This window comes from Gopherus evgoodei, chromosome 4, assembly GCF_007399415.2.
Source record: "Gopherus evgoodei ecotype Sinaloan lineage chromosome 4, rGopEvg1_v1.p, whole genome shotgun sequence".
NCBI classification, from domain to species: Eukaryota; Metazoa; Chordata; order Testudines; family Testudinidae; genus Gopherus; species Gopherus evgoodei.
Genome location: NC_044325.1, coordinates 119,632,586 through 119,920,943, shown reverse-complemented (window position 1 = coordinate 119,920,943; position 288,358 = coordinate 119,632,586). Strand labels below are relative to the sequence as shown.

General features: G+C 43.9%; 3 protein-coding genes, 1 long non-coding RNA gene and 1 pseudogene across 11 annotated transcripts; 4 read left to right on the top strand and 1 right to left on the bottom strand.

The window, feature by feature from the left end:
• Positions 1 to 14,705: 14,705 nt before the first annotated feature.
• Positions 14,706 to 91,320, top strand: LOC115650573 (SITS-binding protein-like). Of its 5 annotated transcripts, XM_030560738.1 has the most exons (12): positions 14,706 to 14,907; positions 15,780 to 15,856; positions 19,746 to 20,190; positions 33,855 to 34,026; positions 44,092 to 44,299; positions 44,955 to 45,105; positions 46,778 to 46,960; positions 48,368 to 48,636; positions 55,076 to 55,212; positions 68,345 to 68,466; positions 70,336 to 70,515; positions 88,850 to 91,320. In XM_030560738.1, the coding sequence occupies exons 3-12, from the start codon at positions 19,795 to 19,797 to the stop codon at positions 89,021 to 89,023; spliced, it is 1,992 nt and encodes a 663-aa protein (XP_030416598.1). In that variant the 5' UTR covers positions 14,706 to 14,907; positions 15,780 to 15,856; positions 19,746 to 19,794; the 3' UTR covers positions 89,024 to 91,320. The 5 variants fall into 5 exon arrangements, with proteins under 5 accessions (XP_030416598.1, XP_030416599.1, XP_030416597.1 ...); XM_030560739.1 differs by lacking the exon at positions 15,780 to 15,856; XM_030560737.1 differs by lacking the exon at positions 15,780 to 15,856 and having other exon boundaries at positions 19,651 to 20,190.
• On the bottom strand, positions 20,870 to 35,088 carry LOC115650574. Its single transcript, XR_004000129.1, has 3 exons — positions 35,007 to 35,088; positions 31,500 to 31,504; positions 20,870 to 20,882 (listed from the first exon to the last, which is right to left on the bottom strand). It is a non-coding gene; the product is annotated as an uncharacterized LOC115650574 (long non-coding RNA).
• A 53,969-nt stretch (positions 91,321 to 145,289) lies between the features above and the next one.
• CPT1A (carnitine palmitoyltransferase 1A) lies at positions 145,290 to 230,979 on the top strand. Its single transcript, XM_030560735.1, is given in 23 exon segments — positions 145,290 to 145,460; positions 145,969 to 146,072; positions 173,194 to 173,348; positions 175,596 to 175,735; positions 177,987 to 178,032; positions 178,034 to 178,158; positions 181,549 to 181,651; positions 182,618 to 182,755; positions 184,147 to 184,224; positions 186,274 to 186,366; positions 186,369 to 186,383; positions 188,538 to 188,625; positions 192,650 to 192,845; positions 194,329 to 194,447; positions 194,450 to 194,516; positions 195,578 to 195,683; positions 199,967 to 200,083; positions 200,963 to 201,127; positions 202,299 to 202,433; positions 211,951 to 212,103; positions 218,798 to 218,902; positions 223,731 to 223,823; positions 227,849 to 230,979. Coding segments are annotated over 21 exon segments (2,310 nt in total). The 5' UTR covers positions 145,290 to 145,460; positions 145,969 to 146,072; positions 173,194 to 173,207; the 3' UTR covers positions 227,936 to 230,979.
• A 3,474-nt stretch (positions 230,980 to 234,453) lies between these two features.
• On the top strand, positions 234,454 to 235,088 carry LOC115651197 (annotated as a pseudogene).
• Positions 235,089 to 237,293: 2,205 nt separating this feature from the next.
• On the top strand, positions 237,294 to 272,830 carry TESMIN (testis expressed metallothionein like protein). Of its 4 annotated transcripts, none has more exons than XM_030560733.1 (11): positions 237,294 to 237,335; positions 250,947 to 251,005; positions 252,902 to 253,060; positions 253,643 to 253,763; positions 255,624 to 255,700; positions 257,832 to 257,923; positions 267,163 to 267,234; positions 268,164 to 268,266; positions 269,967 to 270,104; positions 270,916 to 271,091; positions 272,638 to 272,830. In XM_030560733.1, the coding sequence occupies exons 3-11, from the start codon at positions 252,932 to 252,934 to the stop codon at positions 272,828 to 272,830; spliced, it is 1,101 nt and encodes a 366-aa protein (XP_030416593.1). In that variant the 5' UTR covers positions 237,294 to 237,335; positions 250,947 to 251,005; positions 252,902 to 252,931. The 4 variants fall into 4 exon arrangements, with proteins under 4 accessions (XP_030416593.1, XP_030416591.1, XP_030416592.1 ...); XM_030560731.1 differs by having other exon boundaries at positions 250,920 to 251,005; XM_030560732.1 differs by lacking the exon at positions 237,294 to 237,335 and adding an exon at positions 248,223 to 248,743 and having other exon boundaries at positions 250,920 to 251,005.
• The last annotated feature ends 15,528 nt before the right edge of the window (positions 272,831 to 288,358 follow it).

Genomic DNA, 288,358 nt, shown 5'->3' with positions numbered 1-288,358 from the left:
TGTCCCTTTCCCCCTCACCCTTACTAAAAGACGAGGATGGGGCAGACTTTCCTAGCCCCTCTGCAGAGACCACAGAGTTCAGTCTTCAGAAGGGTCCCCTTAACCTCAGAAGGGGAGGGATAGCTCAGTGGTTTGAGCAGTGGCCTGCTAAACCCAGCATTGTGAGTTCAGTTCTTGAGGGGGCCATTTAGGGAACTGGGGTAAAAATCTGTCTGAGGTTTGGTCCTGCTTTGAGCAGGGGGTTGGATGAGAGGACCTCCTGAGGTCCCTTCTAACCTTTATATATTCTATGATCCTAAAATACCCAGGGGATTTTTCAAGAGCAGGGTAACTTCATTTTGGTTGCTTTGGACAGAAGAGGAGCCCTCTCCCAAACATTGCTGGAAGCCAGTTGCGCAGTACTGTACCATGGAGGAGAGGAGATGGCTTCCTGATCTCAACTTGTGATCGGGTGATGCCCTGCAGCAGGCGTGACAGCCCTTGTAACTTTATCTTGGCAAGTGCAACCGAAGGTTCTACTTTTATTCCTTTTGCACAGTACACACCTAATCCTTGGATTGAATTTTACAATGAGAAACACTAAGACCTGGTGCTTGATTCCCATTTATTTATTTCTAGGAGAAATTGATGAAGCGCAGGGACATCTTGTTCTTTTTTGCTTTATTCCAAGTGAGTAGCCAGGCAGGAGGAATTTAAAGCAGCTGAAATCCAACAAATCCACAAGCTCCCTCCCTCAGAAAGGAGCGGGACATTAGTATAAATTAAGTTATTCCTACCATCCTTCTGATTCATCCTTACTAGGTCTAGGCTTCATTCCAGGGCACCTGTGAACTCCCACCTCCTTTCTCCTCCCATTGCAGCCTGGCTGCTACATCTTGAGCTGAGGCATTGGTGCCAAGAACACTAACATGGCAAGTGTTTGGAGACAACAAAGAGGCAGCCCTTCAACTTGGAAATGATCATCTAGTACCCACAAGTCTCAAGTGACCTTTAAAAACCAACAGGGATCTTCCTCCATGGCATATGCAGTGATAGTTTTTATGAGCCAGCAGCTCCAAGCTATTTAAAGTGGCCCTGTCTAACAATCACACATGTGCTGCTCTATACTTACGTCACGCTAGCTTCAAGCATTACTAAGGGAGAACTGGCCTCTTTTGCTCAGCCCAGCAGTTTGAAAGGTCACAGGCATGGGGGCAAGAGGGATGCTAATAAGTGGTGAATATATTGGGAAATAAAGGGTTTTTTTATTATACTTTGGCTTTTTGGAACTTCTGCTGATACCAGCTTGCTAAGGAAGACATCACATATGACACCACTACCAGCAGCATGGTGATTAATGACAGCAACTGTAAGCTTGCTTCAAACATGCTGGACTCTAGTACAGTTATCCAGAACTTCACCATCAAATTAAACATACAGGATCCTCAGCTGATATAAATCAATGGTGCTCTACTAACTTCAGTGGAGCACCACTGATGTACACAAGCTGCAGAACTGGCCTTAAGGTTTTTGGTTTGTAAATGAAAGCAGGATAGAGACTTTTCCTAAGCAACCTAATATATACCTATCTCATAGAACTGGAAGAGACCTTGAAAGCTTGTTGAGTCCAGTCCCCTGCCTTCACTAGCAGGCCTAAGTATTGTTCCTGACAGTTTTTTGTGCCCCAGCTCCCTAACTGGCCCCCTCAAGGATTAAGCTTACAATGCTGGGTGTAGCAGGCCAATGCTCAAACCCCTGAGCTATCCCTCCCTCCTCTTATGCTAGTTCCCATAATGTTAGCATCACAAACTATGTCCCTCATTAGCAATGGCTATCATCTCCAAAATGCTCAATTGTAATTACATGTGAAATTTTAAATATGCGGCATGGCTGATTCCTGAGGTGGTGCTCTCTCCGTGTGAGTGTTTTGATGGCAGGGTGGCTGTTTCCCTGCAGAAAGAACAACCCTATATGTTAAACAAGTTAGAGTAAGGATGGCAACAGCAGCAAGAAAAAACAAAAGTAATGTCTCAATTAGAAAGCATCAAGTGTATGTCTCCTCTATAATGGGCTTCAGCAACTCCTCATGTTAAGAACAAAATGGCTGCAGTCAGTGGAGAGAGGAAGAGTTCTGAGAACTTAAAGTCAAGGACACTGAACACAAAAGGCATGATGGAGTCAAGATGCATACATCAAGTTGTACCTTCCAAAATGGTGGCATTTGGGGAAAGCCGGTCACGTGGTAAGAATATAGGATTAGGTAGGAGTACCCCCAACTTCTAACCCGCTACGGTGCTTGCTTCTGGCTGTCTTTATGGGTATGTATAAAATGAATGTGTGGTGGTTAGGAATAACATATGTATATTGTTGTTGTGGGCTCACAGCAGAATTCTTTATATTTACTTTTAAAGCAGGTTTTGTGTCAGGTAGAGGTGCCGGACTCACTGACAGCACCTGTCACCAGAGAGGAGTGCAGCAGAAATGCAAGCATCCATCAGATAGCTCCACCAAGGCACACTCTGACCTCAAGGGAACACTTATAAGGGTAAGAGGGGAGTTCAGTTCCCTACAGACCAATCAATCCCTGACTTGTCCCTGAAGCCTGTCAGATGTGACGGGTTCCCCTTCATGAAGGCTCATGCCATGGGGAAAATGTACAGTTGCAGTAATGTAGACCCTCTACATATATTGCTGCCTACCTTGTGGTACAAAGTAATTTCCCAATGGTTTGATCATACAGTTGTGTGACCCCAATGCATTGTATAAGGGTGGTGGCTTTGTGCTGTGGACATCTGTTGTCCTATTAAGACTGTGGCCACAGGCTAATTTAAGAGGAATAAGCCACTGAACAGCTGTCACTAAAATCTGGGAGTTGTTTTAAACTAACAACCTAAAGTAAAAGATTCTCTATGCCCTTACCCACCCCCTGAGCCAATCAGTATTAAAATACTCACAGGAGTATTAATATTCAGTGTTAAAAATACTCACAGGAGTATTTTAATTGCCCTATAATAATCTGAGACTCTGTATAGTGTCAGGGTCAGATCCTTTGCTGATATCAATGGACCAAACTCCACTGAAGTCAATGAAATGAGGCCAATTTACACCTGCTGAGAATGTGTCCCATTGTGACTGAAATTCATCAATGAATTGAATAGCTGAAGAAGTTAAAGCTGCATTGGCTGACCCTGGAACCTCAGAAAGCTGAAGGGAAACTAAGCCCAGCCTCAGTCTGTTAACATTAAAAAGGAGATTTAGGAATCAGACACAAAAGTAAATGAAGAAAACCAGGAAAATAAAAGTACCAGCAACTGCTTGTCAGTTTCCCTGTTGTTTCTTGTCCTGGTTTTCCTAGCACTTTCCACATGCTGGAAAATGAAAGCTGTTCAGGGCAGGACTAGAGTTAGCGTATCTAGGTGGGAGGAGGGAGAAGCAAAAGCCAAAGCCCCATAATAAACCAGCTAGAGAAACAGCCTGGGGTTAGGAGAAGAATGATAGGGACCCAGCAGCATAACCCCCCTGGGGGCTGAGGAGATTCACTGTGTAACACAGAAAGGGGTACAGGAGAGGCTGAAAGAATCTGCTGGCCAAACATGGGGAAAGCAAGGAGTGCAAGGAAGAGAATTCTTAGCATCCCTTGGGAAGGATTTCCTGCCAGTGTGCCAGCCCATTCCCAGCAGTGAGAGACCAGGGAAGGTGACAGCTGTTGCGGAGATAGGAGAGCAAAGTGAGCACTCACATACTGCAGCAATTCTGGCACCCACAAATGTCACAATAGCCCAGCACTGGTGCCCAAGAAGGGAAAATACTTTCCCAAAACTATGGGATAGGAATAGATTGTAAACCCACCCATGAGTCATTGGTCTTTTTATGGAGACAAGTATTGATTTATCTAATAGATTACACATACCAATATAATAAATAGGATGAGGGGAATCACAATGCTCAGTAGGGTTACAGACTTAAGGTTGAAGGGGAACATTATGGTATATCTCTTGGAGAAAGAAACAGATGACTGTAGCTAAACCAGAATGTTGAGATGAGGACGGTGGGAATTGTATTACAGACAAGGAAGCAGAAGATAAGTCACGATCTTTACAATATAGTGCAAAGGAAAGCCAGGCTAAAAGGATGGTTCCACTACTAATGCCCCAAACCAGACTAAGTTCATTAACAAGGACTCCAAACTTTCTAAAAAGTCTTTGTTGAACATTACTGCATTAATGTCTTTAATCCATTCTGTTAGCGAAGGAATCAGATCCTTTCCCCAGTTTCATGTGAGATGCTTTGTATGGGAGTTTCCAAAGTGCCACGATGACTTAGGCACACAAATCCCATTGAAAGTCAATGGGACTTGTGCTAAGTCACTCAAGCACTGTTGAAAATCCTATCCTTCATTGCTATTGGCAAGGCTACACTGCTGGATACAGCTCAGGGGGTCTATTGTTAGATAGAGCACAGATTAAACAGATCACACAGGAGCTTTATCTGTAGCCATTGGTAGGTTGAGACTGCTAAACTATCTATGTGAAATGTTGAAACTGAGGACCAGCCTTCTTGGACCATCATCCAGTTCTATGATTTGTCCATTTCCACCTTGCTCTGCTCTGGCATGCATGTCCCTCTGTTGTGAAACACATTGTTACTAGGGTTTTTTTTTAGAAATTGCGCCCAGATCTTCAAGAATGTGAAGGCCATACCAACAATTGTTCTTAGACCTATTTTATGTATTAGCTGAGCACATATTTCTAAACATTACTCACCAGTTGGCCAAATGCTTTCATTAAAGTCAATCACAAAACTCCCATTGGCTCCAAAGGGAGCTTGATCAGGACTCAAGGTAGGAACCACATGGCTCGTGATATTCTAGATCTCATTCTCCACTGCCCTACACCCTGTACAGTCATTGACACCAGTGCATTGTGGGTGTAAAATGCTGCCATGTAATAATGGTAGTGTTTTACACCCATATTGCCCTCGTGTAAATAAATAACACAAGGCATAGTGCAGTGGAGGGTCAGGCCTATTGCATTTAAGTAGCACTTTCCAGCCAAAAGTGCTTTGTAAACCAACATACAAGTTATATCTGGGATCATGTAACTTAATCCACAGCTGAACTGCATCACATGGTGAAACAAGGCTCCTGTGGCACTTACAGAAATATCAAAAGGTCTGGTAGTTTGTGCTAGACATGTTAGGCCCGTGAGTAATCCTTGAAAGAGGACAGACAATGGAAGAGTTGGGACTTTCAACATGCACTGTTGGGCACCTGAATCTACTTACTATGAGCTTAAACCAAAATCCACAGAAGTCAATGGGAGTCTTTTTCCATTGATTTGACTGGGCAGGGGGGCATGTCCTAGGCTGAGAGTACATTCATATTGTGATGCATCATGGCTTCCAAAATATGGGCATTGAGACTATGCATGGTTATGCAGTGAGCTGTAGGGAATGGATGCCTAGAGAACATCCAGACAGCTCTTTGAAAAACATGTGTGCAGAACGCTAAAAGCCACAAGCAGACTAACGGCCTGAAGCGTGGGATAACATTAAAGGAAATGGACAAAGTGGGATATAGTAGACTGTGAAAGAGATGTGTTAATCTTTTATAGAAACCTTGTTCTAGCTGGTTGGCTGTGGGCTAGAGGCAAAAGCCTTTCAAACACGAGCAAAGTAAGAAAAACATCCCATTGCAGAGAGGAGGAGGTTGATTTTTTCCAAGATAAACATGAGACGAAGGGATGGAAGAAAAGGTCGGCCTTGCTTTGATAAATAGGAGAAGTGCACCAATGTTTTCCCTTCAGTCAGGTCAACGAAAAGCCATTTTTCTTGGCTGTGGAAGGTAAACACTCAAGATCATTTGAGGAAGACTAAACAAGGTGAACTGCCGTTTTGAGCTGTTAGTTCCAAGAAATTGGATCACACTGTGATTTATGACCAGCAAAAAACACTTGTTAAAACCCGTGCTCGGAGAAAAGACAATTCACAAGAGGGCAGGGTCAAGTTTCCACCCAGTTTAAGTCAGACAGAAGGTTCAAACTGCTTCCCCAAAGATCGTTAATTTGGGAGCACAGATTGAGTTTTTCAAAGCCTGCTAAGGGATGTAGATGCACAATGCATTAAAAATAATTGGGGTGGTGCATCTAATCCCCTAGCTGGCTTTGAAAAATCTCAGCTACTGTCTTGACGAGAGGGGAGTGCATTGAGACCACTTTGAGAATAATAGATACAGCAACCCTATTTTCTGCAGAGAATGGGGAATCTTCCCACTTGGATTCAGAGCCAGGCAATATGGAAACTAAATGAGAGACTAAAGAAACTTTCTGTGCAGGCCAGGCTTTGATGTACACAATAACCATTAAAAGCAGTAATACGAGAGCCTCCTAGGCTAGATAATTATTAAACTGATCTCAAGCTAGTACATCTCTCTCTGCCTGCTTTTTGAAGGACGGCTTGAATCGGGCCAGCCCCTATTCTCGCATCCCACTTACTGGTGACCAAAGGCTATTGTGCTTCTAAAGTCCATCTTTCATCCATGAGGAATTGCTTCCTGGAACCCCATCCCTCTTGTATATATGGGCCCACATCCCAAATGCCATAGCAGTCCATCTCCTTGCCACTGCAGGATTCCTCCTTATTGGACACTGAATATCATTTTGTCTACATTAGTTTTAACTGTCCCATAGAGGAGGGGCTTCCACCACTCCCATTGGGAGCCTCTTCCACAGCCTTAGCTATTTCACAGTCTTCCCCTGATATTCAGCCTAAATTTTACCCCATTACTCAGGGGTGGCCCTGTGTTTTTTGCCACCCCAAGTACGGCAGTTAGGCAGCCTTTGGCAGTGTGCCTGCAGGAGGTCTGCCAATTATGCGGATTCGGCAGCAGTTCTGGGGGTGATCTGCTGGTCCCTCGCCTTCATTGTACTCACTGCCGAATTGTCACCAAATCCGCAGGACCGGCGGACCTCCCGGAGAAAAGCCGCCGAAGGCTGCCTGACTGCCACCCTCACGGTAACTGACACACCTCTTCCCCCACCCACCCCAGCTTGCTGCCCCACTTGCTGCGCTGGTGCCTCAAGCCGCCCCTGCCATTACTCCTAGTTATGCCCCAAGTGTGTCATGCTAAATAGCTCCTCTCTCTCCTTGCTGTTTACACCCTTTACATACTTCATTTTTTAGCCAATCTTTTTAATCTTCTCTCTTAACTCAGTCCCTCCAGTATTGTCCTTGTTTCTGTTCTCTGAACCTCTACACATTTCTCATGATCTTTCTCATAAGGAATCTATGCAGTATTCTAGCTGGGGGAATGATAATCTATCAGATGTCTCCCACAAGATTCCCTCATTTTAATCAGACTGAAAATAGCATAAAAAGTGTGTGTGTGTGTGTGTTGAGGATTTTGGAGCTTTCAAATCTGGATCAAGCCCAAATCAAGAAGCACAGAGGTGTGTGGAAACAACAGGGGGGGAAATTTAACCAAACTTGTGAATCTGAAATATGGCTCAGTTTGAATTTGGGGCGTGGAACCAAGTTGTTCCTTATTTTACCCTGACAATCTTTGGGCTTTGCCATTTCCTATTGATAAACAGAGCGGGGATTTAAAGCTTCTCCAGAGTACACAGACATATACAGGTAGTTGAGGTGTCTTACTTGTATGAACATTGAACTCATAGATCTTGCCATCTTGGGTCATTATTGCTCCTGGGAGCTCCAGCCTTGCTGACAGTCTGATCCAGTTCCCACTGAGATTGATGGAAAACTTGCCACTGGTGAGAGTGGGAGATGAGCAGGGCTCTGAATGTCTGATCCAAAGCCAATTGAAGTCAATAGAATGGCTCCCACTGGCTCCAGTGTTACTCTGTATGAGATTCTGAATGCAGTATTTCCTGGAGTATTGCATTGCAGCTTGTAATATTGATTGGCCAGTAGCACTGTGACATCATTGGTACTTGAAATATTATAAAACTAAGACCCTGACGTCCACTTGCTTGGTTCTCCCAAGATAGGTGGGTTACAATGCAGTATGTCAGAAAGACATTGGTATGTCATTTGCATCCTCCTCAATATAATTTAGAGCCTGTGTTAATCCTATTCAGATTAAGGGCCATTAAGGGAGATTTAGAAAAAATCTTTAACAAAGTATTACAAATATTTTTAGTAATGTATTTGTATATTTTAGCGGAATGAAATTTCTGTTACTCTGAAAAGTGATTTTGTAATAATGGCATCATGGTTGTGCCACTGTGTCTCAATGTTTTTCAAATCAAATTTTCACAGTTTAAAAGTAAAAGGGTTTGCCCTCCTCCCTCCCTCAAAACCAGCCTTACAAGCTCAAAACAGGGGATCTGAAAGTCAAGCTGGGTTTTTTATCTTCTCATGGATTTTAGGCTATTATGATCATCTAGTCCAGGGTTGGGCAACCTATGGCACACGTACCAAAGACGGCACGTGAGCCGATTTTTAATGGCATGGTGCTGCCTGCTGGGGTCCCGCTCAGCCCGCTGCCAAATCCTGCCAGCAGGCTGAGCCGGACCCTGGCAGGCAGCAGCATGCCATTAAAAATGCTGCTCGACCCAGTCTGCTCTTCTCCGCCCCCTTTCTCTGGGGGCAGGCAGTGGTCAGAAGCAAGCTTGGTCCCGCCTGCTGCTGCTGTAGGGCAGGCTCTGCTGGCAGCCAAGCTTCCCCCTTCCCTGCCTCTTCCCCCAACATGCTGCGTCGAGCCCCACCTCCTCTCCCTCCCTGCCACCGATGGCCTTTGCGAGGGAGGGGAGAAGAGCAGCCCTCGCTGCTCAGACCGGTAAGGAGGCGGGGAAGGGAGGCAGGAATGGGGCCTTGAGGAAGGGGGGTAGGAGTGGGGCATATCCCTCCAGCCCCCTGCCTTGAGCCGCTCAGGGCAGGGGACTGGGAGTATCCTCCTGATCCCAGCCCACCCCCCCCAGCCCTCTGCCCTGACCCCTGCACCCCTCTTGCACCCCAGCTCCCTGTATCCCCCTCACAACCCCATCCATGACTCCTGTACCCTCCACACATACCCAGCCCCCGCACACTCCTGCCCTGACTCCTGCATTCCCCGCACCCCCTGCCCTGACTTCTGCATTCCCCACACTTACCTAGCCCCCCCACACCCCATGTCCTGACTCTTGCACCCCCCACATCCCCACCCCCCACCCTGAGCACCAAATGGGAGCTCCTGCACACGCCTCCATTCCCACCTGCACCCCTTGCACCAAATGAGAGCTGCCCAAGTAAGCACCCAACACCCAAATCTCCTGCCCCAACCCACAGCCCCCTCCCTCCTTCTAGCTCCTGGCCAGACCCTTCACCCCCAGCCCTGTGCTCAGTGCACCCCCACCCTCATCTCAGTGCAGAGAGAGAGAGGAAGAGAATGGGCCAGAACTAGGGAGAAGGTAGGTACCCACTGTATGTGGGCAGGGCCGGGACCCCAGGTTGGCCGGTGGCTGGAACCCCAACTGGCAAGGGGCCGGCAGCTAGAACTCCAGACTGGCAGCAGGCTGAGCGGGGCTGGCAGCCAGGACCCTGGCTGGCAGGAGCCAGCGGACGGAACCCCAGACTGGCACCGCTGCTGATCTGGGGTACCGGCCCCACTCAGCCCGCCGCTGGTCTGGGGTTCTGGCTGCCGGCCCCTTGCCAGTCGGGGTCCCAGCCGCTGGCCTTGCTCAGCCCGCTGCCAACCTGGGGTTCTGGCCACGGGCCCCGCTCAGCCACTGCTGGCCTACGTGAACGGAACCCCAGGCCGGGAGCGGGCTGAGCAGGCCGGCGGCTTAAGATCAGTATTTAATTTAATTTTAAATGAAGCTTCTTAAACATTTTGAAAACCTTGTTTATTTTACCTACAACAGTAGTTTAGTTATATATAGAGAGACTTATAGAGAGAAACCTAAAAAAAGTTAAAATGTTTTACCAGCACGCGAAACCTTAAATTAAAGTGAATAAATGAAAACTCAGCATACCACTTCTGAAAGGTTGCCGACCCCTGATCTAGACTGACCTCCTGCTTAGCCCAGCCTGTAGCGTTTCACCCAGAAATTCCTACATCAAGCTCACAACTGCTGGTTGAGCTATAGCATATCTCTTAGAAAGACATCCAGTCTTTTGAAAAGCAGCAAGCAGTGGAGAATCCACCACATCCCTAGGTAAGTGATTCTAGTAGTTAAAAAAACGCATCTTGTTTTCAGTTTGAAGTTGCTAGTAGTTGGAACTTCTAGTAGTTGGATTTTGTTATGCATGTGTTTGCTAGATTAAAAAGCTCTCTTCTATCAGAGATTGTCTTCCTGTGTAGGTATATCCTTATCACTGACATAAAGATTCTACAGACCAAAGTGGGCCTTCAATGACACCTGTGAAGCTTCATTGTCTTCAGATGAGGGCCCTCAGTTGCCTCTATTGCCTTGAGTGGAAATGCACAGATGTAACTGATATTGAGACAATGGGGTTCCACAGGTGGCCCTGCAAATAGAATTTGGTTAATGTGCAAGACAAAAAATCCTAGTTCACTCAGGATAGGTTCTTTCAGGATAACAAGAGAGAATGGTAATAAAATCTTACTTGTCACCAAAATCAGCAGATAGGGCTCTCTGAACATCCCTGCACACAGAGCAGATCTGCTGAGTGGGAAGAGGACACATGTACATACTTACCTTGTATGGTAGAACTACACTGTATGAACATTATTTATACTGTTTGTTGAAAAGTGATAATGTACTGAATGATAAGAATACAGATCTGATGAGGACCGAGGAACAATTTAATTACAAACACCATCCAGATCACACCCTTCTACACCAGCGGCTCTCAAACTTTTGTACTAGTGATCCATTTCACATAGCAAACTTCTGAGTGCAACCCCCCTTATAAATTAAAAACACTTTTAAAAATATATTTAAACCCATTATAAAGCTGGAGGCAAAGCGGGTTTTGGGGTGGAAGTTGACAGCTTGTGATCCCCCATGTAATAACCTCACGACCCCTTAAGGGGTCCCGACCCCCAGTTTGAGAACCCCTGTTCTACACAAATACCCCAAACAAAATCACTTACTTCATCCCTGACTATCATACCATCTTCTGCACAGCACCTGTGCACGCTGCAGTCCTCTACACACCATTCACCTACACATCCAGGCTCCACCTTCATATCATCTGTACAGCACGCACACATTCAACCTTCGTGTGCTTATCTTTCCACGCACATCAGAAAACAATCCTCTGGCTCTCAAAGGAGCCAAATAATTTGGGATGTCCTGATTAGAGCTGGTAAAAAAAAAAAAGGAATAACAGGTTTTTTGGGGTGGGGGTGGGGAAATGGAAATTTCTAAGTATTATTTGTTCTGAAGCAGAACTATTTCTTGGATTTTTGAAAATTGTCCATTTTTTTTTAAATATTGAGACTTTTGCTTTTTTCCCTTTTCATCATGCTTCCCACCTCCCCCTCCGAATGCAGTAGAATGAAAGATTTCCAGCAGGATTCCTTTTTCTTTTCCTCATTTCAAAACGCTCAGCTTTTTAAAAAGTTAGAGCAGTGGAAGAAAAGTGAAAGCAGAGAGAGACATTTGAAAAGGGGTTGTCACAGAGTGGTGGGCTCCTGTGAATGAAGTAGATCCAGTGCCCCTTATGCCAGGACAGGGGATCCTAGCCTGGCTAATTAAGAGGGCCGGAGCAGCATGTGGAACTATAAAGGATCAGGGAACCTGGGCGCTGAAGAGGAGAGTAGGATGAGGGAGAGAGACTGTGACCGACCGATCAATCGACCTCCTGAGTGAGGGCTGCCAGAGTCAGTTGGAAAAGGCAGATGAGAGCTGCTAGAGCCAGAAAGTGTTCCTGGGAGTAAAGGCTGAAGGCAAGGAGAGCGGCAAGGGGGGGTTGCAGCTGACCTCCCCATGCTAGGCTGAAGAGAGCTGCAGGCAGCAGGAGGAGGAGAGGCAGGAGCAGCTGCTGCCTGCTGGCTCTAAGCTAGGGATCTGAAGCCAGGGAGCAATGCAGGGACTTACCCATTGTTGTCTCCACAATGGAGCTATGGGGAACAGAGCACGGGCCGGGAGAGTGAGGGGTGCTCTCCTGTTGAGGAGGTTCTCCTGGCAGAGACGCTGGGGGGTTCCTGCTGGGAAGAGCAGGGCTGCACTCCAGCTAGAAGAACTGGGGTGGGAGTCCTGGCAGAGTAACAAAAGAGGACCAACAGGGCGCCTAGGTGTGGCAGACATGGTATGGAAGGACTACGAGCAGAGAGGCTGGTGGGAGTGCCCGGTGGGATGAGCAGAGTTGTGAACCCTATATACACTGGCTGTGGGAAATGACTCTGGGGCTCTTTTTAAGGACTGACTTGCATTATGATTTGTACCCAAGGAATGGTATTAATTGAAGCAAGAAAGCCAGGCATAAAATCCTTGGGTTACTTGAGAGGCAAAACTGAGGCCAGCATGCCTGTCATGCCACGGCCTGCCATGGGAGAGTGTTCCAAGCAAGGTCACCCTGGTACAGGGGATTGAAACTAGCAAACCTCAGCATGAGTCTTTCTGCTGCATTTGGTGGCAGAAGGAGGGTAAACAAAACACTGAAATGTTGAAATTTCTAGTGAACTTTCCAGGAAAAACTAGAAAATATATTTAAAATAAAAAAGGAAGCCTTTTGCAAAAGTGTCCAGTTTAGAGAAAAAGCCTTTGCTCTTGTTCTTGTTTTGCTTTCTGGTTCTTTTGTTTGTTTGACAAAAAGTTTTGCATGAAAAGTATTTCAACCAGCTCTACTCCTGACCTTTGCCCTGGAGCCTGAATGTGTCAGCATTTCAGCTTCCAGCTGTTGCCAAATCCTTGACTATTAGGGATACAGGTCCATCAAGGCCATGATAGATGAGCAGTGGAGTCTGGGGTTGATCAAACCCAGTCATATTTTTATACAGACCATCTGAACCCATCTCCTCTCATTCACCTGCTGTGCTCCCAGTGCAGAACATTGTTTCCCTTGCAAAAGTTGCTAATATCACATGAACCTGAAGCCTTGATCTTGCAAATATATATGCAGATGCCTCCCCTTACTGTCATGAGCAGCTCCACTGTCATCACCTGCATAATAAGGGCCTAAGACAGGGCCTAGAAATGTTCTACTTTAAGTGTCAACAGCCATTTCTGGGGAAATAGAGAACCCTAAACTTGGATCTTGGCAGGTAAATAAAGGAGAAACTGCTAGGAATGAAACTTATTTGTGTGTGTGTGCTACTCTCCATAACCGAACTCAAAGCACAGCCTGCTCTGTAGGAAAGATGTGAAATGGCAGTGACCAGGGAAAGAGAAAGTCTGGAATAGCTTTAGTGCATGTGGTAGGTTTAATTCACAGTCACGTGGTCAGATCAAATGAGAATTTCCCACTGCGGTTGGGTCATAGTTGCTGATTCTTGAGGCTGGATAACTAGGACCTTCTCCTATGCAGGTATGATAAAGTTGCACTAAGAATGGTCAGCTGAAGAGTAAAAAGGTTGCAGAAGGTAGCATAGGAGTAGCCTCCTAATGTGAGTCAGGCCTCTGCTAGGGTCCCTCTGGATTAAGTGATGAGCCTCATTTATCATGACTTAAATATAAAACTAGGTAACCTTGTGCTTTTGATTAACCATTTTACCTCCTGTTTTCCTTTCTGCTGACTGGATTCTCTTGCATCAGGTCTGAATGCAACTGCAGGCCATTTCAAATGGATGCTATGCTACTGGCTATATTCTGAGGGAAATAGTGTTCCCTCTCCATGGCTAGCACAGCAATCCCTTCTGGGCTAAGACAGTCAAATGTCAGGCCCCCTACAAGATTGGAACATTCTACTGGTAGGCACCAACCAGCAATAGCAGCTACCACCCTCAAAATCAGTGCCCTGTCTGGATAGGCAGTGAGCAGGTGGTAGCCTAGTGCTGGCTGAACAAGGGTGAGTCTGGAGGATCTTGCTTGTTCTGGGCCTTGTCTATCTGCTGTTGGGATTTTTCCCAAACTGACTGGTCATATCTGGCTGGAAGATCAGTCTAGCAGCTCAGGTTTTGTCAATGGCCAAAAATGGCACTTAATTATCTTGAAACTATTTGCAAATTTGTATCCTTTTCTCTAAGGGTGAGTCTACACAAGGGGTTTAATATGAAGCTATTTGATGTGCGTCAGGTAACAGCTGGTGTGGAGTCACACCAATAGAGTGCACGCAGAATGCCTGTTCCGTTTTCAGTTCGCATTGTGTGAGCACATGGCGGGATTCTCTGGGGGCGTAGCATTCTCTGGGGGTATCCCATGGTCCTTTGCATCACTGCTGAACAGCATGCATCCTGGGATTGTTTTCACTATGAATTGTGGGAAGCCAGGTGAGTTCCATTGTTTAATTTTAAAATCCCATGTTTCTGCTGTCTCTGCCCCATAATTCCTTTCTGGGCTGGCTCATGCCATTTTCGAATTGCTGTCAGCCAGCATGGACCCAACAATGCTCCACACCGTTATGTGGCACCCTCCTTTTCTCACAGACCCTCCTGCAGTAGATCAGTAGCTACATGACTTTTATGCTGGATGGCTGTAAGGTATTTCATTTAAGGACTGTCATTGAAAACCATTCCCGGCTCTTGTAAAGCCCAGCAGCATGATTGTTCAAGGGCATCCACCCACAAGCATCGCTGACACATTGGCTCTGACAGCTGCAGTTGCTGCCTGTTGCTCAGCAAGTGCATTTCAAGATATCACTGGTAGTGTTATGAAGCCTTGGATAACACCGGACTGCTCTGCCTGAAGGATTGTGTGCTGCTCTGTCTTCTGCTGTGGCTACTAAAATCTGCAGGATGGAACTGCTGACCACCTGATGGCATAACTTGGTAAGGCCTCTTCCATCAGAAGTCTGTGACTATGGAATCGTCTCTACCTTCATACATGCCATTCTGCAATATCCTTCAGAGCCAAGCTCAAAGCTGTGAGTTTCCTTTTTAATTCAGTGTTTGTGGGGTAGGGGTGGCTATCATTTCTGGAGAGGGAGGGAGTGGTTTATTTGGGATATGTTACTACATAAAAAATGTTGGTTTCAGTTATTTTTTGGTTAAGGTTGCCAGTTGGTACTAGGCCCTGCAACCACCAAGTTCTCCCTGTGCCCACACTGACTTATACTAGCTCTTTTTCCTCTCGTGGGCTGGCCCTCATGGGTCCTTTGCTTTTGATTGGATGCTTATCTCTATCTCTCCCCTCTGGATCTGAGGTTACTTTTTCATTGACTCAGCCTTCATTACGGTCTGAGGCCAGTTTCCTTCCTGTAGCTGTGTCCAGCAATCCCTGTCCCCACATTATTGTTCCAGCTACTGTAAACAAAATAAGGTTTATTTGGTGTCGAATTGACAACAAATAAAAAAAAAAATTAGCTTGCGCTCCATGTCCTGGCCAGATGACCTTCCATTGCTATTGCCTCCTCCATGAACAGAGAGCCTTTGTTTTATCATCTCTCTGGGGCTTTGTACCCCGGAGTGAAGTCTTCATTAGCACACTGAATGTGATTCTCATCCCTTAGGGCACATGGGCAGACCATTGCACAATCATCCATTGATGTCAGTAGGGCTTGATGTCAGCATGGCATTCTGCCTCAGGACTGCAGATTGCAGGATCAGAGCCTGCGCTTAGATGTCAATATGCAATTATAACTGTTTCTCTGCATCTCCGCACATTTTCATTAGTTTTCCCTTTTCTCTTGATTAGAGCTGCGTGAATGTGTCAAGAAATGTTTCTGTAAATATGCGTTTGGATTTCAAAATGAACTTGCTTTGACAGCATTTGTGCACCTTGTGTGCATACCTACAGGTTTGTTCGTCTGGACCGTGAATTTTTAAACAAATGTTACAGGACATTTGCAGCCAGCACATATCAAATCTGTAACTGTGAGTATTTGCACTATGCAGTGTTGTGGTAGCTGTGTCAGTTCAAGGATATTAGCTGTAAGGTGGGGGAGGTAAGATCTTTTATTAGACCAACTTCTGTTGGTGAGAGAAAGACAAGCTTTCGACCTACCCAGAGCTCTTCTTTAGGTCAGCTCACCCAGCTTGTGTCTCTAGTATTTGAACTAAACACCTGATTCCAAGAGTTGCACTTAGCTAATCAAGGCACAGAAACATACCACATAACATGTATCCATAGGCACCGACTTTCCCTCTGCATGGTGGGTACTCGACCTCCACCCCTGCCTCTGGCCCCATCCCTGCCCTGCCTCTGGCCCAACCCCTATTCCACCCCTTCCCCAAAGTCCTCACTACACCCCGCCTTTTCCCACCCCAGCCCTGCTCCCTTCCTGTCCCCATTCCACTCCCTTCCTCCAAGTCCCCCACCCCTGCCCTGCCTCTTCTCTGCCTCCTTCCCTGAGTGGAAAGTCCTAAGCGCCACCAAACAGCTGTTAGGCAGCGGGAGGGCGGGAAGCATTGTGAGGGTGGAGGAGAAGTAGGGACGCAGCACGCTGGGGGAGGGAGGAGAAGGAGGCAAGGAGTGTGAGCTTGGCTGCTGGTGGGTGCAGAGCACCCGCTAATTTTTCCCCATGGGTACTCCAGCCCCAGAGCATCCATGTAGTCGGCATCTAGGCATATATCCAATCCAAAGAGTGCACAGTGTGAATATACACTGTTCAGTCTCCATGCACTTTTTTAAAAAAAATTCCCAGCTAACTTCCATGGCTGCATGTTGAGTATTTCAAAGGAGTTTTGCTCCTTTCAAAGGATTATTCTGAACCTCTATAAAGGGCTGTTGAATACAGACACTAGCACACTATCATGTGCTATGAAAGCTGTGATTTGCTCACTGGTGGCCATGTGGCTAACAAAATCAGCCACTTACTTGTAAAATGTGTTGAGATCGACAGATGAAAAGCACTATATCAGAGCTGGGAATTTATTATTTAAATCAAACTGATAGGAAATGGCTTGACCAAAACAATAATATTTGAACCAACCAAATATATTCCAGGCACATCATAAACCATGTAACAACCACAGTCCTTGTCCCAAAGAGCTCAAAAATCTAGGTTAAAATGAAAAGAGTGATTTATTGGGCCAGATCCTCAGCAGGTATACATTGGATTAGTTACATTGCAACCAGTGGAGCTATACTAGTTTGCGCCTTTCAAGGATCTGGCCTACAGAGTACAGAACACAGATACAGGATGTGAGGGATGTATGAAAGCTTTGAGTATGAGGCTTTGGCTTCACTGCACATAAAAGGTGTGTGTTTGCACTGAGATCACTAATTTGATGTCAAATCCTAGAGGAGACAAATCACAAGGAGTTTTATGTAGATAACCAAAATCATCCATAGGTGGAAGCTATAAGGTTGACCTTGACTAGCTACAACGAGGTGAAAAATACAATTCCTTGTCTCTGCCTGGATTTTAGACTGTGTTAGATATCTCAATGTAAACACAGTCTTTGCAGTGAAGACGTAGCCCGAGTTTGGAGAGAGGTATTACTCATAAAGTAGTGAAGTCATCAGACACTTATTTGATTTTATTTTGTCATCTCTGGCACATCTCCAGCACTCTATCCACTGCTCAAAGTGTAAAGCACTCCATTAGAAAAGCTAAAAAATAAAATTTCACTATGATATGCTGATTCATCAAATTTCCAGAGGTCATTTTTTCAAATAGACTCTCACAAAAAAGATTAAAGGCATTCTCTCCAACTGCATCCTATAGTGAGAAACTTCATATAATTCACCCATCTCCAGCCTCACCCCTTTGGAGCCCCCAAGCCACACTATGGCCCTGATCCAGGAAAGCACTTAAAGTTAAGCACATCAGTAATCCACCTGAAGTCAGTGGGACTAGTCACATGCTTAAAATTAAGTTCCCACTTAAATGCTTTGCTGGATCTGGGCCTAAATGCCTAGGAGAAAAGAGGCTTAGCAGCCTGCCTAGAAGCGAGTGAATCCAGTCTCTGGTGGACTGAGCAGGGGAGTAAATTCAAGAGATTCTGTCAAAGAAAATGCCCTCATATCCACTTGCATCTGTTTGTATCGATTGCCCTCAAACATGCCGGTCTCCACAGTGGCAGCATGGTGTGGGAGACAGGTGGTCCTGTAGGTAACTGGCTCCCAAACTATGTGGGAATTGATAGGATAAAGCCAGCACCTGGAGCTCTTCCTGGAACCGTACTAAGAATCAAAACCATCCCGTTTGCAGTCACATGACATCCGTGCATTTGCGACAGCTGGTTACATGAAAAGGTAACACTGGGAAATACACCAGTTAATTTTTACCTGCCTTTAGTGAGATGAAATGAATCATGCTCTCTGTGGAAACTAGTGTGAGAGGAGAATCGGGCCTTTGAATGCTGCAAGTGGAGATCTAGGGGGAGACTACCCATTCCTTTAGTGGAGTTGGGGACCACAGGTACCTGACTAAACCCAGTTATCTCTGTGTTTGTGTTTATGCCTCTTTCTGAGTCAGGGAGATGGCATCTTCTCTTTTCGTGGCAATGCCACCATGCAGAAATTGAAAGGCCCTGCGAAGAACAAATACTCATAACATCACCCTCATATATAGCCTCTTAGTTCAAAGGAGGCCCGATTCTCCTCTCACACTCTGCAAAATAAATATTAATAACATTATAGGCCTAGGCATGCCCCTGTTGAATAGGAAGTATGACACAGTGAGTGCACAAAAAGATTGAGATTTATTTCCTGGATCCAGTCATCTGAGCTGGGTCAGACTTCTGAAGATTAATAGCCCTGCATGACATGGGTCAGCATACGTTAATGCCAGTGGTAACTGTTACAGGGACGTGTGACTAGCATGGAGACTTCACCTAAACCTGAGCAGATGTGCTAGTATCAGTGTTTCTCTTTGAGAGAAGGAAAAAAGCCAACCAATGTTTTTACTTGGAAACAAACACTTATTTTACATGCAGGAAACCCAACCAAGTGCCGAGCAACGAGAGCTGATCCTCTGCTGGTGTAAATCAGCATATCTCCATGGGCATCAAGGAAATTACACTGATCTACACCAGATGAGGTTTTGAATGAAATTATGCTTTATAGACAGCTTCCAGTTTTTACTACGCATCAGGTAGATCCATCAAACTCTTATATTTGGCAGAGGAAGGGCTAAAGAACTTGTTATACTTTGACCTGAGTGACTTGCACTTTTGGGGAATCCCATTCACACTCTTCTCTTTATAATCAGCAAATATCCACTGTGATCTTCTCTGCACCACGTGTGCCCTTAACGCTGCATTACAAGCCTGAACCCAAAGCTGCGTGGAGACTTGAACGCTGCATTTTCCCTATCCAGCCGCTGCTGCCCACTCCCCCCTCCTTTACTCCCAATCTAATGGTTATACAGGATCCAAGCTTTTCAGTGCATGTTTGTCTCTATAGGGCCACAGACAGTGTTCCTGATTAGGCACAGTCTGGCATGCCAGAGAAACGTCACTGCTCAAGCACCTGGGACAAATCTGGCAGGGGGGATGGATCTGACACTACACGTTTACAGCTCTATTTTGCAGGCACTCTCCCTTTCTACAGCTAGTGCGCTGCTGACTAGAATAACTTCCCCTTCAGCAACATGTGCTGAGTGGTGGAGAAAGCTTTGAGAAGTGGTTTTACTTGTTTTTATTTCTGGGAGGGGGAAGTTGTGAAGTTATTTTTGGAGAGGAGGGGGAACTAACCTAAGTTAAAGAGAGCTTCCCAGCAGGTTCCGAAAGAGAGAGCTCCGTGTCCTGAAGCAGAAGCATTTCCTTGCGAGATTGCTTTAATAATTTTGTATAAAATGCCCCATGCACGTCCCAGAAACCAGAGTCCAATCCCAGAGGTGACATGGGACTCTGGGCTCAAGGAGATGAATGAGACTTGGAAGGGAGCTATTGCCTGTCTCGGGGTGGCTGTCTTCTTCGTGATGACCATTGGGATTATCTACTGGCAAGTGGTGGACCAGCCAAACAAGAACTGGATCTTGAGAGGGAGCATCAGTGGTCTCATCTGGGAGCGAAGGTCTCACTCCCTTGTCCTGCAGACCCTGAGAGAGGAGAAGACCCTGGTGGAGATCAATGTGGGCAACTTCCCAGACATGGAGCAGCCCTTTGTGAAGAACTTGTGCTGGCTGAACAAGACGGAGTTCTGCTATACCTGGGATGCAATGGCGGATCTGGAGATCTCCCTCCAACCTGGTCCTTCCACCGGCACAGAATGCTACAGGATAAACTGGACTCCTCTGCACTGCAAGATTACACTAAAGGTAATGGGGATTTGGTTTAGTTATAAAACAAATGTGGTGTTTTATTAATGCATTTTGGTGCTTTCTGGGCCAGATCCTCAGCTGGTATAAATCAGCATAGCTTCAGTGAAGTCAATGGAGCCACACCAATTTACATCAGTGGAGGAACTAGCCTTATATATTTATTATAATTAAAAATAAATAAAATAAAATCCAATAAAATAACATTAAGCTTGTCCTGCTGACACGGCTGGAAGAGAGAGGGAGATCTTGTGTATGCTTACTTTTTGTGGAGGGCACCTGGACCACACAATGATGGGGTGATCATACAAAATCCTAGACAGATAGGTGCTCCAAAGCACTCTGGCTGCTACTGTCACCTTTAAAAATACACTACTAATACTCAACCAGTCAACTGTAGCTACCTCCTCATAGTGGTGTGGTGTTAACTAGAGCCACATTTAGATAGAGACTGAATACATATATACACCAACCCACACAAAATAACAATGGTGTTTAAAACCAAAAGGCTAGAAAAGGTTATTCCTAGACACAGTTACAATAGATTTATTCCAATGGCCTCAGTGGGAGAACAGCAGCACCCTCTCTTTCCTCTGTTAGTAACTAAAAAGAACGTATGTAAAATAAATATCCACCGCATATTTGCACTGGCACTGAAATCCTGTGGCTGTACCAGGTTTCAGAACCTGCTTCTCTGCCTATGCTAAAAGTTGGGGAACTTCCTCTTGTGTTTCCTCAGTTTGTGTGATGTTCTTGCGACTTATAGAGCACTGAAGAGTATTTTGTTATACAATATTTAGGAAAGGGAAGAATGAATCAACTTGTCTGTACCTGAGCATGGCACTTTCCTTTCTCCTGATACAGCAGGTGTCAGCACTGAGGACATTAATAAAATCAGATTTTTTTTTCTGATCTATACATTGTCTAGATATTGACATCTCTGCTAGCTGTACAGTAAATCCACATTTAAAACACACTTTGCTTTGGAGAAATTTTTGAATGTAATCAGTGAGTGTTGCCTACGGGCGTGATTTGTTTTAATTTGTTTCAGATCTATACTGCCAAGGTGATGAGTAGGATAGAGTTGATCATTTTCCAAGTAAAAATCAAAAACGGTTGGAAAATATGATGTGGGGAAAGTCAGAAACAGGGAGTGGGCCAGAGTCTCAGCTGGTAGAAATCAACTACTGAAGTCAATTGAACTACAGTCAATTAGTTGACTGTAGCTGTCCCATTTACATCAGCGGATAATCTTTATTTTAATACTCTGGGCCAAATTCCTCCATTTTAGTGAAACATTCAGCTTGAGGACTGGAGTGGATTTGCCCTGTTTTTCAATACAATTTGTCCCTCACGAGCACCCAAATAAAAAATATTTTACAATGTAGTTAAACCATTATTGAGTTCAGAAATTTTGCTTGACATTTAGGATCAGTCTCAAAAGGACCCCACAGGAACTTGAGCCATGAATACGCATTTCATATTATCAGGAGACAGAGGATAATTATTCTCTTGTAGATTTGAATCAGTCAGAATAAGACAGGACTCTGACACACACAGGTGTTTCAAATAAGTTAGGAAACAGGAGTCTGATCCTTCATGATGCAGAGAGCCCCCAATTCCTACTCACTTCAGGGGAAGGTGAAACTCCTCAGACATTTACAGGTTCAAATTCAGGCCAGTGGGAAGGAGGAGGTGAATGTGGTTATAAAAGGTGAAAGGGATCAAGCTGGGTGAGATGAGCAGGGTCTCTAACTTGCAGCAACAGAGCAAGTCAGAGAGGAGAAAATGAAACGAAGATAAAAGGCTTTTCGGAAACAATCCAGCAAATTAGTTGGCTGTAGCTGTCCCTTTATCAGAACATAGGATAAATTTTAAATGTTTATTGCTGGCTGGCTGGCTTTTACAGTTGTACTGCGGATCTGCCCCAGATTCTCTCCATGTGCTTAGTTTATACCAGAAAACAAAAATAAGCCCCCCTAACAGTTAAAGCCATTTATTGATGCACCATGTGACACCAATAAATCTTCTCTTTCTGCTGAGCGATAGAAACAGTCCTGTGACACATGGTTCTGTGGAATGCAGTCAAAACAAGACATATTTACACATACAGGGTCAGATCCTCAGCTAGTGTCAGTTAACGTGACTCCATTGACTTATTCAGCTTGCACCAGCTAAGGATCAGGCCCAAATATGTTAAAGTAATCTATGGCTGCCTTTGAGTCACAGCTGTTTGGCAGGTAGCGCCTGTTTTTCATGGACTCAGCTGTTCCTTTGTAATGCTAAATACAAACCGAAACAGCCCACTTGAAATAGCTGAATTTCCCTCCCCAGGACCCTAATTCTGCATGAATCACTGCACAGAGTTAGGAGCTGGTCATTCTTTTTAGTAGTTGAGGGTGTAAGTGGGACTAGCTGCTAATGCTTAAACAACCAGAAATCCCCATTCCCCCTTGAAATACGTCTGGGCTTTCACACAGGCACTCAAGAAAGAGGCCTTGTTCTAATTGCCAGAGAATTTGAAGTCATGTGGGAGGTTAAGTCTTGCTGATCCTGCTGCTTGGCAAAAAGGAAAGGTTTAGAAAGAGCAGAGGCAACAAGAGCATTTGAACCGAATAATATAATAGATTGTATTTAGGTGGTTTAGGAAACCAGGAGGCAAGGGGGGAAAAGCCACTAACTCCTGATACTTTCCCGGTTTGTCTTTGTTCTGTACTATGGAGTGGCAGGAGCTTGTTGACTCTTTTGAAAAATATTCTTAGCGATTTTTTGGTTCATCATGTCACCAAAGCACCTTGAACTGGAATCTCCAAATTTGTTTTGCTTGCCTTGCTGAAGAGAGGCACCATTGCTAGTACTGGGAGACCTTGGTACAATTTTTGGGAGGGAAATTTAGTGAGGGAAAAACATATACATATATTATGGCGGCATCAATAGGGACTCGATAGTTAAGGGTGCGTTGAGATTTGCACTTGGAGAAGGGTGTAAAGACTCATGTTTTACACTTTAGTGACTGAAATGGTTTTCAAGTTCAATACAGAAACTTCAGAAAACTGAATTTTCATAATATTTGTTTAAAATATTTAGCATCGTTTGCAAAGGAAACATTTTAAAACTATCTCTTCTTGGATTTCCTCCTGGCAGCCTCTTATGTTGCCTTCCTGAAGCTAAAGAACCAGTCACCATAAACTCAGAACTCTCTCTCTCTCACACACACACACTCTGTCTCTCACACACACACAAACTATGTTAAATGAACATTATTTATGCCAGGTCCACACTACAGCGTTAAATCGATTTAAACAGCGTTAAATCGATTTAACGCTGTAACCGTCCACACTACAAGGCACTTAAAATCAATTTTAAGGGGTCTTAAAATCGATTTCTGTACTCCAGCTAAATGAAAGGAGTAACCCTAAAATCGATATTACTAAATCGATTTAGGGTTAGTGTGGACGGATATCGAAGTTATTGGTCCTATTCTTTTACTGAGCTACCCAGAGTGCACCGCTCCGGAAATTGATGGTACCCTGGGACCATGGACGCACACCACCGAAGTAATGTGCCCTAGTGTGGACGCGTAAAATCGATTTTATAAAACCTGTTTTATAAAATCGATTTTACTAATATCGATTTAAAGCTGTAGTGTGGACGATGCAGTGTTAAGCACCATTAGGAAAAGCATGTATGATTGTTCATGCAAGTGTAATTACTGGCTCAGTGGGCATCCATTCTGTGCGCAGAATAATGCAGGATCCTACAGATATAATAGTATGATTGTGTAAAGACCATATCATAATGCAGGCCTGCACAACACGTAAAGCGGCGAGGGCCACATTACTCCAAAGAAAACAGCTGAGGCCCAAAACCCCCTGGTCCTGCTTAAACACCTCGCCGCCCCAGGACCTCTCGGCCTGTGGAAACGCTCCGCCCCAGCACTGCCCAGCCCTGCAGAAACAAACCCTCCTTCCCCAGCGCTGCCCCACCAAAACAGCTGTGGGCCAAAAAGGAAGGTTGGGGGTGGGGAGGTGATACTTGATTTTAAATCAACCAGGCTCTCCCAGCTGAAGAGGTGGCTGGGAGCCCTCGGGGGCAAATTAAAGGGCCCAGGGCTCTGACAGCTGGGGGAACCTGGAACTTTGCGGGGCTGGGGCAGGGATTTAAAGGGCCCAGAGCTCCTGCCACTGAGGGGAGCCCAAGCCCTTTAAATCCCAGCCTCAGCACATCCACTGGAGCTGCGGCCGGGATTCAAAGGGCTCTGGGCTGCCCGTGGCGGAGGGGAGCCCTGAGCCCTTTAAATCTCAGCCGCGTCGAGAATCTCTGCGGGCAGCCCAGAGCCCTTTGAATCCCGGCCACGGCTGAGATTTAAAGAACTCTGGGCTCCCCGCAGCTGCAGGCAGCCCAGAGCCTTTGAATCCCGGCCGCCGCCAGCTGGAATTTAAAGGGCTCTGGGCTCCCCACTGCTGCGGGCAGCCCAGATCCCTATGAATCCCGGCCGCAGCTGAGATTTAAAGGGCTCTGGGCTCCCCGCCACTGGGGGCAGCTCAGAGACTTTTGAATCCCGGCCACGGCTGGGATTTAAAGGGCTCAGGGCTCCCCACTGCTACTAGCAGCCCAGAGCCTTTTGAATCCCGGCGGCGGATGAGATTTAAAGGGCTCAGGGCTCCCCCCTACTGCCAGCAGCCCAGATCCCTATGAATCCCGGCCGTGGCTGAGATTTAAAGGGCTCCCCTGGCTGTGGGCAGCCCAGAGCCCTTTGAGTCCCAGCCACAGCTGGGATTTAAAGGGCTCTGGGCTCCCCGCCGCTGTGGGCAGCCCAGAGCTCTATGAATCCCGACCGCAGCTGAGATTTAAAGAGCTCTGGGCTCCCTGCCACTGCGGGCAGCCCAGAGCCCTATGAATCCCAGCCGCAGCTGAGATTTAAAGAACTCTGGGCTCCCCACTGCTGCGGGAAGAACAGAGCCCTTTAAATCCCAGCCACGGCCGGGACTCAAAAGGCTCTGAGCTGCCCGTAGCGGCGGGGAGCCCAGAATTCTTTAAATCTCAGCCGCAGCCGGGATTCCTAGGGCTCTGGGCTGCCCGCGGGTGCAGGCAGCCCAGAGCCCTTTGATTCCCCATTGCGGGCCGCACAGTAAGCCTCCGCGGGCCCGCCGTATGTTGTGGAGGCCTGCCATAATGCATACCTGAATTATGGTTGTAATCCTAAATCTGGCACTTCCTAACTTTCAGGTGCTTGACTCTTCAACATAAATAACATTATTTTGAAAGGTACAAGGTGGGTGAGGTAATGTCTTTTATTGGACTAATTTCTGTCGGTGAAAGTCTCTCATGAACAGAAGTTGGTCCAACAAAAGATATTACCTCACCTGCCTTGTCTCTCTCTTATCCTGGGACCAGCGCAGCTACAACAACACTGCATACATTCTTTTAAAGCAGCTTTTTGTGTGTAATTGAGCAATAGTGTATGGGAGGGGGCAGGTTAGGGTAAAAACAGATTTTGTTACGCGCAACTATAACAACTCCCCCAATCAGGGATCATCAACAGGATCTGAATCCCGAGCCTTCAGCAGTGTGGCATACACTGCTGCTATATGAGCTACAGGACCAACATTAGTGAATGGTAGGAGAAGGCTGTTATGTGGGAAGGTGGGAGGAGATTGGATTGCTGAGTCCAGGTGCTAGGTCCAGGAAGAAGCCCATTCCAGCTTGGCTCTTGCTCCCTCCACCCCTCAGAGTGGGGGGAGCTCCTGCCCCGCATCTTGCCCCCAGAATGGGGGGTTGTTGTCTGGTGCCATTTGCAGGATTTGAGAATGGGGGTGTTGCCATGTCTGTCTGTCTGTCTGTCTCTCTCTCTCTCCTTGCCTAGTAGTTAAGGGAGCCGAGTTTCTGCTTCATGCGGTGCCCTGAGGTATAAGTGTGTGTGTGTAAACAGGCCACTGGGGCTATGTATTGGTTCTAGGGACTTGTAGGTGAGTAGAGCCTGGATGGGCACTCTTCTCCCCACACTCTGCTCTGGCTATTTTCGCAGCTGCCTGCCGTGGCCCTGGCTTGAGCCCACCCTTGGCATGTTCAGGCATTTGGGCTGGCTGCCAAAAGTTCCCTGAGGGACACAAGCGAGAAAAGGGAAACAGTGATTTAAAATCTACAGTTGCATAGATCTCTCAGTCAAACCTGAACAGAATTTCCTAGGAGAAAGAAAAGGCATTTCTGTAGCCCAAGGGGATCTCCCCAGCTGAATATCAAAGGCCTATTACAAAGAATGAAGGTCTGAGAGCTTCTCAGAGAAAAGGTCACAACAATCTTTTATAAAAGGAAGCGGTAGGCAAACTAGGCTCACTGCCAGCTCTCCCCATAATACATATTCTCATAAGGTAGCAAGGATGGACCTGATATGTTACAGGAATATATATGTTGCTAGCATGGTTTCAGCTGTTGTATGGACAGGGCTTAAATGTACCGTGTAGCACGTGAGATTCTGTACAGAGTGCAGAGACCCTAATTTACAGTGCCTTGAATAAGAACTGCATTGGACTGTAGAGGCTCCTACACAGTTGCTACAGGAATTTTTTGGACAGGACCTATGTATCACATGGACAGGCTCAAAGCATTCCCTGCGTCCTGCACAAAGTCAGAGCAGTTGGGCTTTGTGAGTGTGTAGCGTCAAAGGGTTAAGGATGCAAACACACACCCTAGCTGGGATCAGAGCATTGAGCCACAGAGTAGTAATCAGTCCACTCCATGCAGCTGCTTTCCCAGTCTACACTACTGCAACCTCTCGGTGCCACTTGCACAGGGCATTAAGACAATTGAATTTATGTAACTGAGGATCCTGCGGCCTTTTCTCTTACCTATTCCCACCGCAGGCAGTACTGCCACATCAATTCCCTGTCCCTCCACATGACACAGGAGGTGCAGAAGCTCCTTTGCACGATAATTCTGCTGAAGCAGCACATTTCCTGGCCAGGAGTCCTCTTCAGTGAGCGCTAACCACTTCTTTGATGACACTGCCCAGCTGCAGAAACCCCAGTGGCTGGGAGGACATGGCTGCAGCCTGCTTATGGAGAATGTTCAGACATCCGTTCCCCTTGTATTTAGTTAGCAGAAGACAGTGTAATCCAGGACTAGAACTAGCTCCTTTGTCTTCCAGTGGAAAGGCCAAGCAGCATGGGGAAGATGGTGCTTTGATCAGTTCTTTTGATTATGAAATAAAACAGTCAGCTGTGTATTTAATATGAAACATACAGAGTTGTGCTTACCCTCTGCTAATGTCATAAAGCAAGCCTGGCCTGCCAAGTTGTAGCGTTCTGGATGCTAGAGAAAACAGGAGAGACTTTCAAGTTCTGAGGAAGAAAGTCCTTTTCAAGTCAGGGATTACAGTGAAAGCAGTAAGTAGCCAAAGTTAGGATTATCCTCAGAGTTATTTATTGCATGATGTCTGCCTGGAAACCTTATGGCAAGATCGGTAAGCCTATGTTATCGTGCTAAGCATGGCTTACATAATTATTGGATTGACGGAGAGCCAAATTCTCTGCTGTCATAAATTGATATAGTTCCATTGAATCTGGTCCAGCTCTTATGGGAAAGAACCTTCTATCAGTAACCCACTATTTGGCAAAGATGGGGCCTGCTCCTGCTCCCTTTGAAGTCAATGAGTTGCTCCCATTGACTTCTAGAGAAGCAGGATTAAATCCACAGTTAGCTGAGTGGAGGCTTGAGGAACATGTTCCAGTTGAGGATAGGTAAATTGGAAGGTTCAGCTCTGTGGTCACATAGACTGTTACAGCATTAACCACTGGGATAGCTTAAAATATGGAGATGGAAAACAGTGCTTGCTATTATAAACAGCTGTGGGCCAAATTCTGCCTACACTTTCACCACTGTAAATCTAGAGTAGCTCAGTAGATGTCACTGGACTTCCTCTAGACTTAAGATGATGTAACTGAGGGCAGAATTTGTCCTGCTGTCTTCACAGCCCCTTGGAATTTGGGTCTCCAGAATAAAAGGTGCCATATATTAAATGTACAGCAAAGCATCCTTGGTTAATACTAATTTACCAGAAGCAGAACTGAAATCAGATCCGATCATTTTGAAAGGACTTAAATATTTGGGCACAGGTCCTGTGTCCACAAATATCACTAGAATCTAGGAATAAATATCTGTCCAGATCTGAGAGTGGAAGATTCTGAAATGTGAGACTATCTGGTCTCAAGGCCAACAATGAGTTTCTCATATGTCTGAATGGGAAAAAAGGCAACTAGCAGGTTTTGCAGGCATGCTATTGTACGACAGAAATGTTTAGAAGAGGGAGGATTCTTCAGATTATTTCTCTTTCCCAAAGGAAAGAACTCAGCTGTGATATTAGCGCTTCTCATCTCTCTACAAACCCATTTTCTTTATTGAAAGGTTTTATTTTAATGCTTCACTCCACACATACTGAGTGTGTCTGCATTGCGATCACAGAGTATGATTGCAACTGGTGTAGACATACTCGAGGTTGCTTTGATCTAGTTAGCTCAGGCACCAGAGCAGTGAAACTACTGCAACATACGTTTCAGTGTAGACTAACCAACTAGGTAATTAACCAGGGTTCTGGCCAGGCTTGTGCGCTTAAGTACATTGCTGAACCAGGGCTACATACAGTAACATACCAATATGTCCTATTATACTGAGAGGGGATGGGGAAGAGAAGGTGATAATATATGATAGTGTGTTGTGCTATAAAGTAATGTAAGAATACTAGATCAGACCAGTGATCTGTCTAGTCTGGTAATCTCTTCCTGAGAGTGGTCAGCACCAGCTGCTTCAGAGGAAGGTGCAAGAAACTGCAGGAGGTAGTAAAGGGATAACCTGCCCACCCCCTTCCGGGAATGGACGGTCTAACATCCCGCTCCACTGCACCCCATTCCCAGAAGTTGGTTTATGCCTTGAAGCAAGCAGGTTTGTATCCTATCTGAAACTGCTGTTTGTTTTTTTGTTATTCACTATTGCAACCTTGGATAGTCTTGTTGTGAGTATAAATGTATAATCCTGCGAAGCCCTGGGCCTCAGTGATAATTTTGTTACAGTGAGTGCCACATGTTGAGTGTTGGATAAGTAATATTTCCTTTTAACTGTTTGGAATTTGTCACTTTTCACTTTCATTGCCTGTCCACTTGAAGGGTTCTAGTTGCAGGAGTTTGGGATGGCTCCATTGTTTAGATATACTAAACATATTTGACAGAAACTATTTTAGAAATATTTGCTAGGTGTTTTGTTTTTAATGGTGGCACTATTTTCCATATGCTACCACCTAAGGGAATTCATTTTGTTGTGACTCTCTTGCAGTGGACTAGTGCCTACTGCAAAACTCAAAAGGTGGTAGGTATTTGAGAAATTATTCACAGGCAGATCATAAATGTCAAGACAGCCCACTGGATAAAGTACATCAGTGCCATTTTATATCTCAGTGTGTGTTTCATTTAATTATTGTTTTATAAAGAACATTACTGGTGGGATAGAAAAAGCTAGAGAGGGGGAATAAAACCTAACCGAGGTTGAATGGTGGTTTTTCGTCTTTAATGAACAGCTCATCTCTAGAGCCTCCCTGAGTGGTTTTACTGTTCTTTGTGTTCCCCTTCCTCCTTTGGCCAGATCCAGGGGATGGTGTATTCACAGCTTTTCTTTTCCACATTTGGTCCCTTCCTTGTCCATGTTCTTTATGGCTCTCAGCATGGCCCACGTTAAATTAATTGAAAACAAGTTACCTGATAGATATGAAAACATTCTTAATTCCCCATTAACAACTATGAGGGAATTGTTTCTAATGGGGATCCCCTATGGACTGGTTCTTAGTCCAATGCTGCTCAATATCTTTTTGTCAGTTATCTGGAAGAAAATATAAAATTATCGCTGATAAAGTTTGTGGATGAACTCCCAGGGGGATGCTGAGATGCACAATATGTATAAGGGGAGAGTACCGAATAGGAGCAGGGAGGTGGTGCTGTCACTGTGTACAGCCTTGGTGAGACCACCCTTGGCATACGGTGTTCAGTTCCAACGTCGTCTATGTTTTAAATAGCATATTGAAAAGCTGGAGAGAGTTTAGAGAAAAGCTACAAGAGTGGTTTGTGATCTATAAAACATTCCTTACGATGAGAGAGACTTAAGATAAATAGACTGAGTGTATCAAAGAGAAGGTTAACAGGTGACTTGATCTGCACAGGGAAAAGATATCTGGTACTACAGGGCTCTTTAATCTAGCAGACAAATGCATAACAGCTGGAAACTGGAGTCAGCAAAGTTCAGACTGGAAATAAGATGCACATTTTTAACAGTGAAGGCAATTAACCATTGGAACAGATTACCAAGGAATGTAGTAAATTCTCCATCACTTGGCGTCTTCAAATCAAGACTGGATGTCATTCTAAAACAGAAGTGGGCAAACTAAGGCCTGCAGGACAGTCCTGCCTGGCCTTTGAGCTCCCGGCCCCTTCCCTGCTGTCCCCCCTCCCCGACAGCCTCAGCTCGCCGTGCCACCAGCGCTCTGGGCAGTGTGGCTGGCTCCAGGTGGGTGGCACAGCTGCCAGTCATGGTGCTCTGAGCAGCGTGGTTAGGGGGTGGAGAGTTGGATAAGGGGAAGGGGGTCCTGGGGGCAATCAGGGGACAGGGAGCAGAGGGTGGTTGGATAGGCATGGGAGTTGCGGGGGGAGCTGTCAGAGGTTCGGGGTGTGGATAGGGGTTGGAGCAGTCAGGGGATAGGGAGTGGGGGGGTCGATAGGGGGTGGGATCCCTGGGGAGGCGGTTAGGGGTGGGGGATCCCGACAGGGGGTGGTCAGGGACAAGGAGCCAGAGGGGTTGGATGGTTCAGGAGTTCTGAGGGGGGCAGTCAAGGGACGGGAAGTGGGAAGGGGTGGATAAGGGGTGGAGGCTAGGCTCTTTGGGGAGGCACGGCCTTCCCTACCCGGCCCTCCATACAGTTTTGGAACCTCGATGTGGCCCTCAGGCCAAAAAGTTTGCCCACCCCTGTTCTAAAAGATACATTCTAGTTCAACAAGAAGTTATTGGACTCAGTGAAGGAACCACTGGGTGAAATTCGATGCATTTGATTATCATAATGGTCCTGTGATACAGGGTGGTCAGCAGTGGTTGGAGCACTACCATGCTATTCCCCATTATGGTTCCAAGTCCATGGGTTGGCAGTAGCACCTACTGGCTCAAGTCTGTAGATTGCTGGTAGGGGAACTCAGGTCCTTCCTCTCCATCAAGCTCCAACCCAGGGCCCTGGGGCTGGCAGTTCAGGTGTGCAGCAAAGGCAAGGGTATCACCAAGACTGTTCCTTGGGTCACTTCCTACTACATTCCCTGTCTCTCTAGAGGCCTATCAGTTGCCTGGCTATTGACTTGCAATGCATACTCAGCTGAAAGGAGTCCGGAGGTTCTTCCCCCTCACTCACAGGCAGGCGCTCTGCTGTCTCTCCACTGGCAGCCTGCATCTCCAAATTGAGGTCTGCTCCAGATAGCACTGGGCTCTTTCTGTAACCCTGCAGGAGCTACCAGAGCAGCTCTGCTCACTTGCACTGACCTCCCTAACTGAGCTATGCTGTGCCTTTTTAAACTCCACCTCTGTTGCAAGCATTCCCAGCAAATATGTCTGGGCGAAGCCTCTTGAGTTCAGATCTGCTCTTTAACCCTCTATTCCCCAGTGCGGGGTTTGTACACTACAGCACGTGTCCCTTCTAGCCTTAAAAATCCGTTACTCTTATTTCCAGCATCTCTAAATCAGGTTTTTGCTTTGATGCATTGCTATTGAGAGTTCTTATATTTAAAAAAAAAAAATCTAGACTGGTAGGTTATTGTTTTCCTGAAAGGACTGCATTTTTTTTTAAATAAGGGTTACTAGTTTGGGGCAGAACATTAGCAGCTAAAGTTAAAGTTGCAGTTCTGCTCTTCTCTGCTCTCTCTCTCCAATATATAGACCACAGTTGGTCAAAAAGTTCTGACAGCTTTTTGACGGAAAGCTGCTTTTTGATGAAGTGAAAATTCTAAAACAACCCCCCCAATTTCATCAAAAAATTGAGGTTTTGTAAAAATAAATATAAAAACTCACTTTTCAGTTGCCAAAAATCTGAATAACATCCAGATTTTGTTTTTTTGTATTAAAACAATATTTTGTCTGTAGGTTTTTTGTTTGTTTGTTTTTTTGAGGGGGAGAGATATTTCCTGGTCAGCTTTAATATAGATAATAAAATCCACATTGAACAATATTTGTAGTGCTTTTGCTGTATCTATAGAAGTGCAAACCACCAAAATTCAAAAGGGTAAGGGAGCTGGACCAAAATTTCCCTCTCAAGTCCACATGGTAGTAGATATCTGCTTTGCTATTCCACCTTCCCTGCATGTGTGGAACTCCCCAGAGGAGTCCTGGAGACAAGATCCATTGAAGGGATTTAAAAGGAAAGTATTGCCTTTAGTTTTTGATTGGTAAGAAGTAAATACTTTTTAAGGCATGTGTGACAAAGTGGGAATGTTCTTAATGTTTTCTCTGAATACTGTGTGAGTGCCTCAGTTTCCCCTATGCATTTCTTAGGTATCTAGGTGGGGGGATCAGGATCTGTGATTGTTGCAGAGCCCAAGGGGGCTCCTGTGATATGGTCTGCATAGAAAATGGCTGACACTCTGTCTCCTGGCAACTAATCACCTGGGCCCCTCCTCTACAAAGGTGCCAACTGAAGGTGTTGGAGAACAAAGAGATCAGGTGACCTCCTGGCCTGGGAAAGAGACAAAAGAGGAGGAGGGGCTGAAGGGTTTCAGTTTGGAGCTGGCTGGGAAAATGGAGGGCAGGCCAGACAGACCTCCTGGCCTCCTCCTGGCCTCCCCCAAGATTGAGGGGGTCCTGTTGTCTGTACCTGCAAGAACTGTCTTGGACTGTGTTCCTGTCACCTAAATAAACCTTTTATTTTACTGGCTGAGAGTCATGGTGAATCGCAGGAAGCTGGGGGTGCAGGGCCTTGTCTCCCCCAAATTCCATGACAGCATGTAATATACAGAGTACCTGAGATAATAGAATAACAGTGTTGCCAACTCTTGTGATTTTAGTGAGTCTTGCTTTTGCTTGGTGTTAATAAATCCCCAGCTCCTGAATTCAAATGATTGTGCAGAATTTCAGCTTTCATTTATGAAAAAAATTCTAGCCCGCATGGTTGTAAAGAAACATGTCACATTTTTAAGTTTAAGTTAAAAGCTCAGATACCAAAAGACAAAGTACCTAAAATTGATATTTATCTTTTAAAAATCTCATGGATTTTTAAGGACTATTTCATAATTATTGAATATTTGAGGCTAGCATCTCTGGTAGTATTGTGCACTTGCAGAGCTGTCTGCCTCAAACACTGGGAAAACATTCACTTGTTAATCCTCACAGCATCCAGTGAGGGAAATGTCATTATCCTGAAGGCCACCAATGGGGAGGCTTGAGATATGGAGATTCTGTCTTTCCAAAGGCCCCCTAGTGAATCACTGGCGCAGAATTCCTTGCTCAATCCACTTAACCTGTTCCCTTTCTAAGCACATAATGTAAAGAGTCCTCTCTCTCTTCATTACCCTATGTATGTATTATCCTATGTATCAGTCCCTGGCACAAAGAGTTTTCTGTTTTCATTTCTAACAGAACTCTGTGTTTGGTTGCAGGATTGTTTTTCAATGACTAATGTCTCCTGGTACGGAGGAGCAAGCATCAGAGCCCAGCGCTGGCCTTTGAACAATGTGAATACAAAGTCCCAGCCATTTGTTATCAGCAACCTCCCCAAAAATCCCACTGGCTATGGATCTGTCTTAGAAAAATACTTTTTGGGATCAACAGGTAAGAAGAGTTTCTTCGCTGTGATTTCTCATTGTTGTTGACACTAACTAGCTAACCCACAGCTTTGGATGTTAGGAATTCTAACTTAGGATATACCTTTACTGATAGAAGGAGTGTTGGCTTGGAGCACTGGCATTTTCCTAATGTGGAACTGGAACCAAATAACTTGTGACCCAGAGGTGGAAGTGCCATCAATATGTGCCCCTCCATTGATCCACTGGTGTCTATGAGCATGTAGCAAATTAGCCAAATTGCATGGCTTATCTTTTCTCTTCACACTGTGTTAATTTGAAACATTCATTGCAGCAAGAGGTCCCCGTGATTGGATTTTGAAAAGGACTGGATAATTTTATGACTCTGATATCTCTAGACTCTAGTAGTTATGCAAATTCAGAGAATAAAGGATAATCACATCTCATGCCTCAGGGCGTAAGATGATCATCTGCAAGATCCCAATTCCAAAATACAATACTGCACAACTAGTTAGGTGGTTATCCCTTCCTTTCACGGGTCAGGTACTGGCACTGCCAAAAGCAAGATATCAGACTGCATGGGCCAGTGATCTGCCCTGGCAGAGAAATCTTCTATTTATTCTTTGCAATGCATGCTGACCTGACAATATCATTCACTGAGGGCTACTCAGAGATACAGTACTGGAAAAGCCCTTGGCAGCTGGCAGCTAGCACTATTTATCATTGCTGGGCACATGGCATGTGTGTTTAGCTCTTTAGTGGCATAGGTTACTGAAAGTCACAGATAACTATTTCAGCTGCTACTTTGGCTGTAGAATCCATTGTGGAAATTCTTCTCCTTCCATTCATGCAGAGTGCTAGCAGAACAGATTAAATGGTGCCTCAGGAGGATGTGCATGGAAACTCAGGAGAGGTTTTTCCCCTCAGTCATAAGCACAATTCCTTAAACATGCTCTGTGAAGGGCTGAGTCTCCACTGCCTCACACCTTGGGTAGACAAGACAGTTACATGCCATGAGGGCAGCGACCTGGACTCAATGACCTCTTGAGGTCCCTTCCAATCCTAGAGTCTATGAATCTATGAATCTGTGTAGAGCAGATGTAGAGATGCTGCCATTCTGATGATAGGGTACATCTACGCTGCAGCTGAAGGTATAATTTCCAGCTCAGGTAGATACACATGCACTAAGCCAACACACTACAAATAGCAATATAACTAGGTTGGGAAAGGTGGTTCAATGGGCGAGCTGCCCGAGTTGGTATCTTTGCACAGGTACCTACTCCCATGGGTGCCAGGTTTGTATAATTTGTGGTGGTGCCCAGCCAGAATGGGTCCAAGCAGAGCTGTCTCATCCATAGGATGGACCTGGGCAACTGCCCTGGGCCCTATGCTTCAGGGGGATGTGGGGTCCAGGGCAGCCTGGTAGATTAGCAGGGGGCTGGGCACTGGCAGCAGCGAGCGATTTGGCCCCAACCTGTCCTGCCAGCTCCTGGCAGTGCTCAGGGGAGGGGGTGGAAGCCAGAAAGAGGCAGGGTGGGGGCGGGAGCTTGGGGGAAGGAGCGGAATGGGGGGGAAGGGGCGGAGTAGGGGCAGGAAGAGGCAGAGCAGAGTGGAAAGCGGTGGGGTGGAGTGGGCTGGGACTGGGTTGCTTGCTGCTGCCGGTGCCAAGCCCCCCACTAATCCTCCAGGGCCCCCTGGTCCCTGCATCCCCCTGAAGTGCGGGGCCTGGGTTGGTTGTCCCAGTCCATTCTATGGACGGGATGGCTCTGAAAATATAAGCCCAAACGTTAGTGGAGCTGGGCCCATGTTCCTGAATATTGGTGAAGCATGGGCACCATGGGCCCATATAACTTGCCACCTGTACCTACTCCTCTATGTCCATCTCTGCCAGCTGACAAGTTACATGCAGTTAGAAGTGTAATTTGAGGAATAGACTTGGAATCCCTGGCGCAGCTGCAGTTACATGCAGCCCTTCTGGTCTTGGTCCCCCTGCCAATCAGATCCTTCTGCTCTTAACTCCTCTGCCTGCCTGCTCCTTCCCTCATTATTCCAGCTTCCAAGTATAGCCCGTGGCGCTTCCTTTCTCCCCTTGAGGCTGTGATACTAGTCATCTAGCAGTCCTTTACTAACCTCCCCGGCTTGCATTAACTCCTCTGACAGTCGCCAAGTCTCCACTCTACTGCATTTTTTAAAAGTCAGGAATGAAGAGCCTTATAAAGTCAAAGGGCCGGATTGTGTCTTTAGGCACAATCATGAGCAAGAGCATCATGTGTATGCTAGATCCACCTTGCGACTTGTGTCACAATTCTCTTCCTGCTCCTAGAAGGTAGGTAGCCATATAGTCCTGGCCAATAATATCAGGAAACTACCTCTGCCCGATTCTACATGCTGGCTCAGCTGCTCTGGCCAGCAAGCTGGAGATAGAGTAGAGCCAAGGCTCCACCCACTCCCCACCCAACTACTTCAAGAAGGAAGGAAGCAGACAAATAGCTGTGTCTACTCCTGGGCACCTGTGACCGGGGTTCTAGTGGGGAGCCAGCTGTGGTCACTCTATTAGAGTGAACAGCAAAGAATGGGGCAGACAATCCCCCAAAAGCGGGTGGATATTCCAATACTTAGATTCACTAAACCAGCACCTACAGCTTCTTATTACCTTACTGGTTTCTCAGAAGTCCCAACAGCACAGTTTCCTCAGGCCCCCATCCAGGTACACACGTCAAATATGATGAAAAGTTCTGTAAACCTTATTTCATCGTAAAAAAGAACAGGTTCTGCTAATCCCAAAGGATCAGACAAGTTACCTCCCAGACTGATGAATGTTTCAGATCTTACTCAAATACACGCGACAGCCAATTCTTATTAACTAAACTAAAATTTACTTTAAAAAAAAACAAAAGAGAGAGAGTATGGTTAAAAGATCAATATACATACAGACATGACTTCAGCTCATTGAGGTCCAGATTCACAGCAGAGATGGTGAGCTTTGTAGTTGCAAAGAGTTCCTTTATAATTCAGTTAATAGGTTATAGTCCAATGTCCATATCTTATATTCAGGGCGTACCAGCATAACTGGGACCTCAGTCTTGTGACTCAGACTTTCCCTGACAAAGTCTAAGCAGATCTGAGATGACACAATCAGGATCCAAGGATCTTTTACACAATTTCATGTCTTTTGACAAGTTAGAATTCCTCAAGGAACAAAAAGTAATTAGGATGACTTTGAAGGGCATCCCTCACCAGTACATAGGGCTTGTCTACACTGCGACATTGTCGACAAAACTTTTATCTTTCACTGGTACTTTAAAAAGCCCCCTCCGCGAAAGACAAAAGTTTTGCAGATGCAAGTGGCAGTATGAGCGCGGCTTTGTTGGCAGAAGCACTCTCCTGCCGACGAAGCTAACTCTGCTTGCGGGGCTTGAAGTATGTTGTCTGCAAAAGTGCTGACAAAATACCGACAGAGCGTTCACACATGCTGACTTTTAGTGACTGCCTTGTCGCTAAAAGCTGCATAGTGTAGACAAGTCCTTAGCTATATGAATTAACATAAAGCCGTTTACTTGTTCCTCCACCATTCGCAGTCCATTTCAAAGAGAGATGAATATTGAGCTATCCCATGTTTACAATTCATTTACATGATAGGATGTTCTTTTGACCTCTGAATTATCAGAATACAGCAGAGACTGTTGATTACATTGTCCACCCTACTCATACATATGTAAATACACAAAAACACAAACATTATCTCCCCCAGGACCGTCCAGAGGATTCAGGGGGCCTGGGGCAAAGCAATTTCAGGTGCCCCTTCCATAAAAAAAAGTTGCAATACTATAGAATACTATATTATCATGGGGGCCCCTGTGGAAAAATAAACTTGCCCCCTCCCCCTCCCCCACCCACCCACCGGGCAGCATTGGGAAAAATAAACATTTAAAAACCTTCCGCGTCTCAGCACAAACCCAGTTTTGAGAAAACTTCTTTTCAAGTCACCTTTACAAGGTATCACTGGCTCTCAGCATCAGCTAGTGCTGAAAGGCACTAAAGCTCATTGAAAGGGTTGGACAAATATTTTCCGTCAAAACTTTTTTTGGATTGAAATCTAGGGGTTTTTAAAAAGTAGAAAAAAATCACGGACAATGTCTGTTTTCCTTCAAAATTTGTTGTGGTTTTTTTAATTGAAAAGCTGAAATTAGTCTGCCAAAACGTGACTATGGTTTGGGGTTTCAGAAGTGTGTAGCCAAATATTTGCTGCTTGGTGTGTTTGATTGTTTAAAGAAACAATTAAAAAAATTCTGCTTAAAACAAATCCAAAACTTTTGAACCACCTCAGCTTGTGACCAAATGCCTGAGCCCATCCAGTCAGAGATTTTGCCAGGTTTCTGATACTCTGCTGGCTTCCTTGACTTGTATCTGTCTCCATAACTTTGGGTTCATTTAGCTTAGAACATAAGAACGGCCATACTAGGTCAGACCAAAGGTTCATCCAGCCCAGTATCCTGTCTACCAACAGTGGCCAATGCCAGATGACCTAGAGGGAGTGAACCTATCAGGTAATGATCAAGTGATCTCTCTCCTACCATCCATCTTCACCCTCTGACAAACAGAGGCTAGGAACACCATTCCTTACCTATCCTGGCTAATAGCCATTAATGGACTTAACCTCCATGAATTTATCTGTTTCCTAGAGACTGGCTCCATGGGGTCCCTCACAAACTGGAGATAATCACTGTGGGTTTGTCTTTAGTATAGCTTATGTACATACTCCACAAACTGAGCATTTGAGCTTGTTCCAGAATCTGGGATGAGCCTATGTTGTGAAAACTAAAATGCTCAAAATAGCACATGCATGTGAATTAAATTTAAATTAAATTGCTAAAATAATTAACCCAGGGGTCTTAAACTGGGGGTTGGGACCCCTTAGGGGGTCACACGGTTATTACTAGGGGTCACGAGCTGTCAGCCTCCACCTCAAAACCTGCTTTGCCTCCAGCATTTATAATAGTGTTAAATATATAAAAAAGTGTTTTTAATTTATAAGGGGGGGTCGCACTCAGAGGTTAGCTATATGAAAGGGGTCACCAGTTCAAAAGTTTGAGAACCACTGAATTAACCCCTCTGGAGCCTCAGGGAATGCAGGGGAGGAGGGGTCTCCCTTTGTAGGGTTGGGAAGGAGGTAGGTGGTGTAGGATATTGCTCTTCTCATGTGATCCCTCCCCCTTGGCTCTATCACTGTTAATCTAAAATGGCTAATTTTAAATGAAGCTACCCTCCTCTGACATGAATCCCCCATGGCACTGAAATTAAATGTAGACTATAATTTGGCATTTGAGAAGTGAAAGGGATAGTAGCCCTAAGGGAAAAGATAGCACTTGGCTCTTTGTGTTAAATAGCTGTCTGCAAGCCTCAAACTGTTGAATGAGCTTTAGGGTAGGGAAGGCTGTGCCTCCCCAAACAGCCTGGCCCTGCCCCCTATTCGACTTGCACCCACTTCCTGCCCCCCGACTGCCCTCCTCAGAATCCCTGACCCATCCTGCTTCTTATTCCCTTACCACTCCCCTGAGACCCCTCCAACCATCACCCCGGGACCCTACCCCCCACTAACCCCACCTGCTCCCTGTCCCCTGACTGCCCTGACCCCTATCCACGCCCCTGCTGAGTCCTGACTGATCCCCAGAATGCCCACGATCCAACCCCCCATTCCTCGTCCCCTGACCACCCCCCTTCAGAACCTCTGCCCCCTGACTGTCCCTGGGACTCCCTGCCCCTTATCCAACTCCCACCTGCCCTGTCCCCCTTACCCCTGCCTCCCCCCTCTCTCGGAACCTCAGTGCGCTGCGTCCAGGGGCAGCCCTGGACAGGGCTGCAGTGGCATGGCTCCAGTGGGACCTGAGCTCCCGCCGCTCGGCCACAGCTTGCAGGCCTGCCCCCTTACCACGCGGCTCTGAGCAGGAGAAGCTCAGGCCCCACTGGAGCCACACCACTGCAGCACTCTCCAGAGGGACGCAGTGCGCAGAGGCGTTGGGGGATGGGGGAAGGCGGGGGGGAGCCCTGGGCAAATTGCCCCACTTGCCCCCCCGTCTGGGTGGCCCTGTCTCCCTACATATCTTCTGTGGGTTAATTATTTTGCAGGATGTTTAACCCTTTCTGGCCATGCATCAATGCACCCAGTCCCAAGGCCCAAGTAGCCAGCCTAGCAGTGTATAGGATAGTTCCTGTTACCTCCTGGCTCCTACTCATCTGTGCAGACATGTAGTCAAAGTTAGAATCTAATATAATGTACTACTCTGCTGCTAATTCTGTTGTTTTCTGAATCTCATGGTATCTGATACTTTTCCTGAAGCCCCAACTCCTGGAATTTTTTGTTTAAAAAAAGCGATTGCAGAGAAAACTTGAAACATAACCAGAGTGCAGGACTAGCTTTAGGCCAATTCCACCAATTCCCCTGAATCGGGCCCCACGCCAAACCCCAGTACGGCATACAGGCAAGAGCTGGTGCGCTGTACCAGGGTGGCCCAGCTTCCCCAGGGGGCAATTTAAAGGGCCTATGGCACATCCCTTAAATCAGAACTTTGTATAGGGAACTGGTTGCTAAGAAATTAAAGGCTTTTGTTTATATGTTTTTTTTTTAGTCATCCTTGCCGGGGCCCCGCCGAAACTGTTCAAATTGGGCCCCGCACTTCCTAAAGACGGCCCTGTCAGAGTGCAATCTAAATACTCAGAAATGAAAAGGCAGAACCATCCCCCCCCCACAATTTGTTTATAATGTCATGATTTTAAAGCCAATCTCATGATTTTAGGGAGCCTGGACTCCTGATTTTTTTTAACCTTCTGGGTTAGCAATATTGCAAATATAAGGATATGAAATGTATATCATGATTTGGGACATGTGAGAGTTTGTGTGTTGGTTTTTACACATACACAGCCTTCTACATGTTTAACAAAAGTATCCTCAGAGTGCAAAATGAGGCAAAGAAGGGCTTTCCTCTTGGCTGCATTATGGCAGGATGTCCACCCCAGTCAGACAGCATGTGTATTTGCACTAACATTTATGGAGCTGATTTAAGTCAAAGCCTCATGTAGAAACTAGGGGCTTGATCCTGGACCACTGAAGTCAATGGTTCTTTTGCTATTGGCTTCAACAGAAGCAGAATCAAGACCCAGATGTAGAAAACCTGATCAGGGCTTGTGTATTGAGAGCTTTGAGTTACAAGTGGATCAAAAGCAGCCAGGCTTCAAAGACTGAAAGGGTCATGTTGGATTTGTAAACTAAATTTTCATGTGTGAGGAGGGATAGCTCAGTGGTTTGAACATTGGCCTGCTAACCCCAGGGTTGTGAGCCCAAACCTTGGGGGGGGAGAGGGGGGCTACTTAGGGATCTGGGGCAAAAATCAGTACTTGGTCATGCTAGTGAAGGCAGGGGGCTGGACTCAATGACCTTTCAAGGTCCCTTCCCATTCTGGGAGATAGGTTTATCTCCAATTATTATTTTATTAAATATAAATCTGTCATGGAAAATGGATTTACGGGTCCCAGTAGCTGAGCAGTGGAAGGTTTGCATGAAATCCAATGTGTAACATAGTTACTTTTTTGGTTTGTGTCCTTTTTGGCTTAGGCTGAATAGAATGAAGACAAAAGAAATTGCTTGCCTAGGAATTTTATAGATAATTCACTGCTTAGACAAGAGTTCAAAAGCCTGATACATTTATATTATATAAAGTTGTATATCTCCTCCTCCCCCAACAAGGAAAGCTCTGCTCTGATGCAGAATCTTTTTGGGGATGGTGGTTCAGTCAGATCCAGAGTTTTACTGTCATTCTTCTAGCTAGGTTGGAAAGAAGTGTGGTCTGATGGTTAAGGCACCAAGACTCAGGCGATCTGGGTTCAGATCCTGGCCTTGCCACAAGCTCCTTGTCTGATCTTGGGCACGTCACTTAATCTCTCTGTGCCTCACCTCCCTAGCTGTAAAATGGGAGACAGCAGTGCTTCCTTTTTCGCAAGCTTGGTCTCTTCCCTGGAAAGGTTACACAACAGATAATATGTTATTCTGGACATATACACCTAGCACAATGAGGCTCTGACCTCAGTTGGAGGCCTTTGAATTCTGCTGTTCTTCAAATTCTTTGCATTTCTTTCACCTCTTACCAATGGCCCTGGTGTGTCTTCCAGTTTTGAGTTCACCCTGCAGCCCAGTCAAGAAAGCAAATAAATGTAGATTTTTTTTTGTAACAAGAAGGATCTTGCTAAAGCCAATATGTAAAATTAAAAAAATGGTTAATTAAAGCTTTTTTTTATGTAGAGCCCCCCGCCCCTCCCCGAGTTGTGGCCCAAAACAGCCCTGCATTGTGCTCACACATGAGAAACAGGGAGGTAACAGAACGCTGAAGGTAGAGGTTTAGCTTCACTTGAGGAGAGGCAACGTGGGCCAGTGAGGAGGCATCGAACTGGCTCTCAGGAGACTTGGTTTCTGTTCCCAGTTGTGAGAACCAAAGCATTAATTTAGGGAGGGATACCTGGGCTCCAAGGTAGATCAGCTCATGCCCTCCAAAGGTTCTCTATATTTTGGGCCCACATTAATTACTGAGGAGGAAAATGGCTCTGTCTACTTATTATAAATGTTATTAAAATAATAAAAAAATAATCAAAAAGCTCGTATCAATAAGGCTAAACTACTACAATTTCTATCAAACTCAGCATTAATCAACTCAGTTATCAAATTAAGGTCAACTGAACTAATTAGCAGCAATACTGGCATGAAATCAGTTTAGTCAAATCATCAGATTAACACAGCAAATAATCAATTCTTAATCCTAAAGCAGAAGTTCAAGGAGATAGCTGTTTGCTTAATTAGAAACCACAGTCAGAGAACTTTTACTTTCAGCAATGGCGCCAATATTTATCTGGGCGGATATTTTAGCATAGAAACCAAATTTGTTTACATCTGTGCCATGGTCTCAAAAGCCAATTAATGCTTTCCTCCTTGCATACACTGTTAGGTACAGAGCATAACCCAGAGCTGGGGCTAGGCATAAACAGACTAAGTAATTGCTTAGAGCCCCAAGCAGCTCAAGGGGACCCCTATTTGCTTTATATTATGTGTTGTGCGGAGGGCCCCCCCAAATATTCCTCTTTAGGGTCCCCACTGGGCTACTACCACCTCTGGGCTCATCTGTTTCCTCTTCTCCTCTCAAATTTAAATTTTACTAAGATGCTTTAATAAAAGAATGTTTTACCAACTTTTTCACTAAACAGTAACAGTTTCGTTTCTATGGAGACTTTCTGAAACTAGTAACAGACACATTGTATTGATTTTAAGGCAAAGTTTAGAGAATATTCTCTGGTTCTTTCCCATGTGCCCTTAACAGGATCTACTACACCTATAAGCATCCAACCGCACGCGCTCCGCCTAAAATAGTAAAAAGCAAAGATGTCTTCCGAAAAGGAAAAATAAAATATTTGAAGTGAAAAACAAGTTTGAACTAGTCAGATCTCTGACTTGTGTGGTGTAGGGACCTGTAACTGCAGTGGACTAGACAGCGATTGCTGGTACTCGGCACTCTTCACTAATGGGCGTTTTCAGATACAGGGAAAACTAATCAAGGCTAGGAAGATGATGCTGATGTTGTCACTCCCCTTCTCCTGGAAGTGATACATTTCAGGGTCTGGCTGGAAGGGTCAGTCTTCTTGAGATAGCTGGTGACCCAAAAGGGCACACAGTCCTCTGCATGACCTTGGTCTCACAGCTTTATTCCACCACCCAACTCCGTCGTAGCTGTGAGCAAATCAGGGGCACAGTGCACCCTGAGTACAGATGACATGATCCAATCCCACCACAGTAACCAAATTCCAGCCTGTGGATAGTTCAGAGAGTTCCCCTTTAGCCCACAGTTTCTTTCAGATGTCCATTTGTACAACTGCAGACAGAAAGAGGAGGAAACAGGAGGCAAGTCCTGGGGATTCCTGAATATTTTTAGACGCAAACTGAAGGTTCATAAGGGGAGAAGAGAGGCATTTGGGTGGCACGAGAGAGGAGGAGAGGGAGGGTAGCAGAAATGCAGATGTTCCCTGACTTAAATGTTTCCTCTTGTTGTCTCCAAAGGGGTGACAGTGACAGTTGCACCAGACATCCCCATCTCCCTCTCAGTGGAGAGCAACAGGCACTTCTGTCTTGAGAGCCCTTCCAGCATAGCCATGGTCCCCCTACAGTATATGGTGTGCATCAGTCAAAACATCACGGCTGCCCACCAGGAAGTAGGAAGCCAGCTCTCAGAGCAGGAGAGGAGGCTGCCAAACACTGACATATTAGGGTAAGAGAAAAATCTTCCCATTCCAGAGGGCACCAAACAACTGTCCAATGGCAGCAACTCTTGGTCCCTATTGAACTGGGATGGACTTCCACCAGCAATCCAGAGTGAAAAGCTCTGTACCCAGTGCCCTGAGCCATCCAGTCTCCCGGTGAATGTAAAACAAGAAATTTAATGAAAAATTTTCCATTCCTACTGGCATTCAGTAGTATCTCCTTTAACTGATTGGTTCAAAAGCTAGGATCCAAAAGTCCAGTTCACTGGGGACAGGACAGGCTCTAGGCACCAGCAAACCAAGCACATGCTTGGGGTGGCACAATTCCAGGGGTGGCATTCTGGGATGGTTTTCTTTTTTTTTGCTTGGGTCGGCAAAAAACCTAGAGCCAGTCCTGACTGGGAAGGAACATTCCCATTTCTTCTGCACTCAATACCTAAAGTAATGCTCCAAGTGGATCTAGACCATATACTGTTTAGTAGGAAGGGGGTTGTATTCTCCAACCATTTCCTCCTTTTAGTCTCTCCCACACCCCCGTACACACACTGTCTTCAGAGACCTTGTGTCATGTACCTTCTGCCCAGCTGTGGGAGGCTAGACATAAATATCTGGTAAGATCAAGCAAGACTTCTTTTTTTTTTTTTTTTCATTATCCCGATGCAGGTTGCCAATCTGGAGGCATTACAAAGCAGCGGATTCTGCTGCCAAAATGGAGCGAGGATTAAGGTCTTTCTTCAACAGATTGAAAAGACATCATCTCGGGGAGGGGCTAATTGCTCTCAATGAACATTCCACAATATTACTTTCCAATGCGGTATGTGTAGTCATGCTGGGTGAGGGCAAACTGAGGGACTGCTTAGGAAAGCCCAGCGAATGGGGTAATGGGGCTTTGCTACTCTGGAGCAGGGAATGGGTCATTTTTTGATGTAGAAACCTAATGCCCCCCGAGATCTACTTTAGGAGATAGGGCAGAGAGGGCTACCTCTTCCAAGAGTTCCCCACCCCCAAAGGTAAGAAGTGGTGACCAGTGCATGGTTTGGTCGGTAGGAGAACGTAATGGAACGTTTGCACCTTTGAAAAGGTTGCGTGCTGGGGAATGGGAGAATATTGGAGATGGTTCGGATGTTATCTGAGACTGGGTCTCCCATCTCTATGGCAAACAGTAGGGCTGGATAAAAGTTTTCAAATCATTTTTTTCATTGGAAAATGGACTTTGTTCAAAAACAAAAAACCTCATGTTTTGTCAAAATTTTCTATGGGGAAAAAAATGAAAACTAAAAACTTTCAGTTTTGGCTTTTCCTTTTTTTATCTCCTTTTCCTGCCACCCCCCTTTTCAGTGGCAAAATGGAAGAAAGAGAGAGAAGAGGGGGGTGAATGGGACAAAATTTTTGCAAAAAAAAAAATTGAATAAACAAACACATTATCCTTTTTGAAACCTGAAAAATGAAAAATATTTTGAAGTTCTCAAAAATTACCCTTTTTGGACTACTTCTAGTAATTTTCAAGTAACGAGGTGATAAAGTGTTGTATGTACTTTTCTGTATAAATCTAATCTTAAGAATAATAAAGTTGTTTTGCACTGATGGTATGTCTACACTGCAATCGGAGGTGCGATCTGCATTCGTGAGAGTACACCTGAGCTAGCGTTCATCTAGCGAACACGCCTAAAAATAGCAGTGAGGATGCAGCAGTGCAAGCTAGGAACACAAGTACTTACCCAGGTTTCTGGGTGGGATCATGCATCCCGCACTGCCACGTCTTCACTTAGCTGTGCTAAGTTGATATAAAGGCCAGTATATATATAAAAGTGAGGATGTCTATCCAAGCTATAATCACACCTCCAATTGCAGTGTAGGCTTACCTTTAGTGTGCTCCTGAATTGTTTGTGGGTTGTGGTTATTTTTTTAAGGGATGATGAAGTCTATTTAATTTGAGAGGAAGGACATTCTTGTGGTTCAGGTATTGAACTGGGACTCAGAGAGCTGGATTCACTTCCCAGCTCTGTGATAGACTCCCTGTGTAACCTTGGGCAAGTTGTTTATGGACAGATTTTCAAGAGTTTAGGTACCTGAATGAAGTGGCTGGATTGTCAAAAATGCTCAGTTCCCATCAGTTCTCAATCACTTAGGTCATTTAAGTGAGAGCTGAGTTCTTTTGAAAATCTGCCTTTTAATCTGTCTATACTTCAGTTCCCCAACTGTAAAATCAGTCCCTTAATCTTTCTACCTTGTCTATGTTGATTGTAAGCTCTTCAGAGCAGAGCTTGTGTCTCATTCAGTGTACATGCAGCTCTCAGCACAATGGGATCCCCAATCTCAGTTGGAGCATCGACACGCTACTGTGATACTGCTACTAATGAAGACTGTATTGTTAACTAGTCTGACTTGCCAAGACTTGCATTCTCTGGCCCTCAGTTTCAAGATACCCTGATGACTTGTGTTCAGATTATTGACTAATAGTGCATTCTGTTCTTCCTTCCCTCCAGGACCATATGCGCTTTCCCATGGCTCTGAGACACACCAGGGGCCTCTCATTAATTAAACCTCTGAAGTTTTCCATAACTCTGTCCCCGTATACAAGTATTAAATCTCAGCTGTTTCTGTCGTCTCTGCAAGAGGGCAAAGAAAATTACTGGCTGAGCCTCCAATCAAAATTCGACAGCCACCCGGTACAAGCCTATATTGCTTTTCTGATCCAATCACTTAAATCTAGAGTCTAGAAGCCAACAGGTGTAAGAAACATTTGGCTGGTTAAACACTCTTTCTGCAGTAATAGATAATCAGTGCAGCACACTACACTAGACAGTGTTTAAATATTAGTGATCCAGTCTCAGACCTGTAAAATTTAATATAAATAAAGCCATATATTAGATTATTTAATAGAATGTGTCACTGAAAAAAATATTATCCACTTTAGTTGTCTGTTAACCAAAATAACTCCTGACTGACATAGATTTTTTGTGCGCTATATTAAAAAGCTAAATCTCTTTTGATAGAGGCTCAGTTTCATACCCGTACTCTTGTGACAATGGATATGTTACCACAAAGAGTACGTTATGAAATGTTTTAAATGTGCATTGTAACTGGATTTAAAAGCAGGCACAGTTAGGTCAACGTGGGTCCAATTAGTCTTATCTATATCTTTCCCTACATTTCCCGTGAAAAGCCTATATAACTCTTCCCCCCCTGCAACCTTTTCCCCTTTCAGTTCTAAATTAGAAGAGAGTCCATTAGCTCAGTCTTCATAAGCAACCTTACAATAAATGGGCAGTACCCATAACTCAGTACCCATAACCCAGCTGCAGGCCTACCATTATAAAACCAAGGTATTTATAGCCAACCTCTCTTGGGCCATCAATGGTAAAAGCTGGAGCCTCTTCCACTTTAGCTCATGGACTAAGGTCTGGAGCTGGCAGCTATTGCAATCACTCTCCTACTGTGGATTACAAATGCAACTCCGTATTCCTAGCAAACCTTATAATAACGAACCATTACATGGCGGAGTAATGCAGATCATTTTTTGGTAAGCAAGTAGATTTCAAATTTCCAGAGGGATATCTTATATCAAAATAAAACAAATAGTTAAGTATGAAAAATGCTCTTTGCAATATTTATTCGCTGGCACATATTTCATAATTTACAAAGGATTATTTTATTGTAAGCTTGATTTTCAGTTAAAGGAATTTTCAGGCTTGCTACCAATAGCCTGGAGAGAAGTGCAGGCACTTAGGGTTTGATCCAAAGCCTGTTAGAAAAACTCCTCATGACTTCAGATGCAAACTGGATCAGGCCTCTCACCAGCAGTACAGTCACTTCAAGGGTGCCCAACCAGTATATATTCAGAATAAATACTTAGTGCTATCTAAATTAATAATAATGCAAAATAATAACATGGCATATTATATCATGGGAGAGAACATCTTCCTGACCTCACCTAGTGATCAGCTTATGTCCTGGTACACGAGGACTGAGAGCTTTTACAATTCTATCCTAGATAGTGTAACTGCAGATGCCCTGGAATTAGTAAATGTATAATGGTTCAAACCCAGCCTCATAATACGCTTGCTGTATCACAGACTCCTCTGCTTACCAAGTGGAAAGGCCAGTTTTCTGTCCGGCTGAACGTGACCAATGATGCTGCAAGAAGCTGGTACATGGACAGGGTGAGCCTCTTGTGGCAGAGACTGGGAGCGCAGTATGTGACTTTTGAAGGTGCAGAAGGAAACACATTTGCAGAGCAGGCAATCCAGCCACCCAGAGAATTGGAAGGGGATAAATACATTGGCATTTTTGCACTAATGGCAGCTACGCTGGGAAATTCGACAATAATTAGTGCCATCACAAGGTGAGTCTCAGGAAAAGTGCTCAAAAGGTGAAATGAAAACAGAGATTTAAAGCCTCCTGTTGGTCCTATTTCAGTGCAAGCAGGATAGCTGGGCTAGGGTCCAAACAGCCAAGGAGAAGGAGAAACTGTATGCAAGCCCTGTTTTAACCGTGCCTGGGAACTTGGGTGGGCATTGTGGAATGGAAGATTCTGCCTGTGGCACAATTTAAAGCACACAGACTAACTTCATGCCCCTTATCTGCAATTGGCTTCAATGAAGGAGAGCAGTGGTTGCTTTATCTCCCAGTGAACAAACAGGCCAGCTAATGGCAGCTGCCAGGTCTGCCATGCAAACAAGCAGAGAGTGTGTGTACATTTGTACTGTGGGAGGTATGATTCCAGCTCATGTAGACATACCCGCGCTAGCGCTACTTGAATCAGCACCTAAAAATAGTAGTGTGTCTGCAGCAGCATGTGTGGCAACTCGGGCTAGGTGCCCCATTGTGTGCCCGGAGGTCAGGTGAGATTATGCTCAGGGCAGCTAACCCAAGAATCTCCCTGTGCCACCAGGACACACTGCTATTTTTAGACGCTAGCTCAAGCAGAGCTAGCGCAGGTACTCCTATCCAAGCTGGGAATCACACCTTCCAGCTCATACGTAGCCATGCACAGATCTTCAGAGGCATCTAGGTGCTGAATTATGATTGATTTCAAATATCTTTGAGGATCTGGGCCATAATGGCAGTTTGCTCCTCCCAGCTTGCAGCCGCACCATTATTATGGGATGTACTAACCCTGCCAATTTGAAAACACCAATCCTGAAACTTGTCACTGAAAATAAAATGCACATACTGCTGGGATGGATTCAGCCTCAGTAGAGACAAGGAAGTGGTTGGGTCTTCTGCCCTGTTTGCCTTGTTACCCTGTCAATTAACCAGTTACCCAAGCTAGCTATAATTTGCTGATCTTCTGGCTGGGGGCTCATAGAACTAAACAGCAGAGTCTACTGGAAAGATTCTTGCCACAGAGCATTAGACTTTGGTTTGACTCTTGCTGATTTCAGTTCCTTTAGTGAAAAGTGCAAAGCAGAATTACACGTATATGTTTATTTTACTCCAAAACTCTAAAAAAAATTCAAGTTTTTTAATTAATCTCCTGCTTTTTATTTTATTTTATTTTATTTTAGTAGGGAAATGTTTCAGCTAGAAAATTTTGACCACATCTACACATACCATTTTGCAGGCACACAAATGAGGAACTATACAAAATGGGGCTGGCCAATCAATTTCTGCTACAGCTTCTAAAATCCAGGCACACAAATCATTGTTTGCCAAAGAGAAAATCCAGCCCAATAAGTACTATGAGAGCAAACAGGCTGAGGCTCCATCTCTCTCTCTTTCTTAGTGATAAATGGTGTTAATGTTACATGGCCATAAAGAATGATAGACTGTTCTGAGACAGCTGCAAGTCTGTTCTGATACTCTTGCAAGTCTCTTGAAATGACCCAGCTGGAGGGCTTGTCCTGCAGGGTGAGTATGTGAGGAGGTTTTTCCTTTCCCTTCCTATGAATGTTTGTTTGTTTTTATTTTTTTCGTCATGTTTACAGGATGACACACAAATCCAAGGTTTTTGCCACTTATGGTAATTCAAGCTCCTCACAGCACCTTTTGCAAAGCAGGGACATTAACTCCAGTGTTTTAGCCAAAGTCCAGTCTGAGCAATTATTTTGCCACCTAATGATCACCTGTAGTTTCAAATAGATACAGTCATCTTCACTTTTTCTCCTATAATGTTGCTGTACACTGCTACAGCTGCCATATTGCACAGCAGATGTAGGTGTATTTCAGTGGCAGGAACAGAGATCAGTGCTTAATTTGTGCCAGGGCTGAGACCCGGCATCTCTAGGCTTAGCACTTCATAGCCACAGCACTTCTGGGCTTGCCACATAAGTTATTAAAGTAGATCATTGATTGATCCCTGGCACCTCTTTCATTATGAATTAAGCCTGGCAGTGATCTCTAAATAGCCTTTACAAATCTCACAGCAGGCCTAATTAGTCAATTATGTTTGTAACACACTTTGAGATACTCTGATTAAAGGCACTACAGCAGTGGAAAGCTTTGTTGTTTTTTATTATTGGGATCTCTTGTATTTACCAGATGGCGAAGGGATACAAATTGCTCGGAAAATATTTTCAGGCTTCTTATGAGGATTTTACAGGAAATTGGAAACAAAAATCATTTTAAAAAATAAAAGGCTGTAACTCTCCTTTTGAATGTCTAGTTAAAGAGAGATTTCTAAATCAGCTGTGGGATTGACAGTGATTCAGAAAGAAGGTGCTGTCGGTGACTATTCAGAAAAGTGTAAGGTAGCCTCTGCCTAGTGAAAGCAGTAAGGTGGCAAGCTGTTTCTACAAGCAGGTCCTCTGATGATGCAGATTTGCTCAGCCACTTGTATTTAGTAATTCTCAGATACCAGAACTGCTCCATAAACCATTGCATCAAATCCCATGTCACCTTTTAGAAAGCACCACCAGAAAGTATTTTTGGGAGCACCTGTGAACCAATCAGTCAGTTATTAGTATTACTATTGCTTAGTGTTTATGGTGCCATTTATATTCATGGCATATCTTTAGAAACTTAAAAGACAATATCACTGCCTTGACGATCTTGGAATCTAAATTACCCAGTTGGGCCTGGATCACAGTTTGATAAAGGTGAAGAACCCCTAGTTCATGGTGTTCTACTAAAAGCAAAGGTTACCACTTCAGAGCCCTAAGAGCATTTAGGCACAAATCCTGAAGTTTTTCCCTAATCATCACATGCACACAATTCCTGTTAACTTCACAGAGAGTTTTGCTTGAGTAAAATCTGCAGGATCTGACCGTGACTGCACATCCAGAAAAGCAACACCCAAACTATCTTATGGACCTATACTAGAGGCACTATGCTATCAGAAGCCTTGTGACCCCTGAGTGTGCATTGAGGGCCCACTCTAATTCTCAGTGAAGTCAATGGAAGGACTTCCAATGGCTTCAGTGGGCAATGGGTCAGACCTTGAGCAATGGTGCACAGAGCGATAAGGAAGCCATGAGGAAGGCTTTGCTGAGTATTGGAAGGATAGGTGTGATGGCATTATTGCAGTAGTGACTGTGCTAATGACTGTTCTGGAAATGCCCAAATGTTTCTAGGAGCTGGGAGCAGTCTGAATCTGATGCAAGTGCTTATGCAGTTTATAAAAGTGCTGTACTTTCTCTCCAGCCAATCTGACTCCTGTGTGCTTGCTGAATATCATGTGGTGTCTGGAGATACACGAAAGCAAAATTGGAGGACTGACTTCCTCCAACCCCATTGGAATTGCAAGGAATCCTCACAAGGGAATGGCATTAGTGTTTAAACAGTTTGATATTTTTCTCGTACTGACGGAGATCTCAGAGAAAGCAACGAAAATGCCAGCCGTGATGTTTCTCTGCATATCAGGATCAGCAGTATTGCAAACGTCTGATGCTTTTACAGGGAAGGAGGGACTAGAAGACAGAGAGAGATTTTGGCATAGATGATGTATACAGATATTAGAAAAACCTTTCTAACTGTTAGGATAGCTAAGCACTGGAACAGGTTACCCAAGTCATTTGTGGAATCATTGTCATTGGATGTTTTAAAGAATGGGCTAGACAAACATTGTCAGGGATGAACTAGGTCTACTTAATGTTGCCTCAGAAGGGAGGGAAGGACTAGATGATCTCATGAAGTCCCTTCCAGCCTTACATTTCTATGATTTTAGAATTACTTAAACCTAGACAAATATTACACTTGAGAGACATTCAGTTTTTAAAAATTCATAGTCAAAGGCAATATGAACCAGTTAATTTATAAGTGACTAACTCAATGATTAAAGCTCAAACTTGAATTTGGGGAATAATGTGACTCTTAATAACCAAGAGGCTTGTATATGGAATACAAAATGACCAAGCGAGGCAAACTGCTGTGGAAAAGATGATTTAACCCACATTTTAGACATCTTGTTGGGCCAATGAAATGAGTGAAATGTAGATTTGGGCTTTTGGTGATCTGGCACAGATAAGCAAGTAATCCAGTGTCGTCATGGTAAAGAAACAATACCAGAAATGAAGGAAATCAAAATATAAATCTCTCTCCATTAGATGTGGTCAAGAACATTAGTCAAGGAATTCCCCAGCATTTGGTCAAATATGGTATGAAAGCAATGAAAAAATATTTTTTCAAAGATATGTCAAATAGTTAAACTCGAATGTCTCTTTCTTTGCAAACCATTCTATAATTCTTTGTTGGTAGTAACTGCAGAATTTACTGCGTCAGACTAACAAATACAGCTAAGCATTAATGACAGAACTGTAGCCTTTTAACCTAGACACTGGAGTACAATGTACTGTTATTCCATTAAATATCTAGTACTGTAGGTAAGGAAAGGATACGGAAAATTAAAGTAAAGCTTGTTTCATATTCAGGTCAGAAAATACTGATACATCTCTACCCTGATATAACATGAATCTGATATAACGCGGTAAAGCAGTGCTCGGGGGTGGGGGGGCTGCGCACTCTGGTGGATCAAAGCAAGTTCGATATAACACGGTTTCACCTATAACACAGTAAGATTTTTTGGCTCCTGAGGACAGCGTTATATCAAGGTAGAAGTGTATAAAGGCAAATAACTATTGCAATTTGTTTTAGAAACCAGTATAATATAATATCTTTTCAAACAGTTAAACACAGATGGTATCATCTGTTTGAAGACTAAAAATCTATCTAGCCATGAAGGTAGTTAAAAATATGTTTGCTGTAAACACCATAAAATCACATAGAGAGAGCATAGGCTGTATCTGGAGAGACTTCTCAAATGACCTCAGACTCAGGGTGTCTGAAAGAAAAATTCCAGTTAGAGAAACAAGTCAATTTACTCTAGTGGTCCAATTACTAAGGGAAAAAAATTGTGCTAATAGATGCTGACAAGTGCAATTTTAACTGTATGGAAAAAACAGTAATTACTGAAAATGTAGATCACCTTACAGGCTGATTTAACTCTACTCATGTAAGCTGAAAGCCAAATGAATTAAGAATACATATCAATCCATGTGCTTTAAATAAAGTCATAAAACATGAACCGTATATGACTAAAACTTGAAGAATTGGGGGCCAAACACTTTGTACCAAAAATATTCTCAGTATTAGATGAAGAGCCTGTATTGTGTCAAGTTCTACGTTAGTGACTTTTCAGACACTGAGTGTTTTAAGGGTGTGCCTTTAGTTGTTACTTGTGTTACAGAGCATCTCAAAAAGTGTAAAGACTTGTGAGGAGTTCCAAGGGATAAAAGTTATAATAGATGAAATTCTGATTTGGGCTAGAGACCTTAAAGAACAGAATGAAAGATGTAGATAATTTTGGCAGACAGCAAGAGAGAGGCACCTAACCATGAATTTAACTTCTATTAGACCATTTGTTGATTTTTATCTGTATGGGACATTTGGGCACTCGAAGAGTAGCCTGTTGCATTTGACTCATGATACCTAAAAATGACAGAAAGAAACTACTTCTAGATTGAAAAGACGGTGTTTGTGTTTGTCTTACATTATGAATGTGTACACACCCACGCCCACACACAAAAAGAGCCATTAATAAACTGGTTGAAGACTGCTTGAAAATGTGTTTAGATTTAATCTTCAGCACAACCTAGATCCCAATTTGTGATGCTGAAGTTGGAGAGAATTATTCTGTACTTGAAATAAAAATTGAATAAGGAATTGCTCCAGCTGATACCAATAGCAGGGCAGTAAACACATTAATACTACCCGACAATAATGTAGGTGAATATGAAATTCCTGCAGTGAGACCTATGTCTATTATAACCTCAAAAATAACTGAATTCCTAACTGGAACATGAAGTGACCCAGCTTTACATAAAATTAAACAAAGAGTTTTTTGCAAGGACAGCACAATGGAAGTGCAGAGTTAGAAATAAACCTAGCCATTTCAGGACAAAAGCGGGGATGATGATGTTTTGCTAAAGCCAGACAGATTAATTGTTCCAACATCACCATACAAATAAACTCTTGCTAAAATACACTGAAGTCATCTAGGTATTGAAAAATGTAAGCAAATGGCAAAAGGTGTCTTGTTCTAGCAGGAATGAGCATTCAGAGTGTGTCTACACTAGCACTGGAGGTGTAATTTCCAACTTGGGTAGAGACACAAACAGCAGTGTATCTGCGGTTGCACAGATGGCAGGACGGTCTAACTACCCCAAGTTCTACCTAGGCATTCAGACTATCTGTTCTACCTCCAGCGTGCGCACACACTCAGATGACAGATGTCACAGCACAGGGTGAGGCAGATAATGCTTTCTGAAAGAGTTGAGATAGCCTGGCTTACTAAACATTACATGTGTTTTTCTGGTTTGCTGTTCATCTGCCCTTGTTGCTCCTAGATCTAACCATCTGCCACTCTTCATTCAAATGACCCCACTCCAGTCGGACTGGAGCTATGCTGGTTTGAAGGGAATTATACCTTCTGTGCTTCACTACAGTCTTCTTGGCTACAACTTCTTCATTCCAGATGCAGTAGGTAATATATTTTTATGATCTGTTCATATCCCAGACCATTTTGCATGAATTTTGTAAGGGAAACCATTGCCTATTGCTATGGCAGGAAGAAAGCATGTGGTCTGTTAGCTCCATCAGCAAGCTGCTAAAAATCATAGTAAGCTATATTAAGACAGCCTCAGGGCGTTTATTTGGTATCCTGTTCTGTGCCACATCAAGTTTATTTGATTTACTATTAACAGGAATTAACCAGGGAATTTAAAGAAAAGCTTTTATCCAAATTAAATCGGAAACCCATATGCTTCTAGCTTCCCTGGGATTAGATTTCAAAGAATTCCTTAACCTTGTACCAAGGGCACCTTAACTGAGTCCAGCTCATTGAAAACATGCCAGGAGCCTGAGGGCTGCATGTAAATTTGTATAAACTGGCATAGATTGCATCCACTTTTGTCTCTGGGCTAGACTGTGCACTGGCCATGTGGCGTACTGAGAGCACAAGGAACTGCGCACCAGCTCCTTGAGGTGTTGAGCCTGAGCCTCACCTGTTGTAAATTAGCATAGCTCCACTGCATTCAGTGAAGCTATGCTGACTTATACCAGCTCAGGGTGTGGTCCCTTGTGTCTGAGGCAGGCATGATACCTCTGGCAGCAATAGGGAAGCATGTACAGCAGCACCATCCATGTCCTTTTCTCAGGGTGGGGCATATGCTTACCCCAGTCTGCCTCTCATGGGAGTTTCTCTGCAATGCTGTTGGTGCTAGAGTCTCCTGGACCAGGGATGCAAGGGCCAAGATTATACCTGCACAGAGGCTTTTTGCAGGCTTCTTGTGTCTGTTGGGACCTGCCAAGGGCTGCACCAAGAGGGCCTACAGAGGCTGCATCTTAGAGCTCTATGGGCTGCATAGCTACTTGGTAGTTATGCTTTTGTCATCACCTGCCCCAGGCCATCTCAACTCAGAGGGTAAGAACAATTGTTGTCTCTATGAATTTCTACTGCCACTTTAAAATGGTTGTGCTGAAGTCTGCATTCGAGTCTGGCACACATGAGTCAGGTCTGAGAAAGAGGATCCCTTATAAAAGGCCTAATCAAGAGTAGCTGTACAATCCATGGATGCCATTTTCTATGTTTAGGGCTCTGCTCCTCATTAGTAACTTGGTGCCAACCTCCCATTGACCACGTCCTTACAAATGGTTGCTCCCAACCCCTGCCGCCCCTTGACTGGCCAATATTTTCATGGTGACACTTATTAGCACCGGGAGTTCAACCATCGCTGCAAACTCTGCTTACACGAAGGCAGCATCATTTGCACTGGTGCAGTTTATCCCTTATTCCAGCCCAGTTATGGAGTTCCTCAACAGCTTTCCTGCTGATTGGGGTGTGGCCTCAGTAGTCCAAGTACAAAGCCACAGAACTAGGTCTCCTGAGGGAAAGGAACTTCCTCTTCCTCCATTGCAACCTACAAAATGATCCAACTGATGTAGCTCTGGATCATTCATAGTGGATCCTTGCATAGAGAAACCATTGCTAAGTTAAGCAGTAAGCCAGGGCTAATGGGCAACTCCATGGCCTTTTGGAGGAATTGTGTTCATTCCAGAAGCACAACCACGGGTCAGTGTAGGTGTCTCAGATCATTTATAGAGAGCAGTGTTCATCATCTCGGAACCTGTCTTATCCAATTGGACAAAATTAGAGTGACTGCTGCCTCATGTCCTCAGGGGGAAACCTGTTCACTCTTGATGGAGAACTGAGGGGGACTGTTGACTCTCACCCTATAGGGTCACAATTATTCTAGAGCAGGCCTGCACAACTTGTAAAGCAGCAAGGGCCATATTACTCCGAAGAAAACAGCTGAGGGCCGAACCCTCCGCAGCGCCACCAAGACCCCCCAAAACACAACACTCCCCTCCAGCGCCACCCAGCCCTCTGAAATACTCCCCCGCCCGAGCACCGCCCACCCCGTGGAAACAAACCCTCCTTCCCCAGCGCTGCCCCACCAAAACAGAGGTATTGAACCTTGGTAATATGTTATAGCGGGCCCCTAAGGTAGTATAATTAAGGTAAAAGAAAAATGTCTTTTTTCTGGAAGTAGAATAAGATTTTCCCCCAACTTTGTAATCAATTGCCCTATTGAATGAATGAGGTGCGACTGAGGAAGGCGTTGCAGGCAGGCACCTCCAGACAGCTGCAACCCTTGGAGAGGGGATGGGAGCCAGACCAGATCAGTAGAACAGGTCAGACACCGACCCCTCGCTCACCTCATCAGCCCCCCGCCTCCCCTCCTCAGCCTGCCACTGCCCGCCCACTCGCCTCCTCAGCTGCCCCTCCCCCCTGCCAGCTCACCTGCCCCACCCCTACGCCACTGCCTGCTCACTTGCCTCCTCAGCCCCCCACCCTCCTGGCTCACCTACTCAGCCCTCACCACTGCCTGCCTGCCTATTCGCAGCTACTGCCTGCTCGCTCGCCTCCTCACCCCCCACAACTGCCCGCCCACCTCTTCAGCCCCCCGCTCCCTCACCCACCGCTTGCCGCCGCACAGTGAGCCCACCTACTTACCCCCTCAGGACGCACAGTGAGCCCACGCGGGCCGCATGTGGCCCCCAGGATGCATGTTGTGCAGGCCTGTTCTAGAGGTTCAAACTGATGAAGATCCTGATAGGAGGGGACAGACCTGGGCCAGTAAAGACTATGTTTTCCTTCTCTCATCAGTGAAGGGGACAGAGAGGTTGAAGGTGGGTGGCTGGATGCCAAATTGTGAAGCTGCATTTAACTGCGCTGTTTTTTGTTTTCCTTTTGTGTAATTAAGAGCTCGTCATTTAATATGAAGTTGCTGCCTCTTGTGTCTGTGTACCTCAGAACCTCCTCCTTTTTGACTGTTTCACTCTTGCAATGGAGTTCATTTGAATCATTCACACTTGGCAGAGGGGGGATGTCGGAAAAACACTCCCAGAGCAGGGGGGAGAGGGAGTTGTTATTAGAGCCGCATCTGCACAGGTTGTTTACACTTTCTTTGACGTTTCTGGCTTCCTGCTTACAACGTGCTTGGCTAAAGCTCCCTCAGGCAGTGCAGGGCCAGAGCAGCACTTAGTTTCTCTCAGGTCTAATTTAATATTGTTTTTTACAGCTCATTTTTCACATTTAAAACTTGCTTTAGCATATCCAAACCCAGAAGCATATTACTGGCCTGTCTAAATGCACTCTTAAAAGGAGTTTATCTTAATAATGATGACTTTTTTAAAAACTGTATATATAACATTACATTGAATCAAAAAAAAAATAAAATAAAAGCCTATGTCAAAACAACATTAAGCGTTACAAACTTAGAAAAGATCAGAATGTAGGTTTCCTGCACAACTTTAATTGGCCCCCTTGTGCATATCCATTATAGAATATCAGGGTTGGAAGGGACTTCAGGAGGTCATCTAGTTCAACCCCCTGCTTGGAGCAGGACCAATCCCCAGACAGATTTTTTTGCCCCAGATCCCTGAATGGTCCCCTCAAGGATTGAACTCAATGCTGAGTTTAGCAGGCCAATGCTCAAACCACTGAGCTATCCCTCCCTGCCATCCAATCTTTACTGTCATGATCACATTCTTTTCCACAGGACTCTTCCCTCATTCAGTGCAGGTTGGTCAGGCCTTATTTAATGTACACTATTCAAACCTTGCCCTAAGCACAGAATAATTAATTTCCTTGTTTTTTTTTTCCTATGGCTCTCATTAAACATTAATTAATTAATTTTCATAACATCCCTGTGAGATGCAGGGTTGGTATTATCTCCGTTTTATAGAGGGGGGAACTGAGACAGCAAGAAATTTAAGTCAACAGTGTCCACTGATTTTAGGTGCCTGATATGTGATGCGAGGGGCCTGATTCTTAAAGGTATTTAGGTGCCTAAAGCTGCAGATAGGTGCCTAGTCGGATTTTCAAGAGTGCCTTTGAAAATCCTACTAGACACCTATCTGTATCTTTAGGCTCCTATATATCTTTAACACTCTGGCCCTTAGGGTGTGAATTTTCAGAATACTTAGCATTATCTACAACCCCTCTCTACCCAGGTCCTCCCTACCATATGTTCCTTACCCTACTGCATTCTGTGTCATGCAGCTGCTTCTCTCTCCTCATGACCAGATGCCAGCAGGGGGAGCATTGAGAGCACAGGACAATGTCCCTGCTCTCAGTTCTAGTGCCCTGCCCCAAAGCAGCCTGAAAGAGCAATTGCAGGGAAAGTCCTGGTCTCAGCACCAACACCGCTGGGATGGTGCACACACAGTTCAGTGGCATGCAGGAACTGTGAGGGGTTGGTGCACGCTCAGAACAGACAGACTTCTTGGAGAATTTAGAAGCCAAACTCTTAACACAGCTCTATTGAGTGTGTATGAACTGCAATTTTTTCTTGGACAAATTTGGCTAGTTTTTCATGGAAACAGCAAAAGACACTTCCCTGTCACAAAGGCCACCCCCCTGCCAAATTTCAAGTCTCTGCTCCACAGCCTGGAGACATTAGCACTTCTAAAAATAACATTCCCACAACCAATTCATTAGCATGGGCAAGACAACATATTTTTTTTTCCCTTATCCGGTTCTCGGAAACGGTTGAATTATTTTTGCTGAAACTTTCCCCCCAAAAGTTAAACCATAAGCAGACACCCAGTGTGGAAAACTTCAGCCAAATAGTTTCAGTTTGGCAAGGTTATAAACAACAGAAAATAGGGTCCTTCAAATGAGAAGTTGTAGGCAACTTTAATTATAAGCAATGTTACCTGCACCACCTAAAATGGTTATTTTTTCAGTCACTTTTTTCAAGCACATTTTTAAAATAGGGTTATTTTGGTTTGAGTCCTTTGTCCTGCTTTAAAAATAGCTTTTAGTAGGAGACAGCCTTAGCCAATGTTAGGATCTTCAAGTGCCTGCCAATTTGAGCATTCTCTCCCTTCATCTTGAAGTACAGAGCAGCACTGTTTTCTGCACACTCACATCTAGATGTACTGTTCCTAAGTGTCTCTACCTGGAGCAACTTATTGCGGTGATAACATTCATGGCAAATAGCATCCCCAGGCATTTGATTTGCAAACGGATAAGTTGGATACATTTAGAGAGAGATTTTTTACTCTCAGGGAGTCTGAAATGTGTGGTATTGCAGACAAAGCTGGGCAAGATGTTCAAAACTGGGTACCTAAAGCTAGGCTCCTAAAGCCTTATTTAGAAACCTAAATAAGTGTCCCAATTTTCAAAAGTACTGAGCACCCAACATTTCCCTCTGAGGTCAAAGGAGGTGATGGACAGCCAGTGCAGCTGATAACCAAGCCACTGATCTAGGTACACAGAATCATCAGGTTAGAAGGCACTACAAAGGTCATCTAATCTAACCCCCTGTCAAGATGTAGGATTTGTTGTATCTAAACCAGGGGTGGGCAAACTACGGCCTGGGGGTCGCATCCGGCCCTTCAAAGTTTTAATCTGGCCCTCAAGCTCCTGACGGGGAGCGGGGTCTGGGGCTTGCCCTGCTCCACACGACTCCCGGAAGCAGCAGCATGTCCCCCACCCGGCTCCTCCGTGCAGTGGCATCTGGGGAACTCTGCACACTGCCCCTGTCCCAAGCACCGCCCCCGCAGCTCCCATTGGCTGGGAACCATGAGCATTCATGGCCTGCCATACAATTTTCATACCCAGATGTGGCACTCGGGCCAAAAAGTTTGCCCACCTCTGGCCTAAACCATTCAAGACAGATGGCTATGGAGCCTCCTTTTGAAAACCTCCAGTGATGGAGCTTCCACAGCCTCCCGAGGTGTCTGTTCCATTGCCCTGCTGTTCTTACAGTTAGGAAGTTTTTCCTGAGATTTAATCTAAATCTGCTATGCTGTAGTATGAACCCACTGCCTCTTGTCCTGCCCTCTGTGGCAAGAGAGAACTTTTCTCCATTTTTTATGGCAGGCTTTCACGTATCTGAAGACGGCTATCATGTCTGTCTTTAGTAGGGCCGTCCCTAGCTATTCTGGGGCCCTATGCTTGTGAGGAGGCAGGGCTCGGGGCGGGCGCTGGTTTGGGCGGAACCACCCCCCAGCACTCACCAGTGGCACAGCTGAGGCCAGGTTGCTGCACTTCCCACTGCTGGTGAGTGCAGGCCCAGCCCTACTGCAGAGTCCTCAGAGGAGTGGGGACAGAGCTGGGACAGAGCAGAGGCAGGAAGAGGTGGGGCTGGGGAGGAGAAGGGGCAGGGTGGGGGCGGAGCAGGGTGGGGGCCATGGGGAAGAGGTAGAGCAGGGGATGGAGAAGCATGCAGCTGTACAGGGCACCAGGAAATTTTCCCCCAATTTCCTGGTGCCCTATGCAGTTGCGTACTTTGTGGATGGGTAGAGACAGCCCTGGCCTTTAGTCTCCTCCTCTTCTTCATTAGGAGCTAACTTCTGGTTTTGAACATGTTGGCCTGTGATACAGCATGGAGTTTTTCTGTCTTCAAGTCCTACTAGCAACCCAGCCTATCCCCAGGGAGAATATAATAGAGAGAAAAACACCAGAGGAAGTGAGTGAGGGTGCGAATGGTTGTCCTGTTCTGTGGCACATGTGATCATACACAGTATTGTTAAAGACATACTGACAAGTGTCTTCCCAGCTTGTATTCTTTCAGGCCAGGGACTTGTGTGTTTGTGCAGCAGCTAACCCTGTGGGGCTCTGATCCTGGTTTAAGCCACTGGGTGCTCCCACACTACAAATAATGAATGAGGGAGCTGGTGGCAAGGGTGTGTACAAGAAGAAAGTTCAATATTGAAGCTTTCCTGCCAGGCTTAGGAGAAAGAAGTGCATGGGCTCCCTATTCGTACAGTGAGCTGTTACTTGTAAAGCGATACCAAAACAAATACTCTGTTTCTGAAAGCCTCTTACTATTAGACCAGGATCTGGGTTTTTAATGCCTGCAGTAAGTTTTTAAATCAAACCCTGCTCCATTATCGTTTCTTTTCTTTTTTTTTAACCCTCAAGCGACTGTCTAGTATTACAGAGGGGAATTGGAATCCGCTTCCATTTATCCCATGTGTTTCTTACAAATTAATCATTGATACCCTGCCCTCTCCACCTCTTTCCACTTGACAGAGCAGACCCAGCTTATTACCACCAAACTATTTAAGGAAGGTGCGACAAGGCTGGGGAGAAAAGGAATATGTCTCAGACCCTATCTGAACTCAATCTCTTCCCTAGAATGAGTGCTAGTAATCCCAGTGGTACTCTGTATGAAACTTTCTAGTGCTGTGTCGGGGGTCAGTGCACTCTGTGTTTTGGTCAATGTCTAGTCAACTGATTTTGTTTGGAATATCTTTGGAAAAAACTAAGGATTTAAATTCTGTGGCATATTGTCATGAATTTGTGCACAAATCATGGACCTCCAGGTTGCCACCGTCCTGTGATAGCAGGATCAGCTTTCCAATCTGCTCCAAAACCATAAATCCCCTATTGCTTGAGACCAAGAAGCATTCAACTGATGCCAGTGTCGCTATGCCAATTTAAATTATCTGAGGATCTGGCCCACTGTCACCAATGCAGTGCTTAATTTGAAAAGGAAGAAGTGCTGGGGCTCAAGCATAACAAAATGGTGTCCACCATACATGCAAGGTCATGCTGCATGAAGGATGGCATTTTGTAGAACAAAATGGTGTCGTCTGCACAGTGTGACCTCGCACTCACTGTATATACGAGGTTATGGCTTGCATGCAGTTGTAAAATTGCATGCCTTATTAAATGCCACTAACAGAAGGTGCCACAAGGACTCCTCATTCTTTTTGCTGACCCAGACTAACACGGCTGCCACTCTGAAAGCTGACAGAAGAGGCACTAGGGCTGTGTCCTAGCATGAAAAGAGGTGCCAGGGCTAAGCCCCAGTACAAATTAAGCTCTGCTCCTGTGCCCATCTCCAGTAATAACTTGGGCTGGATTCAAACTGGCAACTTAGAAATTAAAATCTTCCTGTCCCAGGACCATCTATTTCCCCAGTTTATGACTTTTGAAATCTCATTACACCCACATTCCATATTACTCACACTGGGTAAAATTCACCCTCAAGGCAGAGGATCAGCACAAGGTCTGTATATTATTTAAATCCCATTTAAACCTACAGCATAGACGCTTACTAAAGGATGAATTTCATCTCCTGAGAACATTGGAAAATGGAATATACTGCATGTCCAAATGCCTTCTGGCTTTCTGCTGATATCCAACTCTCCATAATGCCTTTCTCAGTGGTGATTACCAAGATTCTGGCAAAACAAAACAAAGTTTCTTTGTTTTATAATAATTGCTTCCCTACTGCTGCCTGATTCATTCAGTTACTCCTCAATCTAGGGTCTTGTGATGTCAAAATGACTTTCACAGTGGTGTATTGTAATGTCATAGTCACTGGATTGTGATTGACTGAATCTGAGAGAACGAGGAGGCTGATTAGAAAGGAAATAGCTTCTGTTTACATAAGTATACTGGTAACAAGCAGAAAATAGTTACAGAAAAGGACAGCTTTCACTGGGATTTTATAAAATTGTATATATTTAGCTTGCTGGAGTGGGGTGCTGTAGCTGCATTTCTCTTTGACAAGACTTACAGAAACCTGGCATTGCTCTTAAAACATTCAAACCTGAAAAGAAAGAAGGCGAGAGAGAAAGTTAAAGATTTTCCTTCTTTTAGCAGGTGATTTATCTAGAACATTTGTCTGTAATTTAATCGCTATAGCCTGTGCACTGTGATACTCCAGCTGGAGTTACCATTGCATCACTTAATTAATTTTAATCCTCCATAACATGGACTGAACTAAATTATATTATATTTTATTTATTTATATATATTTTATTTCAGCAATCAGATGGTCAGTAACATAAACCTTTTCTTCCTTACCTGCACTCTCTGTCTATCCCAGTCAGTCAGAACCAATAGATCAGTTTGTAGACCAACCAACTGTACTCATTTTGAAACTCTCTGGAAAACTTTTGTCTCCATTTAACCATCTGTGGTGGAACATGTGGGGTTAGATCCATAGCTGGTAGTAAATCAGCATTGTTGCACTCACTTCAACAAAGCTAGGTCAGTTTACATGAGCTGAGGATCTGGTCTGTGGTGTCCTGAACCATGCTTGCTTCTATAGCTGTTATGAATTTCTTCTTTTTAAATACTATACAGTGGAAAATCCTTAAAGACTTACATATTACCCTTACAAGTAGAGAAGCCTGGAAACCTGGGATTTTTCTTACAACATTTTTTGCAGGAAAAAAAAATCCCCTTTAGAAATTTTCCCAGTGGGAAATTCCAAAAATATGTGAGAGTGGGGTGTTTTTGTTTTTCACTTTCCCACACTTTCCTACTGTTTCTCAACTTTTTCCAGTAAGAGAGAAATACTTTTTTTCTTGTTTAAAGCAATATTTTCATTTTTAAGTGTTAACACTTCAACACACTATTAGTTTTACAGCTGACAAAAGTCTGAAAACTATCAGAAAGTGAGAGGGAAAAGTAGGTTTTACCTGGTCATTTCAAAACCAAAAATTCTGAAAATCCAAAAAAAAATAATAATAATTCCCCAACATTCTTTTGGAAAATGAAAAACTTAATCAAAACATTTCCCCTCCCCCCACAAACAAATATTTTTGACAAACACTATTTCCTGGGTTTTTTGGAAAGAATTCAACCAGCTCTACTTACCAACATTGCATTATCTGTTCACAAAAATCTAGAATTTTTGTAAAAACAAAAGAATTAGTTTTTCTGCTGCAAGTACACAGGGCCAGGTCCTTAGCCTTAGTTATATGTAGTTCCATATAACTTGGATAAAAATTTACACTGTCTGAGGATCTGGTCCTGGTCTATCTATATAATGTTGTCCTAAGGACTGCTTCCTTTCTAACCCGAGCTGGCAAAAAAATGTCACCAGCTAAACCATAGCACAGAAGAGATGTGACCTCTCCCACCTCACTTAGGTGTGAAGTGTACAGCACCCATTTTTCCTCAGTGAGGTGGGAAATGGGAAAGGCTTCAAAGTCTACCTGGGAAATTTAAATACTGCTAAATTTGGACACTATCGACTTCTGCTGGAATAGCTAGGTTGGTCAGGAGTGCGAAGCATTGTGATGCCTGACTGATGTGGCTGTGTTGGCAAAAGCCCTGAGTGGAGGTGCAGTTAGGCTAGGAAAGCAGTGCTTTTACCATGTAGTTTATTTTGCTTGGGGTGCGGATGGGGAATTGGAATAAAATATACCAGAAAAAGCAGTATCCAGGGATAGCTTGCCATTAAAGTGTCCTATGTAGTCCCGGCCCTTGAGGCAATGATAACCTGATCTGATAATGCCAGCTCCTTTCTCACTCCACCTTTCCTATTGTTATAGCTGCTTCTTTCTTCCATATCTTGTTCCTCTTTGCTGTCTAAACCCACAGATAGGCCTTTTCCATTCATCCTCTAGTTTCAAGTTTTTCCCTTGGCTTTGTTGAACTTCGATTGAGCCATACTATTGGTCCTCATTCCGTTCAAATGTCACCCAACCCGTTGTCTTTCAATATGCTGTATGCATTCTAGAGATCCCACCTGCAAATAAATAACTTCCTCCTACCTTCACTAATGTTTCAATCACACATTCAGAGTAATTATCTTTCATTGTATCCCTGGTCAGCTAGCAACAAACCATAGAAAATTACAGTCAATGGGTTGGACTCTCCCTTTGTTTCAATGGAGTTATGCTCATTTACATTAATTGAGGACGTAACTTTACATTTAAAAGTCTGACATAGGCTGGGATTTTCAAAGGGCACTAAGGGAACTAGGCACACAAGTCCCACTGAATTTCCATAGGAGTTGGGTGCTTAACTCACTTAGGCTGCCTGCTACACACTCTTCTCATATGCCTCTTCCTATGTCCAGTTTTTTCCCCCTTGATTGTGACTATGCGTTAGGAGTTTCCTATTAGCCCACTGGTCAGACTGACATGGAAAAAAGGATGGTATTCTACGTAAGATCCACCCAGGGTCCCAGCTCATTGTATGATCACATGACTTGTTTAAATGGAAGAGTTTTCAAATATTAAAAATCAATACTACAATCTTGCCACTTACTCAGTTTGAAGTCCTGATTTTCATTCCTGTTGGGTGTTTCTAAATGGGAAACATTAATCCCAGGTTAACAGAAGAAAAAAAACAATCTGGAAAAGTAGAAAACTCATATACTCTGTAAGCTTCCTGGTAACTGGGAGGCTCAGAGGATTGGAAAGAATATTCATGCCATTGCTACCTGTTCTATTGAGAGAGATGTGGGTCAAGCCTTTGCACCATATTTAAAAGCTATTGCATTTAGTACGCCTTCCTCTGCAGCATGGGGCACGGGTCACTTGCTGGAGGAGTCTCTCCAGCTGAAGGTCTTCAAACCACAATTTGAGGACTTCAATAACTCAGACGTATGTTAGGGGTTTGTTATAGAAGTGGATGGGTGAGATTCTGTGGCCTGCATTGTGCAGGAAGTCAGATTAGATGATCATAATGGTCCCTTCTGACCTTAAAGTCTATGAGTCTATGAGGTGAGTTTTAGCCATCTAGGAAGGGGAGGGGCTTGTGGTTAAGGCAGTGGCCTAGGCATCAAACTCCTGGTGTGACCCTGAGCAAGTCACTTAATCTTTCTGTGCTTCGATTCCCCATCTGTCAAAAGGCAATAATACATCCTTTGTCTATTGAGAATGAATGTCTTGATGGGGAAGGAATCTATGTTTATGTACGGCACCTAGCACAGTGGGTCACCATTCTCATTTGGGGACATTGGGTGTTACTGCAATACAAATAACAAAGCATTACATAGTACTTCCTGTAAACAGGTAAGGATTATACTGTTGGGCTGATAGTGAACAACATTTTCTAAAGAGATTTAGGAACCTAAATCCCTTTGAAAGTCAATGGGATTTAGGATCCAAAATCACTGATCTGCTTTTGAAAATTTTCCCCACTGTGAAATGCAATCTTTCACCTCTCCATCACTCATTTATTGCTTGCCCTGTTCACTAGTGACATGTTACAGGTGCCAGCTGTTCTGTGTAATGAGTCAATGATTTCAGCCCTCTTCTCAGTGGGAAAGTGTCCAAAACCATGACCCCTGACTCGCATGCTTGTTTTCAGTCTGACAGAGAGGCTAAGGATCAAATAGGCCTGAGGACTGAAGTACCTTCTTACCCCACCAGAAATACATTGCAGGGCTGCGGCGGGAGGGGAAGCTGCTACTGCTTGTGCTGTGGATAAACTATGGGCTTCTAGGGCTTTCTGTCTGGCACCTTGGAGCAAGACAGATTCTGGGGTTAGAGCATCTCATTATAAGTGACTGCATATATAACACCGACAGACCCCAGTCTTTGGTGGGCAGGATCAAACCTGGGATTTCTGGAGCTAAATGCATGAGCCTCTACTGCAGTGGTCCCCAACCTTTCAGTGTGGCAGGCACCGGACGACTAGCCGCCGAGGAGCATGGCCGCTGGACAAGCAGCTGCTGAAATGCCACCAAGAAGCGGTAACGCCAAGAAGCACTGCCGCCGAAATGCCGAGAAGCAGTGTCATCGAGAGGCGTTGCCGCCAAAATGCCGCCGAGAAGAAGCGGCATTTCGGCGGCAACGCTTCTTGATGTTGCCACTTCTCGGAGGCATTTTGGCAGCTGCTTGTCCAGCGGCTGCGCTCCTCAGTGGCGGGGTGCTCCCTTGGCACCACGGGCACTGCTCTACTGCATGAGCTAAAAGCCACATAGCTCTTAGCTAAGGCTGTGGCAGAGTCATTAATCTCTAAGTGATCTCAGTCAGTGCAACTAGAGGGCAGAGCTGTGACAAGGAATTTTTGCACTCGAGGCAAGGGTCGGCTCCAGGCTCTTCAGCGGCAGGTCTTTGAGTCTCTGTCAGAGGGAAGGACCTGACACTGAATTGCCGCCGCTGCTTCATTTATTCTTCGGCGATGAGACTCAGGGACCCACCACTGAGTTGCCGCCGAAGCAGCGGCAGCAGTAGAGCTGCCGCCGATTGCGGTAGAGCTGCGCCCCAGGCAAGTGCCTCATTTGCCTCGCCCTTGTTACAGCACTGCTAGAGGGGACCGAACACCATACCCAGGAGGTGTGTGGGTTACACTTCCTGTACACTTTTGATTTGCCTTTTCACAAACTGAATGTCCTGCACAGGAGGGACCCTGGCAAATGAGTTCCTGACAGAAGAAGAGCTGTATATTCGCTGGCTGCAGCTTGTGACGTTCCTTCCTGTGATGTCCTTCAGCACTCCGCCATGGGTCTGCTGTGATGACTGGGTACGTACTCTCCACATACTACATCAGCACGTGCTCCCTGATGCACACAGGACAGCTAAACCACCCTGTAGCACCTTTCATCCAAAGATCACAACAGAGTTTTATAAGGCCCCCGTGAAGCCGGTATTACCATCTCCTTTTTACAGGTGAATAAGCTGAAGCACAGAGATGTTTAAGGCCAAAAGGTTCAGAATTTGGGTCCCTAAAATCTAAACCCATGTGTTCTAAATGGCAGAGTTTTAAAAAAAAGAAATCATTAATGCAAGCTTCCTCGCACCACCCTACCCTCCCGACACAATTTGAAGAAGTGATTTTCATTTCTGTTCAGTGTTTCTAAATTGGAAACATTAAGTAATCCCAAAGTAACTGGAACAAATAACAATCTTTAAAAGTCAGGCTCCTAAATCCATAGATTCTTAACAAGTGTGGGTGGGTTTTCAATAATGCTGAGCCCCTTCAGCTCCCACTGAAATCAACAAACCTGGGCTCTGTCAGATCAGTGAAGGAAGTGACTTCCAGGACAAGTGCTCTTCAGTGTGAACACCCTGCTTCTGGAATCCCAGATGTTTATATCTGTTGGCTCAAGTGTTGGCTCAAACGTTTCAGCTGTTCTAGAAAGCTGGGGCACTTCCTGTAATATAGTTCCTCTGGCTAAACTTGCTCAACAGGGGAGCAAGCTGCTTTCTGCCCCAGCTGTTGTTTCTGAGAGGTTCTCAAGAGCAGTTCAGTATACGACACATTGCAGTTAACCAGTCTAGAAATCATAAAGATATGAACAACAAAGTAAGGTCCGTGTTTGAGAGAATGCCTTACCCGAAGGAGATAATGCCTTTTGGGCTACCAGTGCCACCTGAGATTCCAGGAGCAATTGGGCAACCTAAATCACCATCAATTTGTTCTGTAGTGTTTGTCAAAGTGGTGAATACCCCTGAACAGTAGGAAGCAAACCACACCTACTGGACTCACAAGGTCCTTTTCCCAATCTACAGGCACTGCTTTCTTGTCTGGGTTAAGCTTTAGCCAGATTACTCTCATCCAACCCTCAATAACAACAAAGCAGTGAGAAGTGACACTCCCCACCACCCAGGTCTGATGAAAGTGATACCTAGAGCTGTGTACTATCAACATACTGATGGCACCATTGCCTATGAAGTCATGCTATCTCTCCCAGCAGTCCACATACACATAGAAGAAGAGTGGTGCTAGAACAGAACACTGCAGAGCTGCTCTCCAGACTTTTCTTGAAGCAAATAAGTGCCTGGGAGAGAATGCACTTCTAGTGCTCCCCAGTTTAGGAGAGAGGTGCATCACCCCTGAAGCACTGACTTTCCACCAGGATGATTGCACTTCAAGGGAACACACTGCTGAACATTCAGAAGCAGAAATGACAGTCAGAGAAACAGGGTGTCCATCTGTATACCACATCTCCCTGTTGCTTCTGAAAAAGCAAGTAACTAGAATAGAAACAAGCAGGCTGATCTCAGACCTGGAGCTGAGGTAGACTATAAGGGGGGCAATGATTTGTGAAAATTCAGGCTGGGAGAATGAGTGCTTAAATCACACCCTCTACACTAGTAGCAGAAGGGTTAATCATTTATGAGTTAGAAGAGATGAATCCAGAAGGGATATTACCAATATACTCAGCTCCTAGTGGAGTTCATAACTACAGCTATTATCAGTCTATCACAGCTGTTTGCACATGATTGTCTGCTGTGTCTATTGATCATTCTTCTAGGATTTACTGTGTCTGCTTTTCTGGGCAACTACTCTTTTCCTCCAGGAATACATAAGTAGGCTTAAAAGTCTCATTTGTCTGCGCTTATATTGCCATCTATTAAGTGAGAGAACATGCTGAATTCTTCTCCTCAGGTACTGAATCTTACTAGGCAATACATACAAAGGCATCAAGATTTTGTTGTCCCGCTCATTGTAAAATTCAGCAAGGAATGGCTCTCCTGGGGGTATCCCATCTTCCGGCCGCTGTGGTGGCTCAGCCCTAATGACCCAGTCACCTTCACCATAGATGACGAATACCTCATTGGAGACGAGGTAAGACACATAGAGATTTGGGTACTAATTACACGCAGCAACGTTTAAGATTATGATTAAGGCCAGGTACCCCCTGATGCCCGCACTTCACTCCCGACCCATCTTCGTTAAATGCTCCAGATGAAATGGCATTCCTGGGTTAGAAACATAGGAACTGATCCAAAGCCCAGTGAAGTCAATGGAAAGAATCCCGTTGACTTTAATGCGCTTTGGATTAGGCTGATAGACATTAAAGAGGGAAAAGACCAATTAAGTCATTGGCACTTATCCAAACCTGGAGGCTCAATGGAAGATTTTCCCCTATATTCTCTTGCGCTTTTTTTGGTCTAATTTGAAATGGCTCTAGAGAGTGAGCTTCCAACACATCCCTGGGGAGGCTCTTCCACTGGCTTTTAGTGCCAGTTGTTTCCTGATTGTCAACCTGATTTTTTTCTTCTGAGTTTCATTCCATTACTCCTAGTTATGGCCCCTTTGCCCACTCTAAACAACACTTTTCCTTCTTGACATTTATATTGTCCAAATACTTGTACTCATGATCAGATCCCAGATTGTTATCTCTTCACCAAGCTAAGCATAGTTAGCTTTTAAAATCTTTCCTCATAAGTCAGAGGCTTCAGCGTCTTCATCATTTTTGTGGCACTTCTCTGAATTCCCTCCAATTGCCCTACCTTTGGAGAGCTTGGCAAAGACTACACAAGAATAATTTTGATTTATGGCATGTTCTCTGAAGTCTCCTCTAACTCCTGCAGCATCAGTATTTCACTATTGTGTTTACAACGCTTTGGCAAAGTAGCTGCCACTTATTGCACTGGTACAAAAGACAGAAATTTCCAGCTGTCTGAAGAGCAATTTATAAACTTCATTCATCTCCTCTGCCCATTCATTTTCCTTAATGACCCCTACCAGTCCACTTGTGGAAAATCATTGGTTTGTTATTGTAGGATCCTCTATACATGTGCACTGGGTTGGTTGTGAGCACTAACAGAGGCCCTCCTGGTTGATTTGGAAGCAGGGCTGTGTGCTTGCTTATTGTTACAGGCTTTCTCTGAAGCACTGAGCTATGGGCATCTGGTTTATTATTGTAAGGTTGGTTGGGTGTTTATTGACTCTTCTAATTTTGATGAAGAGCTGAGACTTTACAAAAAAAGATAGAAACTTGGAAATCAAAATAAATATTAGGTGCAATGTTGGCCACTGGATGATGCCCTGATATCTATGTATGTTTCCGTTACTGAAAAGAGAGCACACAGGGTTGCAGTTTATAATGCATTTCTTGATTACTCATAGAAGATTCAGTTGTTTGTTTAACCGATTACTTTTTTTCTGCCAATTTTTCTGTTTTATTTCCTTGCCAAAGGCAGATGAGAGGCTAAAAGCTGAGAGCCAGGAATTCCTAAAATCAGATTCCAAACCTGTCACTGACTTTCTATAGTCTTGGGCAAGTCACAGAACCTTTGTTTCAGTTTCCCCATTTGTAAAGTGGGGTAAATAATAATAATATTCAGACATTTCGGTGGCATTATTTAACATTTTTGAAAATGAAAAGCACGGAGTCAATTTTCAGCTAATCAAAATGTCGAAAAATTTCAGTTTGGGTTGAATGAAACATTTTGTTGTGGCAAAAACAAATTTTTTTTTTATATTTTTAGTAAAAATTAGACAAAACTTTGAAGCAAAAAATGTTTAGAAATGAAAGCATAGAAACATTTTGATTTAAAAAAAATTTTTTTTGCAGCCAAAACAATTCAGTCAAACCCATGAATTCATGAAACATTGTAGCCAAATATGCATTTTTCACTGGAAAAGAGGCATTCGCTAAAAATTTTTGCCCAAGTAGGGTCATGATGTGAAGGAAAACTGAGATTGCCTGGTGTATAAACATAGGCTGAGGTCAGTGCCCTGATGAAAGCACTAAAGCCTGTAGATAAACAGACTGGTGAACATGCTTGAGGCTATTTTTGACCCCCTAATTGCTCATATATTGAGGAATTATTCATACTATCTGAGCTAGAATATTTTAAATTACAATCCTCTAGATCCATAAGGCAATTTCATGTTAAGTGAATGTTACCAGTTACCATTTAACAAGATAGTTGCACCACATTAAAGAGCAATTAACATTCTTATTCATTTTCCAGTAGAGTTTCAAACTCAGTTGATGATACACCTCTACCCCAATATAACACGGTCCCCAGGAGACAACAAAATCTCACCTCGTTATAGGTGAGACCGTGTTATATCAAACTTGTTTTGCCCCCCCCTTCCTTGTTCCCTGACCTCCCCCTCCAGAGACGGCCATCCTTAATCACCCCCAGGACCCCACCCATTACCCAACCCCCTGTCCCCTGACTGCTCTGACCCCTATCCACACACACACACACCCACACCCCAACAGGCACTCACCGGCAGTGGTGGGAACGGGAGCAGCCTGGCCCCAGTCCGTGGCATACTGCTTCCCGCCGTCAGTGAGTGTGGGGAGGTTGGGGAAAGGATGCCCCCTTACACTCACCTGAGGCGGGAAGCGGAGCGACACAGCCCCAGCCCACTCCTCTTTCCTTGCCCCGTCCCAGCTGTGTCGCTGGGGAAAGGTCCCGCACTCTCCTGCGGCAGGAAGTGGAGCGCCACAGCTGGGAGCTGGTGGAGGGGAGCTGGCTGGGGCTGGGTTGCTCCACTTCCCGCCATCGGTGAGTGCGGGGAGGTTGGGGAAAGGACGCCTCCCGCACTCACCTGCGGTGGGAAGTGAAGCACTGTGGCTGGGAGGTGGTGGAGCGGAGTGGGCTGGGGCCGGGCTGCTCCACTTCCACCGCTGCTGGTGAGTGCAGGGGGATCCCTTTCCCCAAGCCCCCTCCCCCAAGTGACGCAGCTGGGGCTGGGGTGAGGGAAGTGGAGCAGGCTGCTCCTGGCCCCTCGCTAATCCTCCAGGCCACCCTGGGACTGTGGGGCCCCCAAAAGTGCCCTCCCACAGCTCCTGCCTCCTAGACCCCGGGGGGGGAAGAGTTCCTGACCGCCCCCAAGACCCTCTACCCCTTATCGAACCCCTCAGCGCCAGCCTGGCCCAGCACTCCTAACACTGCTGCTCAGAGCAGCGTGTCAGAGCTTTACTGCATTGTATGTGAACCCATGTTATATCGGGGTAAAGATGTACCTAATTAAGTTGCCTGGAGCTTTTTTTATTTGTTCAGATAGAGATTAATTTAAATGTCTAAATATTTTTGTGAATTTGGAATATTCACACATTGATCTTGGCTTTTATAGCTTTGAGTTTATTGACTATCTGCCTCCGCAGATTTCTCTCTTTCATTGCATTAAGCCTCACTAAGTGTTCACTTAGCATATACATGGTGAGAAATCTAGTTATGGCCTTATTAAATCTAAAATGTATGCTCAAAGAGCAATTGATGACTCATTTAAAACTTCGAAAAACTTCTTTCTAATATATATCTGCTTTGATATTATATATCTTCTTTATCTCTTCTCTAACTCTTGATTACTAGAAAAAGTGCATAAAAACCAAGGACCATGGTGCTTTAAGATTTCATTTGCAGTTTATTCCCTGAAGTCATAATCTTCTGTTTGGGACATCACGTTCATTTCCACAGCAGTGCATAGTGATGTTACAAACAGAGAATGATGATTTCAGTTTCAAAACCAATCCAAAATACACCACCTTGTGTCAGTTCCTTGATAAAGTTTTGCCAAAAGTAGCTTTGATTTGAGGTTTTTAAGATAGGCAGTGGACATTTCAAAGCCTGATTTTTAGAAGTGAATTTCATTCTGGAGACTATCAGTCATCTGGGTCTTTTCAGAAGTGACTAAAGATTTGGGGTGCTTTGGTTTTGGATGCCTAGCTTGTAGCCTGATCTATGAATTTTGTTTTAATTATATTGATTACTTAAGAATTCCCAGGTATCACTCTGAGGTTCGACAGGTTCTTGTCCCAAGATTGGGCCCAGTATTATTAAAATTACTGTTCATTTGGGAACCCTGATGTCCACAGCTGCAACACTCATGCTTTAGGAACCTTCTGTCTTTGTAATAGTTTATGAATACATTTAGCAAAGTCACAAGCATGCTAATCCAGCAAGATAGATGGAGATATAGAGAATGTACATCTGAACAGACATATACTCACACCATCCCTTGCAGGGCAACCTGAAATGTTGACCATTATCTTCCTTACCACCATCACCTTCCTCCTCCTCCTCACTAGTGGCCATCATCCTGGCACCTCCCAAGGGCTATTTCTCTCACTCCCTCTGCACACAGGCTGGGATACAACCTTTATAATATCATAGAATGTCAGGGTTGGAAGGGACCTCAGGAGGTCCTCTAGTTCAACCCCCTGCTCAAAGCAGGACCAATCCCCAACTAAATTGCCCCCTCAAGGATTGAGATCACAACCTTTGGTTTAGCAGACTAATGCTCAAACCACTAAGCTATCCCTCCCCCCAAACATACTGTGCTGACACCACTATGCCTAATGCATATTCAATAGGGGTTTCTCCCCTCTTCCTTATTTGTATTTCCTTGCCCTACTAATGTTGGGGTGCCCTTCTCCTATAGGTTAGTATATTAATGATCTCAAATTATTATCATATATGTCAGTTTGTTGCCATGATGGCCCTCTTGTGGTTAGACATCTGCAGATGTTCCTATCCTAAAATATCCAAAAGCTGATGTTAGCTCATCTTCCTGTGGTTGCTGGTGTCATTATATACAAACTTCCCCCTTAAACACTCTATTCCCAGTTCCCCAAAACTTAGGAGTGACCATTGGGCCATTTATTTGTGCCAAAATTCATAGGCCTCAAGCCTTATGCTAACTGCTGGAGCCAGTGTCTCACAGGATACAGGCCTGTAGGTTCCTTGCATTACTGCTAAACCTGAGACACCTTAAAGTGGCCCAAGGCTCAGAAAGTATTGGGCATCCATCCAGAGATGAATTAAGGCAATATGGGACTCTAGGCACACCAGGACATGCAATCCATTGTACCTCTGCCCCTTAGGGTTGCCAACTTTCTACTCACACTAAACTGAACATCTTTGCCCCGCCCCATCCTTCTTCAGAAGCCCCGTCCATGCTCTGCCCCTTTTCTGAGGCCCTGCCCCCACTCAATCCATCCTCCACCCCCCTGCCATCACTCGCTCTCCCCACCCTCACTCACTCATTTTCACCAGGCTGGTTCATGGGGTTGGGATGCGGGAGGAGGTAAAGGCTCTGGCTGAGGGTGTGGGCTCTGGGCTGGGGGTGCGGGTTCCAGGGTGGGGCCAGAAATGAGGGGTTCAGGGTGCAGGGGGGGATGAGAGTGTTGGCAAGGGGGTGCGGGCTCTGATGTGGGGCTGGTGATGAGGGTTTTGGGGTGCAGGAGGGTGCTCTGAGCTGGGACCAAGGGGTTCGGAGTGTGGGAGGGGGCTCTGGACTAGGGCAGGGGATTCAGGGGCAAGGGTGTGTGAGGGATCTGGCTGGGGGTGCAGACTCTGAGGTAGGGCTTGGGATGAGGGGTTTGGGGTTCGGAGGGTGTTCGACTGGGACTGAGGTGGGAGGTGAATCAGAGCTGGGGCAGGGGGTTGAAGTGCGGGGAGTGAGGGCTCTGGGTTGGGGAACCTTTTTTCTGTCACAGGCCATTGACCCATAGAAAAAAATCAATCATAGGCCATGGGGGCACAGTGGGGTGCTGAGACTCAAGGCTTTCCCTCATAGTGAGACGAGCCGGCACAGCAGCTCCAGACCCATGGGGGGAGCAAGACTCAGAGCTTCCCTCTGCAATGGGGCAAGCCAGCGTTCACAACTCGTGCCCCATGTTAGGGTTCCACAGGCCAGATTAAATTAACCATGGGCAGGCCCCAGGTTCCCCACTCCCGCTACGCGAAGGAGCTGAAGTGGGGAACATGCTGGCTGCTTCCCAGGAGCCACGCGGAGTCCAGCACTGTCAACCAGCGAGTCAACGGCCTAGTCGGCAGTGCTGAGTGGAGCCCCCAGGACCCCTTTTCAACTGGTGTTCTGGTCCAAAACTGGACACCTGGTCGCCCTACAGCCCCTGCACCATAGTGGAGGCTGGTGGCAGAGGCCCCTCCCATCCCAGAGAGTCACTGCAGCAAAATGGGACTCGCACGCCCCCCCCAAGGAGCAGCAGGGATTACTTCTTCCCTCTGAAGTGGCAGCAGGGTGCCCCTCAGCACTTAACCTAGCAGCTGAAATGTATCTGCTTGGGTGGGTGGGCCAGGCCTACTCCACTTTTCTCCTGCCACCTCACACAAACAGAGTCTTCTGCTGGGGTGGTGTTGGCAGGGACCATCAGGACATTGGACCTCAGACTTCACACTCCTTTGAGATGCATAGGGCAGTTCACATCTCTGAGTCATTATTTCAGGCTCTCTGCAGACTCCGGCAGACATCACTAGGGACGATTTTCAAGTTTTCAAGTTTTCTGTTACAACCATAAGGGCTAGAGATTTTTTTTTAAAAAAAGTTCAGACTCTGAAGTCATCACATGACTCCAGGAGTTGGGACTCTATGTGTGGCCCTATCATGCTTATGCCTTAATCCAGCCCAGTTTCCCCTCTGAAAATCACATCCTTTCAAGAGGTCTCAAGCTGAGCACTCAAAATATCACTAGTCTTTTTTAAAAATCTTGGCCTCAGATACTAGCATTTGAACCTGCAGTTAACTGTTGGCACAAGTAATTTGGGTTAGATAAGTGTGTTTGCCAAAATTGAGACTATTTTTAAAATCAGGCTCTGTGTGTGCACACGCATGCATGTGGGTCATGTTCAAGTGATGATACAGGATAATGTATGTCAGAGATGAGCAATTTTAGCGTGTGTGATGGAGCAAACTCTTTAAGTATAGCAAGTACATTTCTGTGTCTTTTGATAGGCTTGTGGCAAGCATTCTTTATCCCTCGTCTCCTGCACTCGCACAGCTGCAACTTGGGATAGCTCTCATTTTGCCTATCCCTAATGTAGCTCCTACATGGTTTTCTGCTTCTGATTTAAGGCTCAGTACTATGAGATAATTCCTATACCATGTGCTTTGTCTGCTCTCCAAAGCTAGTAGTCCCAGTATTTTCAGTCTGTCCTCATATGGAGAGCTCTCCATTCATCTAACTATTTTCATTGCCTTGTCCTTTTCATCCTTTGGATATATCACCCTAGCAACACTGACAAAGGCACTTTGACCGTGAACCAGTCGCAGGTTGCTGCACAAGTAGAACTGCCTAAAAACTGATTTTTTCCCTTAATCTCCACTCCATTTGGGGGAGATTTCTCTATCTTTGGCAGGACAAACCACAAGTTGCTCAGCATGGCCACATTCCATCTTTTAGCTTTACTTTTTCTACTTATGACACAAAGAATCAACCCCGCAGCTGCAATCTTTGCCCCATGCACATATTCTTGTTCCCTCTCAGTTTACCTCTGGCCAGAGGTGTAGCGAGCGCCCTCCATACCCTCCGACCGGAGGGGGCCCCGCAAGGAAGGGGGCCCCTAAAAGTGGCAAAAAAATGTAAGGTATAACTAGGTAAGTGACATTTATTGACGCTATTGCACAATCCATGTCGGTTTTACTGACAAAACCGTGAAGTCATTATGATACATCATAATGCTATTGGCTACATCAGTTGTCTGTCGGTCAGTTTCGAATTTTAGTTGGACCCATTCAAAGAATGCGTATTTGCGTTCATAATGGCGGTCGGCGGATAAATGTTATTAATTTAGTTGTTTAGTTTTTTATCGTTTCCAACGCAGAAGCGTGCTTTGTGATGTCTAAGAGAATGTATAAGAGCGGAGCTAGTAAACGAAAGGCAGCAAAAGATGCCGAGAAGGAACTTGAGAAAATTCCAAAGTTGTCAAAGTATTTTGCGCTGCAATCCAACGTACAGGTACAGGCACATGAAACGGACAGCGCTAGCAGCGACGAATCGTATCCAGAAGTATCCAGGAGTGCTTCAAGTGAGGTCGGAGGTGAAGCCAGTTGTTCTACCAAACAAACTGTGACAGATATTCCAGCTGCTGCTGGGAAAGAAGTATCTGAATCTGAACCACTGATTGATGATCCAGGAGATTGGCCGTCTATAATATCGGACAGGCAAGTGTGTGACATTGTTGCACGTGGCCCACCGCAGCAGAATGAAAGTTACGAATTTCTATTTAACGAGGAAAGACGGAGGTTCACAAGTACTCATTTCTGTCGAACCATGGCAAATGGCGAGAAAATAAGACGTTCATGGTTAATGTACTCAGTTCAGAAAGATGCCATTTTTTGTTTTTGTTGTAAATTATTTGGCACTGGCGACATACTGCTACGTCGTGGAACATCTGCTTGGAAAGCACTGTCAAAAAGACTTCAGCAGCATGAAACAGGCAAAGGTCATCAAGACTGTATGGTGAAATGGTTTGACCTTCGGTCAGGCATAGTAAACTATACATCTATTGACCAACTCGAATTGCAGGCTTTTCTGAAAGAAAGAGATTTCTGGAGAAATGTTGTCAAACGCATGGTTGATGTCGTTATTTTCTTATCCGAAAGAAACTTGGCATTTCTAGGAAGTAATGAAAAGCTCGGCGATCCTTTGAATGGCAACTTTTTGGGACTGTTTGAATTGCTTGCAAAGTATGATACTGTCCTCAGCGAACTTTTACAGAGGATTAAGAAGGCAGAAACACATGTTCAGTACCTCAGTCCACAGATCCAAAATGAGCTGATTCAGCTTGTTGCCAGTAACATTCAAGAGGCCAACATAGCGCAGCTTAAAAAAGCAAAATATTATTCAGTTATTTTGGACTGTACTCCCTGACGTGTCACATGAAGAACACATGTCTGTGGTGTTATGCTTTGTTGAATGCAACTGATGAAGATGGTGTCAATATTCATGAAGTGTTTGTTGATTTTCTTAATGTTCATGATACAACTGGCGAGGGCTTATTGGAAGCGTTTCTTGAAAAGGCAAACAACTTAGGAATAGACATTGCTGACATGAGAGGCCAAGCTTATGATAACGGCGCAAATATGAGAGGAAAGAATAAAGGAGTTCAAGCCTGCATGCTAGAAATAAATGACCGTGCCTTGTATGTACCATGTGGAGCTCACAGTTGGAATCTTGAGATCTCAGACACGGCAAAGTCATCGAAATATGCCGTTGACTTTTTCGGTCTGATTAACAGAATATACGTTATCTTTTCTTCTTCACCTTCACGTTGGGATATACTTCAAGAACATATGCCAATATCTGTTAAAGGGTTATCAGACACTCGTTGGGAGTCGAGAATTGATGCTGTGAAGCCATTGCTTTATCACCTTGAAGAATTGTGCAATGCTTTGTCATCTTTGCGAGAATATGCGCTCGAAAAGCAAGATGGCAATACAGCAACAGAAGCCGGTGCGCTTTTAGACCATGTTACTACGTGGCCTTTTGTTCTGACTGTGTACACGTGGTACGATATACTATTTCATGTCAATAAAACCAGCAAATTAATTCAGTCACCAGATGTGTCAATTGATGTACTGCAGGCAGAAGTCGGTGCTACAATGAAGTTTTTGGAAGACTATCGAAATACAGGATATAACTCTGTGGTCACAAATGCATGTGAAATAGCAGAGCATATGGGTATTGAGCAGGTGTTTCCAGAAACCAGGGTGCGACGTAAGAAGAGAATGTTTGATTACGAATGTGCTGATGATTTAAGTCGTCTTTCTGCCGAAGAAAAATTCAAATCGCAGCTCTTTCTTGTTCTCATTGATCAGGCCATATCTTCTGTTTCGTCGCGATTTGACCAACTCGTGGAGTGGTATAAGTTGTTTGGATTTCTGTACAACGCTAACAGCCTGAAGCAGTGTCACAGAGAAAACGAACTGGAGAATCACAGCAAAAATTTTGAAAGAAAAATGGGAGACATTGATGCCAACTAACTCATAATGGAATTGAATCGTTTTATTTATGTCATCGAGAAAGAGAGAGGACTTGTCACAGCAAACAATTTTTTAACGTACATATACAAGAACAGCCTTCAGGAGATATATCCAAATCTTTGCATTTGCATCAGAATTCTTCTGACCACACCAGTTACTGTCGCTGGTGCTGAAAGGAGCTTCAGCAGAATGAAACTGATCAAGAATATCCTGCGCTCAACCATGACAGATGACAGGCTTTCTGCGCTTGCAGTTATCTCAATCGAAAACAAGATTGCCAGATCTCTGGACTATGACGCCTTGATTAACCAATTTGCGGAGAACAAGGCTCGAAAGAAGAGCTTTGCGTAAATACGGAATATATGTACACTGTAGGCCTATGTATACATAATACGAACCCTGTGTTTTGTATAAAATAAATACCGCATTCCAGTTCCTGCATTGTAAGGGGTCCCGGACATATGTTCGGAGGGGGCCACATTTTTGTTGCTACGGCCCTGCCTCTGGCTGTGACTAGCCTGTGAGGCATAAGACTTTGCCTCCTTGGCAGAGTCAGACACAAACCATAATGCCAGATTCGTAAGTGCGTCAGTTTTCAGCTCAAGTTTTTCCTCTATAATGGGCCAAAATTGAACACTGAATCCAATTCCCTTTGACATCAGATTTTGAATCTACACTAGATCATTTGAGGAAGAATGATCTTGTGGTTAAGCTTCTGCACCAGTATTCAGGTGACCTGGTTCAGTTCCTAGCTCTGCAACAGACTTCTTGTGTGGCCTTGGGCAAGTCCCCATGTCTTTTTCCGTGCCTCTATAGGTAAAATGATGATGAATCCTTTTTCCCACCTTTTTCTGCCTTGTCTATTTGTTTAGGCCTTTCTAGCCTGTCCCTATCCTACCTATCATTTCCCATTCAGTATTAAGACATAGACTCCTGCCTCCAATTGGCCCCGTTGCCCACTTGTTAAATTTTCAAACAAATTCCTTTGTGCTTTCTCCCGTGCTGCCCCTCACGCTTGGGAGGCATTCCCCATAGACATTCCCAAAGCTACTTCATTATCCACTTTCAAATTCTTCCTTAAATCTCTCCTTTCTCATGATGCCTCCAAAAAAAATGTGACAATGGTTGGGCTGCTGATGTGCTGAGACCGCTGCCTCAATATTGTCTCACTTTACTCCCCCATCTGTCTTTATCTGTCCGTCATCTCATGTCTTATGCTTAGATTGTAAACTTCTTGGGGCAGAGGCTGTCTTTTGTGTTTTATGCCTGTACAGCACCTAGCACAATGGTGCCCTAGTCCATGACTAGGTCTCCAAGGCACTATGGCAATACAAATAGTAACTAACAATAATATTTAGATTGTCTATTTTTCAGGGCAGGGACTCTCTCACTATGTGTGTGTGCAGCATCTTGCACAATGGGGCCCTCATTTTGATTGGGACTTCCAGGCCCTACGGTAATAGATATAATTAACAAGGAGTGGATCCAGGACTTTGGTTTGAAGAGCGCCACCTCTTCTCCCCCTACAAATCTCCCCTCTCCCATTCTGGGTGGGGAAATTTCAGTATGCAAGATCAAAGCCCAGAAGACAGCTTTAAAAAACCAGAGGGGTTGCCATGTTAGTCTGGATTTGTAAAAGCAGCAAAGAGTCCTGTGGCACCTTATAGACTAACAGACGTATTGGAGCATGAGCTTTCGTGGGTGAATACCCACTTCGTCGGATGCATGTAGTGGAAATGAGTGAATACCCACTTCGTCGGATGCATGTAGTGGAAATGGGTGAAGTGGGTATTCACTCATTTCCACTACATGCATCCGACGAAGTGGGTATTCACCCACGAAAGCTCATGCTCCAATACGTCTGTTAGTCTATAAGGTGCCACAGGACTCTTTGCTGCTTTAAAAAATGGCAGTCTTTGGAGAGCCAGATGTTTCCACATGTGGCCTTCCACCCATAGGCACCCTGTCCAGCCCATTCCTTTGGTCCCAGGTTCACTGATGCCCTACTGAGTTGTCCAGCAACAACCTTAAAGCCTCAGCTGCTACTGATTCAGAGTTAGTTTCAACAAATGGATTGCTACTGAACATATTGGCACTCACTGTGCCACAGGACAGAGTGATTGTGTCCAGGTTAGGGCTTCATCCGTCCTGCCAGGCGTGCTGGGCTGCACCTGCGCAATGGAACTCTCTGCTTTGGCAGACATGTCGAGCTACATCTGGCAATACCACTCACTGTGCACCAGCACCTTCTCGGTATACCTGGGAGACACCTGCACTGGTCAGTGTGTTGAGATGCATTTGGGTGACAATATCCACAACGCTGCCAAATGTGCAGGGCTAGCTCTGGCAAAGTTGCCTGCTGTGCCAACTGGAGAGGCCAAGCTGCTTTTGAGCAATGCCACCCACTTTTCTACCAGATCTATTGGATTCATTTGGCTGATGGCACCTCATGGACATGTCTGCCTCTGGGTGATGCCACTTGCTTTGCTGCTGGACACCGCTACTGGACCTCCCGCAGGCATGCTGCCAAAGGCTGCCTGACTGCCACCCTCACAGCGACCAGCAGGCCGCCCCCCACAGCTTTCTTCCCCAGGCATGCGCTTGCTGCACTGGTGCTTGGAGCCGCCCCTGCTTATTTGGGTAATGGTGCTGGCTGGGCTGCAGCTGTGTGATGTCTCCCACAATGCTGTCAGATGTGCATCTGCATGACTCCATCTGCTGTGCTGCCAGACTTACCTGGTCCACATTCGTACTATGTTGCTATATGTGCCAGACTGAGTCTAGGCTTGGTGCCCATTGTGCTGCTGAGTACACCTGGGAACCAGCACCCCGGTGGCTGCCAGATGTGCTAGACAAGGATAGCCAATATCACTGTCAAACTGTGTCTGTATGCTGGCACATGCTGTGCTGTTAGGCATGCGGGGATGAGTCTGAGTGACAGCACCAGCTGGCACTGCCAAAGGCACTGGGCCATTTCCTGACATTCCCCTGACACCACTAGCAGCAAAGCAGTCACCAGTAGCTGAGGGGTTAAACAACTAGCAGAGTGAAGTGAGTTAGAATGCAGCTTGCCCCAGCTCCAGTTGCTGTCTGGGTGCTTGGGTGAAAGAAAAAACACACATGTGTGTCAGGGAGAGAAGTATAAACATTTAAATTGAAAACATATTTTATTATCTGCATTTATTATTTGATCTTGAAATCTCTGGGCTAGGTGGGCTTTTCTGGCTGCGTCAGGGCTGACTATCATATATCAGCAGTCTGGGAATTATGCCAGGGCTCGGCTTCAACAGTTCACAGAAGGACCCTGGCAATGGAAGGTCAAACTAGATGAAACAGGCACCCCATACTCCACCCCCTATTTCTGACAGATGAGTTCCAACACTGCAAGTCCAATCCTGCTCACACACAAATCAATGATAAAACTCCCATTTTCAGTAGGGGGCCATGTGATTTTGTACTGGAACAGTGCCCCAGTAAGATGTTCCCCCACGTGGCAGAGTAACAGTCTTTTTGATTAGAGGAAAGAGCAGGACCCTGACCACTTGTGGTCATTGAAGGTTCCATGGCATCTCTCACAAAATGTAGTGAGTTAACCCTAGCAGCCTGTGACCTGTACGTTTAGTTGTTCATTTAAGTTGTCTCAAATCCCTTGTTTTCCCAATAATTTGGGAAGAAGAATGTCCCGATTACAAACCTGGATTGACCATGGAAAATGTTCTTGAATGATAAACTTCACAGTAAACACTTCTACAATAACAAAGGTCTGGAATTTTGGCTGTAATGTTGAAGATTAGTTACAATCACAAGCAATCTAAAACATATTTCCTTCCTGAAAACCTCCTGAATTGAAAAATCTCTTGTGCAATTGAATCGCACAGTTCCAGTGCAGTAATGTGATCTGCATTAGCAGGAAAAGATTCTTTTTTCAGATACCACAAGCTCAAGAACAAAAGATCAGAACAACCTCAGACCTTTCTCCTAAAAGGTGGAGAGCCAAAGTTTGGCTGAAAGTTCAGCTACTAAAATAAGGTACAATTTAGTGTGCTCTAGGCAAATACCACAATCAATCTCTAGTGGTTCTGATGAAATCAGAACTGATGCAAGCATAAGCCTATTCCACCGTTCAAAGCAAACCTGAGTCAAACTTTTTATGAGCTCAGAAAGAGGTTGGATATAATTATTTTATATTTTCATGCAGAGTAGCTCATTGAGGCTGGAAATACTAAAGTACAGCAAAAAAGGCATTCTTGTGCAATTTCCTGCACCTTCAGTACCAGGGAGTACTGGGATGTGTGCAAAACTGTTCTGAAATGTCCAAACACTAATGCAGAGAGGAATCCAAATCACAGGACATTTAACTGAACTGAATCTTTGGCAGTCTTCCATCACTATAAGCAACTTCTCCAAGGCAAAGTACAAACTGCCATTTTGGTAAGGCTGAAAAATTTTTGATTGACTGATTTTCTTGAGCTTTGCATCATCAGCAACATTGGCTTAGGGAGAATGTCCCTGCTTTTGGGCCCAATCCTCATCCTATTAAAATTCATAACCAAACATTCATTTATTTTAAATGGGAGCAGGATCTGGCCCATTGTAAATCCTTTCCTACATAGGGTGACAAGACAGCAAATGTGAAAAATCGGGATGGGGATAGAGGGTAATAGGAGCCTATATAAGAAAAAGACCCCCAAATCAGGACTGTTCCTATAAAATAAGGACACCTGGTCACCCTATTCCTACATGCATAGTTAAATTCACTGTGAAGACACGGGAAGAGAATGCAGAGACTGTGGCTGTTGCATTGATACACTGGAAAATATTTGGTGTACTGGCACTTGATAGCACTGCAACAAATTGTGGTGCTGCATCTTTAAGGGCATAAGAAAGTGTGAAGTCAGCACGTCAATGGAGGGTAAAGCAAGAGGAAGGAAAGCTAGAAGATGTTGCTATCCCTGTGTGTTAAACATGCTTCAGTATTGAAAGTAAACATAACAGTGTCAAAAGCATTACACAGAGCTGGCCAACTAATGAAAGAATTTGTGAATAACTGATGGAAAAATGGCCCAAATTCACAATGAATATTATTTGCAGTGAATTATTTGACCAGTTCATAACCATATGGCATAGAAAACCAGAAAGGTGCTCAGATGTCGCAGTAATGCTCATGGTGTACCTAGAAGAGGCAGCCATCATATGATCCTACTGTATAATCTATTATTTCTCTAGAAATTTACACTTTCTCCTCAGTATTTGGAAAATCCTTCCACTGTTTTTCAAAAATGAGAGGGAAACAATAATAGTCATCTTTTGGGGGATAGATAAACCTTGTACTCATGTCTGTCTCCACCTGTTTTTCTCTTGCTTCATATTTAGATTATCAACTCTTTGGGGCTGGGACTATCTTAATTCTGTTTCAGCATCTAGTACAAGAGGATCCATGACTAGGGCTCCTAAGTGCTACCATATTACCAATAATAAATAAGGATAATTATAATCTATGGTGAAAGTTAAATGTCACCAGCCTATGATTGGAACAGGCAAACATTATTTTAACCCAGTCCCAGACATCTAATCTTCCACATAATAATGGCTAGAAGAACCATAGCTGAAAGCTCAGCAGGCACCAATGAATAAAGTGACCATATGACCTGGTTTTACCAAAACAGTCCAGGTTTACCATTGTTGTTTTCAGTGTTGTTATAGTTGCGCTGGTCCCAGGATATGAGACAGACAAGGTGAGTGAGGTAATATCTTTTATTGCATCAACTTCTGTTGTCTCTTTCACCAACGTAAGTTGGTCCAATAAAAGGTACTAACTCACCCACCTTGTCTTTCTAGTATCAGAGGGGTATCCACAAAAACAACAAGGAGTCTGGTGGCACCTTAAACACTAACAGATTTATTTGGTCATCTGAAGAAGTGGTTTTTTACCCACAAAAGCTTATGTCCAAATAAATCTGTTAGTCTTTAAGATGCCACCGGACTCCTCATTGTTCTTGTCTTTCTAGCTTACCATAATATTGTCATGTCCTGAGAACTTCTTTCTGGATCCTCTAAAATGCCCGTTTTGGTCATTTTATCAGTCAACCCCTTTAAAAAAAAACTACAACATATTTGTTCACAGTATATTATTATGTTCAGTAAAATTTGCATAGGGTTTACTGGGAACACAGTCTCAGTGGAACAAGTGTTGATTGTGAATAAACAGTGTTTGGCATAAAGAGAAAAGCCAAAGGAGCACAGGCACTATCAAAGCGGTTTCTTAGCTCAATGTGAATGTTAATGGAACTTGTTCCATTTTTCATGATAAACTTACTGAGATACTGGAAGAAAAAAAATCTTTCACTCTGCCCATGTGGCTGTTGATCCAGCAGCTGTCAGGATAACATGAGCACAGTTCTTTTTTAAATCCGAGTTTCAGTGTTTCCTGAGCCATTACAGAAAAGACTCGCACTGAGTCCAAGGAATAGTCAACCAGAGTATTACTACATTGCTATATAATAACAGTTACCAACCAACAGATTTTCCAGGTAAATCATGTAGCCTGCACCACTGTGGACTAATTGTAGCAGTTTAAGATCAGCTCTTCTGGATAGAGAAAAGAAGAGAACAGAAAATGAGCTGGGGGAAGGTCATACACTAAGCAACTGTGTCTAAAGGAAGCATTGTAGAGTAGAGTCCATTATGGAAAAAATATTATGCAAGTTTTTTCATTAGCACCTAGATACCATAGTAATTAGGTACATTAATAATACCTAGTCTAGATTAGAATCAACAATCACCTAGCAATAGAAGGGGCACACATTGGTGCAGGGTGCAATTTAGTGTGCCCTTGGCCATTAATTTTGATGTAAGTGCTCCTAATATGCTCCTAATATAGCACGAAAGCAGCCTTCCTTGCAGGATTACAGGGCTTTCTGGGTTTGATCCAAAGCCTATTGAAGTCAATGGGAATTCTCCCATCCAAATCAATAAGCTTGTTCCTAATTAAAATAAAAGATTCATCCTTTATTATTATTATTACTATTTATTCTTATTATGCCAGAAATATGAGGTGATAATAAATAACAACATCTAAGCTATTTAGCAAACCTTGAGCCAGATCCCTGGGTCTGGCCAAGCTGCACCCAGTGTGTGACCTAAACAAGTCATTTAATGTCATAGTCATAGAGTTTAAGGCCAGAAGGCACCCACTAGAAAATAATTTAATCTCTGTCACTTCCCCCCCACCCCATCAGTAAAATGGAACAACAACATCCCCTTTCTCTCTCCCTTTGTCCATCTTGTCTATTAGGATGCAAGCTCTTCAGGTCAGGGGCTGATGAGAGCTCCATGCAAAGAATTGCATACCAGGAATCATTTGCAGTGCATGCCATGTTTTATTTTTCCTGAAAAACCTATGAACAATGCTGCATATTTTTGAGTGTGGTCTACTGGCACCTTTTCTATTAACTCTCTACTAGAGGTGGCTGGAAATGGGAATTTCCATTTAGTGGGCAATTTCACATTTCTGGGGGGAAAATCATTATGAATTGGAACAAAAAGTAGAAAATTTCCTGTGAAACAGAATTTTCAAAAAATTCCAGGGAGCTGGGCCATCTAGGGAGCTGGCCAGCCCAACCACCCATCAGGTGGGAGCACAGGAGCCTGGGAAGCCTGGCAGCCCACCCATGCATCATGCAGACACCTCTTGGAGCCAATCACCTGGGGAGCTAGTGATTCTGGAATCCCAGGGAGCCTGTAGGCTGGCTGATTTCTGTCAAAAGTCTAAACAGAACTGACACCTTCCTGCAGAACATTTGGACTCCATCAAATCAGCATTTTTCAGTATTAAACTTACACTGGAAAATTTTCAACCAGCTCTATTATCTACATGTATACAGACATCTCTTTTGCAGAGCGCTCATGCAACAGACTGTCACTTGACACAATGGGGCTCTGCTGTTGGGTGGGGCCCCTAGTTGAAACAGTGAGGTTATGTCTACACTGCACACCAGTTGCAGCGGCGTGTAGGGTATGCGTAGCTACATTCAGCATTGAAAATCAGGCTGCATCCACACTGTGGTGTGTAGCTACCTGTGGCAGGGAAAGGCTGTGGTGGAGGGGAGGCAGCAGCGAACAACACTGTTAAAAATAGCAGTGTAGGCAGGGGAAGCACTGCTTGGGTGTGTAGAGAGCCAAGTGGAGCACATACCCTAAGGTTCTGGCTGGTGCTAGTCAATCTCTTGCTCTGCCAGGTCTGCATGAGAAATGTTTGTGGGCCAAATTTTGGCCTTGTCATAGTAGATGCAACTCATTCAGAACTTATGTAAGACTGTATGGATTTCCATTCAGTTGCACTTGTCTGAATCTGGCCCTCGGTTTGCTTAGATTTACTGCAGTAAATTCTACCTAGCCCTGCTGAATGCTGTGCTTCCTTTAAATGCAGGTACTGATTGCCCCAATTACAGAACAAGGCCGAGTTCAGAGAGACATCTACCTGCCTGGGGAAGGCCACAAATGGATGGACACCAATACCGCCCAGGTGTTTGATGGAGGAACCTTAATCAGGAACTACTCAGTCAGTCTTGTGGAGGTGCCAGTTTTTGTAAAAGCCTCCTAGATTCTGGGCTGTCCCAGCTCTCAAAAGATTCACCTACTTCTCAGAAGAGCGATGTTGACAAGACATGCTCTCTTCCTTTTCAGCCATTTGTGCTTTTCCAGGAACTCTCTTTTATACAAGTGTTTAAATCCGTTACTGTGATTTGCTACCATTCTAAAATAGTGAAATACTGCAGAAGCTCTGATACAAAAAATACCCCATGTGCACATGCAGCACATCTGCTGAGATCATCCAGGTTCACCTGACCCTATCCTGTGTGTTATCTACCAAGAATGTCTCTGATTAACTAGTAGTGAAAGAGAGACACCCTCAAAATCACAGGGCAATGAGAAAGCAGATGGATTCAATATCTACTGGAAATATTCCCATGGGGGGGGAGGGAATCATTAAAGTAAAGAGGAAGCTCTAACAGAGCCAGGTATGGACAGATGGCAGGACTGGCTGCCTTGAAAAGAAACAGTCTTGGTTGACCAGGTCTAACTGCCTGCTGGAGTCTTAGTGAAACAGGACTGCATCATCACTTACCTTCTACAGACTGCAACTTTTGGTTTGGGAAAACTGCAGCATCCAGTTCTGGGTCTTGTGTCAATGTCTTTATTTTTGTCTAGGAAAAAGTTAGAGTCTTATTATTAGACAAAACTTACAAAAAAGGAAAGGGCAGAGAAAACTCTTCTGTAATGTGTGGTTGCAGGTCACCAATGTGAGGAGTCTTCTCCATTCCTTATGGATGATTATTTGCCTTGGGTGGTTTTAGAGGCTATCCTGTCTGCTGCCTTCTGCCTCTGCTTTCTCTCCTCAGAGTGCCTGCCTCCCATGGCTTGAGAACACCCCAAAACTGAAATCAGCCTTAGTTTAGTTTTGAAACTAATTAGCCTATTTGAAGCACAGGGATGTGTGCATTATGCAGCAGCTGGGACTCAGTAAACCGAGGATGTTCTCAAATGGCAGCACTTAAGACATTCAAAAGGTTCTAGGAGGCTACAAAGAGAAGATTATTTTCTGTAACATTAAGAGCTCAGCAAACACATGAGTTCTTAGTAGCTGATAAGATGCTGCAGAGGCTGGACAAACATAGTGTTAGCATACCTGGAGGGAAGGAACAGCTTCCAAGTGAATTCAAATGACCTTACCAAGGAGCGCATATATATAGGAGGAGTGGGCTCAGATTTTCAATGCTAAAATTAATGTATATGGTACAATTTCTTTGTGTATCCCATGGCAAGTAACCAACTTCAGTCATGGCAAATATCTTACTGCTTTGCCATACCCTTGGGATAGATGGGCCAGATGCTTAGCTGGTATAAGACAGCATTGTTCTATTCACATTAGTGGAGTTAGGCCAAATTTACACCAGCTGATGACCTCTCTCGTCTTCCTTTTAGATCAGGAACCACTCAGGATTTTCCTAATCTTATCGAGAGTATCTATGACTTTCTGGACTGTTAGGGGGCCCCAGGGCAGTGTCAAAATGCAGGGTGCCACAAGAGGTCCAAGGCTGTGTATGGGAGGGGGAGCCCTGTGTGCCACATGGGGAAGGGGCTCACTTTGACCACGCACAGGAGGTTGCTGTGGCACAGCGTACAAGTTTAGCATGAAAACAACTTGTGCCCTGTAGGAGACAGAAAAGGCTGGGAAAGAAGTGCCTCTTGGTGCTGCTCTGACAGCATTGAATTGCCTTTTAAATGGAGTCCGAACAGAACAGAATAGATTTTAGCTGCCGCCCTGAGCTTGTAACTTGACATGATCCCCTCCAGGTGTTCAATCTCATCAGCAATTTACATGAAACAAATTGATACTACAGGCACCATCCAAGGATCCACATCAGACCGTGGCTGTTTGTAAAAGAGGAATTTGCTTCAGCATCCTCCCCCACCCCAACCAGGGCCGTCCCTAGGCATATGCAGAATATGCAGCTGCGTGGGCACCAAATTGCCCCAAATTTCATGGTGCCCTAGGCAGCTGCATGCTGCATATGTGGCAGCACCAGCTCCGGCAGCCAGCCCTATCCCCCAGCCAGCCCCCCTGTGGGCTGCACCCTAGGAGAGTGTGGGGCCTGGGACAACTCCCTCCACCCTGCCTCTTTGTCTTTGCCCTTGCTCTGCCCCTGGCTCACCCCTCTTCCACCTCTTCCCCCACTGATGGACACAGCCCAGAGGATTAGCATGGGGCCTGCGCTGGCAGCAGGGTCGGGCCTGAGACTGCACTCATGGGCAGCAGCGGGAACCAGAGCAATCCGGCCCCAGCCTGCTCCACTCTGCCAGCTCCCAGCCACGTCACTCTGCTTTAGGGTGACCAGATGTCCTGATTTTATAGGGACAGTCCTGATTTTTGGGTCTTTTTCTTATATAGAATCCTATTACCCCCCACCCCGTCCCAATTTTTCACACTTGCTGTCTGGTCACCCTACACCACTTCCAGCTGCCGGTGAGTGTGGGGGATAGTCCTTCCCCTTCCCCCAAGCAACACAGCTGGGGCTGGGGAAGCGGAGCGGGCTGGGGCCAGGTCACTCCATTTCCCGCTACCGGTGAGTGCAGGGGGCATCCCTTCCCCAACTCCCCCTCCTCCCACCCAAGCGACATGGCTGGGGCAGGGGAAGCAGAGTGGGCTAGGGCTGGGTAGTTCTGCTTCTTGCTGCCAGGGCCACGCCCCCACTAATCCCCTGGGCCTCCCAAAGCATCTCCCCACAGCTCCTGCCTCCCTGGCCCCGCAAGCCTTGAGCACTGCCCAGGCCCTCTGCAGGGGCAAGTAGGAGCAGGTGCTCAGGCTGCATAGGACATCATAATTGGTAGAGATGGCCCATCTCTCAATATTCCTCACCTCCATTGTGCTTATTGAGCACTGACCTCTTCTAAGTCCCTCCATACTCTCAGTGTGAGAGCCTTTTCCTCTCCTCTGTAGCACCTGCCATCTGGAAGAATCCTGGGATGTCTCATTGCCTGATCATCCCTCCGTCTCTTTTCAAACCCCAGCTGTAAATTGTTTTTCTCTTTTCTGGCCTCTGCTTGGTTTCCCCCTCATGCAGCTATTGTATATTGTTTAACACTTGTATGATTTACAATAACTTTGTAATGCATTTTAGGGTAAAATGTATGAAATAAAGTTGTATTGTTAATTAAAAAACTAAAATACACACCCAACATAATTGATTCCAATAGGCACCCTTAGCAAATGTACCCCATTCATAGTAGCCCTCTGTGCCCCTCTAGGGGTGGGTGGGCCATGTATAGAGGTTGATAAAACTGCTACAGCCTTGAGTAATAGATTTAGGCAGTAGAGACTCACTTGTCAAGATACAGAGGTGACGGCTTCAAACCCTGCGGCCAATGACCCACCCAGGGGTGTGGTGTTACATAAACAGGCCAAGCTTTTGGTGAGCATGGAACTGACCACTCAGCCCTAGCAGTGGTCTCTCTGAATTGGGGTTTTCAGGCACATTGGCAGGTCAGCAATGGGGAAGCTTGTACTGCTTCCCATCCTGTACTAGAGAATGCCTCCTGGGCTCTTAATACAGCACGTTTCACCATTTAATTTTTTCCCCTGTTGTTTCCTTTAGTACAAATGAAATTCTGCATAGTTGCCCAGCCACAAGCCAGTAAAAAGCAAGCCAATGAGCAAAACAGATTTTTTTTGCATGCAGAGTAAGTACTTATAAGGAATTGTATTATACAGTCACCTTGTATTATGGATCTAGAATGTCTACTGTAGTAAATGCTGGTAAAGAGCAGCTGATACTGCATGGAAAAAATGGAAAAAAAACCCACCTACCTAGAAGAAGATCTTCTATTATATCTGAGGTGGTGGTTGTTTTCTTTTGTTTTTCAGGTTAGGAACAATATGAAAATGGAAACTTTGTCGCTTAAGTTCATCCACTCTTGCTGCTTCTCTTCCTCCTAGAGGCACAATGCCAGATTCCCAGCTGCTATCAATTGGTGAAGCCAATAAAGCTGTGTTGATTTACACCAGCTGTGGATCGGGCCCCTTGCTGTCAGATTCAGATTCACAGTTCATTCGATAGCAGATCGCAGTGGGGGTGCCAGCAGCAGAGGATGGCTTCAGGTGAGCGGAAGGCAGTATGTTTTATTAAAAGCTATTCCCCAAACATTGGTTATCCATGAATGCATTTGTTGTGATGCTATCAGACTCCCATTTCCCCTGAGACCCTTACTCTCTTTCGGTAATAACACAAAACCTTCAGAAATTAAATGAAACCGCAGAACTCCAAAGTCTCATTGCCATAGGGTTTGCAATCAAACCCTTCAGGAACCAGGAGTTCCAGTTAGCATCACTGGCTTTAGGCAGCAGTAGATTATACGACTGTTAAAAGAACAAGGAGTACTTGTGGCACCTTAGAGACTAACAAATTTCTTTGGGCATAAGTTTTCGTGGGCTGTAACCCACTTCATCAGATGCATGCAGTGGAAAATACAGTAGGAAGATATATATACACAGACAACATGAAAAAATGGGTGTTGCCATGCCAACTATAATTCTTCCTACTGTATTTTCCACTCCATGCATCCGATGAAGTGGGTTTTAGCTTACGAAAGCTTATGCCCAAATAAATTTGTTAGTCGCTAAGGTGCCACACATACTCCTCACTCTTTTTGCTGATACAAACTAACACAGCTACCACTCTGATATATGAGTGTAGCCACCCCCTCTGACATTTGTCAAGGGGCCCTCAATGCTTAAGACAGGTTGGCTGTTCACAGACACGTCTCATACAGTGAAAGTTAAGAGGAGTGTAAGGAGTGGGAGAGCTCCCCCTAATCTCCCTGACTAGGTAAGTGGCAGTCCGCACAACTCCCTCTTCTCCTTGGCTGGTGCTGTGAGGGCTCCCCACCTTCTGTTCAAATCTACTTTATCCACTGGTCTAGTGTGAATTTAACCAGCCCTGGCAATTTGGGCCAGAGCAGAGAGTCTCGTGTTTTCATGAGCATAGATCAAATTTTAATACAGAGATTGTCTTGTTCTTGCAGACAGCACTGCCACTTCATGATTGCACAGTGCCCCAGTACCAACCTCAGTTATTGCTTATATGGAAAGTTTAATCCATTAGGAGAGGGATTTTGTAATTAAGATTCTTTTAATGTGAATTAGTAGCTAGAAACAAGGAGCAGAGTTGGCCCCAGGTGACCTGCCAGCTTTCCACGGGTGCTCCATGGACCACAGTTTAGGAACCTGTGATCTGTAGCACACCGGCTTCCTTGTCACTTTGTCCCAGGTGGAGCAGAGGTCTGTGAATGCTGGATAATCTCACATACTGTTCAATGTATGTGCTACAATACTTTTGTTTCCTTTGCTTTTGTGGCTTTACATCAGCCCATTAACAGCCTCTGAAAATAACATTATGGCCCAACGTAAGCAAAGATGTCATTCTGAGTGTACTTCATTCTGTGATCATACCATGTGCATTAAGGAGGTGATTTTAGGGTTGGCAAGAATCTGAAAGGTAGACAGACAGGAAAATGTACCATCCACAGTAAGGAACTAGCTTATTAGTAATTCACCCTTTTGTGAAATGGGAAGACATTTTTCAGCAGAGCTGTTCTCCTTAAAAGCAGTCATGGTAATGATACACGATTATTCATATGGCCACTTTCTGCTGCAGTCTGGGCAGCTCCCATTTCATTAAAAGAGCTTGATACGGTCTTTATGTGACAATGCCATTCAGCAAAGCTTGCCAATGCAGAGCCCAGATTCAGCACGATTTTCCCTTCAACAGAAAAGTTGATCCTCAGGGCTGCATGTCTTTGCTTCTTGCCTGCAGCACTGAAACTTTTTTTATTGGATAAAATATGATCTTCCAGGACACAGAGACTCAGCACGAGGATCAGGTTTGATTCACCCATTTGAACTGAAATTTATTCTGACAAGCTGGATCTAGATTTGAATGAGATCCAAATACTTCTTCATTTTGTCACAGAAGATGTGAGAGTGTGTCCTCTCCCAGAAGTCTGATCTGTGATTAAGTACCTTCAAATCACAGACAAAGCAAATGCAATCCTCCAGCTTGTCCTAAAAATCAACTCCCTAAAATATCTTGGAAGAAAAGAGGTGGGTGACAGACAGTGCTGCCTTTGATGTCCTTGACCTTTAGAAAAACTACTAAAGTCATTTCTTTTTGATTCCCCTTCCCCCTAGCAGGTTAAACAGCCAACTGAATGTTAACAAAGGGAACCCTGGCCAAACAAATGGTAGAGTGATTATCCCTTTAAGACTGGCAGATTGTGAATGTATTTCCTTTTCAGAAATGAAGCCCAGAGCCTTGCAGTGCACTTCAGCTTCCCCTTATGAAAGTTACGAGTCTAGCATTGCAGACAGCTTCAGACAGCTCTTAGCCTGTAAGAGAAGCAATGGCTCCCCCTTGCACATCTAGGGCTTTCAAAATTGTTTGAGGCCTTTCACTTTATATTCCGAGGGGACCATCCGAGTAATTTGCCTTTGCTTTGACGAGGCTCTGCTGATCATGGTATTCAAGACTGAAAGACAGGAAATGATGCTTCTAAGAACAAGAGAGCTGGATACCGGGAGTCTGATTCTCAGACGCCGGGCACCTTCGGCAGCCATTTACATCAGTACAAGGTGGATATAAAACACTACTCAGTCAGAATGCTAACAAGTTACACCCACTTCACACTGACATTAATGACACAATGCAGGGCAATGGAATATTGTTCACTCCCAGATGCAGTGTAGACATACCCCATGTTTCAATATTATAGGGCAGTATGAGATGATGTTGTTTAACAAAGTTACTATAGTTCTACCTCTTTTTCAGTTATGGATTCAAATATTTTAAGGCCAGATGAGATCATTAAGACCATCAAGTCTGGCTTCTTGCATAACCCAGGCCATAGAATGTCCTGTAGTAATTCCTGCTTTGATATCGATACATTGAGTTTGTGCTAGTGGGTATCTTTTAAAAAGATACCCAGTCTTAATTTAAAGATTTCCAGTGGTGGAGAATCCACCAGATCCCTTAGTAAGTTGTTCCAGGGGCTAATCACCCTTACTTTAAAAAGTGCACCTTATTTCCATTATGAATGTGTTTCGTTTCAATTTCTAGCCACTGGATCTTTTTATGCCATTATCTGTGTTAGATATTATTGGAGGCTGAATACTGGAGTAGATGAACCAATGGCCTGCTCCAGTAAGGCAAATCCAGTGTACTAAACACACCCCATCAAGGGATTTATAATATTGCTAATACATTTTATGACTTGTGGCACAATGGGATATTAAAGAACATACTTGCAGTCATCAAAATGTTAATGACGTATTTACTAATGTAAACTTAATTTAAAGAGTTAGCCTTGTTTGGTTTCAGTGTCTTTCTCACATTCTTTAATATAGTATTCTTGTAAATTTCAATAAGCCACATCAGCACAGAAAAGGCGTTAACATTTTCTTTCCCTAAATCAGATCCTAGAAACAATGCCCTAGTCTAGTGATAATCACTTGAACTGGTTTGTTTATGCTGCCTTTTAAGTATTGTATTTCTATCTTTTTATAGCTACAGAGATGTTGTCTTTTCCAACGGGTTGCCAATTTAGCCAAGTTTACCATCTGATAGATAGATTTGCTAGTGCATGTCACCTCCACACAGATTTGAGATTGACCTTCATGAGCTGGACTCCCTGGGTAAAATCCTGAGTGCACTGAAGTCAATGGGAGTTTTGTTTGCTGACTTCAGTGGGGACAGAATTTCACTCCATGTACATGAGCCACCTTATATTCTGTGGCAAGCTAGACTTACGTTCTCCCATAAGGACTTTCTGGAATGCTCCAGTGTAGCAGACTGGAAATTCTGCAACAGTCTCAAATTTCCTATGTTTTGTATCATGCCTGGCATAATGGGGGCCCCAACCTGACTGAGGCCTTTAAGACCCTGATTCAGGAAAGAACTTAAGCAGCATTGCCCAGTCTCATGCTTTTATCATAAGTCTCACGATAACTGGTATGTTGGTTTTTAAAACCTCAGCTCCTGGAGAATATATGAGAATCCCAGCTTCCATTAAAATAAAAGCAAGTTTCTAGCCCTTATAATTGGAAGAAAAGCATAACAATATGACCCAACTATAACTGCACCCTAAAGGCTCAAAAACCAGTAGGCCCGAAACCAAACCAAACCAACCAAAACCCCAACCATTTTTATAAATATTATTTCATCAGTATCTTGTCCTCTAAGGTTTGTACATTTGTGCTTTGTTGATTTAGGTTGTGGTGGTTTAATCACAAGAAGACTTTATTCAAACTTAGGTCTCTGTCAGCTAGAGTGACCAAATGTCCCAATTTTATAGGGACAGTCCTGATTTTGGGGTCTTTTTCTTATATAGGCTCCTATTACTCCCACCCTGTCCCAATTTTTCACACTTGCTGTCTGGTCACCCCTACCATCAGCAGCTGAGTGTTGCATCCCAGTTCCCGGTGAATCTAGTTGACACATGGCCCAGTACTAGAGTAAAGAATTTTTGTAGCCGCTTTACTGAATATAGCCAGCTGGGCTGAAGATTTGCATAGAAGTTCCTAAAATGACTTTCCCCAGCATGAGTAGCCATATAAGAAACGATAGGGTCACTTTGGTAAATAATTCTGCAGTTCTCTTTCTGGGACTAGAGAAGAACAATAAACAAAAGTGTGTTTAAAAGTTATTTCTTCTGTTAGGATTTCCCCAACAACAACTCAAATTATAAAAACAGAATTAACACCCAGTTCTGTTGTACAATTACCAGTGAGGATGACTTGTTTGAAATGGAAAGACTTGATCATTTTGTAAGGTTTGATTCAAGAGACGAGAAGCTGCCCATGTGGGCCAAAGGAATGGTGGAGAAAATCTGGTCAGGGATATCTGAGGGGTCTGAGGTTCTCTCCTTTCTCTAGAGTTTATGGAGTTTTCAAACAGGACTAGACATTTCTATGAGTAATAAAAACATTCAGAGTTATAATAGTGAGAATAAAAAAATAAGCAGGAGTTTTGGAAGGGAGCCAATCTCTAACCAGTGTGGGTTAGGAGGGCCATTCCATGAGGGCGGATTATCCCATAACAACCTACTGCAGAATTGCTGCAGCTGGTGCAGGCCACTGTCAGAATACTAGACTAGATGGACCTTAGGTGTAATGCAGAAGGGCAATTCCTATGTTCTGAAATTAGCTTAATGGAAGCAATGGGTGCATAGCAGCATCATGCATTAAATTTTGGCTTCTCTGAAGTAGCATTGACCAGCTCCATCAGGGTGTTTACATTTCACCTGTGTGAAGCAAACCCACAGCCCAACTAGGGTTGCTCACTTAGGTGCCATGACTCACCTCTCCAACACTGCTGCAGTGAGTCTTTGCTCAGAGATGCAGCAACAACTCAGCTGCACTGACTTACACTTCTAGCAGTGACTCAGCCCTCAGGCATGTGGCAGCAGCCTGTCCCTAAGTGGAGCCCAGTCAGATGACCCCCAAGTTCAGCTATTTCTCCAACTCTGCCAGAGCCGCAGGTTAGTTTGTGCAATAGCACTATAGAGCTAGGAACCCTTCTGCTGCTTTGTAGTATGACAGACTTGCTAGGCTCCCAGCTGGCTCTTGATCTGGTTGATGTTCCTGCTCCAACCTTGTCAGTACCTATCCTGATCTTGCTTCAGCCCTGCATCTGCCTCCTGATACCCCCAGGCCCTTGGACTCTGATCATCCAGCTCCAAACTTTGGCCTGCACTTGGACTTGGATAGGATACCCATTTGGCTCTGATCTTGGTTCTGACTCCAGCCTGTCCCTGAACCCTGTTTCCAGTACTGCCCTCTGCCTGGTCCTGACCCTATGTCCAGTGTCAACCTCTGCTCCAGCCACTAGGCCTGACTACTGGGAACCAGCACCTGACTTTCTGAAAAGGAAAGAAGGGCTGGCATCCCACACTGCCTTAAGGGTAGCAGCTGAAAGGGGAGGAAGAAGTGAAGATGAGGGCTCCCCATGGAGTACCCTGTGCAGGGGGAGGAAGGGATAGTCTGAAAGTATCAACTAAGACATTTTCTAATGGCCTCAGAAAAGTGAGTGGAATCAGGAGCTATCTGTTCCCTCTGGGATTAGAGGCTTCTATTATCTCCTCACTGGTGCTAGCTAGCCATCCTAGGGCACTTGCAGAAGAGCCATGGGAGCTCCTCTTGCTAAAATGTAGGTGTTAAAGGCTTGAATGAAAGGCTTGAAGTTTTGTGCTCTCCTCTATTAAATAATTCTGTATGAGCCCTGGAACCTCCCACCCCAATGCCACTGAGATCTCATTCTCTCTGTTTCTCCCACATGTACTGCTAATATTGAAGGAATGTGTCTTGTCCCTAGGGAAGCTTCTTTATAAGTATAGCCCTCCTGGCCACTGCTCAGTTAACATGCTGTGGGACACACAAAAGCCTCCTAACTTTGATTGTTGCTATAAAATAGCCATGCAAAATGTTGTGCTGTAGAAACCTTAAAAATCTGATACCAGAGTGTCAAGGTTCTTATGTGATAATGAAAATGAGAGGAACAAACAGGATTCCCAGAGTTGCCCTTGAGAACATGCTCTATTTAAAAAAAGAGATTCTTTTTCTTGTAAAACATCCTCCTTTTGGGAAAAGAAAGAGGTGTTAATGAAGTAGGAATGATTAGGGCCAGATTCGGCTTTACATCAGGCTGAATCCAGAATGATCAGACTGAAGGCCAACAGAGTTTTTCCAGATTTACACCAGTGTATGTGAAAGCAGGATCTGGTTCAGTGTATAGCTGATTCAAATTACTCAAATTCGTCCCTCAATCGCATGGTAACCTGTGAGGTTGCATGCATGTAACTGCGGGTAGATTTATGGTAAAAATTTCAAAGTCTAAGTCCCATTTTCAGAAGTGGTATAAACATGTGGGAGCCTAAGGCTATGTCTACACTACAGACCTTATAGAGGCACAGCTATACCACTGCAGCTGCACCGCTATAAGATCTCCTGTGTAGCCGCTCTACACTGATGGGAGAAAGCTCTCCCTTCAACATGGTGCTGTCCGCACCAGCGCTTTTGTCGGTGAAACTTATGGCAAACGGGAGTGTTTTTTTCCCCACCCTCACTGACAAAAGTGCTAGTTTAGACGTAGCCTAAGTTCTACTGAGAGTTGATGGGATTTAGGTTCCTAAGTGCCTAAGTCACTTGAAATGGAAGTTGGGCTCTTAAATCACTCAGGCACTTTTGAAAATTTTACCCCTGGTCCTTTTCATGTACAAAAGGCATATTTAAATAAAGAACAATTCAGATAGGTAAAAGGAAGTTACTCAAGACAAAAGGAAAAGCTAACTTGGTTCCCTTCCTAGGAGTTATATATCCACAGAGGTACTAGAAGGAAGACAATATTCGCATTAAATGTATCTTGGGTAACATACCAGCTAATCCTTTATTGACACAGTGATTTACAGATAGCAAATCTTCCTGTGGCCAGACTATGGAATTTGCTGATCATTTGGAAGGCTACTACTAGCAAAGGAAAAAGATTACATCTGAAGTCAATGATGTTTCTAAAAACCAGGGAAGCAATTGTAGAGACAGCAGTGTAGACTCACTCCAGATCAATGGACTCATATTATCCCCAGAGAGTAACATTTTTACTCAGCATAGGGCTCATTCCTGCAAGGCCTTGAGCACGCTGACCCTGATCCAGCAAAGCACTGAAGCACTTGCTTAACTTTAAGCACATGAGACTTCCAGGGGACTGTTCACATGAGTAAACCTAGGCAAATGTTTAAGTGCTTTGTTAGATTCAGACCAGAGTGCTCAGCACTTTGCAGAATCAAAGCCATATTTACTAGATCTCGCTCTCCTGGCCCAGCAACAGCAACTCTCTAACTGTCTATGATACCCACTACATAACTGTAGAATTTCTCTGGATTTACAATGAGAGATATATGGGAGGAATCCATTGTTGCAATTCAGAGAAGCAGGGACCTGAAAGCTATCTGCACAGCCCAAGGAGAATCTGCTTTTCAAGTTTGCAAAGTATAGACTCGCACAGGCAAAGGCTCTTGCCAAAAAGCATCAAATATATATCAAGTCATATAAAATCACCCACCAAGAGCCCACTGGCCCCAGAACAGGTGCAGATCCACTGTGCAAAGTGGGGTAGAATCTGAGAGGTACTGCACAGCATGGAATCACATTTCATAGTGGTTTCTGCGTAATAGGCTGCTAGCAAACGTGAGGGGTATATAAGGGATGCCAGGGCTAGTCCAACCAATAGCGGCAGAAGCATCCTCTGTGGAATGGCTCTGCAGCCATTTTTAAGTCTGGCGAAGTCTTCCCCACACACCTGTTCCACATTCCCAGTGCATGTTCCCAGCACTCATCCAGCTACTCAACTACATTAGCACAGTGATCTGGCCTTCAGAACAACCCTTGCTGTCCGAGAGAAGGAGTAAAACTTGAGCTCTAGGTATTCTCAGAGATGGTTACCTGCTGCTTAAGAAGAAATTCGTGTAAGGCTATGTCTGCATTACAAACCTTACAGCAGCACAGCTGTAGATAGAGCTCTCTGCTGGCATCATTAAAGCTCCCCAACAAGCGGCAGTAGCTTTGTCAGCAGGAGAATGTCTTCCGGCGACATAGCACTGCCCACGCCAGCACTTTTTTCAGTGAAACTTATGGCGCTCAGGGGTGTGTTTTTTTCACACCCCGACTGACAAAAGTTTTTCCGACAAAAATTCTAGTGTAGACAAAGCCTTGGAGATTTGAACACTAAAAGGCAGCTGAAGAATGTCTTGAGAGCTGAGAAACACTTTCCTCTCCCAGGTTTCATTTGGATAAGTCACAAATGGCTGAATGGCTTTTTATTACACTTAAAAGAAATAATAATACTTCTGTGTTGAACCAAGCATGAGAAATGAGAGGCCCACAGGTAATGTTCTGAGAAAGTTATATGCAACCGAAGATGAGGGTTAGAAAAGACGTGTCTCCTTCGGCCATAACTACATAATAGGTATGTGCAGCCTGCTTGAAGTCTGAGGCAATCTAGAAGCTCAGAGTGATTTATAGGGCTAATGTTTTCTGCAATGAGGTCTCAAGAGTTGGGGGTTACAGGAAAGGATAAAGAGAAAGAAGGAAAAAAATAATTGCCTGCTTACCAAGCTATTTTTCCCAGTGTTTGGGGGGATTTATGCTGTGAGGATCTTGGCAGTATCTCTGAAATACAGATAAAGGGAAACTAGAAAAGCCATCTGAGCCGTGTGTCAGGCTGCATTCTAACCTGAAAGCCTGCGTTAATCTCCTGTGAGCAAAGGCAAGGTTTACATCTGCACAGAATAATCATTTTTATTGTTTGGTGCCAAGTGGTTGGGGAGGCTTCTGGGCATGTAAAATGTAATAAACCAGATTACCAAATTAAGGAATTATCAGACTTTTTAGACTTGACCTTTTAATGTAATTTTTTCTCAATTTTTAAATATGTAGATATAGATATGGTTAGATAACATTATTTGTATGGAAATTTATGCTTCTGGACATAAGCTGATTGGCTGTTAGAACAAGCAAGAATTTTTGCCCCTCCAACCTCTATCACCACATACAGCCTTGCCCAAAACTAGCAGTATTATGGGGCAATATTCATCTTTTTCTGAAGCAGGATGCAAGATTTGCCACGTTGAATCCTACATGGATCAATAGTCTAATTTGGAAGGGCAAATCCCTACTGATTCCTTTTTTAGTTTCTACTCAGGTATGTGGCCGGCTGATGTCTCCCACCACCACTCTCAGATGTTGGGGTGATGAGAGATCATCTCGAATTTATGAGCCATATGTAGCAATCAGCCATTTTAGAGCATGGCTGTTTAATAGAAGCAGAAGACCTACAAAGCTGGTGAGATCCATCAGATGGTGCATAAAATCTTGAAAAGTCTGTAGTTCTTATACTGACTATTTAAGTCAGATCCTTATGGCAGCCCTTTTCTTTCCTATAGTACATAGTATAACAAATATCTTTTAGGCTGAAGGTGTGCATTGGATTTTTCTATTACGCAGACCATTTAAGCACTGCTGGGAGCACATAGGTATTTCAGGAATCGGAAAAGCAAATACATCTATAGGAATCTGTAAGCACCTCTTTGTGTAATGGGCTACAGGATTTGGAGTGTCCTGCAGAAGACTGCGCTTTCACAGAATATTAGGGTTGGAAGGGACCAACTCCCTGTTCAAAGCAGGACCATTCCCCTGATAGATTTTTGCCCCAGATCCTAAAAGGCCCCCTCAAGGATTGAACTCACAGCCCTGGGTTTAGTAGGCCAATGCTCAAACCAAGGAGCTATCCCACCCCTCAAGATATACAACTGTTCCTGATTACATAAAGAGCTGCTTCTTAGCTCAAGTTCTTTCATTGTATTTCCCCATCTGCCTCTTCCACATCCTTAACTGGACCAGGGCCCGTGCAACCACTAGGCAAACTAGGTGCTCGCCTAGGGCACCAAGTGGTTGGGGGCACCCAAGGCCGTCCTTAGGCATAGGCAGCTGGGTAGGACACCTGAAAATTTGGGGCACGACTAGGTCTTAGTGTTCACCCTCCTGCTTTTCCTATCCCTGTTTTGACCGGTCTTGCAGGCTCTGAGGCCATGGCTACACTGGAGAGTTGCAGCGCTGGTGATGGGATTAGAGCGCTGCAACTCAGTCTGTGTCCACACTTGCAAAGCACAGCCAGTGCTGCAACTCCCTGGTTGCAGCGCTGGCTGTACACCTGGTCTGCCACGAGTGTAGCGATTCCAGCGCTGGTGATGCAGCGCTGGTCATCAAGTCTGGACACCAACAGCGCTTTTATTGGCCTCCAGGGTATTAGGAGGTATCTCAGCATACCTTTTCAGCCACTCTGCTCATCATTTCACACTCCTCTGCCCTGGGCTCAGGTGACCCGCCCTTTAAATGCCCCGGGAATTTTAAAAATCCCCTTCCTGTTTGCTCAGCCAGGTGTGGAGTGCAATCAATCATTCAATCAGCGACCATGCCTCCACGCCCCAAACGAGCCCCAGCATGGAACACTTCCGAGCTGCAGGACCTCATCAGTGTTTGGGGTGAGGAAGCTGTGCAATCACAGCTGCGCTCCAGCCGGAGAAATTATGATACCTATGGGCAGATATCAAAGTCCTTGCTGCTAAGGGGCCATGAACGGGACGCGTTGCAGTGCAGGGTAAAAGTAAAGGAGCTGTGCAGTGCCTATTGCAAAGCCCGTAAGGGAAACCGCCGCTCAGGAGCTGCCCCCACGACCTGCCGTTTTTACAAGGAGCTGGATGCCATACTTGGGTGTGACCCCACTGCCAATCCGAGGAGCACGATGGAGAGATCAGAGCAGGGAGAAGTGGGGGTGTAGGGTGTAGAGGAAGCAGAGAGTGAGGCTACTGGGGTGGAGGGAGACACCCTGGAGTCCCAGGAGGCATGCAGCGAGGAGCTCTTCTCAAGCCAGGAGGAGGCTAGCCAGTCGCAGCAGCTGGAACTTGTTGGTGAAGAAGAAGCAGAGGAGCGTGTTCCCGGTAAGCAGATTTTATTTTTAGGATGGAAATGTTTTGGGAGAGGAGGGTGGGGGTTATGGCTGCCTGCATGCATGCCTAAATGTGGAATAGCCCATTGATTTGTTCTATCACATCTCTGTAATCGGCCTCGGTAACCTCTTGAAAAGTTGCGGCCAGAGCGTGGGCAATGTGCTTGCGCAAGTTTATAGGGAGAGCCACCGTGGTCCTTGTCCCGGTCAGGCTAACTCGTCCGCGCCACTGTGCCGCAAGGGGTGGGGGGACCATTGCTGCACACAGGCAAGCTGCATAGGGACCAGGACGGAATCCACATTGCTGTAGAAGACCCTCCTTCTCTTGCCAGGTAACACGCAGCAATGATATATCTGGCAGTAGAAAATCCTGTTGAGAATGTAGGGATAGTGTTCAGTGCAGGTCCCTGCTCTCTGCTTTCCCCAGTGCAGGTCCCCAGGTCCCTGCTTTCCCCAGTGCAGGTTCCTGCTCTCTGCTTTCCCCAGTGCACAGAAACCCCAGTGAGCCCTCAGGCAGTTCCCCTTCCCAGGTGAAGTCGCGGCAGAAACACTCACCCCATTGCTCGCCATGCCTTCGCTGCCATGGCCTCTCTGTGCTATGTTAGGTATGTGGGAATGATGCTACAAAAAGTCTACAAACTCCTTCACTGTGATAATAAACAATGTAGCCTCTGTGTATTAAATGCTTCTATTTATGTTTTTTTAAGTGACCTTGAATAATCCAGCACTATCACCGCCTGCCCGACGGTTACAGAACTTGAGGAAAAATCCTAGAAAATCAAAAGAAGATTTGATCAAAGCAGTTATGAATCAGTACACCAGAGAGAGTAAGAAGATGCAGGAATGGAGAGAGAAAATGCATGAGTGGAGGCAAACACAAAGCAGGAGAAAGGAATTGGCTACCAAGAAAAGCATGAAGCAGCTGATAAGCCTCCTGGCTCGCCAAACTGACTGTATGCAGTCTCTCGTAGCCATGCAGGCAGATCAGTATCGTGGTAACCCCCATCCCTCCCAAAGCTCTCTCTCTTGTTCCCCAGTATTTGCACAAAACACCTTTCTCCAGCAGCCTGTTTCTTACCACCCCCAGCTGCTCCCAACACCAGGGCCGGTGCAACCATTTAGGCGAACTAGGCGGTTGCCTAGGGCGCCAAGATTTGAGGGCGACAAAAAGAGGCGCCCACCCAAATTTTTTTAAATGGTTGCAGCCGCTGCTGCTGCTGCTGCTGCTGGAGAGGTAGTCTGAGCTGCCCGCGGCAGCAGCTGCCTGCCGCCGGCAGCCCAGGGCGTCCCTGGGGTCAGCGCGCCGCCTCAGCAGCCTGGGGCGGCCCCGGGCTCAGCGTGCCGCCACGGCAGCCCACAAGTTCGGGCTGACGGCGGCTGTGCTGACCCAGGGGAATCCCTAAGCTGCAGGCAGAGGCTCAGAATCCCTCTCCCTCCCAGAGCAGGGGCTCCAGCCTCTGCAATTTTTCTCGTTGCCTGGCGGGGGCGCCGGCGACTGGGCAGAGCTGCGCAGCTCTGCTTAGGGCACGTGGCAGGGGCCCTGCGAAAGCTGCGCAACACCAGGGCTTCGCTTCTGAAGGAAAGCGGCGGCTGCCCCCTGGCTCAGCCTCCACGTCAGCCCCAGTGAGGGGCACGGAGAAGAAAAGAGCCTCAGCAGTGGTCTGGTGGAGCAGAGGAAGAAAGAGGACCCCAACGCTCATGCATTGGGCAAGGTAAGCAAGTGCCTCCCCACAGGTCAGCCTCAGGTGCCTGTGCTCCTGCCCCCTTGGTCCTTGGCTGGTCCCTGCTCTTGCTCCCCTTGTGCCTGGATGGCTGGAGAGAACAGCACCCTGCAGAACTGAGCTGCCCCAGTGCCCCCAGGCACCCCCCTGACCCCCCCCCCCCCAGCCCTGACCTTCAGCTCCGAGCCTAGTCCTTCTGAGCTGGAAACCCCCTCGACCTCATCCCCCCACAGCCCTTTCCCCTAGCTCCGAGCCCAGCCCCTCTGAGCTGGAAACCCCCTCAACCTCATCCCCCCAACAGCCCTGACCCCCAGCTCCGAGCCCAGCCCCTCTGAGCTGGACACCCCCCTGACCCTATCTCACCACATCCCTGAGCCCAGCCCCTGTGAGCTGGGCACCCCTGAACCCAGAGCCCAGCTACCCACCCAGCCATGGGCAACAGCACCACCCCCAGGCAACGACAGCCCATTGGTACCAACTATCACAATCACCCAGCAACTGCCCATTATGTAATTGCAAATGTATACATACCATTACAGCTTTTAATGTTTTTAAATAATGTATTTAGTTTATTTTCAAATTATTACAAATTAATTTTTGAATGTATTTCACTAGTTATTTTTTACATTTCCTAATACATGTTACTATAGTATTGCAAATGTTTTATGGAAGGGGCCCCCGATTTTGCTTTGCCCAAGGCCCCCTGAGTCCTCTGGGCGGCCCTGTCTGAGTTTTAAGCCCTGCTGCTGTGTTTTGCCTGCAACAGGCAGGCCTAAGCCTGTGAGTGACCCCCATAGCAGCTGCCTGAAGAAGTGCTTGGGGGAATCATGCAGAAGGAGCGTGATATTTGTTTGAGTTCTCTCCTCATGGAGGCTGTGCTCCACTTGGTGCAGGACAGCAGTCTCAGCAGGAGTCTACGCCCAGCACCTTGCCTCAGTTTGTAGATTTGTAGTGCACCCATCACTGGGCTCAGTCTGGCACCGCTACCCCTCACCAGTGCCCAAGAAGCAGTCAAAAAAGTTGGATGGACTGGTTAGGTTAGTTGTCATGCTGTTGCTTGGCCAGGGTAGAGACCACTGAATGCATAGTATTCCTCTATGATGTTCTGTCCTGAGCAAAATTGGCATGTTATGAGGTAGTGCCTGTGAGGGACAGGTGTCTGTTTATGTATCCAGCCATCATGTCTTAGGTCTTCTTGGGGGGAGCTTTTCATTGGTGACATCTGTGATGCTCTGGTAGACATCTATGAAGACAATACTCTGACAGGATCATCTGGCAATACATCACGAGTTGATGCAAAGGCTCTTACAAAAGCCATTTCTAGTTTCAAGTTTCTTGTTTCTCTTGTTTTGTGGTATAACGTATTGTTTGAGATCAACATAACTAGCAAACAACTTCAGGCAAAAGAATTTGATATATGTGATGCCATTAATCAACTTGGAGAACCCAAGAAGTTTCTTGTGGGCCGCAGAAGTGACGCAGCCTTTGAGAAAACATTGGTAGATGAGGTGAACTTGCGGAGGAGTTGGATGCACCGGCACTTTTTGAACCAGATCCAATCCATATTAGAAAGAAGAGGAAGCAGTTCACATATGAAGCAGATGACGAACCTATTTATGATGCGAAAGAAAAATTCAAAGTGAACTTTTACTTTGCAGTCATTGACACAGCAATACATTCGGTTGAAGAAAGATTCACATTGATGCAGCAAATTAGTTCAGTATTTGGCTTCATATATGATGTTTACAGTTTGCAAAATAAAACACCAAAGCAAATTATGGAACATTGCTTGAATCTGGAGAAAGCTTTGCAACATGGTGAATCCAAAGATATTGATGCCTTTGACTTGTGCAGTGGATTGCAAGCTATTGCAAGACGAGTCCAAAGGAGTTCATCACCCCAAGATGTATTGAACTTCATATGGAAAAATAAGCTGACAGATAGTGTCCCTAACACAGTTATTGCTCTTCGCATCCTCTTGACTCTCCCAGTTTCTGTGGCCAGTGGTGAGCGAAGCTTCTCGAAGCTCAAGTTGATAAAAACATATATGCGAACATCAATGTTGCAACAAAGACTTGTTGGGCTTTCTACCTTGTCAATAGAACATGACATTGCTCACAACATTGACTTGGAGGAACTTGTTTCTAAATTTGCTAAACTTAAAGCGCGGAAACATAAATTCTAAATTATAACATGTTACTCTGTGACCGTGTATTGTGTATAATGTATGTGATTGGGGCGGGGGGGGGGGGGGGCAAGATGGAAGTTTCGCCTAGGGCGCAAAATGTCCTTGCACCGGCCCTGCCCAATACTTGTATGATCACCTACCAGCCCTGATAACTACAACCCTTACCCTATGCACTCAACCCCCATCACGATGCAGCATATTAATCCTGAAGTGCAGCAGACATTGAACAGCAATCCAAGCAGGACATATTCAAACCTCTGAATGTACAGTCCACCACCCTACCCCCCTGCCCTTTTATGTACTGTATTTTGAATAAAGGATTTCTTGGCTTATAAAACATTTTTTATTATTGAAGAAAGTGATAAATACTGTACCTCAAGGGAAAAACGGGCACAGCAAAGGCACCAAACATTACTGTTGGCTTTCAGCATCAGATTGCTCCCTTAAGGCATCCCTAATCCTTGAAGCCCTTTGCTGGGCCTCTCTAGTAGCCCTGCTCTCTGGCTGTGCAAATTCAGCCTCTAGGCGTCGAACCTTGGAGGTACATTCCTCACTGAATCTTTCACCCTTCCCTTCACAAATATTATGGAGGGTACAGCACGCGGATATAACAGCGGAGATGCTGCTTTCCCCCAAATCTAGCTTCCCGTAAAGACAACGCCAGCAGGTTTTCAAACGGCCAAAAGCACACTCCACAGTCATTCTGCACCGGCTCAGCCTGTAGTTGAACCGGTCCTTGCTCCTGTCAAGCTTCCCTGTATACGGTTTCATGAGCCATGGCATTAAGGGGTAAGCAGGGTCTCCAAGGATCACAGTGGGCATTTCGACGTCCCCTACTGTGATCTTGCGGTCTGGGAAAAAAGTCCCGGCCATCAGCTTCCTGAACTGGGCACTGTTCTGAAAGATGCATGCATCAGGCACCTTTCCAGGCCATCCTGAGTAAATGTCAGTGAAACGCCCACAGTGATCCACAAGCGCTTGGAGAACCACAGAGAAATACCCCTTGCGATTAATGTACTCTGATGCCAGGTGGGGTGGTGCCAGAATAGGAATATGCATCCCATCTATTGCCCCTCCACAATTAGGGAAACCCATTTGTGCAAAGCCATCCACAATGTCCTGCACGTTCCCCAGAGTCACAGTTCTTCTTAGCAGGGTGCGATTAATGGTCGTGCAAACTTGCATCAACACTATTCCAACGGTCAACTTTCCCACTCCAAACTGGTTCGCCACCGATCGGTAGCTGTCTGGAGTTGCCAGCTTCCAGATTGCAATAGCCACCTGCTTCTCCACTGGCAGGGCAGCTCTCAATCTCGTGTCCCTGCGCCGCAGGGTAGGGGCGAGCTCAGCACACAGTCCCATGAAAGTGGCTTTTCTCATCCGAAAGTTTTGCAGCCACTGCTCGTCATCCCAGGCTTGCAGGACGATGTGATCCCACCACTCAGTGCTCGTTTCCCGAGCCCAAATGCGGCGTTCCACGGTGCTAAGCATGTCTGTTACTGCCACAAGCAATTGAGTGTCTTGAGCGTCAGGGGACTCGATATCATCGTCTGACTCCTCACTGTCACTTTGGAGCTGAAGGAATAGCTCCACTGCCATGCGTGATGTGCTGGCAACATTCATCAGCAAGGTCCTCAGCAGCTCGGGCTCCATTTGTAACAGAAATCGCGCTGCAGACTCACAATGCCACCAAACTGCTCGGAATGTGTAGCAAAGCACCACGGGGCATTGGAACAGGGAGCGGAAAGACCCGCACCCTTCTGTCCCCTTCCCACAAGCCACAGCGCCAAAATGGGACGAGGTGCTCTGTGGGATAGCTGCCCACAATGCACCACTCCCAACATTGCTGCAAATGCGACAAATGTGGCCACACTGCAGCGCTGGTAGCTGTCAGTGTGGCCACACTGCAGTGCTGGCTCTACACAGCTGTACGAACACAGCTGTAACTCCCAGCGCTGCACAAATGTAAGTGTAGCCATACCCTGAGTCTTCCTGGGAAAGGGATCTAGTAGTTAAAAGAGAAAAAGCCTCCAGCCTATCAGACCTATTAGCACAACACTGAAACAGTTAAAGAGCCATTCAAGGGGTAATGAAGCCATTTAACAGGCATTTGCCAACCCCCAGGTATCTACTGTCAGTTTCTGAATGTACTGACAAAAATAGTTGTGCATAACTGTAATATTTACTCAGAACTTGTCAGTCTACAGGACCTTAGTTTAAAATTTGCTTTAAAAATATTTCATTAGTGAGTTGGTGAAGATTATAAAATCACATCTCTAAAAAATCCTTGCATAGATTTTTAGATGTACAATCATCTTTAGCCTTAAATGCTGGGATCTTCAGACATATGGTTTTTTAAATAAATTCCTCAAAAGACCACCCTTATCTAAAATACACATTTTAATTACTATAGTAAAAAAACTTCCTTCCAAAGTCTTCCTGTCCTTTCTGTCCATCCATTTCTCCCTTCACAGCCCCGCCCCCAACTGAAGAGAGCCCTTAAAGGGACAACAGCCCTTTGCTTCCAGATAGCTGGACAAAGACTTACCCTTTCTTTACTTCTGACTATCTGATGAACTAGTTTTAAGAGAACCCTCCAGCAAAATCAGTACCGTAGTAAGATATAAAATCCTTTGTTATGCCTAAAATCTTTGGAAACATATTTTTTAAAGTTGGTGGAATTTCATAAATGTGTATTGTTAGGAAGATCACACACAGTAAATTAGTGTTCCTTTTTTCTAAAAGCAACGAACGTTGTTATGAACACACTAAACCATGGTGACTGATTAATTGAAAATAGTGTTATAAACCACGGTGAGTTAAATATGTAGTAATCCAGAATGATTACTTTATGAAGGCTTAAGAGTATATTTAAAATATAAAATAAGCTTAGACATACCAATTAAAAAAATGTAAAACAGAGAAGAGCTGCATCATGTATTCCACAATATTTAGCGTTGTAGTCAGGAAGACAGCTGACTCGCTCTTACTACAAAGTTTTTGCAAATATATGTCTGACAAACTTCCAGGCATATCAAAAAACCTGCGTCTGACATTTTTTATTCTCAAGTTTAGTGCTTTTAACTAGGTACCTTCTGCATGTCCATTCTGCGTGAGGGAGAGGGTACAGGGGTCCCTGTGGGGAACTGTGACTCTCCGCCTCCATGAGGCGGGCCGGGTGTCTTGTTATTTGTTCTGCCTTGTCCCTCCTCCCCTGCCCCCGCTGGGCTGCAAGCTCAGGCTGCAGTTGGGCATAGGGGCACCAGTTTAATAATACTATATGGGGCTCCATAAATCCTAAGGATGGCTCCGGGGGCGCCAAAAAGCGGTACCCTGGCTTGGCAGGGAAGAGCCACCTTCCGGAGGCACCGGAGAGCCAGAGTGTTGGCTTGTGGGTGCAACAAGCCCCAGCCATGGAGAAGCCAGCACGGCACAGGGGGGCAGCAGCCCTGTAAAGGCAGCGGCGCTGCTAGTGGGGAGCAGCCGCACCCCCTGCCCCTCCTGCCCAGGCTGCGGCCTGGCGCCCCTCCCCCGACCCCAGGGCTCCTGCAGGCTGCAGCAGATACATGCGGGCGCCGGACCCCATGCGCCCCCCCAGCTCCCCACTTGCCATGCTTGGGATCTGCGGCACCCGGGCATGTGAGCTGCCACCGCCAGGGCACAGGGCCCTGAGCCTGCTCTGAGAGGGGCAGTGGCGGCTCACACTCCCGGGAGCTGCAGAGTCAGAGCACAACAAGGGGAGAGCTGGGGGGGCGCACGGGGGCCTCTGCCTGCATGCATCTGCTGCAGGACCCCCCAGGAGCGGGAGCACTGGGCCGCAGCCTGGGCAGGAGGGGCAGGGGTGCGGCTGCTGCCCACTAGCGGTGCCGCCGCCACCTTTGCAGGGCTGCTGCCCCCCTGCGCCATGCTGGCTCCTCCATGGCTGAGTCTCACCGCCCCCGCAAGTGGGTCGCTCTGGCTCTCCGGTGCCTCTAGAAGGCAGATCCTCCCTGCCGAGCTGCTGCAGCGGCCCAAACCCGGCAAAGCCAGTGAGTGGACTCATGGCGGGGGCCGCCGGGGTGGGGTGAGGAGGGCTCACGAGGAGGGGCTGTGGACCCTCCAGGTGAGTTCAGGGGGCAGGGAGGGGGGAACCTGGTATGGGGAGCAGCCCCGGGCACGGCTGGCCCCTGGAGTCTATAAAGGCTCGGTGGGATTTGCCCCTCAATGAACCGATGTGCAGGGTGGGTGGCACAAGGTGGAAGTTTTGCCTAGGGCGCAAAATATCCTTCCACCGCCCCTGAACTGGACATCTCAATTCTATTTCATTCCCCTGCCATTGCACTAGTACACTGAGACCAGTTTCTTGACTATTATCTGATGGTGACATCTAGTGGAAAAATATTTCTTAGCACCCTAGCTGTGCTCCAAAATTTTTGCTCAACTTTGAAGTTACGATTGCTGCTCGCCTGTCACTCTTTTGAATGGATTGGAGATCTCTGAAGTATCAAAAGAAAAAGTTTCTATATAGGTACTGGACTGCTTCCATTACACAAATGGTGTTTAAAAATCAATACTGAATTTAGGTGCCTTTAGTGCTGTAGAATATGGTTTCATGCTGGTAGGTTTGGGAGAGATCACTCAGACAGGAGGGCTGAAAACCCATTTGTAATAGGTGATGCTTAAATCTAGCATTTTACTTTAATGTTGCCTAAAGCATTATGGATTCAGTCATGCACAGTGCTGAGGACTCTGGTCCCATCCAGCAAAAAGTACATGCTTAACTTTAGGTGCATGACTAATCTCAGAGAAGTCAATGGATCTACTCACATGCTTAAAGAAACATGTACTTACGCTTTGCCGGATTGAGCCAGCGTGCTCAGGGCCATGCACAATTAAACATTCAACAGATTGTAAGGGGAAGGAAATTGCAACTGAGCTTGCCCTTGCTCATAGAAAGACTTCATCACGTAGATGGAAAGGTAATTTCTAAAAACTGAGCTAGTGCTATATTGATCCAAATGGAACTGGAACTTGGGTGGAATAAATATGACTGGTAATTTCATACATGTGATGCAGCTTCCTAGGTCTTCCTGCAACTTCTAGATTTCCTCAAAGGCGCAAACTACACAAAAAATCAGTTACCTGCAGCATACTCTTCAAAATGGAGGCTTTTCACACTACATGCTAAACTAACTCACTATAATCTTTTAATGAACACACTCAAAAAGAGAGACAGCTGTAAGCAAAGCCCGCAGAAGTTTGCCAGAATCTGCCAGTAACACAAAGGATCACACAGTACTTGCCAATGGTCTGTCTAATCCGTATCTAGTCACCAACCTCCGGACCAGAAGTTTTAGAGGAAGGTGCAAGAAACCCTGCAATAAGATTTTTACAGCAACTTTCTACCAGGAAAAATTTCTTCTTAACCCCATTAGAGGTATGTTTATGCCCTGAAGCAGGAAGGTTTATATATCTTCCAAAACTCTTTAATAGTTGGTTTTTTCTAGTATCTACGACAACCTTGGATATTCTCATTATCCATATGAATCCTTTTGGATCCTACTAAACTCTTGGCCTTCATCATATCTTGTGGCAATGGAAACCCCCAAGCTAATTGTGCATCGTATATATAGGTTTGAATTTGCCACATACGAACTTAACTGAATGTCCCCTTGGTCTTGCATTATAAGATGGGATAAATAGAAGGTACTGATTAAGCAGAAAGCAGCCATACTACAGTTAGGATCTGGGCCTGAAAGTCACAAAATAAAACAAACAAATGTAAAAAAAAAACCCAGTGTTGCTCTTGGGTGGGCCAGAGAGGGCTTTTAGAATGACACAAGATGTTCCCGCTCCTTGGGAAAAGAGCGAGTTGCTTCTGGAGCCCTTGAAATTGCAAGTTTTTAGTGTTTTAATGTTTGTTTATATTATCCAGTGTGCCAAACACTTCCTCTTGCCATCAGAAGATCATCACTTTCCTTAGTACAGTTACTAGTTGGTTTCAAGCTGTGCAGCCAATCTCTGCTTTTGACTTCTAAACAGTATGTTTCCTTCTCCTTTCTGCAACCCCAATAGGCAGTGAATGTGTGCCTGCTTTTCAGACAAGTATCATTCAGATGATTTGGGGGGATGGGGAGTATCTCAGCTAAGAAGAAAATCTGTTTAAGCAAGTTTCGCATGTGGTGGCAGCAGCTAATTAATATGAACCCAACCTGATTTCTTCATGTCCTAGCTACAGGAAGGCATACAAGGCTGCCTGATGCACAGTTGGAACAAAGGGGAAAGTGATATTGCATCCAAAATCAGGGAAGACACCATTGTTTGGTGCTTGTTGGGACACTTTCCAATGACAGGCCTGAGATCAGGTGTCAACCGCCAGAACTGATCTTCACTGGCTTCAGGGATGAGGTTCTCCCCCTTGCCCCCTTAGTTGTCTTTTCTTCTGCAATGAAACTCCCCACCTCAAAGGCCAATCCATAAGGATGGAATATGAAGCAGAAACAGAGGGATGGAGTGTGAACTAGATAGATGAGATTGCAATATTTGAGCATTAAGAAACTTGACATTAGGCATGGGGCTTTCTCTGGTTCAGGAAAGTGAATCTGTGGTCCCGTCTGACAATTTGTCATCTCAGCTCAGACACTTGGAGGATAAGGTCCATTGCCCTGGAGGATACACAGCAATAAAAGGCTTTTATGAAAGATTGAATGCCAAGGTTTTGCTGAAGCAACTGATAACTGCAATAGCTGTCAGCAGCAAGTACTAGTCCAATAACGTGAACATTATATAAAAATTAGATGATAAACCACAATATATAAAGAAAAATCTTTTTTTTTCTTGAGACATGAAGGATGCTAAATTCTGTTCTGCCACCATCTTAGATTTTATTTCCTGAGACCCTGGGAATTAGTCAGGATCCAGTGACTGAGAGCCAGAAATCAGTGTAGTTGTACCAGTGCTGATCCCTAAATATAGGCAGGAACTAGCTGGAGTTTGTTCTAACTGAGCTAATCACCTCTGTGCAAACAATGGCATGTCCTTGACTGCACTTGAATTGCTAGCCATCAAATGCTGAATGAACTGAGAATGGATAAGCCCTTAGACCAGTGGTTCTTAACCCACCGGCCGATTGCAGCCCAGTCAGCACACAGCTGCAACCCATGCAACATCCTCAGGGCCATAAATATAGTATATGTATAGTGTGGATGTGGCCCACATAACACATAGAAAGCTGCATATGCAGGCCACAATGGTAAATAGGTTGAGAATCACTGCCTTTGAATCTCCACTGGCTCACGGTGAGGTTGTGGCTTGGAGGACTGAGTGTTTGAGGTTGGATTTAAAATAGGATTCATTCTCTGAAGGATCGGTCTGCATGGAAAATGAGTGATTAATAATGCTGGACTAAATCTTAAAAAAACAAACAAACAAACAGACTTTACATTTATGTCATTAGCTGACCTCTCCACTGGAGAGAGAATGCCTGTTGTATTTGTGCTGTAAGCAGTCAGCAAGGCTAAACTGGGTTCTTTAGCCAAATAAATTTGCACAAAAATGAGAGTTCTGCCAACTTATTTCCCCCTCTGGCCCTCCTTTTTGTTTCCCTAAGCTCCTTCTGCTGTTCTCAGGCATGTATTTACTCACTCCTACGCTAGTCATTAAGCATCATTATTATTAGAGATGATTGAAATTTTTTAGTGGAACAATTTTTTATGAGAAAATGCAGTTTCATGTAAATTAAAACATTTCATGGGAAGTCTTGATTGCAATGAATTTTCAAATGGGGAAAAAGTTGAAACGAATCACTTCAACTTTCTTGTTTTCATAAGGTAAAAACATTTCATTTCAAATGTATTGTTTCAATTCCTTCTGGTTTTACAATATATTAAAATTTTGACATTAATATAACTATTATATTTTAATATGTATAATATCAATTACAGTTGATATTTTATAATATAATGGTTTGACACTACTGAAATTATTCAGCATTATCTAAGTAAAATGTTTTCATGGTCTCAAATAAAATTTATTTTTTCCATGTTTGTTCTGTTGAAAATTGCTACATTTTGGCTTTTTGTTCCAATTTGGAATGAAAACAAACTTCAGAATGTTAAAATGTCCCACTGAATAGAAATTCCAGTTTCTAGACAGCTTCTATTATCTATCTGTGTTTTGTAATGCAAATAACAACCATACATAGCACTTTACAAACATATATAATAAGATATATTCTCTGCCTGAAAAATCTTAGTCTAATGGCCAGAGTCACAACCACAACTCACACTGAACAGGAACATTACTTGCATTGAAATACATGAGACTATTTGTGAACTAAAGTACTACTCAGTTTGAGTAAGGGTATTAGCATCTGGCCATAAATAAACATTGGATATAAGTGCCTTCTTAATGCAAGACCAGCAGTTAGGGGGATCCTGAAGACATACATTTCCATCCCCACCCCCAAAATTAGCACTTAGAGGAGAGGAAAGTGATCAGGAACAGTCAGCATGGATTCACCAAGGGCAAGTCATGCCTTACTAACCTAATTGCCTTCTATGAGGAGATAAATGGGTCTGTGGATGAGGGGAAAGCAGTGGATGCGTTATTCCTTGACTTTAGCAAAGCTTTTGATACAGTCTCCCACAGTATTCTTGCCAGCAAGTTAAAGAAGTATGGGCTGGACGACTGGACTATAAGGTGGATAGAAAGCTGGCTAGATCATCGGGCTCAACTGGTAGTGATCAACAGCTCCATGTCTAGCTGGCAGCCAGTTTCAAGTGGAGTGCCCCAAGGGTTGGTCCTGGGGCCAGTTTTGTTCAATATCTTTATTAATGATCTGGAGGATGGTGTGGACTGCACTCTCAGCAAGTTTGCAGATGACACTAAACTTGGAGGAGCGGTAGGTACGCTGGAGGGTAGGGATAGGAAAGAGGGACCTAGACAAATTAGATGATTGGGCCAAAAGAAACCTGATGAGGTTCAACAAGGACAAGTGCAGAGTCCTGCACTTAGGATGGAAGAATCCCATTCACTGTTACAGACTAGGGACCGAATGGCTAGGAAGCAGTTCTGCAGAAAAGGACCTAGGGGTTTCAGTGGACGAGAAGCTGGATATGAGTCAACAGTGTGCCCTTGCTGCCAAGAAGGCTAATGGCATTTTGGGCTGTATAAGTAGGGGCATTGCCAGCAGATCGAGGGATGTGATCATTCCCCTCTATTCGACATTGGTGAGGCCTCATCTGGAGTACTGTGTCCAGTTTTGGGCCCCATACTACAAGAAGGATGTGGAAAAATTGGAAAGAGTCCAGCGGAGGACAACAAAATTGATTAGGGGGCTGGAGCACATGACTTATGAGGAGAGGTTGAGGGAATTGGGATTGTTTAGTCTGCAGAAGAGAAGAATGAGGGGGAATTTGATAGCTGCTTTCAACTACCTGAAAGGGAGTTCCAAAGAGGATGGATCTAGATTGTTCTCAGTGGTACCCGATGACAGAACAAGGAGTAATGGTCTCAAGTTGCAGTGGGGGAGGTTTAGGTTGGATATTAGGAAAAACTTTTTCACTCAGAGAGTGGTGAAACACTGGAATTGGTTACCTAGGGAAGTGGTGGAATCTCCTTCCTTAGAGGTTTTTAAGGTCAGGCTTGACAAAGCCCTGGCTGGGATGATTTAGTTGGGAATTGGTCCTGCTTTGAGCAGGAGGTTGGACTAGATGACCTCCTGAGGTCCCTTCCAACCCTGATATTCTATGATTCTATGATTCTGTGAATTGGTCCAACATATTTGATATCGGATTCAGCCAGGACTGATACTTACAGGATGAAAGGAGTAGATGGATTTTATGTAGTTAAATTAATTAGGTTAAACAGCAGCATTTCAATTCAATGTGCATTTAAAGAGAGAGTAAACAAAGTTTACCCACTATCATCCTCTAAATAATCCGTATGCTTACTCTCTGTAAACAAGAACCTGACCAGATGGCAGATTCCATACAAAATGGAATCTTCAGCATGCTGCTTTGAACCAGTATACACTGGGATTTTCAATTGCAAAATGTCAGCGTTCCAGTTTTTCATTTCCATGGCCACTCTCTCCCCCTTTTCCTACCCACGAATGCATTGGTATCATTTCAGGCAGGAGATCCAGCAGCAGCAGCAGTGAATGACCCCAGTTCAGAACTTCACTGATCTCAAAGAGCCTGTGACCTGGGAAATAAGCAGTGTTGTTCCTGTCTCCCGGTTTCCTGGAACATGACTTCTTGGGTTGGTACATAAACAGTTTGAACAGAAATCAAATCACCTCCAACTACCAGCTGTTTCTATTTGTTAGGATAGATGTCATAGATTAGATGTAATATTTGTACAGTATTTGCCCAGAATGGTTTGCCAGCAAGAGACCAGTACGTATAAACCAGGCTGATGATAATGTACTAGCACAAATATTTACTTAGGAACAGATAAACATGTGAATAAATCTCAGACCATAGTGCTTCTCATAACAGGCCAGATCAATAGTCCATCTAGTCCAGGGTTTCCTAACTTCCCTCTCACCCCAATCCAGAATTTTTTTCATTTTTTTTAGTAATTTAGTGTTATGGGTCTAGTATTGCTTTTTTGACAATAACAAACAAAATCTTCTGGGGAAAAAAGCGCATCATGCTACTTTCTAAAAAAAAAATTCTCTTCTCTCTTAGACAGAGGGTGCCCTGTCATGTATCTCATCCCAGTAAGAAGATTTGGCTATTAAACATTTTCCTTACATGTAAACACATTCCTTAACATTACCCTGCATATGATAACTTTTACACCATTGATACTTGTTATTGGCCAGTGGTTCAACAATAGCCACACAAGACCCTTGCCAGGATGCTCTTATATTGTCCTTGCCTCCACTGGAACTTCACGTTGAGTGCTGGCAGTTTCCTTGGAGCTCTGTTGGAAACACCAGCTGCTCTCACCGATGTCTTTAGTTTTAGCTTCACCTGTGCTAGTGCACTCAGCTGTAAAGCAAAGACAGGGCAAACATAATTTAACCTCTACATTCTCCTGGGAGTACCAGTCCATCTGTGCAACCCACTCATATAGTTACTTAAAGGCATGACATTCCCTCTCCTGGAAGAGACTGGTTATAACAACCAGAATATTGGAATAGACACTCTGGGTGACACAGGTGCCAGAGGCATGAATGACCCTTTGGGCTGCTGAAAATCCAACAGGGAGCCTCCAGAATTGATAGTCATTCAATGAAGTGATGATACATTCCCTGATAGGACTGTGAAGGTGTGACGCCTTTAAATATAAGGAAGTAAAAAGATCTCATATGCACAACCACTGTTTGCATGCACTCCTGAAAATGACAGTGGGGCAGCCATGAAATCTTTATATCATGATTTGAGGACTTTAATAACTCAGACAGAGGTTATGGGTCTACGACAGGAGTGGGTGGGTGAGATTCTGTGGACTGCGATGTGCAGGTCAGACTAGATGATTATGATAGTCTCTTCTGACCTTGTAGTCTATAGGTTGCATGCTTTCAGGCAAAACCCACTGGATTTGCATGCTTCCCCATGTCACACTGTCAGGAGTGGCTCACAGCTGTGAGTCTCTGCGTCAGGGCACACTGTGAGAAAACATGGCAACACCCCAAACTGGTGGTGTGTTCTACAATTAGATTTCACCAAGCAAGTAACAGTCTTACCATGGAGTCACAGACAATCCCCTTGGGTTCTCCAGTCTATCTTACCACCTTGACACACTGGAATTGCTGATAAAAGATCACTTAAACCAAAAATCACATCACATCAGGTTGCTCCCAGTCCCAAGAGACCAGTCACTTACCCCAGATCAGTTAGTACTCTAGATCTCACACCAAAGCCAATGCTGGTAACCAGTTCTATAGTAAACTAACTAAATGTTTACTAGCTAAGAAAAAAAGAATGAGTCATTGAGAGGTTAAAGCGGGTAAAATATAGGTACTGGTGAGTCACAGTCTATAATTCCAAATGGAGGCAGCGAGGTGATAAACTGCCAGTTTCTCAAAAGTGTCTCAATGCCACCCACAATAACTCTAGGGATCTCCATTTTCTTGTTCAGTTATTCCACCCTGTTAGAATCCGAACAGTCCAAAGGTGAAGGATCTGTCCTTGAATCCATTCCTATAGCTTCCTCTTACAGAAAACAAGCTGGTAGTGTCACTACCCATGTGGCTTTTCCTTTGATGAAACAGAGTGGAGCACCTGCCGAAAAGCCACCGAATTTCTGCGGCATTTCTGTGGCGAAGCCTCTCGATGACGTCACTTGTCTGCAACAAGCGGCATCATCGAGAGGCGTCACCGCTGAAATGCCGCAGAAATTCAGGGGCAACGCCTCGCTGCCGAAATGCCACAGAAATTCAGCAGCATTTCGGCGGATGCTCCACCGCCAGCCAGGACACGGGCGCATTTAGATGCCCCCACGGGCACCATGGCGCCCGTGGGCACCGCATTGGGGACTCCTGGTGTAGAGTCTTTCACCTCTGATCATCACATGCAATGACCACTTGCTTTGAAATTAGCATTTTTCTGTTAAAGTTCTTCGTTTGAATACCACAAGGTGGCTTCTGCATTTGATGGGTTATTTAGCTACAGCAATATTTACAATGTAAATGTTTGCTATACATTATAACACGATACAGATACGTAAACACAATGCATGTAACATCCCATTAGTTTTCATGAAGTTAAAATACCAAATACACTCTTATCATTTAACAATTACTTTGATCCGTACTAATACACAAATGAATTGACTTGGGATTTCGGCATGAGCTGTCACCTGGTCTGCCAGCATTCTATCCCATTTAAAAGTTATTCTGTGTTAACCCCATTCAGGGGAGATAATTGTAGGTATTTGTGAGGGGTTGAGAATGTTTGATACGTATTGCATACAAAGCCAAGATATTTTCAAAGGATATTTTCAAAAGATATTTTCATAAGAGGTGCCTAATTCCCATTGAAGGACCCTTTGAAAATCCCATACTAAATAAATAAGTGTTGATTTCACTCTCTTTCAAAGTGGCAAGTCGTAAGAAGATGGAGAGGGGGAGGAATGACTGTAATTCCTTGTTTGTTTACCGCCAGATTCTCACATCCTTACTCCATGCTGAATAGTACCTTTATTCATGAACACTCCCATCGACATCAAGGTACTAAAGGTGAGTAAGAGTGGCAGAATTTGGCCTCCAATTAGCACTTAACTAACCTCTGAAATGTCAAAAGAAATGCAGACAATGAAGCTCTTTAAAACAATTCTGTTTTAGAGGGGTTTTAGAGGAAATCGTAATTACATTTAAAGGTCCTGATCTTCAATGAGCTTCATTCAGAGGAACCCCTGTGCCCTGTGGAATGCTGTTAGCCTTCAATAGGGTTCCATGGGGAAACAAGAGATCTGCCTTTGTGAAGTTCAAAGCAGGATTGTACACTACAATTGTACACTGGAAAATCAGGGATCAAAAAAATACGTTCCTGGTTTAGAGTGCTGGGTGACTTTTTGTTGTGTTATGTGAAAGTATCTACTTTCTGGCTACCTACCACCAACAACCAGGAAAATCTCAGGACTGGTTCAAGAAGTTGTCATAGCATATTTCATACTAGAGTAGGATGAAATGAGAAATCCAGGAAGTACTGGGGAAGAAAAGAGAAATAAACTTAGAATTAGCTCTTGGTTTTTGAGGAATTTCAAATATTCCTCAGGAAAATTAAAATTACACTATATCCACTTCTTATAATCTAGTATAAAATGAGCTAGCAGAACAATTTGTGCAGGCACTTAAAGTGAAAACATGGGGGAAAAAATAAGAGAGTAGAACCTTGGAACATTCTGTTACAAATTTTATCAGTGTTGTCAACCTGAAGCATGAAAAATCATGAGATTTTTTAAAATATAAATTTGGGGTCTTATTTTCCTTCTGTCTTTTGAGCCTTTAGGGTTTGCATTTTCAAGCTTTTTCTCTGCAAATGTGAGGTTAAGAAGTTACTTTTATTTTAAAATGAAAACTGAGATTTGCCTGCACTCACATGATTGCAGGATCTGGGGCTTTCAGATAAATACTATCTGACTCACAATAAAATCGTAAGAGCTGGCAATGTTGTATCATATGTCTAGTCTACCACTCTCAACCTCCAGATATTAAATGCCAATTATGAATTAGATTTGATGCATTTAGACCATTTTTAGCAAAATAACTTTATGAAAAGGAACAGACGTAAGGGCTCCCTATATCTGTATTAATAGATATGTACACACATACTCCAAGTCTTGATGCCTAGACTTAAGGGGAGAAAGGAAGTATGTGTGTGTGTGGTTATAAGTGAATGGAAACTCCTATTTTGGCTACAATTTATATTAATTTTGAACAGATGTAAATGGCTAAACTCTCCTGTATGACAGCACTTTCTCATGTTATAGGAACATACAAATTGCCATGCAGGGTCAGATTCTAGTCCATCTAGTCAAGAATCTTGTCTCTGACAGTGGACAGTAGCAAATGCTTCAGAGGTAGGTGCAAAAAACCCCACAGTAGGTAGATGTGGGTAATCTGACCCCGTGAAGGCCTAATCCCTAAATAGTTAGAGATTGATTTAAACATGAGATTTTCATGTCCCTTTCAATACTCTTTTTGTTAGCATTAGCCACATGATGGCAGCAGAGCGTATTTTATTTCAAACTTCTGCACTAACAAAGGATTTTCTCTTATAGGAAACACTCTTCAGCAAGGTACTGAACACATTGGCCAACATATCTGCTCAATTTAACATCTATGGCCAATATTTTTAAAAAATAGGAGCCGAATGTTTGGCTCCTATATCCACATTTAGGTTCCTAAATAGGGGGCCTGGTTTTCAAAAGTGTTGCCTATATGCCCTTCAATTCCCATTAAGGTCTGCAATTTTGAAAAGAAGATCACTTATGTAGGAGCCTAAATATGGATGTAGCAGCCTATTTTACGTTACTTTTATAACACTGTGGGTCAAGATTTCTTTTTAAGCTGAGTTATGTCTAATAGGTTGCATAGGTTTACTTTCTTCAGGGTCACTTTCAGATGCTTGTAACTGTCAAAATTTTACCTTTTCAGGCTATATAGGACTCACAATTTAAAGCAGTTTAGTTCCAATTTCCTAGGAAGTCCATTTAAAATCAATCACTTGTGAAAAGCCTACATTTTCCCATAAATATCAGGCACTGATCACACAGAAAAATGCCTTCCTCTTTTAAACCATACTCAGAGAAACACTGCTCCAGACCTAGCTATGGAATTCATTGGGAGTCAAATATAATTAATTATAATCTTAGACAACTTCATGAAATGGGAATATTGCATTTTCCTATGACTTAACACATTTTAAATCCTTTCTCAGAAGTATTATCTGTATGTAGGTGCCATTTGAGCCCACTGACTGACTGATTCAATTTCTTAATGTCCCTAGAATAAGATGTTTTTCATGCAAGGCAATGTTCAGATTTGTTGGCAAAACATGTTTTAATAATTCCATATGCTGATGACAATCTAAAGTTAGCCAATTTTCCCCTTGGTATTTCATTAAATTAAAAAAATGTATTCATGATGTGTGATATTATCATAATTGCTAAGCAGGGCATTTGCGCAGTCCCTAAAGCCATTATCTCCACTAACATAAACCTTGAGAGCAATTTGTATGAGCAATAAAAGTGGAAGGAAACAAGAATGCAGATCACATGGCCTTGGAAGAGTAACCCCTTTGTCAGAAACATTTTATTTAAAAAAAAAAAATCACTTGTGAAAACTTTTTCTCTAAAGCTCATCTGTTTGCACTAAACATTCTACAAAATCTATTATAAACGATCTTCTTTCAGTATCAGAAAATGCTTTTACAAATTCCGTTATCGTTTGTGGTTGCGTTCACCTTTCCTTATCTGTTTTTGGATATTTGTTAACCACATGCTTTTTAGACATTCTGGGCTAAATTTGTCCTTGGTGAAAAATCACAGAAGTCAGTGGAATAACACCAGGGATGAATTTGACACTGTCTGTTCAGACACCGTGTGCTTACGGACAAAGTCCACTGACAACATATAACATTTGTAAAAAGTCCACTAACTGCTTAATAATCATTTGTAAACTTGTTCCTTTTTCATTGCACATCTTGAAAGGGGCTGAAGTCTGTAGTTCAGTCATCAGGTTTTATTTTCTTTTAGCTGTAGCAAATATTTTGACTAGCCAAGGTCTTAATAAACACACAAACCACAATAATAAACCTCTCAGCATATGTAAATCCTCACTGAGCCAGTTAAACAGAATTAAATAATTCAATTTCTGCTAAAAATCTGAAAAATATAATTTTTTTTAGATGCTTGCCTGTGGACTCAAAATACTCTCTACTGATGCAATCTTGACCAAAGTGTTACAGACCTCACCACCCCCTTCTCCAAGTGCAAACACACTTTTTCAGTCTTGTTTTGCTAATATAAATACATAAAACAATGTACATATAAAGATGCTAAATTATATATACTAAAAAATAACCCCCTACAATTTCCTTCTGGGGAAGGAAAGAAAGAAAAAAATACATGTGACAGGTCCCTGACAAATTGCCTACTGCACTTCTGGCAAATGTTCAGATACTATAGTGATGGGCATAAGACTCTTAATAGAACAAAATAGAATAGACTTAACTGGAACATGAAACAAATTATAAATCTTGTGATTTTTTTCAGCTTTTAAAATATTGCTGAACATTTTTTATGTTCAGGAACATGTATTTGTTAATGTCCAGAATTTGCTGTTGATGTTGCAGTCAGTATCTGGAGCAAAAGGGGAAATGCAAAAAAAATTCATCAGTGAATTCAAAGGCAATCATTAAACCAAAACCTTTATGTTTAGTAGGGGGTTTGGGGTTTTTTTGTGGTTGTTTTTTTGGGGGGGAGGAGGGAGGGTTTAAAGTTAAAAATTCATGAGGACTAAATGAGGCCCCGATCCTGCAGTTTGTTTCATGCAGGCAGATCCTGGTACCAGTCTGAGACTAGAGAGCCCCATTGATGTCAGTGGGAATTTACTTGAGCAGAGAGGTTTGGCCACACAGAGCTATGTGCAGGATTGGGGCTGTAAGCAAATAATTACATCAGCTGTAAAGCTCTAGTAATCAAGGAATCAGGACCAGGTTAGAAGAAAACTACTTTGGAAATCTTTCAATCCATTCACACAGAGGAAGCCAATTATATTCAGTACAAATCTCATGCTGTCTAATATGGCAAATTTGGTGTGAAATTTGGGAAAGATTCACCATCCCACCCACCCAAAAAATTAGTAAAACTGCCACAGCATGCTTTTCCACAGGCTCTGCTTACCCTGGGCCTGAACTGAAGCCCATTAAAGTCAGTGGAAATATTCCTACTGATTTCAATGGGTTTTGGCTCAGGCATCATTAATTAAATGGGTTAGACAGCATGGATACCCATTTTGGACAATTATTATTATTATTATTTTATTATTATTAGTTTTATAGGAACAGCTACAGGCCCAAATAGCCAATGAAGTCCTATTGTCTTTGATGGTGTAGAAGTGAGCTTACCTTTTAAATACACAAGACAGACAAAGGGTGGGAGGAGAAACAGAGGCACAGAGTGGTGAAGTGATTTGTCTAAGGTCATACAGTTGATCAGTGGCAAAGTCCAAAATAGAATCCAGGTCTCCTGAGTCCTAGTGCTCTATCCATTAGACTATACTGCTTCCATTTTTGCCCTTTATTATTGTGTGTGTGAAAAATAAGTTTGTTTGATTAAAGAAATGGCAATGAGTTCTGGTCTGTAGTGAAAACTAAAAACAATTAGCTCAGCAATATCCTTTGTATTGAGTACCACATCACAGGCACTTTAAAATAGTACTTCTCTACAGGAACTACTGGCCCCTCTTCTCCTGTCTATTATAAAGCATGTTAGTTAAATTCTGAATCACTCTAGTCTTGCATGATTGGAAGTATGTTTATCAGAGGGCTCAGAAGTCAAATTCCAAGATTTTCCCATGAGCCTCTGCACTTTCTTTTAGAAACTCTAAAGACAGTAGGTTGAAAGAGACAGGTCAAAAACAAGACAAAGGGGTTATAATGCCACTTGTCCCCTGAAATGAGTATTCCAGGGCTTCCTGCCATCCTGCAAGTGTGTGAAGATTCCATCCCTGGAAAAGTAGCATAGCAGCATCTGTTCTACGGCATGATAAGGTTGCACATTGAAATTTGCTGTCAGTGAAATTTCAAGCTTAAAACTTAGTTTTTGCAAGTGTTCATGTTAGTAAAGTTCAAACAATTGAATGTGCATTGAAAGCAAGCAAAAAAGGGTTGTAAACACAGTTGAGTTACTTAGGGTATTTCTACGCTATGAAATTAGATTAAATTTATAGAAATCGATCTTTAGAAAGCAATTTTATACAGTTAATCGTGTATGTCCCCACTAACCGCAGTAGGTTGGCAGAGTGCATCCTCAGTACCATGGCTACCATCAACTCATGGAGTGGTGCACTGTGGATAGCTATCCTACAGTCCCCGCTGCCCATTGGAATTCTGTGTTAAACTCCCAATGCCTGATGGGGCAAAAACATTGTTGCAGGTGTTTTTGGGTACATATCAACAGTCTCCCCTCCCTCCCTCCTTGAAAGCAACGGCAGACAATCATTTCGCACCTTTTTTCCTAGGTTACACATGCAGATGCCATAGCATGGCAAGCATGGAGCCCACTCAGCTCAACGCTGCTGTTGTGAGCATTGTAAACACCTTGTGCGTTTTCCTGCAGTATGTGCAGAACCTGACTAGGAAACACCAGCATGACGACGATTGTGAGGAGGACATGGACACAGACATTTCTGAAAGTACGGGGTGTGGTAATTGGGACAGCATGGCGGCAGTGGTTGATACAGTGGAATGCCAATTCTGAGCCCAGCAAACAAGCACAGACTGGTGGGACCACATAGTGTTGCAGGTATGGGATGATTCCCAATGGCTGCGAAACGCCACTTTCATAGAACTGTGTGATTTGCTATCCCCCAGCCCTGCTCAGCCTGCTGCTGGCTGAATGAACAGAACCCCACGCAGGCAGCAGGCTCAGTGGCGGCCGGGACCCTCAGCCTGCCATTAAAAAAAATTCAGCTTGCGTGCCACCTTTGGCATGCCTGCCGTAGGTTGAGGACCCCTATTCTAATGTATACTGTACTTTATGGTAATTTTCACTGTACGCGATTTTCCTCTTATGTAGTGACTTTAGAACCTAATCCCCATGTAAGTTGTGACTTCACTGTAGTGTTAAAAAAAAATTTGGGCATCGCTTTTTGGCACCCCCAAATCTTGGTGCTCTAGGCGGTCGCCTAGTTCACCTAGTGGTTACACTGGCCCTGACAGTATCCCCAGCCCAGGTGACATGACAGCCAGTGGTGGATTTAGAGTTAGTGGGGGCCCCCCAGCCCTGTTCTCAGCTTCATTTTGGGGGTTCCTCCTTGGGACCCAGCCAAGAAAAAGAACATTCTCTCTTATCTCCCCCCTCCCCCATTTTTCATTCTTTTTTTCTTCATCCTCCTCCTATAAGTAATAGCAAGTAAATGAAAATAGAGTGAGGTACCTTTATTTTTCTTGTAGTCTAACTTATTTTTCCACAGACCACTTGAAAATCACGAAGGGTTTCAACGGACCACTCAATGATCTTTCCAAATATTGTAAAAAAATGTTCGGGTGTGGGGTTTGGCCAGGAGCTAGGGCAAGGGAGGGGGCTTAGGGTTGGGGCAGGAGGTTGGGGTGTGGAGCACATACATGGGGCAGCTCCTGTTTGGTTCTCAGGATGGGGGTGGGGATGTGGGGGTGGGGGGTGCAGGAGTCAGGGCAGGGGGCTGGGTGTGTGTGAGGAGTGTTCCGGTTTAGGGCAGGGGCTGCGGGAGCATGAGAGGAGATGCCAGAGTCAGGGCTGGGGAGGTGTGGGGGTGCAGGGGGTCAGGGCTGGGGAGGTGTGAGGGGAGTGCAGGGGTCGGGGGGGCTGGATGTGTGTGGGAGAGTGCAAGGGGCTGGAGGTGTGTCGGGGGTGCAGCCGTCAGGGTGGGCAGGGGGTGTGGGCTGGGGTCGTGGGCTGGGGTCATGGGGGTGCTCACACAGGGGGCTGGAAGGGGTATGCCCCAATTCCAGCCCCTTCCCCAAGGCCTCGCCCCCCCTCTTCTCCTCCTCCTCCTCCCCGGAGCAGTGAGCTTGCTAAGGTTCCCTACTCCTCCCCCGTCCTGCTGGCAAGCAAATGATCCAGCTGATCTGCGGTAGGGGGTGGGGGGGCACGTAGCATGCTGGGGAAAGAGGCGGGGCAGGAGCCAGGCTGCTGCCGGCGGCATCAAGCTTCTCTGACCCCTCAGGTGATAGCGAGGGGCAGAGAAGAGCAGGCCGGGGGACCCTTTTGACTGTGGGCCCAGCGCCAGTTGTGCCATTGTAAATCCGGTATTGTCTTCCCATACAGAAATCAGATCCAGTGTCTCCCGTTTGCTCCATGCTGGAGATCATTTGCTGTTCTGGGGGGACTGCATGGTCACCTGTGCTGCTGAGCTCGCCATGCTGACCAAACAGGAAATGAAATTCAAAAGTTCCCAGGGCTTTTCCTGTGTACCTGGTTAGTGCATCGGAGTTGAAAGTGCTGTCCAGAGGGTCACACTGGAGCACTCTGCGATAGCTCCCGGAAGCCAATACCATCGAATTGCACTATGCTGCATCTGCGCTACCTCAAATTCGAACCAAGAAGGTCGATTTTAGCACTACTCCCCTTGCCAGGGAGAAGTATAGCAGTCGCTTTTAAGAGCCCTTTAGGTCGACGGAACGGGGTTGGTTGTGTAGCCTCACTGCTTATAAAATCGACCTGACACGGCTAAGTTCGACCTAGCCTTGTAGTGTAGACCAGGGTTTAGATTGTAAATTCTTTGGGAGCAGGGACTAGCATATTTGTATGGCACCTAGTACAGTGCCGCCTGGTTGCTGACTGGGGCCTCTAAACATATTGTCTGAGAACTACCATAAGGCAAATAATAGATAATACTAATAAACATTGTAGAACTCAAAGAAATATTCACAAATAATTTGCAGTATCCTCTCAGCTCTTGGTACATGGCACACAGTTCAACAGTTCTGAATCTATCCACTAGATGGCGATGATGACAGAATCATAGACATGTATGGCTAAAAGGGACCTTGAGAAGTCATCAAGCCCTGCACTGAGGCAGGGCCAAATAAACCTAGATCATCCCTGACAGATGTTTGTCCAACATGTTCTTAAAAATACCCTCCAAAACTGGGGATTCCACAGCCTCCCTTGGAAGCCTATTCCAAAGTTAAATTACCCTTATGAACTAGAAAGTTCCTAATATCTAAGGTAAATCTCGCTTGCTGCAGATTAAGCCCATTACTTCTTGTCCTAACGTCAGTGGACATGGACCAAATGATTACCGTCCTCTCTATAACAGCCATTATCATATTTGAAGATTATCATGTCCCTGCTCAGTCATCTTTGCTCAAGACTAACCATACCCAGCTTTTTTTTTTTTTTTTTAGTTAACCATTCCTCATAGGTCAGGTTTTCTAAACCTTATGTCATTTTGTTGCTTTTCTCTGGACTCACTCTAATTTGGTCACATCTTTCTTCAAGCGTGTCATGCAGAAATGGACACAGTAATCTTGTTGAGGTCAGCGCCAGCTCCAGGGTTTTTGCTGCCCCAAGCTGCAAAAAAAAAAAAAAAAAGCTGCGATTGGCGGCAGCTCCACTGCACTGCTTTCTTCTTTGGAGGCAGGTTCTTCCCTCCAGTAGGAACCGAGGGACGCACTGCTGAATTGCCACGGAAGAGCCCAACATGCCACCCCTTCCCCTTGGCCACCCCAAGCACCTGCTTGCTGAGCTAGTGCCTGGAGCCAGCCCTGGCTGAGGTCTCATCAGTGCTAAGTAGAGTGGGACAGTCACCTCTCATGTCTTACATATGACACTCTTGTCAATGTACCCCAAAATATTAGCCTTTTTCACAACTGCATCACATTGTTGACCCATATTCAATTTGTGATCCACTATAATCTCCAGATCCTTTTCAGCAGTACTACCAACTAGCCAATTATTCCCCATTTTGTAGCTAGCTGTGCATTTGATGTTTTTCCTTCCTAAGTATAGTACTTTGCACTCTACCTTATTGAAATTTCACTTTGGTAATTTCAGACCAATTCTCCAATTTGTTGAGATCATTTTAAATTCTAATCCTGTCCTCCAAGGTTCTTCTACCCTTCCCAGCTTGAAGTCATTGCAAATTTTATAAGCATACTCTCCACTCCAAGTCATTAATGAAAATATTGACTAGTACTGGACCCGAGACTGAACCCTGTGGAACCCCACTAGATACAGCCTCCCAATTTGACAACAAACCATTGATAACTACTCTGAGTATAGTTGTTCAATCTTTTGTGCACTCACCTTATAGTAATTTCATCTAGACCACATTTCCCTAGTTTGCTTATGAGAATGTCATATGAGACTGTGCTAAAGTCTTACTAAAAATCAAAATAATCACATCCACTGCTTCCCCCCATCAACTAGCCCAGTCACTCTGTCAAAGAAGGAAATTAGAGTTGGTTTGACATGATTTGTTCTTGGCAAATCCAGACTAGCTATTCCTTATACCCCATTATTCTCTAGGTGCTTACATTTGACAGTTTAATAATTTGTTCCAGTAATCCAAGTTAGGCTAACTTCTATAATTTGCTGCATCCTCTTTATTCCCTTTTAAAAAGATGGGTATTTTATTTGCCCTTCTCCAGACCTCTGGGACCTCACTTGTCCTCCATGAGTTCCTGAAGATAATTGCTAATGGTTCCAAGATTGCTTCAACTGATTCCTTAAGTACCCTAGGATGAATTTCCCCCTTGTTGTTGATAATTAATTGTGTTGGGTAACTGGTTACCATTAAGTATCAGAGGGGTAGCCATGTTAGTCTGGATCTGTAAAAGCAGCAAAGAATCCTATGGCACCTTATAGACTAACAGACGTTTTGGAGCATGAGCATGCATGGCCCCACAATATGCCAATATTTTTATGGCCGACCTGGAACAATGCTTCCTCAGCTCTCGTCCACTCACGCCCCTTCTCTACCTACGCTACATTGATGACATCTTCATCATCTGGACCCATGGGAAGGAGACTGGAAAAATTCCACCACGATTTCAACAGCATCCACCCCACCATCAACCTCAGCCTGGACCAATCTACACGGGAGGTCCACTTCCTAGACACCACCGTGCAAATAAGTGATGGTCACATTACCACCACCCTATACCGAAAACCTACCGACCGCTATGCCTACCTTCATGCCTCCAGCTTCCATCCCAGGCACATCACACTATCCATTGTCTACAGCCAAGCACTGAGGTACAACCGCATCTGCTCTAACCCCTCAGACAGAGATCAACACCTACAAAATCTCCACCAAGCATTCTCAAAATTACAATACCCGCACGAGGAAATAAGGAAACAGATCAACAGAGCCAGATGTGTACTCAGAAACCTCCTACTGCAAGACAAACCCAAGAAAGAAACCAACAGGACTCCACAGGCCATCACATACAGTCCCCAGCTAAAACCTCTCCAACGCATCATCAGGGATCTACAACCCATCCTGGACAATGATCCCACACTTTCACAGGCCTTGGGTGGCAGGCCAGTCCTCGCCCACAGGCAACCTGCCAACCTGAAACATATTCTCACCAGTAACTGCACACCGCACCATAGTAACTCTAGCTCAGGAACCAATCCATGCAACAAACCTTGATGCCAACTCTGCCCACATATCTACACCAGCGACACCATCACAGGACCTAACCAGATCAGCCACACCATCACTGGTTCATCCACCTGCACATCCACCAATGTAATATACGCCATCATATGCCAGCAATGCCCCTCTGCTATGTACATCAGCCAAACTGGACAGTTGCTAAGGAAAAGGATAAACGGACACAAATCAGATATTAGGAATGGCAATATACAAAAACCTGTAGGAGAACACTTCAACCTCCCTGGCCACACTATAGCAGACCTTAAGGTGGCCATCCTGCAGCAAAAAAACTTCAGGACCAGACTTCAAAGAGAAACTGCTGAGCTTCAGTTCATCTGCAAATTTGACACCATCAGCTCAGGATTAAACAAAGACTGTGAATGGCTTGCCAATTACAAAACCAGTTTCTCCTCCCTTGGTTTTCACACCTCAACTGCTAGAACAGGGCCTCATCCCCCCTGATTGAATTGACCTCGTTATCTCTAGCTTGCTTGCTAGCACACATATATATACCTGCCCCTGGATATTTCCATTACATGCATCTGAGGAAGTGGGTATTCACCCACGAAAGCTCATGCTCCAAAACGTCTGTTTGTCTATAAGATGCCACAGGATTCTTTGCTGGTTACCATTAACCTCTTTAGTGAAGATTGAAGCAAAACAGGCAAAACCTAATCCTTCTTGATGTAATCAGTTATTAGTGCTCCTTCCCTGCTAAGCAGAGGACCTGCACTTTCCATCATCTTTCTCTTGTGCCTAATGTATTCATAGAACCGCTTCTTATAGCCTTTTATGGCTCTTGCTAAGTATAACTTTTTATGCTTTAGCATTTTTTATTTTTGTCTTTACATGCTTGTGCTATTCTTTTTTACTACTACTTAGCAATTTATCTATGTTTCCACTTTGTGTGAGATTCCTTTTTGATTTTCTGGTCATTAAAGAGTTCCTACTGCAGCCATATTGGCCTCTTACTGTTCTTCCTATTTTTCCTTCACAACAGGGTAGTTTGAAGTTGTGCCTTTAATGTTGTCTCCTTGGGAAACCGCCTGTTCTTCTGAACTCCTTTTCTCATATACTTTCTTCCTATAAGATCTTACCTACCAGTCCTCTGATCTTGTTAATTTGCTTTTTTTGAAGTCCATTGTCCTCATTCTGCTGCTCTCACTCCTTTCTTTCCTTAAAATCATCATCTCATGATCGCTTTCACCCAGACTGCCTTCCACGTTCACATTTTCAACAAATTCTTCCCGGTTGCTCAGAATCAAATCTAAAATGGCTGCCCACTCTGGTTACTTCCTCCAGCTTCTGAAACAAAATATTGTCCCCCATACATGCCAAAAATGTAATAGAAATTTTGAGTTTTGCCATATTACTTTTCTAACATATGTCTAGGTCGTTAAAGTTCCCCCATTATTAATCGGTCTTGTGTTTTAGATATTTCTGTTACTTGTTCTAGAAATACCTCATCTACCTCCTCTTCCTGATCTGGTGGTCCACTATAGACCTTACATGATGCCACCCTTTCTCCCTCCTCCCCCCTACTTTTATCTTTACTCATAGACTTGCAACTGGTCTGCCTCTCCCCTCCTTCTGGCCTTCAGAACATGTGTGTATATTATTGATATACAATGCAATACTACCTCCCTTTTTTTATCCTGCCTGACTTTCCTGAAGGAGCTATATCCTTCTATATCAATATTCCAGTCATGAGGCTTATTCCACCAAGTCTTCATGATGCCAATTAAATTATGATTTAGCTTATGTACTAATTTTTCCAGTTGTTCCTGTTTATTCCCCATACTCCTTGCATTTGTGTTTTGACATGTAAGATGTTGAGCACATTTTCTCCCCCACGACCCACTGATTTTCTTCTTGTTGCTTTTAAGACACTATAGTAATTTTTCATGTGTGTCCACCCTAACATCTAGACCTCTGTTAAGGTTACCTTTCTTTATATTTACCTATGGGCTTTTGTCATCTGCCCCCTTTGAATCTAGTTTAAAGTCCTCCTCACTATGTTGGTGTCACGGAGTCACCGGGCGATGCTCTGGAACTGCTCCCCACCAAGCCAGTCAGGACTTTGGGGAGCCTCCTCTCCCTTGGAGCAGACTTGTTCAGGGCAAGAAGCTCACACAGCTTCACCTCCTGGGTCTCTCCTTGGAGCATTCAGCATCCTCTGCCCCTCCGTGCGCTTCCCACAGCGAGTCCACCCCAACGGGGTCCTGGGGAAGCCACCGGGTTCTGCACCCCCACTTTGCAGTCAGACGTGACTCTCAGCCAGCCAGTAAAACAGAGGTTTATTCGATGACAGGAACAGGGTCTAAAACAGAGCTTGTCGATACAGCGAACCGGACCCCTCGGCTGGGTCCATTCTGGGGGGCAGTGAGCCAGACCCCCAGGTCTGCCCTCCACCCTTGACCCCAGCCAGCTCCAGACTAACAATCCCTCCCAGCCCCTCCTCTCTCCTCAGCCCCTTTCCTGGGCCAGGAGGTCACCTGATCCCTTTGTCTCCAACACCTTCAGCTGGCACCTTTGCAGGGGAGGGGCCCAGGCCATCAGCTGCTAGGAGACAGAGTGTCAGGCATTTAGGTGCACTGGCCCTTTGCTCTGCCAGATACTTAAGAACTGCCATGGGGACACTGAGGCACCAACACAGTATTCAGAGAAAACATTAAGAACATTCCCAGTTCGTCACAGTTGGGAAGTTGGTGTGTGAAGATAATCTTCCTCTTCTTAGTCAGGTGGACCCCATTGCTTCCCAGCAGACCATCTTCCTGGAACATCATACCACGCTCAAGGAAGCCAAAGCCATGCATCTGCTCAGCCATGCAGTCATTGTTTGGGCCCGGGTCCTGAACTAGAAGGGTGAACGAGAACACAGCCTATTTCCCCAATACCTTCATTTCTACTTCCAGAGCCCTGAAGTTTTTGCTGATGTATTCAGGTCATGCCTAGCAGTATCATTAGTGTCCACATGAATGAGCAGGATGGGATAGTGGTCAAAGAGACAGATGAGCCTTTGCAACCTTTCGGTAACATCTCTGATGCAGGCTCCAGGCTGAGAGCACACTTCTCAGGATATCTTGGCAGATGGATGCCTCTGTCTCCCCTAGAAGGGAGTCCCCGAGAACTAGCACCATACACCTTTTTCTTGAGTGCAGTAACTGTGAACCTCCCAGCACTGAGAGCATATGTCATCTCCTCCTCCTCTGCCATTGGGGTCTGCTCCTCACCTCCTGTTGCCAGTACAGCATACTGGTTCTTCACCTTGATAGACAGGGTCCTGGGTGGAGCACTGTCTATTGCCAGAGATGGCCAGCAGCCAGACTCCTTCCTGTAAAGCAGGTTCTCCTTTCTCTCTGGTGCTGCTGCAGTAGGCTAGCATCCTCTGTTCCAGATGTTTCTATATGTGTCCTGTTGATTAAGTTCTCACACAGACAGATGCTACGCAGATAAGCTACCTCCTCCTGCAGCTCTCTTACCTTCTTCCATCTGCCTTTCTTTCATCAGCAGTGACATGCAGGCCATGTTCCCAGCAAGTAAAGACACAGACCTGGGTGGAAGCCTCTTGGGTCAGGATGCCTCTCTGGCAGGGATCTATGGGTGCAGGTAGAGGAAGAGCTAGCAGTGGTGATGGAGACATGCTGTATTCTCCTCATTGCAGGGTCTTGCTTGTAGAGCACTTACAAGTTAAAGAAAGGAAAAAAACAATACACAGCCCCTCCTTCTTCTGCTGGCAAACTCCCTTAGTCTCCCAACTATCTTTGTCTCATCTGCTACTGGGAGCCTGCATGCCTTTTGAAGCTGAGAAACAGCTGGACCCAATAGACAGCTAGAAAGGTGACTCCGTTGCCTCTAATAATAATCACCAGCCTAAATGGATCAAAAACTGCACCATTCTCACTTCAAAGAGTCCTGCTAGAAACCTGGTGCTGCCTGACCTAACTGCAAGGCAACCTAGCTCAGAGCGAGCAAGCAAGCAAGCCACGACATATACATCAGTATCTGATGCATCTATTGGCAAGGAAACTGCAGTGTAATAACTTTTAACACTGATACTATGCGTTGAGAAATAAAGAAAACTCTTATCAGTAGAATGTGCATAAATATTAGGCTTTTGAGTGACAGATAGCCCCAGAATAGTGGATTATTAGCAAAATGTTTTGCAGGTAGACATTGTACTTAGCTATATTGCCTCAAAAGTTTCCAAGAATGCATTAAAATTCTACTCTTTCCTAACAATGTTCATGCATGTTTTCAGGCTAAAAGGATTTATTTCCCCCAAATCTTTGAGGGGTGCCAAGAATAAGGCTTGTAATAAGAGATTGGTTGCAACATCAAGGCTTGGCACAACTTGATTTTTATGATTTTAATGGATTTTTATTTTTAAGCATTTTTAAATTTTATTTTTATCAATTTAAATTTTTGCAGTGGTAGGAAATATGGTTAGGGGTCAGACAATGGAAGGGGGTCAGAATAATTATCTTATGTCAGATGCGGAGATTCAAAAAGTTAAAGCTTTGTACCCATTCAAGCACAAATTGTCAATATCACATGTCAAATTATACAAAATAAATATCCTTAAATCAGTGCTAAAGTTCCCAAATAGCATGTCTTTTTGCCTACCTGTCCATTTCTATTATAGATGGAAATCTTTTTTTCATCGGGATGTGTGTGTGCGGTGAAATAGATATTCACCAGCATTAACTGATTACAAAATCTAATTCTTCCAAGCCTAGCTATAGCTGTTGCTAATATGCAGGGGCAGGATTGTAGTTTTTATTTGTTCCCTTACCTTAGAAAGCCTCCATCTGCAGACCTTCATCTCAAAGTCTGGTCATCCTCCATTCTGCTAAATGACCTTAGGCGCATGCTGTGCTGCGGAAGGTGCTGTCCTTCACACTCAGGACATGGCTCATATCTCAGCATCCAGTGTGACTTTAGGGGCCCTGTGTTGCTAAAGGGGCTACCTGAGTGGATGTGACTGTGAACAGAAGGGGCATTGGAGATAAACACTTGAGGGAAGGGAGCGGGCACTATGAAAGAATAAACAGCTGAGAAACACAGCAATTAAGGAGAGAAATACAAGCTATGGAAATTTGTACTCTTTAGATTTCCTTAACCACCTACGATCTAGCTTTAGGCCTTGTAATGGAACAGAAACTGCAGCCACCTCAGTCAATGATTTCTTGCTGACAAAGGAAAAAGATCAAGTGATCGTGCTGATTGTCTTAGCTCTATTGGATGCTTTCGATGCCACCGCTAAAAGATGATCTTGATATGCTTGCAGGCTCTGGTGGAAATAGAATGGCTTTTGGCTGGCTTTCCTCTTTTCTGTATGTAAGGACTCATGTAGCGCTGAGTGTTCTTGTCCTGTACAAAAACTTTTTCATGTAGGGAAGTCACAATGTTCCATTGTCTCTGAACAGGAAGGGCAATGTGTATGGGAGGTAAGTGAGAGAGACAGTGAGTCAGTGGAGTGGTCGAGTCTCCATTATACAGATAACATTTCATTTCAATGGGACTTACATGCCAAAATTGCTCAGGCACTTTTAAAAATCTTACTTAGCAGCTATCTGCATCTTTAATCGCTTGCCCCCTACTGCCAAATGTGGTTGCCAACTTCCTCTGTGGACTTGCTTGCAGGGAACATATCGTGCCTGTGCTCCAGAGCCTGCATGTGCTTACAATACATGTCTTGGTGCAGCCTGAGGCATTAGAATACAAACAGTAATCAATACTATGTGTCTGGCTGCTCTCTCCAGGTAATTCTAAAACAGATGAGATCAGGTGAGATACTCAAGCTAGCAACTCTCAAAGGTAAATACCAGGGTGCTGGGAGTAGGATGTTCACAGTGAAGAATCCTTGCATCAGACCCTCAGCTGCTGTAAACTGGCATATTTCCATTGAAATCAATGGAGGTATGTGGCTTTACACAGGCAGAAGATCTGGCTCTTGATTCATGGAAGTCCTGTCTCCTGTGTTATACAAAGGAGGTCAGACTAGATGATCTCGATGGTCCATTCTGGCCTTATCTATGAACTCTAGAACGAACTCCAATGCTGGTTCAGCAGAACCTAAATTTGTTAAGCTTTGCATGCCTTTGCATGCATGGTTTGAAAGCTTTCTTTCAGAAGATGGGTAGAGTGATGAGGAGGTATTGGGATGCGGGAGTTGAAAGGGTGGTTAATTGTAGCCTTTTGATCAATCAGAGGTTTTTATGCATTCTAACTTAATATGCCTCGGCACCTGGAACACTGGAGAGGTGTATTTATTTTATTTAGATTTATAAACTACAACTAATACCAATTACATGCTCTAGGTGATCTTTGTAATTCATGTCCACGATAACTTAAATGGATTGCCCACTTCAGAAAAATAATTCATTAAAAGAAAACCTAATTAAATAGATTTAAAAAAAAAAAAACTTAAAAAAGCTAAGAGCTGGCTCCTGTTTCCCTCTTCCTACTGCACTCAAGGATGCACATAAAAAGCTGACTAGCAGGTTTTCCTGCTAGATCTAGCAATCATCAGGAAAGGTTGACTGGGTAACAGACCAGATCAGCAGTGGTGCTCCTTTTATTAGGTGAAAGAAGCAGGAGTTAAAAGAGACAAATTCTACCCTTCTAAGTTTTGGATGAGTCAGCGTTATCTCCCTATTCTGCCATATATTTAAGGCTTTAGGGTCAAGTCAAGTAGAACTCCTTTCCTCTGCCAAATGTTGCTAAGGTGGTAGAATTTGGTTCCATTCTTATCAATATGAATGACAGTGGCTAAAATGGCTTACTCATTACCATTCTGAGTTGAATAGACCTGGGAGAAAAGAGGGCCTGGGATCTATAAATACAGGGCTTTCTGCTTTCTCCAGTATCGCAGACCAGGTATGGCACAAGAGCTATTCCAAACAAGTCTCTGGCCTTTGTTGCTGGTATGTGTAGATCTTGGCTGATATAAGTCACTTTTGAGTAGTTCTTGTAGTTAGTAGTATTCACACTATTTGCTGTTTTGTGAATAAATCAAATTTTGTCCTTCTGACATAAAATCAGTACTTTGCTGATGTCACGGTTCTGCCCCTATCACCGTACACAAAGACATGCATGGCCATTTTGTATATGTATATGAAAAGGCATTGACACAAGTAGCCTAGCAAGCTATGCAGAACGATTTAAACAGAGCAATTTCAGTGCCTTTGTCCCACATTCTTGAACAAGTGTTCCAGTTCAGTTATTACCAATACATTTCCCCAACATTTTCTTGGTGGGAAAGTTGCTATGGGACACAGAGTTGCCAATGGTAACATCCTAACTATGAACTGGAATCCTTTGTTGCAACATAGCAGAGAAAGAAATGTGAAGGGAAAAAAATGCTCTTAGTTCTGTTTATAAGGAAATCACACTGCTGTTTTGGCCAGCTAGCAAACTGGAAAAACAGTTCATAAAACTGACATTGAACCTAACAATGTAATTCTCTAGATGCCATCAAGTCTCATGTAAATCTGTCTCAGGTTACTCAAGTGGAGTGTTTGTTCATGCTAAACTGCTTGACTTCTGAAAAATTGAGCAATAAGGTTAATTCAAGTAAACACATCAATGACTAACTATGTGGTTCCTACCTGGAATGTTCAGATTTCCAGATAAGATGCATGCTGACAGTTTTTACCAGTGTCTAAGGCCATGTCTACACTACCACTTTTGTTGGTATAACTTATGTCGCTAAGGGGTCTGAAAAAACACACCCCATGAGTGACGTAAGTTTCACAGACAGAAGTGCTGGTGTGGACTGCCACATGTGGAGGTGATTTTATTATGTCGATGACAGAGCTCTCTCCCACCAGCATAGAGCGGCCACACTAACAATCTTACAGCAGCACAGCTGCATCGGTACACCTGTGCCTCTGTACGCTTACTAGTGTGGACATGGCCTAAATGCTAATTTGTCCAGAGTAGACACAAGGAAATATAATGGAGGTCTTTCAGATACAGAAACAGTGTAAGAAAATTTAGAACAGGGAAGCCATACTGCACATAGGGTTGCCAGGTGTCTGGTTTCCTAGGTGCTGACTGATCCGCTAAAAATCTAGTTGGCCACAGTGGCTGGCTCCGTGCAGCTCCTGGAAGTGGCTGGCATGTCTCTCCAGCTCCTAGGCGCAGGGGCAGCCAGGAGGGCTCCACGTGCTGCCCCTGTACATGGTGCAGGCACCATCCCGGGCACTGGCTCTGCAGCTCCCATTGGCCAGGAACCGCAAGAGGTACATGCCGGCTGCTTCCAGGAGCTGCCTGAAGTAAGTGCCACCTGGATCCCACACCCCAAACTCCCTCCTGTGCTCTATCCCATTGCTCTAACCCAGAGCCCCCTCCTGCACCCCAAACTCTTCATCCTTGGTCCCAGCCCAGAGCCCATACCCCCTCCCATACTCCAGCCCCCTGCCCCAGCCTTGAGCCTCCTCACACTCTCTGAACCTCTCATCCCTGACCCCACCCCAAAGTGCACACTCCCAGCCAGAGCCCTCACCCTCTCCGGCACCCCAACCCCTGCCCCATCCCGGTGAAAATGAACGAATGAGCGAGGGTGGGAGAGAGTGAGCGACAGAGGAAGGAAGGGATGGAGTGAGTGTGGGAGGGCGGGGAGAAGGGGCAGGTCTTTGGGTAGGTGGTGAGGCCAGGGTGTTCAGTTTTCTGCAGTCAGAAAGTTGGCAAACCTAACTGCACATACAGTAGCCAAGGGAGTCTTGGAAAGGTGGGGGAAGCTTGTTGGATGTGATAAATTTTAGTAGCTCCAAATATGCTGAAATACTCCAACAAGTTTGTTTCAAACCACCTACTGCTAAGTGCAGGTAGATTAGACCTTTCGCTGATCATTCAGATCTCATTAGCTTGCCAGGGTCAGATGGAAGAGTCCTATGTAATGAGTCACATCATGTTTCTGCTGATGGGGTTCATCACATCTTTAGAAATAAGAAATATGCCAGCTACAGAAAAGAAATCTGAAATGTCTTCATTGGGAAATGAACAGCACCTCTAGCAGCACAGGACTCCTTAAGGCCATACTGCATGCCAGGACATGGATCATATCCCAGATATTAAAGGCATCACAGCATACAGTAACTCCTCACTTAACGTTGTAGTTATGTTCCTGAAAAATGCAACTTTAAGTGAAACGATGTTAAGCGAATCCAATTTCCCCATAAGAATGAATGTAAATGGGGGGTTAGGTTCATGGGTGGCAAGTTTGTAGAAATTTTGGTGGTGCCCAGAACCCGCCCCCCCAAACTCTGCCCCCACCTGCCTAAAGCTCTGGGAGGGGTTGGGGGGGAGGTCTGGGGTGCAGGTCCTGGGCTGGGGATTAGGGTGCAGGAGGGGTGCAGGGTGCAGGCTTTGGGATGCAGTTTGGGTGCTGGGTGCAGACTCTGGGCTGGGGCAGGGGGTGGGTGCGCAGGAGGGGGTGAGGACTGCAGGCTTTGGGATGAGGGCTCTGGCTGGGGCAGAGGATCAGAGTGTGTGGGGATGAGAGATCTGGCTGGGGCAGAGGATCAGGGTGTGGGGGGGATGAGGGCTCTGGCTGAGGATGAGGGGTTTGGGGCATTGGAGAGGCTCAGGGCTGGGGCAGAAGGGCAGGGTAAGGGCAGCCTGCCTTGCCATTAGTGAATGGTGGACGCTAGGACCCTGGGGCAGCAGACAGCAGTTCTGCCAGTTGCCGCTCTACTCCGACAGCAGAGAGGCACAGCGCTGCTTTCTGTCAGGCAGGGACGTGGCGGGGCAGGGGGAGACCTGCAGGGGCCAGGGCCCGATCCAGACAGGGCCAGGGGAGAGACCCAGCTCCAAATATTGCTGGAGCAGGGCCCCCAGCCCTGAATATTCCTGGTGCTCGAGCACTGCAAACATATATAACCTGCCGCCTATGGTTAGGTTTCAGGGAAATTTTTTTTTGCCGTACAGTACAGTACTATAGTTGGGAGGTGCCCCCGCCTTACTCCACTGGTACTGGAGACAAGGAGGCTGAAGGTGCTGTAGGCTAGGAGAAGCAAGCTGCACAGCAGCAGCTTCCCCTACTCTGCAAGCACCAGGGTGGAGGGGCTCAACCCTTGGCCTGCCCAGGCCACTTCTTCCCTCAAGGCTCCACCCTTAACCCTCCTCTTCCCCTCCCTTTACTCCGCAGGCTGTGTCCTCACTCCTCCCCCCTCTCTCCCTTGCCTCCTGCCTGCCACAATCAGCTGGCTTGCAGCATTCAGGAGGAGGAGGAGGAGGGAGGAGGACACGGCACTCAGGCTCCCCCTCCCTCCCCTGCCTTCTGAACGCTACAAGCTAGCTGACTGCTGCGGGCAGGAGGCGAGGGGGGAGGTGCTCCACATCCTCACTCCTCCCCCTTTCCTCCTCTACCCATGCAGACTTGCATTTCAAAGCTCTAGTCATTTACATATTTTCCTAACCAGTCTCTAAAGCTGGGCCATGGGTCAGCTTAGTCTGTGAGATAATTAACTTTCTGGCCCTGTCACCTTCCAATGAATTATTATATTACACTTATAATGTCACAAGAGGTATCAGCACTGCCACTCACCACTGGTGCACCTCCTTGCAGCTCGGTCCAGGAATGGCGCTCTCGCTGTGTCGGGTTCCCCCTTGCTCACTCTGCAATAGCCTTGCTTCTGGTAACGTTGACCCCTGTCCACATGCTGTCTCCAGATGGCTTTGGCCTCATCTTGGCCAAATCAGCTGATTTGCGACATTGAGGGGGCAGGAGGGAGGGGGGAGGAGTAAGGATTCAGCGTGCAGGCTCCCCACTCCCTCCTGCCCGTGGCAATCAGCTGGCTTGCCGCATTCGGGAGGCAAGGGAGGGGGACCCTGCATGCCAAGTCCTCGCTTCTGCCCCCTCCCTCCTGAACGCGGCAAGCCAGCTGATTGCTGCGGGTGGGAGGAGGAAGGGGAAAACGCTGATCTGCTGGGTCTGCTGGTGGGCGGGATATGCTGTGGGGGGGCATCATAAGGGAGCTGATGGGGGGGGGCTGCCAGCTGTGGACAAAGCAGGCAGCCAAATGACATTATAGTGAAGCATTGCGCAACTTTAAATGGAGCATGTTCTGTAATTGAGCAGAGAACTAAGATCGAAACAAGTTAAGTGGGGAGTTACTATACTATTAATAGAGATGACTCATGGCCAATCTTTGTGGGGGAACACCTCCAGCAGCACCCACTGTCATGCTGGGAGATGGCCCAGGCTAGGTTTTACAACAAAGGGTTTCACTTCAAGCAGTTTACCATCTGTCTCATGCTTGATTGAGTTACTGGGAAATACAACATGGCCAAGTTATTTGAGACTGCAGCTCCAGTAATCCAGGGCAGGAGTGGCTGTAATGTTAGTCAGGTGGGGAAAGTCAAGTTAGGTTTGCCTCTATGACTTCTCTGACCCCATATGATGCAAAGCTTCTCTGGGAATACTTGATGTTTATGAGTTGTATCTGAAGTAGGATCAGAATTGTGACAAAGCAGTGACTCTAGCCTGGTGCTTTCTGATTTGGGACAGCTAGCATAGTTATTTGGTGAAATGATAAATAACCCCAGCATTTTCTTCCAAATGACATGCTTGAAAATCTGTTCCCTTTCACTCATGGATGGTGTAGGAAAACATGCTGATTATGACCTGAGACATCTAGGAAGTCCTCCAGGAAAACAAGAGAAGACCAGACTTAATGTATTTGATATTTCAAAGGTTTAAAAAAAATCAGAAGAAAAGCCTTAATAAATAAATTCAGATTGATAGAATTACTTCCCTTACCGGGAAAATGAATGGCCATCCAGCTGTTATAAAATTCTAATGAAACAATATCACCCTTATTCAAACTGAAAAAGTTAAGAGAGTTCAAATTTAAACTTTCAGTACTTTTAAATGAGAAAATATCTTGAATGTATTTTGCTTTATCTCGTTGACAAAATGTAGATCCACTTTTTTGTACTACTTTTATTATTCAGAATTATGTAAAGAACATGAAGTCTTTTTCCAGGAAGTGTGATATCTACATCTTTTCTTAAAATCCAATTGTTCTTTTTTGCAGTTCTTTGGATAAATGATACTGGATCTCAGGGCTCTATTACCAGAAAGGTTCTACATATCTTGCACCTGTGTTTTCCAATGTCATGTTTCTCACTCTTTCCAAGGTGTCCACAATGACAAATGTTTGTTTCAAAGAAGCTATTGTTCTTCAGTGAGACTGACTGTATTTATCTTTTGTACTTTATTGTATGGGTCAGGGGCTATTATTTCTCCCCTTGTTATAATTCTGTCAATGCTTTTAACACTAAATAATGTAACTGAACTGGTTCAGCATTATGTAATGAGGGTCTAATTCAGCACTGGTCTGAGCAGGTACAACTCAAATTGACTTCAGTGGAAGTTACACCTAGTTATGTGAGGGGACAGTTAGATCCAGTGTTTCTGTTTTATTCCTTATCTTCTCCTATTCTCTAAAATGAACCTGCCCAGCTTTTCTCAGGGCTATTATCTTTCTCCTTCATTATTAAGAAACCTCTATTCCTTATATCTTGGCTTTAAAAGAAGGAGTGATGGCCCCTGCATGAATTTCACACAGAATGGTGGTCACCCTCCTACTTAGACAGTGTTTAATAAAGCAAATATCCATGGCAGGATTCCTATATGAAAAGCAACATGATTTAGGAAGGGACCTTAGCATGAGTCCAGCTGTTCCCTGCCTTTGCCTCACGTTAGTCCCTTTTTACCAGAGAGCAGCACACCTCTCCCCTCCCTTCTAACCCCCAGCCCTGATCCCCCTTAACAGCCGCCGTAGTCCCTGTCCTGCCCTTTTCCTACCATTTAGCCCCCCCCTCACGTCACCATTTTAGCCCCGCCCCATGTCACAACGTTGACCGCTTCAGGGACAGGGGCTCAGCGCAAGGGAGGAGGTGGTTTCCTACGTTCCCGCCCCGCACGCGCCTCTTCCCTGCCCCTCTAGGCCCCGCCCATTCCCGGCGCTGCGCGCCCCCTCCCCTGCTGGCCTCCGCCCCGCCCTGGTCTGGTTGATTGCGGCTGGTTCAGCCAATCGGGGCGCAGCCGGTAGCCGCGGCGCTCGCGCAGCTCCTTCAGTGCCTAGGCTGGGTGTGTGCGTGTGTGAGCGACCGACCGACCGGCGCGCGCCCCGCTTCGCCGCTTGTCCCGTAACTGTCCCTGCCTCCGTCCGTCCCCCCCCTCATCGTCGCCGCGAGCCCCGGTAAGTGACACCCCCTCTGCGCAGGGACACGGCAGTGGCCGGGGGGTAGAGCTGCGCCCCATAGCAGGGAGCCCCTATGGCAGAGGGAGGGGCAGGGGCGCTGCGGGGGATGTGGCCGGAGGTCGCTCCCTGGCAGGGGGCTGCGGGGGGGCTGAGGTCGCTCCCTGGCAGAGGGCTGCGAGGGGGTTGAATCCCGCCCTTGTTGTGGGGTCCCCATTAGAGAAGGGTTTAGGTTGGGCGTGGTGGGGCAGGGCGATGAGATGGGGGCTCCTCATGCGGGGCTTGGGTGGGTGAGCACTGCAGGGTCCTCTCATGGCGGGGGGGGATGTACTTTGCCCTCAGCTTGATTGAATTCCAGAGCGGCAAGTGCAGCTTTTCCCTGTTGTCAGCAACGAGGTTCCCTCCCCGCCCCCTTCTCCTTGCTGTGGCGGGGTGTCTGGCCTGTTGGGATCCTGAAAGCGACCCCTACCCCGGCAAGTGTCCCAGTCACTCTGCGGTGTTCCTGCAGGGGTGCTTCAGACTGCAGACTCACTGCACCGGCTCCCGCACTGAGGGATGAATGAAACGTCAGTCATTTTGCCTCACCCACCCAGAGCTCCTTCAAGAGAAACGGTATCCAGCTGATTCACTGTCACCCCACTGCTCGGCCCCACCGGGGCCAGCATCCACCTCATCTGAACGAGTGTTCCTTCTCTGACTGAGATCACTCTGGTTAAAAACGCAACATTCTGAAATAAGGCCAAATGTAAAACTGTAACTGTGCAGCAGTGCTATTTTACAAGGAAATATCTATACATGATACATGAAAGTTAAAATATTCAGGCCCGGAAAGTTGCAGAAACCTTTCATTTGTTCTGCTACAAAACACCCAGTTTCTGTGATTAAATACACAAAGTAAATTATACTCCATAGCATCTTATCTCTAGTTGTCTGTATGGCACAAGAAAGGGCAGGTACATCACAGAAATGTGACTTTTTGTATCTGTTGACTGTATTTGTCTTGACTTCAGTTTTAGAACATTGAAGCTATAAATACGGGGAGAGGGGTAATGGTGGGATGGCGAAGGCTGTTAGAAGATAAATAACATGTAATTCATGGTTAGAATTTACCACAAGTGTAATTTGTAGCTCTAGGAAAGTGGGATAGTGTGAGTGGATGTTGGCTTAAAAAAAAACCCTTCACAATCAGCTATCATGAGCTGCTTTCCAAATTTTCATGGACGTTTCCTGCCCACATGTGCTCTACCATGGCACTCTTTCCTATGTTTGCGATGGTCAGCTGTCATCCAGTAAGCAATCTAATTATGCTGGAACTGTAACATATTTGAACACTGTCTCATACTTGTCAGTATTCTTAGCTAACATCTGAATATAGAAAACACCTGGAAGTGAGGCACTTCTCCTGATTTCATCAGGGAAATTCACATAAAATACTACTCAAGATACTTAAAACCCTTTTCAGTGCATCTGTATGCTGATGTACGGCCTCTGGTGAATCTGCTGCACCAGGGGAGATTTTCCAAAAAAAGTAGTGTAGATATAGCCAAGTACAAGAGATTTCAAGTCTTAACCCAAATTCTGTTTCTACCTTTCAGCTTATTTGTGCTTTACGTGATCAGTGAATATCCTTTTCTGTTTTGTTTATTTGAAAGGCTAGATTTTTGGAGTCAATTTCAACAGGAAATAGTACACTTTGCATCATGGTGTCTTTAAGAGTGCTAGGTCTAAGAATGAGGAATGTCTTAAAACTCTTTTTATTACACCATTCTCTTCCCTAAGTGTCTCATTACTTGTCTTTCCAGTTCTAAAAGAATATATACTTTAATCAGCTTATAATACACCTTATTACCTGTAAATAATAATGGTAAGAAACTGCTCTCACTGTGTCAGTAGTTACAGCAGTGAGGTTTCGTGGCTACCAGTCCTCAGACTGATGTTTCTGACTTTGTGGATACTGAAAATGATTGATTGTGATTACACAACTTAAAACCACTACTACAAACATGTGACTAGCAGAAATACAGAATGTCAACAGAGATCCAGAGGGTTACATTTGTAAGCTGTTATTAAAGTATTAAACTTCACACTAGTGCCTTATATCTGTATTTGGAGAGAGAATCAGATGCATTAGCTTGGGGATGGGACAGTCTGGGGAGAAGAGAGAGAGAGACCTGAAACCTAAAGGAGCAGACCCCAATCCTATTACAAGTTCCAAGCTCTGCAACAGTGTTGGTATGGCTTGAAAGCTAACTAGTAGTGCCTGAGCTTCCTAACACTTAACATTTTGGGGAGCTACAGCTTTCACTTATGGACCTTTTCCTTAAATGAACAATTATATTTAGAAAAACCCTTGGAAATCAGACTGAACACTTTTTACCTACTATAAAGACAACAATTAGAGAAAAAAGTCTCTTTCAGTTTTAATTTGGGCAAAATACCCTTTTTAGTACCAAATTCTTTGTTCTGTGTTGGGCTGTATCTTTTTTCTACTTTAAATTAAAGACAGCTTTATTCCCTCTTTGACTTTTTTTTTAAAATGGGGAATGCATTTAAAGTCTGCTCTTAAACTCTCCTTTCTTGTTAGTAGTGGCACTTCGCATTTTGTGAGACCGCTGGCAATGAAACAGGATCTGTAGTCTGGAGTGTAAAAGACAAATTGAGCTTTGTTGTTCAGTAGTGCATTCTGCAGCAGCATAACCTTTCACCTACTTTTCTGCAGCAGTCATGTGACTTTCTAGTGCTCTGGAGGAGAAGTGCGGTTTCAAGAAAAGAAATATCGGTTGCTCAATGGAAGTGCCCTTCAGATGACGCATCAGAGCTTCGTAAAACTAAACTGGAGATCCAAATGTATTCTCAATTATTTGGTCAGAGGGTAGGGGTAGAAAAAGAAAACAAAAATGCATAAGACTGCCCAATTCAAATGTTTTCTTGTCAGGAAAAATGGTTAACCTTTGCAATATGCAGAGGTAATGGAACTGGTGGATCTAGCTTCTTGCTACTTTAAAAAATGATTATAAGCTCAACCTTGGAGAGTTTTTCTATATAAAAAGCAACTTAAATGGAAGCTTTTTTTTTTTTTTTTAATTGGCATGCAACTACAGTTGGGTATTGTAATTCAATAAGTCCTCTAGGACTTGCAGTATACTGTAAAGTATTCCTAAACTCCAGATTTTTAGGAGAACATGCATATAAACAATTGTAAAGCAGTCCTCCTGCATGTTCAAATCAGCATTTTTTTATAGGGTCTATTTAAATAATGGCACCAGTGTTTGACTCTTTTTTTTTTTTGTTCCTTTTAGTCACTAGGGGAAATGAAAAGTCTACCTCTTGAAGGCCTCTAGTATTTATGCCTCACTCACTTGCACTGTAAAATCACATAATCTGCTGCCTGAGGTGACCCCACTGTTTTTGCCTCCATTGGCCTTGCTTAGCAGTCATACTGATAGCAGTTTTGAGCCCCTGGAGAATGTATGCTTAGCTGATAAAAAGCCTGTCACTCCAGTTACCTAGGTTAATGTACAGAGGGTAAGCATTGCAATTCTCTGTTACAGCCGGAGTATTACAGAAGCTAATTAGTGGAATGTCATTATTCTGGTAATGTAAATGTATATCTTTCACAACAGCAAACCAACCCCCCTCCCAAATCCCGCCCCCCAAAAAAACCCACCCACTACTCTTCAGCTCTGTTTTTGCTGCATAGCAAAATAGCTGTATGGTGTTTTGGTTTTACATATCAGGCTTTTATGTAGCAGGATGTGACAATCAGATGCATGCTGGAAATAATCCCATCCCCCCTGGCCGAGTGTAATTAACAAAGGTTTGTGAAGCACTGTGTGATGCCCAGATCAAAGATGCTGGCCTGGCAGAGTAATAACAAAAATTATAGCCAGGCCCAGTTGTTTAGCTTCCCCCAATCTGATGAGAGAAGAATATCCAGGCTAGTACTACCCCACAGTTCTGAGCACCTGGCTATTAAGCCCTATCTGACTTAACTCCAAACACTCAACACCCTCAGGACAGACCATCCCCAGCTTTAGAAGTGGGAAACTGGAGCCTACAGAGTGGTGACCAGGCCAGCCAGTGAGTCAAAGCTGGGAGGGGGTGAGGGGTGCAGGCTTTGGGATGGAGTTTGGGTGTAGGCTCTGGGCTGGAGATGGGGGTGTAGGAAGGGGTAGGGGTGCAGGCTCTGGGAGGGAGTTTGGGGGTGGGAAGGAGTATGTGGGAAGGGGGAGGTAGTGCACGCTGTGGGAGGGAGTGCATGCTCTGGGAGGGAGTTTGGGGATAGGAGGGAGTGCAGGGGTGAGGGCTGTGGGGCTGAGGATGAGGGATTCATGATGCAGGACGGGTTTCAGGGCTAGGGTAGAGGGTTGGGGTGTGGGGTGAGGGCTGTGGGGCTGAGAATGAGGGGTTCATGATGTGGGGGGGCTTGGCTAGGGCAGAGGGTTGGGGTGTAGGGTGAGGGCTGTGAGGCTAAGGATGAGGCGTTCATGATGGGGGCTCAGAGCTGTGGCAGAGGATCAGGGTGCGGAGGGATGAGGGTTGGGGCTGAAGATGAGGGGTTCATGCTGCGGGAGGGGGCTCAGGGCTGGGGCAGAGGATTAGGGTGCAGAGGGATGAGGGTTGGGACTGAGGATGAGGGGTTTATGCTGCAGGAGGGCTCAGAGCTGGGGCAAAGGATCAGGGTGCAGAGGGATGAGGGTTGGGGCTGAGGATGAGGGATTCATGCTGTGGGGGGGGCGGCTCAGGGCTGGGGCAGAGGATTAGGGTGCAGGAGGACGAGGGCTCTGGCTGGGGATGAGGGGTTTGGGGCATTGGAGAGGCTCAGGGCTAGGGCAGAAGGGCAGGGTATAGGCAGCCTGCCTTGCCATTAATGAATGGTGGACGCTAGGACCCTGGGGCAGCAGACAGCAGTTCTGCCGGGAGCCGCTCTACTCCGACTGCAGAAGCAGGCAGCGGAGAGGCGCGGCGCTGCTTTCTGTCAGGGAGGGACGTGGCGGGGCAGGGGGAGACCCACAGGGGCCAGGGCCCAATCCAGGCAGGGCCGGGGGAGAGTCTCAGCTCCAAATATTGCTGGAGCAGGGCCCCCAGCCCTGAATATTCCTGGTGCTCGAGCACTGCAAACATATATAACCTGCCGCCTATGGTTAGGTTCCAGGGAAATTTTTTTGCCATACAGTACAGTACAGTACTATAGTTGGGAGGTGCCCCTGCCTTACTCCACTGTTACTGGAGACAAGGAGGCTGAAGGTGCTGTAGGCTAGGAGAAGCAAGCTGCACAGCAGCAGCGGCAGCTTCCCCTACTCTGCAAGCACCAGAGTGGAGGGGCTCAACCCTTGGCCTGCCCAGGCCACTTCTTCCCCCAAGGCTCCACCCTTAACCCTCCTCTTCCCCTCCCTTTACTCCGCAGGCTGTGTCCTCGCTCTCCCCCCCCTCCCTTTGCCTCCTGCCTGCGACAATCAGCTGGCTTGCAGCATTCAGGAGGAGGAGGAGCGAGGACAGGCTCCCCCTCCCTCCCCTGCCTTCTGAACACTGCAAGCCAGCTGACTGCTGCGGGCAGGAGGCGAGGGGGGAGGTGCTCTGCATCCTCACTCCTCCCCCTTCCCTCCTGCCCGCAGCAATCAGCTGATTTGCGACATTCAGGGGGCAGAAGGGAGGGGGAAGGAGTAAGGCTTCAGCATGCAGGCTCCCCCCTCCCTCCTGCCTGTGGCAATCAGCTGGCTTGCGGCATTCGGGAGGCAAGGGAGGGAGGTGTTTTGGTTTTACATATCAGGCTTTTATATAGCAGGATGTACTTTAAACGTCCAGAATGTCATAAAAGGTGACTTTTGCATGGATGTACGGAATAACATGCATTGTAGTACAGGCCTGAAGTAATGCTTTTTTCTAAGCTTGTACTATATAGAAAGAATGTATCTGGGCAGAGAATAAGGAAAATATCTTCCTACTGGTATTTTCCTGATAAGTGAATGTCAGAGCTGCAGCAGTTTTGCCTTTGAACTAAGTTGAGCTGTGTGTCTGTCAGTCTGTGTTGTTAGACTACACATTATAGAGCCTTTCCTCTACCTGTATCATGCTGCTGTGGAAGTGTGCTGGAGTGGCAGTCCTCTAGTATTTATATATGCAGTAAGTACAGCTCAGGCTGCTGCAGTCAGGTTCCCCCATTCTTATTTGACCATGTGCCTCTACCTTGACAAAATAGTTTATTGTTAGACTCGGTAGAATTCGATTTTTTTATAATTTCGATGAGTAACTGTTTATTTTTAAGCATTTTTAAAAATATACAGGTTTAAAATTTCACAGTTGTGCAAAATTTGGAGTTTTAAACATTTTTTTCTAGATTTCCATTGATTTAAATTTTCGCAGTTGTGGGAAAATATTACGAGAGGGAGGGTGTCAGGCAATTTAATGACAGTAGATGCAGAGATTCAAAAAGTTAAGCTTTATAACAGTTAAAACACAAACTGTCAATATCAAATGTCAAAATATACAATATCGGGAATGGAGGTTCGTAACTCTGAACAAAATGTTCCTCTTGTTCTTTCAAAAGTTTGCAACTGAATATTGACTTAATACAGCTTTGAAATTTTACTATGCAAAAGAATAATGCTGCTTTTAACCATCTTAATTTAAATGAAACAAGTACAGAAACAGTTTTCTTACCTTGTCAAATCTTTTTTAAACTTTCCCTTTTTAAGTAGTTTATGTTTAACACAGTACCGTACTGTATTTATTTATTTATTTGTCACTGCTGCTGATGCCTGATTGCATACTTTCGGTTCCAAATGAGGGGTGTGGTTGATGAGTCAGTTTGTAACTCTGGTGTTCGTAACTCTGAGGTTCTACTGTGCAAACCAAATATCCTTAAATCAGACTATAAGTGCTCAAGTAGCACTTTGTTTGCCTATCTGCAATATGTCATCAGTTTGTGTACAGTGAAATCAGCATTTACTGATAAAAATCTAATCCTTCTAAGCATACTAAGGCTTGGTTTACATTAGCAATTTATATTGGTATAACTTCTCACTCAGGGGTGTGAAATATCCACACTACTGAGGGATGCAGTTATACTGACCTAACTCCCAATGTAGACAGCGCTGTGTCAATGAGAGAGCATCTCCCATCAACCTTGCTACTGGCTTTCGAGGAGGTGGAGTACCTACGGAGAAGCCCTCCTGTTGGCGTAGGTAGCATCTTCACTGAAGTGGTACAGCTGTGCTTAAAAATGAGGCAGCAGCATAGAGAATCCCTGAGTTTGCCAGCTCATTTTGCATAGGCCTCCAAACAAGTAAAAGTTACATGACTTAGTTACTGTTAGTCAGAACTGGTTTTGAATTGGTGACTTAGATGTGGAAAACGCTATAACCATTTACCAGTCAGTTCCCCTATATGCAGCTGTACAAATAGGGCAGCATGAAACATGCCATTCAATTTAGATCAGTGCCTTTAAAAAAAAACCCAAAACCTAAAAAACTGCCAAGTTCTGTTTCACATTGGACTATCACAGAAGCACACAACTTCTAGAAGAAAAGCAGAATTTTTATTGAAATCCATTGAGATACAGGGAGAAATAATAAAAAACAGTACAATCTCTTGCCTGTTCAATTTATAGAACTTTCATTTGTCCCTCTCTGCCATGCCCCCCAGCAGATGGTTTTCTTGTCTCTCAAGAATTGCCTGAAGGGGAAGGGTTTTATAGTTGCTAATATAGTAGGCAGAACAGCTGGAGAAACGATACCTCCAAAAGGGTATCTCCACTCTCGCTTGGCATTTGGCCCCCAGCATAATTTTACTCTCTACGTTAGCTAAACTGGTTTTAGTCCTTAGAATCCTTGCTGGGGACACTGGGTTGTTACTTTCAGCCCTCTCCACTCGTGATCAGCTCTGACCTGCTGACTAAAGATAGTTCAGCAAGGGAAACAGGACTGTTTAATATCTGCACCTGAGGACATGGTGTGTATATGTGTGAAAGGGTAGTATGGTTTTGAAGTTTGTATTTGGGACTACTCCCTTGTTTGTCACTAAGTTTCCTGAAACCCTTCTCACTCCTCACCTCTGACATAGTCTCACTGTACTGGAAGTAGCAGTCAGTTTATGAAACCCAAGAGACTGGGGTGGTTCAAAGTCAAAGCTTTTTTTGTGTGTGTGTATCTGTACATGTCTTCATGACTTCTCCAGTGGGGAGCTATAATGGACTGTTAGTTATTACTGTATAACTCTGTATCAGTTATCAGTTGATAGTATTGGACTAAACAGAATGTCTGTCTTCTCCCACTTCAACTGAAGGTTCCGTGCCAAGTCCAAAAGGATATCAGCCCCAGCGGGTTTGGGAATAAGGTGTTCTCTATGCAAGTGGTTTTTAACCTTTTTCTTTCTGAGCACCCCCCCCCCCACCATGCTGTAAAACCTACACGGACCACCTGGGCTGCAACAGTTGTTTTACTGAATATCCAGTAGATTAAAAACCAGGGCTGGTGTTAGGGGGTAGCAAGCAGGGCAATTGCATGGGGCCCCACGCATAGCTAAGTTGCTTGGGCTTTGGCTTCAGCCCCCAGTGGTGAGACTTGGCTTTGGCTTTCTGCCCTGGACCCCAGCGAGTCTTAACGCTGGCCCTGCTCTATGGTTTATTTTGGCACACCCCCTGAAACCTTTTCACAGTTCCCAAGGGGGCCTAGGAACCCAAAAAGAGTTCTGTGTTGGGTGACTTGGTTACAACACAATTCTATTTAATAGGGTAGGTGGGTCTTTAATCGTATTCCTAAACCGTAGTAAGAACTTGGACCATGCAAGTTATTAGCATAGTTTGGGAAGTCTGAAGCCATTTTTGCACTTCAAAATGGAACTTTGTAACCTAGATCCCCCATTATGCTTCTGCTTGGGCCTCAGTGGGTTTTTGTTGGTCAGGTCTACATGCAGGTCAGCATTACTGATTTTTGTTTCTTTCCCCCTCACCCTCCTTCCTCCTCCTCAGCATTGCCCAAATTTAGGAGGGGAAAGGAGGTAAGTGGCAGAATTAAAGTAGAAATCTGGGTAAAACTTCCGAAAGGATCTCCCATAGAATGCAGGTCAAGAACAGCTAATGTGAACAATGCACATTCTCAGCTGCCCAAGGCTGACCACAGGAATCCAGGGATACACTTACACTACAATAAAAAGACCTACAGCATGGCCTCAATTGGCATGAGCTTGCGAGCTATAAAATAACGGTGGAGATGTTCAGGCTTGGACTGGGGCCAAGACTTGGAGACCCTCCCTCCCTTATGGGGTCTCAGAGTCTGGACTCCAGCTCAAGCCTGAACATCTACGCTGCTATTTTTAGCCCTGAAGCCAAAGCCCCATGAGCCCAAGTCAGTTTACCTGTGCTCTGAAACTTGGTGCCACGGGATTTGTATTGCAGCGTAGACTATTGTCAAGCTGCAATACATAGGTGCAGCTTGTTCTTTGCCATTGGCCCCAGCAAGCCACCCAAAGACTCAGATATCAGGTTGTCTGTAAACATTCTGGCTTGCAACATATCCCCAGTGTTGCGGCAGATGTGTGAAGGACTTTGGCTCATCACTGTAGATGCACACTGTAAATGAAACTCTTACCCCCAATAACTTTTTAAATATTACTTTCCCAAAGGGACAGTGTAAGACAGTAGGTCAGATCAATCTAGGGTAGGTGGTATGAGTTTCAAAAGGAGAGTGTCTTGGGTTGAGCCCCACGTATGCTAAAAAAAATGAAAAACTGTTAAACTTGGATGATGTGATTTTGGGGTGAGAGGGTGCTGTATCTTAGGAACCCCTTGCTCAAACAACCTAAAATTTGGACTACTAACTCTATACCATGGACTTACAGAAGTTTTCACGACAAATCAGTCAGCATGCAGATTTTAAAGTACTTTTCAAAATTTGGCTGTTAAACAGTAAGCTAGTGCCAGTCTTAACTGTAGTGGTGCTATGACCCCAGTATAATTGTTTGCTAGAGTCAGTCAATTTTGTTTTCATCCAAGTTAAATAGTAGTTAAACTGAATGTTTCTTTAATTCAGGTTTGAAGGCTATGTACATCTGAAACATCAATTGTCTGTCTTTCTCTGATTGTCTGTATTCCTTTTGCTCCATCCTTTTGCTAGAGCCATCAGATTCAGCTGTCAGGTAGAACATTTTGGCTCATGCAAGTCTCAAGCCATTTCTGTGCAGTGAATATTTGTTGTCACTTTTGCTTTGCAAATTTCTTCACACAGTGTTGTGTGTCTGATGTATTAATAGTTTTAAAATACAACTTTCTCATAGTCACTGTAGTATCAGTTGTACCGATAAGTATTAAGTGCAGTGAGTTTCTGTGTGTGTGTGTGTCTTGGGCTGTTTACCTGCTAAAGTTGAATAGCATGATTAGATATCAGTAAGATGAGTAGAATTTGAGGAAAATAGAGCACTGCTTTGAAATAGAAATACTTACATGAATAACAGTACTTTGAGGGTGTTCACAGGCAAATTTAGACATCAGTTTTTGCAGGGGTGTCACGTGGCGCACAAATGAGATAGCTACCCTGATTCTGAGCTTCTGCTGTCTTACCACTATTTTTTAAACTTGGAAAGCTATTAATACTACTACTTTCCTGTCATGAATGACTACTATAAATAGCCAATAGTAAGAATCCTCTTTTTATCTGGGTTCCCATTTAAGTGCTTCAGAACGAAGTGCTTCTTCACACTATTTTCTGAGAACATGAGTTCTGGTGTTCTTTGAACGGCATAGCAAGAAGTGTTCAGTTAAGCTTCCTAATAGCTATACATGAGTATGTAAAATTCTAGAAAAACCTGATCCCCAGTCTAAGATATGTTTGGCATTCTGCTGAATTTCATGTTTTTGATTAGCTTCATGTTATGAGGTCATTGTTCAAATACTGCCTTATGTGAGCAACAGATTCACACCAATGAAGAATTTTTTGGCATCTTTAAGCATGAATAGTCAGCTACCCTTAGGGCCAAATTCTGCCATGATGAAGGTGGATAAAGCAGCCCAGAAGTTAATGGAGTTGTACTCAAAACAAGCCTGAATGTGACCCTAAATTACCAAACTGATACTCCAATGAACAGAATTCTCTAGTATGGGCTGTGTAGAACAAACTATTAATTGATTAGTGAAAACTCTGGAATATACCTCTATCCCGATATAATGCTGTCCTCAGGAGCCAAAAAATCTTACCGTGCTGTAGGTGAAACCGCATTATATCAAACTTGCTTTGATCTGCCTGGAGTGCGCAGCCACTGCCCCTCCCCCGAGAGTACTGCTTTACCGCATTATATCTGAATTTGTGTTATGTTGGGTCACGTTATATTGGGGTAGAGGTGTATAAGTTAGAGATCACAACTGGTTTTTATTACTCATCTCCCATGTTGGCTTGGTTGGGCAGTAGTGGATTCAGTTACCTTTCTTCTAATTGTGCAGAGCATTAATTCCTGTAGAGCAGAGTCTTCAGTTCTAGAGCTTAGTCTTCATTAGGAATGTTATCCTACAATTTCACGCCATGATCACTGATTGAGCATCAGCAGCAGGAGCGTTAGTGTAGATAAGGCTTCAAGCTGACATCACAATTTTAGCTACTATTTCATTGAGCCCTGGTCTACACTGCAAACTTATGTTGGTCTAACTGTTGCTCAGGGGTGTGGACAATCCACAGCTGTGAGCAATGAGGTTATACCATCCAAACTCCTTTTTGAGCTCATGATCCATTTGTAAATGTTTATGGCCTGTCATGACCCAGTAAATAGTCTGGGGGTGGAGCCCTGGGATGGTTTCAGTCGAGTCCTCGCCCCCCACCCCCCGAGTGATTTGGGTTGGGTCCTGCCCTGTACTCACCTGACAGTGGTGGCTCCTGCAGCTTCTTTGCTGTGGGGCTGGCTGGGGTTGGCTCTGGGCGCTGCAACCTCCGGGATTGCATCGCTGCTCAGGTTTGGCCCCGCCCCACTGACTGGACCAAGATTGTGTGAGTAGAGTTGTGACTTGGCTCATGGAGTTTTAGTGTGACTTACTCAAATTTGGCCTACCCAGACTCCTGACATCATGACAGTTGGGCCACAGCACAGTGGTGCTGGGACCCCAGAAGTTGTAGTGCCTGGCACAGGGAGATGAACCCAACCAGCCCTGTAGGACAGGGGCTACCATGTGACCCTTTGAAACATTCTGGCAACCTAATTTTGGGTTCTGATCCATGGGTTGAGAAACCCTGTACTAGCGCCCCCCCCCCATCGTTGTTACCACAGTAGAGCTAAAATTTTCATAGTGATATTGGAAACTTTATGGGGGAAGAATCCTAGTATAGGCACAGCCTTGAGATGTTTTGCCTCCTACATCTTTTGTCTCTTCCCTATATTCTAAATTGATAGGTAATTTTTATTTCTCTTAGAAAACTTGCCACTGTTTTGACTTTCAGTTAATTGATTTTACTGGTTGATAGCCATTTGATTTGGAACTTGCATCATCTGTTTGAAGTAATTTGATAATTACAGTGTGCAAATGAATTGCTGGCTGTCTCATCTGATTTTGTTTTCTGAAGCATATTTTATCTATTTTCAAGTTGATGAGTTTACCGATATTTTAATATAGTAGGCCACATTGTAAAAGGCCGCCAACTTGAAAATCACATTTTTACCTGAAAATCTCGTTCTTGCTATTAAAAATAATACCTACAACTTTTAAAATGGAAAGACAAAAGAAAAATGTATTTAATTTTTTCTGTTTATTTTGCACTTTTGACTGCAGTATCTATGCAGCTGGCAAAGGTAGAGTGCTAGCAGGACAATAGGCAGAGTTAAGTCTGCTCTTGCAGACACACTTGCACACAAATAGCTTGTGAACTGCGCTAACAGTGAATTGAGAGATTATAATTATTATTTTTGCAAGTGTAGATGCAGCCCAATAGTGTGTTTAACATCAATGGTAGCAGACAGGGAGGGAGCAGTGAGCCTGATTGTGCTTCACAGATTGTGTTTCATGGAAACATCAAACAAGATGAGTTGATAGACTTCAGTTCTTCTGCAGCATCCAAACTGGGATAGACATAAGGGAGTTCAGCTTGAAGTATGTGTAATCATAGTTTATATTTTAAGGAAATTATTACAGTACTATAAAAATCCAGCATTTTACTTTTATGTGAATCTAGTGCTGTATTTTTGACATAATGAGGTGGTCACTTTTCTATGAGAGAACGTGAATAACTGCTGAGAGTGAGATGTCTCTTGGAACTGTGGACCTTATTCATAAGGAATAGGACCTGGTTTCTGAAAATAAATTTGCATCTGAAAAAAGAGGAATGACGGAGAATGAGGTTGTTTTTTTTGTTTTTGTTTTTTACCATTTTTTTTTCTTTTGGAGCTTACTGCGAGTTTGTTGGAGATCTGAAGAGGCAGCAAGGCAGGCTGTTCCACTACCTCATCTCTGAACTGCTAGGTGAATGACTCTCATGTTTTCCCCTCTGTGATAATCAGGCTTTTGTTTCCACCCAGCTGTACTTAGCTGAAAGTAGAAACTATGGTAAATTCCTGAGATCAGGGAAAAATAAGGCAAACAGCAGTGTTTTCACCTTTTTGCTGTTCTGTGGCATATGACCTTTATCAAACCCACATCCAGGTGAAGATATTTTGATTTAGGCTAATGATTACTCCTGTGTGAGATCTTGCAGTATAATTTTTTGCAGTTCATCTGTTGGTTATAATGGAAAGGAGATTGCTGGCATGGCTGTGCAGAATAGTTGCTTACCATTAAACTGTGAAACTGATGGCAAAGTGGAAGCCATTCTGAAACATTGGCACTGACTGTGTTGTGTTTTAGCTACTGCAGTTTTACTGCCAGCTGGAATGTCTACCTTAAGTCAGTTGCTACAGGATGACATGGTTTGTATACTTTGCTTAGATGGCGAAGAAAGTCTTGACTAATACACTTATGAGACACAACAACAGGAATCGGAAGACTCCTCAGAGTATGCCAAAATTCTCTTCAATCTGCCTCCAATCTGTAAAATTTTGTGGGGATTTTTATTTATAATCGGGCTTATTATTTATTTTTATATCGTATGTCAAGAGACACAAAGGATCACTGAAAAAATGTTTGGCTTTCTAACCTGCCTTTGCTGCAGATAGAACAAGTAGAAACAGGAAACGGTTTCACAAATCACACAGGCACAATGTTTCTTAGTTTCTAGCAATATAACTGTCTTTTCTCTCTAGTTTTTAAGATAGTTAAATATTCACATGGAAAATAGTCATGTTCAGAAGTAAGGTACAAAGATTAAGTTTTCCCATCTGTTGAGAGTGTTCCCACCACCTGGAAAGGATGTTATCAATCTGAATTAGTAAACATTGTAGACTTTTTAAAGCACTTTACATACATGCTATGTTAGAGGTATGTTCAGCTGCACTAATTTAGAAAATTAGTTGGCTGTTTCTAGTGTGATCAACAGTGAAAATATTCTCTTCTGTTTAATATCAAGTTAAGATGATTGCAGGAAGCTCAAACTTCTTTCAGTACTATTGTTTGTTTCAGTAGCTATCTGCCTTAATTACAGTACTGTGTCCCTTGGTTATAACACCCAACATAGTCTTGTAACATAGACATAACTGAAGCACTTCTGAAGCTTGCCACAGCCTTGGATATCACTAAGTTTAGTGCAAAACCTTGGACTTTACCATGCCCTGTTCTAAATGCCAAACTGTGTCAAACTTAGAGCGTGCTGTTGAGTTTTAACTAGGTCCAGCCAAATGATATGCCAGTTGACTGTCAAAGCAAAGGCAAACAAGAAATTATGTTACTTCTGGGTTTGTCTTTTCTCTTTCCAATAACTGGAAAAGTGTTTGACCCAAAGATAATTTAAATAACCTTTCTGACTACTTTGAAGAAAGGGATAAGGAAGATAACGATTGGCTCATTGTTTCTGAAGAGCCTAAAGTTTAACAATTCCCATGGTTGGAATCTCTCAGAAAACTGGGACGCCTCTTAAAACATATGTTCTACCATGTATAGCTTCTTCTGATAACGTCTGTTTGTGAAGTAACTCTTATTTTTGTGCATGTTTATAGAGATGAAGGCTTCACTCTTGTGGTTTTTCTTTTGAAATATAGCTGTTGAAGAAGACACAAAGACTCTAAGCCAATTGCACAAAGTTTCCCAAGGCCTATTAGATTCCAATTTTAAACTGAAAGTTTAATGTAGCTCAGTGAAAGTGAGTGTGCTGTGAATTTTCTAACTAGAATTGGGTGTAATGTACTTTCCAGTGATGCCCCTCTTCCCAACTCTTTAAACAATGTAACTGTAACTTGTCAATATCACTTTCTTGCCCCTCTCTCTCCACTGCTGCTGTTTGCCACAAGTGCTCACCTAATGGACCACAGTTGCAAGTGTATTTTTAGGTCTCACTGATATTCTCTGGGCTCCCTGCTTGTGATGAGACTGCATTCTCTACTTTTTCTCCAAGGAATCATTAACCTTTAATCTTGAAAAGAGAATAGTAGAAGAGCCTTTTTTTATTTTGTGTACTTGGTTTGTCATCAGGCATTTAATTAGCATTTATGTACAGAGCACACATTTCATAATAATCTGTAAATATTATTAAAATACTGTGAAGACCACTTCTTAAATTGTTAAGTTGGTTTGGAGGTGATAGTGGTGGAGATACAATCGCTCACCAGATATTGAGATATGGCTGAATCTTGTAGCCTTAGAAATCTGCACTTCTGTTTTATTCAGTTGCTTTGCATTTACTAATTTGCATCTTCTGAGCTCTTACTGCTATTATTATTACTTAAAATGTCTGGTTTCTTCTATCTAAATGTTTTAAAATGTACTGTGACTCCGAAGGTTTGGCCTCTTAACTACTGGGGGAGTGGCAGGCCTCTGCTATCGCAGGGGAAACCAAAGAGTTTTCTGGTTCTGTAGCAGATGGGTCATAAAATGGGTGGGAAGCAAGTGGCTAAAATGAGTGCAGGGGTCGAGAGTGCCTGGATATCTCATTAGGGCAAGGGAGCTGGGGTGGCGGGGGGGCAGGGGAGGTGATCTTCAGCTGCCTTTGTATTCCTCCACCCTACACAGTCATTAGATCTGTGAATGAAGGGGGGGTTCTTTCTACCAATAACATTCCCCAAAAAATCTCTGCTGCACTAAATGCCCCCTGTTGTATGTAATATGTTTTCTAAGATGTTTTGTTAGACTAAATCTTTTCTCAATTAACCTGATGTTGTTTCAGATATAGATAGATAGTGGTTGTTCTGCTGTGTTCTAGGAGCTTGTTCACGAGAACATGCAATAGTATTTTTCAAATGTCCACTTCCTAATTCCAAGTCCTTTTTTATACACTTGATTAAATGAACAGGTCCTGTAACTGCCTTCTTTGTGAATTTATGATTTTTCAGATCTGAGATCCTGATTTTTTTTTAACACAGCATTTTACTTTGTGTTCTCTGACACAAAAGGTGTTACAGAGAGACAAAGTGAGTGAGGTAATATATTTTATTGGACCAGCTTCTGTTGGTGAGAGAGAGAAGCTTTCAGCCAAAAAGAGTTCTTTTTCAGGGCTTGGAAGCTTGTCTCTTCACCAACAGATGTCCAATAAAAGATATCTCACCTACCTTGTATCCTGGGACCCAGATGGCTACAACTACACTACATACATCAAAGGTGAAAAAGGCTGTTGTTCCCTGAAATCATAGGGGAATATGGGTCGGGGCATATCTGGTTAAAAGTTAACTTTTGGTCGGGGCAGTATAAACGTCCTAAAGAGTCGCAAAGATAACATAGTGGGCAGGATTAACAGGTAGATTTAGCTGGGGAGGTCAGCAATATTATTTGTTTGTTTGGGAAAACCAGCTGGGCTGGTATTCACTGTTGTTTTGTTATAAAAGAGAAAAAGCATGCTGAACTGTGGTTCCTTTTTTTAACTACTTTGCTTTGAATGAGTGGTCTAACTGGGTTGATGTTACAGCTGGTTTCAGTAAGATAGAAAACAGGAGAGTGTGTGGAACAAGCAAATCTTAGGCCATGGCTACACTTACAGTTCTGCAGCGCTGGTAGTTACAGCTGTGTTCGTACAGCTGTGTAGGGCCAGTGCTCCAGTGTGGCCACACTGACAGCTACCAGCGCTGCAGTGTGGCCACATTTGCAGCACTTGCAGCGCTGTTGGGAGTGGTGCATTGTGGGCAGCTATCCCACAGAACACCTCGTCCCATTTTGGCGCTGTGGCTTGTGGGAAGGGGACGGAAGGGTGCGGGTCTTTCCACTTCCTGTTCCAACGCCCCGTGTTGCTTTGCTACACTTTCCGAGCAGTTTGGCGGCATTGTGAGTCTGCAGCGCGATTTCTGTTACAAATGGAGCCCGAGCTGCTGAGGACCTTGCTGATGAATGTTGCCAGCACATCACGCATGGCAGTGGAGCTATTCCTTCAGCTGCAAAGTGACAGTGAGGAGTCAAACGATGATATTGATTCACCTGACGCTCAAGACAGTAAATTGCTTGTGGCAGTAACAGACGTGCTCAGCACCGTGGAACGGCGCTTTTGGGCTCGGGGAAACGAGCACTGAGTGGTGGGATCACATCGTCCTGCAAGTCTGGGATGACGAGCAGTGGCTGCAGAACTTTCGGATGAGAAAAGCCACTTTCATGGGACTGTGTGCTGAGCTCGCCCCTACCCTGCGGCGCAGGGACACGAGATTGAGAGCTGCCCTGCCAGTGGAGAAGCGGGTGGCTATTGCAATCTGGAAGCTGGCAACTCCAGACAGCTACCGATCGGTGGCGAACCAGTTTGGAGTGGGAAAGTCCACCGTTGAAATAGTGCTGATGCAAGTTTGCACAGCCATTAATCGCACCCTGCTAAGAAGAACTGTGACTCTGGGGAACATGCAGGACATTGTGGATGGCTTTGCACAAATGGGTTTCCCTAACTGGAGGGGCAATAGATGGGACGCATATTCCTATTCTGGCACCACCCCACCTGGCATCAGAGTATATTAATCGCAAGGGGTATTTCTCCGTGGTTTTCCAAGCGCTTTTGGATCACCGTGGGTGTTTCACTGACATTTACTCAGGATGGCCTGGAAAGGTGCCTGATGCACGCATCTTTCGGAACAGTGCCTAGTTCAGGAAGCTGATGGCCGGGACTTTTTTCCCAGACCGCAAGATCACAGTAGGGGACGTCGAAATGCCCACTGTGATCCTTGGAGACTCCGCTTACCCCTTAATGCCATGGCTCATGAAACCGTATACAGGGAAGCTTGACAGGAGCAAGGACCGGTTCAACTACAGGCTGAGCCAGTGCAGAATGACTGTGGAGTGTGCTTTTGGCCGTTTGAAAACCCGCTGGTGTTGTCTTTATGGGAAGCTAGATTTGGGGGAAAGCAGCATCTCTGCTGTTATATCCGCATGCTGTACCCTCCATAATATTTGTGAAGGGAAGGGTGAAAGATTCAGTGAGGAATGGACCTCCGAGGTTCGACGCCTAGAGGCTGAATTTGCACAGCCAGAGAGCAGGGCTACTAGAGAGGCCCAGCAAAGGGCTTCAAGGGTTAGGGATGCCTTAAGGGAGCAATTTGATGCTGAGAGCCAACAGTAATGTTTGGTGCCTTTGCTGTGCTCATTTTTCCCTTGGGGTACAGTGTTTACCACTTTCTGCAATAATAAAAACTATTGTAAAAGCCATGAAATCCTTTATTCAAAATACAGTACATAAAAGGGCAGGGGAGTAGGGTGGTGGACTGTACATTCAGAGGTTTGAATATGTCCTGCTTGGATTGCTATTCAATGTCTGCTGCACTTCAGGATTAATATGCTGCAGCGTCATGGGGGTGGAGTGCACAGGGTAAGGATTGTAGTTATCAGGGCTGGTAGGTGATCGTACAGGTGTTGGGGGAAGCTGGGGGTAGTAAGAAACAGGCTGCTGGAGAAGGGTGTTTTGTGGAAATACTGGGGAACAAGAAAGAGAGCTTTGGGAGGGGTATGGGTTACCACGGTACAGATCTGCCTGCATGGCTACGAGAGACTGGAAAGAGTCAGTTTGGCGAGCCAGGAGGCTTATCAACTGCTTCGAGGTTTTTCTGGTAGCCAATTCCTTTCTCCTGCTTTGTGTTTGCCTCCACTCATGCATTTTCTCTCGCCATTCCTGCGTCTTCCTACTTTCTCTGGCGTACTGATTCATAACTGCTTTGATCAATTCTTCTTTTGATTTTCGCAGATTTTTCCTCAAGTTCTGCAAGTGACGGGCAGGCGGTGATCCGGCTGCGTTATTCAAGGTCACTTAAAAAAACATAGATAGAAACATGTAATACACAGAGGCTACATTGTTTATTATCACACAGTGAAAGAGTTTGTAGACTTTTTGTAGCATCATTCCCACATACCTACATAGCACAGAGAGGCCACGGAAGCAAAGGCATGGCGAGCAATGGGGTGAGTGTTTTTGCCGCGACTTCACCTGGGAAGGGGAACTGCCTGATGGATCACTGGAGTTTCTCTGCACTGGGTAGAGGAAGGAGCTGGGGGCCTGCACAGGGGACAGGAGGGAACAGGAAGCTGCCGACCTGCAAGGGGAGGGGGGGGACTGCGAAGCTGCTGACCTGCGGGGAGGGGGGGACTGCAAAGCTGCCGACCTGCAAGGGGGGGCGACCGCGAAGCTGCCGACCTGCACGGGTGGGGGGACCGCGAACCTGGAGCCCTGCACTGAGCAGTATCCCTACATTCTCAACAGGGTTTCCTACTGCCAGATATATCACTGCTGCGTGTTACCTGGCAAGAGAGAGAGGATCTTCTACAGCAATGTGGATTCCGCCCTGGTCCCTATGCAGCTTGCCTGTGTGCAGCGATGGTCCCCCCACCCCTCGCAGCACAGTGGCTTGGACGAGTTAGCCTGACCGGGACAAGGACCACGGTGGCTCTCCCTATAAACTTGCGCAAGCACATTGCCCACGCTCTGGCTGCAAGTTTTCGAGAGATTACCGAGGCCAATTACAGAGATGTGATAGAACAAATCAATGGGCTATTCCACATTTAGGCATGCATGCAGGCAGCCATAACCCCAACCCTCTTCTCCCAAAACATAAAATCTGCTTACCGGGAACACGCTCCTCTGCTTCTTCTTCACCAACAAGTTCCAGCTGCTGCGACTGGCTAGCCTCCTCCTGGCTTGAGAAGAGCTCCTGGCTGCATGCCTCCTGGGACTCCGCAGTGTCTCCCTCCACCCCAGTAGCCTCACTCTCCGCTTCCTCTACACCCTCCCCCACTTCTCCCTGCTCTGAACTCTCCATCGTGCTCCTTGGATTGGCAGTGGGGTCACACCCAAGTATGGCATCCAGCTCCTTGTAAAAACGGCAGGTCGTGGGGGCAGCTCCTGAGCGGCGATTTCCCTCACGGGCTTTGCAATAGGCATTGCGCAGCTCCTTTATTTTTACCCTGCACTGCAACGCGTCCCGTTCATGGCCCCTTAGCAGCAAGGACTTTGATATCTGCCCATAGGTATCATAATTTCTCCGGCTGGAGCGCAGCTGTGATTGCACAGCTTCCTCACCCCAAACACTGATGAGGTCCTGCAGCTCGGAAGTGTTCCATGCTGGGGCTCGTTTGGGGCATGGAGGCATGGTCACTGATTGATTGATTGCACTCCACACCTGGCTGAGCAAACAGGAAGGGGATTTTTAAAATTCCCGAGGCATTTAAAGGGGGGGGATCAGCTGAGCCCAGGGCAGTGGAGTGTGAAACGATGAGCAGAGTGGCTGAAAAGGTATGCTGGGGTACCTCCTTATACCCCGGAGGCCAGTAAAAGCGCTGTTGGTGTCCACACTTGCTGACCAGCACTTCATCACCAGCGCTGGAATCGCTACACCCGAGGCAGACCAGGTGTACAGCCAGCGCTGCAACCAGGGAGTTGCAGCGCTGGCTGTGGTTTGCAAGTGTGGCCACATCCTGAGTTGCAGCGCTGTAACCCCCTCACCAGTGCTGCAACTTTCCAGTGTAGCCAAGCCCTTAGTGTCCTTTCAGGAGGGAAAGTGTAAGATTTCTTTACACTTGTATGAATGTGAATGTATTTTTAAAGAACACATACAGAAATGAAATTCTGTTTCTAAATGACATGACTATGATTTCCTAAACAACTTTTTAATACTCTTAAGATTTTGCTGAGTCCTAAGAAAGTCACAAACACTCTAGCTTTGTGGTTCACTGTTTGAGGTGAGGCTTATTAGCATGTACTGTATGGAAACATTTTGCTGACTACTAGTTTGCCTGCAGCTATAATGAATGATTGTTTTCCTCTTGGTTTGAATGAGTGGTGTGGCGTCTGTGTTACTAAACATTGGCAAATTGAGTTGATGAATAAAACGCATGCTCAGTTGAGCTGTGCCCTTCTACCTACTTTACTGACAAACATGTGACTGCCTCAGAAATGTGGAAGAGGGGAATGCATGGAGCAGATTATTAAATTGGCTTCAGAGAATCAGAAAAGAATTCCCCTAAAGAAAAGGGCTTCAAGGAAGCTTTTTTTGGGGCTACACAGCCAGTATTTATTTTGAAAGTGCGTCTTTTTTATCCCTCCACCCCCCCCCAAAATAAAAGCAAGCAGTAGTTTTGGTTGGGAAGCTGCAGTTCCTCTCTTTATGAGGAAGGGCTTTAGATACAGGGATTTCCCTACAGTTCCCCTGAATTTCCACAGTACCTCCCCAGTGGGAGTTACATGCAGTGTTGCCAATTTAGTAATCTGTTGGGAATTTGAATGGAAATCGAAACATTAATGCATGTTTTAAAAGCATTTGCAGTATATGATAAAGTACTTGAACCTATTGTGTGTTTTCAGGTACAACACAGGCACTATTTGACCTCCTCCCCTTCCCCTTAGTATGAACAAAGACTAGCTTCCTCACCCAGCTGTTGTTTTTTCTGACAGTGTTGGTGTATTCATTTCAGGTGATATTGCCCAACCTAATAATTTCAAATTATGATTTGTAAGCAAGGTCTGAATGAGCTTTCCTATGACGGCTAATGATGAACCTGGAGGTGGGGGTGTGGGAAAGGATTCAGGACCAGACTCTATTTACATGAACACACCTATTCTGCCTAAGTATCCAGCAGACAGAGCTGTGTTTCCCAAGTGATCAATTTTGGCTGGTGTTGGGTTACAAATCACTTTAATATTGAATGTAGTGGTAATGAAATGTTGTTATCCTTGTTGTATAAGTAAAGGGCAGCAGAACTGTGCTTAGTCTATCCCGACTTAGGGGGTCATCCCTTAGTGCCAAATCTTTGCTGAGTCTGAAGCTCCTGATACATCTAGGCTTAGGTATTTCATGGCTGCAGGACTTCTGGACTTGCCACATCAGTTATGAAAGTAAAAAACTTTCCTGAGCCCCAGCACTTCTTTCATTACGAATTAAACACTGGTTACTCTTAACTGAACTGCACTCACTAAGCGAGAGTTTGGATGACAGATCCCAGTGGTGGGGGAAAGAGAGAGGGTGGGGATAGATGTTTTGCTTACTGGTGTGTACTCTGCCTAAGAGTTACAGGCACTATTTGACCTCCCCCCTTCCCCTGTTTAAAGATCGAGCTGATTAGGCTCCACTGAGAGTTTGTTTTATTTTGTTAAGTGACCACTAGAGCTGAAATAACTGATAATTAGGTCTCAGTGCTTAGACCCGCTGTAGGGTAGCGGTTCTGTGGAAGACCTTGGCCAGCCTGCACTAGCAGTGAGGTTTCACCACTGAGAGCTGAAATCACTCAAAGCTGGGTGGAACCTCAATAGACTGATTCATAGAGGTCATGGTGGCAGGTGACAGCAGGAGCAGTGGCGTGAACAGCGGCACAATGGACAACAGCGGCTGGAGTGAATGGCAAATGGCTGGAGGAATGAGCAAGATGCATTCTCTCCCCTGCCGCCCTCAGGGTGGAAGGTGAACTCATGCGAAAGCACCTCTGAACTCTGAGTGTCCATTGACCAAGGACAACAATGAGTGAGGTGCAGTGGAGGGAGAAGGGAGGAGTACGTTAAAGGACCATTTGTTTGTTGGACTATGTTTGAGTGACTTTGTTTCAGAATGCTAGATTTGTGACTGGGAAACTTATATAAATATACATTTTCTAGTAGGCCAAGATTTCTAAAATGTGTTATTTGCCAAGGTCATTATCTCACAGTGTTGCTATCTCGTGAGGTTGTTATCTTGGGGAGTTTCTGTACTAAACATTTTATTATTACTTTTTACTGTAAGAATGACCATACTTAATCAGATCATTGGCCCAGTATCCTGTCTTTTGACATTGGCCAGTGCTAAGTGCTTCAAAGGGAATGAAAAGAATAGAGCAATTATCAAATGATCCATCCCCTGTTGTCCACTCTCAGCTTCTGGAGAACAAAGGCTAGGGACATTCAGAACATAGTGTTGCATCTCTGCCCATCCTGCTAATAGCCATTGATGGACCTATCCTCCATGAATTTATCTAGTTCTTTTTTGAACCCTGTTATAGTTTTTGCCTTCTCAACACCCCCTGGCAAAAAGTTCCATGGGTTGATTGTGTGTTGTATGAAGAAATACTTCCTTTTGTTTGTTTTAAACCTGCTGCCTATTACTTTTATTGGGTGACCCCTAGTTCTTGTGTTATATAAAGTATTAAATAACATTTCCTTATTCACTTTTTCCACATCAGTCAAGATTTTATAGACCTCTGGCATATCCCCTGAGTTGTCTCTTTTCCAAGCTGAAAAGTCCCAATCTTATTAATCTCTCCTCATGTGGAAGCTGTTCCATATCCTTAATCATTTTAGTTGCCTTTATCTGTGCCTTTTCCAACTGCAATATATCTATTTTTGAAATGGGGCGACCAGAACTGCACGCAGTAGTCAAGATGTTGGCATACCATGAATTTATATAGTAAAAGTGAAGGAGCTTGGTTTGCCAGACTGATCAGCGAACCGATGCTGACAGCCTTTGTGAAAAGGCTGCAAAATACCAAGCCTCTGGACTTCATAAACATGCAGAAAACCTTATAAACCAATCACTGTGAGAACCAATTTAGAAGTACTTCATAAGGCTGTTAATAAGACAACACAGTTTATGCAAACAAACGTGGCTGTCGCATCATACTTTCTATTTAACCAAGAGAGACTACAAACTGGGGACCAATGTTAAGTGCATTGTCACTTGTTAATTCTGAAATTGGACATTGATTCCAACCAACACCAGCAGATGCTCACTATCTTTCTGTAAGAAACTCAACTGACTGGTTAGAAGCATGTGGTGCAACAGTGAAAGACTCAGCAGTTGAAAAAGTGAAGAACTCTTACCGCATTCAGAAAATGTGCATACATGGCCGATTAATCCACTGATGCAAATGGGTGTCAAGTATTAAGTCATTGCGTAGGTTATCTTGATGTCAGTGGTAGGCCAATAGATGCATTTCTAGATGTTCTGGTTATAGAAGAGATATCAGCTGTATCTGTGACAACCCACATCTTAGAAGAGTTAAATGCTTTTAAATTGAATCGCAAACAGATTTGCTGCTTTTAGCATTTGATGGAGTTGCAAACTTCTCTGGAAGACATAGTCGAATACAAAGCTTTGCTCAGAGAAAAGTGTAATCCTAATCTCTCCTAAACACACGGCAGAGGCCATCTTCTCCAACTAGCACTAGTCAAGCTGCAGAATCTTCAAAAGACATTTGAAAAAGCCTTAAATTTAATGTGTTCGTTATACTTATTTTTCAGCAAGAGTCCAAAAGGACTGAACATCTTGGAAAAAATAGATACACTAGGATTGAAGTTCAAATGAGTCCAACCTGAGAAAACCTGCTGGCTTTCTCATGAGCAATCCTTGGCTGTTGTCTTAAAAGTACAGCAACTGTTATTGACTTTGGAAAGTATCTAGCAAGATGGGATGGATCTAAGTAGTGAGGCTGGTGAATTACTTTTGCTACTAAGTTCAGAGAAGACTATTGCCATTCTCTCTTGCAAGTCTAGTCGTTGAAACCACTTGAGTTATTAAATAATGCCATCCAGGCATCTAGTACAACAGTAGTAGATCTTTGTCCAGCAATAGAAGCCACACTTAGATCAATTGGCGAGAGAGCCATTGAAGACATACTGCAAGAAGCAAAGACTTCAATTCAGAAGTTGACTAATTAAGGCATTATAATGACTACTTCAGTAAAGAGGACAAAGTGTTTAAGCCAGCTGAAGAAGTACACAGACTTGATTCTTACAAATCTACAACAGTAACTTCTAGATTCTGCTAAACCTCTACTCAACTTTTACAGATGCCTGTCTTATAAAACACCAGCAGTTGAGTGGAGTGAGGCACTACCACCAATGGAGCTGCTGCGTGATCAGGATAGAACAGAGAATTTGAACGCAGAGTGGAATATCATATGATGAACGAACAAAGATTTGATTTCAACTTCTTTATCATCACTAGTGGTTCGACCCAATCTTTGTGCTATGTTTTCTGTGATGAAAGAAGTAGGAATTCATCTCTAGCTACTCCCAGTCACAACAGCTATAGTTGAACATTCTTTTTCCTTGCTGAATTTCCTCATTGTGTTCTGCAAAGAGATTCCTTCTAGTCTAATCATGAGCATATCACGAAGGACTGGAAGTACCAGACACGTGAGAAGCCACCAAAGATGAATGCACTGCATTCGAGAAGCTCATTAACAGAGTTGTGCAAAATTACAGCGGGAAACCAAGAAGGATATAGATGTAGTACATGCTTCATAGTAGGATTGAGTAGCTAACTTTAATTTGTGTGATGATTTTTGAAATATGAGTTAAATCTAATAAAATGGTCATGAAACATTTTTCAGTTTTTATTAATGTGCCATACAGCCCACCTTCGCCCTCATGGTCTCACCCCATGTCAACTATTCTCCCCCCCACACACACACACCTGTATATTCGAACACTACCACCCCGCTAATTTCAATTCCTGGGGAAAAGACTGTTGCTGAAGGAAAACTATTGCCATGAGATTTTCCGTGTCTCTAGGGGTGTAGTAATCTAAGCAGCAGACACTGTTTGTTTTCAGGGCTCATACTGATGAGGTGATTCTCATTGGATCACTTTTTTTCTTAAATCTGAACTTATGGAGAGGCTAGGTTATTTTTCCATGGGAGCTAATATGCCTGTATATTTGAGACATTCAGATTAAAAATATTTTTAAAATGTTTATTACCTAATCCCTTTATATTAAAACTAAAATCTTTTAAAATGAATATACTTTTCACTGTTGATGCTGTTTCATTTACTGGTTGTAATTCTCTTAGCTTATATAATGGAAAGAGCATAGCTGATTTCACTTTGAGATTCTCATGCACTAGCCCAGTGGTCCTCAACCTTTTCAACTATAAATCAGCCCATACACTCTTTTTAGTCTAATGATTTCTACCTTCTATCTTGTAATGCTCGAGGAGTCTTCTTTAGAATAGGTTTAACTACATTGCACTCATTAATGTGCTGATGAATTCACATGGCTAACTCCTGCTGAAAATATTCTAGTTTCTGGATTTCTCAATAATGAGTTTAGTAGGATGTAGGAAAAAAAATTGGGGAGAGAGGGTCTTTAGCTTACGATTTGTCTGCAGATTTGTTTTCTCCATAAAGTCAGATCTGTGTGGAGGGTTCTGCCAGTTGAAGGTGAATGTTCCAAGTACCTTTGTTCTAAGTAGCTGAAAAAGCTAACCCTGTATCTCTGTATATAGTTGAACAGAGAAAAGTTTACTTACTGCTTGCTCTATGCCACGGGTCGGCAACCTTTCAGAAGTGGTGTGCTGACTCTTCATTTATTCACTCTAATTTAAGGTTTCATGTGCCAGTAATACATTTTAACATTTTTAGAAGGTCTCGTTCTATAGTCTATAATATATAACTAAACTATTGCTGTATGTAAAATAAATAAGGTTTTTTAAAATGTTTAAGAAGTTTCATTTAAAATTAAATTAAATTAAAATGCAGAGCCCCTCGAACCAGTGGCCAGGACCTGGGCAGTGTGAGTGCCACTGAAAATCAGTTCGGGTGCCTTCTTTGGCACGCGTGCCATAGGTTGCCTACCACTGCTCTATACTATTTTCTGAATATAACTTGATTAGGCCATTATGCTGTTCCAACTGTATTCTAAGAATGTGTCTGCACTGCAGTTAGACACCTGCAGTTGGCCTGCGTCAGCTGACTTGGGGTTGCAGGACTCGGACTAGTGGGATGTTTAATTGCAGTATAGATGTTCAGGCTTGGGCTGCAGCCCAAGCTCTGTGACTCTCCCATCTCTCAGGGTCATAGCACCTGAGACCAAACATCTAAACTGCAATTAAACAGCCCCTGTAGCCCGAGTCAGCTGGCACGGGCCAGCCACCAGTTTTTGATTGCAGTGCAGACATACACTACCTCCATTCTGCAGATATACAAACCATTTGATTAATTTTACCAGTGAAAAAACCTAATATAATTGGGAGAAGATAAGACTCCTATTTATAGACTCATAAATTAAGGCCAGAAGGAGAACATTAGATCATCTACTGAGATTTCCTCTATTGCATGGGCCATCTGTCTGAAATAGGCCATATGGAATTGGGTAGTACTGTACATAATTGCAGCCCACTTCATGATCTCTCCCCAAAATATTGGGAAATTGAGCAAGCCAGGAATGTTTCTCTGGAAATGGAGTAGCTTCTGGACCAATAGTTCCTCTGGGGTAGTAAAATCAGATTTGTTTTATATAATTTTTAACTTTTTTCTTTTGGCAGAACACTTTTTGAAAATGGCAGAAGCCCATCAAGCGGTAGCATTTCAATTTACAGTAACTCCAGATGGGATTGACCTGCGAATGAGCCATGAGGCTCTCAGACAGATCTATCTTTCTGGTCTCCATTCCTGGAAAAAGAAGTTCATCAGATTCAAGGTACTGAGTTCATGTAGGTTTGAATGCATAATCCAAACCTATTTGGTATTTTTAAAACTTGCTTAGATTTTGCATGAGTAGAACTAAATATTGATGTAGCTATAGAAAATAATCATCATTCATCCTGATTTAATCAAAGTCTTTTTATTCTAACAGGCTGATTTTGTTCTCGGTTATAAGTGCAAACATTGAGTTATGCTGAAGAACTTAGCACTGAGCTATTTTACTGTTTCCACAAAATATCAGTATGTGAAGGCTAACATTGAGGCATTTTTATTGGCCTTTTATATATGAGGCCCAGGTACTGTTCTAAATTTTACTCCTGAGGGACTTCTGTGTTAAAAATTCTGTATATTTTTTGTCTCTACAACACCACATAATTAAACAAATTTCAATTATTTTGCTAATTTATTTCAAATACCTGTCAGTAAGTATGTCTGTAACAATACAGACAACAAAAGAGATTACCCCAGGAGTAGAGAGTGAATGAAACCCCTATGACAACCCAGTTCCTGATTCTCTGTTATGCTTTTGTTGAACTCCTCGCTATAGGTGTGTCAGCATGCCAACTGGGCACATTTTTGGGGGCCTGTGGTCTCAGACACCCATACTCTCTACCTGTATGGCGTTCCCCAGTCCAGACACCTGTACCCCCCAGGGAAGAGTTGCATGATGTGCCCCTAGACACCCGCCCCCTGTACCACCCAGGAATCCAGAGAGAGACAGCCTGATGTTGAGTCCTGGGCATGTACAGAGTTTCCTGCATGCTGCCTCCTTACTTCAGGATGTGCTGGGAACCCTCTAGCATCCCCTTTCCCTCCTTCCCCGGCAGTGTCCTGTATTTGTGAGCTGGAGAACTGGGCTCTGCTGGGTCCAGCCGCCCCTAATGGCAGGCAGCGCTCTGCAGCACCATTCTGCAGGGGGAAATGAAATTCTGCACAGAACATTAATTCTGTGCTAATTTTGCTTTGTACAGTGGTGCAGAATTCCCCCACAAGTAAAATTAAATAAATCTAATGGTAGGATTCCTCCTTCACTCTTCAGTTAACAATAGTCCAAATCCCAAAATACCCAGAAGTAGCATAACATGGGTTGTCACATTTGGTGGTCATATTGTTAATGAGAAGACCAGGAGTGAACTAACATAGTGTTTAAATTAGAGTAGGTAGTCATTTCAGATTGGAAGACTGGGACCTAGAAGAGCCAAAATTTTGTTTAACCAAGAGTCAAACTTTTCTCAAACGTGTAGGCTTCTTATTACTTACAGAGAAGCCTCTCTGAATGATTCCCATGTCTAAATTTTCACATACCTAAGAATTTACAGTAAAACCCTGATTGTGCATACTTTCTGTCAAAATTAAGTTTCCAAACTGTCAAAACTAAGTATTCATGAAATAATGACTTTTTGAAGATTCTGATTACACAAATGTGTTCTAGTAAATTAAACTAAGAAATAGATAGTGGATCTCTGATGTGTGGAACACTTAGTCAAATCTGGGTTTTACATTAAATTCTAAGTAGTTGGGGTCTAGATTGTTGTGAATTCACTGAGCTTTTTTCCAAATGTATGTTTTTACATTGTTTGTTTATGCATTATTACTATTAGTGTTGACAGACTGTAGTCTGATATAACTGTATGTGAAATACTGAAATTACTTTCTAAAATAGTTTTATTATAAATATAGAAGTGTACTTGGGATTCTTATATAACTGTGTGTAGAGAACTGTTTTAATTATATAGAAAATATAGCTTGTTTTTTAGAATCCAAACTGATAAAATGTTGCTTCCACACTGAGCATCTGTTTTAGAGAGGCCAGTTTCAGATGAAGTGGATTTCCATTAAAGAGTTTCTTGTGCTAAAGAGAGCCATTCATTTCAGCCTCTCTTTAGCAATCTTCCTCACTGCAAAGGGCAGCCGCTCCTGGTGCTGCTTCACGCTTGCACAAGGCTTGCAGTTTGGGTGGGCAATATTGATATATAACTGAGAATCTCTACGCTCATTTCATGCATTATCTGGGTATAACAGCTTCTGAATCACAATTGCTTCTTCCTCCCAATCTAGTCATCTCATCTGTGTCCATCTCCTTGTTTGAGTTAGACGTGTATTTGGAAGAAAAATATTGGATACTAATGTTAGTGTCCTCTTAAAAGCTGTTCGTATAATTAAGTTTTGTTTTTGTTTTTTTTGTATTGTGAGATACTTAGCCTTTCCATACGAAAGTCATTAAGGGATTCTGTTTTTCCAGAATGGAATTATCACAGGCGTATATCCAGCTAGCCCATCCAGCTGGCTTATTGTAATAGTGGGGGTGATGTCAACAATGTATGCCAGAATTGATCCGTCTTTAGGAATAATAGATAAAATCAACCGGACCCTTGATACAACGTAAGTAGACTAGTACCTATTTCCTTTGAATTAATCAGTTTTTTTAATGCAAACCAGCATTTCTCTTGTGAAGCAGATGTATAATTTAATAAACTTTCACATATCAAGTTTTAAGTTAAAGAACTAAATCATAATACAGTATATAATGTGAAAGTCACCATGTTGGTATTACCACCTCATTTCATTAGCATGAGTATTATTTGAGGAGTAACAACTGATAGGCTTTTCATTGGACACGAACAGACAGCACCGGTGTTGTGGACAGGACTGAAGCACATTAACAGAGCCTGTACAGAGGAATCTTGTACAACCCTGCCCTGCAACTTGCCTGGCTTAGGCAACGTACCTCTGAGTGCTAAATTAATTCACAATTTTAAGAAAATAAGTGAGATATCTCAATGGGATGTTTCACCTGTAGACTGACTTGTATATCAGGACACTATATCCATGTCTCTGTTTAGATAAGAAGTACAGTTGACTACAAAATGTTGCCATGATTCTATTTATACTGTAGAAATTGATTTAAACCTTCTTTGACTCAGTTCAGCTATGTAAGTATTAGGCTACTAGGTAGCCAGAGCTATTTGGAAGCATCAGGAAATACAGTAAGCTCAGTTCTCCAAAGTCATGCAGAAATATAGAAAGCTATTGCATGCATCTCACTAGCTGGATTGGAGATATAACTTCAGTTAGTATTTTCAGAAGTCCACCACATGTTTCAAATGTGGTTGGGAATATGTGTATGATAAACTGCACTTTTGACACTATATATTTAAATAAAAGAATTCTTATCATGCCAAGCCTGGATGGGCATATTGTTTTATGAATTCGACATATATTCGACACGCACAAGGTATAAACACTGAAGTCTTTTGATATGGTATTTTTCACCCCAATATTTCTTGTCAGAGGAGGAATAGTACAGACCACAGCCAATCAAAGCACTGGTAGACATGAGACAAACTTTCTACAGTGTCTTCTGCTAAGTTAGTCTTTGTGCAGGATGGAACCCACACAATCCTGACTTGCAACATACTGCTCTTCTGACTCTGGGCCTTTCTTAGTAGTGGCAGAGTATGTGGTAGTTTTCTGATATGCACAAATGAGGCAAGGATGAAACCACAAACTCTTTTGTACTTGTGACGGAAGGAAAGGAATTTGTTCTCTTATTAGAGTTATAAGGCTAATAGGTCAAATCATTTAGTGCTACCTTTCTCTCAGTTACTACCATTTTAACACACTTTTCTGCACATCTTGTATGTACAGTCACTGAAGAAGCTGGGTGAATTATGTTAAATCATGTTGGACCTTTCTAGTGACTTACGAGTGTAAATCCAGGGTGAATGAGAACAGAGTTTATCCTCTTCTCTATTCCTACAGCACGATGAGAGGAAGTGTGTGGGAAAAGATGCTAATACTTAAATATTATTTAAAGCTCCCTTTTAATAGTCATTTTTAAGGATTTGGAGACTTGATGCCCCAGAGAAAATTCTGATCATACTTTTTATCTCTCTCAATTGAGAAAAGTGGACTTAGCATGTAGAAAGAGACTAGCTTGGCAATGGCCTCAAAAGGTGAAGTTGGTTTATCCACAGTCTAGGTACTGCATTGACAGCTGAAGTACAAGTTGCATCACAGCACCCTCCAGTGTGTCTCACCTCTGAGCAGGAAGTATCACCTATAGGGAGTGAGAAACTTCCCTTTGGCTGAATGGCAATCTCCTCTTTGAGTTTACCTAGATTAGTAAAAGATCTAACCACAGTAGTTTCCTTTGTGTAAATGCAGGTTAACATCCTTTACCTCAATTTCTGTTGCTCAAGGTCAACCGTACTATAAAGCCTAGAGACGTACAACAGTGAGGAATTAGGCATATTGGAGCTCCTGCACACAAACCTTATTTCCTCTCCATCCTAATCATCCCCTGCCTCCAGAATAGCCCTTACATGTGTGCACACAACTGCTTTTATGTAGGGTGGTTGGCAAAGGAGGTGGCAAAACTATCCCAATAGAGTTTGCCTATGCCAGAGGAATTCACCACCACACAATAGAGAATGACTTTAATGGACCAAAGAACCCTCTAATTCTCCCAGAAATCTGTTGGTGAAAGGTTAGCTATAGGACCTCTATATAGAGCTTAATGTGGCTAGTCACTGGGAACAAGCAGGGCTCATGTTAGCACTTTTGTAGTTCTTATACACTGTTTTACCTCTTCTGACATTAATTGGTGTAAACTGACTTTTATTTTAAATAGTGGTTATATGTCCAACCAAACGCAGAACATTGTGAGTGGGATGCTTTTTTGGCACAGGGCTGTGGGTAGCCCTTATTATGACAATGCGATACTCACTGAAGATGCTGCTTTCCTATCATGGATGGATATTTGCTGAACATGGCAAACTTTCCACAGGAACCAAGATTTGGATAGGTAAGGAAATTTTGTCTGTTTCCGTTTTAATTGTGGCACTGATAAGATACCTTAAATACCATTTGATCTTTTCTTGTGTCATTAAGCTCTTAAAAGCCAGTTCCTTAGTTATTTTTCAGTTTTCTTTGTCTCATTCATTCATTCTTAATGTTTGGTATTCATTGGGGAATGTCCTTGTACAATGCTATTTGCTCTCCCAGTGTCTTTGGTTGCTGTCATCCAGTTGCCACCTGAGTTGTTGTTGAAACTGTTCTGGTAGTTCTTGGAGAAGGGAGAGTACTTATATAATTTGCTAATTCACCCAAAGTGGGGGATCAAATATACATCCTACAGCCACTTCTTTAGTATGGAAGTACAACTCCGAGATTAGAGGTCCCGAGCATATAGTGCTGCATCTTCTACAGAATGACTTGACCTAACTGCTTAGTGCAGGATGGAGCACTAAATTTTGGGAATTGTAATCCTTGCAATGTGACATCCCTGCTCTAGATGAGAAGCACTGTAATCTACTCGATTTAAAGTAAAATACTTGCAGCCCTCTGGTTCCTGGCAACATGGCTTTCAGTTGGATGCTCTTTACCCCCAAACAGCTGCAACATTTGAAAGACTATGGTTGTGCCTGATGAACAGAGAGAAAACAGCAACACAGAAGATAAAACCTGTTAAGCAGTCTAAAACAATAAAGTTCCCCTTTACTGCTCCCCTATGATCCACCTTTTTATTGATGTTTAGTTTCATTTCATTTACTTGAAATTTTTTCTCTCAAATTGATTTCCATATACACCTCTACCTTGATATAACGCAACCTGATATAACACACATTCGGATATAACGTGGTAAAGCAGTGCTGGGGGGGCTGCGCACTCTGGGGGATCAAAGCAAGTTCAATATCATGCGGTTTCACCTATAACGCAGTAAGATTATTTTTTTTGGCTCCCAGGAACAGTGTTATATCGAGGTAGAGCTGTAGTTGAAAATATGGGACTTTAGCCATGTTATGGTAAAGATGCAGTTTTCTATACCTATTTTGGTCTACAGTAAATATGTATTCGTTTTGAGCTTTGTTTTCTTTCATTGCAAAATCTTTTCAAAGTATTTAGCACTTCTATGTTCAAAGCATGTTGAAAACATAAAAGCACAAAATGCCTTTGTGAGGTTAGGTGGTTTCTGTTACTCATTTTACAGATATGGGGGGAACTGAGGCAGACACCTAATGATTCACCCAAAATAGTAAAAGAAGCCATATGCCTCAAATGATGTGTTTAGAGCGATCTGTTTGCATGTGGGTGAATGCATTTTGGGGAGGGGATTTGCTGTTAATCAAACTCAATTATGTCAGCAAAAATACTTACCCTTGTTTTGCCCTTGGTTGTATTAAAAATGGAGTAGGAGCCTGATTAAAATAAACATGATGATACCCATTATTTATCGCATCCTCCAGGTTTACTACAGTGTGGGGTTAACATGTAGTGGCTGTGTTTATGAAGGATGTTCAGTAGGCATGTAGAATGATATGCTAAAATAATTCTAAGGTAAATACGTATGTTATAAATGAAATTTTTGATAGTTCCCCCAGATATGGTACTGAGAGCCTCCTGATATGAATTTATACAGTACAGGTACTAAATGGTAAGGCGCAGTCCACTCTGTCAAAATTGCATACACTAAGACTTGGTTATTAACACTGGCATCCTCATACTCGTTTTCATTGCATTCTTAGAAACTGTACTATGGACTTGTTGGGCCAATGGCTTTTGTTAGGAATGTATTTTTTGGAGGGTGTGGGAGGAAACACTGTCTAAGTTAGATTTTTATATCAGGCTAAAACTGCGTAGGAAAATGGTTCTCAAACATAGTTACAATATTTAATGTTTTAAAATGTGGTTGTAGCTAGCTAGTGTTCTTATTCTAGCATGGGCCTTAACCTAGTGATGGAATAGGTTGAGACACCATATAGATATAAGTTCGATTTTCCGTCTTGCCAATCCTCTAGTTTTCAAAGATGTACAGTAACTCCTCACTTAAAGTCTTCCCGGTTAACAGTCGTTTTGTTACGTTGCTGATCAATTAGGGAAAATGCTCATTGTGCAGTGCTCTCTTCTAACATTGTTTGGCAGCCACCTGCTTTGTCCACTGCGTGCAGGAAGAGCAGCCCATTGCAGCTAGCTGATGGGGGCTTGTAACCAGGGTGGACTGGCAGCTCCCAGCTCCCCTAAGTTCCCTGTGCTGCAGCTGCCCAGCAGGCTATCAAGGAAGTTCAGCTGTCCCTCCCCCCACTGCCAAGTGCTGCTCCTGCCCTCTGCCTTGGAGCTGCTCCCAGAGACTCCTGCTCGCTGTGGAGGGGGGGCTAATGTCAGGGTGTCCCCCTCCCCTCTGCTCCTGCACCCCGCTTACCCCTTCTCCATATAGAGCACGGAGGGGACATGGATGGAGAGAGACAGAGAGCGCTTGGGGCAGCAGCTGCTGTCTCTACTTCCTGATCCATTTAAAAAGACAATGCACTTAAGAGTGGGTCAGCTTACTTAAAGAAGCAGTGTGCATCTCTCTCTCTCTTCCTCTCTCCCTCCACCCCACAAGATGTGTGTCTGTCTCTCTCTGCTGTGCTGTCTCCCCTCCCTCGTATTTGTGGTGCCTTGTGTGAGAGGCTACATTAACAACAGTGTGTTAACTGTTGAGGGCTCAGCTGAGTGCTAGTTCATCATTTAGCAGCAAGGCATCCCTGGGAAATATCCCTCCCTCTTTCACCCTCTAACTTCACCAACTCAACCAAGCTTCACAGTCGTCATAGCTGTGAACAGTATTAAATTGTTTAAAATGTATACTGTGTGTATATCTATATATAATACATAGTTTTTTTGGCTGATGAAAAAAATTTCTCTGGAACCTAACCCTCCCCTGTTTACATTCATTCTTATGGGGAAATTGGATTCGCTTAACATTGTTTTTGCTCAAAGTTCATTTTTCTGGAACATAAGTACAATGTTAAGCAAGAAGTTACTGTAAACATATTCAGAAAAACACTTTATAGAGAACTTCTTTGGTCTACATCATAGACATTTCTCCTGTCAAAGGCCTTTGGGATGGGAACAGAGGCATTTACCAGGCCTTTACCATACAACAGAGGCAATATGTCCTAGTGGCAGAACACTAGATTGGAAAAATGAGGCACAAAGAGGTAAAGTGACTTGCTCAAGGTCACTCATCAGGCTGGTGGCTGAGCGGGGGACCTAGGTCTCCTAAGTTCCAAAGTACACTATGAGGATAATGATGTTTACCTCTTCTGTAAAGTGTTTTAAGATCTACTGATGAAAAGCTAGGGTATTATTAATTTTCATCTGCACATACTTTCAGTTGTTTTGAATGTAATAGATTTGTTTTTTTTATTTCAGAGGCTGGTAAAGCTTTTCTCAGGTTGTAAACCAATGTTGTACAGCTTTCAGACGTCTCTGCCACGACTGCCAGTCCCAGCTGTTGAAAACACTGTAAACAGGGTGTGTCGTTGGAAGAGCTGAATTTACCTTTTCACAATTTGATTCCAAATGTAGTAATGGTTTTCAATGTCTTTTATATGATAAATTTACTGAAGTAGTTAATGCTATTAACATTCCAATCCCTCCAATTTTAGTAACAGATTAACAGTTATGTATCAATTAGAATAAAGGCTATGACAGACCTAAGGGTAATTCAGAGTTAAAGATTGACACTTTTTCCTTTAATCTTTATCTTTGGGCCTAGGCTCTCAGTGGATAAATGCATGATATTACATGCCTTGTCAGTAGATACAGCAGCACACAATGGAGTGTGATTTACTGGGATAGAGCCCTTGATATCCTTGCGTTCATTATCTGTATAGTGTATTCTTGATGTTATTTAAGTATAGTGCTCCTCTTATAATAGGCTTTGTATTAGGAATTCCTTTAGGCAAGACTCCAACTAGTTTTAGGCTTATTTTGATTCTTGCAGGTAAAAAGTCTCTGCTGGTCTTAGGCAAACGAACTATATATGAAAATTAATAGGCAACAAAAATAGTGATAGCAGTTAAGTCAGCCATCTCTAACTAAAAAACATACCTAAAATGGCTCAAAATTAAGGGAATACTTAATTCATAATATAAAATATATCACCTACTGAAAGGAAAATCACTTTTCCAAAAATTCTATGCTAATAGATGTGCTTTCATTTATGACTTGGTAGCAAGCAGTGAGTAGATGGGGTAGGAGTGAGAAGAGAGAGTACCATATTTGAAGGAAGAAAGAGATACACTACTAGAAAATGAGCTCATGTCTTTCAAGATGTATGTGCTCAATTTTTTTTTACCAACAGCTGTTACAGCTGAAACCCTGTAAACCAACTTTAGAATACTTCTCTTTGTTTGTTAATCTCCTTGTGAATAAATGACAATAAGCTCTAGTGAAAGCTATGATACTGACATGAATTCTTTTCTGTATTTGTTCTAGTATCTGGATTCAGTTCAGCCACTTATGAATGATGAACAGTTCAAAAGAATGGAGTGTCTTGCCAAAGATTTTTCATTTAATCTTGGACCAAAACTACAGTGGTATTTGAAACTGAAATCCTGGTGGGCCACAAACTATGTAAGCAGATGACCCAAAGGCTCTTATGAAAGCACACAGTTTAACTCTCTCTCCTGTTGCATTTTTTCCTGGTTTTAATACATGCTTTTTCAATTTTCAAACTTCTGTAATTTTAAAGGAAGTCCAAAACTAAAATTACTAAAAATGCCTTGCACTTACATCTTTACTATCTTTCATATCCATTAATTCTTACAGTACCTCTGTATACTAGGTGAGTACATGTGCAGTCAAACACCACAAGTTAAGAACTGACCAGTCCACCACACACCTCATTTGGAACTGGAAGTATGCAATCAGGCAGCAGCAGAGACCAGAAAAAACCAAATACAATACAGTACAGTACCATGTTAAATGTAAACTACTAAAAATATAAAGGGAAAGCAGCATTTTTCTTCTACATAGTAAAGTTTCAAAGCTGTATTACATCAGTGTTCAGTTGTAAACTTTGAAAGAACCACAACATTTTGTTCAGAGTTACAAACATTTCAGTTACGATCAACCTCCGGTCCCGACGTGTTCGAAACTCTGAGGTTCTACTGTATTGATATCCCCATTTTCTAGGTGGAGAAATTGAGACAACGATTAAATAACTTGCTCAGTGTGGCACAGTAAGTGGCAGAGCCACGAGTAGAACTTGAGAATTCCTGTCTCATTACTCTAGACCAGGCTTCCTGTCTGTCATTGAACAGGACTCAAAACCTCCTTACTGCTATATTTGCTTATTAAATTAACTTGCAACTTCTCCACCTGACTGGTCTGAGATCCAGGGAGTGGAAAAGGCAGTGTGGTTTAGAGCCACCTTTTCCTCCTGCTCTCCTCAGCTGCACTGAGTATGAACTTAATGCAGATGTGAATCTGTCCAATTATGTGTACATGTTAGAGAGGGAAACAAAGCTGTAGGCACCAGGATGGCTGGGGCGGGAAGAGTGCAGTTGAGGTGGGAGGAAAAAGGGGGACACAAAAACACACCTTACTGGCCTGTTATCTAAATCTTAGCTATACATGGTAGCTTGAACAAGCTTATACAGTCCCTAAAGCAACCCTACCATAGGATGAATAATATTTCAGAAGCTTTATTATGATGTGTATTGTAAGGACACTTTAAAAATACTGTCTGAAGAGGAGATAGGAGATTGCTTCAAAAGTTGCTTACCTGAGAGTTAAAGCTCAATTTCTGACCTTAGCTTCGTGGGTCCTTGTGGCTCTCTTTCCCCAAACAGTGACACTTCAGCATTCAGAATTAACTAAAAAAGAAAAAAGGCATTTCCTTCTGCACGGTGTATAATGTTAGCAGTGTTTTGGAGCCACTACAGTAGAGGACCTGAATCAGTTGAAGAGCAGAGGTACAGGCTAATGAGTTTATCCTAAATTTTGTTCTCTCCATTCTGTAGGTTAGTGACTGGTGGGAAGAATATATCTACCTTAGAGGACGTGGGCCAATTATGGTTAATAGTAATTACTATGCAATGGTAAGTACATCTTCTGAACCTTTTTATAGAAACACTCCTTCTTAGGAATTCCTGTTATCTTCTTTTTTCTTTTTTAATACTTCCTTTCTTAACTCCACTGCTACTAACTGATATGATCTGTGCTTTCTTCCAGCTGGCATGGTCTGCACATAATATCTTACAAAAGCGCTGATGTCTTTTAATATGGAAATGTTCATAATAAATTCAGTTCCTCTGTCTTTAGCCCTGCTTTATTAGGTAGGCCTCTTCTTCAGATTTAGAAGTTCAAAGAGTATTATTACTTCCTGTAGAGCTTACTAAATATTTACAGTGACAGGCATTGCCTCTTGGCTCATAAATGCCTATGACTGATTCCAGTGAGCATTCGCTGTTGACTACCCACTAGGATTTCTGTAAGGAGAATCTAAGTCTCTGTGTCTGGACTTCTGGGGTGTGTTAAGTTTCTATACTTATTATAGCAAGGGAAGCTGTTCTTCTGTCAGTGTAGTAAATCTACCTCTCCTAGAGGAAAGTAGCTAGGTCAGCTGAAGCATTCTTCCATAGACCTAGCACTGTCTACAGGGGTGGGCAAACTTTTTGGCTTGAGGGCCACATCTGGGATGGGGAAATTGCATGCAGGGCCATGAATGTAGTGCTGGGGCAGAGGTTTGGGGTGCAGGAGGGAGTATGGGGTGTGGGAGGGGCGTGGTGTGGTGTGCAGGAAGTGGCTCAGGACAGGGAGTTGGGGTGCAGGGAGGGGGTGCAGAGTGTGGCAGGGGGTTAGAGGGCTTAGGGCAGGGGGTTGGGGTGCAGGCGGGCTCCGGCCTGGTGCCACTTACCTTGAGCGGCTCCGGGGTGGTAGCGGCATGCAGTGGAGCTCAGGCAGGCTCGCTGCATGCCCTGGCCCCAGGCTGCGCTGCACTGCTCCGCTACCAGAAGCAGCTGGCACCACGTCCCTGCGGCCCCTGCGGAAGAGGAGGGGGCAGAGCGGCCCACTGGAACATGGTGCCAGCCGCTTCCAGGAGCGGCGCAGAGCTCGTGGCGCCACGGCGGTGGTAATCCCACTAGCTGGATCCAAAGTCCTCACGGGCTGGATCCGGCCCATGGGCCATAGTTTTCCCTGGTCTACACTGAGGCTTAATTCAGCTTAACTGTGTCTCTTAGTGGTGTGAGATTTTAGGTGTAGATCAAGCCACAGACACTGATGACAGCAGTTTTCATAATACAACTTCACAATGTCAATCGGAATTTATAAGTTGTACAGACATAGTCCCAGTTCATCACAGCTCCATATACTACTTAATCCACAAGCATGTTGTTATACTAGATGCTGCTTTAAATTCTTGAATATGTACATGTTGGAAATAAAAATATATGAACTTCTGTTATCAGAAAACAATCACTAACTGCATCCAGGCTTCACTTGTCTCCATGATTTGATTTGAATTAAGGTTTTTAGTATTGCTCTTCTGTTGCAAGTGTGATGCCTGGTCTACACCTAAAATGCAGGTCAGCCTAGCTATGTTGCTCAGGAATGTGAAAAATACACATCCCTGAGAGATGCAGCTAAATTTACCTAAGCCCTAGTATAGACACTGCTAAATCAATGGAAGAATTCCATCAATCTAGCTGCCACCTCTAGAGGGGGTGGATTTACTACAGCAATGGAAAAACCTGTTCTGTCGCTGCCTCAGTATCTACACTACAGTGTGGACAGTGGCGTAGCTGCAGCTCTGCTGCGGTAGTGCTTGTACTGTAGACCTAGCCTAAATAAAGCTATTTGATACATTAGATTTTGGTCAACAAGTCTTCAATCTGATGCTATTCAAGGAGCAGGTACTGCTATTATTTTGTGACTTTTTAAGAAAACTTGTTTAAAGTAGGAAGTTGTTAGTCACACTATGGCTAGTGACTTGGCCAGTTTCCCTACATGAACATCTTTTCTGTAATGACACTGGAATTATGGGGAAAATTATATTTTGACTAATGCATGATTAATGAACTCTGTTTGCTGAACTGGAGTTTGGCAATTATAGTACATATATTAACTTACCTTTCTTCTATCATCAGGACTTTCTGTATGTTGTTCCCACTTCCCTGCAGGCAGCTAGAGCAGGTAATGTTATCCATGCCACCCTGCTCTACAGGAAAAAACTGGACATGGACAGGAAATCAAGCCAGTATGTAAATCCATTTCAATAGTTTCTAATGTCTTCAAATTTACTTTTTAACAAATCAGCCTCCTTTTTGAAAAGTAACCTAGGAGAGAAGTAGTGCCTTATGTTAAGGTACAGTGTATGTAACTGTAGCTAATGTGTGGCCTGCAAACTCATTGTGGGTGTTAAGCTCCACTCGTGGGACCTTCTATTTAGAAAGATGTAGACCTCTACAATGGAAGCTAAAGGAAAGCTTCCTTTTGCTACAGTAGTGTTTGAATTTAACTTTGCTGTGAGCTGCACTCCACTGGAGGGCAAAATAGTCATGTTAGACTTGAGTATTTTGTTTAGTAGAAGCCAACGATATACATACATGTTAATTAGTATGATGATATATTCAAACTGCAGAATTCTGGACTACCCTGTAGGAAGATGCAATTGTGTTTGGGTTTTTTTTAAGGCAAGTTTTAAGATTTGTTCAATAGGATTTTAGTGGACAAAAGGCAGATGATAATGAAAATGTCATTTTCCAGGAGCAGCAGGAATGTCATGCCGGAATAGTTTGCATTCTTTGTTTACCTTCATGCTGCTCTCTGTATTCTTAAAATGCAGCATATGTGTGCATGCACACACACACGAAGGACAAAGAGGACCAATCTTGAGTCCTTAAACCTAGGCAAATAAACCTGGCAAAATGGAAGAACCTATGTAATGGGCATATTGATGTGGAAATTGAAATGTGACAACTACCATAAATCTCAGTGGCAGAAATCCATCTAACTACATTTCCAGTCTATCCTCACAGTACTTCAGTTCTAAAATAAGTAAAATTGTGCTAAATTTTGAAAAACTTCAAACTTTTAAAATTCTGAAAACTAAATGTAAAAATTCAGTAAGTTTATCAAGAAGTGCAGCCTTGGGGAGAGTAATAAAAAGCATCAGGAAATCAGGGTTTTTTAATACCTGGGTAAAATCAGATCATCTCACTGCCTTTTGAGTAGACATTAAGTGCTAAATAAGTTAGGAGGCTAGAGGCATTTTCAAACCAAAAAGTAGATTAAAACTTGTGTAGAGCTAGAAAATCCTTTCTGTGCATGCTATTGAAATGGATTCTGCATACCAATAATGCATCACATAGGGCTGTAGGAACCTACTGGACAAAATTGATTCCTAGACAATCTTCTTTCTTAAAGCAGGCATCTCAGCGAAGTGACTTCTACTATTATGTTGCAACTGAAGCAGTTGAAGGATGTGTCCAGAAAATCATACTAGATACAGATATAAACCAAAACCCAGCATCTGAATAGTTCCAAACTTCGAGGAAATTCAGATCCTGATATGGGCCTTATGGCTTTAGTACATTTCGCTGTGTCCTAGTAAAAATTTAAAAATACGTCTAGAAAATTCTTAACCTCTATTTAAATGGTATTTGAAAACTTTAGAAGAAAACATTTCTAAATCTGAATATTTCCCCTCTCCATTTTGATGGTATCACTGTTTGTTTTAAAACAATCATCGAATGAGTCTCAGGAGGATGATTAGATTTTTTTATTTTTATGGAGTAATGTACAGGTAATGCCATGCCAATGGCTTTTCTGTTGTTCATACAAAGGGCTTCCCTTTCCTCTGTGCCTTCAGTTTGTAGTTAATTTCTACTCAGTTTTGTGGCCATTAATTTTAATGAATAAATGCTGCTAATGGAGGGAATCAGTTCTGCTTGAGACCTAGGATCATATGACTGTTTTAAGAGACTGCAGTCTAATAAGAATCTGTTCTCTTGCATATATACATATAAATATGTTCACTGATATGCCATGTAACTGTGAGGCATCAGAGGCTGTGAAGAGGCAACTCCCAATGGATGATATGAAGTTCTGCATCAGTGATTGGTATTGAGAAAACCTTGAATCTGTTAAATCCACAGCTTTGATCATCTGCTTTTAAGGGGAAGCTCGTAGTAGCTGGGCAGTATACATACGACTAGTGGAAAAACTATGGAACCTAACATGGGTAGGTCAGAGGACAACTGAAAAGAAAGGGAGGGGAAAAAGGGTCTTTGATGTGTTAAGAATCCTCATGTTATCCTACAGTCTCTCTCTAACTAGCATGTGTGTGTTTTCTCTCAATTTGCTAATTGTATGTATAAAAACGCAATTGTAACGTACGTTTGCGGCATAGATTCTTCTGATGGAATCCACTGTTCCACTCTGCTCAGCTCAGTGGGAGCGAATGTTTAATACCTCCCGTATCCCAGGAGAGGAAACAGGTAAGCGGGGCCAGCCAAAGACAAGGAACGTCAGGAATTCCAAACAGTCTGCAGAATATTTCCGAAGGGTGTCCTCTTAATATATCCATAAGCTGCTAGACCTGTACTTTCAAAGAGAAAAACCTGAAAAAGGAGTAAAACATGCTCTTATGTTAAACTGAATGTGTGCTGTGAACATTTCTCAGCGGTTAGGAAATTAGCATAATCGTTTCATAGACATTTCTCCTTTTTGACTGACTTCAATTAGTACGGTAGTATTCTGACAGATTAATGGTTTTTGGCTGTTCCTTTCCTTTGTTTAGAAGCTGGCCCTAGGAAACTGTTTACTGCCTTGTTGTTTCATATTTACTTTTTCCTCTATTCTGTTCCTTAAGGTCCTTTTGGTTTTTATCTACATTTTTATCTCCATGAAAGTTCCGTTCTCTCTGAGATCTCACAATCATTTGAAATCTTTTTATTTTGTTTTTGACATTCCTTTTTTCCTTTCAGCTTATGATTCAAAATACCATCCCAATGTGCTCTTCTCAGTATGAACGTATGTTCAACACTAGTCGTATACCAGGCATAGAGACAGGTACAGTTTTAGTCCTGTCAGTGTTTTTAGCCCCTACTTGCATCTTAACCTTCTTTGTACATAGTAAGAGATGTTACTGGTTGAAATCACCTATAGTAATGACACTTTGGATAAAAAGTGTGATTTCTCCATAACATGCTCTAAGATAATTATATTGCTTTTTATAATAATTAAGAGCTCAATTCTTCAAAGTTATGAACTACTTCCACAGCGTTGTGAAGGCTTGTCAATATAATAAAGGAAGTGTCAACTGGTTAAAATGGAGGGGGGGGTCTACTCCTGCAATTTGTTCTGTCTGCCACTTATTGTGTGACACTAGGCAGTTCCCTTTCCTGTGCTTAGTTTACTTATAGGAAAAAAAATTATTCACCTACCTTACAGAAATCGTGAGGTTTAAATAATTGTAAAAAGTTTGAGTGCTCTTCAAACACACGTCACTCTAATGGTGGAGCAATATAAATAGGACATAGTAAATAGGTGTAGTTAAAATCTTTAGAAAGAGAGAAAAGGGGAGTAGCTAGAAAGTAAGGCACTATTATTTAAATTGTGTATGTTGTATTCCAGGTCTGCATTCATAAGAGGTTTATACATACTGGTAGTTCTGGGCACTAGCAAGGGATTATGAAACCTTTCATCACTAGTACAAATCACTGGGCTATATGAAATCGGGTTGATGGTATGTGACCATATTACAAAAAACACTCTTGCAGTTGGTACCCTTGTTAATCTGGGAAACTAGAGGTATGTTCTTATCCTCTAAAGTGTCTTCAGGTGAGAGTTGAACTGCTAAGGTTATTAATCTCATATTCCACCAGCAATTACAAATTGCTACAAAAGAGAGCATCCTAGCAAACATACAAGGGTACATACATTTTACACACTTTGGCATTTTTAAAAATGTTTCTTGCCATTTCTTAAAATTATATCCTGCAGCCCATCTTCTGTTACTTAATCCTGCAGTGAAGTCCCAATGTTTAGTGTTATATAAACTTCTGTGATGGTGGATTGTGGTGTCACAAACACAAGGTAATAATTCACTGCAGAATAAAACAATTACTTCTGTTCAAGAAAAAAACCAAAGAAAATGGATTCAGAAGTAGATAGCTTTTTGTTTTTAAAACAAGTCTTAACAAAAACAGGCCAATTCTCCTTTGTGGAGAGATTTGTTAAGAGTATTTAAGCCATCAAGTATCCTCAGTCAGAGCAGTGAAGACTTGTAGAATCAGACTATCAGGGTTGGAAGGGACCTCAGGAGGTCATCTAGTCCAGCCCCCTGTTCAAAGCACGACCAATCCCTAGACAGATTTTTACCCCAGTTCCCTAAATGGCCCCCTCAAGGATTGAATTCACAACTCTGGGTTTAGCAGGCCAATGCTCAAACCACTGAGCTATCCCTCCCCTATGTCAAGTAGATCCTTGGATGATCACTGCTGATGCTTTGATAAGAATTTTATTACACATGGGAATCAGATGAGAACTTGGTTGAATCTTCTCAGAACCAATGGAAATACATTTCACATCAGTAGTGGTTGTTAGTTCTCACTTGCAGCGAGGATGTCCTTGACTAAGGCATAGAAGGAGGGAAAGGAAAAAGAAGACTTCCAAGGGGAAGGACCTTCAAAAGGTCCAGGGACCACAGAGACTGCTCTTTTTGTCTGCTTCTCAGGTACATGTTGTCCCCAAAATAAGCAAGGAAGAAAGCAAGACTATGGCACTGATCCTCCCCTTTATATCCCTCTCAGTGCCTGAAGATAGTCTGGGCATAGAGAGGCTTGGAGAAATAGGCTCTGACCTGTAGGCAAGTTCAGGGTTTGTACTATAATTACTTGGAATGCTCTGATAAGAAACAAGCCTTGATACTGAAAGTGTAAGAACGCTATGTGTAACTGGTTCAAATACTTTCTGTGCATTGAGCTTTGCAGAAATATGATATAAAATTGACATACTGTTATTGTAACAAATTACAGTTAAAGTAAATTCTGTACATTTGAAAACCACTACAGTTGCACCCTAATTTTTCTGCTGCTCCAGGCAGCAAACTTAAAGTATTTTATATGAAAATCATCTGTCGTCTTCATAAAATAATCACTTTCCTTTAATCGTTTCATGTCCTGTTTGCTCTTTTCAGTTTCAGCATGTTTTTCATTTTTCTATTAAAAATAAATTTCAGTTTTCTATGAATAATGCATATAATGTGTTGGCTTTGTTCTTACTTTGCGTGTTTACTGAAATCAGTTTTTTCTGCATCTTGAAGAAGGGATTAATTTCTATTTTCAATAATGACTGGAATGGTATCTTAAATTATTTATATAACAGCCTTAAAATATAGGAATTTTATGTTTTAAAAATATGTATATCACTTCCACATTGCCAGTGATGAAACCTTAACTTATCTCAGTACAGTATCTATTAAACAGTTACATTATGTTTAGTTGTAAGAGAAAAAATTAAAATATTATGACAACAGTGAACTGTTTATATGAGACCTCAGATGTAGAAAAGACCAGTGAGATCATCTGGTCAGTCCACACCCACCACTGTAGCAAACCGCTGCAATTTTCTTCAAACATTACAGATGTACAGAAATAACATTATTTTTCTAGTAATAGAACAAATGTTTATGGAAAGTTATTTATGTAATATGCTAATCTTTTCATACATTTTAGGCATCTAAATCTATATTTAGGCACCTAAATAAGTGGTCTCATCATGAGAGGTGTGGAGCACCTGAAATTCTTATTGAAATAGGGGAAGTTGAGGGCAATTGGAACCACTGGAAAAGCAGGGTCCTGATTCTCAGTCAAGAGGTGTGGTCCCTTTGTAAAAGCACAAAGGAGCCATAAAACTAGTGTACTGTGGCCAGATAAGAATCCCCAAATATAGAGTTGAATCCCTGAGTGTCAGTGTGTTCCTTACATTACTACCCTTTTCATAGCCCCCATCTGAGGGATGTGGCGGTAGCATTGCTGACTCCACCTGTTCCCAGCTGCCAAAACAGATGTGATTGTGGGCCATAGGCATAAGTTAGGGCAGTCCTGAAGAGCCTGGGTGATGTAAAGCCACTTTTACACCTGCCCGTCCTGCACTGACTTCCTGGCCATATCACAGAACTGGAACTCAGGATAACTTTCTTAGTTGCTTAACATTGGCACCCAAGTTAGAATGTGTTTGCATTATGTATATATGAAATTATTATAAAATTTAGGGTTTTGTTTGGCTATTTTGTATAGCAGTATTTTCTTGCTAAATTTCAGATAATATAATGGGTCGCCAATGTTATAAATCAAATGAAAATGTGGGATTTAATATTTTGTAAACAAGTATGCTTAGACACAAAGGTATTTTATGGTAAGCATGTGCCCTTTAGAGTTAAACATTCAGTATCTGATTGTTTGCATCCTAACATCAAATGACCTAAGGTTGCTTTCAAACCTTTGATTCTGATTTTAGACACTATCCAGCACGTGAAGGACAGCAGACACATTGTCGTGTAGCATAAGGGCCGTTATTTCAAAGTCTGGCTATATCATGATGGTAGACTGCCGAAGCCTCGAGAAATTGAACAGCAGATGCAAAGAATTCTAGATGACAGTTCAGTACCTCAGGCTGGAGAAGAGAAGTTAGCAGCTCTTACTGCAGGAGATAGGTAGGAATTTTTTTAAACAGAAACTTTTCTGATATTTAAAGACAGTTGTTTAAAGATGCCAGGCTCAGTGCCAGCTTCTGAACCTTACTGTCTGCGGTTAGTTGATTATTCCATAATCTGTGCTGTTGCATATCACTGTCATGTGAAACAACTGTTGAACCCTTTCTGGTTTGAGTTAGAAGTAACTTGGCAGTGACCTAGTCATCTTCATGCACACTTTCTGCCTATTTGGAGTTTGAGAAGCTTGCTTTAATTATGAAACAAAAGTGAATCAATAAGTGTTTAGTTGACCAATATTTGATGGCTAATGAACATTTGTATAAATCTGTTTTCTGGGGTATTACCATACCTACTAAAATTATCAAATTTTAAAATCAAGACACTTTGTCAGATCCTGCTGTTACACTGGTGTAAATCCAGAATATCTCTCTCAACTTTAGCGGTGTTACTCCAACCTAATTTATGCATATCTAATTGAGAAAGTAGACTCTGATTGTCTTGACTGAATTTATCCCTGTTACAACTTCACTGAATTCAGTAGCCTTACATCAGAAATCAATTTGTCCCCTTGTTTCTGGAAGATTTGGAAAACAAATACATGAAAGCTCAATGGTTCCTTATTTTTACACTGTTCACTTCTTTTTTCAGGTTTTTGGTTTCAAATGCACATCTTAATGGAAAAATGTAATGTATGTTAAATGTACAATTCAGTAGCATAGTATATGAAAACCTTTCTTTTTGAGAGTACAGTCTTTATATTATAACACACATTTTGGTTATCTATAGTATATAAATTTTACACACACACACACACACACACACACACACACACACACACACACACACACACACACACACACACACACGTGTACGTACATGTTTGACTCCAAAAATCTAGCCATCTGCATACAAGAGAATTGGGTTACAGTTCTTGGACTCGGATTTCAGATATTCAGACCTTTATAAGTTAAGATCTCAGACATAGTTTTAAGCTGAATGTGTGGATCTATCCAGGTTCTTACATTGGTCTCCTTTGTCATAGTATTTGAGCACCTGTAGATTTGTTTTGTGACCTTTTATATCTAATTTCTAGTGTGTATGTGACTTTCCACAGAGGTACATCAAAAAGTTGTGCTTTGTTAGGCTGTAAAGGTGCAAAATTTGTAGTATGCATTTTGTGTACCAGACACATGTTTAATTCCTGAAAACCAAATTTCCTGCCTGTGTTCTACTACTTGAGTTGGCCTCTGATGGTACTGTAGTAATTCCTTTTTCATCCCAGGACTCTGATTCAAGAATATCTGTAGCAATATCCTCATCTGTTACTGCTAGTATAAATTCATTAGGCACAGGGTGAAAGCCAAAGGACATTTAATTCTGTTAAAAAGTAAGATTGCCCTATAGAATCATACTGTGCTCTTAAAGGTAGTAAAACACTGACCAATTTACATAATATGACCATAAATTGAAATTCTTGCTGCAGAGTACCCTGGGCTAAGGCTCGTCAGGCCTATTTTGGACGTGGAAAGAACAAGCAGTCCTTGGATGCTGTGGAAAAAGCAGCTTTCTTTGTGACTTTGGATGAAACTGAGCAGGGCTACAGGAAGAGGATCCAGTGACTTCAATGGATACATATGCAAAGTCTCTGCTGCATGGCAGTTGTTATGACAGGTATAGCAATGAGCAGATGGGAACAGTGAGACTTAGTCACAATGAGCAGGTGGCTATTAGCCAGGATGGGCAAGGATAATGTTCCTATCCTTTGTTTTCCAGAAGCTGGGAATGGGTGACGGGATGGATCACTTGATGATTACCTGTTCTGTTCATTCCATCGGAGTACCTGACATTGGCCACTGTCGGAAGACAGGATACTGGGCTAGATGGACCTTTGATTTGAGCCAGTATAGCTGTTCTTATGTTCTTAGGTGGGAACAGTGCCACTTACTCACGTTACTTTACTGAAGAGGATTCTGGTTCATGTGTAACGCAGTGTGGTGTTTACCTTTTGTGTGTATCCTTTAAATTGCACTGCCTACTCTTGTGGGTTTTGGTCATCTGGCAATCAATTCATTATTTATTATTTTACCATAGTGGTGGTTTTGTTCAATCTGCTACTTAAATCAGTCACTTTTTCCCCATGTTTCTTAAGCATCATATGTACCTGTGTCTTACATTTCATAATTCACAGCCAGTTATAGTGTCATAGTCACACTGAAGTTCGCGAATAACCATAACAAGCAACATTTAAGTTTGTGGTGATGTTTGGCCCCAAAGAAAACTTTAAAATTCCAGATTTTCTTTTAGTTAAAAATAAATTCACTTGTCTATTTGAAAACTTAAAAATTTTCAATATCTGGAATATCAAACAGACGTTAAATGGTTAAGTGCCTTTATTTATTATTATATAGTTTTTAGATACAAATCCTAATACACAGTTGTAAATTATAATCTAGCATTACCAAATTCACTTGATAGGCAAAATTCACAGAAGACATTCAACTTGTTTAACTCTGTTAAGCTTGGGTAGAGTTGCACCTGTTTTTGCTTTTAGGGCATTTGGCCCAGTGAATTTATAGGCTGGTTATTTCTGTAGCATGTTTTTAAATCTTTTCTCTTCTATTCGTCACCTGGAATTGTGTGCTGGTGTATCTAATTGAATGAGAGAGATTCAACTAGGTGTCACTTTGAATGAAAACTTTTAAACATACAAAGAATTTTTTTTTTAATTTTAGATGGTTTGACAAAACATTCACTCTTGTAGTGTTCAAGAATGGCAAAATGGGCCTGAACACAGAGCATTCTTGGGCAGATGCTCCTATTGTTGGACACCTTTGGGAGGTGAGTGTTTCTATAGCTGACAAAGTAAGGTAATGGAAGGATTATCTCATCTTGGTTGGTTCTGTTCTGTGAATCCTGAGGCGAAAGTTTGTTTAAAACTACGCTTACTAAGAAAGTTGTGTGTTTGATATTGTGAGTTCATAGTATTTCATGTGGGTACGCATGTGCTCCATATGCCTGAAACAAGAAAATTTTTCCAACCAGTGTCCGTTGATTTGCACCTGCACCTCTGCTCTCTTCATGCTTTGCACCAAGAGTATAAGGGGTAGGGTGGACCTACTGCCTCGCCACTTCCTTCTTACTGCCATATGGTCTGTGTCAGAACCTCCTAGGGTCTGGAGTGTCTCCTTTTTTCCAGACTTCAATCCTAAACTATTTCAAAGTTTTATCTTTAGTGGTAGTGTTTAGTTTTTATTGATTTAGTTAGATTCTCCCCCCTCCTCCCTGGGAACCCATCTGCCTTCTGGTACAGAAATTAGATTATGCCTAGAGCACCAGGCTTCAAAACTGTCTCTTGCCCTCACATTTTCTTGGTCAGAAATGACCACCAGCGCTGCCTTAGAGAAGCACATATCTCCACAAGGTGCAATATCTGTTGCTCCATCCCTAGCAGAACCTGACAGGTGTTGCAATTCACCTTAAAAGGCAGTTCATGGAAAAGGTTATTTGGACCCAATCAGATATGGGCTGAGAGAGACACCTTCTCTCTTTCTCCTGTACCATCATCCAAAGTCAGCAAGGAGCATGACAGAGGATGCAAAAGTCACGGTACCCTGGACCTTCCACATCGACCCAACCTTCCCCCCTCTCCCTCTGCCAATAGATATTTTGATAGGATGACTGGGAGTTGTGAACCACTCACTGTTGATGCCATTTTCATCCAATTTTTGCATATACTTGGTCATCCAGCACTCTTTTCCCACAGCTGGAGTGTAATAATAGACAAGAGGGTGATGAATGTCATCCATTCCAGCTATATCATAACATTTCTCTCCATACCCTCTCCAAAATCTCCTTCTGTATACCTCTTCAGGGACCATTCTCATGAGGAGATCCTCCTCCAGGGTGTAGAATCCTTCCTCCAATGGGGAGTGATAGAGTAGGTGCCTCTTCAACATCAAGGAAAGGGTTTCTATTTCTAGTAGTAGTAGCACAGATCAGACATAGTGGCTTTGCCATTGTCCCATATTTAGATTACTGGCTTTTTGCGGGAAGGGCATGCATCAGCCTCATCACTGCTTCATCTGTTATCCCTAGGAGTCTATGTAAGCATGGAAAAGTCTATCCTGATACAAAAGCAGATTATAGAATTTATAGGAACAAGTCTAGACTAAATCAGGGCAAGGGCTTATCTCACGCCATGAACAACTTGATAGATCAGATCATGCACAACCCTTGAACATTGGTTCAGATTTCCCGTTTTCTCTTGGGATGTATAGCATCATGTTCTTCTGTCATGCCATTTGTCAGACTCCACCTACATTGCCTGTGGGCTTGGCTCCAAATAGTGTATATATACCAAGCAAGCATAACGTGAACATCAGAGTGAGGGCCTCACTAACTTGATGGTAAAATCCTGGACAAGTCTGTGTGGGTTCCTTTCCTATCCCTTACACCCAACAAGATGATGATTCTGGATGCCTCTCTGCTAGGCTGGGGAGCATATGTGGACAGTAACGTGGTGCCGGACACTTGGATGCCCCAAAAAATCAGAATGCATATAAATCTCCCGGAACTCCAGGCAGTCTGAGAGGCTTGCAGAGTATTTCTACCATTCATCCAGTCTCACCATTTATTCATAGTGTCAGAAAATATAACAATCATATTCTACATAAACAACTAGGGAGGAGTGAGATCCATTCCCTGGGTACAGAAGCAGTCACCTTACGAAAACTAATTTTATCAAAAACCATATCATGCTATCAGCAGTGTACTGTCCAGGAATCCAGAACTCACTGGTAGGCAGCCTCAGCAGATATTTCACCATCAATCACAAGTGAGAGCTACACAATTCACTAGTGAACAGCATCTTCACTCGAGGGGAAACCCCACTTGGGACCTGTTTACTTCTAAGGCAAATAGGAAGTGCAGTACATTACTCCAGGAGAGCTCAGGGAAAGCACTCCAGAGGCAATGTTCTCCTTACTGCTTTGGACAGATCACTTCAACTATGCTCTTCCCTCCCATTCCACTACTAACTCAGGTTCTACAGGCAACTGGACAGGGCATAAGTCATCCTCAACACCTCTGAGTGGCCTGGAGAATTCTGGTTTCCAAGTCTATTGCAAAAGTTGTCCCATCCACCTGTCAGCATTTGGTCCTCTCAGTCAAATATCCAAACCTGGATGCACTTCATCTCACAGCTTGATATGTGGATGACATCAAACCTATAACATACCCTCTGTGCAGAGTAAGAGGCGATCAGGGCACTGGCATGGACCAGCAGACACTGCTTGCAAGAATTTTCAGGTCTCAGTGTGCTTCCCTACAGTGGACTACAGATAGGGGACCGTACACCTCGAAGAACTCAAGTTACAAAGGTAGATAACAGGAAGTTATCTTTATTTGCACATGAAGTTGTGCACAAAGGTTTATTTGGTTTATAATCTGTCTGTGACATGCATTTCACTTAACCTGTGTGCATATTTCTGAAGTTCTGACTTTTTGTGCTTTTTATGAAATTATGTTTGTGACGAATTCGAGGAAACATAGTATCAAGGCTGAACACTCTTCTAAACCATTCATTGACAGGGCTGCAGATTGACGTGTTCAGGTTGTTCATTGTTGTGTATACTTTCAGTGAGTGGAGTGAAGAGTGCCCCCCCCCGTTTTAAATGCCCATCTGTTTCTGTCTCCTGGCCCCATCTGGTTTATTTCATTGTCAACACCATTCATTGCCTCAAAACATTGTTTGATCTTTTCACCTTTTAGAGTTTAAGCATATATCCACTCTTATTCACTCTAACAGCTCTCAAAACCAGTACAAAAAGGATAAATTGGTTGCTCTGGAGACCATTTCAACTTTATTTTACATTTGTCTGTTATACATTTGTCCAAAGTGATTTGTCTTTTTCATACCTTTTTGGGATTAGCTAGTAATTTTTAATATTTCAGCAGGGAATATCCTCATCTAAAAGCCTAGTAGTTTTTCTATTGTCTCTAATTAGAAATTGCAAAGGGATTCTGGGACTGAGATTGCCCCCAAGAGTCTAATTCTGATTAGCTTTTCTATTCAATCACTAGAGAGGAAAAATTCTTCTAATTCTTGTTTTAGGGAAGCACTGACTATTATTTATCTCCTTTCCTTAATATAGGCACTTTTAGGGTGGGGAAGCAACTTCTTGCTAGTATCTTAGAAGCCTAAGAATAAATTGAATTTGGTTTAATTTTCTAAAGGATTAACTACTGATAGCTGATTATACCTAAAGATACAGTAAATTAATGATTAGATTCTAAGTACCAGTTGTGTACCAAGTGGTTGGCATGTTCTGTCTGTCCAGTGGAGAAATTCAATAAGAAGCAAAAGGTTGAAAGTATGCATGGAATAACAGGTTTGATACAAAGATGCCCTGTTCTGTACTCAGTGTGCTACCACTGTGTTGAGCAGATTCAAATATCAACTTGGACTCTGTTGAGAAGGAGTATGTAGACATCAGTGGGATAGTCACTTTCTTTAGTCTAGTTTACTGTACAGCTGCTGCTGAGACCTACACAAATTTATGGAAAATTTGTTGCATTTGTGATGACGTACTGTGGAACTCCCATTTTTACGGTAAAACTGTTTCTGTTCATTTAAGAAATCAAATATTTCTACCATGAATACTAGCAGTCTATAAAAAGTGCTTACAATAAACATAAAAAAGCAAGAGGCAGCATTCATGTATTTATTATCTAGGTATTTTTACAAGCCTTTGTTTTATAAACCAAGAGGCACCTTTTATCTAGGATCAGACTAATATCCAAATAGCTCAGTCTCTGTTTTTGTTAATGCAAGGTTCTGGTTTAAAATAAACAAATCCATTGTGGTGGCACTTTAAGAGAACTCCTGCAGCAGAGCTGCACGCCTGGTCTAAATACTAGAGAGAGAAATTGAATGTTCAGTGCATTCATGAACATATGTCCGCAGATAGTGTTTTGCATTCTGAATCTAGTAATTAATATTTCTGTAGGTTGAAAATGGAATTGAGATAGCCTAACTCCAAAATGAAATGCATTTGAACTCTATAACATGCAATTCTTTATTGTATAATACATGTAGTTTACATATGTCTTGTTCTTTACAGAATGTTATGTCTTCTGATTGCCTTCAACTGGGCTATACAGAGGATGGTCATTGCAAAGGAGACATCAATCAAAATATTCCTTTCCCCACTAGACTACAGTGGGAAATCCCAAAAGAAGTGAGTGCAGAACCACAGCTAAGTTCTTGAGTTCTTTTTACTTCTATGTTAGTCAGTAGTTACCTTACAGAGAAGATAACTTGCCCCGCTATGCTTCAGTTCATTTGAGCCTTTTCAGAGGTTCAACTATATGTGTTTCACATGAGGAGCCTTGAAATAAGAGACAACCACAACATCTGGGTTTCTTAAACTGAGAGGACTTTTAATAAAGGCTTTCCTTCAAAACTGTTCAATTTTTTGCCCAGATTACTAGTAGGATCTTAACTAGGTTGCACTTGCTAATGTGTGCATATCAGCATTGAAAAATGGCCATCCATAATTTTTCAAAGATTTAATAGCAGCACTCTAGTGTCACTAAGATTTCATTCAACTTATGCTCCAGAGCACTTGTTTGCTGTGTAATATAAGCAATTGTCCATTTATAGCTTACCTAAAATACATGTTACACAGTAACCTTGCATTTTTAATTACTCACTAATACATAAAACTGTGAATGTAAGTCAGTTGAATAGGAGTGTCTGCAGACAATGGAGCATTTTCCCTTCTTTCCTTTCGTGTATTTTACGTGGGTCCCGAGGAACCAGAAGCCTTTATAAATGTAATCATATAATACTATTTAAGCTCTAGTGACTTAGAAAACATCTCAGAATATGAAAATCAAAACAATTTTTCTGGATTCCTGAAAGCATATTTTTAGCATATGGGAGTTTAAATATCTTTCTGGTCAGATTTTTTTTAGCTATTTATTTAAGGCCGGGAGCAGAATATATTAGTTAGCTATAAATAAAATATATGAATGAGCTTTTTATCATTTTTCTTAAAGAAACAGTGCCATTTTGTATTATGTATGTATTTAAAAAAATGTTTTGCTATTCTTAGTGCCAAGAAGTGATTGAGAGGTCCCTGTGCACTGCGAAATCTCTAGCAGATGATGTGGACTTTTATTCTTTTCCCTTTGATGCTTTTGGAAAAGGGTTAATCAAGAAAGCCAAAATAAGCCCTGATGCCTTTGTGCAACTTTCCCTTCAGCTTGCTCACTATCGGGTAAGAACCAACAGCATCTGGTTACTTACAGAATGTCATAAAAATGAATATAATTAAGCCGTATCATAGCTAAAAATATACAGACATCTAAGATGCTTAGGCTTCAGTCCAACGTCTACTAAAGTCAGTGGAGACATTCTCTTTGACTTCAGTAGGAGTTAGATCAGGCTCTAAATGGTCTGCCAGCTGGAAATTCATGATATTCCGAAGGTCATTTCTATGACACGCACACAGATTGTTTGCTTAGTTAGTGATCTATTTACAGAAGTCCTGCAGTTAAAGGAAATGGATTTGATCATCTAGTAGGTATTTTTTCATATGTAACATCTGTTATCCTAAACCATACAAATGTACTTAAACGTTAATCAATAATGTTTGGTTACTCCAGTAGCGTTCATAGATATTTGGATTTTGGTTAATCCTCTATCTGTAGTATGCATTTCTGTGTCAGAAAGATTCCCCATTCCTGTTGTTGACTTTGCTTGGTAGCTTTTCTCAGTTTAAGGTATTTGCACTCCATTTTTCTGATGCTGTTGTAGATGGAATCTCTTTTTAACGTGATCATAAAAATTTAGGTTTTCTCACTACTGCAGCCAATTTTCTCATCCTGAATTCTGAAATTATCCATGAATGCCCCTTGTCAGGCAACCACACTGAGCAATAGTTCATGTCATTATTACTTGCAGCCTTCATTAGAAGGAATAACTGGCTTGCACACCTGTCCTGATTTGTATTTTAACCAGAAAGTTGCTGATAAATATTAATTGTGTAACTTTCTTGGTAAATTTAAAAATCAGTGCATGGGCTATAATGTGCCCAAGTACAGTAATATGTAGGAACCTTTCCATTGACTATTCAAATGGGCTTTGGATCAGGCCCTGTCAAGCTATAGAGGATTGTGAAGGAAAAAAATATGTGGGATAATTTTTGTTGGGCTTTTTTCGTTGCTTTTATTGGAAATTTTGGGAAGTAGTTGTTGAGCCAATTTTGTTTTCATAGGCTTTAGGTACAGGCTGTGTTTCAAGTTTTAGGATGAATGGATAAATACTTTGGTTAGTTTAATTTATGGTGTGTTTTTTTTATTAGTTTCTTTATGCTTGCCTTGATCCGCTGCTTTATAACACCAGGTCTAGCCTGAGTAGATTTTTCAATCTTTGTTTTTGTCTCCAAGGACATGGGAAAATTTTGTTTAACATATGAAGCATCTATGACCCGCCTGTTCAGAGAAGGCAGGACAGAAACAGTGCGCTCATGTACTACCGAATCTTGCAATTATGTTCGAGCCATGGAAGATTCAACCCAAAATGTAAGTTCATTGCAGCAATTCATGATAAATTCTCATCAGTTTTGTGTACATATATAGGTATCTGGTAATAAAACACAGACTTCCTGTGACAGTACACTAGATTGCTTTACTACATTGTCTACCAACCCGGAAATAACATTAACTATGCAAATAAACTCCATAATAGGCATGGCTTTGGAGCAGAGCCCAGAGCTGGAGCATGGACCAGGTTTTTGCCTGGAGCTGGAGCAGAGCTATTCAAAAATTTGATTGCTCCAAATCACTGATAATAAGTTTTAAATGCTTAGAAACTACTATTTCTTCTTCGAGTGATTGCTCATATCCATTCCAGTTAGGTGTGCGTGCCGTGCGTGCACGTTCGTCGGAAAACTTTTTACCCTTGCAACTCCAATGGGCTGGCAGGTCGCCCCCTAGAGTGGCACCGCCATGGCGCTCGATATATACCCCTGCCAGCCCACCCGCTCCTCAGTTCCTTCTTACTGCCGTGTCGGTCGTTGGAACTGTGGAGCGCGGCATAGCTGTCCTCCACGTCCCTAGCTTTCCTTCTTTTCACTGTTCTCATAGTTGTAGATAGTTGTAAATAGTTGTAAAGTGTAGTTAGTTATTGTTAATTGTAGTATGGTTCTATATTCTTATTAGCGGGTTTGGGCTGTAGCCCTTCCCGGCGCCCGGCACCGGGCCCATGCCTGGTTCGCCAGGGTTCAATCAATGCTCGGCCTGTAAAAAGCCAATGCTGACCAGCGATCCCCACGACGCCTGTCTGAAGTGCCTGGGGGAATCGCACATTTCAGATAAGTGCCACATCTGTAAGGCTTTTAAGCCTAGGACAAAAAAGGAGAGGGACCAGAGGTTAAGGACTCTCCTAATGGAAGCGGCACTTAATCCTGTGGCCTCGACACAGAGCGCTGGCTACACGCCGGCACCGGAAAGACACCCCAGCACCGACCTTCCCCGGCACCGGGACCCGAAGCAAGACCCTCGAAGTCTGCGACTCCATCCTTGCAGGCTCGAGCGGAGCGCCCAGCGCCTACCTTGGCCGCAGCACCACCAGCAGGGATTCCGTCGACTCTGGGCCATGGAGGTCTGTCGAGTCCGGTCCCTCCTAGCTCCCCTATAAGATCTGGGGTTGAGCTATTGGTCCCTTCGACGCCAGAGACTTTCACTTCGGCGCGGGACCTAATTGCTCTCACGGACCCTACCCAGCCTCAACCCCAGGTACCCCCGGTGCGGGTCATATCCAGAGGCAAGCCTGTGACGATGCGAGCGTCGTCTCCGGACTTGCCCAGCCGGCACCGATCACCTTCGAGGTCCCGACACCATGGACGTTCTCGCTCCAGGCGCCGCTCGCAGTCCCGGCACCGCTCCCCTCGGCGGTACCGGTTGCACTTGCGGCGCCGGTCATCCTCTAGACAGTCTCGCTACTCCCGGCACCGGTCTGGATCGAGTCGCCGCTCCCGGCACCGAGACTCCAGGAGCCGTTCCCGTCGGCGATCAGCACCCCGGTCGACCTCCCGGCACCGCGCCGGTGGCAGGTCCCGGTCGACCTCCCGGCACCGCGCTGGAGGCAGGTCCCAGTCCCGATCCCGGCACCGGTACGATTCCCGGTACCGGTCCCCGGCACTGAGAAGATCATCGGCGTCCAGACCGAGGGAGCCCTACCAGCCACGTTCAGCCCCACCATGGCCCTCCCAGCAGCCGTCTGTCTCATTGCAGACAGACAGCATGTACTCCCTAGACGCAGACAGACCCGCGGCCCTCTTTCATGACCCTCCCCCGCAGGATCAGGGACCGCAGCAGTGGGGTTTCTGGACACCCTGGGCATACCATCAAGCCCAGGGCCCTCAACAAATTCCACCTCAGCCTGTGATGTCTGAGCACAGGGTGCCGGAGGCCTCGTTGTCTCGTCCTCCCCCCTCTCCAGCGGGGGAAGACCGGTCCAACCAGCAGGACCCTGAGCTCCCTCCGGAATCAGAGGCGCTGGTACAGATGGAGCCCCCCGTGGACCCACTCCTACTGGGGGTCTCCTCATCGTCCTCCCCCGATGAGGCAGTGGCGGGAACATCATCTTCCAGTCCTCCCCCACTCAACCAATGGCGCACCAGGGCCACCTCAGGCATGTAGCGCAAAACTTAAACTTGCAGGCTGAGGTGGTTTCTGAAATTGAAGATCCTGTGGTGAGCATTCTCTCAGTGGATGCTCCCACCAGAGTCGCCCTTCCCTTTATCAGGACTATCCAAGCCAATGCTAATACCATCTGGCAATCACCGGCCTCCATCCCTCCTGCTGCACGCGGGGTGGAGCACAAGTATATGGCCGCCTCCAGAGGATATGAGTACCTGCATGTACACCTGACCCCGTGCTCCCTCGTCGTGCAGTCTGTGAACGAGAGGGAGTGTCACGGGCAGCAGGCCCCAGCACCGAAGTCCAAGGAGGCGAGGCGTATGGACCTGCGAGGCCGGAAGGTCTACTCAGAGGGCACCCTCCAACTTAGGGTCTCTAACCAGCAGGCCCTCCTTAGCCGCTATGCCTATAACTCCTGGGTGGCAGCGGATAAGTTCAAGGAGTTGTTGCCTCAGAATGCGCGTCAAGAATTCACGGCAATTCTTGATGAAGGCAAGAAGGTCGCAAGAACTTCATTGCAGGCATCCTTGGACGCGTCAGACTCGGCCACTAGAACTCTGGCTTCAGGGGTTACAATGCGCCGCATCTCCTGGCTACAGGTTTCTGGCCTTCCTCCGGAGCTCCAACACACCATCCAGGACCTCCCGTTTGAAGGTCAGGGCCTGTTTTCAGAGAAGACGGACCCCAGGCTGAAAAGCCTGAAAGACAATAGGGTCATCATGCGCTCTCTAGGCATGCACACGCCCGGGACGCAGCACAGACCCTTCTGGCTGCAGCTGCAACAGCAACAGCAGCACCGGCCGTATCCCCAGTACCGCCAGCGGCAGGACTTTAGTAGGCGCCGAAGCAGGAATGACAGGCGCAGACAATCGGGCAACCAGGTGGGGCAGAATCAGGGCTCCTCCAAAGCCCCACCTGGCCCAAAACCTTCGTTTTGAAGGTGCACCCGAGGACGCTGTACCAGTTTCCCCCACGGATCCATCCCCCCCCCGTTTTTCCAACTGCCTTTCGTTCTTCCTTCCGGCGTGGACCCAGATAACTTCCGACCGTTGGGTCTTATGGACTGTGCAAACGGGATACCGTCTGCAATTTATTTCACACCCTCCCTCCCGCCCCCCCACCCTCGTCCCTCTTCAGGGACCCCTCTCACGAGCAATTCCTCCTTCAGGAGGTGCGGATGCTCCTCGACAAAGGAGCCATAGAGGCGGTTCTGGAGAACGAGAAGGGCAAGGGTTTTTATTCCCGCTACTTTCTGATCCCCAAGGCCAAGGGAGGCGTCAGACCTATCCTTGACCTGCGAAAACTCAACAAACATATGGTGAAGTTGAAATTCCGCATGGTATCCCTGGGGACCATTATCCCATCTCTGGATCCTGGAGACTGGTACGCCGCCCTCGACATGCAGGACGCTTATTTTCATATAGCCATTTTTCTGCAACACAGACGCTTCCTTCGGTTCGTGGTCGACCACCATCATTATCAATTTGCGGTCCTCCCGTTTGGCCTCTCCACGGCCCCGAGGGTATTCACAAAATGCATGGCGGTCGTCGTCGCATATCTTCGGCGCAGTCGCATACACGTATTCCCCTACCTGGATGACTGGCTGGTTCGAGGCACGTCAGAGTCGCAGGCCCGCAACCACGTCCACAAGATCAGCAGGCTCTTTGGAGCTTTGGGCCTCATTATCAACGTGGACAAGTCCACTCTGCTCCCCACGCAGAGGATAGAGTTCATCGGGGCCATTCTGGACTCCACCTTGGCCAGGGCTGTTCTGCCGCTGCCCAGGTTCCAGTCGCTGTCGGCCATCATTCGGCACCTACAGACGGCCCCCTTGACCTCTATAAGGACGTGCCTAACCTTCTTAGGCCACATGGCGGCCTGCACCTTTGTTACGGGTTATGCGCAGCTTCGCATGAGGCCTCTCCAGTCTTGGCTCATCACACAGTACCGTCCGGCCAGACATCTGCTGGACGTGGTTATCACCATCCCCCAGGAAGTATTGGATTCCGTCCGGTGGTGGCTAGACCAGTCCGTAGTGTGTGCGGGGCTCCCGTTTCATCCGCCCCAACCCTTGGTATCCCTAACAACGGATGCCTCAGACCTGGGCTGGGGGGCCCACCTCGGAACCCTGAGAACGCAGGGCCAGTGGTCCCCGCAGGAAGTGGCCCTCCACATCAACATACGGGAGTTGAGAGCAGTCCGTCTTGCTTGCCAAGCGTTCTCCCATCAGCTTCAAGGTCGCTGTGTCTCGGTATTCATCGACAACACGACGACCATGTACTATATCAACAAGCAGGGCGGCACGAGATCCTCTCCCCTATGTCAGGAGGCGATGCGGCTCTGGGACTTTTGTATAGCCCACTCCATTCACCTCATGGCTTCCTTTCTCCCCGGAGTACGGAACATGCTGGCAGACCGTCTGAGCAGATCCTTCCTTTCGCACGAATGGTCCCTTCGCCCAGACGTCTCCCTCTCACTCTTCCAGAGGTGGAGTTGTCCCCGGATGGACCTCTTCGCGTCCAGAGGGAACAGGAAATGCCAGATGTTCTGCTCTTTTCGAGGCCGGGAACCAGGGTCGGTAGCGGATGCCTTCCTTATCCCGTGGACGACTCACCTGCTCTATGCATTCCCTCCGTTTCCGCTGGTCCATAAGGTCCTTCTGAAGGTGCGCAGGGACAGGGCCCGCTTGATTATGATAGCTCCAGCGTGGCCCAGGCAGCATTGGTATCCAATGTTGCTGGACCTGTCTCTGGCCGAACCAGTCCCCCTGCCCCTTTACCTGGACCTGATCACCCAGGACCACGGCAGGCTCCGTCACCCGGACCTCCAGTCTCTACACCTCATGGCGTGGCTCCTGAGTGGTTGACCAGGTCAGAACTACGGTGCTCTACCCCTGTACGTCAGGTACTACTGGGCAGCAGGAAACCTTCCACTGGAGCGACATACTCGGCCAAGTGGAAGCGTTTCTCCTGTTGGTGCTCGGGGAGGGGTTCCCTCCCTACGGAGGTTTCTATCGCCAGTATTCTTGATTACATCTGGTCCCTCAAGCAGCAGGGCCTGGCGATATCGTCCCTTCGGGTTCACCTGGCGACTATCTCTACCTTTCATCCGGGAGGAGATGGCCGTTCGGTTTTCTCTCACCCTACGGTGACTAGATTCCTGAAAGGGCTGGAACGCCTCTACCCCCAGGTTCGACCCCCTGCCCCTACCTGGGATCTTAACCTGGTTCTGACTCGACTCATGGACCCTCCATTTGAGCCGTTAGTGACTTGCTCCCTGCTCTATCTCTCCTGGAAGACTGCTTTCCTGGTGGCCATCACCTCAGCCAGACGGGTGTCAGAACTCCGGTAGATCCCCCGTATACGGTCTTCCATAAAGACAAGGTGCAGCTGAGGCCACACTCGGCCTTTCTCCCCAAGGTGGTCTCAGCCTTTCATGTCAACCAAGAGATCTTTCTCCCTGTCTTTTTCCCAAAGCCCCATTCGTCCCGCAGGGAGCAACAGCTCCACTCGCTTGATGTCCATTGGGCACTCGTGTTTTATGTGGAGAGGACCAAACCATTCTGCAAATCCCCCCAGCTCTTCATGGCAGTAGCGGACCGAATCAAAGGGCTTCCCATTTCCTCACAGAGGATATCCTCGTGGGTAACGCCCTGTATCAGGACCTGTTATGACTTGGCTCACACCCCTACGGGCCATGTGACTGCGCACTCCACCAGGGCACAAGCATCATCGATGGCTTTCCTCGCCCGCGTGCCCATCCAGGAGATCTGTAGGGCGGCGACCTGGTCCTCTGTCCACACCTTCGCCTCCCATTACGCCCTGGTCCAGCAGTCCAGAGATGACGCGGCCTTCGGCTCGGCAGTGCTCCATGCCGCGACTTCTCACTCCGACCCTACCGCCTAGGTAAGGCTTGGGATTCACCTAACTGGAATGGATATGAGCAATCACTCGAAGAAGAAAAGACGGTTACTCACCTTTGTAACTGTTGTTCTTCGAGATGTGTTGCTCATATCCATTCCACACCTGCCCTCCTTCCCCACTGTCGGAGTAGCCGGCAAGAAGGAACTGAGGAGCGGGTGGGCTGGCAGGGGTATATATCGAGCACCATGGCGGCGCCACTCTGGGGGGCGACCTGCCAGCCCACTGGAGTTGCTAGGGTAAAAAGTTTTCCCGACGAATGTGCACGCGCGGCGCGCACACCTAACTGGAATGGATATGAGCAACACATCTTGAAGAACAACAGTTACAAAGGTGAGTAACCGTCTTATCTTTCTGTCCCTAATGAGGAATAAATATCTAAGTTTGTGTCTACACTGCAAAGTTTTGTATGCACAGTTATGTTGGTCAGGGGGTTGAAAAAACAATACCCTCTATCTGACATAGCTACGCCAGTAAAACCCTCCATGTAGACACAGCTATGCTGAAAGAGTACTTTTGTCAGCATAGCTACAGTTTGGGGATGTGGTGTCATGCCAACATTAAAACTTCTTGTGTTGGCATATACTGCATATACAATAGGGGACTCTGCCTGCATAGCTGCACCAGCAAAGCATTTGTAGTATAGACAAGGGTTAAATGCAGAATAGCGATGATCTGCACTTCTCTATCATTGCAGCAGGATTTCTGAATTGTTACATAAAAAGAGAACCGCAGTAACTAAAAAACAAAAAGTGACCCTTTTCTTTGCAACTCAAGATTTTCACAAATATAAATCAGTTATCACTTTTAAGCAAAAATGTGTTCTCAGAAGAAACTGAGCAAATTAATGCTATTGCAAGGTAATTTTCTGTTACGCAAAGTACTGTGCTAGCTATGTTTTGTGTTTTACTTTAAGGAATAAATATTTGGTAGTGGTTGCAATAGTATGAATGCTGACGAGGGAACACAAACATTTCTGGATGACATCCTCTGATAATACCAATAAAACCCTCTAGCTGACATAGACATGGAAGAAAATACTGAACTATAGTGTGGCTCTTCTCCTGGTTTTTGTCATGAATTATGCAGCTGCTGTTCATCTCCACTCTGATCGTATATTTAAAAAAAAAAAAACTTGCAGAACTTTCTTTTCTTTAAATGTTTGAACGTGTTAACATTTTATGGCTCAGTTTTGTGCTGGTTCTTATTTACCCAGTATTTCTTGATTAGAATCAGAAGCAACATTAATCCTTTTTACTTGAACGTAGCTTGTCATACAGTTATTAGTCACCATTTTTAAAGGAGCATAGAGCAGGAAAATAAAGCCATCAAGATGCTGTAGAAGTGTAAACTATTCAGTCTAAAAGATTCCTTCCTTACCACTCAAAATTTTTGCTAGTCTGTTGCAAATAATTGCAAAGTCACAAATGTAGCATTACGACCTCACTGTGAGACTGAGCAAGAGAACTCTGGGCCTTGTTATGGGTAAAAGGTTGTGGGGGAGAAGGTTGTGTGGCTTTTTTACATAGATGTTTAATAAGTAAATGTCATGGGAAAACCTAAACAGTTAAAAGGTAAATGGAATACAGTGTAAGTTAAAATTTTCTTGACTGTGAATATCTCTTTAAGTGAAGCAGATAGTTCTGCTACTGCACAGTTGGTAGGGTAAAGTCCTGTTTTACACCAGTGCAGGTCAATGTCTTGTGAACATACTCTATTAAGATAACAGAAAACGTGTTCATTTTACACAAGAATTGCCCACATACCGCTCGGTCCAACAGTGTGAAAGGTCGAAGTGAGGACACATGTACAGGCTGAATGACGTCAGTTGAAATTGTCACTTTTGAGTTTACAACTGTAAGTAGTCATATTGCTGAAGACACCTTTGTGACACCGCCATTGAGTGAGTCCAGTTAACATCATGTTAAATACCATCTTTGCAACTTCCTCATATTATGTAGTTTTAAACAAAAATTCACAGTTGATATGGTTACTTTACCCTGTGATCTCTTACTTAGTGCTGTCAGACTGATAGTGTAAAGTACTACAATATGTCACATTTCACAAGATAACCGGTGCTTTCCATGAGCTTGGAAATTACTTACCTGATTTTCAGATGTGCTGAGCACTCACAGCTCCCATGGACTTCAGTTGGAGTGCTAGCAATACTGAAAGTCAGGCCCAGAATTCAAACTTAATTTTTAGAATTGTTTTTATTTATGCAGTATGAAAAGTGCTTTTCACCCTGTGAACTTACTGAATGCCATGCCAGGAAGTCACTGGAAACTGTGAGTGCGCAGCATCTATGAAGATCTTTCTTTAGGTACCTAGATTTGAAAGTCTGGGCCAGGGCTCATTTCAGAAAGTTCTGTGACAATGTCCTATTATTTGGCCAAACATTTTAAACGTCAAGGTTATGTTTGTTTTTTTTTACAGTAGGTCAGATGATTCAAGCATCTCAATCACTTACAACTTCTCCAAGTCATGAATGGGCTTTTCTGGAGGCAGTACTTCAGCCTCTGACAGGATGCTGTTTCTACTAGAATACTTTTTTCCTTTCTTTATTTCTATGTTTGATTTTCTTCCTCTCCGTTTTTCCTGATCTCTGCTACTTCTCCTTTTCTTTCTGTTTTTCTTCCTGCATCCCCCTGTGCGCCTTTCCCACCACCCTTGTTCCTCTATCCCTCTCTTTGCCACTCTTCCCCTTCTTTTGTTGAATGCTATCATTATCTCAAATAACTAACAGGAGAAGTATTACCAGCTTCTTATGCCAAACCAAGTAGGCTGTCTTATACCCTATGTGGATAGTACACCATGCTGTGATGGGAGAGGGCTAGGGAAGAAGTGACAAATTATCATACTGAGATAGCACACTGAGTGTATGGAATAATCTGACAGAATATGCTTGACTATCTAGAAAATATTTTGTTTTATTTAGTAACTAAAATCTTCTATTGCCATTAACTGCACTATCTATCAGCCTCTTAAAATAGCTGTTAAGCTCCCAGTTCTTTCATCAGTTCTGTCAGACCTGCTTTTTATAGCTACCTAAGCAGAGTAATACAAAAACAGAGTAAGATTAGATTTTTTTGATCTATAATCTCCCAGGAAGCTTGATGTGATTAGATGCACAGTGAAGAGGCAAACTTCATAGGGCTAGTACTGTAATTATATCTCATGCTGTACCTGATTCAGTGAGTTATATCACAATTTTCTACTATAAACTATTGACACACATGCTTGAAATATGTTAAAACTAGAAAAGTTGGATTAAAAAAAAAACAATCCCACATCACTTCAAAGTTTCTTTCCTGATGGTGGTGGTAGTTCCTCAAAGCTGGTTTTTGATGCATACATTGTCTTGTACGTGGCTTTTAGTACTGCAAGTTGAGACCAGTCACTGTAATTTTGATTTCCCAATTTAAATACCTTCTGTCTTTTTGTTTCCTTGGTGTTTTCTTTTTATTATTCTTTAGAATGAAAAGAGGTGTAAACTATTCAGGATTGCTGCCGATAAACACCAGCACTTGTATCGCCTTGCCATGACTGGTGCAGGCATTGACCGCCATCTGTTCTGCCTTTATGTGGTGTCCAAATACCTTGGTGTTGAGTCTCCTTTCCTTAAGGAAGTAAGTAACCTTTCTTCATTGCTATCCAGTAATGCAGCTTCATCAAGTAAACAAAAGATTAGTTATCAATAATTAGCTTTTTCTGATATGAGTTTACTATAATTTTATGTTAAAATGTGTAGTTCTAACGAAAATGTGAGATTGAGTTGGTTACCTTGGCATTTTGAAATATGTTAATGAATGCTAATTTAGCCCTGGTCTACACAACAAAATTACTGCTGTGTAACAGCTGCAGCGGCACAGGAGCCAGCAAACAGAGCTGTAAACAGGGGAGTTTCAGAGGGAGTTCTGTTGGAGGAGCAGGTTTTTGTAGTTTGTAGTTTGTGGATTGTATTGTGTACTGTGTGTGTGTGTGTGGAGGCTGCTAGGGGCAGTGTGCTGGGAGAGCAGCGGAGCCCTGCTTAGGGGGCGAGGCTTACCTGAATTAGGGGTCCTATATAAGTAGCCAGCCAGTCAGGCAGCGGCACAGACAGCTACAGCGGCACAGGAGCCAGCAAACAGAGCTGTAAACAGGGGAGTTTCTGAGGGAGTTTGCAGGGGAGACTAGGACAGAGGAACTGACAGGCTAGCTAAGGGATTGGGGAGTGGTCTGGTGCCTGCTGGGGATTTGTGTTGTGTTGTGCTCTGTTCCGTGGACTACCAGGCCTTAGGTGGGAAGGCTATGACTGATACAGAGGTAGCACTGAAAGACACAGTGAGGATGACTGGATGTGGAAGCTGCGGCATGTACATGATCCTGGAGGGGATACCTGAAAAGAGTTTTGTCTGCATGAAGTGCCGCCTGATAGAGCTGATGGAAGAAAAGATCCGAGGACTGGAGATGCAGGTGCAAACTCTGGTTGAGTTTAGAAGGGGGTTTGAGCAGATGATGGAGCACAGACACGAGGGGGCTGAAGGGATAAGCTCAGACGTGCAGATGGAAGCAGGACCAAAGAATTCAGAAGAGAGACTGCAGAGTGAGGAAAGTGGATGGTGGAAGCATGTGACTAAGAGAACCAGGCAGAGGAAAAGATGGGCCAGTGAAGGAGAAATAGAACTCAGGAACAGGTTTGCAGAGTTGGAAAATGAAGAAGGGACACAGCAGGTGGTCACTGAAGGAGAGAGGGCAAGGAAAAAGAGAAGAGCTGATAGTCCTGCAAGAGGAGGGGAGGAGTCAATGGAGGCAACACCAAATATAAGCCCTAGGAGGATTGCAAGGGTGAATAGGAATCAAGAGGACTTGCAGACAGTGAGTGCAGGGGATAGACTGGAGAATCACACAGTCACCAGGAAAAAGCAGGTCTACGTGATTGGAAACTCCTTACTGAGAAGAACAGACAGGGCCTGTAACTAGAGCTGATCGGGAGAACAGAAGGGTGTGCTGTCTGCCGGGTGCTAAGATACAGGATGTGGACGGACCTGAGGCTGAAAAGGATCCTAGCGGGAGCGGGAAAGAATCCGTTGATTGTCCTTCATGTGGGAACGAATGATACGGCTAGATACTCTCTGGAATGTATCAAGGGAGACTATGCCAGACTGAGGAAGACGCTTAAGGAAATAGAGGTGCAGGTGATCTTCAGTGGGATTCTGCCGGTTCCTAGAGAAGGGTGACAAAGGTGTGATAAGATTATGGCGATCAACAGATGGCTCAGGCAGTGGTGCTATAAGGAGGGCTTTGGGATGTATGGCCATTGGGAAGCATTTACGGACAGAAGACTGTTCTCTCGGGATGGACTTCACCTGAGCAAGGAGGGAAATAGACTTCTAGGATGGAGGCGCACTGAACTGATTAAGAGAGCTTTAAACTAGAAAGTTGGGGGAGATGGTTGGGAGATGTCCAGGAGATCTCCATGCCAGAATGTAACCTTGAGAGGGAAGTAAACAAAGTAAAAGGGGATACAGCTGTGGACAGAAGAATTGGCATAAGGAGGAAGGGTAGTGTAGATAGCAGACTAATAGGTGATGCTAGTGGTAGAATGTCTGAGCCTAACAGGGTAAAGAATGTCAGTGAAGCCAAACGGCAAAAATTAAGATGTCTGTATACTAATGCGAGGAGTCTAGGGAACAAAATGGAGGAACTAGAGCTACTGGTGCAGGAAGTGAAACCGGATATTATAGGGATAACAGAAACGTGGTGGAATAGTAGTCATGACTGGAGTACAGGTATTGAAGGCTATGTGCTGTTTAGGAAAGACAGAAATAAAGGCAAAGGTGGTGAAGTAGCATTTGTACATCAATGAGGAGGTTAACTGTAAAGAAATAAGAAGTGATGGAATGGACAAGACAGAGTCTGTCTGGGCAAAAATCACACTGGGAAAGAAAGCTACTAGAGCCTCCCCTAAGATAGTTCTTGGGGTGTGCTACAGACCGCCGGGATCTGATTTTGATATGGATAGAGACCTCTTTAATGTTTTTAAGGAAGTAAATACTAATGGGAAATGTGTGATCATGGGAGACTTTAACTTCCCAGATATAGACTGGAGGACAAGTGCTAGCAAGAATAATAGGGCTCAGATTTTTCTGGATGTGATAGCAGATGGATTTCTTCACCAAGTAGTTGAAGAACCGACAAGAGGGGATGCCATTTTAGATTTGGTTTTAGTGAGTAGTGAGGACCTCATAGAAGAAATGGTTGTAGGGGACAACCTTGGTTCGAGTGATCATGAGCTAATTCAGTTCAAACTAGATGGAAGGATAAACAAAAATAGATCTGGGACTAGGGTTTTTGACTTCTTAACGGCTAACTTTAAAGAATTAATGAAATTAGTTAGGGAAGTGGATTGGACTGAAGAACTTGTGGATCTAAATGTGGAGGAGGCCTGGAATTACTTTAAGTCGCAGTTGCAGAAACTATCGGAAGCCTGCATTCCAAGAAAGAGGAAAAAAACTATAGGCAGGAGTTGTAGACCAAGCTGAGCAAGCATCTCAGAGAGGCGATTAAGAAAAAGCAGAAAGCCTACAAGGAGTGGAAGAAGGGTGGGATTAGCAAGGAAAGCTACCTTAGTGAGGTCAGAACATGTAGGGATAAAGTGAGAAAGGCTAAAAGCCAAGTAGAGTTGAACCTTGCAAAGGGAATTAAAACCAATAGTAAAATGTTCTATAGCCATATAAATAAGAGGAAAACAAAGAAAGAAGAAGTGGGACCGCTAAACACTGAGGATGGAAAGGAGGTTAAGGATAACCTAGGCATGGCCCAATATAAGTAAATAAGTACTTTGCCTCAGTCTTTAATAAGGCTAATGAGGAGCTTAGGGATAATGGAAGGATGACAAACGGGAATGAGGATATGGAGGTGAATATTACCACATCTGAGGTAGAAGCCAAACTTGAACAGCTTAATGGGACAAAATCGGAGAGCCCAGACAATCTCCATCCCAGAATATTAAAGGAACTGGCGCGTGAAATTGCAAGCCTGTTAGTGAGAATTTTTAATGAATCGGTAAACTCGGGGGTTGTACCGCAAGACTGGAGAATTGCTAATGTAGTTCCTATCTTTAAGAAAGGGGGAAAAAAGGTGATCCGAGTAACTATAGGCCTGTTAGTTTGACATCTGTAGTATGTAAGGTCTTGGAAAAAATTTTGAAGGAGAAAGTAGTTAAGGACATTGAGGTCAATGGTAATTGGGACAAATTACAACATGGTTTTACTATAGGTAGATCGTGCCAAACCAACCTGATCTCCTTCTTTGAGAAGGTGACAGATTATTTAGACAAAGGAAATGCAGTAGACCTAACTTACCTCGATTTTAGTAAGGCATTTGACACGGTTCCACATGGGGAATTATTAGTTAAATTGGAAAAGATGGGGATCAATATGAAAATTGAAAGGTGGATAAGGAACTGGTTAAAGGGGAGACTACAACGGGTAGTGCTGAAGGGTGAACTGTCAGGCTGGAAGGAGGTTACTAGCGGAGTTCCTCAAGGATCGGTTTTGGGACCAATCTTATTTAACCTTTTTATTACTGACCTTGGCACAAAAAGTGGGAATGTGCTAATAAAGTCTGCAGATGACACGAAGCTGGGAGGTATTGCTAACACAGAGAAGGACCAGGATATCATACAGGAAGATGTGGATGACCTTGTAAACTGGAGTAATAGGAATAGGATGAAATTTAATAGTGAAAAGTGCAAGGTCATGTACTTAGGGATTAATAAGAATTTTAGATATACACTGGGAACGCATCAGTTGGAAGCAACAGAGGAGAAGGACCTTGGAGTATTGGTTGATCGCAGGATGACTATGAGCCGCCAATGCGATATGGCCGTCAAAAAAGCTAATGCGGTTTTAGGATGCATTAGGCGAGGTATTTCCAGCAAAGATAAGGAGGTGTTAGTACCGTTATATAAGGCGCTGGTGAGACCTCACTTGGAATACTGTGTGCAGTTCTGGTCTCCCATGTTTAAGAAGGATGAATTCAAACTGGAACAGGTTCAGAGACGGGCTACTAGGATGATTCGAGGAATGGAAAACCTGTCATATGAAAGGAGACTCAAAGAGCTTGGCTTGTTTAGTCTAGCCAAAAGAAGGCTGAGGGGGGATATGCTTGCTCTTTATAAATATATCAGAGGGATTAATATTAGGGAGGGAGAGGAATTATTTAAGCTTAGTACCAATGTAGACACAAGAACGAATGGGTATAAACTGGACACTAGGAAGTTTAGACTTGAAATTAGACGAAGGTTTCTAACCATTAGAGGAGTGAAGTTCTGGAACAGCCTTCCAAGGGGAGTAGTGGGGGCCAAAGACATATCTGGCTTTAAGACTAAGCTTGATAAATTTATGGAAGGGATGGTATGATGGGATAGCTTAATTTTGGCAATTGATCATTGATTATCAGCAGATAAGTATGCCATGTGGGCGGTAATGGGATGTTGGATGGGGTGGGATCTGAGTTACTGCAGAGAATTCTTTCCTGCTGGCTGGTGAGTCTTGCCCACATGCTCAGGGTTTAGCTGATCGCCATATTTGGGGTCGGGAAGGAATTTTCCTCCAGGGCAGATTGGCAGAGGCCCTGGAGGTTTTTCGCCTTCCCCTGCAGCGTGGGGCATGGGTCACTTGCTGGTGGATTCTCTGCAGCTTGAGGTCTTCAAACCACAATTTGAGGACTTCAGTAACTCGGACATAGGTTAGGGGTTTGTTATAGAAGTGGATGGGTAGGGTTCTGTGGCCTGCTTTGTGCAGGAGATCAGACTAGATGATCACATTGGTCCCTTCTGACCTTAAAGTCTATGAGTCTATGAGAATAATCCATACCCCCGAGCGATGCAGTTATACTGATCTAAGTACTGGCGGAAGAGCTTCTCCTGCTAGCACAGCTACTGCTTCTTGCAGAGGTGAAATTAAGTGTTAAGTCTTCACCAGAAGCACTACAGTGGCACAGCTGCAAATTTGTAGTGTAGATCTTCCCTTAGTATTCAGCTTTAAAGGAGACTAGATAAGCTACAAAGACACAACTTGCAGAAAACTATTTTTGTAGAGTAGTAACTGTCAACAGTGGTTCAAAGAAATGTGACAGGTATTGCAAAAAAGGAATGATTGATAGTGATAAAGGCAGTGGAGTTAGGCTTTTAATTTTTCTCTAGATCACAGTACTTGTAAGGTGAAGTCACTGTAAAATATCAGCCTTTGAAGTTAATGTTTGCTTAGGAAACAATGTGTGTGTGGAGATATGTAAATGTTATGGATTATCACACTAACAGGAGAGAGTATTATCTTGATCAGTGATTCTCAACCCACAGCCCAGCTAGCACACCGCTGCAGCCCAGGTGTGTGCTTAAAAAAACCCAGCCACGGCTGCCTGACCCCATGCGTGGCAGGGTCCAGGTCCCAGTTCCAGCTGCCCCACCCCGCATGTGGCACTCTTGGCCCCACTCTGTGGAGGAGTCTCTGGGCAGGGGGCACTGGGCATAGAGGTCTGTGGGGGGGGTTAGTGGGGTGGGCGCTGTGGTTCTCGACCTGCGGCTCATGTAACACATTTAGGTTGAGAACCACTGATCTTCTTTAATGACATTAAAGAACCTTATTACATAGTTTGGGTTTGTAAGTTCTAGACATGCAAAAATGGTGCTGTATTGCATTTGCTGTCTCATAGATGACACATTCTTTGCTGCTTCATTCCATAAAAGATTAATCATGTGTGTGATCATTGTCTGGGCCACAGAGATTAATTAATGTAATGATCAGGCTGAGGAAAACAACTTTCTGCAGTTTTCCTTAGTCCTGTCTTGAAACTGATGTGCTATAACTATAGATTACACAAAACTCTTACTTTTTTGTAAGGATTATAGTTTCTTAATACTTTACTGTTGCAAATCAAGGGCCTGACCAAAACCACATTGAAGTCCGTGGGAATCTTTTCACTGACTTTAGTGGGCTTTGGATCAGATCCCTAGTGATCACTCTTCTTATTTCAGCAAACCTTTTCCAAATATGCCAGTAACAGAAATTTATCTGTTTTCTGTATGGGATCAACGTCAAAACCTTGTGTGCAGCTCTCTTTTTATTTTATTTATTTATTTATTTTTGGACATAGCCTGTCCTGAAATATAGATCATTCATTTTAACCTATTGATTCCACTGGGAATGTTTTAGAGTTCGTATTTAGTAGTAGTGCTTTATTAAGCAAAGTCTTGTAGCTTACCTTGATCACAACTACTTAATTGCAACACACAAGCTGCCCATATGCACATTACTCTGGACTTCATATGCTCTAAAGGTTTTGTCAGAGCCTTGGAGGTTGTCAACAAGTCAGACACCACAGCAGCACATTGACCTGGAGAAGAACCCTGAGTTTGTATCCAGTGGCGGAGGCTTTGGACCTGTAAGTTTGGGGGTTTTTAAAACATGTTTTTATAATGCATACTACTTAAATGGGCTTAGTTTGTATGCTCCTAACTTGAAACTTTCATCTCCGTAATAAGACTGAAGACTTGTTGGGGGATTCTGAAAGCATGTGTGTTAATGTTTTCCTTTTGTATGTATGTGCTCAGGAGAATCTGTAGTCTTGGCTTTGTTCCTTTCTTTCAGACTAGGTAAATTGGGTGAGTCTTGCTGAGGAATCCAGGTATGCTAGGCAGACATAGCTATACCATGAAATCTGGTGGATGGGGGCTTACTTCACCTCTTACTTGTGGTATTTGTGTTCATTATGACATTCCCATTTTTTGCTGAACAACCACTGAGAACACAGAGTAGCTGCAGATGAAGGCTTATGTGTATTGTACCTATTTTTGTTAGATTCCCTCCAGTCAAAGGTGAGGATTACAGTATATGTGCTATGTGATACTGTACTCTGACCAGCTAATTAGCTTGAAAATACTTTTAAATCACATCCTTGGTATGGTTTTTCTTTTCTCCAGTACATTGAGGTACATCTTACTTTTTAAATTGCAATGCCATAAAACAAAAGAGAGCTCTCCAAAGGGGTGTTCAAATTAGGAGGCATCTGCATTTTTTTCCCCAAATAAGACTTTTACCTACTCAACAAGACTAAGTGAAACTTTCCCCTGGCAGCATTTGAACCTCTGAAATCCTTTCTATGGGGTAGTTTGACTTGAGAAACGTTTCATGAACCACAACGTTCAGATTATATATGGTTAGTAATTAGTATCCAAAAGAGGACACTTTTGCCAACAAAGAAATGTATCTCAGCCATAGGGACTTCAGTCCATTCTTATTTGTCTTTTCATCTTTGTTCTTACTTATGTTCCATTGTCTCACTCATCATATTCTCTCTTCCTGTTCCTTTTTGTTTCTTTTGTCTTGCCCCTGAATGTTCTCTTCACTTCCAAATGCAGTGGTTTCCCCAGGAATTGAAATTAGGGGGGGGTGTTCGAATTTGCAGGGGGGGTGTCAGGTCCAATGAGATATATAAAAGAGATATGAATAAAGTAAATGTTTTGTTAGGATTATGCAAATTTAACATAAGGAAAATGCAAGTTACACCAAAACACATAACAGATCTAGATTTCTAAAATAAAAAAAAATAAAAAAAAAAGTGTATTTAATTTAAATTGACTTTTGAAAAGTAAGCCATCATGGGATAAGAGGGCAGTCCTCTCATGGATCAGTAACTGGTTAAAAGATGGGAAACAAAGGGTAGGAATAAATTATGAGTTTTCAGAATGGAGAGAGATAAATAGTGGTATCCTTGAGGGGTCAGTACTGGGACCAGTACTGTTCAACATATTCATCTGGAAAAATGGGTAAACAGTGAGGTGGCAAAATTTGCAGATGATACAAAACTATTCAAGATAGTTAAGTCCCAGGCAGACTGCGAAGAGCTACAAAGGGATCTCACTGGGCGACTGGGCAACAAAATGGCAAATTAAATTCAATGTTGATAAATGCAAAGTAATGCACATGGGAAAGCAATCTCAACTATACATACAAAATGATGGTATCTGAATTAGCTGTTAACGCTCATGAAAGAGATCTTGGAGTCATTATGGATAGTTCTCTGAAAACATCCACTCAATGTGCAGCAGCAGTCACAAAAACAACCAATGTTGGGAATCATTAAGAAAGGAATAGATAATAAGACAGAAAATATCAAATTGCCTCTATATAAATCCATGGTACAGGTACATTTTGAATACTGTGTGCAGATCTGGTCACCTATCCTAAAAAATTTACATTGGAATTGGAAAAGGTACAGAGATGGGCAACTAAAATGATCAGGAGTATGAAACAGGAGAAGAGATTAAAATGACTGGGAATTTTCAGCTTAGAACAGAGATGACTAAGGGGGTATATGATAGAGGTCTACAAAATCTTGACTGGTGCGAAGAAAGTAAATAAGGAAATTTTATTTAATCCTTCACATAACAGAAAAACTAGCAGTCACCCAATGAAATTAATAGGCAGCAGGTTTTAAAAAAACAAAAGGAAGTACTTCTTCACACAATATAAAGTCAACCCAGGGAACTCTTTGCCAGGAGATGCTGTGAAGACCAAAACTATAACAGGATTATAAAAAGAACTAGATAAATTCCTGGAGAACAGGTCTATCTGTGGCTATTAGCCAGGATGGGAAGGGATGCAATACCATGCTCTGAGTGTCCCTAGTCTGTTTGCCAGAAGCTCGGAATGGGCAACAGGGGATGGTCACTTGATGATTACCTGTTCTGTTCATTCCCTCTGAAGCACCTGGCCTTGACCACTGTTGTAAGACAGGGTACTGGGCTACATAGACCATTGGTCTGACCCAGTATGACCATTCTTATGTAAAAATTAATTATAATAATAAAAATGTTTAGTACAGAAATTCCCCAATATAATAACCTCTCAAGATAGCAACAGTGTGAGATAACAACCTTGGCAAATAATGCATTTTAAAAATCTTGGCCTACTAGGAAACATATTTATATAAGTTTCCATTCCCAGTCACAAATCTAGCATTCTGGAGCAAAGTGACTAAAATATAGTCCAACAAACAAATGTTTATTTAACATGCCCCTCACTTTTCCCTTCACCGCACTCCACTCACTGGTGTTGTCCTTGGTCAGTGGAGACTCAGAGTTCAGAGGTGCTTTCATGTGAGTACACCTTCCAGGTGGGGGACAGGAAGGCACTTTGCTTGTTCCTCCAGCTGCTCACTGTTCGCTCTGGCCACGTCTGTTCGTTGTGCCATCGTTCACTCCACCACTCTGTTGCCAATGGCCCTGCACAGTCACCTTCTGCTGCCACCTGCCACTGTGACCTCTGCGAGTTGGTCTCTTGGACCAGACTTCAAAGAGAAACTGCTGAGCTTCAGTTCATCTGCAAATTTGACACCATCAGCTCAGGATTGAACAAAGACTGTGAATGGCTTGCCAATTACAGAACCAGTTTCTCCTCTCTTGGTTTTCACACCTCAACTGCTAGAACAGGGCCTCATCCTCCCTGATTGAACTGACCTCGTTATCTCTAGCTTGCTTGCTAGCACACATATATATACCTGCCCCTGGATATTTCCATTACATGCATCTGAGGAAGTGGGTATTCACCCACGAAAGCTCATGCTCCAAAACGTCTGTTAGTCTATAAGGTGCCACAGGATTCTTTGCTACTTTTACAGATCCAGACTAACACGGCTACCCTCTGATACTTGACACCAGCTCTCAGTGATTTCAGCTGAGCTCTCAGTGCGGGAACCTTGCTCACTGCTAGTGCAGTCTGGATTGTCTCTTACACAGAAACACTGAGCCCACAGGAACACTGTCCCCACAACAGGACTAAGCACTTAGACTGATTGTCAGTGATTTCAGCAGCAGTGGTCACTTAACAGAACAAAAGACTATCTATGGAGCCTAATCAGCTCTGTCTTTAAACAGTGGAGAGGGACAGGTCCCCACCCTCTCTCTTGATGTCTTCAAATCATCACAGGCTACAGTTCTACTGCCCTTTACTCAGACAATAAGAACAACATTTCATCCCCCGTTCTCCCCACATTCAAGTGGTTTGTAACCCAACCCCAGCCAAAATCTATCACTTGGACAACACAGCTCTGTTTGCTGGATACCTAGGTAGATTAGGTGTGAATGTAAATATAATCTGGCCCTGAAGCCTTTCCCCGCAATCCCAGCTCATCACTAGCTGTCAGGGAGAGCTCATTTAGACTTTGCTTACAAATCATCATTTGAAATTATTAGGTTGGCCAGCGTCACCGAAATGAATGCACTGACATCATAAAAAACAGCTGTATAAGGAAGCTAGTCTATGTTCATACTTTTCAAATCTATTATACTTTTTCAGATACACTATTTTATCATACACTTTAAAAGCTTATACAGTGTGTATTAATGTTTTAGTTTAAATTCAGATTTCCAAACAGTCACTGAATTGGTATGTAACTAGCTCACAAAACTTGGGGGGATGTTTGGGGAAATCACTGTCCAAATGGTTCCCCTTCCCTCTGCTTGTGATACCTCTAGCATCTCTCCAAAAACTGAAAGAGAGGAGTGCTTCCAATGCGACAATGGAAGCCCAAGGACTCATTACTTCATTACTTCCTAGTTTCTCTGCTCTTCTTTTAATGCTCTACGGCGCACGACCCTGTAGTATAAAAGAAGAACACTAGGGTATCAGACTGCTCAGCAAGAATGGGAGATGCCCCCACGTACAGGGAGGATGCATTACATTTAATAAGTAGGAGGTGCACAGATAGACAGTCCTTCCTGTGTGTATTAAAGGGTCTGTCCCGTGGAGCTGCATTTTGACACTTGGATGGTCATGTGCTGATAACATTGAAGGCAGACCATTTAAACTGTTCTGTGTTCCTCTAAATAGCAGTAATTCTTTGAGCTGAAGCATCATTAAACATACATTAAAATTTATTTTTGCATTACAGCAGAGGTTATCAACCAAGAGGTATATCAAACTTTTTAGAGAGCTGCTTCAAGCCTACTAACAGTAATTATAGTAAAAATGGGGAGCCAAATTTGGCCTGGCTGCCTGTTGTGACCTGACATGCAGGGTGGGAGGGGAACGGGTTCCAAGTTACAAAACAAAAAAAACCCAAAACTGCCAAGGTGAAGCGTGGTTCAGAAAAGGTCAAGAATCCTGGCTTTAGAGAAAACTTGAAGTTATTTTAGTACCTAGTTATAGAACAGGAATTGTGCTGTTATATATGAGTGTATTAAACAAGTTGCTAAATACTTTTTCCACAGGTTGCTGATGATGGTTATGGTGTGTCTTACCTTCATGTGGGTGAACACCTCATCCATTTCCATGTGTCCAGCAAATTCTCTTGTCCTGAGACAGTAAGTGTGAAGTAAAATTACAATTCTATTAACCTTTCCTACACAGTTCAGTAGTGATTACATTTGCAGATTCATTTGTGAAATGTCCCTTGAGTCATATTTTTAAAAACATATCTGAATCTGTAGTACGTGGCTTCCCTGTGGTTATTGCTGCTGACTTTTTCAGATCTGCTGTGAATCTGTTTTCTCCCCTTGTATGTGTTTGAATATCTTTATAAACAATGGAAGCTGCCCCCAATCAAGTTTGTCTAGACTTTCATACACCATGAAAATATGTGGCCTGATCCTTTTCTCTCCCATGCAGTGCCATGGGACTCATGTAAACACCACTGGTGGATTCTCATAATACACCACTGGTGGATTCTCATAATACTGCACATCTTTCTTCAGGCCTTCCACTAGTTGGAGGCATTGGAGCTTTAAGACAGTGCAGAATATATGCCATCTCTTTCTGAAACAAGTTATCTCCTAGCTTAACTATAGTATGTGAAGCTTGTCCAGTTATTGTGTTGATTTAATAAACGTGTAGTATATTCTGAAGCTTTTAGTGAGGGTCATCCATTAGGACAGGAGTAGGCAACCTATGGCACGTGCGCCGAAGGCGGTACGTGAGCTGATTTTTCAGTGGCATTCACACTGCCCGGGTCCTGGCCATCGGTCTGGGGGGCTCTGCATTTTAATTTAATTTTAAATGAAGCTTCTTAAACATTTTGAAAACCTTATTTACTTTACATACACCAATAGTTTAGTTATATAGTTTAGACTTATAGAAAGAGACCTTCTAAAAACATTAAAATGTATTACTGGCATACCAAACCTTAAATCAGAGTGAATAAATGGAGATTCGGCACACCACTTCTGAAAGGTTGCCGACCCCTTCATTAGGATCAGGTGGGAATATACTGTGATACAGGTAGAGCCACAGTCATTGATTTTATTTTTTTACTGTGTTTCTATCAACCTGCTGAATTTTAGCCACATAGGTGATCTCATTGTCTTGTTGGGACTGATCTCATAGATAATTTAAGGTATCTTAACGATGCTTCCAGTGCTACTATTCCCTGGATTAGGACATAAATTGTTGTCCTTGCATCATGCAAATTCATTCTTTAGTTGCCTCAGTTTTTTGCCTTACTCATCAGTGAAGTCAGAGTTCCACACCAAGAAGGAAGCACTTTTTATTAGTGACCTTGACTTCAATACTGTTTCTACATTCAGTGTGCACTGTGTTCAGTGTTATAACTGTTTGGTCCTATTTTTAATCTTAATTCCTTCCTTTCGTTATTGATCTTTAATTTACAAGGAGGAAAGCTGGTCTGGGTCAGAGTTTATTAATAGACTAGAGCATTGTTGTACAATTATTTACTATAGTTTTCATAACCATCTGGTGCCAGAAAGATAAGAGATCCTAACACAACCTCAAGTACAAAATGTATTTGTAATGGGTTTCCCCCCCACCCTGGGTGTCACCTGATGTACTGGGGTACCAGTGAGCCTGCCTGCCTGTTCCAGCAGCCTGGGCTCCCTTACACTGTCCTCCTGAGCCAGGCCCTCAAGCCTACTCCAGCACACACACCAGTAGGGACAGACCCAGCTGCAGAAAGCCAGACGCTGAAATCAGCTCTGCATGGGAAGACTCAGCTAGCGAATTGTGCAGCAGTCAAGTGCACACCACTCTCTGGAGTGCAAACTCAAAATTGTATCGTCTTGTGTTGCACAGAGGACTGTGCAGTGTAAGCTCATGAAAATTGCTTCCTCCTTCAATGTGGAGGAAGATATGCACAGCTTTTTGCCGCCCAGTTTTGAAAACCTGTTTTTAGAGAAAACAAAAACAAATTTATTTAACTACAAAAGATTATAAGGGATAGCAGACAGATCAAAGCAGATTACTGAGCAAATAAAACAAACATGCAAACTAAGCTTAATATGCTAAAAAAATTGGTTACAAACAGTAATTTCTCACCGTAAATGTTGTTTTAAGCAGATTGCAGAGATTCTTGATGGCAGGTGTCTCTTGCTTGCAGATTAAAACTCCAGGTATTTCTTTCACAGACCAGACACTTTCCCAACCTGGGGCTCAGTCCCTCCCCACCTCCACTTTCTCTGTTTTCTTAGGCCTTGTCTACACTGGCAAGTTTCTGCACAGCAAAGCAGTTTTCTGCAGTGTAACTCCCAAGGTATAGACGCTGCCAGGCCACATAGTGCGCAGATACTTCTCAGTTGCAGCGTTGCAAAAAAACCACCTTGGTGAGCGTCGTAAGCCTTACAGCACAGAGGGTCCAGTGCTGTATTGGCAGTGTAAACACATAACAGCGCAGAAAGTAATCAGTTGGCCTCCGGAAGTGTCCCATAATCCCTCAAGTGGCCGTTCTGTTCATTGTTTTGAACTTGGCTGCCCTGGAGATATGCACCCCTCCCCTTTCAAAGCTGTGTGTGTGTGTGTGTGTGTGTGTGTGTGTGTGTGTGTGTGTGTGTGTGAAAGCGCGAGAGCACTGTGCAGAGTCCAGGGCGGGAGGTGGGTCTGATGTCAGCATTCGCCACTTCCCCTGGCTCAGGACTGGTTGCTTCCTGCCACTGTCTGAACTTCAAAGACAGCATGTTGACATACTCTGTCCCCCAAAACACAGTCTTTCCTCCCACCCTACACACACAACCACACACACACACTCTCTCTCTCTCTGCCCCCCACTTCAGGTGAAAAGCAACTGGCAGTGTACTAGGATGCTCATGGAACAATGGGATTGGGAAATCTCCATCATGTGATGCTGTGCCTGCCCCACAAGGCATTGCAAACCCTTCCCACAACACCCTGCAGCCAGTTGCACAATGGGATAGCTACCACAATGCACTACTCTCTTTGCCGTTGCAAGAGCTGCTAATGTGGATGTGCTCCACTGTCATAAGGAGCACAGTATGGACACGCCACAGCAGTTTAATTCCGGCACTTTAATAAAAGTGGTATAACTTGTTGCGCAGAAACTTGCCAGCATAGACATACCCTTATGTTTCCAGCAGTCATCCTGGGCGAGGATTCAGTGAAGAATTAACTTGATTAAGTCACTCTCCGGCCTTAAGTTTTACATATAGCAGGAATCCTTTGTTTTCCAGTGTGATCTCTTCCCCCTACCCCCTCTCTCCCCCAGAAGAAAAATACTGGTATTCTATTATGGAGTCCAGTACCATGTGACTTCGATCACATGACCTTGCAGTGTCAAAGCAGCCATGAGTCAGAGACTGTTTGTAGCATCCCAGGAAGGTAGGAAATTAGCATCTTCAAAGACCTATTGTTTTTCCCATAATGGCCCATCCACACTGATTGCATTCTGTCTGGTGGGCATTCCTCAGGTGCAAATACTTTTGTAGTACAGATGTATAGTCAATATTCCTAACTTTAGATACAAAAATCATACATGCATACAAATTGGATAATCATATTCAGTAAATCATAATCTTTCCAATGAGATCTCACAAGACCTATCTTGCATAAAAAACATTTTAGATATGCTATAATCATATTATAACAATATTTCTATAAAGAATATGGGCTGTAGTGTCACAATTGTCACGAGAGACTTCATGTTAAAAGATTTCTCCCAGGTCATCTATATTTCCTTATATTTTGATGTCATTTGAAAGTCAGTTCCTGCTGAGTCTTTTTTTTTTTAAACATGCCACTCTTTGAAATAGTAATCTGCAGAAGTCAATGCTGTTCCTGTGGGAGAAAATTTTTCAATTTAACCTACCATAAAGACTAATCTAATTTCAAACTAAAATGCAGCTAAATTCCTTTTACAGGGAAGTAAATGGATATGGAGAAGGATCTAGGCTGAGATAGCCCTCTTATATACTGCATTAAAATTATTCAGATTTTCACCTTTTCCTGCTTCACTATGAATAGATGACTGCTTCATTCCATAGATTTCAGAATTACAAAAAATGAAAGGAGGAAATAGATAAGTTTGGCTACAAGATAATGGTGACAGTTCTTGCATTACAACTCTTTCTATGTCTTTTTATTCTCTTAGGATTCTCATCGTTTTGGAGAAAACATCAAGCAAGCAATGGTTGACACCATAGCTTTGTTTGGCGTTGGTATGAACTCTACCAAGTGATTCCCTAATATCAATGCCAGTGTCCTACCATTGGGGCGAGAACTCTTCTGATCAATGAATGAAAGCAAGGTGTACTACGCAACGGTTAGAGGGGATTTGGGTCATAATCATCCAGTGATTACCTGTGAATAAGGATTCAACACCTAGGCTGAGGTTCAAATGTCCTATCACTTTGCAATAGCTCAGAAGAATTTTCTTCCCATAAGGGATAACTTTAGACATCCTATGTGATTCTAGGGATAGTATAAGGCAACATCATGTGAAAGGCATGTGTACTGTAGCTACTGTAGGCCTGTCTCAATTTTGTGTACATTTAGTAACTTTTTACTTAAAATCTGGGTCTACTTGTATTTCGTAACTGAGTGGATAAAATTTATTAAGTCAACCTCAATCAGCAGAAAGTATTTGACATACATACATACTGATAGCAAAACATGAATTAGTGTATCTGCTGCTTCTGTCTGAGAGTGACAAGACCTGTGGATATTCATCTAAGTTGTCACTTTTTTAAAGGTATTTCTTTGCATTGAAAATATATCACAACCTGACATAACCTACTGTAATGCACTAACTGAAAACATATTGTGCTGCTTGGAAATAAGTAAATGCTGCAGTGGGTGGTAAAATAGTTGCATTACATAAAAGAATGGCAGGTATCACCTATTTTCCTCCGTTTTATAAGCCTATAGTTTACCACATCTTAAATTTTATTACCATCTGAACATACTGCACGTTGTATGAGCCAGTGCCTTCAAAATGAAAGGCCTCAAATACAGGGAAATCTTACACTGTGGGGTTCTTGTTTTTTTAATTATTTCTATAAATTTTCTGTGCTGAACAAGTAGGAATGGGATTGTAAATTTAATTCTCAAATTGATTTATTTAGGTGCAACATAGGATAAGAGTTCATGTTTTTACACATTACAATTTGGCTGAGGGCCTCTATGTGAAATGCCCCTTTTTCTGTCTAATGAAAGACCAATCCTGATGAGACAATGAATTAACTTTGTTTCAGAACCACATTTCTAAAAACACCATTTTGCTGTATAAGTCATCGAAGATAACTGCTGCATCTCATGCACGTTTTCTCCGGGACTCCAGGGAACGTAGTCATTAGCTACATACAAACCTGTTGGGCAATCCATAGACTGTCTGCAGATAAGGAACTGCATCTTGTCTACCCCCATGCTTAAAGCAGCACCCACCACATTTCCAAACATTTTTATGGGGAAAGGATTAAGACAGCCAAATGGTAATGCCAGAATGGTGAAATCTAGCATTCTCTGGTCTCTGCCTGGAGTGGCTCTGGGTAGGGCCAGGGTGAATCAATGCACAGTTAATGAGGAAAGCAAATGGGGAGGGAGGGGGGAAAAACAGCAGTACCACTCAGAAAGGTATATAATATAAATTTTAAAAGCAGAGTAAAGAAAACCTTCACAGTTCATGGTTGCTATGAAATTAAATGAAGTAGCTTTTTGTGATGCCTCTCTTCCCTGGGATTCAAGGTTGTGTTCCTTTTAGACGGTCTTTATATCACATGAGCCTAAGCAGCATAAAATGTGCAAGTACTTGTCAAAGCAACTGTATATAAAAGGATCATGTAACACATACAGTGGTGGTCAGTACAAAAATGACTGCTGCTCCAGGGCTGTAATAACATTAACAGCCCTGTAAAGGAAAATGTCTAATTTTATTTTTAGATTGAGAATATGAATATTTTCTGACCCTTAATCTTGTTTTGACTCTGCCATGTAATTTTTTTTCCCTCTGGGTTTCACACGAATTCGATACACACGTTTGGGAAGAGGCCCTGCTGAAGATTACAGATGCATAGTCATGTAAATATTGTAATACGAGAACCTGACAGAAGTGAGTCAGATAGTGTGCAGGCAAAGAGATAATCAAATAAGCCTTACTGCAATTGGCAGGCATGGCATCTAATCAGACTATTGCAGCAACTTCACAGTGAATTGTCCTTTTGGAGCTGCAGAAATCATGCACTATTTATAATGACCACTGACCAGTCTGTATTAACATTGACATATTAGCTTGTAGGAGAATTTTTTATTAAGAAAATATTTAGGTTTGACTCTCAGGTTTTAAACGTTACATATGTAATTGTAGGTAGTGCAGTTATCAATGCAATTTTACATTCCTTAAGAGAGTGTAAATATAATTGGCACAGGAAGAGTTTGTTTTTATTGTATATGTTGAAAAGGATAAGTCTTATGTATTTTTTATTTGGAGCAGATAATTTCTAAACATAGTTTGTATTTCATTTATCTTAGAATGTCAACTGCATGTAAATAAAAATGTGCTCTTTTGGATGTAAATCTTAAAAATGCACAGTGAATGTAGGTTATCATTAATTAAAAGTTTTTTAATATTTCTATCCTCTACATTATGTACACAGTGAAACTGCTCACTTTTGTTTGCGTAAGTTCTATGAAAGTGACAGTTTACCTCTAATGTTTAGTGTGGTACACATAATACTAAGAAGCATGGCCAAGTTAAAATATTGTGTATTTAGAAAAATTCTTGATTGGTTATTTCTCAACCAGTGATTTAAGGAGGACAAAGCTAAGGTTGAGTAGGCAATAGAATTTGGTAGGAATTATAGTAAATGAGTTATTACATGGCACTGAGGAATTGGCTGGACAACTCAATTGTGCATTTCCGGAATCTCTAATATTTAGCTTTTTGGTATAATTTGAGAGATTTAATATTTAGGTGTTAACACTTACCTGATTGATGGCCCTAACTACTTTTAAAGTTTTGGGGTTTTTTTGGTTTTTGGTGGGAATATGGATTAGGGTGTCTGACTTTAGCCCCCCAAGTTTAAAAAAGTTCCTAATTTATTATGCTTTGTACCATATTGATTTCCTATATCAGATTTACTAATTTATACTGGTTTTATCATGCTCATTTACTCCACTTGTACTATCGTTTCATCAGTTATTTACATCTAACACTTCTAATTTGTTTAATTATATTTGTTCTGCCTTTCTAACTCTGAAAAATAAAAAATAAGGGTTTCACAATTATCACTCATCCTTTTGGAGTCTTCTTCCTTACCCTTTGCTCCAATGTCTCTGCTCATTGACCTAGGGTTACCACCTTGCCAGTATTTGAGTGGCCTGCATGTATTTTTTTAAACTATTGGCCAGTTGCCAGAAAAAATAATTCAATCTACCAAAGCTTGTTTTTTGTGGGTCTAAAGATTTGCGTAATTATCATAATACACTGGGATATCTAAAGTTAAATGTTTGTGTCCAGCTAAAGATGCTGCAGTGTTCCCACTTCCACAGTTTAAGCAATAACAGGTCAAAACTGTTGAAAATACAGCAGCTGTATGCTAGGGTTGCCAGGCATTCTGGTTTTCAACCAGAATGCCCAGTCAAAAGTGGATCCTGGTTGCTCCAGTCAGCACCGTGACCAGGCCACAAAAATCTGGTCGGATGGTGCAACAGGGCTAAGGCAGGCTCCCTGACTCCACATGGCTCCTGAAAGTGGTCGACATGTCTGACTCTTAGGCACAGGTGGTTATGGGAGCACTGCGTGCTGTCCCTGCCCTGAGTGCTGGCTCCGCAGCTCCCATTGGCTGGGGGTGGCTTCTGCGGGTGTGGATAGCACATTGAGCCCCCTGGACTCTCCACCTAAGAGCCAGCTATGCCGGCCGCTTTCAGGAGTTGCCTCAGGTAAGCGCTGCCTAACCAGAACTCATACCCTGAACCCGCTCCTGCACCCCAACCCTCTGCCCCAGCCGAGCCCCCTCCCACATCTTGAACCCCTCATTACCCCACCCCCAGAGCCTGCACTCCCAGCCAGAGTCCTGACCCCCTCCTGCACCCCTGCCCCAGCCTGGTGAAAGTGAGCAGAGGAGGGGGATGGAGTGGATAGAGCAAGGGTGTTAAATTTTGTACGTTTAGAAAGTGGGTAACCCAACTGTATGCCCAAGTGTGAGAGGTTTGTGTCAGAGAGTGAGAGGAGACATATGTGATGCAGTAGGTACTGTCTGTGTGGGGAATGGGAGAGCAGGGGAGGACTTTAGGGGATGGACGATGCCAGAGCCTGTAACCTGAGCTAGGTAAGGGACGGGAAAGGTCAACACCTTTGCCTGGGAAGGGGACAAAGGAAGGGAGTGGCAAGAGGGAAGCAGTTTGAGTTTGGGCTTGGGGCTGTGTGGGTGGAATTCAGGGTATCCTAGCTAGGATCCAAGCACCCTGAAAGCCCAGAAGGACTCGGTGGAGGGGTCCTGACTGTGCCTGCAAGCTGTGCTGTAACCTGTGTTCCTGTTGTCCAATAAACCTTCTGTTTTACTGGTTGGCTAAGAGTCACTGTGGGGCCCAGGAAGAGGGGTGCAGGGTCAGACTCCCCCACACTCCGTGACAACATATTAGTAATCTTATTTATATATGTTATCTCTATAGATACGGTAAGTGGCTGTGTGGGGGAAAGATGCCTTGGGACAGGGGGTTGGCGATACTGTGGGCTTGGGGGGGGGAGGGGGAGAACAGGTTTTTTGCATTTCAAAGGTGGTAACCTTCCACGGACCTGTAATTTAAATCCACGCGCTGTTAAAGTCTATTGGAATAGAACTGCTTGAAGGAGTGAATGCGGGAGTTCAACTAACTACATTTATAACGTCTGCAGCAGCGCCTGCAGCTATGGCTCGGTGCTCGTTTTAACTTTATTTTTAAACACCAAAAAAGACTCGGGCTGCCGGGCACAACAACGCTAGTTCATGCGAAGCGTTTGGAAGTCGGGTAACGATACGGTCGTGAGATTAAAACGGCGGGCACTAGAGGGCAGCATGGCCCCGGGCGATAGATCAAACACTCCGGCCAGGGCCCTGGGCAGCCGAGCCCTCCTTGCATTAGAGCTCACAGGGTATCAAACGACACCTTGGTGGTTTTCTCCTTCGGCCTCCAGCTTTGTGTCCTTACCCCAACCTCTCCTTCCATTATTCTGAAGTCCCCGTGCCCGCAAAGCATGAGTCCACGCTGCCGAGCACTGGCCCCACGAGGGGAGGGAACGGACGGACCACTCAAAATGGCCGTGCCTGCTGGCCGAGGCGGCGTGGTGCGGAGCGCGCCCTCTGTCCCCCCAGCGCTGCTGGGCGGGGGCGGGCCATGCGGGATCCAGGGAGGGACTCGGACGCTGCCCTAGAACGCGCCCTGCTTCTGCGCGCGGCGGCATCCCCCGGGCCCCCGCGCACGAGCGACCCTCCTTGACAGCCCGCGCGAGGCCTGAAGTGGGCTGAGGCGCCCGCCTTGGCCCTCGCCCCGTGACTCCACCAGCTGCCCCCCCCCACCCACCCCCGCGCGGCCCTCGCGCAGGCGCTCCCGGCCCCCTCCTCTCCTCGGCCCCAACGTTCCGCCCAGGGCGCGCGGCGGCGGGTGTCGCACGCGGACCCCTCCCAGGCCCAGCGCGGAGCCGAAGGGGGATGGAGGCGGAAGGCGGGAGCTCGTTGCAGGGGCGAGGGGAAGTGAGGAGGCTGCTGCCTGATCGCCCCGGGGTCGTGAGCAGACCCTGTTGCCCCACCCAGGGGGCGGGCATGCGCTCCAGCCCCAGCGCAGGGGATCCCACTGAGCGTCCCCCTCAGGGTGGTGGTGATCCCGGGATAGGGGGGTCCCAATGCACATTATAGATGCAGCTAGAGGGAGTATCGTGAGCCACACATGGGAGAGCTGCCCCTAATGCAGCCCACAGTGCTCTGGAGGCGATGGGGGTCACAATCCAGCCTCCCTTGTGCCTCACTGGGGATCAACCCCATGTCCCGCTCATATGGGGCAGGCTCAAAATCCAGTCATACACACAGAGGGTTGAGGCTTATGATCCCACTGGGGTCCCAATTTCCCCTTTCTTCTTCTGCAAATGATAACACAGGGCAGTGTTTAGAAACCACAGTCTACTAGTTCCTCCACACACCTCCTCCTGGAGTCTGGGCACTAGTTATTTCTTGTCTGGATCCCTACAGATTCTGGATGCAAATCTGTCACTCTGGCTCCTAGGCACAACAGGAATAATAAAACCTTTTCAGTTGTTGCTACCCTTCTTTGCACTTGCGCTGTTTTCTATCTTCTAGTCCCCTAGGGTTAGAGGATTGTACCTATGTCTCCCCACCACACTCCCTGTCTCCCGTGGGGTTGAATATGAGAATCCATCCCACCCCTCTTTGAGTATTGAGAATAATAGTAAATTAGTCTTCAGGGTATGTCTCTTTGTTATGTATTTGTAGAGTGGCTAGCACAATACTGCCCTGGACTCTAGGCACTACTGTAATATAAATAATATTTATATAGAACTAATGTGACTATTAGTTGCTATAATAGAATATAAAGTATTGGATTTGCATTTTTTAAAAATTGCTAAAATTTCTGCTGTATATTCAGTTCTGGTTATGAATTTTGCAAACGTGGGTTTGTTTGGAATTAGACTTTGGTTTGGGCTCACCTTTAATTGTGTGTGTTTGTTTTGTTAAAATTATACTATTTATTTTATAGAGGAAAGACTTACCAAGAAGAATTTTGATCTAGAAAAGTTAAATATCCCCAAGGAGAAAAACAGATATGAACAAACTGAGATTCCAACTGTGGCTATGGAAAATCAGACACTGCTTGGTGGAATTTCAAGTACAGAAGATGGATTTATCACTGAAATATTTAGTCAAAATAGTCCATTTAGTTCTGAAAATCCTTAACTTTGAAAATACAGTAATTAATAAATCTGGTGAAGAAGAGTTTCCCTCCAGTCAAGACAGACATTTATGCACTATGGCTGTTGGAGAAACTTTGCTGGATCAATTCAAATACCCTCTTACTATTGAAAGTCAAAATACAATACTGCATGGTCAAAATACAGCCACTTGTAGAAGACAATCATGATAATGAAATCCTTGGAAATTATCAGAAACTACAAGACCTACATCCTTCAGAAGAAGCTAAACATATATCCACCTTATCGACCGTCACACTCATACAATGTCCATTTTCTATCTTCCTTAATGATGCAACATAGAAATTCTAATGTTTTGCCACTAAGTACCTGCCCTCCAGAAGGAACAATCAATCAAAATGTCAGAATGATACCCGTAAGATTCAACAAAATAGAGATTGCCATTTATAAACTTTCTCTTGATTTATGTGTGTGAATAAGCACAGTTCCCATATGAAGAAAAAGCATAAGATGCTTTAAAGTTATTACTATATAAGTTGTATTAGCTACAATTTCTCTCTTTTTTATTCTTCTATTCTATGTGGAACATAGGACCTTCACCACTGCCTTCCATTTTTGCCAGTCTCCTGCTGCAGTCGTAGGTTCACCATGTCATTCTGATAGCTTTCAATTCTGCTTATATTGTGCATTTCCATGTTATCCTTGGTCTTGTTGCTGCTTACCCCAGAGGTTTCAGTCTAACATCCATCTTGTTATTCTATTTGGGTCTTTCCTCCATGTATGTCCTAGCCATCTTCATTTTTTTTCCATAATTTCCTGTTCTACTGGTTTCTGTTTCATTCTCCTAGAGTTCTTCCTTAGTGATTTTTTTCTGGCCATCTGATATTGAGGATTTGTCTAAAGCTGCTAGCTGTTTATGAAAATTTGGAGTTTAGATAGTAAGGACTTAATAAGTCTCCAAGTTTCAGTCCGATATAATAAAACTGACTCTACAAAGGTGTTAAATAGTCAAAGTTACTTTGGAGGGCAAGATTTCTGTTTCTACAGTTGGCTTTAGAGTTACAAAGGCATGTCTGGCTTTCACTATTCTCTCTTTAATGTCTTTGGTCCACCTGTTGTACTTACAGTGCAGCCAAGATATGTGAAATATCCAACCTTTTCTATGGTTGTTTGCAGTGTTGTAGCCGTGTTGGTCCCAAGATTAGAAGGTGGGTGAGGTAATATCTTTTACTGGACTAACATCTGTTGGTGAAAGAGACAAGCTTTTAAACTAAGCAGTGCTCTTCTTCAAGTCTGGGAAAGGTACTCAGAATGTTACAGCTAAATACAAGGTGGAACAGATTGTTTAGCAAAAGTAGTTATCACACTTTCTAAGGGACCTTTCAAGGTGAAGTGGCTCGTTAGCACCTCTGCAGTCTTAGGACAAAAAAGGGAGGCTAGTGGGTTACAGATTGTTGCAATAAGCCATAAATCCATTGTCATTATTAAGACCATGATTTGTAGGACATGGCTACACTTGCGAGTTAGAGCACATTAAAGCAGCGCTGGGCACCTTAAGGGTATGGCTACACTTGCAGCTGTACAGTGCTGCCGAGAGACCGCTCCTGCGGCAGCGCTTTGAAGTGTGAGTGTGGTCGCGACACCAGCGCTGGGAGAGAGCTCTCCCAGCATTGCACATACTCCACCTCCCCGTGGGGATTAGCTTGCAGCCCTGGGAGCCATGCTCCCAGTGCTGGGGCACTGTTTATACTGGCGCTTTACAGAGCTGTAACTTGCTGCGCTCAGGGGGATGTTTTTTCACACCCCTGAGCGAGAAAGTTGCAGCGCTGTAAAGCGCCAGTGTAGCCAAGGCCTAACTCACGACACGTCCACACTGGCAAAGCATGTAGAGCACCCGGACTCCATGGCTGGAGCACTCCTGGTAATCCACCTTGACGAGAAGCATAATGCTTGCTGCACCTGAACTGGAGTCCCGTGGGGCTAGTGTGGACACTTTAGTCTATTAATGCACTCTGATTGGCCTCCAGAAGTGTCCCACAATACCTGTTCTAGCCACTCTGGTCATCATTTGGAACTTCTACTGCCCTGCCTCAGGTGACCAACCGTCAGACCCTACCCTTTAAATTCTCTCGGAATTTTGAAAATCCCCTTCCTGTTTGTTCAGCAAGGCGTGGAGTGGTCTCAGTGAATCTTTCCAGGTGACCATGGCTCCACACGCCAGGCGATCCCCTAGTATGGAGTAACAGCGAGGTGCTGGACTTCATCAGTATTCGGTGGGAGGAAGCTGTCCAGTCCCAGCTGTGCTCCAGCCGTAGGAATTATGATACCTTTGGGCAGATATCAAGGGACATGATGGAAAGGGGCCATGCCTGGGACGCATTACGGTGCAGGGTTAAAGTGAAGGAGCTGCAGAATGCCTACCACAAAGCCCACAAGACAAACCACCACTCCAGTGCTGCCCCTGTGACCTGCCGTTTTTACAAAGAGCTGGACACAATACTTGGGGGTGATCCCATATCCACTCCAAGGACCACCATGGACACTTCAGAGCCCAGTTCAACAAAGCTAGAGGAGGAAAGTGGGAGCGAGGGTGCTGAGGAGGAGGAAGCCAGCCCAGCATCCCTAGATGCATGCAGCCAGGAGCTGTTCTCAAGCCAGGAGGAAGGTAGCCAGTCGCAGCGGACGGTGCTTGGGGAATAACAAACACCAGAGGAGGTACCAGGTAAGTGGCTTTTATTTTGGGAAGGAAGTTGTTCAGTGCAGGCTTTTGGAGCAAGGAGGATTAGGGCTGCATGCATGCCTAGATGCGGAACTAGGGCAGTTGATGTGCTCTCTCACGTCATGGTAATCGGCCTCAGTGATCTCTTCAAAGGTCTCGTGCAGAAGCTGGGCAATGCGTTTGCACAGGTTCCTTGGCAGAGCTACTGTGCTCCTTGTCCCAGTCAGGCTAACATGCCCGTGCTACTGTGCCGTAAGGGGGGAGGAGGGGACCATTGCTGCACACAGGCAAGCTGCATATGGGCCAGAGTGGAAGCTGCATTGTAGTAGAAGACCCTCCCTTGCTTCCCAGGGTCACTCTCAGCAGCGAGATATCTTCCAGGAGGAACTCCTGTGTAAAATGTGGGGACAGTGTTCCTATAGGGGCCTCCTGCAGCTGTTAGCTCTCTCCAAGGCACAGAATCCCAGAGGACAGTATGGCCTGTGAAACAATCAATTCCCCTTGCCCTTGTGCTTACTCACCATTTTGGGGCTTCTGTGGGTTATGTGTGTTAGCTTTGGGATGGGCAGATTCTGCTATTGTGTAGACTGTGCTTGTCTTTAAGTACGGACGAATCATTGCTCTGTCCAGTGTGAACAATGCTGCCTCTATTAAGTGTTGCATTTTGGCTTTACAGATGCAACCTTGAAATCTCAGCTGTCCTTATTATCACTGGCCAAAAGACTCCAAAGCATAGGCGCCAACTTTCCCTGGCACCAGAGGGTGCTTGCACTGCCTCTGCCCCAACTCCACTCCTTCCCCCACCCAGCCCCGCCCCCATTCAACCCCTTCCCTAAAGTCCCCGCCCCAACTCTGCCCCCTCCCTGCCCCATTGGACTCCTTTCCCAAATCCCTGCCCCAGCCCCACCACTTCCTGAAGGGCACCACGTTCTCCCTCCTCCCCCCTCCCTCTGGCAAGCACTGGGAACTAGGGAGAAAAAGCAGGGACGCAGTGCGCCCAGGGGAGGAGGTTCAAGTGGAGGCGAAGGTGAGCTGGGGTCGGGGGGGACTGGGCAGGGGCACGGGCACCCACCAATTTTAACCTGTTGGTGCTCCAGCCCTGGAGCACCCACGGAGTCAGCGCCTATGCTCCAAAGAATTAAGAAGTGGCCACATAGAAACAAAGAGGACATGCTGCATGAAGTAACGCAGCAGTCCCTTAATGAAAATCAAAAAGCGCAGGAGTGGTGGGAGAGTGAAAGGAGGGTCCGCCAGCAACATGCGAGTCACTGTCACCAAAGCATGTAGCGGTTGCTAAGCATTATGGAGCTCCAAGCGGACTCGATGCAGGCGCTCGTAGCAAGGCAAGTGGAGCACTACCACCCCCACGCCCACCTGCATCCCTTGTCTCCAAACCCTTTCCCTTGTGCCCCCATGTCACCTCCAACCAACTTTTCCCCACCTCTGGGTTCTTATTGCCACCAGCTGCCTCCAACACTTGTAGCTTCACCACCCAGCCTTGCAAACTATGACCCTTACCTACTGCACTCAATCTCCATCACCGTGCATTTTAGCCAGCCTGAAGTGCAGCACTCATTGCACAGCACTCCAGACAGGAACGCTGAGTATGATAAAAGGACATACGCAAATCTGTGATTGAACCGATCCCCATCCTACCCCCTTGCCCTTTCTATTTCCCAAGCAGTTGTGTTTCTTTTCCATAAATAAATTTTCTTTTCAATAAATGGATTTTTTGGCTTTGAAAACATTCTTCATTATTGCATTAAGTAAAAGATAACTGGTAGCCCAGGAAAGCAACAGGCACTGCAAGTCAGTGTAGCAAACACAGATTCCTACTAACATTGGAACTACCACTCTTCACTCCTGTGCAGGGCACCAAACATTACTGGTGGCTTTCAGCCTCAGATTGCTCCCTCAAGGCATCCCTAATCCTTGCAGACTAGTGCTGGGCCCCTCTAATAGCCCTCCTCTCTGGCTGTTCAAATTCAGCCTTCAGGTGTTGAACCTCCAAGTTCCATCCCTGAGTGAATCTTTCACCCTTCCCTTCACAAATGTTATGGAGGGTACAGTACATGAATATAATCGTGGGGATATTGTCATCGGCCAGGTCCAACTTCCCATACAGACATCGCCAGCGGCCCTTTAAATGGCCAAAAGCACATTCCACAGTTATTCTGCACCGACTCAGCCTGTTGTTGAACCGCTCCTTACTTCTGTCAAGGCTCCCTGTGCAGGATTTCATGAGCCACAGCTTTAAAGGGTAAGCAGGTTCTCCAAGGATCACAATGGGCATTTCAATTTCCCCTACGGTGATCTTCTGGTATGGGAAGAAAGTCCCAGCTTATAGCTTCCTGAACAGGCCTGTGCTCTGAAAGGTGTGTGCGTCATGCACCTTTCCAGGCCAGCCTGCATCACCGCCCACAGTGATCCACAAGCACCTGGAGAACCATAGAGAAATACCCCTTCCAATTAACGTACTCGGACGCTAGGTGGGCTGGTGCCAGAATTGAATATGCATCCCATCTAGTCGCCCCTCCGCAATTAGGGAAACCCATTTGTGCAAAGCTAGTCACAATGTCATGCATGTTACCCAGAGTCATAGTTCTTCTGAGCAGGATGCGATTAATGGCCCTACAAACTTGCATCAACACGATTCCAGTGGTCGACTTTCCCATTCCAAACTGGTTAGCGACCGCTCAGAGTTGCCAGCTTCCAGATTGCAATAGCCATCTGCTTCTCCATCTGCAGGGCAGTTCTCAATCTCGTGTCCTTGCGCCGTAGGGTGGGGGCGAGCTCATCACACAGTCCCATGAAAGTGACTTTTCTCATCCAAAAGTTCTGCTGCCACTGCTCATCATCCCAGACATGCATGACGATCTGATTCCACCACTCAGTGCTTGTTTCCCAAGCTCAAAAGCAGCATTCCATGGTGGTGAGCATGTCCGTGAATGCCTCAAGCAGTCTCATGTCATATGCGTTATGTGAGTCGACATCATCTTCGGACTCCTCACTGTCAGTTTGTAGCTTAAGGAGTAACTCAACTGCCAAATGTGATGTGCTGGCGAGATCCATCAGCATATTCCTCAGCACTTCGGGATCCATTCCCGCAGACCAAAAGGGAAGACAGAGCATGCAGTACAAAAAACGTTGAAAGATGGCACCAAATGTGGATGGAAGCACAGGGATTGCTGGGATGCGAAACAATGCATCATGGGGTGTTGGGACAGGACCCAGAATGCCCTGGTACTCCCATGCCCTTCCCTTAAGCCACAGTGCCAGAATGGAAAGAGGTGCTTTGTGAGATAGCTGCCCATAATGCACCACTCCCAATGCCGCTGCAAGTGCCGCAAATGTGGCCATGCCAGTGCGCTTGCAGCTGACAGTGTGAACATACTGCAGTGCTTTCCCTACTGCTCTCTTTGAGCGCTGGTTTAACTCTCAGCTCTCCACATTTGCAAGTGTAGCCATGCCCGTAGTGTCTAACAAAGTTATGTGGAACAGATTGTTTATCGTAAATAGTTAATACATATTCAAAGGGACCATTGTTTAGCTTAAATTGATCACCTGATTGTGAAGTTCCAGATTAGGTGATCTGTGTTTGTTGTAATTTCTGTTCATAACTTTTAAATTTGCAAATAAAAACCAGGTATTACAGATGATGCAATTATAAGTGCCCTGTATTTAAAATACAGAGATATGTCAGTGAATAAGAAAACAGTAGTAGTGTGTTCAGCTTTCTTTCACAAGGTTTTATTTTAGTATCTACTAGTACTAGATAGATTGAAACAGTCTTATATACCTCTCTGACTATCTCTAGATCATATAAATATAATAGAATCATAGACTGTGAAGCCAGAAGAGACCACTGTAGTCATCTAGTCTGACCTGTATAACACAGGCCACTGGACTTCCTTGAATTAATTTATATTTGAACTAGAGCATATCTTTCAGAAAAAATCCTTACCTTGATTTAAAATTGTCAGTGATGGAGAATTCACCATAACCCTTGGTAAGACGTTCCAATGATTAATTACACTCCTTTAATTTTTTTACCTTATTTCCAGTTTTAAATTGTCTAGCTTCCATTTCCTGCCATTGGATCTTGTTCAGTCTGTTAGACTGAAGAGCCCTATATCAAAATTCTGTTTCCCATGTAGGTATTTGTAGACTGTGATCAGGTCACCCTTAGCCTTTTTTTTCTTTTGGTTAAACTTAACAGACTGAGCTCATTGCATCTGTAAACCATGTTTTCCAATCCTTTAATCATTCTCCTGTCCTGTTGATGGCTCTCCAGTTTAATCTGTATCCTTTTGAGGTATTGGACATCACAACTGGACATAATATTCTAGTAGCAATTGTACCAGTGCACCATGTCCCCCCTAAATTTCAAGGTAATTGTAAATCAAGTTTTTGGATAACCAAATCTTTTTCTTTGAATGCTGTTCCTGTGAGTGCTCCATTTCAGGTGTCAGTGTGTCCCGTCTGTGATGCTACTGACATGAACTGTGGCTGTATAGATGATTGTTGCAACCAGGGTCCTATGGTGGCACCAGGTCTTGTACAGAGGAGGTCAGGTGTGTCTATGGAAACATTGTAGTTTGCTGGTTATGATTATTCTGTCTGTGTGTGTGTGTGATTTTTGATTATGAGTTATTGGCTATGTACTTGTGTTTGATTCTAAGTAGCCTCAGTGAAGCATTTGGTCAGCTTCTTGGGAAAGGACTAGTCTCCGTGAGTGCCCAATCAAGAAACACTTATCTGACAATGGACTCTGGGAGACGCCAATCCATATCGGAGATTTCCTGGGAACATTCAAACTAACATGTAAACAATGGCGTTAGCCTGCAAAAAGCTGAATCATTCATGGACATAAGCTTTATACAGAGTAAAACAGATTTATTTGGGGTTTAGGCTCCCAGGAAAACTGAATACTGAGTGCTTTGAAAGTTCCCTGTTAACTGAGAAACTCCTGGGCCAAGTGAATCTTAGTTTCTGTGAACTGCAGGGCGGTGTAGTCCAGCGTCTTGCTCTGTGCTGGAGCCAACTGGTGTGTCTAGCTCAGCAAGATGGGAGTGGAGGGAAGCCTTTTCTGGCAGGGATGTTTGTTCTCAGTGCTATCCCAGCACATCTAGTGACAGTCTTGAGGGGGTTTCTGTGACCCAACCTGTCACACCATCAATCTGTGATTTTTGGTAGCAGTGTCTGGTCAGGATGAGCGTGTGCAGTAGCAGTCTCGCTGCGCCACTGGTGCTTCATCTAGCTTGCACACACCCTGACTCCTGCAGTTCCTTCTCAGCCATCCTCAGCTTGAGACAGAGTCCGGTAACAGTGTCTCTAAAAATCTTCAAAAACATTAGGTTAAGCTAGATAACATAGTTATTACCCTTTCTTATTAGTAATTTGTTATTTTAATTAATATAGTTAAAGTTAGCATTAGTTATACTTAGTTAGATAGCCATAAAAGAAACTTTTAATTTTCACATCCCCCTTTTTCATAAATATACTTGGCTCCCCAGGATTTGAAAGATGTACTTCATGTAAGGACGCAATACCAATTTCTGATGGCCACTCCTTATATGTCCTGTGCTTAGGTGAGTCACATGTACTGCAGAAGTGCGCTCACTGCAGCAATCTCAAAGCGAGAGCAATGAGAGATAGGGATCTTTATCTTAAACTTATTCTAATGGAGAAATCCCTCACTCCTACACTGGGCCTTGGACAACCCGCAACAAAGGACTCCGCAGCGCGTCCTCCATGGACAGACTAAGTGCCAGCTCCTCTACAAAATCGAGGAAAAGGATCATGTCTCCATCAAACCAAGAACTTTAAAAAAAAATGGTCTCCAGTGAGATCCTCACCCAGTGGTACCAACCTCCTCCAGAATGAGCACCATTGATGCACTGGGCACCTCCAGTACTGTCCACTCCATGACCTCTGCCGGCAGGAGAACGGAGTTGAGTAGCAGGCACAAAGTGACCTCCTGCTCCACAGCTCCAACTACCCCTACAAAGGGCATGGCACTACAACCTCAACCACCTGTGATGGCTCCCCCTCTGGCACCAAGCTCATCGGCACCGAAGAAGGCTTCACACAAAGGGTCGGCACCAGGCTCACTTCCACCTAGGAGAGCAGCGCAGACGGATAAAACACTGCATACAACTGTACCAATCCTCCTTATGCACTTCCACCTAGGATGGCAGTGCAGAAGGATACAGCACCGCATACAGTGGTACCAATCCACCTTATGCACTTGTCAGATATGGAAGTGTTATCTGTTCCCAGATCTCCACTGCTCGGCACTGCTTGTACCGACTGCACCGGACCAGCCTGAATCTCCCGATGCTCCACATTTTTCTAGTGATGAGGAGGACAACATGGAGGAGGCAGTTTTCTCATCTGGACACTCCTCCCCAGCAGGCACAGGAACCTCATTATAGACCCAGGGAACAGAGCACCAGGAACTTCCCCCCATGGCTCACTAATCCATGGATGTGCCCTCCCATTCTATTTCCCATTCAGTAACCCATGGGCAGCCTACAGGTCTCAATTTCACAGACCTCTCACTTCCCACAGGAAACCCATACGCTCTGTGATGACATCGGTACCCGAGCCCTCTGAGGTAACAGAGGAGGTGGAGGAAGACAAGGATGAGACCACAGAAAATGAAACATCCTCGATCACAACTCCTCTTCTTCCACTGATGAGGCAGTTATGCCCCCAGTTTCCCACTACTACAGATGATTTCAAACACTTTCAGGAGTTATTCCAGTAGGTGGCACAGAGCCAAAATATTCCTCTTGAGGAGGTACCAAAGATGCAACACCAACTTCTCAAGATCCTACACACTTATCCACGACAGAAATAGCTTTGCCCATAAACGACGCTCTGATGGAACCTTTAGAAACAGGTGTGGCAAACACCTGCCACCATCCCCCCAACCCATAAGCATGTGGACAGGAAATACTATGTGCCAAATAAAGTCATGGACTTCCTTTTTTCACACCCACAACCTAACTCCTTAGTGGTGGATGCGGTAAACCAGTGGGGCAAATATCCTCAATTCAAATCCACACCACAAGTACAAGTAGTGAAGAGAATAGACCTCTTGAGGCAAAAAGTTTACTCTTCTGTGACTCTTGAATACCACACAGCCAATTACACACTGTTAGTTGCCAACTATGATCATGATAAGCATCTAAAACTGAACAATTTCATCCAGGAAATTCCAGAGTTAAAAAAGAGACCAATTCCATGCCATTGTCAGTGAAGGACAACATATTGCTAGAACAGCACTCCAGACATTCCTCAATGTGGTGGACACAGTTGCATGCACAACAGCGACAGCTATCGTCATGCACAGAGCATCCTGGTTGCACTCATCTGATATCCCAAGGGAACTCCAGACCAAGGTAGAGGACCTTCCCTTTGACAGGGACAAGCTCTTCTCTGCTAAAACAAATAAGGTCCTCCAGTCCATGAAGGCTGCACTGAGGACCCTTAGGGTCCACACACCCTAACAGGAGATACAGATACCAGCCTTACAATTGTAACAGAGACAGCACGTCTCAATGCCAGCAGAGACCACATGACAGTCAAAGACAAAGGCACAGACCAGAGATATTGCCTTACCCAATTTCAGGCTGCAACATCCCAAGCACCACCAAACAGGACACAATTTTAAAATGTTGGTCAAGGGTCTGACCAGCCTCCCTCAACCATTAACGCCAATGGAACAAACAATCCAAAACGTTGGTCATCAGCTTCGACCATTTTACCATCCATGGAACTCTGTTACCATGAACCATTGGGTTTTAGAGATCATTTGAATGGGTTATACCATCTCCTTTACCTCCATCCCACCTACCTGCCCCCTCTTCCCTGTTCCTCTTCAGGAACACTTCTCACAAGCACCTATTGAGACAAGAAGTACATCATCTTCTACAACTAGGGGCCATGGAACAAGTTCCAACACAGCACAGAGGGCAGGGATTTTATTTCCATTAGTTCCTGACTCTAAAAAGAAAAACGGATGTTGGCAATTCATACTTGATCTCAGAAAACTCAACAAATTTGTCCGTACCCACAGATTCAAAATGGTCACACTAAACTCTATCATCCCTGCGCTGGAAGAAGGTGACTGGTTCTAAAGCTTCGACCTGCAAGATGCATATTTTCACAATTCCATCTATCCTACTCAAAGATGATTCCTATGATTCACAGTGGGACAAGATCACTTTAATACAAAGTACTGACATTCGGACTGTTGACAGGTCCATGTGTCTTTACCAAAACCCTAGTGGTGGTAGCTGCTTATTTGTGCAGACAGGGAATATTGATATTCCCATACTTAGATGATCGCCTGCTAAAAGGCCCTACCCTGAAAGAAACATTATGCATTACTCGACAAAGCATCTCTCTTTTTCACTCACTAGTGCTACAAATCAGTGAAAAGAAATCTATCCTAACTCCAGTACAATAATTGGACTTCATAGGAGCGCACCTGGACTCAGTGGAGGCTAAAGCATCACTCCAATACCCCTATTCACAGCAATGACCTCCCTCATATCAGTGGTCTCAGACAGCCCATGAGTGTCTGCACACACCTGCCCCCAACTCTTGGGACATATGGCAGCTACCACTTTTGTTGTTAAACACACCAGAGTCTACATATTTTGCTTCAAGGATGGCTGAGCTCGGTATATATTCCATGAAATCACAGCCTAAACAAAAAACTTACACCAACCCCAGAGGTTCTACATTCACTATGATAGTGGACAAACCCAATAAATGTTTGCTCACGCATCCCATTTCAACAGGATCCACCATCCGTACAAATCACAACAGATGCTTCACTGATCACATGGCGAGCTCACCTAATCCAATATACAATCCAAGGCAAGTGGTCCCCCACTGAAACACATTTCATATCAACCCTGCTTGAATTATGCACGTTCCACAACACATGCCTTCATTTCCACCCTCTTATGTGAGGCAAAATAATAAGGGTCCTGATGGACAACACTGTGTGTGTGTTCTATATAAATCAAGAGAGTGGAGCATGTTCCCACTCCTTATGCACATAGGCCTTAAAACTATGGAACTGGTGCATAAAACACAACATCACTATTACAACAGCATATCTCCCAGGTCGACTGAACATGATGGCGGACATGTTAAGCAGACAGTTTTCCCAAGAGCACAAATGGGAACTGAATGATGAAATAACACAACACATATTTTACATATGGGGATCCCCACACGTAGTCCTATTCACAACATCAGTAAATGAAAAATGCCCAAAGTTTAGCTCACGAGCAGGGCACGATCCCTAGGGGACGCTTTTCTTATCAAATGGAACGCTCCCCTCCTGCACACATTCCCACTAATACCTCTAATCTCCAGAGTAATATACAAAATACAAACCGACAGGACCAAAATAATACTCATAGTACCTACATGGCCCAGACAGACATGGTTCCCTTACCTGACACCCATGGTGAGCTGCATACTGTTCACTCTCCCTGGCCTATGGAATCTTTTCTGTCTCAGGACGACAGTCAAGTCCTCCATCCAGACCCAGAGAAACTTCACCTGAAGGCATGGCTCCTTCATGGCTCCACCACGACGAACTAACCTGCTCAGAACATGTAAAACAAGTGTTAATGAACAGCAGGAATCACAACACACGTACTACTTACCTCCAGAAATGGAAAAGATTCTTCCTATGGTGCCAGAATAAACAAATATCTGCAAGCAAGGCACCACTTCCACTAATCCTCCAATATTTATTATCCCTAAAGAACTCAGGGCTTGCTATGAGCTCACATAAAGTTCATCTTGCCGCCATCATGGCCTTCCATCAACAGGTAGACAGGACTTCAATATTCGCTCACCTGATTACTAAGCAGTTTCTTGCAGGCATACAGAACATGTACCTAGATATCTGAGAACCCACGCCAGTATAGGACTTAAATCTGGTGCTCAGAAGTCTAACCAGAGCCCCATTCAAACCGTTAGCCACATGCTCATTACTTCACTTATCTATGAAAGTGACATTCCTGGTCACCATTATATCAATGTGAAGAGTCAGCGAAATAGGGGCTCTCATGGCTCACCCGCAATACACAATATTCTTCAAGGATAAAGTGACACTTAGAACACATCCTAAATTTATGCCCAAAATATCATCCTAGTTCCATCTGAACCAACTGATTCACTTAACTAAATTTCATACAAAACCACACACTAATGCTCAAGAGGCGGTCCTGAACACATTGGACACATGCTTAGCATTTTATCTATTTGGAACAAAGCTCTTCCAAAAATCACCTTGACTTTTCACTTTTTGTGTCAACAACAGAACGATCAGAGGGCTCTGCCATGTCCACGCAAAGATTATCGAAATGCATATCCAGCTGTATCCATATGTGCTTATTCACTGCACAACACTGAAGCCCCTCCAGGCACAGAACCCACTCAAGAAGAGCTTTATCTACATCCAAAGCATTCCTAACAATGTGTCCATTCTAGACATCTGCAGGGCGGCTGCCTGGGCCTCTTAACACACATTCGCAAATCACTACGCAATTACTCTCAGTTCAAGCTCAGACACAAGACTAGGCCTCACTGTACTAGCCTCAGCACCAAACTAATTCCAAAGTCCTTTCCATCCTCATGAGGGCACTGCTCTACATTCACCTGAAGTGGAGCACCCACAGGACAGCATTCAAAGAAGAAGAGAAGGTTACTCACCTAGTGCACATTCATCTGACGAAGTGGGTATTTACACACGAAAGCTTATACTCTAATAGTCTGTTAGTCTAAAAGGTGCCACAGGACTCTTTGTTGCTTTTCACCTTGTGCAGTAACCTATGTTCTTTGAGATGTGTGTCTCCCTGTGGGTGCTCCACTACCCACCCTCCTCTCCTCTAATTCAGAGTATGAGCTAAACACTCCACGGTAGAGAAGGAATTGAAGGGGTCAGGACGTGAGCCTGCTAGATGAGGCATCAGTGGCACTGCGCGACTGCTACTGCGAACACATACCCTGACCAGACACTGTTACTGAAAATCTCCCATCAGTGGCACCAGGACACACCGACACCTGAAGTGGAGCACCCATGGGGACACACATCTCAAAGAACCTCAGTTACTGCACAAGCTGAGCAACCTTCTCTTAAACTTTGAACTAAATGGCAATGATTTTTCACAGTTGAAATCAAATAGTTAAATTTTTCTATAAATGTGTTGAAGTTAAAGAAATAAATGAAAGAAAACAATATTCTTTCTCTAGGTATTCAGACCGCTGCTAGATCCAGTTACTAGGTGGGAATAATTGTATTTGTTATGACCAATTCAAAGGAATGATTAATAATTGAGTACAGTCACAAGCCTTGCCAGGTAGCTCCGATGGTAAGTGTTTGGAGAAGTCCCCTAGCTGTGAGTTTGATTTTTTTAATTTGGTCTTCTCCCATCTACAACTGACAGTATAAATGATTGACTGTCCCTGTATATAGAAGATTCTCTTTGTGCCTGTGTGTGCATGACTGTTCAGATTTCTAGTTTGTTTTTCTCCTGTAAGTGAATTTTTTGTTAGCACTTATTAAAGTGTGATGAGATTGGAGATGGAAGTCTTCTATTTATCATGCTTAAGGCTATGTTTATGTCATGGAGGTCCGTGATTTCCAGAGACCTCCATGACATTCTCTGCCTCAGCCCCAGGGGCCCCCTGCAAGGTTCTAGTGACAGGCAACAGCCTCCTGAGAGGGCCCTCAGGGTTCCAGCCTTGTGTGGGAGGGTAGGTAGGGGGCGCCTCTGGTGAGCGGCTAAGGGTGTCCAGTTTTCTCTTTGGGAAATATGGACACCCTTCAGCTCCCAGCCACCGTGGTTAGAGGGGAGCCCCCCCCTGCAGCTTCCAGCTGCCACAGGCAGAGAGGAAACCCCACAGCTCCCAGCCACCATGGTGGTAGGGGAAACCATAGAGCCGCAGCAGTAAAAGTCACAGATGGGTCACGGCTTCCGTGAATTTTTGTTTATTGCCCATAACCTGTCTTTGACTTTTACTAAAAATAACCATGACAAAATCTTAACCTTATCCATGCAGCAGTTACAGCAGTGCAAGCTTCTTTACATTCCCCTACCAGTGTGGCTCACCCCCAGTTTAGGAGGAGCTGCTGCTCTAGTTAGGGAGAGGGAGCTTGTCAGTCTTCAGATTATTTTATATCTTGATCTCTCTGCTGAGTTTGCCAGCAATGAGTGCCACTTGTAATTGGGGATTTGTAGTGTGGATGCTTACACATTAGAAACAAGACTGCAATCACAAGCTCATTTGACGTAAGCCACTGAACAACTATTAAATGGGAATGATTTTTGGTCATTACTCACAAGGGCCCAAATTTGAACCAGTTACTGAAAGGTAAGAAGTGTGATATACCATCACCAATCCTCTGAATTGTTCCCCAGTGTTCTGATTTCTGATTGCACGTTAGCTTTGTGATCTTTGATCTTGCTGTGTGATAATGTGGGCTTTACATCATGGAGGTTGAAAGGAAATTGTTTTTAATTTCTAGGCAGTATTGTTTCTATCCATGTACCTCTTTTTACTTTGATGTCCATAAGGAAGCTGAAGAAGTTTGATAGAGTATGTGTTTGAAAAAATTATTGTAGCTCACTGGTTATCTTGAAAAGTTAAGATATAAAGTTCAATTAAAGGATCGTTTTCTCCCTGGTCCTTTGAAAATATGTTGCTCAGGTTCAAGTAGGTAGGAGTGAGCTCTCTTCTCGTGGGCTCAGTAATGGCCACTTTGTGCCCTGTCCATACACAGGTGTACAAGGGAAGGAGACGGGATGGGATGGGCAAAAGGAGCCTTACACCATTGCATAGGAGCCATGCACAATTGCACTTCCTGTGTGCAATAGTATTCCTTGCTTACTAGCCATCCCAAAGGGGTGAGGGAAGAGACAGGATTAAAGCCAGATATACAGAGCTGGACAGATATGCAGAAGGGATCATGCTGCATCTTCCTAAGCAGTGACGCCGGGGGTGTGCTCCCTACAGTATGCATGACTGGTACCTCTTGGAGGAATTGTGCATCCTTAAGAATGTTGCCTTTTGGAGCTCCCGCTCTGATTGTGCTGCTCTGCATCAGTCCTAGCATGAGCCAGTGTCAAAAAGACAAAGCTGCCCTCTTATAGATGCCAGACCACAAAGCATGTTCTCCAGTTGTTTCTTCTAATATATGAGGTGTCTCATAGCCATTTGTCATGTGATCGGGTATTAGAATCCCTCCAGTGGCAAGGTGCACATTCATTAGCCTTTGTTAATATAACATCAGTGAAAAATGTATAATTTTTCCCAGCTGTTGAGAAATATCAAGCTGGCTCAATACTGGGGTCTTATTTCCCAACATTCCTGACAGGAAGTCTGTTAGCGGAGAATATTCAGTATTTTTATGCAAGCCTAGCTGCACTTTCAGAGTGCTTGTTTTAATTTTTGTCAGTGTCCTACGCAATCCTGTGATATCCATACTTTTTTCCTCAGACCTATAGTATAAAAGATCTAATGTTTGCCATTGTCATTGTTTGGTAGAAAAAACCCTTCCATTTTGTGTGACAGAACCTTGCAGTGATACCAGCACTTTACCTCAGACTAGTGCTCCTGTCTGTGATGAACTTGTAAGTATGAATTTAGGATGTTATTGTTATTTTTCTGAAAGCTTTTGTTCTTTGTTTTTGATCTTGCAGGCAAAATATTGTAGAAATTGAAAATGAGAATCACATAAACTGCCAAAGGGTAAAATGTCTTTTCAAATACAGTCCTACATATTCCACATACAAAAGAAAAAAGAGAACATTAGACATCCATTTATGAAAATCTTGGCTGTAAAGTTAGGCTCCTAAATCCTCATTTAGGGGCTAACCTAAAACCCACTGAAGTCAATGGAAAGACTCTGATTGACTTCAGTGGGTTCTGATCAGACTGCTAGGCACCTAAGTAAGTGGCTGATTTTCAAAAGTGCGGAGGACCAGCAGGCTGTCATTGAAGAGAATGGGTATGTCTGGGTTGACAGACTCAGGTTAGTGAAGCTGGCACTACCACGCTGAAAGTAGGCTGTGTAGATATCATGGTTCTGCCTGGAGCTTGGGCTCTGAAGCCTAGGAAGGGGGTAGGCTTCAGAGCCTGAGTTCCAGCCCAAGCCTTAACTTCAAAACACTGTCTGCACAGTTCTTTTAGATCACTAGCACAAGCCCCAATTCCCGTGTCTCATCCTGGGCTGGGAGACTTGCTTCTGTGGGCAATCTGCAGGCAATATGGACGTACCCAGTGAGGCTGTGCACATGCATAAGTACTTTGCTAAATCAGGGCCCAAAAGAGACACTAGTCCTGCAGATGCATTTTATTTGATAATGTAATGCACTACAGCTGCCTTGCCTACGCCCCAAAGGATTTCCTCAGCCCAGGGGGATCTTGAATGGTGTAGTAGCTTCTATGCTACCCCTCTGCCTAAGGCAGTCACATGGACTGTGGCCAGTCATCCCTGTACAGTCAGAGAATACAGAAGTGGCTTATGGCTACCTTTGCACATATCCCATCCTGAGTTGTTCCAAAACCCCCTCAGCTGTCACTTAGCATCTGAGCCTGTATTATGTTGCATGCATACAAAGGGGCAGAGTTAAGGCTGATGTACAACTATAACACTGGCAATTCCTACTGTTGGAGTGCTTCACTTTGCAAGCCTAACATTCTCTTACTGTGTTCGGGCTTTTTTAAATGTAATTTCCTAGGTTTATAAAAGACAAACCATAAAAACAAAGAAATTTCAGGTTGGAGAAATTTTTGCTAGACATACCTAGAACACTGTCATGGACAAGGTGTGCTGGGGTTCCTGGTGAGTGCTTTAGCGTGTGCTTAAATGAATCATGGATTTATTCAGAGGTTTGATCATTATGCAGTGGATACTACAGTTCTTCCATGTACCAGCTTGACAAATGCTTTATGGTGGATAGTGTTGCCAATGAGTAAAGGTGCTGCAATTCCCATTTGAAGAAGAGTACCACCAACTTTTAGTCACTGACCTCTGTGACAAATGTCATAGTATGGGAATGCTGCTTAAACTGTTAGGTCCCGGTCCTGATGTCATTGCTTAGTTATTAATTAAATTAAATCTCTTGGGTCCATAGAGATCAAGTTGTGTATTTTATGACTAATTCATGTGTTTCACATTACTTACTAAAGCAGTTTCTTAACTTCTTCAGGGCACCATGGAACTGAGTTGATGATTGCCAGTATAGAAAGGGAGGGAACGTCTTTGTTACTGTAGAATATGTCTTTGTGCATTATCCATTGTTATTCTTTAGAAGTATTTTCATTCGAATATTAAATGAAAATCATTCAGCCTAAGATGTGACAGTTAAAACTAGCTATTCTCCAAATTAGGTTTGAATACAGTTTTTGCTTTAAAATGCATTGTTTATGCAGCTATAAATTTTCATCTCCTGTCCTACTGGCACTGCAATTTAGGGTAGCGTTTAAAGTATTCTTTTTAGATGTGAAACTATTTATTTTTTCAGGCGGAGGTAAAAGAGGCAATTGTTAGTAATATGGTTAATAACCAAAAGGAAGCAGTTTTTCAGAATTCAGATGCAGGCGAAACCAGCTGCAAGTTACTAACTGCACAAAATATAATGGAGGACCCTAGCAGTTCACAAAGAAAAGATTCCAGTCCAGTGGTAATTACTGCCTGAAACTGACAGCAACAGTACACATTGAAGGAAGTTATATTATTGTTATTTGTTTGCTTATTTATTTGTATTATAGTAGTCTAGAGGTCCCAGTCAGGGCACCACTATGCCTGTGCTATACAGACAAGTAATGCAAAGGCAGTCCCTGTTCCAGAGACATCATGATCTAGGAGCTTATATTTAATTACACTATATTTTGTCTATATTTACTATATAACATTAGAAACAAAGCAAGCTGTGGAGTTGGCTGCAACCAAAAAGAGATGCTTGCTCTATAGTTATAGTTGAGTGAACAAAATGAAACACCATTGCAGAGCCATATTTCTGTCTTGAGAGCCAAATCCTAAACACAGAACACAGCACTAGTAATTGGAATGTGTCCTGGAGAGTTCCATGGTTGGGGAGTCTAGAAAGCTATGAATCCTTCCCATCTGAGATGAGGAGCAGCAGCATAGCTGTTCAATGGCACTCTGCAATCAGACAGATAAGTATTCTTATGACAACCTTTGTATCTGTGTTCCTAGAATGACTATCCTTAGATGAAAACTAATCATTGATGGTGTATTTCAGGTGATCTGCCAATTGAAAGGAGGCACTCAAATACTCTGTATAAACAGTTCTGGCACAAGAGAACTGAAAACAGTTCATCTGGTTCCCCAGTATCAAAACCAAGATAATGATCTTCAGTCAGGTACAAAGAAAATGAAAATGTAAAATAACATGTCAGACATTATGCCACAAATCATTAATGTGTATCTATGTGTTGTGTTTCTAAGCAACATTGGTGCTGAGATGAGCCAGGACTAATGTGGCTACCACCAATTACTATTTATTATTGTACGGTGTCTGCTAGGTACTTCACAAAAAGACCACAAGACTTGCTACAACAGATGTGCTGAAATTAATGAGTTGGTCATATGATGTTAATAAGCAGATTACATTCAGTAGGAAGCAGTTTGTCCAAGACACGTGCATTCTCAAGGATGACACCCACTTGCATTTCCACAAGCTTGCCACCAAATGTTACTCTTTCTCCAAAAATAAAAAGCAGCTGAAGGGGCATGGATTTAGCATTAAGATTTTTAGTGATTTAGTACATTTTCATCTACAACAGCAATGCTGTGTGTACATGTAGTTTAATGGTAACATTTTAGTAAGCTTCTCTTTCCTCCAGCAGCATGACTTTCTTAAGAGTCATCTTACCATTGTCTCCTTCCATGTTGTTTTTATTATCTGTTGTTTGTATTGCAGTAGTGCCAATGGGCACCAATCTGAGATCAGGGTCTCATTATATTAGGCACTGTAAAAACATGACTAACAGGCTCAATTTCACAAGGTGCAGAGCATTTCCAACCCTGATTGACTCAGTAGATTCTGCAGATGCCCAGTATATTTGTTATAGTGTAAAAAAAAAAAACAAAGCCTTTACCAAGGACAAATCTGAAAGATCCAAATGAGGAAAATATTTATATTAAAATTCCAGATTCTATTACAGTCACAATATCTCCAGAGGAGAGGAGGGTGAAACCATATCAGAGAACTACCATATGTCTTTATCTCCCATTTGACCAGACTTTCTTCATTTTACTCACCTTCATAGTATAGAACAGAGGGCATTGGAGGACCCAGTATTAGAAGAACCAGATATTAAGTCCATTAAAGTCCCAGGGTGATGGACCCCAAAAGTTTCCAATTTGAGCTTTTTTCTGAGCTCCATTTTTTCCTTCAACATCTGCAAAAAGGACATCTATAAATTAATTTCAGATAGCAAGATTCATCTTGTCAATCTCATAGAGCCTAATCCTTTTTTTCCCCCCAAACTGATGTGGAGGATTAATATGAATTACAGTGAGTGGGACTGTTCATGTACTTCAGGTTAAGCATGTGCTTGAGTGAATTGCTGAATCAGTACCTATGTAAAGAACGCCCCCCCCCCCAGGGCTATGGCCTCCTCCTTATTTTTCTAGCAGTAATTTCTTGTTCGTAGGCAAATACACCTGCTACAAAGTGCATTCTCTTGACTTTCAAAGTTGTAAAATAAGAATCTGAAATAAATACAATAAAAGTTTCTGTCAGTTACTTATTTGTAAAGGTATTTTAGGCTATAAAATTAGCATTTAGAGTATTTTTAAACACACACTGATGCATTTAAGGTCAAAGAGTAAAGGCCTCCAATGGTCAACTTGTTGACAAACTGGTAGTGGCCTTTGGTGGCTGTGTGCAATTGTTTAATATTTAATTCCAAAATGCAACCCTTTTGCAAATTTAAAAAGTGTTTCTGGAGAGATATCGTCTGGGTCCTCCATTAACCATATTTATTGTGGGGGAAGCCTGGGTTTGGTTCCAAGCTAATCTATGACAAAGAAGTGGAAATGAAAGATAAACTTAGTAGATGTCTTTTTTATTTTTAATAAAAGAAAGGCTTAAAGATGCTAAATGGCACGCCTGTTCCCACAAGTTTAGGCTTTGATCCTGAAAACACTTATGCATGTGCTTAATTTTATGACCTATGAGCAATCCAATTAACTTCATATAAACATTTTCTTATCAGATGTGCCTAACCCTATGACAGCTCTGCTGGGACAGTTTTTGCCAATTCCAGGCAAAGTGGATCTCAATGAACAACAGGTGAGGAAGCCTTTAACAAAAAAGAAAAGAAGAAAATAAATATATTGTCATTTCTTTTCTTAAGGCTTCTCATTTATTCATAAAATGGGATATTCATTCGACTTAGGGAAGTAACCAACGCATTGTACATTCTGTAAAGACCCTTTAAATCAGAATATCTAGCTGTTATGTACATGTTCTGTATTATGCTTGCTAGGTCTGCATCCAGTGTACAATAATCTTAGATATATAGAGGCCTGTGATTTCAATTTGATTTTTGTAAGAATGAAGGTGAACCCAGTGTTAAGAACATACCTTTTAGCAAGAATGCAATTATTACAGTATCAAGATCTTGAATTTGGTGTTCATAATGAGCTCTTATGATTGGAAACTGTTTCAGGTGTTGTCTACACAGTTCCACAATCTGGACTATCGTGTGTGAGTTGTAGTGCTTTTTGAAGTGTTCCACTCTAACTGCTCTGTGACGACCCTTCTGGCTTTCATGATCTAAAAGTTATCTACTTTGAGTTAACATAGTCCTGTCTGAAACAGGACTACATCAATGTGAACTAGGTACCTTCTAGTTCATGTCAGCAGAGTTTACACAGGGTAGTCAGAGAGCAACTGTTTAGTGTGCTCTACAAATCACACACCTGTATTCCAGTCTGTGGCACCATACAGACAAGGCATTAGAGACTTGTTTCTGTTTGTAAATGAAAAATCACAAGCTTCCTGATTTTTGCCTGGAAAGGCGGAAACTCTTCATCCAGAAGCTTTGAAGAGAGAATATGAGCTAAGAATAGCAGTCTGAAAATTCACACTTGTAAGGTGCCAATTACCCTTCAACTCCCATTCAAATCTGTCAGAGTTGAAGGTGGTCAGCACCTTGGGGGATTGAGCCATAATTGGAAGAAATTCCCACCATATATAAAATATGAAATGGTTTTGGAATTAAAATTCACTTTTGCCTTCTGTGAGCGTGTGTAAGTGTTTGTTTAAAATATCAAATTTTGAAGTGGAGCAATCACAGCCCAATGTATAATACATTTGCTGGGTATTAATTTTTTCTGCCGTTGTAAGCACTCTGGCAAGCATCCTCTGTTGTACTTCAGTAGGATTTCCCTCTCCTCTACTCACCCTCATTAGGACTTAAAAAAATGTTCATTGCTATTACGCTTTATAAGTATTCAGGTTGTTATCCTTGTTATTTATTTATTATCACTGTGGTAGTTGTTAGAACAGTGTGTTAGTTTAAATAAAACAATTGGACAAAAGCCTAATAAGAAGATAGAAAGCCCTGGATTTCTAGTCTGTCAGTACAAATAGAGTTCAAATCAATAGTAATTGGGAGTTATTACTTGATGGCATATGATTTGAATGATATTAATTTAAATGAAATGTGTCAGATGAATTTGTGGCTCAGGCAAATTCCTAGTGGATAAGTGTCTATATCAAAAAAGAGAGAAGAGAAACCCTAAGCACTGAATGGAGCAAGGTGCCTGAAGTGTTCTCTTATCCATAAAGATGGTGTCTGCAGGTCAGGGGTGAGACACGTTGGAAATGTGGTGTAAAAAAATTAGCAGTTTTGTTTTCCATATCTTTCTGTATCCTCTATTTCTGCATTCCTTCCCACCCTCTTCTTCCCAACAGTTCCCTATTTTCTCCTTCCATCTGTATAACCTCCCAACATAGCTCCACCCTTTCTTTCCTGATCCTCTCCAAAAAGGTCCTAACCGTTGTTTCTCTTTTTAAATTTCACATGCTCTGGGGCCAGTCAAAGGGTTTATTACATTTAAATTCAATGGAAAATGTCAGTGACAGTGGCCAGGCAGGCTACGGACTGCCAGAATTAAAAAGAGATTGGACCCAGACTTGACAGCAGCATGAAAATATTGTGCCAGTGCTGAACAGCATAAATGAAACTTACTGCTAGTTCTCTGTAATAATGAGGACAAGAGTCCTGGCATATCGAACCTTTCTAAAGAATGTGATTACATATTTTCCCAAGATCTATGCCTCCATTAGTTTTATTAGTAACTTTTGCCTGATTAAACCAGTCGACTGTTCTCTGTTTCATTCTCATAGTCACAGACATGATTTGTCTTTATTAAAACTTAGCACAAACAGGATTTTTGCTTATTATTTTGAACAGCTTGAGAATGGATCTTTACAATCAGTAGCTAGCAGTGCCACATTCCAATCAGAAGTAAATCTTCAAGGGCCAACAAAAATGACTTTAGTTGGGTAAGAAAACAAGACCTTTAATTTTCTACTAATTTCAGTGTCAAGCTATTTTAGTTCAGCGTGATAGCCACTGTTAGTCTGTATCAGCAAAAGGAACGAGGAGTACTTGTGGCACCCTAGAGACTATCAAATTTATTTGGGCATAAGCTTTCGTGGGCTAAAACCCACTTCATCAGATGCACGCAGTGGAAAATACAGTAGGAAGATATATATACACAGAGAACCATTGTAATATTTCTTGTTGTTTTGGAGAGTTCACTTCAAGCACAGATACTGTTGTTCTTAATATGTCGTTTCCCCTCTCTTCTTCACCAAAACTGAAACTAACAGGAAAGTAAGGCTTTACACTGGGGAAGGGGGAGTGTTCCAACCTTTAAAGGGACAGGCATCACATTTCCCCACCCTACTTTAAAAAACTTCCCTAATCTATGTACATTATCATTTATGTGGCTACATGAAACACCTTAAAAACTTAACAGTGAGCTCCACTGACACATTGCTAATCTGTCCAACTTCTTTTTCAAAACTTTGGAGTGTCTGCCCAGTACTTCTTGATTTCAGGGTGCTTTTGTTATCATCTTGATCTTAATCCAGTTCACCTTGAGCTTCTCAATTCAAGATCTGCCTGAGAATGGTGGATTCTTTCCTTCAGTCACATACAATGGTAAAACAACTGATTGTTCATGAAGGTGAACTTCTTCTTTGAGTGCTTGCTCATATCCATTCCAATTAGGTGCGCGCGTGCCGCGTGCACGTTCGTCGGAAGATTTTCTACCTAGCAACACCCAGTGGGTCGGCTGGGCGCCCCCTAGCGTGGAGCCGCTATGGCACCCAATATATACCCCTGCCGACCCGTCCACTCCTCAGTTCCTTCTTACCGCCCATGTCGGTCGTTGGAACAGTGGAGCGCGGCTTAGCTGATCTCCACTTCCCTAGCTATTCACTCGTTCTAGTACTATTGTGTATATAGTTTTATAGTTGTAGTTAACACTTTTAATAACTCGGCACCAGTATGATTGCTGATACCACTCTCCGTTGAGGCATGACGTACGGTACCCTGCACACAGGGCTCCTCCTCACGTGCACTCTGCTCCGCCATGGCCATCATGGCACCCATCTGAGTCTTCGCACGCTGATAGCGCCGCATATGGAGATTCAGAAACGCAGAGCCGTGTCCTCCAGAAGCCTCAGGGCATGGAACAAGCGCCTCACTGGTCCTTCTGGATGCTTTGGGCATATCACCAGGCCCAAGGCGAACCCACAGTTCCATCTCGTTCCGCCCCGTCGGAACATTGGGCACCAGAGGCCACTGTTAGCCGCCCTCCTCCAGCGGGTACGGACGACTCGGCTCTCGCACCGGATCCTCAGGTGTTCCCGGACCCTGATGCTCCTCCAGAACAGGAGTCACTAAGTGAGCCAACCGTGCTGGGTCTGTCGTCCTCCTCTTTGCCAGATGAGGCAGTAGCCGGTGCTTCTACATCGGGCCCGCCCCCTATCGACCTCCAAGCCCACCAGGACCTTCTCCGGTGAGTCGCCTTAAACATCAACCTTCAGGTGGAGGAGGTCCCGGAGGTGGAAGACCCGGTCATAGACATACTGTCGGCGGATGCCCCAACTCGCGTGGCTCTGCCATTCATCCGCTCCATCCAGGCCAAAGCCGACATCATTTGGCAATCCCCGGCATCTATCCCTCCCACGGCCAGAGGCGTGGAAAGGAAATACATGGTACCCTCTAAAGGGTATGAATACTTATATACCCATCCTCATCCATGCTCTCTGGTTGTTCAGTCTGTGAATAAGAGAGAGCGCCATGGCCAGCAAGCCCCTGCCCCAAAATCGCGGGAGGCTAGAAGGATGGATCTACTGGGGCGTAAAGTTTACTCCACCGGAGGTCTCCAACTGTGGGTGGCTAACCAACAGGCCCTGCTCAGCAGGTATAATTATAATACCTGGCAATCGGTGGGTAAGTTCTCTGAAGTGGTCCCACAGGACTCCCGCCTGGAATTCCAAGCCCTTCTGGAGGAAGGGAAGAAAGTGGCATGGACTTCTCTGCAGGCCTCACTCGACGCTGCTGATTCGGCGGCCAGAACCATGGCCTCGGGGATTACAATGCGGAGAATATCGTGGTTGCAGGTATTAGGCCTACCTCCTGAACTGCAACACACTATTCAGGACCTTCCATTTGATGGACAGGGCCTTTTCTCTCAGAAAATGGACCCTAGACTCCAGAGTCTCAAAGACAATCGCGTCATCATGCGTTCCCTCGGGATGCATATTCCGCAGACCCAACGGAGGTCCTTCCGTACCCAGCCTCAACGCCCTTACCCCCTGCCCAGGCCACGACAAGACTTTAGCAGGAGGCATGGTCGCAGGAACCGCAGACGACAATCAGGTTCCCAAAGGGGCCAGAATAACGGTCCCGCCAAACCATCAGAGGGACCAAAACCGAACTTTTGAAGGTGCGCCCAAGAGCAGAGCACCAGTCCTTCCCCAGGATCCTCTTCAGTTTTCCAACCGCCTTTCCTCTTTCCTCCCTGCTTGGGCCCAATTAACCTCAGATCGTTGGGTCTTACGCACGGTGGAATTTGGATACCACCTCCAATTTATTTCGCCCCCTCTCTCCCACCCTCCCTCTCCGTCCCTCTTCAGGGACCCCTCTCACTGAACAATTCCTCTGGCAAGAGGTTCGTACGCTTCTCTCCATCGGAGCTATAGAGGAGGTGCTGGAGGAGTTCAGGGGCAAGGGATTTTACTCCCGATATTTCCTAATCCCCAAGGCTAAAGGGGGTCTCCGACCCATCATGGACCTACGCGGTCTCAACGTTTTTCTGAAGAAGTTGAAGTTCCACATGGTGTCCCTGAGGACCATCATCTCATCCTTGGATCCCGGAGACTGGTACGCTGCTCTTGACATGAAGGACGCATACTTTCACATCGCCATTTACCCTCCGCACAGATGGTACCTATGGTTTATGGTGCACAACCAACATTTTCAATTTGCGGTCCTCCCATTTGGCCTCTCTACCTGCCCCACGCGTTTACAAAGTGCATGGCTGTAGTGGCCGCCTTCCTCCATCGTCGGCATATACACGTCTTTCCTTACCTAAACAACTGGCTTACTCGCGGGACCTCCGAGGTTCAAGTCACCAGGCATGTTGCTATCATCACGGACCTATTCGAGAGGTTGGGCCTGATGATCAATCTAGAGAAGTCTACTCTTGTGCCCACTCAAAGAATAGAATTCATCGGGGCCGTTCTAGACTCCACACTCGCAACAGCCTGCCTTCCACTACCCCGGTTTCGGGCACTAGTTTCAGTCATAGAAAGCCTCCAAACTTTTCCGACGACCTCGGCCCACACCTGCCTCATCCTTCTCGGTCACATGGCCGCGTGCACTTTGTAACCAAGCATGCCAAACTACGCCTGCGTCCCCTTCAAACCTGGCTTGCCTCAGTTTACCGCCCGGGCAGGGACTCCATAGACATGATCGTCACCATTCCTCATAGCGTCTTAGGCTCCCTCAACTGGTGGCTAACACCTTCCCTGGTGTGTGCAGGGATGCCGTTCCAACCGAGACAGCCCTAGGAATCCCTAACGACAGACACGTCGTCTCTCGGCTGGGGGGCACACCTAGGCCATCGTTGCAGCAAGGCCTCTGGTCATCTCAAGAGCTAGGGTTGCACATAAACGTCCGCGAGCTGAGAGCAGTTCGCCTCACATGCCAGACGTTCCAACATCACCTGCAGGGCCGTTGTGTTCTAGTACTCACGGACAACACAACAGCAATGCACTACATAAACAAACAGGGAGGGACTCGATCCTCCCCCCTTTGTCAGGAGGCAATCCAACTGTGGGAATTTTGTATAGCCCACTCTATAGACCTTGTAGCGTCCTTCCTCCCACGGGTCCGGAACACTCTGGCAGACCATCTCAGCAGATCCTTTCTCTCCCATGAGTGGTCACTCCGCCCAGGACATTGTACATTCCATTTTCCAGAAGTGGGGCTTTCCCCACATAGACCTATTTGCTTCCCACAACAACGGGAAGTGTCAGAGGTTTTGCTCCTTCTAGGGTCTCGCCCCAGGCTCAATATCGGACGCCTTTCTAATCTCTTGAGCGAACCACCTGCTTTACGCCTTTCCACCTTTCCCGATGGTGCACAGGGTTCTCATAAAGCTTTGCAGGGACAGGGCTCGACTGATCCTGATCGCCCCTGCGTGGCCCCGACAACACTGTTACACCACGTTGCTGGACCACTCGATAGCCAACCCAATCCCCCTACCCCTTCATCAGGATCTGATAACGCAGGACCACGGCAGGCTTCTCCACCCAGAGCTGCAATCCCTCCATCTAACAGCGTGGCTCCTGCATGGTTAACCCAATTGGAATTACTGCTGCTCTGCCCCGGTGCAAGAGATACTCCTGGGTAGCAGGAAACCTTGTACGCTGGTCTACTTACTTAGCCAAGTGGAAACAGGTTTTCTTGCTGGTGTCACATGCAGAATGTTGCACCTCCGGAGGTTCCTATCCCTAATATTTTGGACTACCTCTGGTACCTAAAACAACAAGGCCTTGCTATCTCATCTCTGCAAGTGCACTTGGCGGCTATTTCTACTTTCCACCCCGGAGAAGGTACTTACTCTGTCTTCTCCCACCCTGTGGTCTCGAGGTTCCTCAAAGGCCTGGAGCATCTATACCCCTTAGTACGACGTCCCGCCCCTTCCTGGGACCTCAGTTTAGTTCTGATGAGACTTACGCTCCCCCCGTTCGAGCCATTGGCAACCTGCTCACTCCTATATTTATCATGGAAAACAGCCTTCCTTGTAGCCATTACATCGGCTAGGAGAGTCTCTGAGCTTCGGGCTCTGATGTTGGACCCACCATACATGGTGTTCCACAAGGACAAGGTGCAGCTACACCCACATCCGGCATTCCTCCCTAAAGTAGTCTCAGCCTTTCATCTCAACCAGGACATATTCCTACCGGTCTTCTTTCCCAAACCACATACATCTCTAGGGAGCAGCAGTTACATTCACTCAACGTCCATGGGGCGCTCGCCTTCTATATTGACCATACGAGGCCCTTCCGCAAAACGCCCCAAATCTTTGTTGCAGTGGTGGACCGGATGAAAGGTCAGCCCATCTCTTCTCAGAGGAGTTCGTCCTGGGTAACTGCGTGCATCTGCACTTGCTACGAGCTCTCTGGGTCATATTACCTCTCTGGGTCATATTACCGCACATTCTACCAGGGCCCAGGCCTCGTCGGCCACCTTCTTAGCTCGAGTACCTATTCAGGAGATATGTCGAGCAGCTACGTGGTCTTCAGTACACACCTTTACTTCCCATTATGCTCTGGTGCAACAATCCAGAGACGATGTAGCCTTCGACTTAACAGTTTTGCATTCTACAGTTTCTCACTCTGACCCCATTGCCTAGGTAAGGCTTGGGATTCACCTAATTGGAATGGATATGAGCAAGCACTCGAAGAAGAAAAGATGGTTACTCGCCTTTGTAACTGTTGGTCTTCGAGATTTGTTGCTCACATCCATTCCAAAACCCGCCCTCCTTCCCCACTGTTGGAGTAGCCGGCAAGAAGGAACTGAGGAGCGGACAGGTCGGCAGGGGTATATATTCGGTGCCATAGCGGCGCCACACCATGGGGCACCCAGTCGACCCGCCGGGTGTTGCTAGAGTAAAAATCTTCCGATGAACGTGCACACGGTGTGCGCACACCTAACTGGAATGGATATGAGCAACACATCTCGAAGAACAACAGTTACAAAGGTGAGTAACCGTCTTTTTCACCTGGAGTATCCCTTTGGGGACTAACTTTTCTCCAGTATAAGTCTTCAAAACCATGGAGGTGTCTTCCAGAGCAGGGGTTCTCAGCCTTTTTCTTTCATGCTATAAAATCTCCATGGCTCCCCTGTGCCACAACAGTTGTTTTTCTGCATATCCAGGAAATTAAAAGCTAGGTCCAGCATTAGGGCGTAGCAAGCAGGGCAATTGCCCACACCACAGGGGGCCTTGCAAAGCTAAATTACTTGGGTTTCAGCTTCAATCTGGGCAGGGGGGCTCAGGCTTCAGCTTCAGCCACAGACCCAAGCGAGTCTAATGCCAGCCCTGCTCTCTGTTTTATTTTGGCGGACCCTCTGAAACCTGCTCATGACCCCCCAGGGGCCCCGGATCTCTGGTTGAGAACCACTGTTCCAGAAGAACTTGTGACAACATCTGGTGATAGGTAGATGCAGAACTCAGTGAGATGGCAGCTCCAGTATCAAGCTGCATTCTTGAAGAAACTCCCTTGATCAAGAATGTAACCAAGATAGCATCTCTTACTCCAGCTTCTGATAACAGATGTAGTGCTAGGTCTTGATCAGTCTCACTAGAACTCTTGTCTTTTTCCATATGATGAATTCCCAACTTCTATCCTTTCTTAGGTTCAGTCTCCATAGGTGTCTTCTTAGATATATGGCTACTCTGTGTTGCTGGTAATTGAACTTTGTGACAGGTCACAGCAATGTGTCCTTTCTTTTTGCACTTCCTGAAGATAAGCTGGCATGCCCAGCATTCCTTCTCAGCACATGTGGTTTATGCATAACAGCTACACAGAAGTTCCTTAAGTTCCCATGGTCCTCTGTCTCGCCAATGCAGGAGGGGAACTTCTTGATTCACATTAAATTTCTGCAAATTATTCTCTGCAGTCTCCATGACAATTGCTATCTCAACAGCCTTCTTGAATGTGTAAGGGCTGATACAGTCAGTAACTTTTTCCAGATCTGGTCATTGCATAATCCATAGACAAACTGGTCATGTAGGGCATCACTTAATGTTTGTTGGAACTGACAGTGTTCTGACATCATCTTGAGAACAGCAACAAATTGTGCTTCCAAATCTCCACTTCCCTGATTGTCACTGATGGAATCAGTATTATTCTGCTTCATCAGCGGAGTAGGAAAAAATGTTCCTGCATTGCTGCAGAAATTGTGGCAGACATGGCAGTTCAGGGCACAGTTGGAGACAGTAGGTCACACAGCAGTCCTATATGCCTTTGCATGTCTGAAATGGAGTTGCAAGCAAGAAATTGCTCAAAACATTCAGGGTACACTACCCATGATTTCTGGTTTTCATCAGACTCACTAACATTGCCCACAAGAGTTGCCATTTCTCTACTCTCCTGTTGGACTTCACATTTCCTGAAGGTCTTCTTTCCCACAGTGAAACTTTTTTTCCCATTTTACTATACATGAGCTGCACTTAATCTGCCTCTTCTGGCTGTGTCTACACTGCAGAATGCAGAATTCTTCCTGTGATTGCGCTTGGGCTCCCTCTCTGCTTGTTTCTCCCTCACTGCTTTGTTTGCACAACACCAGCAGTAATTGCTAGAACTCCTTATCTGTTGTTCAATTTTATTTGCCTACTTCTCCCTCTCTAGCTAGCTGGCTCTCACAGTCCCAGCAGCAAAAAGCAGCAGTTTGTCACTTTGTGCCTCTGAGTCTAGATGAACTTTTTTCCTGATAGATGGATGATGGTGATGATGATTGTCTTCTTCAGGCAAAGGGAGCACTGGACACTCATGAGATAAAAATTCCTCATCACTAATATGTTCTATTTGAACCCAGCACAGAAGGAGATAGACACAGAAGGAGCTGATAAAAGCACAGGTGACTGCTGTGATGGTAGGTTTATTGTTCAGCAGGAAAACTGAAACTAACACAGAAGTGAGTCTTTGCACTGGGACGGGGGGCGGGGTATGTTCAAACAATTAAAGGGACAGGACACCACAGCTGCAACCTGCAAATGGTGGCTTCCTCTGTGCTACAATGTTTAGAGCACTTAAATTCAACCACAGTTTGTCATACGTTCCAGTGCTGCATTGGGGTCCCATTGATTCCAGCATTCTGTTTGCTTTTTTGACTGCCGCTGCACATTGAGTGGATGTTTTCAGAGAACTATCCACAGAGACTCCAAGATCTCTTTCTTGAGTGGTAACAGCTAATTTAGAATTTATCATTTTGCATATATAGTTGGTCTTATGTTTTCTAATGTGGATTGCTTTGCATTTATCAACATTGAATTTCATCTGCCATTTTGATGCCCAGTCATCCAGTTTTATGAGATCCCTTTATAACTCTTGGCAGTCTGCTTTGGACTTAAGTATCTTGAGTAATTTTGTATCATCTGCAAAATTACTACTTTTTCCAGATCATTTATGAATATGTTGAACAACACTGGATCCAGTACAGATCCCTTGGTGATCACTATTTACCTCTCTTCCTTCTTAAAACTGACCATTAATTCCTATCCTTTGTTTCCTGTCTTTTAACCAGATACTGATCCATGAGAGGACCTTCCCTCTTATCCCATATGGCTTACTTTACTTAAGAGCCTTTGGTGAGGAACTTTGTCAAAGGCTTTCTGAAAGTCCAAGTATGCTATATCCACTAGAGCACCCTTGTTCGTATATTTGTTGACCCACTCAAAGAATTCTAATAGATGAGGCATGATTTCCTGTTACAAAAGCCATGAAACAAACCTTGTTTTAGTTTGGGATTTTTTTTGGATCAATAAATATATCTTCTCCCTTCTGCACTCCAAACTCTATGCAAAACTCTCTGTAGTGCTGCAGATTTATCCCAAACACTAACTCCAGTAAAACCCCAGCTGAAAACTTCAATAAAAACCAGATTCTCCTCTCTCCCCATCACCTTTCCATAGTCCCAGTGACATTTGGGGTTCTTTCCTTTCTTTCAGCTCTGAAATATTTCAAGAATTTGGCATTCCTTTATTTCATGCTAGATTAAAAAAAACTGAGAAAACCTACATAATACGCTTTAAAAAAATCTGTTTTTTGACATCTCCTAATTCATCCCATAGGCCTGCTGTGTGTTCCAGCAGACTCCATAGTCGATGTGATGTTACAAGCATAGTGCATGCTAGGCATCACTTGGAGTCAGTTATTTCAACTATGGGGACCTGAAAGAATAAAATGTGTAAGTTTTAAAACTTAATCTATGTGCTGATGACTCTAAATCTAACTATGGGGAATTCACCATATAATTCTATAGCTAATGAATCTTTCTTAATTATGCTGTATTTGCAAATAATCTTTAAATAATATTGATACCTGATGCAAAAAGTCAGTATTTGTGGTTTGGGAAAAATAATCATAATTAATTTTCATAAGTTTTTACATTAAAATATCATCTAATATCTTTTATTCTTTTTTAATCTTTATAGATTGCCTCTTAGTTCATGGGATACAAAGTCTAAAAAACCATGTAACTGTACCAAATCTCAGTGTTTGAAATTGTAAGTAACTAACCAACTAGCATTTATCATGAAATATGAGCTAAGTTTATTTTGGAAAAGGCAAAACTTAGAAAACACGAAATAGAATACATGCATGTCCCAATATACACAACTAGTATGTTGTGTTAAAACTAGAGAGGGTCAGATCCTTAGTGCAGGGTTTCTCAAACAGGGGTTGCTGCTTGTGTAGGGAAAGCCCCTGGCGGGCCGGGCCGGTGTGTGTACCTGCCCCATCCACAGATCCGGCCGATCGCAGCTCCCACTGAATGTGGATCGCTGCTCCGGTCCAATGGGAGCTGCTGGAAGTGGCATGGGCTGAGGGACTTACTGGCTGCCGCTTCTAGCAGCTCCCATTGGCCCGGAGCAGCGATCCGCGTCCAGTGGGAGTCGCGATCGGCCGGACCTGCGGACGGAGCAGGTAAACACACCGGCCCGGCCTGCCAGAGGCTTTCTCTACACAAGCGGCGACCCCTGTTTGAGAAACCCTGCCTTAGTGGGTGTAAATTAGTGTAACCCCATTGTGGTCATTGTAGCTAGACCTGTTTACACCGCCTGTGGATCTAGCCCAGAGGTGTACATGACTACATGTGGTCCAGAGTTTTGAAGAATAAAACTTGAAACTAAATAATATTGATTATAATATGTGGCAAAACCATTATGAAATTGTATCAACCTCTGTATACTTGAGGCTCACTCCTCTCCATGTGTATACTGTATATATAGAGAGAGATACAGATGCTGATACAATTTCATTATATCATTATGTTTTTGGCATAGATTATAAAATGTGTGAGAGAGAAGTAAGCATCAGATACTAGTATATGTGTGAGACGTATATGTTTCTTGTTTGGTTACCAGAAATTCTTTATTGAACAGGAGAATGATGAAAAATAGTTAATTTTTATATATATTTGCTTTGTTAATCACAGATATTGTGACTGCTTTGCCAATGATGATTTTTGCAACAACTGCAACTGTAATAATTGTTACAACAACCCACTTCATGAAACTGAGCGGTTTAAAGCTATTAAGGTAATAAAAGAACAATATTTATCTAGTTCAGACAGGAAAAAATATACAAGTGTTTCTGTTTGTTTTTGGTTTGGCTTCAAAAAGTCTGTAATTTAAAAATAATCTGATTTAAAACCTAGATAGAGTAAGTGGAGTATAGTCTGTATATTGTTTTTATATAAAAAAAGTCATTGCAGTTAAAATTTTTCATTCACTTCATAGGACTTTTGATCCTTTTGGACCATAATCAGTACTATTTTAGCTGAACTGTGATGTATGTCCTCAAAAAAATTGGAAGGAAGTGAAGCATATCAGAATGTAATTTAAGAAAAGGTTTTCACTTGGAAGAAAAAATGTGTAATGTCTCAAAATCAAACAGAAGAAACTGATATCCAAGTTGCTATCCAGTCTGACAGACCACAACAGCTGAGAGGAGTAGGCATCTCGCAGGGCCCTTTTGTTACTCTTTCTGTATGACTCGTGCAGTAATGTAAAGCCTCTTTAATGGCAGCCACGTTGAACCTGCTCTCTTGGAAGGAAGGTTACCTCCATATATGGAGCCGTTGATTAACCTTTGAATGGAATAAAAGAGTAAAAAATAGAGGGCTAATTGCTATGCAAGAAGCAATATAGTATATCTGTCTCAGCTGTTACTACAGAATTATATTATCTAGCTAATTTTTGTAAAATTTTTAACACAATAAAAAAACTTTCTCCAAAGCTAGGTGCTTTGTGATAACTCTGTATTACTTGGTTTGTGCTCCTAGAGTGCAACTGTCAGGAATTCCCCAATATGGTTCTAAGCACTGTGAATAGTGGTAGTAGCTGATGCTGATCTCATCAGACTGAGAGTTTTGTCACATCTGATCACACAAAGCTATGACACTTCATTGCATCATACCCTTGGACTTCTTTCTGTGTCAGTATGGCACTTTGGATGGTAAAGCTGGAGAGATTTGGACTCTCCAAGCAGGTGCCTGAAGTCATCCTTTCTACTTCAGATTGCATCTTGGAGGGTATGTTTGGGAGAGTACAGTTGGTTCCTGTTTCAGTTTTGTGTATCACCATGCTGAAGTCAGACCAGTTTGTCTGCCGTCCCTTTTCCTCAGATTCATGAGGGGCTTGTTACATTTAAAGCCTGCCTTTTAGAAGTCCTTAGTGTCATGAAATCTTAAGGCCTGATTGAAAACCCATTGAAGTCAACTGAAAGACTCCCATTGTCTTTAACAAAAGGGCTTTAGATCAGGCCCTTCATATGATATTTATAAATCTGATGAAACCTCCTCAGATAAATACCAGTGACTTCAAGTTTCTTACATGGAATGTTATATTTCTGGTGACAGTGGCTTCAGTTTGCACAGAGTGAGCTTTAGCATTTCGTGATTGAGCCATGTTATATTAAGATTATTTAAGAATAATGTGTTGTGTATTAGACTAATCCCTAAGTGAGCCGGAGAGAGTAGGAGTCACTAGAGTTTACCATAAGAGAGAGAGCACATGGTATCCTTGATGGAGCCCTGTCAGCTCAGAATTTTGAGTTATAAGAATTCCCACTTACTTTACACTAGATATCCAGACTCAGAGGTGTGGGTCTATTGCACAGACCCTAGAGAATACGAATTACAGGTAAGTACTTTTTCTTTCGTAAGCACAGTTGATCTTGTATTTTACATAAAGAAAATTTCTGTGAATGTTTCACATGCCAATGCTTTTTGTTCTAGGCTTGTCTTGATAGAAACCCAGAAGCTTTCCTACCAAAGATTGGGAAAGGGAGACTGGGCGATATTAAACCTCGTCACAACAAAGGATGTAATTGCAAGCGCTCAGGGTGCCTTAAGAATTATTGTGAGTGCTTTGAGGTTAGTCAAGTGAACTTTCCTAGCATTAATCATGTTTTTAATAGAAATGGATATGTTCTGATCCAGCTGTTTCTGCATAAATAATATTAGACACTAAAAATAAATATCCCCCCCCCCAGATTGTTCATTCTAAATCTTATTCAACTTAAGGGGATAGATTCTTTTCCCTGATCTGGCTGTGGCTCACCAGCTAAGAATTTCCCCATGGGGGTGGAGGAGCTCTCAGCCAGCTCCTATGCCAACTGCACTCCTTGCTCCAGTGTAGGGGATGGGGAAAGGCTGTGTTGCAAGGAGCAAAGCACAACTTTGCTCCACTAGTTCTCAGTTGTTGTGTGGCTCCTTAAGGGACTTGCCCCACACCTGATCCAAAAGTATTTGAAGGCAGAGGAAAGTTTCCCATTGGCTTCATTGGACTTTTGGATCAGGACCCAAGTGCAGATTTTTCCTGTCCATGTGGAATGGTGGCTCAGTTGCTTCTGTGACATTGCCCTCCCATTTGATCCAGCAAAGTCCTCCACATGTCTGGAGTCCATGCTCGAGGAGCTGAAGGAGACTAGGCAGGCTAGAGGGAAGGAGTGGGTGGGCCGTATGCAGGGTCGGAGGCATACACATTCCAATCATTCCCCTCTGTGGCCCCAGAGAGAATACTTGGAAAAGCTGATAATAGCCCCTTGCTCTATTTACTTTTCTCTAGTCTCCCCCTGGGAGTCTCCAGGACTAGAACAGCCAGAGTAAGTCTGTGGTAGCACGGCTCCAATGGATACTCATATATGTTTAGCAATTTATGATTTTGGTGTTTGTTGTTTTCGAGGCAAAAATTATGTGTTCCTCTATTTGCAAATGCATTGGCTGCAAAAATTATGAAGAAAGCCCAGATCGAAAAACACTAATGAACATGCCCAACTACACGGAGATTAGAAATAATGAAGAAAACATCCTTGTTTCAACATCAACATTTGAAATGTTACCAAAATCTAGAAGAGACAGGTGAATATTTGGCGTTAACAAAATCAAGTCCATCTATCTGTCCAGCTATTTTAGATTTTTCTGAAGTGCTCGTCACTAACTAGGGTTATCTAAAAATAGTGACTAATATTGACTAATGGTTTTTAAAACAGATATCTGTAGATCCACACATTAATTTTGGATTGATAGGATTAGAAAGATCATTTAAGACAAACCGTTTAGGAATACACTATGCATAGCTTAAGGTTTATAAATATTACACCTACTTACCGAACTGCAATTATTTTTTAATGATTGAGGGCCTGATCCTGCCCCTCCTTCTCTCCTCCCCTGTCCCATTCACTTTCAGCATCCTTCTCCCTTCATTTGTCTTTCGATTTAGCTAACCCCCTTTTAACAAAATTGTGGCCAAAGAATTTTTTTAAAATGGCATTTACAGAATGTTTGCAGGTGATCACATTGTTCACCCTGCTTGTATGTTATACCCCTCTCCCCTGTTGTTTGTCTTGACCATATAGATTGTAAGCTATGTGGAGCAGGAACTGTCTGCTACTCTTAACAGTGCCCAGCCCAATAGGGCCCATCCTAGGGACCATCCTAATAAACATAATAAAAATTAATAAGGATCCAAAGCCCACTGAAATCTATAGGAGTCTCTCCATTGACTTCAATTGACTTTGCATCAGGCCCAGAAGTTTCTATGCAAGATGAATTTTTCACTGCCTCAGCCACTGCTTTTTGTTTTTTAACCTTCATGTATAATTTTTTTTAATTGTATTATTAATTCTGTTTTAAAAACTGACTGGTGACTTATTTGGATTAATTTAAATAGTTTTGTAGGCTTGCTGTTTGTGCATATGCTTGTGAGGTTGGTTAATTAGTTAGTTAGTTCTAGGTCCTGCCATTACTTGCTTGAGTCATACTGCAGGGGGAGTGGAATGATGGCAACCATATGGTGGTTACAAGAGTCATCCTGTTGACTTGAAGCAAGATGGCTCAGTGTGCCAAGAGGGGACACTCACTGCCTTTTCCTTAAAAATTAGCAGAATATGTTTCCAGCTAATGTGTGTTGCTTCCTGCAACATATACCATGGTGCCTGACTAGGCCTCTTAAATGATAGACCATCTTCCTTGACTGCAAAGGTGGGAATCTGTTTCTTACAAAAGAGGAAAGAAATTCATTGCACCATCGTTCCCAACTTGTACTACGTGTGCAGCACTTGGATGCACTTATCCCTTACTGTGAACAGATGATTTAGCTGGGAATTGGTCCTGCTTTGAGCAGAGGGTTGGACTAGATGACTTCCTAAGGTTCCTTCCAACCCTGATATTCTATGATTCTATGATTAATTAGGAGGATTCAGAAGCAGCTTGTTGGCTTCTGGAGCTGTTACAAGTAGAGGAGTAAGATGTCCCACAAGAATATCCTATCCAGAAACAGTGCAACTACTGTGACTCAGCTCTATGTATTTTCAGTTTCAGTAAGTTTAGTAGAGTGTAATTTGTCTTTCTCATATTGATTGTTTATTATTCAAATATTTTATATTGGTTTTTTTTTTCCTGACAGGCAACCTACTACATGTATATCCTGGGAAGTGGTTGAAGCAACATGTGCTTGTCTCCTGGCACAAGCTGAAGAGGCAGAAAAAGAAACTTACTGTGTTTGTCTAGCAGAACAAATGATCTTGGAAGAGTTTGGGAGATGCTTGTCACAGATTCTGCATTCAGAATTTAAGTCCAAAGGGCTGACAGTTGAGTAATGTACAGTGTATTCTGAAACTAATGAGTGTTCACTTTATTGAGCATCACTATATTCTGAGTACTGTTATTACTCAGTGGCTTGATTTTGATCTCACACTGATTTAACTTCATTGATTTGAACTCAGTTGATTCTGAATTACAGTGGTTTAAGTGAGATCAGAATCAGGACCAAAACATTTAAAGAGTCACCTAGAATATTTTATTTATGTTAAACGATTTTCCATAAAATAACATCATTGCTTTGGGCCAAATTCTGAAGTCTTTACCCAAACAAAACTGCCATTGAAATCCAAATAATTTACATGGCTTTGATAGGAGTTTACCTAAATAAGGTATTTAAATCAATAATTTTAGGATTAGGCTCCAAAAGAGGCCTGATTTAGTATTAGGCCCTTTTAGTAATATGAAAGCACTTAGTAAAATCAGAAGAGTAGAGATCTTCTTTATAATTTGTAATATACATCTTTTGGTATTTTCTCCACTTCTCCAGTTTGGGGAAAAAATTAAATATTAAAACCAAGATTTTTAGATATGGCCTTCATTTTTGCAGTTGCAATTTTGCTCCCACAAATCCAATAGTTAGATGTGAATGATTGATATTTATATGTGCAGTTCACTACAGCTGCCCCAAAACACCTGCAGAAATGGAGATTGGATGGAGGCGCAGCTGAAAAGTAGGGCCTCAAAGTTTTCTCTAGACCTGTCTCAATACCTGCTCTTCCAATTACAATGAATAGAGCTGCACTACTTTAAAAAGGATTAAACAGTCACTGCCCATTTTTGTGGGAGTTTTGTGAATATTTGGTTTTGGTCCATATATACTGTACCTGTCAGTATTCAATCTACCTGCAGATAACTGTATTTTGAAGGTGTTCACATTTTTGAATTCTCACTTAGGTCCATCTTTATTCACACAATAAATATTTAATCAATTTATTTCCAAGTTTTATATGTTATCACAAATACTAATGTTTTAAAAACCCTTCCACACTGCTCTATACTGGAGTTTGATGTGACAGAGCAATGTTTTTATTTCATTTGTTTTTTCCTGTTTCTCATAGTATTCTTCCACTATGCCCCTGGTCCAGCAAAGTATTTAAATATGGGCTTAAATTTAATCACCTGGGTAATCCCATCGCCTTCTACAAGGACTATTCAGGTGAATAAAATTAGGCAAGTTAAGTGCTTTGCTGGATGGCAGCCTAAATCTTCTTTCCAATGTCATTGTTTTTATTTAATAGAACTTTGTTGTGAACCATATGGATAAAAAACCAAATAAAACATAAGAGGTAGTGTACGCTTCAGAACTTATTTTTGAACATCAGTAGCTTATACTGCTTAGAGGTAATCTACATGCTACAGCATTCTGTGTTTTGAGCAATTTCTAGAATCAGTGTTTGAAATTAACGTCTTAATAGCTTAATTTATCTCAGGGTTTGTCTGCACAGCTTGATAATGCATGCGAGAGGGTTGTGAATTCTAAAGCACACTGCATGCTGCACACTAACTGGCCCACGTAGACCCTGCTGGTCAGAGGTGAAAGTAAGCCAGTACGCCCTGGTATGGTGTACCAGCAAGAGCCGGTGTGCTGTGCCGGGGCGGATCGGCTTCCCCTGGCGGCAATTAAAATTGATGCCAGAGCCCTGCTGCCAGAGCCCTGGAGAAGAGGCGGCAGGGCTTGAGTGGCGATTTTAAGGGCCAGGGACTCTGGCAGCCACTACTGCCCTGGCCCTTAAAATAGCCACCGGAGCCCCACCGCCACATCCTCAGGTCTCCGGGGGTGATTTAAAGGGCCTGGGCCGGTGGCTGTCGGAGTCCCGGACCCTTTAAATCGTCCCTAGAGTCCTGCTTCCGGACCCCTGGGGAAGTGATAGCAGGGCTCAGGTGGCGATTTAAAGGGCCTGGGGCACCTGCTGCAGTTACCGCCCCAGGCCCTTTAAATCGTCCCCGGAGCCCTCAGCTGCTGCTGCTCCTACTCCAGGGCTCTGGCAGAGGGGCTCGGGTGGCGATTTAAAGTGCCCATGGCTCCCACTGCCACTACCCTCTGGGGCCCTTTAAATCACCACTCAAGCCCCGCTGCTGGAGCCCTGGGGTAGTGGCGGCGGAGCTCTGGCGGTGATTTAAAGGGCCAGGGGCTCCCGGCTGCCAGTACTGCAGTGGAGCCCCGGTCCCTTTAAAGCTGCGCCAGAGGCCACGGTCCGGGGGTAGCGGCGGCAGCCGGGAGCCCCCTCCGATGGTGATTTAAAGTGCCGGGAGATTTAAAGGCCCTGCCTCTTCCAGTAGACGCTACGCCCCTTCCAGTTGAGGCCCCACCCCCTCCTAAGGACTCCGGAGTACTGGTAAGTCCTTTAAGTTACTTTCACCCCTGCTGCTGGTGTACACTAAATGTTCCCTACTGCGCATTAACATAGTTACTGATTCAACAGCACTACAGGAACATGCACTAGGGAGCATTTAGTGTGGGCTACCAGGGTCTAGAGAGTCCAGTTAGTACATAGCATGTTGGTGCTCTTTAAAATTCACACCCCTTTAATGGGCATTGCTACACCATGTAGACAAAACCTCTGAAGCAAAAATTCTTCAATAAGACTTTCTCAGGATGCCTGTTTTTGCATTTTATCCAATTGCACTGCACTAGTAGGATATTTCAGTTCAGTATTGTACAGCAGAGTTCCAATCCATCCTTTATCAATCTATATACAGATACTGTATATTGAGCCTAATTCTCTTCTCACATACATCAGTGTAACCCCACTGACTCCAATGGATTTACACTGGTGAATCTGAGAACAGAATTTCACCTATTTTATTTAGATATAAAGCATTTAAATTGGCTAATCAAAGGGGAAATTAGTTTGATCAAATCATGCAAATATTTAAAATGTGCAGCTATTTAGAGTTTTGAAATAGCAATTATACTAGCAAAATGAAAACTACAGTAATTAATATACTTAATTTCATAAGCTGAGAACATGAAGGGATTCCCTCCATGTTATAGTATTGCACCATTATTATTGTTGTTGTTTGTTTATTATTAAGCTTCAAAAACATGGGGATTTTACACTTTCTTCTGAAACTTATAGTGTTGGCAACTGCAGAGAAAAGGTACCAGACTAGCTGAACCTTTGGCCTGATCTGACAATTTCTGTTACTATAATGTCTTTCTTCCTGTCTGCAGACTTTCCTTATTCAGCAAGTTAAGCAGACTTCTCAATGCATTTTGGTATTTAGCATTGAATATCATGTGTTTCAAATAAATGCTGAAACCTCATTTTCACAAAAACCGCACAAATATCTAAATACAATGTATTCCTATGACAAACATTGTGTTGAGTCCACTCCTCACAAAATTAACAGAGGTGGGCGACCTTCCCTTTCTCTGCTCTGAACTTTAAATTACATTTGAAAAGGACATTATAATTTAATTTAATATAATTTGTTTAAATGTTCATAGCATCATGATTTAACTGTATTTGCTGAATCATTTATTCATGATCCTGCACATAATTTATTTTTAAAACTCTGAATGTCTTTTATTTAGTGTCTCTCTCTGTCTCCCTCATATAGATGTTGATCTGATGGAGTTTCTTTTTATGCTGTGGAATGTTCAATTTAATTTCCTTAAATTACAACAGGCCTAGTTGCTGCCATTTTTCAGTAAAATAAACTCTGTTCTTCTGAATGATAAGTGGGATTAAGAGTGGCACTAATTAGAATGCAGGCTATATCTGCATTAGACAGTATTTTACATTGGAGAGGGATAGTCTTATGACTAAGGCACTGAACTGGAGGTACTGAACTCAGGAAACCTGGGTTCAATTCCCAGTTCTGCCATACCCTTCTTGTGTGGCCTTATTAATTTTTCTGGCTCGGGGTGGGGGAGGTTAAGGAGGCACCTTACACACTCCACTGCTCGGGCACTCGGTCCTCACCCCAACGGCCAATTGCCACGCCTGTCTGCAGGATTCTGCTCTGGCCCGTGCCACCAGCCTCCCTGCTGGCCACTTGCTACGCCTCTTTGCCAGCTGTCCTGCTGGCCACTTGCTGCGCCTCTCCACCAGCCGCCCAGCTGGCCACTCACCAAGATGTCTTCAGGGCCTCCCACTTAACACAGCTCTCAGTGATTTCAACTGTTAGTGGGGGAGCCTCACTACTGGCGAACACGCAGTCTCTTACAATAGAGACACTGTCCCAAAGTAGCTCTGCAGCATATAATAAGACTCTTAATTGAATCTAAATTAGCTCTTTTATTTGACCATGGAGAAAGAAAGGGTCAAATGGTGTCTAGAGCCCTTAAACAGGGCCCACACCACCAAGTACCTGTACCCTAGCCTCTCAACTCATTGGAACCCATGTCCCCTGCCTAGCAAGTGCTGTTCAGTTGAGGATGAGCCCCTCTATTGGGATATGCCAGGTGCAGTTCTGTTGCCCTCGGTTCACACAACAAGGATAACAACCTTTATTACTCCTGCCCCAATAACAATGAGACTGGGAATCCAACATTAGCTGCAAGTGATCATGCTGAGCACCTAGGCAGGGTGGATGTGTCCATAAAAACGAGATCAGCTGCTGAAGTCTTTTTCCACACATCTCACCACTAGATGTCAAGGGAGAGCTCATTCAGACTCTGCTTACATCCTCCCCACAGTCTAGAATTTGTCGTCCTGACAAATCACATTCCATATTATACCAAATTCATTAGTTTCGCCCAAAGGGCCTTAGGAAACCCACTATGGCTTCCACCAGCCTGTGAACTAAGTGTATTGGTTCTTCACTAACCACCGCAGGTTCATCATGAGTTAACTGGGTTACTGGCCTTATAACCCTGTTCCACCTATTGAGAGTGGGAATTGCAGTGGCAGGGGAAGGGGGGCATCTTCTTGGGCAAGGGATGATGCGGGTTCTTTTGAGGATCTCTCTGCTACTGGCATAGGCCTTTGCATCTCTGATTCTAGTAGTGGAAGGTCCAAGGCATCCAGGACACCTTCCACCTGTATGTCTCCACTGTCCAATAACCTAGATGTGTCATCGTAGGGCGGTCTCATTGTTGACGCAGGTGTGTTAGCAATGGGCCTAAATACTTGGAGTTTAGGGCTGAAGAAGTGGTGCTCTCCCTTGGTTCAGCTGATCGAGACCTAAATCTCATCTCCATTCTAGGATACACCATGGTAGTGTCTTCCTCCTCAGACTCACTCTCAGGTGTGCTGATTAAGGGTAGGATAGCCACAGGGGGCCCACTGTCCATGTTGGATGATAGCTTTGGTCTAGCATATTTGTTCTGCCCAGTTGCCATGTTGTGATCCACTTCGTAAGGGGTACCTACCAACTCCCCCACAGAAAGTAAAAGGTTTCTATGTACTGTCTTTATTTGCCCTGGCTCCACTTTGTAAACTGGCAGATCTCCCAGTTTTTCCACCACCAAGTAAGGTACTGCTTTCTATCTGTCGGCTACCTTGTGTTTGTCAGCAATACCCAAATTTTGCAGCAGAACTCTATCCCCCAGCTCGAGCTCCTGTGAACACACGCTAGTAGCATACCGATGCTTGTTACAGTCTGAGTTTTTCCGAGCTGCAGATTAGCTAAGCAATAAGCATCCCACATTTTTTCTTTTAGTTGGGATACCTATTGCTGATGAGTCTCATAGCTGTCTGCATCCTGATATGCCAAAGCACAAGTCTATGGGTAATCTTGGTTCTCGCCCAAACATCAAGAGATATGGCTGACTCCCGTAGCATCGTTCTTTGTGGCGTTGTAGGCATGCACCAAAAACACAGCATGCTGGCTCCAGGTTGCCTTCTGCTCTGGCCGTAAAGTCCCCAACATATCTAACGGACTTTGATTAAACCTCTCTGGCTGAGGATGACCTTGCAGGTGATAAGGCGTTGTCCTAGACTTTTTAATTCCTGTTATCCTCAGCATCTCCTTCCAAAGGTGACTCTCAAAGTCCTGCCCTTGGTCAGAGTGTATCTGAGCTGGGAACCCATACACTGAAAAATATTTCTCCCACAGCACTCGAGCGACGGTGGTGGCCCTCTGGTCACATGTGGGGTATGCCTGTGCATACTGTGTAAAATGATCAGTCACTACTAAAATATTCCTGACATCCCTCTTGTCCACTTCTAAAGACAAGAAGTCAATGCATACCAGCTCCAAAAGTTTGCTGCTGGTGATATTCTTCAGATATGTAGCTCTAGTGGGCAGAGTTTTCCACTGAACACACTGAGTGCATGTCTCACATTTCCTATGAACATCTTCTGCCATCCTGGGCCAATAGAACATACTACAAATAAGTTCCGGGGTTCTCTCCATTCCTAAATGTCCAAAGTCGTCATGCAGTGCCCTCATGGCCAGGGCTCTGTACTCTTTTGGTAGCACTAGTTGCATTCATTGTTGTTGTAAAGGGCCAGTGGTAATTTGATGCAGCACTCCCCGAATCAGTTTTAGTTTGTCCCATTCTTTCAATAGTAGTTTACTCTCAGGGTTAAGTGGGATAATCACAGTGGGACTTTGCCCCTCCCTTTTGGCAAGTAGTGTATCACAAATTTTAATATCTTGCAGCGGGGCTTCTTGCCAGTCAGCTGCATTGAGCATGGGCAACGGAGATTGGTCCAACACAATATAATTCACTGAGGCAGATGGCATGCTTTCAGGGGACAGACCTAGAGCTTCTGCAACACACCCATGAAGACTCATGGGCCTCTGGCTCTCAACAAGTCACACGGCTCTCCTTCAGCTGGCTGCTCTACCATCACTAATACCCCTTTCACATCTCTCATCCCACCATGGTCCAAATGGTTCTAAGGGGCCTTAATGTCTCTGCTCGGGAGCCTTTGGGGACCTCCCCTTATTCTTGTTCTTGCTGGATTTGTTTTTAGATTTGTTCTTGCTGGACTGGTACCCCCAGGTAAGATCATTCAGGGGTTTTACAATGGTAGCATATTTCTTTACAAATCTGCAGTAGTAGCCACTAAATCTAAGAAAGGTCTTGAGTTCTCTGTAATTACTTGGATGTGGTCATGGGGTGAGAGCATCTATTTTGTCAGGATCAGTACTCACAGCCTCTTGAGACACAATGTGACCCATGTACTTCATTGAGGTTCTGCAGAACTGGCATTTGTGTATTGAAAGCTTCAACCCATAGGCTTCCAACCGATCTAGAACTTTAAGAAGTCTTCCTTCATGCTCCTCCAAAGTTCTTCCAAATACAATTAGGTCATCCAAATAAACTAACGCAGTGAATTCATGTCTCCCACAATTTTCTCCATAAGATGCTAAAATGTAGCAGGTACTCCAGAAATCCCACTTGGTAGCAGTTTGGAGTAACCAGCTTCCACAGTTCAATTGCCACATGCTTCTCCAACGACAGGGCAGCTCTCATTCTCGTGTCTTTGTGCCACAGTGCTGTGGCAAGCTCATCACACAGTCCCATGAATGTGGCTTTCCTCATATGAAAGTTCTGCAGCTACTGCTCATCATCCCAGATGTGCATGATGATATGATTCCACCACTCAGTGCTTGTTTCCTAAGCCCAAAAGCGGCATTCCACTGTGGTCAGCACCTTCATGAATGTCACAAGCAATCTATTGTTGTAGCTACTACACAGGGTGAAATCAATGTTGAACTCCTCTTGCTTTTGTAGTTTAAGGAGTAACTCCACTGCCACTAGTGACATGTTAATAAGAGCGAGCAGCATATTGGTCAACAGTCATCTATTCCTACAGACCGAAGAGGCAGTACACAAACCATTGAAAGATGGCCCCAAATGCGGATGGAAGCACAGGGATTGCTGGGATGTGAAGCAATGCATCACGGGGCATTGGGAAGGACCCAGGATGCCCCACGACCCCCTCCGCCTTCCCACAGCTCTTAGCGGCAGAAGAGGAAGTGATGCTCTGTGGGATAGCTGCCTAGAGTGCACCACTCCGAATACCGATGCAGGTGCCATAAGTGTGAACACGCTATTGTGCAGGCACCTGACAGTGTGAACACACAACAACAGTTTCCCTTCAATGCTCTCTGAGCAGCGCTGTAACTGCCGGTGCTGTAACTCTGCCAGTGTAGACATACCCTTATATATGTATGTGCCTAGCACAACAGGGCCCCAGTCTTGGGTTGGACCTCCAAGCACTACTGTAATACAAATAATAGTAATAATATTTAGATATTAGGCCCAGGAAGAGGCGTGTAGGGAACTTGCAAAACCAAAAAAACAGTCCTATGAGCATACCACAAAATAATGCTTTCATAAATCTTAATTATAATGTGGATATTTGGCATTCAGTATTATCCACTTCAGAGACAAATATGACTCAGTATTAAATTACTACAATCTGTGTTGATGTAGGAGTAACCCTGACACTATCTCTTTTTGATCCATTTTTGTTAGAGTAATTGCATTAGTAATAGCCGATTACACAGCAATCTTATGTTCCCACAAAATTAAAGTAATTACTGTAACTGGAAACACATCCTCCTGTATTCCATCCTAACAAGGAAACTTGTTAGAGGCAATGTAACATTTCAGTATCTATAAAAGAGATTCACTAAGGTGTAATTATATTATTGGAAGTGGGGAGGGAAAAGTCTTTACATTTGGAAAGTGCATAGAAACAAAATTACAGTTGGGGATACAAATGTCTGTTGTGAATGCATGCAAAACAGGAGGCATTTATATTTAGGTGCTTTTCTCCAGCAATATAGAGGAAAAGTCTTGGGAACGTGCGAATGGAGTTCCTTTTTTTGAAAAAGGTAGATGTATGTGTTTGAAATAGATTTATTGTGACTTACATAAATGTACATTCTTTTCTGAACAGAATTATCCAGAGCACAGAGAATCTTGGGTTCATTTATTTTAATACAGTAGTAAATGTGTCCGAACATTTACTTTAAGCAAACATTCAGAGTGCTACATTCAGCTCATAATTAGTCCATATTAACGTAATGTTGTATTTTAGCATTTACCTTTCTTTAGATTCCCTGATACCTGTACAGAGCTTTGGGCACTTCTCAGAACTTTAAACACGAAATTAGCTATTTAAAAATTACCACACAAAACCTTAGTTCATCATTTTTTCCAAGTACTTTATTAACAGACTCTCACCACAGCTAAAGTCCAGTGATATAAGACACCACCTATTCAGCTTTCAGCCCTACAGAGAAATACCAGTGAGGAAATAGGAGAACTGCAGCATGCCCGTAAGATTAACAAATCCAGGCTCTGTCAGACCAATGGGGAAGTGAATTCTATAGGGTCCTTCAGAGAGAACCTGTCACACTGCCTTCTGAGACTCCTGCTAGGTTAGTACAGTTTATGCAGCACGTCTCATTCAGGGCCGAGCACTAAGCCTGAAGTCACAATCTAGCCTTTATGTATCGTGATTGTAAAAGATGGCAAATAATTTAACAGGCATGCACCTTGTCAGCAATTAATATTAGAATTTCATTAATGTCATAAAGCAACAAGTAATAAACTGTTCACCCAACACAAATACCCCCAAAGCTTCCACAAAGCAAATAAATTATAAAACCTCCCTTTCCTCATCACGCAGCCTTCTCCCCAAAGGCCTGGGAGCAAAGGTGGGCCTTGCAGTATATCCAGCAGATTAAAGGGTCACAGTTAACTTGAAGCCTATTCAATTTTAAAACATGAGTTAACAGTAGTTTCAGATACTACCCTTGTCCCTGAAACCCCTTACCAAACTATGTGGTTTTACAGCCGTGCTTTCCTATTTGTTTTTCTCTCTTGTTGCTAAGTGAAAAGTGAAAGTGCTGTTGAATGCAAAGTTAAGTGGGAAGAAAAAAAGATACACTACTGTTTTCCTCTGAACTCTTTCAGTTATAGTAATCTTAGGTGTTTATTAACAATATAAACAACTCGCTCAAGAAGGGCATTCCACCATGTACTTGGAAATACAAAGTAGTCCTTCTCATCCTCAAGAAATCAACACTTGATGCTAGTGAATCTGGCTATTTTTCAGCAGGGACCATATAACATCAGTAGCCAGAGAATTGCACTGGTTTCCTACAGTTTACAGAAGTTCAAGTAGCTGCATGTTTTAAGTCGGAAAGTCCTAAATGGCACAGACCATGGCTACCTGAGGGGCCACTTATTTTATGTTGCCACAATGGATATCAGTAGAGATGCTCAAGCTGAACGTCCCTCATTATAAATGAGAGGAAATCATGACAGGACATTCTCCCTGAGGAGAGCTTGGCTATGAAATTCACTTCCATCCTTGGTCCTTCAGAGTCTGAACAATCCAAGGTATGCTGCAAAGTGCATCTTTTCGAACAGGCTTTCGGGCCTGTTAGAGTTCGTAGATGGAGGGGTTGGAGAACACAGGATGAGGCAGGTCAGGTCTTTGGATATTCCAATATTCACTGAGTTTCTTTGTTTTTTGTGTAAGACTATTAACTAGATATTTGGTGGATCCAAACAGTGTATTGAACATTTTTAGGATTTCAAATGCTGGGTCAGACTCTCAAGTGATGTAAATCAGCAAGGCTCCATGGAAGTCAACAGATCTATGCTGATTTATACCAGCTGAGGATCTAGCCCACCAGAGTGTTTTAATATTTGGGAGATACCTGGAGTTCTGGATAAGGACCAGGGAAACTGAAAGAATAGAATTTTGAGATCTTTGGTAGAAGATGCTATAGAAATGCAGAGTCTGGTTATTATTTATTATTAATACCTTCAGCAAGGGAAATGGCACCACTGCAATTGTAAGAAACAAGAAGCCTCAGGGGCTTGGAGGATCACAGTGTCCTTTATTTATAAAGAAATGACAGACCATAGTACCATATTTAAGTGCAAATCACCCTGGGGCAATTGAAAGTTGCTGGAAGCATCCAGGAAAGTGTTTAAAAGTTTTCACTGCAGAGGGCCATCTGGTGGCAAAGACTTTGTTGCATTTGGCTCTGGACATGGCAGATGCTTCATCCAGAACTATGGTATCAGCTGTGACCATGAGGAGGGCCTTGCGGTTACAAAACATAGAGGACTTACCTTTTGAGAGTCATTTTTGTTTTCAGAAAAGACTGATGAAACTTTAAATGTGTTTAAGGATCATAGGCTATTACTTTTGGTTCCTTGGGAGTTTATACCCCAGCCACAAAATGACATCACTATGAGGATCAACAGCAGCAGTAACAATACCACTCACAGAAGTTTTTCTGCTAGTCATCCTTTCCTGTGAGGCAGCAAGATTTTTCCTGAAAAGGTCAGAGATCTCAGAGGATGAGGTCTTCTGGGTCCAGTTTCAATCAGTTAGCGAATCCTTCTCCAGCAAGAACCCATTTTGCCTTGCCTGTCTAGGGCAGCATTCTAGTCATGTACTCTCCATCTCTGTCTTCTCAGTTTGGAGAATAGTTGTCTCACTTTTACTACAGTTACCATGGACAAATGCATCCCAAGCATCATGAGGTCGGGTAACGCCATACAATTCCTAGCCTTCTCTTCTCAACACCTTCTATCCTGTCCTCTTCAGGGAGCAGGAGCGGCTCTATGTATTTTGCCACCCCACGCACGGCAGTCAGCAGTTTTCAGCAGCTCACCTGTGGGAGGTCTGCCAGTCCCGTGCCTTCAGCATACCTGCTACCAAATTGCTGCCAAAACCACGGAACTGGTGGACCTCCCACAGTCATGCCACCAAAGGCAGCCTGACTGTCGCCCTCACGGCAACCGGCAGGCCACCCCACGTGGCTTGCCACCCCAGGCACGCGCTTGGTGTGCTGGTGCCTGGGACCCTTCTTACAAGACATTGTTCCTGAAGCAGGTCCAGACTCTGCTTGTGCGAAAAGGTATAGAGGAGGTTCCCCTACAACAATGGTTCTCAACCTATTTATAATTGTGGACCGCATATGCCACCCATCAGACATTATTGGTACTGACTGCATTGAGGCAGACTACCTCTGAAGTACTTGGCTTTATCACTTGCAGATCCCCTTTCCTTGCTTTGTGTGATTCAGAGCACATATAAAAGTCAGGCTACCTGAGTGCAACAAGAGAAGTGTCAAACTAGTGACCATTTTTTCACAAAATTTCACTTGAAAATATTTGTTCCATTTGGAGAAATTTCATGTTCTTGGAATTTCATGCCCAAGCAAGATAGTGGCCATTTCTTAAAATTTTGTGCACTGTAGATGAAGAGAGTGGCTGGGTCAGTGGAAGGAAGAAAAAAACACTGTTAATTTGTTGGTGTTAGGGCTTGATTCATATGCTAGTGAAATCAGTGGGAGGCAGGTGTTTGGTCTAGCCCTCTTGCCCGTGTCCAAGTTTCTTTTCCCCAGATCTAAGCCAGTGGGTCCTCACACATAGTCAGTGGTCTGACTGCTAGTCAGCCTGCCTGTTGTGAGATGAATTGTTTTACCTACACAGTTCCCCAAGTTAGCCAAAAAGAACAGCAATAAATCAGGAGTCAGCATTTTTTCCAGCTTTGCTGAGGTATATACAATAGAATTTAAGCTAGGCAGGCAGGACACAAAATCAGCATCACTTAAACAATGAAGTTCAAGAACAGCAAAACTGACAGCACAGGCAAAGTTCGGCTGTGAAAGTCAATGCATACTTTCATACAACAAACGGTATCTTCAGCAGCAGCAACAACAGCTTCTTTTTAGTCACAATGCACCTAATCATAACTGTTTCTTATGACCTATAAACTACACATGGATAGTCGCAGGTGTCATAGCGATAATAAAGGTCTATTAAAAGTATACTAAAATATTAACCTCAGACAAGAGCAGCAGCATCCAAACTAGATAGACTTTGTGTTTGTACAGTGCCCATAGAATGTACACAGTGAGGTCCTGGTCGAAGTCTAGGGTTCCTAGGTGCTCACATGATACAAATAATAATAAGAAGACTAGACCTTTCAGCTGGGTCTTCAACTCTGATCCCATCTCAGTGTTTTAGATGTGTATAGGTATGTCTACACTTATGGTGGCATATAGAGTACAGACACTGCACAGATCCCTACCACGTGGATAAATACAGGGGAACCCCACTTATCTGATCTAAGTGGGACCGGAGCCAGATTGGATCATCAAAAATGTGGATAATCTGGCTAATGGGCAAAGAGCTTCAGCCCCAGGTGGCAGGGCACCTGCTGTCAGCCCCAGCTCAGCTAATACGGAGAGCTGGCTAATGGAGCCTGAGCTGTACAGGGTTCTATTGTACTACATAGATGGTGAGCGTTGCTTAGGCAAGTAGGACAGAGACAGTGAAAGGCTCTGGCAGCAGTGAAAGACTTGGGCAGGGCAGAGGCAGTGGGGAAAGACTCCAGCAGTCTTAGCCTTTCTCAGCTGCCTTCCCCCACCAGAGCCTTTCACTGACATGTGCAGCATAGACACAGCTTTTCACTGTGGTGTGTAGCTACACATACCCTACATACCATTGCAAGTGCGCACAAGGCCTATGTGTAACCAAAACATTGCACAGATCTGACCGTTGCTCTCCCAAACTGAAATATTTTCCTTCTCCCCTTTAAAACAATTCTTGTCCTGCTTCTAGTACTGAGAAGGGAATAAAATGAAAAACATGCAAACCCATTACCGCAGGCAAACAACATGTAAACGCATGCTATAAACTAGCATCAGTACAGTGACATCAGTGATGGGGAACCTCAAAACACTCAGAGTTCAGATAAGCACCCAGAAGTTGTAGATGACTATAAAAACCTACATTGCCTAAACTGCCCACAGATCCCAGATTATGCTGTCGCTGTTTGCCAGGTCATGTTGCTCTTTACTGGACAGCATATGGATTATCTGATCTCACGAGTGATAAATATGTCTGGAAGCAGTTTACTGTTAAAATAAGCTAATGCCACAGGATAACTCTTGTGTCAGTTTTCAGAGTAGCAGCCATGTTAGTCTGTATCCACAAAAAGAAGAGGAGTACTTGTGGCACCGTCTCTCAGGTGCCACAGGTACTCCTGTTCTTCTTGTGTCAGTGTACAGCGTCACCAGGCATACAGCAAGTATTATAAATTACTTAGTTGGTTAAATACAAAGGCTACAATACCATTTTCAGAACAGATGTCCTGTGTCAGTGTGATGAGTGAGCATCTGATGTAAAATTTCAATGAGTAATTAGCAAACGCGGCATTTGTACCAGAAAGATCCATAGCAGCTCACTTGAAGGATGTCGTTGTGTTTCATAGGTCTTACACAAGTACCAAACATATCCTAGCACAATATTTGTGAAGATTGCATGTACAAAATCCCACTTGTCATGTTCAGATTCCTGAACAAACTTTGAGAAGCCAGTGACGTGTGAAACCTGATAAAGGAAGAAAGCTAATAACTTGATTGCAATAAAATCAGAAAAGCCAATCACCCACAACCAAAACAAATACATCAATGAGGTACAAATGCATTGCCATTTTGTTTAATCTATGTCTTAGAGGTAGCATGGTCTTTTACATGTGTGATGAAAGGCAGTAAGTGCTCTTTCTGTCGGACCAGAGAATTGCAAAGGAGGCAGCTCCAGCTGGACATTTCATTCTGCTTAAACACCTGGATGATGGTGGGGATGACTTTGTTGAGTGGATCAAACACAGGAGGATGCTTAATGTGACTTCAGTGGAAGTAGCAAAGAATCCTGTGGCACCTTATAGACTAACAGACGTTTTGGAGCATGAGCTTTCGTGGGTGAATACCCACTTCCTCAGATGCATGTCAGATGGAAGTGGGTATTCACCCACGAAAGCTCATGCTCCAAAACGTCTGTTAGTCTATAAGGTGCCACAGGATTCTTTGCTGCTTTTACAGATCCAGACTAACACGGCTACCCTCTGATACTTCAGTGGAAGTGAGAAGCACAGTCAAGGTACCAGTTTTGGGGAAGTATGTCTTTGGCGAAAGCAGAAAGAGACACCTGTCTTGTGTTTTGAACACTGCTACTTTGCAGATACCTGGGAGTTGTAAACTTCGCTGTTGCTTTTTTACATTGGATATCGCTCCTAAGAACATCAAACATTTAATATGTTGTTCACCCTTAAGTGTCCATGACTACCAAATTAAATTTTATTAACATAAAATGAAATTGTTACTAAAACAAACTGATTTAAAGTTTACCAGCCTTTAATGGAACTTTTCACAGTGACATTTACAGTAACTTTTTTAAGTTAACATATTTGTTTTTATTTTTACAGCATGATGAGAAATTAGCAGCAGGTAAAGTAAATCTATTTGTTCTATTCCAAGTAGTTAATGTCCATATTTTGAGCTGTTAATCTTCTTTTGATGTTCATAAATTTCACTGATGTTGAATTTTTATAACCTAAAGTCAAAAAATATATATTCACTACATATGTTCCTAATATGAAGACATATACAATGGTTAGTGTCCGTGATTAGATATTATGGCTTATTCATACTCCCATTGAAGTCAAGGTCTTTCCATTGACTTCACTAGGAGTTGGACTGGGCCCTAAAATCAATAATATAAACACCTGAATAGGACTCTACCTACTTTAAATGTAAAGATTCATCCCACCAAGTCTGGGCTACTGTTTCTAGCC

Coding starts and splice junctions, on each gene's coding strand:
- LOC115650573 (XM_030560737.1), top strand. CDS start 19,726: ATGCCCCATGCACGTCCCAGAAACCAGAGTCCAATCCCAGAGGTGACA. Junction 34,027..44,091: donor ATACTTTTTGGGATCAACAG/GTAAGAAGAGTT, acceptor TTGTCTCCAAAG/GGGTGACAGTGACAGTTGCA. Junction 55,213..68,344: donor CTTCATTCCAGATGCAGTAG/GTAATATATTTT, acceptor TGTCCTGCACAG/GAGGGACCCTGGCAAATGAG.
- TESMIN (XM_030560733.1), top strand. CDS start 252,932: ATGGTTAATAACCAAAAGGAAGCAGTTTTTCAGAATTCAGATGCAGGC. Junction 257,924..267,162: donor ACAAAAATGACTTTAGTTGG/GTAAGAAAACAA, acceptor TAATCTTTATAG/ATTGCCTCTTAGTTCATGGG. Junction 270,105..270,915: donor ATTATTGTGAGTGCTTTGAG/GTTAGTCAAGTG, acceptor GTTGTTTTCGAG/GCAAAAATTATGTGTTCCTC.